We start from the raw sequence: 288,358 nt of genomic DNA, 5'->3' as shown, positions 1-288,358 counted from the left end.
TTGCTTGTTCAAATTACTTTCCTTGACAGTGAGGGGAGGAGAGAAGAAAGGAGGGAAAGAGAAAGAAGCGTCATGGAAAGGTGGCACACACTGTCTGCATTTCTATTGTGAAACCTTCTCATTGCCTTATCATCTACCAGAAACTCTCTTTTCCAATTTTTCTATATATATATGTATGTTTATCTCAGAATCTTCACTGAAGTATTCTCATTTGGTTAGAGCTGCAGTTAAGAGAGTTATATACAAGTGTACAAAAGTCATTATATAAAAGTATAAACAGAATGTATATGATCTCCTGTCAGTCACTACTAGTTCACCCCAAACCTCAAGTTTTCAGGAAAATGTAGAAAATGCTGTGGTTGGGTTAAACACGATAAATTTCTGGATGCTCAACCCTTCTCAGACTTCAGAGAAATATACCGACTCTGCGAGCCTGCACCATTGCTGCTAGCCATTTGAGGGCTCGAGGGTACGTCTGAGTTCACGTCCTGCTATTGAGCTTTGAGAACAATTGCTTCAGCTTTGTTATTCTGCCATCGGTTTGCAGTTCTGGTTCTGGTTATGCTACAGTTTCAGTCAAATAACACAGAAAAAAGTGAACTTCTTAGTTTCACGCTGAGATCTCTGCTTCTTCTCCAGCCCTTCATGGTACAAAACAAGGATGCAAATCATAAAGGAGCCTTCAGGGACCATGGTAGTGTCACAGCATGAGGCACGGCAAAATGTTGAGTACTGCCTCAAGCCAAAGAGACAACAGGCGCAGCATAGATCACACCAGGACTCTGCCCAGGCACAGCTGCCAGCAGAGAGGCTAACGCGTCCCTCATCTTCCAGGGCTGTGGGTCAGGGCTGCATAGACACACACCCAGAGTATTTCCAAATGTTAGTGTCCTGTACATCATCCAAATTAATATGAAAGGTTTGCATCCTGAGTGCGAGGCAGGACTTGCAGAACAAAGAAAAAATACCATTTTTAAAAATTCAGCCCATTTTAAGGCAACTACTCTATCTGAAGGCATTTTCTTCCATATGTGACATGCTGTGATTGACATTTGCTCGAATTCAGTGACTGGAACAAGCACAGCTTTCTCCCCAGATGTAAGCTGTCTTTTCCTTGGTCAACCATACAAAATTCCTCAGGGAGTGACTGCCTCTTTGCTAAGGTAAATGAACCACTGGCCAGGCTGAACAAGACACCAGATCGCACCTGGCTCCACCGCTCTCCCAGCTACTGCATGAATCCAGCTTCCCATATGGGGCTTCAGTGTGCAACAGCAGAAACCAAGGAGTCAATGTGCAGAAGACAAACCCTGTCACAGACAGTAGCTTCACACAGGTTGCCATCATTTTCCAGGCCTGGCTTTGTGGAAGTCATCTCACAGGACAAAGCTGGTTCTTGTTTGCATTTAAATCCCTGGATGAACTCTTACTGAATCCCTACATGAATTCCTACTCAGCACGAGCAAGATCTAGTCACTGTAGTACACATGTACCCATTGGCCCAGCACTGAGTTGCACATGGTTCTCTATTTGTAGTAGTCCCAGAAGGTAGCATTTTGGGGAGAGGCAGCACAGCCTCACAGCTCCTGTGTGTATTTCCCAGCAATATCAACAGGACTATGCATAGCAATTTAATACTGATGAGCAGAGCCCTCAAATTTGGGTGTATTTAAGTAGAGAACCTATATTATTGTGAAGCTTACTTCAGTGAGGTCTCTTATTTTTGTCCATCACATTACAGGAACTTGGAGGTGGGATGAGCCTCCAGTTGTGGCACACAAATGTTACATGTTAACTTACCGGTCTTAAAATGCCCAATGTGCTCCACGAGGATCCAGTCAGTGGAGGCCAGAGGGTGATTCAGCCCTGCCTGGGGCTTGACTCTGCTGCCCGCACAGAGCCACCTCCTGCTCTTTGAGACGCCCGGAGGTTTCTGAGACAGATGCTGAGGCCTAGCAAAACTAAGGCACAACCTACACAAGACCTGTGCTGCTGTGGAGTGTCTGTCAGTGGTCAGCCAGGTGCCCTCTCACTCTCTCAGGGCACTAGATGCTTGTGAGAGGACACTGGTGTCTGCTTAACCAAAGGGCCCACTACCAGCTGTTGACTATTGGCTGGATCCCACAGACTCTGCTGGAAGCTTCAACACTCACACGTCTCCTATGTTTAGGTGTGCAAGTCTCACACCAAACCCTGCTTTGGCAGTTTTTATGGAGTGTTTTCCTTTGCCATGTCTCCGTTTGCATGACTGCAATTCTCCTCAAAGGGGGATTTTCAGTTTTGATTGTTTTGTTAATTCCTCCTCATTTTACCTGGGTTCACGAGGATTTCTGAGTTAGATCAGGCAACACCGTTACCTACCTCTTTTTGTGATGTAAAAGTATTACAAAATATTCCTATTACACAGCTGTCACATACTGACTCATTGCTTAACCCAGCACCAAATTCAAATTACAAAATGAAATAAAAATATATTGTTGTTGGCCCATGAGGAAGACAGTATTGTCAGAACTAAGCTGACAACAGGAAAATACAGATACAGAGTGCCTTCTGTCACATGGCAGGTAGCACATCAGCTGCATGTCTAAAACCCCAGTCACAAACTTGTACAGTAATAGCTTTTTACTGTTCCCCTGTCATCCTGTTCACAAGAGTGAGCAAGCAAGGAGAAGGCTGCTCAGAGCTGTTGCTTGTGTAATCTGCTAACAGAGCCACAACACAGTGGTGGTCCAAGTGAAAGCATGGTCTAGTGGAACAAAACACCAGCAGATACTACACGAGGGCTTTGCCCTACTCATCTGGGCAGCCCATAGGCTCTCAGTGGGTAACCCACAGAAAGGCTACTGGGTAGGAATGGTGGTCTTGAAAGGGTTTCCCCACTCCAGTGGAATATTTGTAAATTATTTCATGGCCAAAAGAGTACCAGATGAGTTTCAGAACAAAAGACAAGTGTTTGAGGGAGTTCTGCCCTTCTATAACAGCGTAAGTGCAGCAAGAGCTTTCTACTTTTTGGCGGCTGGTGACATTGCAAGATCACATCCTCATTTATGTTATAAAATGCCTTGACTGGGTAATACTTTTAAATGAAAAGAACGTTCATAAAATACATTCACTTCTATCCTTGTCACCTTTTAAGGTATTAAAAAGGATATTTATTACATTATTGTGGATACCATATTAGTTCTTGTTACATTAACTTAGGATGATGAATTTTTGTCAAAAAGTGACTGAGGTTTAATAAAACGAAAAAACTTGAAATCTTTACAAGTAAATAAAACTGAAAGCACCATTATAGTTGTTATGACTTACAAAAGATTAATAAAATAAATAAATAGCATACACTTTTATGCTCAAAATAACCCAATTGCTGCTATAAAAATGTTAGTTCTTCCTGTTTCACAAAGCAGCCAAGGCTTTACTTAAAGATATTCCAGGCATTTTCTTCTCGACTGCATCAGCAGTGGCTGATTATGGTGTATTAGGTAAAATGTATTAATGATGCATTAGGTAAAATGTAAATAACCCTTTCCCCCTTCTGTGGGAGAACCCTGACGAGACCAATGCATTTCTGCACTGGAGCATTACAGACGGCATACGTATGCTGCAACGCATAAATCATCTCTTCTAGAAAATGAGAAAATCTTAGAATTAATGAGCAGCTGAGTTTTGTCTGTATCTGAACTTTTCATATCTAAGATGTTTGCATCCAGGACTTAGGTCATTCAGAGAAAGGGATGAATGCCAGGCATGTACCTCAACTGCTTGAGTATTCAGGAGTGATGAGATCCGGTGTTTCGACCTCAAGCCAAGTTTAATTCACCAGTGCTACCAGGTCTTTTCTACTAGATCAGACTTCAGGAGGTGAGCCTCAGAGGTCACAGAGGACGTACTCATTTCATTGAAGACAGGTTGTCCTTACCATGAGGCATGCTGCTGAGGTAAATTTTGGTCACTGGTGAGAATCATATGCAATTCAATGTGTTTGATTAATTTTAATCTAAACCTGCTTCTATTTTGACCTCATTCATAATTTGAGCTTTTTCTTCTGAAGTCTGTCCAGTGGATTTTTAAATAGCAAACTCTGAAAGCATCCTGATGGCATCTGTAAGTACTGTAAGCATCTCAGGATCAGCTGCTAGGACCATTCTAGTATAAGCTAAATCAGAAACAAATGATCACAATATCAAAGTTTTAATGTAACTCCTCAGCATTCCTTGTCAAGGCTTGAAAATTATAGCTTGCTTTCTCTTGTTTATGAAAATGAAAAGTTTGTTGGAAATCAGTAGCCTCACTCCTACTGCCTGTCTTATCTAAACATAGGAATGGAAAAGTCAGAGACATGTTTACAGACTTTCCCATCATAAACACTGTTATCCTCCTCATGTAATTTCTAGACTGTGTATGTGATTAGAAGATTATTATTTCTAAGAATCTGTAAACTAGCCATAGCTAAGTTGAAGAAATGTTCATATCCAAAGTGAATAAGAAAAAAAATCTGTGAAGTTCCAAAAAGTTCCACAAAGGACTTTATCACTTCATTTTCTCTGGTCAAATTTAATCCAAATCTTAATGTACTAAGTGCTATTAGCATTAACCTCCAGGCATGTGAGGCAGATGAGGCCCAATGAGTTTCTATGTCACATCATCCAGTATTCATATGCAAATATACCCTAATCATTTCATCACATGAGAGATTGTTCCTTAATCAAGCTTCTGAACACAGAAACCCTGCTAGAGAAAGGAAATTATCCCCACAGATATGACAAAAAGAGAGATATTTTCAAATTCAAATTTATTTTTTTTTACCTCTCACTCAAGAATTCTTCTGAGTTATTTTAGAAAAGTTAGGAGAGCACATATCCTGTGGCCTTCAGATTTTTTTCCTAAACTTTCTTTTAAGCTGGTCTTTTCTTTGGCCCAAGTTCCTGAATGATCAAAAGGAGCTGGAGGTCTATAGGCACACCTCTGTTTGCTGTGGGCCCTGGGGCTATACAGCCTGCAAGGGAGGTTATCAGAAATGTCCAAACTCTGTAGTTAAAATGAACGGTCATTAATTAGCTAATCCAGCTGTTAAAAAAAGGTGTTGTTGGATTAACAAATAAAATGCTGTTTAGTAAAGCAAAACATTCAGAATTCGTCTTTAGTTTCCATAAAATTGAATTTGTTTATAGATTTCATTATCAAAATTGAAAACCAAGAAGTCCACATGTTTTGTTCGGGATTCATCTCATCTAACCTTGGCTATCTCAAATCACCGTTTACATCTGAGTTGCTTATACAGTCTCTTATCTCTAGTGAGCAGTAAGAAATATGCATTTAGGGAATGCAGTTCATGCCATCTATTTTATACATTCACATTTGAATGGGTGAGTGATATTCTGGAAATGACTATTTCCCTTAATTAGGTAAAGTGAGAGACTGTATGACGAGCTCATCTGTAAATTTTTAAAGGTGGTGAGATGCATCTCCCACTTTTTTGTGTACATCAAAACCCTCTTTCTCTCATACACACACAAAGAAGCCCTTTATATTAGAAAAATTAGGACCTAAAATCCAGCATACAAAAAAATTTAGATATGTGGGGATTATGATGGCTTGAGCATCCTTAAGTCGTCTGTTTTACATCAATGTATTGTGATGCAGTCTTTAATTACAGGATCACATCTTTTTTTCCCACCAGATGCCTCCTTCACTCCATGTACAATTAACAAGCTCTCATTCAGTGACTGAGAAAGGGAACAGAGGTTATATGGAATAGTCAGAATACTTTACACTTGGGACTATACAACATTTTGATAATTAAAACAAAAGCAATGTGGTACACAGAAAATGAATTTTTAAAAGCTGTTGACAAGTGTCAAAATGCGTTTGTGAACAGTGAGGCCTCGTTAAGGGCATGTATTCTTAAGGCCACGCTGAGGTCAGTTCTTGGCCTTTACATTTTTATTAATGATCTGGAGGAAATGAGAGAATCCTTACTGATTAGCATGTACATGTGACACAAGAAGCGGGTACACTGAAACAAATGAGTTGATAAGCTGTTGCAAGCAAATGACATGCGAATCAATACAGATAATTGTAATTCAACAATATTCGGGAATTATAGACATAATGAGACACTATCTTGGGAGCAGTAACTGAAATGATTGGGGCATCATGTCAGTCAGCTGGAGATCAGCTCCTTGGGCAGTATGCAAAGGGGATAACAGCAAAACAAAAAGCCAGTCCTAGGATAAACGACCAAAATAATACCGAAAAGGGTTAGAAAGGTTACGCAACCTGGCACTAGCAAGACTTCTACTGAGATGTTGTGCATGGTCCCAGCACCCACAGCTCAAAAAGGAATAAATTGGATCTCTCTGGTTCAGAGGTGAATCAGGAGAAAGACTAAAGGATTGGAAAACCTGCCCTAGTGGAAAACTGAAGTTCAGTCTGTTTACGTTAACAAAAAGGCTAAAGTGTGCCTTGATCACAATTTCTAATTACCTCTGGGGGGAATAGAAATACAATAATTGAGGGCTCTTCAGTCTCAAAAGTATAAACATAACAAGATCGAGTGCCTGGAAGTTGAAAGCAGAGACATTCAGAAACAGAAATTACATGCATTAGATTTATGAAAATTAATCACTTCAATAATTTAACAAAAATAATGATAGCTTGTCCATACCGCAAATATTTAAATTGAGATTTTCTATCTTTTAAAAAGAGATGCTCTAGTTAAACAAAAACTAATTTGGGGAAGAACTGGCCTGAGCTACACTGCAGGTCAGAGTAAACTATAATCCCTGAATTTAGGATCTAGGGCTATGTTGCTTCATTTCATTGCTGAGTGGGGGCCCCACGTCTTATTTACAGTAAATTATCCAAAACCTCATATGGTTACAAAATATTAATTTTTTCATGGCATTTCTTTCACTGTATTGTTAGAGTGCTGCACCAAGATTAATCTCTACAGCAGGCCAGTTCATGATGGAGGAGTGGAATTTTAGGGAAAGAGCACCAATGTGAGATTAAATTTGAAAGCACCTGTTAATTGTGGATGAACAATTTGAAAGGCTTGTACCTTGCACTGCTGAGCACTTCACATATTTAAGCACAGCTCCCACCAGCATCAGTCATGGCTCTGAAAGCTCAGTATTTCCACAAATCAAACCCTTGCAAATCACACGGAAACTCAGAAATTAAGATCACACAGTTAATGACCACTTCTGGATGAAAAATTATTTCAAATGATTCCTGCAGTAGAGAACTCAGTGCCCAAACCCAGTTCAAATATTTAATTTTGAGATCAGTCTTTCCTATTCCGAAATCCCCTCCTTTGATCAGTACAGACTTTGTTTGGTTTTGTAGTGTAGGAAGCAGGGATAATAACAGTCCCCTTCACTGCACAACCCTTAGAATGTATCCTGCCACCACATTCAATCTCGTAAAGGTCCTATGAGAAAATAATGCACAATGAGGAAATAAAGGAACAGTATAATGCATATCCATGAGGTTGTAGAGAATTTCTCTGCAATTGTGGTATTTTCTAGTTATCGAGAGTCTGAATTTGCAATCTTGGTGCTTTTTCTAACATCTTCAGTTTTAAACATGTCCATTCCTGGGTTCTTCTAGTATGTTTTAAGCAGAAAAAGTATCATTGACATTTTACCAGCTGGTTCATCAACGGAGCAAAAATATTCAGACCCAGCATGCAGAATTGTGCCATATGAGCTAAAGCAGGAATGAGCTCACACTGGGCAACTGCCATCCTTCCCTATCCTCACATGCTTTCTCACTGGATTTCCTACACAATTGTCAGAGTGGAGGAAGACTGCTCTGCTACCACAGATCACTCTTCCTCATACCTCAGCATGCCCATCCTTCCCAACGTATCGTTGGCCTAGACCTTTCCTGGTTTCACCCACGGCTTCCTATCCATCCTGTGTGTGTACATAGGTAGAAATATAACTGTGAGCTCTTGCAGGTGCAGAAACTAAGGGAAGGATCTCCTCAGCATGCATGTTGCAAGCTGGGCTCTGCACAGCCTCTGCTAGGTGAGCAGCAAATGCTTCACCAAGCGGGCTGGGACACGGCTGCTCTATCGGTGTGCACGGTCTAACCGTGCATCAGCAGCACTGCAACAAGGCTGGGTACACGGGGCTGTTCTGCCATCCTGGCCTGACTCACCAGATGTGCCTTCTTAACTACTTTCTACAGTGCATAATTTTTTTAATAGCCTAGAGATGCCTGGGAGGAAGAGACCTTCTCTGATACACAGGGAGTATATTGTGCCAGGCTAATTTTATTGGTCCCTACTGACAAAAGGCTTTATCTGTGCTTTCTATCCATTTAGCTATAAATCTCTGTATTTGTGAGTTTTGACTCATGGGGACCCATATAATTTAGTTTGATGAATGATCCTATGTTTTATGATAGTGAAACGAAATCTTTTGGTAAGACGTAGTAATTCATTTCTTCAATTAATGGGTGACAGACAACACAGTACAGAAATAACAGATTGTTGAATCAACAGATATATCAAGGTGAGCCAAAGCCTACACAAGCTGCCAGTTAAGAATTAGACAGTGCCTTTGTAACACTATAAAATCCAACAAAAGATGTAAAACAAATTGTAAACACATTTCCGAGTAGTCTTGGTCCCAAATATCTACTGCCTGCAAAATCCCTCCGAGATGCCTTTCCTTTCCTCTGTGCTTTGTGTACACTGTGGTGCCAGACACAGCATGCACACACTTTGCATTTCCCAACCACAGCAACTTGATCTTTCCATCATACAATGATCCTCTTACACCTCCTGAATATTGAAATATTATGATAATGCATTAAAAAGTCACAAGCCTCCTAAGATACTTTAACTTCCAAGAGTAAACTTCCAAGACGAAGCTGAACAAGGAAACGTTATCAGTAGGTATCCATTTATGGGCATTTAAGGTCTTTAAAAAGAAAAAAAAAACACCTTCATTTGTTGTTTTTTAATCAGAATTTCTTCATCATCTGTCCCAGGACAATTCCCATGAGAAAAGGCAGAGGTTTGAGAGGAATGTCGATGATTTGCAACTACAGCAGTAAGCTACTGCAAATTGTGAGGGATCTGGAGTTGACAGGCTGTCCTGGCAAGTCCATCTTCAGCAAGGAACTGTAGTCAGTGGTCAATGACTTCCCAGCCAAGAATAGTTAAGCGGCTTTGCATCACTATAATACATTAGCAAAGGCCCACCTGCAAAGGAGCCTTTTGTAAGACTTTCTACAAGAAGTGTGCCCCTGAAATTGCTGGCTCCTGCAAGACGTCTTCTGTTGGGCTGGTGCATGTAAGTATTTACCATTTTCCTTTTTGTCTGATGTTGTTAAATGCATATGGCAGGTTGGAAAAGATGGGATCTACAGAGGGTGTGGAGACAGAAATCAGAGAATAGAAATTTGGTACAAAATCTTCCATATCAGCCTTGACAAAAGCAAGGGAAATCTACCCCTTTGACAGTGTGGTTTCTCCAAGGGTAGTAATGGAAATGGCAGGCAGCCCTTCTGAGGTGGAGGCACTGGCTGTGGTTCACTACTTGGCAGCAGTGTGCCTGGCTTCACCTGAGCAGCGAGGAACAGATGCTGATTACCAATAATGCTTCTGCTCCGTCAACACTCCCCGTCACAGATCATGGGGCTGGATTTGTAGGATCCTTCCACAAAAGTCCCTAGCCATTCCTGCTGGAAGGGCTAGAATTTACAGGCAGTCTGGGCTGAGGCTGAATTCAGGAAGAAGTTGTGTAGTTTTGTGCTCAGGAAGAAGCTAAGCTGCATACTGCTTTTGAGGGTGGACCGTTGAGTGCTGCAGACAACTTGATAGAGTCTTAATCACTGCAGGGTCTTACGATGTCTCAGCTGGTACCTTCATCACTGGCAGAATACTTGACAAGGTGAGTCTTTCGTCTGATCCATACACAGGCAATCTTGCCTTTGGACATATTGACCTTTACAATGGACTGCAAGGCAGGGTTTCCCAAAATTTTATAGAGGAAGGGAGAAATCTGTGAACTAAATTTGGAAGCAGAGGTCATATATTAATGTACATATCATTAGTGTAAGGGCAGGACATGGTATAAAGCATTTTAAATCCTGCTTACTAAATTAAAATTACTTTTGCAATCTGCTTAGGATAGCATCAAGACACAATAAAGACTAATTTTAAGTAGAATAAATAAATGAACAGTAAGATAAATATTTTGGGGAGTTCATTGTAGGACTATCGTAAAAGGGAAGGGAATGCCTGTGGTATCTGATTAAGAAACCTATCAACAGTCATTAAGTCTCTGTCTTTCCTCCCAAGACTAGCAGCTCCTGCTGCTGTGGACTGTCCTCAGCCTTTCTCGGAAGAAGAAATTCTGGCAAAACAGGTTGGCCCCTAGACAGCAGTGTTTGAGGGAAACCCTGATGCTTTGGTCTGATTCTGGGGTCTCTTACAAAACAGACTGCCTCAAGTCAGTCTCCCCGTTTTTGGGAGAAATGAGCAAATTAGGCAGGTTCCAGTCTCAAAGCTAATCTTGTCACAGGCAGTATTTACAAATACCTTTTAGCAAACATAAATTTCCTTTAACAGAAGCATCAACAAGCAAATCTTTACTTACAATCATGTTGCTTTGTGCAAGCGATCTCAGCATTAACCACAGAAAAACTTTCTGCAGATGTTTTCTGCAAACACTTATGAGCACTACAAGATTAAAGTCAATATATTTTAGAGGGTCATAGTTCACTTCAAAAGTTATATTGCAGACAGCCACCAACAGCCAAACCACACAACTTGCTACTCTGAAATTAGTCAGCCAGGCTCCTGCAGCAGTCAGAGGCAGCCAATATTCATTTGGCTTCTGTATCTCTACAGAATGGTTTCTCTCTTGTGAAACTGTGGAGCTTCATGCAGCATTCCAAATGCATGTACATTACCTCTGCTGTATTATGATCCCTACTGTCACAGCAGGGGGGTGCCACTAACCAAGAGTCTGAAAATGAAAAGGCTAGTTGATGCCCAGAGAGGAATCATGGTAGGTTCCTAGTCCCATATATTTTATCATTAATAGTTCAATTGTACAGATTCATTCCTATGAATGTACCATTTATTTATTCAGTGGCATAATGATAGTACTGTTCTGTTTTCTACCTCTTCCCTAATGATCTCTAATGTGAGGCCTTTTTGACATTCTCTGAGCATTACATTGATGTTTTTAGAGCACTAGCTGTGATAACTCCACGTCTTTTCTCCATGAGTCATAACAATTTGTTCAGAGAATGCATCACTAGTTAGAGAGTTTCTTTCTTTTTTAAAACCAAAAGCATTAACTGCTCTTATTGGCACTGAAAATCATCTGCCATATTGCTGTGCAGTTATTCAGATGAAGTCTTCTCTACCTTAAATGAAGCATATTGTAATTTATACAGCAAACCAGCCAATACTACGTAATATCATTGCACAGACACCATATAAACCACAGCAGAACCAAAGGTAAGAATCTGCAGTTCCAACACCATCATAGTCATTCAAAGGACTGAACCCTGAAACCAAAGAAAAAGATATCTCTCTCCTCCCCCCCGCCCCTGCCTCTTTCTCTCTTTTTTCTCTTATTACCTGGTGGATTTCTCTCTTTCACAGAATATTCCAGAAAAGCACCTCATACTCAAAAACATCATCAAGTTGTACTCAGTATTACCAAACATTTCAAATTTAATGAGTTGTATTCCTTCAGTTATTTCATATGAACAAAAATTAGAAATAAAACCCTCACTATTAATTTTACTGTTAGAACATATATAAATGGTGTCCATACTATACTGTATTTGTTAATGAACAACTCTATGGAGTTCTCAGAAAACTGTATCATACTGAATACTGATAAAAATAAAATGTTAATCATAATGGAAATGTTCAAAAGGTTATTTTATTAGTTGATTGAGGTTTTGTGAGGAACTGATACCTTTTAAACAGAAGTTGCTCTAAAATTAACTGGAAAATAAGGGAACGAGCATTTAAAACAATCAGTCCCAGCAATGACTGAAGGACACTGTCAGCTGACCCCATACTGTCACTCCTCTGTCAGCTTCAAGCTGAATTTTTTTATGTTTACGGGCCACACTGTTTTCAGTCCTAGTGAACAAGTACGTACCATATCACTTCCTGCTACCACGAAAAATAAAAAAAGAAAAAAATATGCCAGATATTCCATTCTAGGATATCCTGAGAAAAAGTCAACTGCTACTCCTGTTTAGCAATGCTTAACACTGCTGATTTCTCTTATGCAGGTCACGGTGCCCTAGCAGGCAGACCAGATATGCAGTCACACGGATCAAGAGAGTGACTAGGATATGAGTTTTTCCCTTTTCTTTTATTGAACAATGTTTGAACATAGAGATAAACAAAGTGTTAAATAGATTACAATAAATTCCTGATCACCCTCAACATGATGTGTTAGAAGGTGCGTGTGCTAAAACACAACGTCTTTCCCTCTGCTTTCTATCTTGGCTGCCCAGCTTGGATATTTGCTATCCATTTTTCTTGATTTTTGATCATCTAATTTCTTATGACAATCACTGAGCAGCTCTTTTACCAAATTTGCAAAGTCCCAAGGACTTCCAAATCAGGAAGCAAAGGAAAATTTCCCTAAATATTGTATGAAATTCATCTGCATCTCCCTCAACAGCAGTGCTGGTCCTGTGTCTCCTCTCTGGACCACTTTCTTGCAGAGGCCCCAGACTAGAGGCACTGACATCAGGAACATGTAATCTAATGTAATGTACAAAACAGCATGTAATCTAATTCTCCTTAAATATTTGCTCAAGCCAGCAGAGGTTATGGATATTCCCGCCAAGAGTGACACAGTCTCTGGCTGAATTAATCTCTCAGAAAATGGCAAATGTCCCTTCTAAATTAGTGCAAGCACCCCTAATGTCAGCCATATCGACATGGCACCACCCATCCGCAATTGAAATCAAACTCTGTAATGAATAATTATAAATCTGTATTCAAATATGGGTATTTCAACATGTATTAGGTCCATTAAGTCAACAGGCAATATCCCTCTGTTAACAATCTGCTTCCCTGTACAGTGAGCTGTGGACATGTCCACCTGAAGGCTTTTTAAAACAGAGCAAATATATATAGATGGATCAAATACATACAATCAAAAATACAAAATGAGTAGATCAAACATATGCTAAAGTCTGCGACATTGATGCATAAGATCATTTCAATGGACTGGAAATCAGTGCACAAACACCTTCATTCTCGTCCTGTTCCTGTTCTGGAGGGTGTTACATGCTGCCTGTGACACCGTGACTCGTGACACTGTGTAACTCACTACCTGTAAAAAGTGGAATGGCACTATTGACTTGTCTGAACTGTCTTCACCTGAGGATGGTACGATCAGAGAGTGCCCTTCCTAAGGTCCAATGTGATGGGCTGGATTTTACCTTTTCATAACAGTAGGTGGTGGGTGAGGGCCTCACTCTGGAGCAGACACATAATATTCACAGAGGACCAGAACTGGACTTGAGATTTAGGAAAACTAAAAACATTGATGCGTGGACATGTGCAATTTAACCACTTCCTGAAGTCTGTAAGGAGGCTGTCACAGAGATGTAGCAAAAACTTCTCCTTAAACTCCTAGAAATGTGGTGGATTACTTCATTCAATCAGATCTTCTTCTTGTCAATGAAGCCTGAGTGACAAGTCTTGCAGCAGCATCTATAAGGTCCTGGCATAGAACAGATCCTGCTACCTTTGGCCAGTATAAAAGATGTAGTGCTTAAAAAATCCATACCTTCATCATGCCAGGATGCCTAAGCAGCTTCAAAAGGAGAACAGATTTGACCTACTATTGCAGCGTGCTCTACTTGGTGGACAGAGAAGACAGGTAGATCCCCATATTGAAAGAAAAACATTGTGTTCTGATTTAAAAAGTTTCATTTCCCCCCATAACTTACTTAATCATTAGGGAACTGTAAGATTGCATAAATAGATGCCATTCAGAATATAAACACTGGAGTCACTTTGATTTGTTCCCTTGTGGCAGAGTACATCTGAAAGGATGATAAGCAAAGATAACATATCTTGAAATTCCATCCTAATAAACAATAAATTACCCTGCTGAAAGCAGGCTTTCAAAGTACAATTCAGGCAATTTCTCAGCCCAGCACACAGATCGATGCCTTGAGGCCAAGCAAGCCACTTCAGAAGCAACAGTAGATGGCAGGTCATGTAAATGGCCAATAATAAGAGAATCACACAAATCTCTGAAAATAGGAGCAAATGAATTTCATTACAGATTCATACTCAAAGTTTCAGAAGAGTAGGAGTTCTGAAGCTAAAGAGCAGTTTTAATAGTCTTCCATTTACTATCTATCCAAGGACTCCAAAAGAATTTGCCATGCAATTAAAACCTTTCAGTGGGATGAAAGAGCTCAACAGGAAAAATCAGCTCAAAAATAAAAAGGTGGCTTCTAAATATAAAATCATACTACTTGTTACAGCTTTCATAATTAGCTTCTTTTTTAGTTCTTTTAACTCACTTCCTACTGGGATATATTCAGAAAGCCTAGGGCTTCCATTATTTCCATGTCTAGTAGGAAAAAAATATAAAAATTAGGAAGATAAAATAGACACAAAGGATTTGATTTAGACTGCATACATAAGAAGAAGGGCACAGCTGCATTTCCTTAGGTAATTCTGGTATAAATAACCGAGAGCAATGCTCACAATCACAAAAAAGATGAATTAGTGTTTCAAAAAATGATCTTTCTTCCACTGAAAGTTGCTGCTTCTCAGCTAAGAAGCAGTAACTGACTGATTTTATGTGTCTTCTTAAGACTTATACAGTGGAAAGTAAACAGGATTCACTTAAACCACCTTCAGGCTGACCACTAATATGAAACCCAAACAGAGCTGTGACGGTACTTTTGGGAGCTAGCCCAACTAGAGCATGGAGGTGAGCCTCCCAGGCTTTAAAGAAGAATGTGAGCCTTCATACCCTGAGAAGAGAGAGACTGTGAACCATGCTGGCAGAAAAGGCCACAGGGAAGAGCAGGAGTGTAATTATTGCAGGCAGTCATGGAGGCACTACCTCCTGAGCCTTTGACAGATTGTAATAGGTGAAGTTCTATCCCTTTGAATCATAATATCTAGATATATCCTTTACAATCCTTTCACAGGTGTATGCTCCTTATTAAGCATACAAACATCCTTCTTCATTGATCTACAGGTTATAAGTCATTACCTCTATGTTCTGATCTTATGGTTTGGTCTTCCATTCTGTTTCTAACTATATGATGTATTATTATTTTCTTTGGGATAGTCCTCTGTGTAAAGATTCCTTTCTGCTTGTCATGGAAGTTACTCATCTATTAACTGTATCACTATTTAGTATCGCATTTTAAAAATAGTAAGATTATGACTGCTTCCACTCAAACAGAAGAAGTACTTTATACTGGTAATTGTATATGGGCATTACAACAAGCTTTATCTAACCTCCTAAGAAAGCAGGCATAAAATGGTTTCTATGGACTTTATGATACCACGGTAGCATAAATAGGCTGAATATGTCCCTGAGAACTTCAAAATACTGATGACATTACAGCTGTACGTTACATACCCATCCATTTGACAGCATGGGAGCAGAGGACCAAGCCAGGCATCAGGCACAGCCAAAGCCAACACCCAGGTGGTGAACCCACGTTCTCAGGTGTACTACCAAGTCTCACAGCAGCAAGCAAGTCTCAACATGTCAGCAATGCTGACAGGTAATGTAATGTAATGGCTATGCGCCTGCCTAACATTAACTGAGCGAAGGAGCAACTTCTTCCGATACCATCATTTCTAACCAGCTGATGAGATGAAGCATGGACAGCCATCTGTCTGCACCCGGCTGAACTCCAGCCCAGGGAGAGGCTGTGCAGAGAGTAACCTGCTTCAGAGCTGAAGAAGGAATAAGGTGCCTGATCATTCTCCCTCTCATTTCCCCTCCCACCAGCTGGCAGGAGTGCCACTCTTCTGCAAAACACTCAGCGTTGGCGAGGGCAAGGCACACAAAAAGCAGGACCATTACTGGGGGCCAAAGAGCACATTTGAGTTGATACCCAGGTCTGTTTTGGGAGACTGGTATAGGAGCCATTCTGCTGCCGATGGAAAATCGAACTGTTTTGTTAATTTCTCCTCTTCTTGGGGTCAGAAAAACTCAGTTCTGCCTACACCCTGAGGTAGCTCTGTAAAGAACTACCGGTTAGAAGTGGCAGAACTGCTGTATCAGCACTGGGTACCAGACTTAATCCCTGAAGTTCTAAGGTGATTGCCTTAACTAAAAGTTGCTGTAAATCACACGGGGGCAAGCTGATGCTTCGATATCTTTTTCGTTCTTTGCTCAAACACAAACCAAAGCATCACTTTCCCACCCTTCCTGATGAAGGAAGTGAAGCTTGACCTCTGCTGCAGATCCTGTCCAAAGTCTCTAAATGCTCAGTACTCCCAAACACCTTTATTCTAATTGCATCTCTTGAAAGGTTCATTGCACAATGAACAAGCTCTACTGAGAATATCAGTGTTGGGGAATAATTACACTTCATTCTGAGAATGTGGTCACATCCAAATACATCTATAATTACATCTGAAGCTGTAGTCTTTCAGACATGGGAAAGGTAATTTCAGGGATAATATTTCTTCCTGTGATTAATTCACCAACATGGTCTTTAAAAGCAGATTTCTTTTATATCTTTCATATCAATCAGGAAAAATATGCATTTGTTATAGCACATCATCCCTCAAACCATAGCAGCATGATAGCACTCCTTGATGTTGTGCCCTTTGACATGTTTTAGGGATGTGATGGTTGTCTGAGCACTTCCACACCTGCTGATAAAGGATTATCTCCTGAAAAGAGTATACATAGTGGGTTTGGATTAATGTGCAACCACATGAAACATTACTCATAAGCTGTCCAACATGAAGAACTTAAAATAATAGCTCTGGTCTTTCAACACACATGAGGAGAGATAGAGCAGAAGTAGTAAAATGGATTGGTATTCATGGGGCTGCTCACATCCCAGGAAAGGTCTCCAGCCTCTGCTGCTGGTGTCCTTTGGAGAAAACCCCGATGAGACAAACAGTAATTCAAGTTCCTAGACCAAGCAAGGTTTGGAAGAAACCTAAGGAGAGTATGGTCCAGATCAGATCCGGTTCAGAAGATTTTGATTTAAATGTAAAGACAGCAACTTAAAGAGAATGTTTGAAAAGAGGAGGCAGTGAGCCTTTGAAGACCTAACTTTTTCAATGGTATCTTTTTCCAGTCAGAGAACAGGCATACTGAAATCAAGATGAGTGAAATGAAATCTCTACAACAGAGCCCTGTGCCCAGAGTTGAGACTAGCAAAAACACAACTTCTGTTAGCCTTTCTTTGGGTCCAAATAGACTTTAATTCGTTCAAATTATGGCAATGAAGTTTTGGGTAAGACACAGTGCTATATATGCAACCCCTATGTCTGTTTTCATGGGAGTGAAATCAGATTCCAGCAACAACAGATTCTCATCAATTAGAAACAGTTAATTCTTCCTCTTCCCCCAAACTGCAAATCTGTCAATATTGATGCCATTAAAGAAATGTTAAATCAAAAGTCACCATGTAAGAATGAACAGCTATTACAAGGACAAGAGGATGCGATGTAAAATTTAAGCTGTATTTAATACTTTAATAAGCATTAAGAGTGACCCACTGTGTCAGAGACCTCCTCCAAATATCTGTGTCCTCTCTCTAATGCATCTGAAGAGGTCTGGATTTTAAGATAACAAAAACTGAATCTTGGGCGCTCCCTACATGCTTCACTGCAAACTGACGCATGCAATTTGCCTAGGTTTCTTGGGCAATTAGCCCGCTAAAGTTTCTGGTTCTTGGTTTTAGGTCTGTTCGCTCCTTCTATCCCATTGTCTTGTCAAGAACCGTACCCAGGTGATTTACGCACATTACTTATTAAATTAATTGAAACTTACAACTCTAAATTATTTCGATATCACAACCATCTCAATTAACACTGTAGAGTTTAAATGATCCCTTCTTTCCCATGTAAGCCATGTGATACAGAAACTCAGTGACCCACCGCACAGTGTGGTATGCTAATGTAGTTCTATTTTAAAATATAGCCAAAATTCCTGCTAGTATAAAACCTGCTACAGTTCTTCCTATAAGAATAAATTCTTTCCCTTGGAATCTGTTAGATGAATGTGATATACAAATATGTGTCACAGCAAGAATGGGGAGAGGGATTATAATTCCATCTATCCACAAAGCATTCATTTATACTATTGAAAAACCTTGAAGATTTGTGCAAAAGGCCAGTATAACGGTGTTTGTTTTATAACTATATTTAATACATTTATCTGCCTTAGGTTTGTACTTAAGATTGTGAAAACAATGATTATTTTTAAGAGGGCGTATTTAGCCTATTGCAATAACAATTGAGCCATAAAGCTTTTATCTTACATCCAAAGTAATCTTAAAGGAGCAGGGAACTGATTTTACTGCCTGCCTTCATTATATACCAACCTAAAAAAATACTGGAGACGTGAGGGTTATGGGAACATGGTTGAAGGTAGGCATGGCTAACATAAACTCATTTAGAAAGGTCTAACTTAGTCCTGACACAGATACTAAAAAATGTGTAAGACATAAAACAGTCTTGGAAACAGCAGCCACGAGTCCTTGGTGTACAGGAGCAGCCACAGTGTTTTGAACGGCTTTATGCTTTGATAGACTAGACTAGACTAGACTAGACTAGTTTTCTATACAGGCATACTGGAGATACTCTAAATGAAACACATGCCACATGGGAGGAGAACCCTTTGACATCTAAAAATGTCTTCAGATAGGTATGGCTTGTACCTGAGAGAAACATAGAACTAAACATGGTGGTTGGGTTTGTCATTTCGTTAGGCTGAAAAAACCCACTTTATTTGGATGCTCCTGCAGTGCATTGGTGTCTCAGGAAGATGCTGTTCTCATTTAAACTGAGAAGCTACAAAGCCACAGGGGGACACTCTCTTATTGATCCAGCCATACCAAAAAAAAGAGGTCCCTGCCCTTAATTTTTCACCACTATCAGCAGTTCCCTACCATCACCTCTCCGCCTCAGGCAATCACCCCGCTGAGGTGACAGTTCAGCCACCGTAATTAGTGTCAGGTGAAAGTGAAGTTAACCTGATTCTGCCTGAAGGATGATGTGATGGTGTACTCTACGAACCACAGCCAGCAGAACGAACAAGTATTTCTATTAATCGAGCTGTAACAAGCACCAGGGGCCATTACCTCTCTCATCACAAGAGACCTATCCAGAGGAGAACCTCTGCCAAAGCCCAGGAATGGGCACTGTGATCTGCGGCTAGCAGAGAGGCCTCTCTCTGGCTTCATACCTTTAATTGCCTCCTGCAGACTTCTCCCTTTCATTCAGCCTTGTAGTGTGCAGCCTAACAGGAGACTCAGCTTTTGCAGAAGAAAAATTGTAACAGCAGCTGCCTACTATATTCTGCAGGTGTCAGTAGAAAACCCTGCAAACTTCTTAATGAAAACTGGACTAATAGAGCAGTAATTATACCTCCAGACCTTTCTGCAGGGATTCTGGCAACAACTGTCTTCATCCTGCGTTCTAGTTAGATGTCTAACTGATGCTTTGTTTCGTTCCTAGCTGTGCTCTAAAACCTTGCTCAGGTCTGCATGTGTTATATGCCGGTCAATACAGCTTTTTAGAGCTTCCCAGTGACATCTGTCAATCAATTACAACCCAACAGTCAATAAGCAGAGACTAAGACAAGACAAGTAATGCCGTAGAATTTAACAGGTTTTTTTGGAAGGCTGTAAGAGAGACCAAAGAATAATTTATTGTAGGCAGTCATGACTATCAAGAATTGTTGTTTTTATCATAATATGTACAGAAAAATTTACTTTTCACAGAGAAAAAAAGGTCACTTTTACTTACCTGATGTACAGAAGAATGTATTTTGACTTAGGCTTCCAGCCACACTCATAATCTTAATTTTGAAACTCCACATTAATTTTCATTTGTTGTAATGAACTCTTGAACAGAATAGGCATTTGTTGAATATACTTGACATTTCTGTGCTCTTTTCTGGGTTTTTTCCTATCTCTAAACACAGTTATTGAACCTGATGATACACCTTTCCCCTGCATTTCCCAATATATGATGCCTCATAACGTAAAGAACTTGTAATGTTTAACTGTTTACTGCTCAAAGTCCTTGTTATTAAATATTCTCCTTTTTTGTTACAACTTTTCCTGTCTTTATTGAGTACCTGTCATGCAAGGAAAACTTCAACTCTTTTACCAACTAGGATTCATAACACTCCCAGTTCAGTTATGAACATTTTACAAGGAGTCAGCTGGAACACCATGAGAGAAGTTAATTTGCGACAAGATCATACAGCAAACTGTCTCAGAGCTAAGAAAGAATCCGAGCCTCCTGATATACCAGATCTGGGTTTGGGATTTTTCCAAGTCTTATTAGCTGCTGCTGTTGGGCTTTTCACCTTCTTCTACGTGGCAGACACGTCTGCTTCTTAGTATCATCTAGGAGATACAATTATCTTGTTTGCACAGAGGTCTAAGACATTCACTGATGCTCTTGATCTCCCTTCTTGTGACATATCACTTGGCTTTTGGTCTCCTATAGCACATCGGAAGTTTGTTATAGAGTACTAGGAAGTAGTACTTGCTAGGCCTTTGTAGGCCCCCGCAGACACTGTGCACAAAATATAGGCATTTCCTAAATTTGTTATCCGCTGCATGGTTTCTCATGATTTCAGGGAAAGCCATGGTTAAGGCAGTTCTTTCCAGTTTTATGTTCCTATAAGTTCTACCTCTATAGTCCCTAGAGAAAGCTCCTACTCTAAGATCTTAATTCATGTAGGCATTCTGTTAAGTCCATCCCCTCACACAAACACACCCCTTAGCATTAAATATATTCTTAAGACCCACCAGTTTTGATGTGATTAGAGTTTGCATTATAGGAAAACCATTTACTTGAGTCTGTCCTGAACAGGCTGGATATTTTGAACAGGAGCCAAAGCTCTTTTTATAAAACAAATATGCTTTTTTACGTTACGTATAGTGTTTTACATCCCGTTTTGCCCATGAAATGAGCCAATGCAACTTGTAAAATGTACAATGAATTAATATGGGTAGGAAATGTAAGATTAAGATGTTACACTCAGGAAGTATATGCTCTCCCTTCCCACACATTTTCACTTTTGCATTCGAATTTCTTTCCAAATGATCAAACATTGCCGTCTACTACGGTTGTTCTAAGTCTGATTGATATTGCCCGTTTACCTCACTTCAGTTGGTATGCTTTTCTCCTCTGCTAAGACAGATGACTGTATCATCATTACTGTGAAAGACTCGCTGAGCAAGGATCACTACTGTTCCACATCACATTCACTTTCTGCACTTTTTTCTTGAAATGCACACATTCAAATGCAGAGCTTCAAGATACTCCATTTATGAAATGGTCTATAATCCAAACTCTTCTTAGATTAATCCTTCTTGACTTTTTCTTTTCAAGCCTCTTCAGTGGTTTTTGTAAGAAACTAACCGCATCTGTCTGGTGAGAAGAGAGAACTTTCTAAACATCATTCAAAGCAGTGAAGCTGTGCAATAGGAAACCTGTGTTCCCAAATGATTTAACATTTTACTTTCTTCTTTGCCCTTCTTAATTCATTCTTGTTACCCTCTTCTTTCCTTTTAGCTCAATGTTCATCATACTTTCATTACCATACTCAGTTTTAAATTAAAGTCTTTGTACAAAGGTTTTCTATGAATCCTTGCAACTTGGCATATGGATCTCCAGTTGCTGATACAGTCTACAAAACAGACTGCAGTGAAAGCTGAAAATAGTTTATTTTAATATCAACCACTATAGACATCATGTCTCTGATCCTCCTGAAGTTTGTGACTGTACCACTTCACTGTGTGTTCACACAGATGCACTAAGCTAGAAAGGCATGAGACAAGATCAGTCTTCATTTTGAAAGGGTTTATCTGGTGCACTTTTCCCACAAAATTATAAATCACTATAACCAAAGTGGCCATGATGTCCAGCAGGAACAAGTGTATTGACCAGCAATACTGCAACAGATTACCACTAGTACTGACAAGAGCCACCTGCACTATACGCAAGTTTTAAATGGGCAGGATTGCAACATATGAAGGGGGGTTTAAGAAAGATGGAGAAAAACTTTTTACTGGGGCCTGTAGTGACAGGACAAGGGGCAACAGTTTTAAACTGAAAGAGATTGGATGTAAGGAAGAAATTCTTTATAATAATGGTAGTGAGACATTGGAACAGGTTGCCCAGAGAAGCTGTGGCTGCCCCCTCCCTGGCAGTGTTCAAGGCCAGGTTGGATGGGGCTTTGAGCAACCTGGTCTGGTGGAAGGTGTCCCTGCCCACGGCAGAGGGTTGGACTAGATGATCTTTAATGTCCCTTCCAACTCTTCCAATGCAAACCATTCTATAATTCTACGGTTCTATGAAATCAGGGTTACATTTAGGATTAAGAGCTGGGCTGGAAGAAAGCGATGAGTCAGGCTCATGCAGACAATCTGAAAGGGATGTCAAAACAAAGGACTCATTGCTGCCACTGTCCGTCATCAGGCTAGATTTCTAGTTCAGTGAGCGTAAAAGTCATTGAATCAGATTTAGGATTTGGCAGTGGGCTGACTGTAAGCCTATTTCAGAAGGCCTACTAAGGCAACCAGTTACATTTGGTTAGGAGCAAGCAGAGGTCCACTGCATAAATTTTAGGTCAGGGATAGGGCAAAGTTTAGTATTCATAAGGGTAAAAAAAAATTGATCAAGAAAAAAACCACTCAGATCCAGAGCAGGCTGTAGGGTTGTGTATTGTGTTATAATCCATACTGTTCTAGACTGCCTCTCTGCTACGGGTAGGTGAAGGTCACTGTGCTTTTGGCTACCATTAGGATCACGGTATTTGAAAACAGGCTGGTAGCGGCTTGACAGGAGTTCTAACATCTAGTCTTAAAAAGGACTCATGGACAGCCTAAAAAGAGTTTCAACTTTCTCTTACAATGTAACATGACTCAGTTCGGTCGGTCCACAGCTTTCCCCGTTACACAAAATTCCCAAGACTTGCCAGTGCTGCTCGCCTACCCATTTACAACCTGGTTGCACCACATCATCACACAGCTCCCCGCAGAAGATGGCTGCTGGACAGGACCGCCCTGCCTCCCGCGCCCGCCGAGGCACCACACCGCCGGGCACGGATGACGGGAGCCTTCAGCCCACGCCAGGACCGCGGAGGTCCTCCTGACGAGGAGGAGAGCGCACCGCGGCCGCCTGCTCCTCCGTGCCGCTGGGGCAGCAGCCGCAGCCAGGAGGCCCCGGCACCGCCTGGACGCGCCGCGCCAGCACCGGCGGGGAAGGACGAGGCCGGGAGCACCCGGCTGCAGGCGCCGAGCCGCCACGGAGCAAGCGTCTTCGTGCCTTCGCCGTGCGCCTGAGGCTGTAAGGGCAATGCTCGGCGGGGGCTGCTGGGGCAGAGGCAGGTCACGGTTCGGGGCGCTCTAAGCCTCCTCAGAGGGGACGCAGCCCACGGCTGCGGGCGGAGGCCCCTCCCGCCCCAGCGGGCGCGGCTCCTGCCGCCGCCTCACGGCGCCCCCCGCCGGGGCCTCCGCCCGCGCCGGGCGGGATGCGGGGCGCTCGCAAGCGGCTGTGCTCCGCCTTGATCGTCGCTTACGGCCTCTTTTCTCTCTACGCGGCCTACACCGTCTTCCTCCGGCCTCGCCGCCCGGCCGCCTCCCGCCCGCCGCACCGCGACCGCCGCGGCCCGCGAGGTGAGGGCGGCGGCGGGGCCGCTCCGAGCCGCCTGCCGAGCGACCGGCGGCGCAGCTGCGGGGACGAGGGGCGGCGGGTTGAACGCGCGGCCGACGCGGTTTGTCAGCTCCTGCCTGCGCCAGAGAGGCCTCGGCGCCCCCGGCATGGTGGAGCGGCGGCGCCTCCCCGTCCTGTTGTCCCCGGCCTGGAAAGGCCGGGCCAGGCCGAGGGCACCGTGGCGTCTCCCAGCGCCTCTGCTCGGGAGCTCCGCGGCGGGCGGGGCGCGGAGGCAGCCCCTGAGGGAGAGCAGGGCCGGGGCCGAGGACATCCTCCCCGGCCGCCGGGCCAGCGCTGGCGGCGGCCATTTCGCCAGTGCTTCGTGAGGCACCGGCCCGGGGCGGCGGGGGAGGCGGCGGTGTGCCCGACCGTGTGCCCGGCCCGGGGCGGCGCGGGAGGCCGCGGTGTGCTCGGCCCGGCAGGCCGCGGTGTGCTCGGCCCGGCACACCCCTGAGGGTTGTCGGGTGCTGCTTGAATTCAATAAATTTGATTAGCTTTCTAAACCTGTAAATTGGTTGTTTTTATGTAGCATTACGCTTTTTTGGTTTCTTAGATCATGTTGCTTTGGGAAACGAAGAGTGGAATCCGTGGGAAGGGGACGAGAAAAGTGAACTGGTTGCTTCTCAGCAGAGATATGAAGCTAATCTTAAGATGATAAAAAATGCAAGATCTCGCCTAGAAGAAACCAGTCTTAGAGTACAGGTCTGGGGCAAAGCAGCAATTGGTAAGCAGAAGTAATCAGTGCCTGTTAATCACTTAACCTTTCTGAATAACACTTTGTTGGTTTGTTTTTCTTAAATTACCAATATTTATGTATGTGGTTAAGTAATATGGATATCTGTACATGCAGAGCATTAAGGAAGTGGTGGCTGTTACTCACAGTTAAAGAATTATATCGTTTAATACCGATATAAGAGTAGTTAGACTAGTTGGACTCCAGTTGCTTTGTGTTGTTTCTTTTCAAGGCTGTTTTTCACATCTGTCAAAGGCAATGGCTCAAATGGCAGAGAAACACAGTTACTTTTTTAATTCAGTCTAGCTTACAGTACAACACAAGGACAGGCCTCTTATTTGGCTAAACCAGAGGATTTCTTTCTGTCACATTTACACGTTGTGAAATAAAGAATCGCACGGTGAGAAATAAGGTGTCTTCTGTACTGCAGTACTACTGCCACTGATGAACTTGGAGATTCTTCTGTTGTAGAAGACACTGAGTATCCTCTCTACATTAACTGGGGGCCAAGGCCCTCTCAAGCTCTTTAACTACTGCTGAAGACAGATCATGGTTCTTATTTTAGCTTTTTTGAAAATGTAAAATTTCCAGTTTCAGTTGAACTTCCATTAGCATTGTAGGACACATTGGTATATTACTTGGTGATGCATTCCTTCACAAAAATTAAATGTGTTTCACAAAAGCTTAAAATAAGTATGCTTATCCTTAAAATGCTGATTTTTAAGTGGTCTGTGTACTGGAAAGAGATGCTGACAGAAGTGGTAGTGTAGTGTGTCTTCACCTAGTGATATTTTGACAGCCAAAGAAACTTTTTAAATGCCCCAATGTGTGAAAAATTAATCTCCATTTGAAGTCATAGGGAATTTGGGAAGCAGTGCCCAGGTTGTATAAGAAGCTTTGACATTTCTTTCCTAAGTTCTTACGTTGTTATGCTGTTTCATTTCCCATAAATACTTTTATTTGCTAGGAGTGTAAAGCAGACAAGATCCATACATTCAAATTCTCCATCATATCTTCATTTATGTAGGTCTTTACCTTTGGCAGCATATTTTTGGAGGGCAGCTTGAGCCAGGTGATGTGACTGCACAGTGGAGACAAGGAAGCCAAAAAGCAGGAAAAACATATTTCAGGTACTAGCTGCATGATACTGACTTCACTTGTGTAGCTTTAACAAACGATGCATTGGAAAGAACGTGATAAGATGCACAGGTGCATTATTCTGTCTATCTCAGAGTTGCAGTTATTTTAACATCGGTTGCAAATACTTTAATTTTTGTCGTGTTTTAATAACTATGGAACATGCACACAACTTCTCATTCACAATTGCCGCAAAGAACAGTTACATTTACTCATGGAAACACATACTTGATAAAACCAGCAAGCTCTAGCCCAAACATGTTGCTATTAAAAAAGATAGAAAACTAGGGAGCAATTTCATCTGCTGTTTTATGAAGATTTGTGTATTTGAAAGAAATGTGGAAAGACTTACCAGTGCAGAGGGAGGGCAGCCAAGAGACCTCAGGAGGGGGGACAATCCAGCCCTGAGAAAAGTCTTAACATCTGGGGGTTTGGGGCTCATAGTTGACTGAAAGAAGTGTGGAGTTGTGAGGCAAAATGCCTCCTGCTGTTTGGTTTCTGTTGTATTCAGGGAAAAGGGACTTCACTCATTCATTCATGAATAGGATTGTATCAAAACCGTAACTTGTTTCTACTTACAACAAAACCAATCAATGAGACCTAGCATCTGGTTAACTACTTGATTTGCAAAGCAAAATTTTGTATGTATAGGAAGATTACACTTGAAACTTTGTTTGCTTTAAAACTGGATTTTGATCTGTGATCATGCATGTTTTAAGACAATTGTCAAATGTTTTATATCATTTAGTGAATGATACAGAACTTTTCTCTAAGGTCTATTTAATACCATTTTTAAGGCTTTCTGTAAAGATTCAGTGAAAGCTGAAGGATTGTTTGTATATTTGGCCAGTTTGCCAGTCTGCAGTAGTAGTACTCCTACAAAATCCTCACTTGTGCCAGGACCCATCTGTTAAAAAAGTTCTCTTTTAAAGCCTAAGTCACCCACTTAAGTGAATTTAAGTTGTGAAAAACATGTTGCTTCAGAAGGGTGTTTTTTCCTTACACTGTAAGAGGGATTCTAGTTGAAATGTTTGAAGTAAATATGTGATGATGAATTGAAAGAGTTTTTTTAAGTGATCACAAAAATTTTGTGTCACTTGGAATTGTTTATCGATGTATCTGACTATGTACATGGTACAGGCCATAGAATCTTTTCAGTAATGCCTACATCACATTCGTAAGTGATTTCTAGAAAGAGACATAGGCTTGATTTAAACATGGCAGTTATTAAAGACTCTGTCTTACATCTAAGGAAACAGATGAAATTACGTACTCTTTAAAAAAAAAAAAAGTTGTATTTTTTGTCTGCAGATATCACCTGATGCTACAAGGTCGGGGAATCAACTATAAATGATGCTAATGCATCTTTGTAGTCTCCTTGACAGAGCACTAGAGCTTTCCACTCAGAAATTTGGAGAAAGGATACAATACTTTCTTTGAATAGGTACCAGTGCCTGTCGTGTTATCGTGGTGGGAAGAGAATTTTTTTGTTTTCAGCATCAAAGTCTCAGAAGCTATAGAAATCAATGACACCCTATGAGATAGATTGTCTTCTTGGTATGGACGTGAGGATTTTTTTCAACCCTTGGTTTTTATGTTTGTAACATGAAAATAATTTGCTGCCCTTAATGAGTCTGTCACTTGACTGATTATGGTTATTTTCTCTCTGGTGTGCCTGTTTCAGGTGAGTAATAACCTCACATGATTCCTTAGGGTATGCATGTCTCAAACAAAGGCTTCTATACTAGCATTTAAATGTCTTCTTGTTATGTTTAGAGGAACCAGGGATAATAGAGTCTTTATTTTAATTTCAACTTGGATGCTAGATCCTATAAAAATATAAATGTTTGGTTAACGGAGGTTAAAATTTGACAGATGGGTAGGAACTTGTGCAAAGTACAGAAAACATGAAAATAAAACTGTTATTTAATGATTAGGATACTGAAGTGAAATAGCTGAAGTTCTATTTTTTACTCAAATTGGAAATGTTATTTTCTGGGTTTTTTTGTGAAGAAGAATTAGTACATGATTTTGGCTGCTATCTGGTTATATGGTTTTCTAGAATTGGTGACTTCTGCATTGCCTGGCTGAGGTAAATTATCTCCATTTGATTACTAGATGAGGCTAGAGGGAACTAGCTGAGGTGACATATTTGGAGGATATGTGCTGCTGTGCAGTTTTTTGTGGTAAGTCTAATGATTGTTAAAACATAGAGCTGTCATGAATGTTTTTAAAGAATATCAAATCTAAAGACACAAAAATGCCAAAATATCACTTGAACACAGTTGCATGAATAAGCCCATTTTGTATATTTATGATGGAGAATACATATATTTAATGCAGATTTTGATGGCTTCAGGTTTTTACCAAAGAAGTTGCCTAAAGAATACTAAAAGTATTAACTTCTACGTGAAATGCAGGGACATTTATTTAAAAGCACGAGTGGAGAAGGAGCTGCATAGCTGTGGATTTTAGTGACACGTTGACACGTTCATACCAGAAGTAGGAGAGCAGGGTTTAGCACTTTCATTGGCCTGAAGTCATTCACATCCTTCTCTCCTGTCATCTAGGAGGATGTTGTAGAGCAGGGAGTGCCAGACGTCTTGTATTTTACCATTAAGTAAGAGCATTCCTAAATTTCTGTTCCACTGCGAGTAACACCCTCTCTGTTTTATAAACATTCAGTGCTGCCTCCCCCAGTCCCTGTTAACTCCAGCTGTTCAGTTCTTAGGTCGCGTTCTCCTGTCCTCCTTACGCAAATTGCAACCATCTTGATTCGTGCCAGAATGAAGGTGTACTGGTGAACAAAGTTAAACAGCAAAGATTTCTTTACCCGCCAAAGGTTCCACCAAGGTTAGCGTGTGGCAATTTAGTTTCCTTTGATAGCCTTTGGTGAAGCTTTTTGAAAATGCAAATACACTATGTCTACTGGATTCCCTTTATTTGTATTCTTTCTGACACACTCGCAGATCTCCATCAGGTTAGTGAGACAGGATTACTCCTTTCCAGTAGTGTTTATCCATGTATGTGATCAGCGACCTTACCTTTTGATAAGATCCAGTGATCTTACTGTTTATTATAGACTCTTCCAGAGGGGGAATTCATACTGACTGGTCTGCTCCAAAGTCCTCTCGTGTTGTTTGTAGACAGGAGTGACACTGGAGGACCCCTTCCCATCAGGCACAATGTCTCTTCGTAATGACAGCTGCAAACCTTTGCTAGCAGTTCTGCCGTTTCATGGTTTTGTCCCTTCAGAACTCTCAAGTAAATGCCATCCAGGTCCAAATCCTCCATTCAAACACTTGCACAAAACACTTGCAGTGTTTTACCTTACATTTCTCGCTGAAGAGAATGAGTAGGAATCTTTTCTGCTATGGCTTTGCCTTCCCATTTTAAACTCTTTTTAAACTGTTGTCCCTCCAGTTCTGTAGTTGTCTTTTTGGAATATTTTTAATGTTTTTTGGCTTTAATATATTTAAAGAACCTTTACCTCTCAGCCAGACCATCCTTTTACAAGGTACTTTTCAAATTGCTTTTAGCCTTAATTTTCTGTTTGCATTTCATGAGCAGTATTTTATGAGCTTTGGTGTCTGCCTTTTTGGGCAAGCTTTTCATTGTTTTCAATGCTGACCGTTGCCCTTTGCAGCCTCCCTTACTTTTCTGTTAAGCCATGTGGGTTGGTAGGGGCCTGTGTCATTTCCTTTTTGGATTGAGGCATGCACTATGCCTGGGCTTCTTATACAGTGTTTTTTGAAAAGCCTACAAAGCTGCTTGCAAGAGTCTTGTTATTTGGGCTACTCCTTTCAGAGTTCTTTTCTTGATTTTCTCATTTTGAAGTAATTCCTTTTTTGCATATGAAGTATCTGGATACTATGGTAGATGTGTTTGGTGTGTTCTCTGCTGCTGCAGTGTTAAACTTACTCATACTGCTGTTACAGAATGGCTGTCTGACTAACAGATTTGGAATTAGGTCTGGAAGACCCAGTCTGGAATAGCACCTTTTCATATGGATTCTAAGACTAGTAAGGAAATACAAGGACTTATAGGAAGAAAGTTATTTATTGAGTCCAAAAAATGTAATCTCCCCATACCATCCATGATCTAGCCTTCATGTGAGTGGTGAAAATCTCCTAGTACTACTGCCTTAGTTTTGCAGCTTCTGTAATCTCCCTTGTATTTCCCAATCCCTGTTCTGTTCTGACTGGGAGTTGATAGTACAACCTTAGCACTGTGTTTTTATTATTAAAGTATGGGATTTCCGTAGTGTTTCTTTTTTCCCCGCTGTAGTTTTATGCTGTTAAACTTTGTATTTTCCTACATACAGGTCATTGCTTCCTCACCTGTACATCCTGTTATTCCTGTAAAGTTGATAGCCTCACAACACTGTGTCTATAGATAAAACCCTTTCCCCCCAGATCTGTTTTTACAAGGTGATCACTGGATTGGCTATATATCCTATTCACTGTTTTAGGCATCCTGATGGTCAAGGTGTTCTCTCTTAAGAGTCCAGTGATTCTCACTGGCTGTTAAACCAAGTGGAGTCTTTTCTCGTTGTCTGTTAAGCTTTTAAGTCTTGAGATGATTTACATTTAATCTATAGGATTAAAGATTTAATCTGTTAGTCTTGATTGCAAATCATGAGTCTCATGAATCTAGGCTCCAAAATATGCCACTTCCACCAAGCCAGCAGCATGTTGGCTTAACTCAGGTGTAGAATATGCTTGCCTAAGGTCAGTCTGCTTCAGCTAACCTCACTGGAGTAGTTTTTACAGCTTTTGCTGTGAATTTTCTTCTCTGTGCTAAGCACACTTGAACTGAAAGTAGCTGTTAGTCTCGGCGCTTGATGAGTTAAAACTCATGGTTATTCTAAATTAGTTAAAACTCATGCTCATTCTAACTTAAGTTTTGCTGGTAGCTGAAAAACTGTAGTAGTGCAGCAGACCTAGAAAACAAACACATAATTGACTCTTGGGAAAAAAAAAATTGCTAGGTTTTTTTCCCCCTCTGTAATCACCAACCCTTTGAGTTCAGTCAATAGTCTGTTAACACAGCAGTTAACTGAAGAGCAGGAGCTGAGAAACGCTGGTTTGCCTCATTGTGGTTCATAAATGGCTGTTGTCAGATACTTGTAAATTATTAGTGATTTAATTATTTCGCTGCATGATTGGAATTCCTCTGTTAAATACATTGTGCAAGATCTAGAAATGCAATTTTCTACCTAAAACGTTTGTGCTTATTAGCTTGTGTCAGTGTCTCAAGTTTGACCTGGGTCACACAAGCAACATGTTTATATTTAGATAGATACCTCTTGTGTTAGAGATTCTACTCAGTATCAGATGACGCAGTGATTTTTTGGTCTAACCTTAACCAAAATTTCAGAGAAAAGTAGTATGCCAGACCAGCTAACTGTCCCTCATAACAGTACCTGTTTTAGTATACTCTTAGAGATTTTGGGGAGGGCCTCTCTCTTGTTCTAATACAGTACTCATTGGTTATTACTAGAATTAAGAAAAAGTTTGACCTTTAGTGAACACCAAAGTACAACCTTTTTTTTAAAGTTGATTGATTTACCTACACTTTGATGTTTGAATGTGGTAGTAGATCTGAATGTAGTAGTAGATCTGATTTATTGACAAAATACCTCGTTTTCATTTAAGTCTAAATCACCTTTTTCCTAAATAAAGATGAAGGCAGCTTTATTCCTGTGTTAAGCTGTAGATAATAACAACAGAAATGGTTGCAGTTCCACAAGTTACTTTGCAGTATATTGCATTTACTTTATTGTAGAAAAAAAAAATAAATCTGTGGAGTATAGACTGTGTAGTAAGGATGTTTAGAGGATTAAGGCCAATAATTTGTCTTAAGCGTGTTTACGGTTTGTATTTTGGTTTTCACAGCTTCGTCACTGGTCCATCTGTAGTTCCTGGCTACTTCTCAGTTGAAGCTGAAAATGTTGTGCTAGTTCTGAATGGAAGAGAAAAAGCAAAGATCACTTACGCCACTCAGTGGTTGCATTACGCACAAACGTTAATTCAGACTCACAAAATACAGCGTGTAGCGGTTGTGATGCTTGGAAATGAGCAGTGCAACAATGAATGGATTCAACCATACCTGAAAAGAAACGGAGGCTTTGTAAATCTGCTCTTTGTTACATATGACTATGCATTGGTAAATGAAGAAGATATTTTCCAGTGGCCTTTAGGAGTAGCCACGTAAGTGCTATAGAGACAGATTGCGAATGAAACTTAATTGTTATGTGTGAGGTGTGGAAAATACATCTGAATGTTACTGCTGATACCCAAAACAATTATAGTAAGTAAATCGTAGAACATGATCCTATTAATGATTTTCCAAATCAACTGTTGGAATATTTGGAAATTGCATTTATCAATAAAGACGATAATGGGAAAAGAATGCTAGGCTTTGGAGAGCTTTAAAAAAAATGAACCTGTGTTTTGGTGAGATTTTCTGTTTGTTTATTTTTTTCTTCAGTAGATTTGCTCTTTAGATTTATCACAACTGCTGATGTACTATGTACCAGTGACACGGGGATTTAAAAGATATTTATATAATTACATTCCAACTACTGCTTGTTTAGGAAAGGAAAGGGATGGTACTGGTGGTACTTTTTTTAATCCCTGTTATGACTCTCAAAAGGCAATTGCATGCCTCCCATTCAGAATTAGTATACTCGAGTATCAGAGTAATGTAAACTGGCTTAACTGCTTACTCACAAAAACATTTTTGTTATGCTTACTGCTCAAACTGTTTATGTGGAGTAGACGAAGCTTTAGTTCAGTTAGATACATTTTTACTCCTTATTAACAGAGTTAATAATGTTTTAGCTGCTTATCATGGTAATACAAGACAAAAAGAATACTGGATTCTTTTCATACCTCCTGTTGAAATTGAATTCAATATCCTGTATTGAGCCGGTTGGCAGACTGTATGGAGTTTTTATACATAGCTTGAACATGCTCACAGTGTTACTGAAAGACAATAAATTTGAATCCTAGATGGTATCAGAGAATTGATGGCATTGGAAGTTTCTAAGCAAAAATAAGTTGAATTCTGAGATGCAGAGACTGAGGTGACAGAGAACAGAAAGCGACAACAGTTGCAACAGTAAACTGGAGTGCAAAGCTGGGTGGAGGAATATAGATCAGGTATCAGAATGGGGCTTTGCAGCCCTTGCACACCGATGGTTGTAAAAATTGTGGTTGCAGGTATGCAAATGTGTTTTACAGATTTACCAGATGAGGAGGGAAAATACAGATGTAGAATCCCGTAGAAATATTTGGCGTGAAGAAAACAGGGTTTTCTGAAAGTGAGTGAATTTAACATTTGTCACACAGGGGAAGAACCAGGAAAGGACTGTTCCATCAAAATTTGGGAAGGCAAAGAAATTGGATACATTGTCAGAACCATTAATGGCAATGAAGAAATCACTGAAATAATGTAGAGACTACCTTTGAAACCAGTAAAGAATTGGGATCAGACTATAGCCTTTCTTACACAAAGAGAAACAACAGGGAAGTACAAAAACAGTGATCCATCAAAAATAATAGTGTTAGAAGGAATATCTGTCTTAATTTGAGAATGCAAAGAAGCAGAAACTCTTTTAACATCCATTTGTTCCAGAAAAAATACTGACTTTATATAATGAAAAAGTTAGTGCCAGACCTTCCGTTGAAGCAGTGTTTGACTGGCTGTCATGCTGACCGAGATAAGTGAGGTAAGATTTGAGGAATCAGTCAAAAAACGAAGAATGCCTGATGTGGTGAAAACATGTCTAAAAGGATGGCATACAGTATACATTGGATCCCAGGACTTTGCATTGGTTTTATTGAGTCCAAAAAGACAAGTTAAATAGCTTGTACAATAAGCTTCTTAGTAGCCAAAAGATTAGATCCATGAAGTCCACCCAGGTCAAAGTGAGATTTTCCTTTGAGAGGTTACCAGTGGTATTTTCAGTTGATCAGCATGCCCAGAGATTAAGGTGGCTGAGACTTAAAAACTCCATAGTTACCATTAGCCTGGCCGTCCCAGTCAAAACTAGTGATTGCGTCAAGAACAGCTGCTTTTGAAAAAGCATGATTCTGAAGGACGTTTGTAACATCCCCATATGGTATCTCTGATGTCAAAAGAAGACATAAGTATTCTGGAAGGTCTCTGAAGAGAATGGTGGGGGCAAAAGGAATAAAGACGAGCTTTTAGGACAGGACTCGCACTGGTTTGATTCTGGGTCTGTCTGTGCTAATAGATGTTTTAGTCTTAGAATCTGCTGCAGTAAAGATGAAATGGTGCAAAATGTTTTTTCTTTGACATAAAACATATAGTTGTCTATAATGTATATATTGTTTTTACAGCTACAGAAATTTTCCAGTTGTGGAACCCAGCTGGTCAATGCTACGTGATCCAAGATCATATCTATGTAATTTCTTAGGAACAGTTTATAAGAACTCTTCTAGAGAAACGCTAATGGAAATTCTAAGGCAGGATGGGCTTGACAAACTTTGCTGGATTGCAGCCAGAGAACAGTAAGACTTTGATTTCACTTTCGTGAAAATATTCAGACTTGTTTGCCTGGTTTGTTATTACCAATCCTTTCTTGAGTGTTAAAAAATAGTACAAATAAAGGTATTCAGTCATAATTAAAACAGAGAACATTGCTGAGACTCTTTATATGGGTCTTCATAACATAACAGCCTTTCTGTTGCTCTATTTTACATAAAGCAGATTTTTAAGTACATAGAAAAATCTCCTACATATAAAGACCATCTTTTTTTTTTCTTCTTCTATGTGTTTGATTATGGTAGGAAAAGAGATATTTGACTTGCACCTTGTGTGTATTGTCGTAGTAGAAGAAATGGGCGGCTATATTTTGTTGTGTTCCATGTAAGAAACTGGATTTAATCTGTACAGAATGGCTCTTTTTTTTTTTATTTATTTCAAGTAGGTAGAACAGATCTTTTGACTAACAGGAATAGGGTTCTGATTGTATTTCTTAATTTTGCCAAGCAACATCTATAAAATATTTGATAGCAGGCATTGGAAGACCTCAACTAACCTGATGAAGAATGTCAGGAGATGGATTGTATCTGTGACCTGAAGTCTTACCTCACAGATTTTCTGAGGCACTTCAGGCAGATGGGTTCAGGTTAATGGATTGCTTTACATCTAACTTTTGAAGAGCAAACCTCTACTGATTTAAAGTATTTGTGGCCAAAAAAAAATTCATTAAGAAGTCCATCAAGTGTGTCTCTGTATGTCTGTTTGTGAACTGTGCCATGAAGTAAATTGACATACGTGTCATCAAAGTCATGCAGAAGATTTAAAATGGCGTTTAGGTTTGCCTCTTACACTTCTAAGTATTAATGATTTCCTAATTAGGTCCTAAAGGTCATTTCCTATGGTCCTGAAAGGACCATATCTAAACGGTGTTACAATCTACTTTTGACAGTGACATTTTCAATAAATTTTTAGAAGACTGTTTAAGAATAGTTAAGACTAAAAGTAAAAGCCTATTGATTGTGTCGGTAATATAAAATTCTTACATTGACAGAATTCTCCATTTTATAAATAATTAAAATTAAACTGTATCTCTGTTTTTTCATGGCAGTGCCCGTGGGAAAAATGTTAATTTTCAACCCCTTTACTTTCCTAGGTGGCAGCCTCAAGAAACAAATGAGAGTTTCAAAGACTATCAAGATGCCTTGCTGCAGAGTGATTTGACATTGTGCCCAGTGGGAATAAACACAGAATGCTATAGAATTTATGAAGCCTGTTCATATGGATCTCTGCCTGTTATAGAAGATGTAATGACACCGGGTGATTGCGGAAATTCATCAATGTACCACAGTGCTCCATTACAATTATTAAAAACCATGGGGGCTCCATTTATCTTTATTAAAAACTGGAAAGAGCTTCCTGCTGTTCTAGAGAAAGAAAAAAAAATGAGCTTACAAGAAAAGATTCAAAGGAGAAAAAAGCTTGTAGAATGGTACCAAAACTTCAAAGCATGGATGAGACAGAAATTCATTAATACTTTGGAAAATTCATTTTTACCCAGTGATAAAGGATAAATCGTCCCTTTTGAATATCTAGAATAGGCTGAAAGCTTAATTTCCATTAACCTTCCAAGGAAGCTTTTATACGAAAGAAATCTCACAGGGCAGATGCATTCCTTTTGAAGTCAACAGAATTGCGCTAGCTTGGCCAAGAGCTACGTTTGGCCCTCCATCCTTAACAATTTTCAGACAGGTTGTTGGCGTTATTACTGTTTTTACAATTTCCATGTTGGTGTGTGACCTGATAAACTTCTTTTTAGGAGAATATCTTTGAGCGTGTGGACTTGTTAAAATCCAACATGAGTACAACAGTTGTGTTTGAAGAGGGGGAAGAATGAAAGCTGTATGGTACAGAGTAATTTATTATGTAGAGGAAAGAAGAAAAGTGTGATTATAGCAAAGTTGCCAGGTTTAGCACAATCCTTAAGATAGATCCTGGCAAGTGCTTGTTTTGAAAATGTGAATTGTTTACTTGATTGACATTTCATTTCCAAGGAAGTGGCCATAAAGCTAATTAAACACTGGAATAAAAATGTGTATTTCAAGGTAAAAATGGAGAACTCTTTCTTAGAAATATTTCATAGCAGTATATTTCCCTTTTAATGTCAGATACCAAAATTTCTTTCTTCCATTTCCATTTAGTCCTGGGACATAACTTTCTGAAGTTCTGCTGCGTGAGCATTCATGACCTGCAGTTACAGCTGCACATCCTGAACGCTGGGCCTTAGACATGAATCTGCTTGTAGCTTATCTGATGTCTCAAAATCTGCTGAAACTTGTCAGCTCCAAAAGATGGCAGAAGCATAATACTGCATGTTGGTGATACTGCATGTAGAACAAAGTTTCCGCAGTTTTTGTTAAATGTAGCCAAAAGGGTCTGTTACTGTTCTTGTACATCAGAAACGTGTGTGCTGTTCTGCTTCAGTGTGTTCAGCTGAGCGGTGTTACTGCACGCACAACCTTGGCATACCGAAAGTGGTGTAACAGCCGCTTTTCTGTCTTCAGATATCAGCGTGCCCTGTGGGTTCGTCCTGATGCAGGAATTCAAAAGCCAGTGCAACTGTACTGCTAAATAATTTGTGTAGTGATACTATCTGGTTCTGGAATATGTGTCATACAAGAGCACTCCTGTGGTTTTTTGAAGTTTTCTTGCCTCCCTTCTGTGTAAAAAAAAAAAAAAAAAAAAAGGCAAAAGAAAACCATAAAACAAACAAACAGAAAACCCCCAAGAAAATATAAAATCACTGGGTTTTAGTTTGCTGACAATGGATGATATTCACGGTGGCTGCTCTAGATCTAGAATAAGATACACCTGGATTTTTAGGAGCTTGCATTCTGTATGTTTAGAAGATATTCTCAGAAAACAAATAATCTAAATAATCTAAATTGTACATCTAACATGAGTTTGCTGTGACTTACCATCCACGCATTTTACCTGAAGCATCACACAGTTGCAGTACCATGCCAACGCGCTCTGCTGAGCTGAGACTGGAAGTACAGTTATCACCCCTCAGCACTGAGTTGATGAGCCCTGCTTAGACGTGGACGTTGTTAGACCAAATTGATAGTAGATTTGCATACTTTCCATACTGACAATCTGGAGTAGCCATCTGCACAGGAGCACCCCGTGCTTAGAGGGTTAGAGGAAGCTTGAGTATCAGCAGTAGTGTAGTGTCATTGCTGTCATTACCCTCTAGTAGAATCTGTCCACACAAGCTACAAAACTGCAGAGCAATGATCCGTAGCAGTGTTGTCCAACCTGTAGATTGCTCAGCATTCCTGCAGGATTTCAAGGAACTGCAAAAAAGAGCTAAGCTAAGAGAGACAAGTCTTTACCAGTCAGCCTAGATTCTTGCAGCTCCTAAAACATTTTAATGGTATGCAAGTTGGAAGTCTGAAAAACAGTTCAGTGTGTTACTTGGTCATCAGTAGAAGCAGCATGTTGCTATTCGTGTGTTCATTTCTAAGTAAACGTCCGAGTTAATTTCCAGACTCGTGGCAATTATATCCTAAGGAAGGCCAAGACACGCACCAAAGTTTTACCAGAATTTCACAGCACAGTTGCTTGCGGGTCTTGGAGTTCAAAGGGAAGTAATTCGCGTTTTATCGATGTTTAACCCATTTTTGACACTTCAAATTCACCTCCTTCAGTCCAACAGGAACTAGTGCTGGAAGTTTTTTCTTGTGTTCTGTTTCCAGTGCTAATGGAGCAAAGAGAGCAAAACATCTTGAAGCCAAGGGAGGGTTCCTGACAGATTAGGTGGCAGGTTGCTAGTATTTTAGTTATTTCCTGATTCCACTGTCCAACTTATGAAAGAAATCAGAGAGGAGGTCTTCTTAGCAGAAACTGGTTTAAAAGAAGGGATGCAGGTAAGCCAGTGTTTAAAAGACAGTTTATCCCCTGCATGACATGTCCAGGCAGGAGTAGATAGTATCTGCTGTCAGTGAGAAGGTGAAAAATCAATTTAGTAGTTTAATACACAGAGAAGGCATGCTCTGCTTTTGCAGTTAGCCCTCTCGTTCAAGCCTGGGATGGTGAAGTATGGCTTTCCAGAGCACAAAACAAGGACTTGAGGCCTCTTAACCACACGTGCTGTCTCCATCGGAGAGGGAGTTCTGTAGAGAACCACCCCTGTCTTGAGTCAAGAGTGCCAATTGCAACATCTAATGTTATACAGATCGTTAATTATGCAGTATTTTGCATCATACTTAGATTTGTGCAAGGAATATGTAACTCTACCAGTTTCGTTATCAGAGGTATTTCCTGCTGATTAAGACTTCATAAATTAAGATGGATTGCCTTGCTATAAGAAGAAACAGATCTAGCTCCTCACAATTTAGTGTAACTCTGTCCCTTCTACGTAATTCTGAACCCACTAAGAGTGGCGGTGAACACATGGTGTAAACTGCTTAAAGAGATTGGCTTCTAGAGAGCAGTATGTTTCTAAAGAAACATAACCAGCCTTTATAACTGTTGGTAATCCTGTAGATAAGGAACTGGCTTGCAAAGGATCCAGCTGCTGATTGCTTACCATTCTTGGACGCTGAAGTTGTGATAGCGTATTTCAATTGTTAGGTTTTCTGGTATTTTTAGATGCTGTCTTTCAATGACTGAAACTTATGTAAGTAGTGGTACAAGTAAGAGTTTTGTATGTCTGCCTTTCTCACAGCAGTTACTAAACATGAATGAGGATCGCTGTGTGCTGGAATCACCAGTTTCTGTCTTGGTGTATTGCCCTCACCAAAACACTTGGCAAAACCACGGAAATAAAACCTTGTTACTTCTGGGCAAACCTCGTGTGTCAGTAATGGGCAAACTCAGAAGCGGATTCCATGCTATAGAGTCCTAAAATATTTCCAGGAATTCTTCCTCCTGGGATGGGAGACATGAATGGCAGTTTAACAAGATTATGCTTATTTTGGCTTTCATGAAGACCCACATTGGGAGGGACAAAAGTATTTCAAATGCAATTCCAGCCGTGCCCTAGGAAACTGCTGCTTCCAAGAAAATTGCTACAAGGCATGTTGGGACTGCCATTTTCCAGTAGCTAAGAAAGAGTTTGATGTTTATACAGTGCTGTGAATCCTACACAAAGGGTTTGATGAATCAGCCAAAAAAAAAAAAAAAAAAAAAAAACCACAAGAAACCAAAACCAAGCTGACCTGATGAAAATGTGCCTGAAAGGATGACATACAGTTTACATTGGATCCCAGGTCCTTGTGTTGGGGTTTTTTTTTTGCTTTCTGAGTCCACAAAGATAAGTTAAATGGCTTGCACAATAAGCCCTTCTGGGATCAGTCCACAGTGATGCTATAAAAACCATGCTGTGCAGCACAAGTGACGGAGGTTCTAAACCCTTCTCATCCCAGCAGCTTATGCAGTTCCAAAGAATCACATAGATTTCTTACTAATCACCAGTCCATAAATTGTGACTGACAATCCTCTTGATAAAGAAACAGCTTGCAAAAGCTCATGTTACTGATCAATACCTAAATTCTTTGGGTCAAATTTCAGGATTTCTTCAGTGTCTCCTGAACAAGAAAAAGCGATAAGTGGATATGTATTTTTATCTTCTAAGTATAGATTCTTTTTACATCTTTACTACTAATCTGAGCACAGAGGACTGCTTTGAGTGTTAAAAATCTGTCCATGTAACTCTAGAACGTCAAAGCTGAAAAGGCACTAGAGGTGAAATCCGAGGGCCAAGAGGAATGCTAATGAGAAAAAGATGAATGGCTACGTGCATTTCTGGTATATTTCTGAGTGTTTAAGAGAAAATGCGTCTGAGAACTGGAGCTACACGGCAGTAAAATGGTGAGGCAAAGAGTTTCAAACAGGCTCTGTAACACTGGTCCCCTAGGGCCTGGTGTTCTCAGTTTTGCTAGTATTTTAAGTGTTTCTGATTCAAGATCCCATAAAAAGGCCTCAGCCTTCAGAGAAAACCTCTACAGGTTTGAAAATCGAGAACCTTGTAAGATTTCTCTAGCTCAGTACCCAAAAGCCACTGTCCAGTTTTGAGAGGCTGGCCAGGTATTCCTACAGTAACACTCTTGCCTCCTAACTGTGCAGAGTGCCCTGGCAGCACGTGCTTTGCTGTTCCTCTCTGAACACCCTTGGGACCTGAGCGCAACCCGGTGAACACTGCTGTACCAGAATACAAGACGTTTCTGATCCATAGCCCCACAACACAAGGTGTGTTTTGTCAAGCATGCCATGAAATAACATGACTCATTCTCTCAGCTGGTCTTACACCAGCTTAACCGTAGAAGAATAGTTTTAGGTAAGTATCCTCGAATTGCTTCCCAGTTGATACTCTGCACAGCCCCGTCTGACAGTGCAAAATTTCTGGTTTTCAGGTGACAGCATTTGCCATTCCTATGGTCTTCATTTTTTTGATCTTCAGGAATATATAATTTGTAGCTTGGGCTGCATTTTTAAAACAAACAGAACAGAACTAAAGTATTATACATAATTTCCATTAAATGTGTGTTTTCAGAAGATATGAGATGCAAAATAAATGCATCAAACAAATTAGTTATTCACTCAGATCCAGCTGAAGACACAGCCCATTGAAAGACAGCAAGTTGTGCAGGTGGCCACAAATAAAGGAAAATGAATCTCCGAATGACTGAAATTAGCCTGATTCTTTCAGATTAAGTTATTCAAACAGCATAAATCTGTTAAATGTCATCTTTTGAAGTTTGCTATATCAAAGGAGTTTTGTTCAGGGCCCAAAATGCAAGGTTTATACATGAACAATTTCTTTCTTTTCATGTTTTCCCGTCTGCAATGGAGTTCTTTTCTTTCGAATAAGGGTAGTCCCTAGCCGTGAGCAGAGATCCACCTTAAGTAATACATACACAGGAGATGCTGAAACATCTTCCTCTGTGGCCGCTTACTTACTGCTTTTCAGTGTTTGTGACAACTCTTGTCAGCAGTGAGGCGACCACGGTGCTAACACGTAAAATACTCTGGAACGTGAGATACTTGCACTCAAGCCTTTGGTGCAGCTGAGGCAGAGCAGGGACACAGCCACTGCCACTGCCCAGCTGCTGTTTCAGAAACATGACCACCGGGAAGGTCTGAATGGTTTTGCACCTACTTTTGACTTGGAAAACCTACTTTTGACACCTACTTTTGTCATGGTGAAAAGATGGGAATAATAAATCTTGAAATTTTGTGTGAGACATGAAAACAGTCCTATGCTATAAAAGCCAAGTAAACCATCTCTGTCTGAAGAAACACAAAAGACCCAAAGAACAGGCTTTAGCACAAAACCTGATTATTTTTCACTTCTGTTTTCTCTTTCACATACTAATCATGTTTTCTGTTGAATGACGTTTCATCAAAATCACACTACTTTAGAATCAGTTAAGTATTTGAACAGTAAGATCTACCCTGTAATGGTGGAACATAGCAGCAATGTTTGGACCTTGCTTGATGTCGAGTCTTACAGGAGAAGCAATGCTCCTAGATTAATTTGAAGATGTCCCATATTTAGGACAGGATTCTATTGCTATTTAGCAACCTTTTATTCATCAAAATGTGCAAAACAATGCATATATTAGGAAAGGTGCCATTTCACGGAAGTGTAGACTATTATAATAGCCATGAGCAAATTTAGTAACTGAACTAAACTTCAAGATAAAATACTTAGTAGATTTTGATAGCCTTATTACTTTGTTTGCAAATAACACAAATTAGGCAATTGCTGCTTCGGGTGTAGCACAAAGATTTCTGTATATCCTTAGACAAAAAGAGTTGTATCAGAAATATAGGATTTATTTTAACAATATTCTGTTGTTTGCTACCATTGGGTGTGTGGCAAGTAGGTAGTTTGAATTCCAGAGAGTTACTCTTAATTTCTACAAACGCATCCCAGTGGACTTTCAGCTTATGGATTCAAGGAAAAACTTCTTTACTCTGAGGGTGACAGAGCCCTGGAACAGGCTACCCAGAGAGGTTGTTGAGTCTCCTTCTCTGGAGACATTCAAAACCCATCTGCACACGTTCCTGTGTGACCCGCTCTAGGTGGTCCTGCTCTGGCAGGGGGGGTGGACTAGATGATCTTTCGAGGTCCCTTCCAACCCGTAACATTGTGTGTGATTCCGTGATTCTCTTTTTGAGTATGGATCTCCATAGTCATTCTCTCTGCATATGGAAATGGAGAATTAAGGACAGCTGTTTCCCCTAAGGGGAAATGGAATGTACTGATTAATTGCAGTAGGAATTTGAATGGTGCTTCACACTTCCTTCAAATGCTAGTGTGTATTTAATACAGCCAGTGATGTGTGCTCTCTGGTATGCAGCCGTTAATTGCATATTCCTTATTGCTGGAGGGTTCAGTTTATTCATTTAATAGTGATTTATCAATCTCTGTCAATACAACCCTTTGCTGATGATTGTAGAGTGTCATGATTGTTTTACAGTGAAAACTAAGTAGTCTTACTAATGCTAAAACTGAAGACAATGTACCATGTGATGAGTATACAGCAGGAATCTGCAAGTTATGCCATGTTGTACTCATTTTCCTTCCTTCCTCTGTCTAATCAGACTCTGATTGTTTCTTCTTTTATGTCTCTTTTCGTTGCCTTTTTCTCCCTGTGAACTGATTTTGCCCAGCTGACCCTCTTTTCACATTGTTATTTTCAGATTATAGCAAATTGCTTTCTATCTGGTAGGGATATAATTTCCTTGTCCCTGTGGAGATTTTCTACCAGGTACCCAATCTCAGTGCAGATGCAATTAGGTTTTTGCTGAATTTGTGCCTTAGCAAAGCTTGCTGTTACACAGCATGCTGCCAAAACATCTCTCTGTAGGATATTACGTCATCTTAGTGCTTGTTTCTTAAACACTTGTAGTCTGTTGTTTAGGATATTTGACTGTGTTAGAAGTTCATGAAAAGGATTACGTTTGTAGGAGCAGAAAAGAGGACTAACTTGAAACATCTTTGCTTTACGTTTTTCAGTAAGGAATGCTCTTCATTCCCTGAATGAAACTTCACGTGCAGCTACAGATACCTGAACACAGCTTATGATGTTTGACACCAAAGTCTTAGACATTGACTCATGACTGTTGAGATCTGAATTCAGTTCCCCACAACGTAAGTTACCAAGGGCCAAATTCCCCAGAGGATGTTCACATCCAGTGTAAAACCTCAGGCAGGTCAGTTCTGCTTAGATTAACTGTCCAAAGGACCAATCCTTTGAACTACTGCTAGACAGCCTATGGTGCTTGGCCTGCTGGTGAGCTGTGAAACACCACAAAGTGGTCCTTAAAACTGTTGCTTTTTTTGTTTCTCAGTTGCAAATGCACATTCCCCACATGTGGATAAATAAAGGAGTTCCCCCTGCTGCCAGTGTTTGTGGTGACACAAGATCACCTTGTTTGCCACTAATTTTCAGTAAAGCATTTACAAACATGAAATACAACTTTGTTAAAAAAATTTGTCTATGTGGTAAGTATTTTGCTGTTATTTCCTCCATCATCAAAGAGCAGTATGATGTAAAGTGAAGGCTAGGCTCTCCCGCAGCCCCCCTGCTGATGTATGCTCCCTTGGTTTAAACTGTTGTTTTAAAACCTACTGGTTACTCCAGAGCTCCGCACTCTCATCAGTGGAAACTCCTCTATAAGCTTCCGTGCCTCCACATGCCCCTGAGTTCCTTGGTCTGGTCAGGGCTGAATGACTCCATGTTTATCTCCAGCCATGTGTTACTCCTCAGGCCATGTTTTCTCATGTTTGTTTCCCTCGGGGCCCATGAGACATGCCCGCAGCATGCCTAATGCACACCTCTTGGGTTGAATTCTTCAAAAAGGAAAAGCAACTGGTTTTGTTCAGAAAGCAGCACCTCAGAAGGAGGGGATTATGCCTGTTCTTTCATGTCGCCGTTCGGCTGCGAGAGCACTTCCCCAAGACATGTGAGACTTGGGCTCAGTTCCCTTCTCCACCTGTGAAAACTTGAACCCACATGTTCCAGCTCCTAGAATGAAAAATGCACTAAGTGTCAGCACAGACTGGAGCTGGCCTATCTCCATTTAAAGTCATCCCACTCTTCACAAAACCTTCCAGTATTCACTGGGATAGCAAATATGCATGTATTGGTTATGGCACCCACCTAGAGGACAGGCATCCTGAATTCCTGTCTCTGTTCCAGATGTTCATGTGTTTCACATAGGATAACCATTAGATGAACAGCAGTTCTGCGTCACTTGTTGCAACCTCCCTTCCTTGTAAGGCAACTCGCTTTTGTAGGGACTTGGGTGCAGAACGCAGTGCGAGGGCAGAGATCACACACCTAAGTTGAACACTGCAACACTAAGCGTAACGGCACTTCGATGTCCTGGCCAAACCCAGCCCCGCACACCTCTGTGCCTCTGGCCCGGTACGAAGGAGAGACGCTACGCCTGTATGGCATAAACCGGTGCAGGGCTGTAAGTTTATAAGCGATGCACCTCAGGCATCCAGCTGTGGTGGTATGTCCACAACCCTCTCAGAGGGGCTCAGGAGGAGCAGCAGCACAACATGCACAGCAGTCCCCCAGGTAGCGTGGTTGCCACTGGCTCCTGTTCTTGCTACGTGCCCGCAATGGCAATGTAAATGTGGAATCAACTTAAATGATGTTAATAAAAAATAGCTTATAAATATTTTAGAAAGAAAGCGAGCAGCAGGAGTACTGTACCTAAACAGCAACTTATGAACTCCTGAGTTTAGCTCTAGCTCCACAACCCCTTCTCTGCCAGGTTCCCTATTTGTAGAACAGCCATGTCTCTCCTGCTTCCCGTGGATGCATCTGTTGTGAAGCTGTACTGATCTGCTGGTGTTTGGTCAGTAGGCTGAGGATTCAGATTGTTGTGCAAATCCATATACGCAATCCTTGTGTCAGACAACTATACATTTTTAAACTTTGGGAGTTTGAGTGTGCCTTGTATCAGTACCCCAGCAACTTCTACTCTTGGTTTGTATTCTCTGAATGTGATTTTATATATGGTTTACAAATGCATTAAAAATATTTTTTCTTAAACAGGGCTAACAACTGGAGATAAGTGCTTTTCTGCTTAATACTTAGATCAAACACTCAACCCACTTCTGGCCCTGTAATCAGCATGACATTTCTGCTGCATATAGCAACTGCCAATCTCCCCCTTTTTCTCTGATGGCTTTAATTAGAGTGCTTCAGTTATTGATCGAACCTCCTTCATGCAACATTAAATTGTTTTATCAAAGGATCATAGCTTTTCCCTGTTGAATTCACAACCTGCCAGTAACACCCTATTCTCCGGTGTCTTGATTGCTCTGATCTTTCATTAGAGGCAGCTCTTCTCCTTCAGGGCTTTGGCTAATTTCGGTTCCTCAGACTGCAAAGTCATATGGTGTAGTCACCCCCCTAAAGACTATTCGTGATCTCAGCTGTCCTGCTACAAATAGAGGTAAAAGATAATACTGAAGGGAGCCATTATTTTGTTATGATCCAGAGTCTTGGAATGACCATACATCACTTTGATATACCTAATCTCAGTGTGAGAAGTATAAATCTTTCAAAAAACTTTGTTAATGATTTCTCAGCTGCTTAATGTAGCGAGCATAGCGTAATGTTCATGTGAAGAGTGTGTTAGACAGCAAAATGCAAACGGCTGACTTGCAGCAGTTCAGTAGGCAGAAAAGAGAGAGAGAGAAATACACTCACTGTACATTTTATGAACTTGCAGCAACACTTGACAAAGAAATATTCAAGTTTCTAAGAAACAAATGCAACTGCAACAAAAGAAATATGAAGTTTTCACCTTCATGTTTTCTCATCACCCACAATCAAATAGCAGTCTGACTTCTGGTGACCTTATCAGTAGTGGTTTGTAGCTTGCTTCCACATGGATGGGACTAGGGGACAAGACTGAAGGAGCGGCAGAAGGACAGAAACCTGAGGCTCCAACAGCATGGGAGAAATGAGGACTGGGTCAGAAGTAGCAAGGTCTGCTTCAAATACCTTCAAGCACTGCCCAAGACCTACTGGGTCTCTCACTGCCCACTTCCCTCTCTAAGAAACTTGGCAGGGTGATACTTTTACTGCCCACATTAAGTGCATATCCCAGAGGCTGCTGTTTCAATAGTCACCAGTGAAGTGACTCAACACGCAGTGTAAGTAAGTGCACTCTTGTCAGAGATGAAAGACTGCCAGCAACTGAGGCACTGAGGATTTCGGTAGATTTTTTCCCAGTTTATCCTAGACACGCTTGACCTTCTATGCTGGGCTTGCTGAAAGCTAGATACATAGGCTCTGGAGGGAGCTGAAATCTCTGAGCAGGTGGGTTTTATTGAAACAATAAATGCATGGCATGGTGGCAGAAGCAGAGTCAAATCAGGAGCACTGAAGGCAACCACAGAGCTACAGGGGTTCTGGCAGTGGTGATAAGTTCTGCCACTGCAGTTTTGCGGAAGCAAGGTCTGGGATCATTCATTTTCAAGGCTGTTGATGACTGGATGAACTAGAAACCAAAGTTTGAACATTTTACATGAGGACCAGCCCCTAAAGAGCAAAACAGAAGAGCAATGTGTCTGATAAGACTACAGGCTAAACTGTAATGCTCTCTTTAATTTTGATGATTAAAGAAGCAAATTTTTATAATATTTTAATTTAAAAGTTTGAATAAATATTTTATCTCCTCCTGAATTATCTTCTACCTTAACTTCAGAAGGATTAGAGGAGGATTCTGTGCAAAACTTTCAGCATATCGCTCTTTAACACAATATTGCAACATCATTGGCATACTGAAATGATGTCTGTTACAATACACTAATTTGACACTTGCAGTAATTGCAATGACTATGCAAGTCAAGAATGTGAGGATGTAACAAGAGATGCTGTGGGGTCCCAGTAATCCTATAGGCAATATTTATGTTGCTGCCCAGTGCTGGTCATTAAAGAAACACCAAACACCATCCTGATAATAACCCATCTTGAAAAGAACCAGACAAGTACAGGTAGGCAAAAATATCCTAAATCACTGCATGCACCTGGTGTTGATATGTCATTAGACACGCCCATAATTAATGCCTTCTAAGAATGTCCCATGGAGCAGAAGTCACAAAAGTGAGCCAGTGTCCCTAAGGCCAGTTTCACAGTCCAGAGCTAACTTCTGCCGTCACCTTCCTACGATTAGACCCGGCAAAGACACCTCAGCCAAGTCATTGGTCCTTGGACACTGAGACACTTCAGTCTCCTTCAAGACTGACAGAGGAACAGAAGTCATGACTGAGAAGTTGCATAAATCTATTTTGGTTTTCAATTTAATCTCTGTCCTACTGACAAGAAATTTTCGGCGCATGATAAGATGCTTCTGCAGATCATCAAGATGTTGAACAAGCAGCTGTAATAAAAGATGCTATGTGTGCAGGCAAAGACCACACATCATCCCTGCTGAGCTGCAGTGGAAGTGAAGAAGGAGGCCTGGTCACACATTGAAGTTCTGGGTCACCTTTCAGATTCTCAGTACCCTATAATTCCGTTTCCCTTGGGGAAGGCTGTCCACAAACAACTCTTAGTAATGGTCCATGAGGGAGTTACTGATTCAGTAGTGAACCTTCTGGATGGCACATGCCATCTGCACTGATGACTTGGAGCTCAAGAAAAATATCATAGAATCATAGAATCATTTTGGTTGGAAAAGACCTTTAAGATCATCAAGTCCAACTGTTAACCTAACACTACCAAGCCCACCACTAAACCACGTCCCTAAGCATCACATCTATATGTCTTTTGAACACCTCCAGGGGTGGTGACTCCACTACCTCCCTGGGCAGCCTGTTCCAATGTCTAACCACTCCTTCAGTAAATAATTTTTTCCTAATATCCAATCTAAATCTGCCCTGGTGCAGCTGAGGCCATTACCTCTTGTCCCGTCATTAGTTACTTGTGACAAGAGACCAACACCAGCCTCACTATAACTTCCTTTTAGGTAGTTGTAGAGAGCAATAAGGTCTCCTCTCAGCCTTCTCTTCATTAGGCTAAACAATCCCAGTTGCTTCAGGAGTTCCTCATAAGACCTGTTTTCCAGACCCTTCACCAGCTTTGTTGCCCTTCTCTGGACCCGCTCCAGGACCTCAATGTCATATGAAGTGTATTTGTTAACCCAAATAAGATCCAACTGCACTGGCTGGAAAATGCCAAAGCTCCCAGCAAGCTCAATGCCAAACTTTGGGTTTTGGCAGATATTTCTTATTGATAATCATTTTATCTGAGAGATTCAGTTGCCTGCTGTTTGGATTTTCCTCATCACCTGAGATCTTTCAGAGGAAGAAGAGACAGTTGTTGGAAAGCCTGGAAGGGATGGTCTGTCATTTTTACAATATTCTAGTTCATGATTCTGTTGTCAAGACTAATAACAGTTATGTATGCAAAATATTGCAAATACTTCGGGAAACTGTATATCATCTGACATACAGCAAACATAAGCTTCGAAGAGACAATATTTTGCTTTCTGGGCCTCACCACCACTGATGATGGTGATGATTAAAGTAAGGATAAGAATAGAGCCATTTCAAAAATATTAGCTGAACCAATTTGAGTCAATGACATGAAATGTTGTCTGTTTATACTAATTTTTAAGGCAGAGCAGTACCTGGAACTTCTGATGTCTACAACTTTTGCATGAGCTTTACACTGCAACAGTGGTTATTGACACCATTTTAGGAGAAGACATTTTATTCGATCAGTGAGATTTTTACATCCATTCTGAGTTTGGTCATTCCAATCATTCCAATCTGTGCAAAGCAGTCACCACTTTGGCTGATGAGTTGTCCAACATCAGATACAGCAAAATGATAAGGTGAGCTCTCTACCATATGTAGAACTTCTCAGAGAAAACAAATTCCCAGATAAGGGAAAAAGAAAAGATCTAGCAACTACCTCAGCATGTGGATCCTTTTGCAACTCTGTTGTAGACTTTGATGTAACCAGCAAAAATAACAGCAAACCACCCTCTTTTGGAAATGCCTTGGATCACAATAAATAACAATTCATCAATATCTTATGACTGGCTATTGATTTTGTGATGAAGCATCGTAAATAACTCTGTACTCATTTATGATCCCCTATACATATTTGCAGCAGATGCACTGTGAAGAACTGTCGAAATCCATCTGGATGTGAACCGTAGTTGAAATCTAATCAGCTCAACAAATCAATAAAACATACAATCAACTGACCAGGTGGCAAGTCATTTAACCTATTAAATATAAAGCGATTTCTGATTACAGATTGTAATGGGGGCATGGGCAGTAGACTGTGGTACAAGATGGACCACTAGTGGACAAGATACTTTTGATCATCCCGGCAATCCTGCTAACTATAATTCTTCAGAGGCTACATGATGCACAAGGATGGGACGAGGGATATCACAAAATGCTGAGCTCTGCAAACATCTAACGGTGAAACCATATCTCAGGTAAGTACTTGTCAGCACTGCCTGATACATCTACATAAAGAGAACCACAGACTTGGACAGTTGTTGTGGCTTGAGCATGGCCAGCAGCTAAGCACCCACACAGCCTCTCAGCAGGACAGGGGAGAGAGCAGGAGGAGCAAAAGCAAGAATACTCGTAGGTTGAGATAACAACAGTTTCATAAAAGTGAGGGGAAAAGATAAAAAAAAAAAAAGTAATGCAACAGCAATCATTCAGCACCTCTTACAAGCAGACCAATGCCCAGCCAGTGTCTGAGGAATAGCTGCTTTGAAAGATAAAATCCTCATTTTTTAGTGCTGAGCATGACATCATCATATCACAGGAAATATCCCTATGGCCTGTTTGGGTCAGGTGTCCCCGCTGTATCCCCTCCCAGCTTCTTACCCATGCCCAGCCTACTCACTGCAGGGGAAGGGGCAGAGCGAGAAAAAGAGAAAGCATCAACACTGTGTAAGCCCTGCTCAGCAATAGCCAAAATGGTGGTGGTATCAACACTGGTTTAGCCACAAATCCAAACCACAACGTCACAAGAGCTGCTGTGCAGAAAGTTAACTTTATCCCAGCCAGAACCAGTATAAAAGCTTCTGCTGCCTACCTTCTCCAAGCATAGTTAGTGGTGTTTCTTCATAATGGACTGCTATTCATGTTATTTCAGACAGAGAAAGTTGAAGAGCTTTTGTTTCAACGCAGATATCACGTGAATTTCACTTCTCCCAGATGTGATTTCCAAAAGACTCTGGTGAGCAGCTGTACTGGAATCTTTACAAAAGTGCCTTTCTTCAGTGCAATAGCAACAGACTAGTCTTACTGAGTCATCCCTTGCTGTGCACTGGGAACTGAGTCCACTGAGGCTGCAGTGAACCTAATGGTATTTAGAGAAGGCCAGTGATCCAACAAGGCATTACTAGCTTATAATACCCCATGTGCAAGTGCTTTTCGCCCAACTCATGAAGAAGTGCTTCTGCACCACAGGTCCAGTAGTAAGTCTGTTACAGTTCAAACATCCCTGGCAGCCACAGGAAGGACAAACAACACTTGGAACAGCAAAGGAAGAGTTGTAACAGACGTTTCACAGCATGAGATCTTCGTGGACTCTGGGTTAGACTAATCAGTCCAGATTATCAGTAGGTACATTGAACAGATGGACAGTTTGTCACATGGACAGCACTGTAGACACCACATGCTTGTATGTCCTTCCCTGCAAGTATCTGAGGGAGCAATATGGACTCAAAGAAGATGCCAGCTGTGCTCCTGCTTCCATTCCCTGTTTATTATCCAAGCTTGACGTTCCTGTTGTACTTCTGGCTGGTAATTCTGATTCATGCTTCTCCTGCTGAAAGCTGAATCAGCAATGAGGAAAAAATCCTCAGAGGTTGCTTTTTAAAACTCACATTTAATTCCTTTCATTGGAAGTAGATGAGCTTGTTCACCCTTTTCTTCCCCCACAGACTTTTCACAGAGAGTACTGGTTTGCTGGAGAAACCGAATAAACACACAATGCAGAAAGCTGTAGCTGTTTTTTGTTTAAGCAATATAAAAGAAATACTGCAATCCTTAATTAAAGGAAGTTTGAGACAATTATGTGGTTTAATGGTCTGGTAGAACCTTTTTTGTTCCAAGAAGAGCTACATTTGTCAAGAAAGGAATAATCAGGGAAATATATCTAGTTTATCTGACACCAGAACCAGTGTCATCTCCTGAAAATAGCGGAGTTCTCTGTTTTAGGAAGTGCATTTAGACTTAGCTTCCCAGGCCCCTCTTTGTGCCTCTGAGTAAATATGCATGGGGTTATTTATACAGGAGTACCCTCGGAAGATATGCAGCTGGCATCACCTGTTTGGTAGCATCTATTCTCATTCGTCACCTCATCCCAGTATTTTAGCCAAGCCACATAATAAATTGCAGCTCTGTAGAAGAGGAGTATTGCAAAGGGCACTTGGCAATTCTGGACTACTAATCTGTGTAGTGACAGAATTATTTCTGAAACCCTCCTTAGCTCAGCTTAGCTTCAGTTCCTAATCCGCCAGGTCATACAGAATCACAGAATACATGTAGGAGCTGCTTCTACACAGCAAAGCGGCCTCTCTTTCTCCACACTGGTAACATATTCTTTACCTCAGATGCGTGATCTTTCATCAACAGCAACTTGCCCATGAATGGGAGTGGACATGGAGAAAGGCACTCGTACCCTGCTGTGTCTGGAGATTTTCCCCTACGATGCCCTGAGCAGCTATGACCAGCCAGAGCAGTATTATGCTCCATTAAGATCATACAGAGACATGTGAAAACTGTAGCAATACCTTGTGTTCTTAAAGATTGTTTTGTCCTAAAAGAGGATTGAATTTGTGTCTCACTTTTTGATAAGCACGATGCCTTCCTCAAAGCAGCAGGTGACTGGAACTGTTTAGTCACATTTGTTCCAGTAATTTTCCTCTGATGATCACATTTACTAATGTTTAACTCCTGAGAAGCTAATGAGACACATGCCCATGCTATCAAGAGCACTCTGCAAAATGTTGGGAGAGATGGTCTCTGCCTTCGTGTTTCTACAGAGCAGAAGTGCAATCTAACCCTGCCAGTGCTCAGCTCGGATAAAGGGCTTGTTGCTGGAGCCACTCTAGCACATGAAGAGTATTTTCAGAACTGTTTTATGAATATGTTTTAGAAAGATCATGAAATACATAACAAGAGATAATTTTCTGTACTATCCTTTTCTTTTTGAGGATCCCCATAACTGCTAGGATATTGGACTACATACAGGTTTTCCAGGTGATATGAGTGGAAAAAAGACAGTTTTCAGACTCAATTAGGAATATTGAAATGCAGTTGCTTTAATTCTCTTTACCCCCAAATTTGCAAACAGAGCATTTCCATGATAACTATTTAGAAAAATGGTGGGTAGCCAGGCCAGTTTTCATATGATACCTTTTCGTCAGAGGAAAATAGTGCTTTATGTTATGGTGTTTTTCAAAGGAAAATTTATGTATCTTTTTCTGGAAATCCTCTTTCAATGCATATTTTGGTTTAACCTCATTTATCTAATACATATTTACATAATGAATTCAAGCTGTTTATTTCAGAAAGCTCTTGCAGATAACGACTCATCCATACAGTGGAATAAAAAGACCTGAGCAGACCAAATGAAGCAGATATGACGGGTGTCCAGTTAAGGCCTGAGATTAACTTTCACATCTGAAAATGAAGCAGTTAGTTAAATTAAACCAAACAGCGAGGCTGAACGCTGGCTGTAGTGTTCACCAGATAAGCTCAGGAGATGGGACACAACCAGCCATGGTGAGAGGACAGCAGAGGATCTGTGCTGTCAGATGCACACAGGATGCCCAGCACAGAAACCACAGGTTGTAATTTTGGAGCTGGACGCCCTGTGCGAGGCATGACCAGGGGCAGCTGCTGGTCAAGCAGGAAAGCCCTTCTGGGGCATGTGTTCTGCTGGAAAGAGCAAAGAAAATTATCCCCTACGGGATGAGCAGGTAGCAGGAGGGTGCTGCGGGGTTCCCGGGCCAGCCAAGGCAAGGATGACCTCATTTCAAGCTGAATAAGTGGGTGGCCATGTGCCATGGCCCCTCTGCACAGCCCACAACCTTGGAAGAATGTGGAAAGCAGAAGAATATTGAGACCACTTTGAAGCTTCCTCTGTGCCTCTGTAATCAGAGGAAGAATAAATTCTTCCACAGTCAGTCCCCATGTGATGGAAATTGTTGGTGCAGGCACAGCCAGTGCTGGGGTCTCTCCTGGCTCCTGGCTCCCCTGCTCCAGCCCCCGTTACACCTTGTCAAAAAGAAGGAAAAAATGAGCACTCATTTCACCTGAACTCAGGATGTCAAGAACAAGAACTGATCTAGGTGCCAAGGAATATAAAGGAGAGAAAGAAATTAATTGCAAGAAGAATTAAAGCTGTTCTTTTAAGAACATAAATTCTGCCTACTTGGTGTTTTTCAAACCTGTAGGATGATTCAGATGATAAGACTATTAAAACGACAGCTCCAAGCCTGCTGAAGAAATAGAGAGGGCAAAAAGGAAAATGGAGTAGGTCTCTGTGTCAAACATGTCACTATTTCTCTCTGAGTCAGCCTGAAAATAAATTGCCATGGTTACATCTGGATCGGTGCTCTGTGAAGGCAGAAAGAGCCTCGCAAGTTGGCATTGGCCATAGACCACCATATCACTTTGGCAAACACAACCACCAGCACATAAACAGATGTCTGTAACATGCAGGGAGAAAATCCAGCATTACTGTGAGGGATTTCAGTACGAGTGACTTAAACAGAAGACGCATAAAGCTAGAATGAAATATCCTGGAAACTTTTCAGTATTATAAATGATGATTTGCGAACCAGCAAAATACTGCATCTAATATCGGAGGATTATAGTCTTGCAAAACCTTAATTTTGCAAAGGAAAGGAGAAAGGACTGCACAACAAAAAAGCAATAGTTGTTTAGGTTACGCTGACAGTGTTTTGGCCATAAACAGCCTGTTTGCTGTGAAGCACAGTCTCAGCCAGCACTGCAGGCTTTGATGATTGCCCCCAGAAACAATGCTGTCTGGGTCGGGGCGGGGGATGGGGGGTGGGGGGTGTGGCTCCAGCACTGGAAGTATTTAAACCAATATTGGACCTCTTTCTGAAAAACATGTTCTGTTTCGGTCTGAGCTATTGGACCTGAAGCAGCCATTAATTCCTCTCATTCCTCATGCTCTGTATAACGCAGCAGATCAGCCTAGGAGATCATAGTGGCTTTTTCTTGATAACTCAGCCTTAATATCTATGACCATTAATGTAGGCTAGTGTCATAATTTACTGGTGATGCCATACACCCAAGCACTTGGTATTCTCAGTGTAAACACTATAAGCTAAACTTTAGAAATGAATGAATCGTAATGTTTGAGTTTCTTTATACACTTTCACCTTTAGTAGGAGGCACTCAGTTTACATTTTGGTGTATTTGCGACATGTTGCTTAGACAGAGATCAGCAGTCTTTTCTAACGTCCGGATGATGTGGAATATCATGGCTGTACCATGAGAAGTGGTTTTGTGTAAGTAACACAGAAGAAGGGAATTATCATCCAGAGAGTCAATACTCTGTCAACAAGTATCCCCCAGGGACCAGGAGCCAGAGTGTTTACAAAAATAAAGGAGGAACTGGCACTGTGTCAAGCTGCTCTAGAACCTACACTCATCTGTCGCTTGCTTTTGATCGTCTTCTTTTGGCAGCTTTATTTTTTTTATTCCTGGTCGAAACAGAAGGTCAGGTCCCCAGATCACTAACCAAATATTTAGAAATTATGTGCTCTGTTAGCATAGCTGAATAATAATATGTAATTAACAATAATTATTATTATGACAATAACAACATTAATTGCTCTGAAATAAGATACTGGAAATTACATCATCATCTTTTTTGTTCCCCTAGAAAAAAAATTACTATAGTCTGACATTGTAGGTTCAGCATTGTGAGGATGAACCAGTTGTCATTATGGTTTAGTGCTGAGACTCCTAGATTTTATAGAATATCATTAAATCCACAACATGTGAGCTTTAGCGTTACAGACAAGTATCAAAAGGAAGCTTGAAAGGTTAGTAGAGTTGGTGTTTTTATTCGGCTGGCAAAACAGGATCCTGCGTCTATCAATTGACCAGATCAGCTAGTCACAACTCCAAATGGTCTTTTATTTGTCTATAACTTTTGAACCATTCTTTGAGAAGATACTATTGCACTAGTCTGTCTAGTGCCGTGAGAAATACTGCCTTGACTCTTGTAAAATCACCATATTCTATATTTCTCATCAACTGTACTTCTTGAGGCATTTTTATTTTAATCCAGTCACAGAAAAAAAAAAAAAAAAGCAAAGTTTTCTATAAAACAGTCAGGTTGAGCCAGTTTGAAATAACCAGGAGTATATTGATAACGGTATATCAAAAGTGAGCTTCAAGCTAGCACTGAAGTGCATTCAGACTCAATCCTTGCTCAGCAGGGTCTCTTAAATGACATTCATGGGAGGCTAAGTCAAGTCACCCTGAAGTGGAAGAAAAAGGATTATGCCCTTTCTAGTAGAAACACTGTTCAGGAGTTTTTCTTGTATCTTAGTGATAGTATATTTAACAATGCACTGATTCTTTTTTTTTTTTAAATCTCATTTTCTGACTGTTTACTGTAGGCCTCTGTGCTACTTGCAGTTTCTGTTCCTATTCAGCTAACAAGCCTAGTCCTACCTGCATGCACTGAAACTGCTGCTTAGTGTTCAAATTAAACTTTTTCTTTCCAGCAGCAAAATTTACCCTGTTCCCCCAAGAAAGTCTTGTTATTTCTGTTGCAGAGATGAAAAGCAAGCCCTCCTGAGGATGGTCTTGATGGATGATGGCAGACTGCCCACAGGCAGCTGGGGGAAAGGGACACTTCCCTTCCCATCTCTCGCCCAGCAGCAATGCTTACAGGAGGGCCAGAACGTCACTCTTGGCTGATGAAGAACCACCACAATGCCTTGCTGTTACCTCTCTATACAGAAAAAGGCTGGCTGAAAAGTCAGTTTATCATTACTGTTTTTCAGCTGTATGGCACTATTTTTTTAAATATTATATTTATCTGATTTAAACTGAGAAATACAGTAATTTCCTCATCTTAGAAATATTCCTCATGTTGTGTATTCTTTAGAGATTAGTGCTCTAAGACCGCTGTAAATTATGACGGGATATGTGTAATCTAACAGTGACACACCTCAGTGCTTAAAAGCCTTTGACCTCCAGCCTTGGGCATATCAAGGATCAAGCATGTTTCTCTTAGATGATCCTGTCACTCCTTCACAGCTTAGTGCTTGAGGGCCCAAACCTGCCTCCACTAAAGTGGAGGACAAAGCTCCAACTATAACGAGTGTTTGCAAAAGAAGATCAGGCCTTTTAGCTATGGAGACATTTTCACTTCACAAGCATGGTGTCAAATTAAACACAGGGAAGAGTCTGGTAGCTGTTTGTCAATGTGAGGAAGATTGGGATGGTGGAGAAAGCCCAAGCCTAGAAATTGGGAGATCTGACGACAGTTTGCAGTTCTGCCATGGGCTTTCCATAACTTAGACATACCGAGTCAGGCTACACTGCTAACCCAAGCCTGGGCTGGCTTGCTGAAGCTGTTCAACTGTGCCAGCTCTCTCAGCTTCTGTTTTCAAGACAGCTAAATTTGCATTCACACAATAGATGTTTCACAGCACAACTTTCCACATGGCAGGCGGTTTTCTAGTGAGATGACATTTTGTTCCTAATTAACGCATGCAGTTCTTTGCTTAGGCTCGGTGATCAAAACAGGCCCCGCCAAGAAGAAAGGAAAAAAGCATCCACAGCCTGAACACGGGATCAGCTTTCCTAACCATTTCAGGCAATTAATACTGAAGCTGATGTAAAATGTATCCTTCCCTCTTGATCTTCTTATATCTGTTAGATTATGATTATATTGCCTTCTGCAAGATCGTGGACAAGATGAGACCATTGGAGAGTAAGCTGCTCTGTGTGATCTAAAAGTGGAGGAAGCCTCTCTGTTCTTCCTTTTCTTCCTCAATGAATTTTCATTCTTGTATAATGAAAATTAATGCTGAGCTGTCACGTATCATCAGAGAATTTACAAGTCCATCCATGGAAAGAAGATCTTGAGAGAGGATAACCTTTGCAACTTCATGATCCCTTTTGGATCATGGAAATCAGGAGACAGTTAAGTGGCAATACATGTCATCTGAATCAGTGGAAAACCACTGGAAACAAGGTTGGGAGTCTGAGTCATTTAGAAAGTGGGAAAGGAGAACTGGTGGAATAGTTTGTTTACCAAATCCTGGCTTCCAACCCTGTCTTTTAGATGACTGCTGCATGGTTAGGAGATACTCCTGCTCAGCACTTGCATTCACACCCATACAGCTCAATGCAGGTCGCTCATCATAAGCAATAGCTTAATTTTCTTACCAGGAGCTCCAGTTCCAGAAAGCAAGCTAGAAATGGCTGCATGCAGACGCACAACATGTTATGGCATATTTTGAAACTGAAGTGCAGGTTAGTCCGCATGCATGGAGATAAACCATTAGTCACATGACAACACAAAACGCGACTCTGATACAGCCTGGCTCCAAGCTCTTCATGAAGGGAAAGCCAAACACCAGCGCAGGCCCAAGGTGTCCTTGCGCAGTGTGGATGCAGCCAACCCCAGCTGTGCCAGGTACAGTACAGGCCAATGAATCAAGTGACCCACACTCAGCTTTAAGACATTACAGCCAGACTGACAGGTCCTGGGTCCAGACAGAAAGCACACGGTGATGGCTTGATGTCCTCCTGAGGCCGAAGCACTAACTCAAACTGAAGACATGACTTCTGTATCTCTGATCACTGTTCCTAAATAGGGCATTGCAGAACTTGTCTCTTGTCATCAGGCCTCAGCGAGGACAACCACACAGAGAGATCTTTAGATGCTCAGGAGGAGCTGTGGTAAAGGCTGTGTAAGCGTCACAGATACAAAATGCCTGAGTTCCTCCTTTTGTTCAGAGGTTTGTTGCTTCCTCTGAACTGTTCCTCAAGTGTGGAACTTGCTTTAGTCGCTTGGTTAGTGCCATCATTTCTCGGTAGATACAGCTGGCTGTGTACTCCCTGCTCTGCCCTCTGATGAGCAAAGCTGGTGCCGCTGTGCCCCAAGGCTTGTAATCTGTAGCCAGACACTTGGAGGATGCTTTGGGTACATCTGCATTGTCATCTTAGCTCAGAGCATCGGCTTGCAGTTAGACAAAGCTTCCTGCTCCCTACTGCGCTTTGCCTTGCTCTGTGCCCTAGTCCGGAGAAACTCAGCTGCTACTACCCTCCATGCAACTCAAGTAGCCCAGCAGAGAGTGGCACTGGCCCACAGGTGTATTCAACCACCATGACAGGATGGATGCTTGTGGTTCTGCAGGTTTGTACCTGGTGGAGCCAGCTTAGCCGCTGCCTGCCAGACTAGCCAGGTTGGTAAAGCAACACAGACACGTTGTCCTACTCACCGTTCCTGCGCTGTTGAAGAAGGAAGGGTGGCTGCTGCAGTGATGGATGCAACTCAGTGCAAGTAGCAGGACACCTCATTTGCCCCTAGAAAGTGGAACACACTTCGTCCCCTCCCAGGGAATATGGTACTTTGTAACACCCAGTGAGTGAAGAGGACAGTGTAGGGGAGTGGTGGGGAACATATGGGGCAGAAAGAGTCAGAAGAGGGACAGAACTGACTTTCCAGACCAAGTGACCTGGGCTTATCACATACTTGGAGAGTACAGACAGCAGGGGTGTGCCTGTGGAGGTGCAAATGCCCACCCACAGTGGGGAGGGCAGCACAGGAGAAAAGTGAAGCCTGCTCTTGGGACGAATAAGAACTGTTCTTCATCTAACTCTGGAGTCTCTCCTCAAAGAGGTGTTTTCCTTAATTCCACCCACTACAGAGGGAAGTTATTAAAATATGAGAAGATGCTGGGATACAGTACATACATCAGTGTGTGCTCAGCTAAAAAAAATCTGCACCAATATCCTAATGAACTTTTAGCTAAGTCAGAGCAGTCTCTTCTTCTTATCTGGTACTGTGAGGAAAATGATCTTATTTGTCCTCACAGTATGAGTCATCTACAAAAAAGGAGCTTATTGCCTATTTGCCATAATTGATGACACCCACATAAAATGAGACTTTTGCCCCCTCTGTGAGCTACAGCTTAACTTGCAGAAGGATCCTTTTGAACACAGTGGCACTAAACTTATCAGTAGCTAAGCACAAAGCATTTTCATCTTACTTTGAAGCTGTTTATGAGGGTCTTGCAGTGGCAGAGAATAAATTTACCTTTCTCTCCTACATGCTCCTTCATTACAAGTTCCCCAAGGATCATAGAGAATCAAGGAAAATAATAAATTTTAATTTAAAAAAGTTTAGTTAACACTTGCGCATGAAGACTTTCAGTGGGTTTATGCAAAAGCACATTGGAGATTTTGCTGTCATAGCTGCCTTTCTCTAAATTGTACTGCAAGAACTTATTCCCCCTTTACTTCACCTTTTTATCATCAGACAGCTTTAAATAACCCTTCATCTTGAGAAAATTACAGGGTACAGTGGACTAAATATGTCATGCAATAATCCTTAACAACTTTGTCATAGGACTATGGGTAAAGCTGTCCCTTTTTAATTATTTTTATACCTTGATGAATTCTTTATTTAAAGCATAAGTGTTGTCTTCTTCATTAAAGTTAGTAACCATGCTGAATCATATGTCTTTTTCTAGTTATATATTATGGAAAATAGATTTTTTAAAATGTGACCTTACCTCCCATTTGATGCCTCACCTGCCTGGGTTCAGTCCGAGTGCCTGAGCAGTACAACCGTCAACTCTACTTTCCTCTTATTGAGGACTAAAAAATTGAACAAAATTATAGGTTCTGGTATTTTCAACTTTTTCTTAGTACTTTCAGTAATAAAGAACTTCCAGTTTTCCTTATCTAAGCCACTTTTCATGGCACTGCAAAATTGCAGACAGAGCAGTATTTTGACCTGGGCCTCCATGACATGCCTTCTCCCACCACTGTCACCCCCATCCTTACCTGTGCAGTGGCTGCTCAAGCAGTGGGGCCTTCTGATGTCCCCAGCTGGAATCCAGCTTTTTGGCATGCAGCCCTTCCCTCTTCCAGCTCCCAAACACGCAGGAGCCCTGTCCCTGGCTGGTGGTCACAGGGCCACCACCACCGCTGCTCCCAGGCTCCCAGCATTTGGGGGAGCAGGGGTCTGTGGATACAGCATGTCTGAGCGACAGGTCAGGCTACAGGCAGGAATCCAAAGGGATAGAGAAATTGACTCTGGCTCGGTGACAGGATATTTTATTGGGGGCACAGCATGACAGGGAGGTTTAAGGGGAACAGGACAGTTGCAAAAGCCCTAGAGGACCAGCAAATTGGGGATTGAACTCTCTCTGTCTATGGGACAGAGTGCCAGTGCCAAGAGTGGTGGAAATCACACTCATGGGCTCTGCTCCTCAACAGAGTGGTGTTAGGGGGAAAGAAGGGAAATGGATCATAGCTACGAGAGCTACCTCCTGCCTTGTCCTCCTGGTTACCCCAGGAGTTACACAGCTTCACCTCTGTACAGCAGCAAGGAAGTGCAATGCTGGGAAGACAGAAGCCTGTGTCCCACTTTTCATTTGGTCTCATCCCACCCACCAGGAATCCATCTTGAAAAACAAGAATTAAAAAGGCTTACTTCTTAGTCTGATGTAAGATGAAGAAAAGATAATTTTGGCTGGCATATAAGAGTTGGACTTTGAAAACCTTTGAACAATTCTGAAGAGCAACACAAAAATTGTAGAGCTGTGGCAGGACACAGCAACTGAGAATGAGATGAGGTCTCAGGTAACTGAATTGAAGCTAAACAGAACAAGAGCCCTGATCTAGCAAAGCCACCTCACACGGGTGCTGCAGTCCCCACGTTCTGTTCTGACAATGAGGTTTGGCTGAGATACTGCGAGTACCATTTAATGTCTGATTTAATATCTTAGTGAATGAAGGTACTGACAGCATAGCTGAAGGGGGGAAATATGTTTTCACAGGAAAGAGAATACAGATTATTGACAAGCAGAGAACTGTTCTCACCAGAATGGAATTTTCTCTTCACTTTTGAGCCTGCTTTCTGTAAAAGGCATTAACTTCATACTCCCTTGGCAAAATCAACTGCAACAAACATCCACAGTTTGAGTCGTGCAATATATGAACTTTGAAATTTTCAGTTTTGGAATAGTTATTCCACACTCACATTAAAATTCCAGTTGCCATGCTAAAAGAAGTTTAATGAGATTTGTGACAGTAAGAGAACCATCTTGGATAAAATGCTTTCTGAACATTAGATATAGACTTACTGTATTCCTTTCTAGAAAGGAATACCAAGTCAGAGTACCTGCATGTTCTTCCCAGTTCAAGGTAAGTTGCAGCCACTCTTTCAGAGAGTTTCTCTGTTGGCTCATCTCAAGTTAACATATGAACTGCTAAAGTTCTAAAAGTGAGAGAGAGTTTTTTCACTACCTCTGGCTTTTTTGAAGAGCTAATGGAAGACAAGCTGATTGAAATTCTGTTTGCCTGAGGCAAACAGTTTTTTTGATGTGTGAGTAAGGCATTATTGGTTTTTTTCATTATAGTAAACACAGGACAAGTAGGACTGTGTGCCTAGGCTTGTAAATTTTCATGACAGCTTTGCATATTGGAATGATTCATATAATGAAATAATGCTGGAAGTTCATAAAAGAAACACAGTTTCTCCCATCATCCAGATACTCCTCAAGATACAGAACCCTGCAGCTTCTTGAAGTCAGTAAAATGATGCCAAATGATTTCAGCAGCTTTGGAAGATACACATAAAGACCAATTCAAATTTTCCTTCCATGTTGGTACCTGCTTTGTGAGGTGACTTATCCAGGGCATTGTTCTAGCAGAAGGTAAGTAAAATACTTAACAATAAAGACAGAAGAATCACTCCTGTGTTTCATTAGCAAAGTAATGAAAAGCTGGTAAAAGAGACGGTCTAGCTCTAAATACCAATGTGGACACAGTCCTGTCCTAGAGGAGGACTAAACGGTTGGCCAAGACACATAACTTTGTTGTCTGTTTGACCTCACTATCCCTGCTTTTGGGCGCGCAGAGGATCAGACTCATCTGAGCAGCAAAATGACTGTTCTGGACCTGTAATTAAACAGACCCAGAAAACAGAGGCTGCTTAGCCAGACAAAGAAGAAAAGGAAACAAAAGGTTTAATGTCTACAGTTCATACAATGAGCTTAAGCTTAACCGCTGCAGGGCTTAGTGCTGGATGTCTGGGCCCCAAAACGGAGTCCAGGAGCCTGCGCTGCAGCTTCATACTGAATGCACAGAGGTAGTCAGGCATCCCATTTCCTACTGGCTATTATTATGTTGGCCTGCTTACACATCAGTTTTATAGCTCTCCATCCTGATATAATTCTTTCTTCTCATGCACTGCGTAACTTCACATCTGACTTTGTCCAAACTTGGGAGACGCCTGACACAAGCCTTGGGACTCTGTTTTGCATGCCAAATACCTAAAGGACAGTATATCACTTGACTCACCAGCACTGAAGTCCTCTGTTGAATTCAGCCAAAGGAAGTAGCAGTTTAAATCCATCAAAAAGAAAATTGGACCTGAGAAGAAAATGAATATTTTATCTGCATGGATACACATCAATGTGCTATGGGGCATTTTGGGAAGGTGCAGCTGCAGTTGCTGGTGTTCTTGAGGAGTCGGCAAAAGCTGCAGCTCTGCAAAGTGAACCTGATTTGACTTGTTCCCTGTGGCTTACAGAACTGAGTCATACTGTTCAGTATGTCCAGCTTTGGTACAAAACCTGTTCGTTACATCACCTCCAGATCAACTATGCAAGTAAAACGGATCTGGCACACATTTTTAACTTGCAATAATTGTCTTTGCCAACTTTTCTTAATTAGTGAAGATTCTCTCCATGACCTATTTTCAGGAACTGAGAAGTTCACTCAGGCCTGGCTGATAAGAGCCTGTACTTTTACTTCTACAAAATAATAAAAAGCTCATCTGTAACTTCCAATTTCCCTCTAGCTGCTGCAAAAAGGTAATAGGTACAAAACAGGCCACTTATTTTCAAGGTTAAACCTTGAAAGTCCTTAAAGTCCTCAGCACTGCAGATGTGTTTGATCAGAGAATCTCTTCTCTACTTCATCTCCACGTTATATCTGTGTACAGCAGATGTGACTCCCCCACCTCAATTCCTCACCAGACTGCAAAGTAAGACTTGCTTCTTGTGGTCCTGCCCTTTTGTTCTTCAGGGAATCTTATTATCCTACCTGAACAGGCACACAGTTTAACGGGTGGAGCAGAGACTACTTTCCTGGACACCACTGCACATAGTCTAGTGGGCAGGATGCTTTCGTGGGCAGCAAGAGATGTGGCTGTGCATCCCCCTGGCTATGGTAGGTATGCTTTTTGAGGGAGTACCCTAACCTGTAGGCAGCTACACAGTGGAAAAGACTGGTCTATGCCCGATTCTTTAGAAGAATAACTGTATCAGATGCTGTCTGCCCCGTATAGCCGAGACACCCGCTCCCACGCTGGAGAGCTGAGGTGGGATTCCAGGTTTGCTCCCATGCTCATGTCTCCTGGCCCACACAAAGCAGCTCCCACACAGCACACAGTATTTTCTAGGTAGTCGCTTCTCCCCGTGCACTATAAAAGAGAAATGAACAGCCGAGACTGCATTTGGCATTAGGCACTGCAGTGATTGATTTGTAAGGACTAAAATCTTACACTGGGCCAATTTGATGTATCTGAAAGACAACTTCTGAAGTGTGCTGATAACTCTGTATGAATCCTTCACAATTCTCTTTATGAAAAGAGATATAAAGTCCCCCCAGATTAACACAATTTTAAAACAAGGAACTCTCCAACAAGACAAAAATTCTTGTGCTACATGGTTCTCTCCTACACTGTCCTGACTGCTCAGATGGGATGCATCAGCTGCCAGTCCCCCAGCTCACTGAGACTGCTTGGGAGCTGCCCATAAGGCTCTAGAGTTAAGAACTGTCTCTTCACTCTGCTCTGCAAGCTAAACTTGCCAACTTCTGAGTCATGTCGTATTGCCATGGGGTTTGAGATGGATCTTTTTTTCTCTGTAGGTACTTTCAAGTTAGCCGAGAAGATTTGGGGGAAGGGAAGAGGGAGAGGCAGGTAGCAATTGAGTCTTCTGATTAGTTTCCCTTCACTATATGTTTCACAGAGTCACAATATGGTTGAGGTTGGAAGGCATCTCTAGAGGTCATCTGGTCCAACCTCCCTGCTCCAGCAGGGCCACCTGTAGCCAGTTTCCCAGGACCATGGCCAGACAGCTTTTAAATATCTTTGAGGATGGACATGTCACAACCTTCCTGGGCAATCTGTTCCAGTGCTGAGTTTAATACTGTATATATTCATGGACATAGTAAGCTCAGTGCATTTCTTACATTTTATAAAATTAGGTGAGAACTCCATACACATAGAAGGAAAAAACCTGTAATATGAAATTAGTTTTCAAAATTCTGAATATGCTGCACTAGTGCCTGAGAAAAATCTGGCCTTTGTTCTCATGTAACCATACAGTGAAAAAACTGTACAGAGCTGAGTATGACATGAGGGAAAATTATTAATACCACCCTTTCTTAGATGATCTTCCAGGGCTATTTTCTTAGAAGTGATCTAGCACTCCGTTATTACTTGAAGATTCCTCAATAGGCAATTAGGTGTAAAAACATCAAAAGAGCACAGTTGCATTGGGGACTTAGGCCCATGTATTAAGACATAAAATAAAATAAATAAAATAAAATAAAATAAAATAATATAATAAAATTGACTAGGGTTTTGATAAAATATAGAAATAAGGTAGAACTGAATACCTGCGTCCAAGAATTCAATTCAAAGAACCCTGCAGAAGCTGGTTAGTAACGCTGGAGGCACCTTGCCTCACTAGAAACTTGCCCACGCAACTCAAAAATTCTTTTTTGTTGTAGCTGAATTTCCACATGTATCTGAGATTTCTTACCTGTGAGGAACTAGGCATTTCCTTAAGTCTCTTCAGAGGTCCAGTCCAAAAGGCTGTCTCAGAGTTTATTTAAGGCCTTCAAATAGGAATGTTTCCACACAACAGAGATGTGAAATTGTGACACCCAGCTTCTGGTTAGAGTATCCATCCCTGAAACAGGAGAGCTACTCCTAATTCACTCCATGGAAGTGGGCTTGACTAGAGGAGTGGCACCCACCTGCAGGATGTCCCAGACAGTGTGCTTCAGCGGATTGTTGACACCTTTCCTGCTGAAGCTGAGCTTGCAAAGATTCATGAGATTTACAATTTCTTCTCTGCATATGCTCTTCACAGAGGCTAGTGCACTGAAGACCATGGATTAGAGTGCGCATCAGAGCTGTGATTTTTAAAAGTGTTTTACTAATGTGTTCCACTATCAGTCTTTTTAAGATATAGTGTAGTAGTTATAGTTTACAGAAACCTGGGAATATAGTATATATGGGATCTAATTTTTCAGGTGTACTTAGCTTACATAAATCCAGATGAAGTGTGTTGTAAACTACTGATATGTGTCAAGACAGTCTGTGTATTAACGGCTTTCCTTACACAGGCTAAAGGTCCAAGTCGTTGGAGAGCAAAACAGCCCAAATTCCTTGTCTCTGTGGGTCCAGAAATGTAAGCACAAACTGATAAAGAAAAAAGAAGGAGCAGCATCCCCTGACTATGTGAAGGATGATTTATAAATCCTATAAATCCTGAAATATTCAAGGAAAAGAAAACTGATTCTGCATAATCATCCTTGAACTGCAATACTGTAATGTGTGCTTAGGAACAACATCAGAAGCACAGAATGCTTGATTGAACCAAGGCATATTGATGATTGGGAAAAAGAGCTTTATTTTTTAATAAATGTCACTTCTAAGGCAATCAGGCAGAGTCAGTGTTCTTAATTCTGTGGTCATGCAGTGTCACAGGGACATAATTAAAAACACTTAACTTTGCTGAGCTGGCAGACATGCAGTTGCCAGGCAACATCTTGTGCACCTTGAGAACATATAACAACGCACGTGATTTATGTAGTGCTGCTGTTGTGTCTCCAGATGCTGATACCATTGTATCTAATGCAGATTCTCATGGGCTGAGCCACCACCTAGCTATAACCAGCATGCTGAGTCTATTCCTTGGTTTGCCAGCACCATCCATTACCTGCAAGCCCATTTTTAAACCTACAGCTTGAATCACTAATTAATATAGTCAGTAATGTAAGCAGAAGTTGGTTGGAAAGGAGTAGTAATGAACTGCATTAAACTCCATTAATTACTTTTCTTCTCATATCAAATTATCAATATAATAGTATTAAATTATCAATCTAAAAATTATTAATATAGGTGGGGTTTACACTATTTGGGAAAATTAAGATATTTAGAAAACGCATATGTCACAAGACATCATCTCCCCAGAAGCCACAAAGATTTCTGGGATACGAAAGTGAGTCACACAAAAAATTACACCCAGGATTAGAAATACTGGAGATCTCCCCAAATAATTGTTCTATGTTTTTGGGTTCTTGGAAAGAAAGAACCCATTCCCATTCTGGATCTGTTCCTTAGCCTGGGCTAGACTTTGTCATTCACATAGGCATGGCTTCATCCAATGTCACACTTGAAAATGCATAAAAGGAGGCACCAGTTCCTGTAGAGTTCAAAACCACCAGTAATCTGTGTTGTGAAAGCAAACCTACACAAACTCACTTATGTTCAAATGAATGACGTATTTTGTACTTGCTGTAGTTATTTGATGTTGGAAAATGATACTTGCAGGATGTTAATACAGGGAACCTTCCTTATCCTAGCATAGCTCATACGTTGCGGTTTCATGAGCCATGCCATGCTACTCAACACGAACAACTGTGTTTACATGGTAGTCAACAGGAAATAACTGGTTTGAGTCTGTTTGAAAACCTGGTCTGTGTAGGTTAATTTTCTCAGCTTTTACACAAATCTTTGGTTCAAATATTATTATATTGTGAGGAGAGAAGGGAGAATCAGGTACTGTACTGGCGGGGCGGGGGGGAGGTGGTTTGAACATTCTCTTTTTGAGGTTTGGAGGCTTTGGCTTGATGTCTGCAGAAACCTCCTCCAGGCAGTAGTCCGCTGCCGCATCTTCCCACTGGAGGGAGCTGTGACATCTCAAATACATCAACAGCCTCTGCGGGAATCTGCCCTGGAGGCCCCCAGGAAGGATTTTCTACACATCTTTTGTCTTCTGCACTTTCGAAAACTATGGATCATCTTAAACAGATATTGTCAGTTACATTAAGTCTTTGGTCAAAATAAATTTTTGAAGCAGCTGGTGTTAACAGAAAGCTTTTGGTTATATGAACACGTACAAGAAACAGAGAGGTAACTACAAAAACATTATTCACTTGGAGACAAGTATTTGTGTGCAGTTTGCAATATTTGCACGCCCAATTATTGTGACACTGGGCTGCTGAACAGAAATAACAAGGCAGCTAAGTCTAAGAAAAGTGGAAATGCCAAAAATGAAAGGAAAAAGTGCTCTTGAACTCCTTACTGATTTTCTTCCATGTGAGACACGTCTTCTTGGACACTGGAACAAAAGCTTAAAAGCTTTTCTTTGAAGCCACAGTTGCGAGGGTAAGATCATTATATTTTACCTTTGAACAACTGTGTGTCTCCTGTTGATGAGAGCCAGCAGCCCAAGTGTGCAGAGAGGGTCAGCTGCAACCTGAGGATATGACAGAAGCCAGGTCCAATAAAGGACACAGGTACGCACAGCATCTCCTGCCTCCCGTACACCAGCAAGCCCACGCCTCTGCAGCAGGCACTTGGGCACTGCCTGAAGAATCATAGGCACCTCAAAATTCACCCAAAACCCTGTACGCTACTTGGAAGAGTCTCTCACAGCCAGGCGATAAGAAAAGCCAAAGACCAAGAAATGTCTGAAGTCTCCCTGCTGCCCAGGGCTAGGTGCTTAGCACAGAGTTTTGAGAGGGAGACTGCACCAAGGACCAACTTCCCTTTAAAGAGTCACACGAGTATCAAGCCTTTAAAAGAACAGCGTTCGGGTTAACTCTCATCTTTTAAAACCCGAGGGCAGGAGAAGGACTTTGTACCCCAAGTAGCGAGAGGTCTGGATTCAATTCCTTCTGCAGCCTGAAACCATTCAAGCTGCCACCACCCAGCTCACCCCAGAGTGCTTTCAGGCCATGCAGGCAGCTGTGATTTTGAGTGATGTTAAACTGGTATTAAGCAAAATGCAGAAATACCTGGTTTTCCCAGGCCCAGCTTGGTGCCTGTATCCCTTCCTATCTCCATTTGCCCAGGTATCACCACCCTTAGTTATCTGACGCACCCCCACACACACACACACCGTCCCCCCCCCCCCCGATTCTGCTTTCTTTTTGCAATAGCAAAGGCAAAAGTAGCTGAGGGAAAAAAGAACTCTGGAAAGCAGCACGTTGCTGCTATCAATAATCAAAACGAGAAAACACCACAGAAATGGCCTTTTTTTTCCCACTCTTGTTTCTCTCCATGTATGCCTTTCTCTTGGGCAAGGACTCAGCCAGAGGGTGGGCCAAGGGGCTGAATCAGAGAAATGGCAGCGTGCTGGGTAGACCATTAATAGCAAGGCACTATTTCAGCCTGATAGGCTGCAGCTGTTCCCACCCCTCTAGCCCACACTAATGAATAAGCAGACTGGCTAGAAGTTTCTGGGAAAATGAACAAGGCTGACATTTGAAGTGTCATTGCCAGGCTTCAAATTTAATGCCTTTTTGAGATAAATGAGGGCGATTCGCAACCTTTAAACTACTGGCACAGACTGAAGCAGCCTAGAAAGCTGAAATTCTGCAAAATCTGAATGGCCTGTGAAGGCCATATAAGGACAGGTAGACCAGGAGTTGCGTTCCCCTATCTAAGTTCTGAGGGTACAATCCAGCAGCCTTATTCATATAAGCATTCTAGTTAGAGTCAGAAAACAGCAGCAGCATGAACTACATAGGACTGAATTTTAAAAGTATAATGCTCTTAATTCTCTAATGCTGCTTCAAGCAGTTTCTTCTCCTTTTAAACTTAACCCAACTTCTAATGTTCTCCACTCAAAACCATTAGCGTGAGAAGGTCAGGAGTAATGAAGTACCAGAAGTATTTAATTTTTAGCTGAGAACTGATGGAGCAAACATAAACAATGCAAACGGAAATTTTAAAACCGAAAGCTAATTATCAGAGTTGCAATTATCTGCTCATCAAAGACTTGAATTACCACTAACATAGCCCCTTAGGCTTACTTGGAAGTGTTCTCTCAAACGCATTGGTGTTCCCTCACCAGGTTTGGGAAGAAAAGCTAAACCAAAAACCATCTTAGTGCTTCTCTGGGTGATATAGCTGTTAAATTTAAGAAGATAAAGATCAGAATAATGCTAGTGTGTGTATGCTGGCAGGTGTAAGGCACATGCCGTTGCTTAAATTTAGGTGTGTGAAGCTTACAAATTGGACATTCATCTCATTATATGGAGAAGTAGAATACCAGAGTCTCAAAGGCTACCAACAGGGCAAAAGTAGCCCCACAGAGAACACAAACCCTGCAGTGAGGATGCAATTACTTCTATATTTCTTCTCCTTCAAAATGGCAAGACTGCCTCAGTCTCTTCTCATTAAGTGAGAAAGTTATTACTCGGAATTCATTTCTCCTTGTAATTACTAATTGGGAAGTGAATAGCAACACCATGTAAAAAAGGATAATATTCTTAACAACAGTAAAAAGCATAAAGTAGCCTCATTACTTTCTATATATTAGTTATGTCATTAGTCCTATTACCACTGCTCAAAATGAGCAAGTTAACAAGGAAACATTAAAATGCACTTCATGACTGTAAAGCCAAAGGACTAAATATTGACATACCAATTACTGCTTTAAGTCTCATTAGTTTCTTCAAACAAAATAGCAATGAAACTAACGTGGTGAGGTTTCGGGTTGGCATTTTCCTTTTTACTTTAGAAGAAATACAGTGCTTGTTTATGTCCCAGACTGTATCAGTCCTCCAGGGCTGAAATCTTACCTTATTGAGACAGGAGGATCGCTTTCATGTCAAGTCAGTGATTTCACCTGGAAGATTTTTTTTTCTGTGATGTGAACAATTCTCCACTGGATTCAGATCTATTTCGTGCTGAGAGAGCTATTGTATGCATTTGAACATGTCAAATTGGCCGTATGCAGACACACATACATATATAGAAGGTTACCTAATGGTATTTTTCCTGAATCCTCCTTCAGATGACAGGCCAACAGGATTACTTTCCAACGTGACTGCAAATAGTAAATGAACAAACGCCATCTGCATACGCTTAGCTGTGCATTTTATTCAGGAGCAAGGGACTATAAATAATAACCATATTCCTAATAGACTGCTGTTAACATTCAGCATATTAAATTCAGGTTTTATGAAGACGATGTCATTCCTGTCTTATATGACCCCTAGTTGTGATAGTAAGGAAAAGTAGAACAAAATCCATAGTAAACGGAGTGTCTAAAATAAGTGAACTGCAGTGATCATCACCAAGGACATGGCCACCTCTCTTGACTGACTTTGGAAGGAGGTTAACTGACTTGGTTAAATGACTCATTTAGATTAGGCATATGACTTTAGTTGACTAAATTTAAGTGTGTGAAGCTCACAAAACAGACACTCAGATCATTATGTCCAAAAGAAACCCAGCAACTGCTCAACAGACAAAACCAGTACTCTGAAGAAGTACATAGTAAATGCCTAGGGCTTGAAAGTGGTTATGGACCCAGGTACAGCATGAATTTAGAGCACATTACCAATTCTACATACTACACCTGTAGACACTCTTACTGCGAAGTAAGAATGCCTTTTCTTCCTTTACTCTGCTTCTGGAAGAGATTGTGTCCACAGGCCCTTACAGTTAATACACCCGTGCCAGTGGTCAGAGTACTGTTCTGGAAACAAAAGGTCAGTGACAGCTTAGGCTCACAGAGAAGCTCAGGTGAGGGAAACATCTTTTCTGAACTACTGAAGTCTGAGGAGCTTGCGATCCTCATTTCATTGCTGTGAAGGTCCAGCTGAATGCTTTAGAGCCACTCACTGTCAGGTCAGCCAGGGTGAAGTTCTGACTCTTCCGCAGCCTCTGACAAACCCCACAAGTCCAGATTTTGTCTCCATGTCTCGGGAGTTTATAAGCATGGAGCAGCATTAAGTGCTGCACTGATTGGGGGCAGGGGGGAGAAAAAAAGCCTCACTGGTTTTATATCTTAGATAAGCAACTGTATTTACGAAAATAATTTCATTCTCAAGCAAATAGATTTGATTCTACAGAAACGTGCATCTTATCGGTGACAAACATCTGAACAAGCTCTTTGAATGGTGCCTCTTACTGATTTTTCAGTAACAATCAAATGTTTCATTGTTTCACTTAAAGCTTGGTCTTTCATTTAGAGACCTACTGTCCAGCTCTAAAATGACTGATTGACTGCAATTATAAAGCAAGATTAATTATTTCTGTCTTCTTTTCAGCCTAAAGAAAATTAGTGTAAGGTTTGGTTGTTTAAGGGGGTCAATGTGTTTCATTATGTGCTCACAGAGAACAGCTTGGTGACATTCCAGCAATCAGTTATACAGTCTATTTTTATTAGCAGCACAAGAAAGCAAATACTGCACAGCTCATCAGGCTGTGTCAATGAAATGCAATAATGAAGTTCTCAAGCAAGCAGAATCCAGCATGCCCACGTTATTCCCTGTTCGCACTCAGTGCATGAAGTATTGCAGGAACTGCTTTCTATATAAACACATCTCTGTTTTATCATACATAATTCAGGGCTTCCAATTCCCCGACGGAGTAGATTATCTAATGCCATACACTGAGGTATGGTCCACAAACCCTGCACCAGCGTTGTGCTGCTGCAGTACGCTACTTCACTGGATTACTGATACAACTCTGCCTCTTGCAACAACATATGTGCTCTCAATCAGCTTTATCCTAATACTTTTTAAATGCCTATAGCGTCCTCGCTGCCAAGACCTGGATATGCTCTACATGCAAAAATTTAGAGTTCACAGAACAACACTGTGGATAAGCAAGAGTTTTCAAGCATCATCCACGGGTGCACAGGGGTTCACGGAAGAAGACTGTTCCACAGCTCCAGCACTTGCTGCTCTTCAAATTGATGGGAAGCCTATGGGAACCTCTTTGGGAACAGGTCTCAAAAGACCATCATTTCTGTAACCTTCTGCGTCCTGTAAGTCACCTCAAACCTGTCATTGCAGAGCCCAGGCAAGGTCTGTTCCTGTACAATCGCCATCCTCACAATCCTGGGATTGCAAGCTGTGTAAATCAGTGCGGAATTGAGTCCGAAGACTTGAGCTGCCACGAACATCTTAAAAGAAGATTACACGCATGTAATAATGCACAATCCTTTGCCAATCCCTAAAGAAGGGAAGCGGGGGCGGGGGGGGGGGGGGGACACACATGACACCAACACGACGGAAATCAGATTTCTCAGCCAGCTCAGTCCTGGTTGTCCTGGAGGCCAACCCTAACACAGGGATCCAGAATCCGTGCAGCTTTGAGCCTGGCACACTCAAGCCTGCTGGGGCATGGGTCCGTCCTTGGTCAGTGGTCCTGCCACAGACACATGGCCCTGAGCCAAGAGGCTGAATGCAGGGAGATCAATCTCCAGAGCCAAAAGATGGTTTCTGCATCTTCACAGGTGATTGCCTTTGCAGAGAAACAGAAATGCTCCACCTGCAGCCTCTGGTTTGGCTCTGCAGAGCATCCCCTGGCTGCAGCATCTAGCACAGAGGGAAGGGATGGTGTAGGCACAGGCGTTCAGTGCGCCCTCTGCACCTTTTTCCTGGGGAAAAAGATCTGGGCAGTATCTCTCAGCGCAGGTGCAGTGGCAAAATGGGGCTCTGTTCTTCAGCCCCCAGGAGAGGAGGAGGCAGATAACTGAATATCTACACCTCCAACCACATCTCAGGCCCGGTTCGCACGCCCAGCTCCTGGACAAGGGAGACTGGGACTGGCCTAGCCAGAGGTGCCAGCCTGCATAGCCTCACACAGGGCACGAGGGGACTCGACCACTGTTCTCTGTCCTCGCTGTTTGCAAAAACACTGTGCTCTGCAAGACCAGCAATACTCACAGCTAATCTTCAGCTAGCACCTGGTGTCCCCCAGAAATGTGGCCCACTGTCTTGTAAATCAGCCTGTCCACAGCCCAACAGACAGACTGGAACAGCCAGGAGGCAAGGTGTGAGCATCAAAGACTGAGATGAAAATCAGAGGGGTGGGATTACAGAGATGATTGCTCTTTTGAGGCTGGGCTTCTTATTCAAGGGATGTAATTTGACCATCCCACTTGGAGTTTAACTGGCTTCGGACAATAACCTCCTATACTAAGATTGCTTTAGGTGATCTGAATTGGGATCAGCACTGGAGATTTTGCTGGGAGGGCAAGAGGAAGAAACGTAATAAAATTACGGAGAACACCACATGAAGAGGGGAAAGGGAACAGGAATCCTGTTACCCTGATCCTGTAGCAGGGGTGAGCACGGTACCTAATGAAGCTGAAAGACAAACTGCAAAGGACAGATGTACATTTACTGCTGAAATGCAGAGGTGTGGGAGTGAGCGGCTGCAGCACCAAGGCAATGTGTTTATAAGAATTAAATGTAAACATAGACAAGAATGTCTGCATGAGTACAGTTAACTGTGCCATTGCCCTGTGAGGGCCAGGTCCCCATAGCACTAAAGCTCAAATCCAGCAAAATTACTGAGCAGCTGGCTTGAACTTTCCCAGCAGCAGATGATCCCACCGTTCACTCCTGTTTGTCCTGAAGGGTCAGGTCCTGGCAGTGTCAGGACTAGCTGTCCAGGATAGGATCCCTGGGCACTGTCACCGTATGAGTCATACAGCAGCCAACTTTGGAAACTTGTGAATAGTTTGCAACTTTGCCTAATTGCTCCTCGACATACCTGACATCAGTAGAGCCCTCTGTGCCTCCAGAAAGTCCCCTGCCTGCCTTTAACCTCCTCAAGAGCTGACCTCTGTGCAGCCCAAAGTCTGCAGCTGTAGCCGTGGGGTTTGGCTTTTGACTTTGACCCATGAATGACAGCTACACTCTTTGCCCACCACAAGGCAGCAGTGTCCATCACTCTTTGCTTTTTCCGTGTATTTTTTAGCAAGCCCTTCTCTGGCAAAGGCTGAGTTTCAGGGCAGCCAGGGGCAAGGGAAAGGAGTTGAGCAACCTGAGTCACGCTTGATTTGTTTTGCAGGTGACTCCCAAGCTTAGAGCCCGGGACCTAGGAGAAGTGTGGCTACCAGGTCTGTGAACTGCCATGCTCTGCTCCTGGCATGCACGGCCTCATCTCTGCCTGCAGAGCTGGCAGCCAGCTCATCCTCCGCAGCCCCGAAGAGCTGAGCAAGGTGCCAGCTCTGCAGGCACAGGACGCTGTCCCCGTTGCTGCTGGAGGCACCCAGGAGCAAGGGCACGCCTGGCCCACCTCTCCCCTTTGGTGACTCGCCCTGTGTGCCCAACTTCAGCTCTTCCTGCCCTTCTAGACCACCTTCTTCTTCTCACAGCCCCAGCTTCGCAGAGAGGGCTATGCACCATCCCGGGCAGGACTGGTGTCCATCCTTCTAACACCAACATTGAACACAACTGTCTGACAGGGCCAGCCCCCACAGGTGCCAAGCAGAGCAGTTCAAGGGAGCGGCATTTTGGAGAGTCCCCCACCCCGTTTTGCTTGTTTCCCCCCATGAGCTGCGGAGAGTGCCCCACACAGTCCTGCCCCCGAGAACAAGCTGCATCCGAAGCGGTGCACCACGCGGGCAAGGACAGTGGAAGCAGGACCCGCTGTGCCGAGGGCCGCGGCTCTCCCCTAGGTGCCGCCATGCCCTGGCCCCTCTGGGTCCTGGCTCCTGGGCATGGCGGTGCCGCCGCGGCCCCGCTCAGCACTGCCGTGTCCTGCCTCCACAGAAACAGGGGAAGGAAACGGGGTCCCCAAAGGACACATATCCCCTCCAGCCTCTCCCCTCCCCCTGCGGCTTGGCGGTGGCGGCAGCGCGGGGCTTTAACTTTCCCCGCCGGATCAAGGGCTTTCTGTCACCATACCGTCGCCTCACACCCCGGTCCCCTGAGGGCACCCAGCCACCATATGCTCGCTGCGGGCCGCAAGGCGGGGGCGGCGGCCCCTTCCCTCTCGCCCCCGCTCGGGCCCGCCGGGCCTGCTAGGCCTCCCGCCGCGGGGCAGCCGGACAGCGGGGCCTGCGGGCCCGGCGGTGGGCGGCGACCGTGCTCCCGCTCCGGCTGCCGGCAAGGGGGAGGCGGAGCGGGCGCCACCGGGGACGAGGCGAGCGAGGAGCGGTAGGCGGGCGGGGAGGCAGGAAGGGAGGAGAGAGCGGCGGGAGGGCGGGGAGAAGTTTATTCCCGGAGACACCTCTCCAGGGCGCGGCGGGGGTGTCGCCCCGCGCCGGCCGCTGCTCGGGCTGCGAGGCTGGGACATGCGCCTCTGCGCTGCCGCCCGGGGTTAGTCACGGCGGGGCGCCGGCCCCGAGTCCCCACCCAGGCGAGCGCGGCGACAGGAGTAACTAGTGCCCCCGGCGCACGGACCGAGCGCGGTCGCTTGCCTGCCTGCCTGTCTGCCTCCCGCCCACCGCCCGCGCCCTCTCCCTCCTGCCCTTCCCCTCTCCCGGGTGCGTGAGGAGCGATAACAATGGTGGGGCGCAGCCGCCGGGCCCCCGCCCTCGCCTAGTGGAAGCGGGTGCCCCGCGGCCAGCGGCAGCTCCTCCGCCGCCCCGCCCTGCGGCGGCCCCGGGCCGCGGACCGCGTTGCTGCCGGCGGCGGTGCCTGGAGGCGATGGTGCCCGCGCCGGGGTTAGTCTGATCGCCGCCACCCCGCCTCGCCGCCTCCGGTGCCGGCGGCGCTCCCGCGGGGCCAGCCGCCCGCCGCCGCCCCGGCCGCCGCGCTCGCCCGGGCTTGCGGCCATCTGATACAACTTGGGAGCCCCTCCAGAAAATCAATAATAATTAACAATAATCATTTAAAACAAGGAGAAGAAGGGGGAGAAGCGGAAGAAGCAAGTGGATAATGTCAACCCCGAGCAGATTCAAAAAGGACAAAGAGATTATAGCGGAGTATGAAAGTCAAGTGAAAGGTAAGTGCGGGGCGCGGGAGGCGCGGGGCGGCGGCGGGGAGAGCCCCCGGGCGGGCCGGCCGCCCTGCCGACCCCTTCCCCCGGGCTGCGGGGCCGAGGCCGCCGCCACCGCCGGCCGGGCGGTCGCTCCCTGTTGCCTGAACTTCAGGGCGGCGGCGGAGGGGAGCGGGGAGGGGGCGACGGGCGGCGGGCGCTGCCCACCCCCCCCTCACTCCGAGCGGTGCCGGGTGGTGTGAGGAGCCGGCGGGGGCTGGGGCCGGGCGGCAGCTGCGGCGGTTGTCCGCTGCCCGGCCCCGGCGGAGCACCTTCCCTTCCTCCACCGACTTCGGTAACACTGAGGGGGGGGGGGCGGTGGTGGTGGTGTGTGGTGTTTTTTTTTTTAAAAAAAAAAAAAAAAAAGGCTTGGCAGTTAAACTGAGGCGAGAGACAATAGTAAGCCATGCCCCTTTCTTAAGGCACATGGCTGGTGTCCCCCACCCTTCCCTCGGGGCTGTAGTTTTTGTGTTGCACTGTCGAAGATGGCTAATAAAGAATTATCCTTGACTATTGAATGAGCCCTTTCAGCCATCCCAGGAAGTATTTTAGCCTCGCATCGCCCGGCTGTATCGCATCCAAGTATTGTGCCAAGGACAGCACCGGCAGACCCTGGCTTGAACCAGTAGCGCTTCCAGACCCTCGAGTTTCCTCTCCTCGCCTAGCGTCTTCCCTTCTGCCAGTGTCTTGGGCGGAACAGAGGATGGGAAAGTAGCGGCATGGGTGGTGGGTCTCTTGGTGCACATCCTTTTTTTCTGGGTGCTGTCAGGGAATAGATTGCATAATACACAAATTGTAATAAATCCAAGCTTTGAGGATGGATGCAAACCTGAAATGCAGCATTTAAAAAGCTATGTGGCACCTGAACTCTATTTATTAAAATGATGTGGGTGTGCTCTTTATGTACCTGGGGTGGACCCTCCTTGATGCTGCCCGCAGCCTGCGATGTGCAGAGACTGAGTGTGTCCCCGTGCAGGTCCATGGGTTTCAGGAGCCCTCCTGCCCCATGTGGTCAAGGGCTGAGGACCTTCAAACCAAGGTGTCTGAAACGGGGGGGTGGGGGGCAACCACTCCTTAGCTGTTCAACGATTTGTTGACTTTCTGTAATTGCACGGTATTTTTAACCTCTTACTTGATCCTGTGAAATCATATTTTCAAGACAATTCTTGGAGTTTTTGTTTTGTGGGGTTTTTTACCCTTAAAAGGACGGAGGTAGTTTTGGAGTTTTCTTATTCCTAAACTTAACTTTTTGTGAAAAATACCTGTCACCGATGAAAGTCTTTTTGGCTCCAGGAAGGGATTTAGGCTTAAAACAGTAGACCTGCCAGGTAGTGGGTGGTGAGGGGTCTTCTCTGAGCTGGCAGGTAGGCTTCAAGTGCCTGACATGGGCAGGGCTGAGACAGCTGTCATGTAGCTGGTGGATTCACTGCCATAGAGCCCTTGGAGGATTTGTGCTTCTGCCTCTCTGTGGAGATGGTGCAGATTTGTGTTGATCACTGAGCAGAAAAAATGTTCAAGATCTTAAGCTCTTTGCAGAGTGTGCAGACTGTTCTTTGCCTCCTCCTAACACGATTGTTACGGGTTCAGCCTTTATTAACTGCAGCTAGTTGCTATATAAGCCATTCTTTTCTTTTGAATAATGAAGAAAACATGCCATGCCCTTCAACTACATACATCGTATCATTTCATAAACAACAAAGATTAAGGTAGAAAGCACCTCTGATAACTTGGCTTTTCTTTGGTGTCATGGTCCCCCATCATAATTGCAGAGTGAGGTCGCATTTGTAATCACAGCTTAGTAGGAATTTTGACTTGCTTTGCTCCTTTGTGGTGGTCTGGGGTGTGTACAGTCTGGTCCCAACTGTCTCGCCTGAATTGTTGATTAGCAGCTGTTTGAAAAAGTATGCTGGGCTAGAAATTGTAGCCAGAGCTGCTTTTTCTTTAACCAGCATTGCTACAATTGTATTTCAGGTGGCAAGAACTGTCTGTACTAAGAAATAATTCTGCTTGATGCTACCTCAGAGATATTGTAACGAAGTAGTGATACCATTGTGTGATACCTTGAAAATATTTTTGATTTTAGGGGGTTCAAGGACTAAGGAATCAGTCCTAATTAGCCAGCAAGGTAACTTTAAGGGATGTAAATGCAGGAAAGGCAGGTCCCTATATACTACCTGGAATTTTGTGTATTAGCATAGGAGAAAGGGTGTGGCCAAAACGCTTCTGCTGCTTATGATTTCTGGTGTTTGCAATAGCTAGCTGATTTCTCACTGCTAACATGTTTAGTTGCCTGAAAGATGTGGACAATTTCGCAGCAAACTGGCCGTTTGAGGTCCTCTGGACAGGCGTGTGCAAAGGAGCACAACACCACATATATCCCTTACCTTGTTATAAGATTGCATTTAGCCCAGCATGCTGAACACCAGTGTTAGTGGTCCAGAAACCATGCCACTGATGTGTGCATTTGCAAATCCTGTTGTAAGATGTCTGAATATTGATACTGAAGAAAGAGGGGCCTCTAATGTACATGGCCTGTAGGGTATGTATATGGTGCCGTATTTGGAAATGAGGATTTAACAGTGCCATTCTTCACATAGCTTTTCTGCTCTTAACTCCTCAAATAGGAAGCAGTAACACATGTTAATTGTTCTGCCTGGTTCCTGGGTGGTGTAAACTGACATCTGACATCTCCTTGGACTTTCAGCAGTATCAGTATATTGGCTGTTGCTTTAGTGGAGGTCATACAGGAACAGTAGAAAGCCAGCAAATGTTAGCTTGGTGTTAAGCTGAAGTGGATAAGGTGCTTCTGACTTGTTGGGCAGAACGTATTATTGCACATTTTTTTGCAACATCCCTTTTCTTCAGGTTAACTTCTGTCAAGAACTATCCCAATTGTGGCAGTAAGGGAATTGTGTTCACTTCTTTGCATATCATATAGAAAGTAGAAGGGTATTTCTTAAGGATATCAATATTGAAGTTAGAGCTGTCTAGATGGATACCTATACCCATTGTTTCAGGGGATGTAAGGATATTATGATTGCATAGGTACCTTAATTCGTAGACATAAAGGCACATGGGAAGAATTGCTTGATTCTATAACTCTTACTTGTTGGAAGTGAGCTATCTTGATACGCTTCAGTTCCAGTATGACCTTGTTACTTGATAATTTTGCTGAAGCACCTACTTCTCAGCAGTGTTTCACTTTCTAATTCAAAAACTTTAGGAAAGGCATCAAGAGCTTGTTTATTCAAGAACATTTTGATGGATCTGAGGAAGGATTTATATTATTGTTAAAATGGCTCGGGCAATGTGCCTTGTAGACTTTCTGCAGACTGTATTGGATTACTGAGTAAATCGCTTCTTAAAATACCCCTGATCATCCAGACTATCAATTGTTGGTTTGTTTGTTTGTTTGTTTGTTTTTCTGAAGAATGTGATAATTTCATAGGCCCTCTGAAGTCATTAGAGGTAGGTTTCCTGCCAACCTTGCAGCTGGGATAGAGTATATGACTAGAACTAGAAAGTGGAAGGAATCCTGTTTAAATGAGCAACAGACTGGTGATATAGTTAGGAGTTGAGTATTAACTTTCTGATACATGACCCTACTTAGATTTATACACAGCATTCCTTAACTCAAAGCTCAATTGACTATAGCAGCCTATTATTATCCTACCTTTTGTATTCTGAGGACCAGCTGCTCCTTGGTACTGCTGATAACGTAAAGTAGCGTCTGTTGATAAAGTTGCTGAGCAATCCATAGAAGCGAAGAAATACTAGAGCATCCTCTGACATCCACGTGGGTATATTAGGTATGGTGAAGGGTGAGATAGTGAGATCTTGAATACCTGGCTCACTTCAGAAATTTATCCCTCTGGAGAAGAAATATGTAATAGTAGCAGAGGATTGGGGATGATGCTTAATAGCTTTCAGATCATTCAAGTGTTAAACTGGCATGCTTACCTTCTTAAGACTTGTAACTGGCCTTCCATGCACAGGAGAAATGTGCTTTGAATAGGAAAGCATTGTGCTGCCTGATTATCTGGGCCTGTCTATTCAGTGAGATCCTCTGTATGGTTTCAACTGTTAAGGATCTTTGGAGTTTAGCAGTCTCTTGGCCTTCCTATGCAGCCACATCTCCAACTGAAAAAGACTGAGGGAGGAGCTACGTAGATGCTTCCTTTTTGCACCTTCATTGTCCAGTTGGAAGAGACTGAGTGGAAATATAAGCCCAAAAGCAGCTTTGTGAAGGGACACGCTTCCCTAAGATCATTATTTGCCTAGTCTTCTTCAGAACAAAATACTCCTGTTTTCTACCAGAAACAACTTGTTAGCACTCTGTATTACATTGCCTAATTAATTTTTATGGAAAATGAAAATTCTAATTTGTGAAACTGAATTTCAACAAACAATCTAAATTACTTTAATAAAAACAGAAGCCTCTCTGAGGAAAGGCTGAGTTCTGAAATACAAATGAAGTTGATGTTTTAGTTAACTTATCTGATAACTATTTTGAAAAAAAACTTCATAATGAAAAATTTGGTGCCTTGGATGATGCCAGAATTCTCAAGTTTTATTTCAAAAAATTCTGGTGAATAGATGCCACTTTCCAAAGTTCAAGTCTATCAAGTGTGGTTCGGTAGAAATTTTTCTGATCGAAGAACTTGACCACAATGAGTTTTGTCTTCTACAGAATGGATATTGTTCTCCTGCTGTTTTTCAGTTGGAGTTACAGTTTTTTTGAGAGACAGGCTAGTAAAAGATAGTTCCTTACCTTTTTCTACCACTACTTTCTTCCTGCTTCCCTTCAGAGTAAAACTTTGATTGTCCGGATAAATGTTAATGAGTTTGTAGTTGGCTATGCAGCTGGAAGGGGTATCTGCAGGTTTAGATAGTTCAGTTATAAACTGAACAATCTTCTTTTTTTTTTTTTTTTAATACATATTCAGTACTCTTACTCTTCTCACAGCTTTCTTGCAATGAAAACTAAGAAACTTGTTTTAGTTCAGTACTGTGCAACAAATTATTTTGGGGGTGAGGGAAGCACTACAAAAGACTACTTCCCAAAGGTCAAAATTGAGGAACTTCAGAGGTTTTGGCCTCTAAGTCTTTCTGTATAATTAAAGAAAAAGAAATGCCTTTTCTTGGTATCTTTTTGGAAATATGGCCAGCAGTGAGGAAAGTAGACTTTTTTTTCCCTGGTTTGACCTCACACGGCAGTTGGTGTGTCCCAGCACTGCAGTGAAATCTTTTACTTGAATTTAAAGGTGAATAAAGGTCCTAATTGCTGTAGCATAAATGAAAGGGCGAGCAATGAATGGGTAGTTTGACCAGTGTTTGTTTCTGGCAATATGGTAATCGTAATGCATACTTAAGCTGTACATTTTGTGTATACCTGCCCTTTTTTTGTTCGTCTCTGAGAAAGAGACTCACCTCTGACTCTGAAGCAATTTGGATTCTTTTATGATCAGTTCTTGGGGGCTTTTTTTCCTTTCCAGGTGTACTTTCTGTGCAGTTTCACTGTTGCAGAGCAATGCTCTAAATCATGCTAAGGTTCATTTAATTTCCCGCCATTATCTTTTATTGGTCACTTTTTTTATGGACCAAAGTCCTAGTTGCTAATAAAATTAAACTTATAGCTTTGAAATGGCTGCAGTAAGACAGAATGAGATTTGAATTTCATCTCATGTTCTGCCTAAAACTTCACTTGGGTTAGATTTTGCCTTTTGTGAAAGCTGGTCGTCTTGTCAGTCAGAGGTGATGGATAGTAGCGCTGGAAAAAAGTGGGTCAGTGCTGTTGAGACTGGATAAGAAATCCCCTGCTGACCATTACACAGCCTATTAGAAATCACTGACCATGACTTGACAGTGCAGCACATCTAATGTCTGTTTTGGACAGGGCTGGACGTGGGGGAGAGCACAAATGGAGCCAGGCAGGTGTCAATGGAAGCTCCTGTGTTGCTTGTTCTTCCATTTAACTTTTTTTCAAGCCCCTGCTGCCTCTGGCTGTCACGCTGTCCCACACCTAACCTTTCTGGTCTCCCTAGTGGAAATCAGTGCTACCTTAACTTGTATTAATCCCTGTTAGAGTCTAATCTACTCTTACTGCTTGGCTTTCACAGAGCAAAATAGGCTTTGGAGTGCGGAGGTTTGTTTTTGTGTGTGAGTGATTAGTCTAAATGTGTACCAGGGCTCCTCACATCCTGCCTGCTGTCCCCTCTGCTTCCTACAGGTTTTAGTCTCATGGCAGCATTTCTTCTGTGCCTGGCTTCCCCCGCCTTGCCCGTTACTGACCCAACCTTCCTGGGACCCCCCTGTGCTCTCTGCTCTGAGCTATCTGGGCTGATCCGATCAAGTGCTAGCCATCTCCAAGGCAAGGCTGGCTGACCTTGTGCTGTGCTGGTCAGTCCAGGAGCTGCGAGTCATGAATAGCCTGTTCTGCCTGAAGTTACTTTATGTCTTTTCCTTCCCCACTTCTCATGCCTCAAGCACCACGCCAAACACCCTGAGGTTCAAGAGGTTGTTGGGGGTTTGTATGTATGTATATATGCATGCATGCATGCATGCAGAGGAAGAGCCACAGCTGAAAACTGGAGGCACAGCTGAAGGCGCATTGGCTGGCATGGCTGCTTGTGTACTCCTAACAGGGATGAGGCTGGTGGGCTGTGCGGTAGCAGATACTTAAGATAAAACAGAGAGCGCCATTGCCGAGAGCATGGGACCATCTCCTGGGTAAGAGACAGAGCTGTCTGCACAGGAAGACTGCTTACTGTGTGTGTTTTACATTACCAAGGCTGTATCTGGCACCAAAGCCAAAGGAGCTGGTTATCACTGCTCTTTTTCCTTTGTTTCCAAGACTTAAACAACTGCAGGCTGTTCGGGCAGTTTATGTGGTGGCTTGGTCCTGTGGGAGTCCTCTAAGACAAACAATTCACTTTGATCTGTTGTAATGGGAGCGGTAATCCTGAGGCACCACTTCCTCAGGAATCTGCTGTTTTCTGCAGCTTGTGGACGTTATCTTCTGGTAGACACAGAAGTGTGTCACAAGTCAGTTATGACCACCTGGTAGGCTAAAGGTGGTGTATTGTGTTTTACCTATGATCTGCCCACTAATTCGTCTTGTCCAGACAAAACACTGGTATTCTCAACCTATTTTCTGTTAGCTACAGCTTAGTAACTGAACAAAGAAAATCTCTTCAATAGCCCCTTTCTTCTCCTCTGTTCATGTCACTATTTCTCAGGCATTTACCTGTATGAATTTCAAGATGCAGTATTCAGTCTTGCATCATAAAACCCACTGGAAACCTGGATTTTACCTGGAGGTGACAGTTTGATATATTCTGAGACTGAGATGCAGTCTCTTTATGGAAAGTGAAGAATGTTTTGGAAACAACCTCAAGCAAATCTAATGTTCTGTTTCCAAGAACTGGCTTGTATATGATCATGGCCATGACTTCGTGTTACTCTGCTAGTCCACATTATAGTGAACAGTTTGTCTTCTCTGGAAGGAGAAAATGCTTGTTTTAGTTTATGGTTGGCACAATAAAATGATCCCAGCTGTAGGTGCATGTTGATGAGGTACATGTTGCAGGTAGGAGGAGAAGGTGCTCTTCCTAGCCTTTCACTTTAAACATTTGTCAAGAAAAGGGCCCAGCCTATATCGGAAAAATCTCCAGGAAACAAACACCAATAAAACCACTAAATGCACTTAGAAAATGCTGTGGAGAAAGTGTATGCTTTATGATTTGACTCTGTAATAATCATATCTGTGAAATGAGTTAAGGATGCTCTGTGTCATTAACTTCTAACTCTATCCAGTGCAGGACAGTGCAGGTGATCTGGTTTTAATGAAGTCCCCCTGAAGGTGTGTGGGTCCTTGATCTGCATTTACCTTGATCACAGGATCTGAGGGGGTTGCTTTTAATTACAGATGGTGAAAAGGGAAAAAAGCTTTTATTTGTCTGTGTTTTTTCTAGAAAAAGTTTCAGTAGAACTCGCTTAGAAGTGTGATCATGGATTCATCAGTTAGATTATCCCTATTAGCTTTGTTACGTTATCTGTTACTGACTGATAAAACCTGGTTGAGTTGCAGTTGCAACCTCCTGAGACTTCCTATCACAGATGCAGAAGTGCTGACAAGCAGGCAAGAGAGCTATATTAGCATACTAACCAAAGCATTCTCAAAATATACTAGACATAAAATTATTCTTTTATTGTGAAATAGAAGTAACAAAAAAAATAATTAGAACACTTATGATGTAGTATTTCTTGTTAACTATATTGGGAATAAAAAGCAAATGCAGCTGGCTTACTGGATGATGACTTCCAGGAAGTAATGATTGTAACCCTTTACATAATTAGCTGTTGTGGGAAACATAACTGACTGCTGCAGATTCGTGTAAATGGACTGTCCAGACTCCTTAAGTGACTCAGTGCTTACTCATCTGAATTACTCCGTGTGTAGGATCTGCTAGCCGTTTGTTGGTGCTGTCTTGCGTCAGGAGTCTTCAAGATGCTACTTTGACTTGTTTCTTCCAAGGTATCAGAAGTGGAGTAGTGCACACTTTTGATTTTGCTCTGTCCATGTGTTAAACTAAATAAGGAGATGTGCTATACCCTTTCACTTTCCAGTGTACATTCTTTCATATGCTGAAAGAAACCAGTCTCTACTCTTCTAGCCAGTTGCTGAGTATCTGCTTCCTGAAAATCAGAGGAATCTGCTCATGTTTACAAAGTACAGAGTACAGCAGAAGTCTAATAAGGTGCAGGGATAGCTCTCATATGGCTCTCTTCTTTCAACAACCTGTCTTCTTTCAAAGCTTTCTGTTGTCTGCTTTTCCCCTCCAAATTTTTTTGAGAATGGAGGATAAACAATCTAAAGCGTTATATGAGAGGCAAGATAAAATAAGTGTTCATTCAGTACCAAGATGAGCAGGCATCTGAACTGAAACTTTCTAACTCAACAATTAAATTATTGTTTTAGAAAGTAATAGAGAAATTGAAAGGATTACAAGTCACTTAATGATTTTTATATATATATATTATAGAACAAGAAGATCTATTATTCTGCTTTTTCTGCTGAAAAAACCCACAACCAACCACTTTAGCCTTTCATCTTTCACTTTTTTTTTTTTTTTTTTTGAAGATGCAAACTGTCCCGTAAACAATCTTTTAGGAAAGATTCTAAAATAGGATTGCCTGTGGTAACAGCAGACTGGACTTGATGATCCACCAAGTCCCTTTTCTTAAAGTTTTGTATTCCTGGTAGTTCAGGGTGCTGTGTCAGACATCTGTCTAGCGCCTCTAGTCATTGTTCTTGCTTGCTAGATACACTGCAATACGAGCCTCTGAACCAAAACATGCTGCAACTAGGTTGATAGGCATAAAGTTACTCTTATTCCTTTGACAGTATTTATGCTGGCATTCAAACGGCATGCTACCCTTATTATAGGGTACTTAACACACCAAGGTTGTTGTAAGTGTTTAGGTGGCACAGCATGTTCTTCCTCTTGCAAATCACTAATTTGATGATCTCTGGAAATGAAAGTGTATAAAATCTTTGTTTGTAGGTGCTTGTGTATGTGGCAAATTGGTGTCTCTGCATTTTTGGCATAAATGATATCAGCTCCATGAAGAACCAGCTATGTAATGGAAAGCTAGCTTGCTTGTTTTGTGTTGCAAAGGGATAATGATATGTTGAAGAACTTCATTTAAGAACTTGACAACTATGCTTTGCTGCTCAACAGACTACTTAAGACCTGATGTAATAGGGTTGTGTGCCTTATGTGCCTTTTTTGAAGGCTGCCTCCATGTATTTGTGCCCCGCTAATCTCCAAGTAACTGTGCATAAAATTAGTGAGATTCTTAATATCATGACAGAAGATAGAATGAAAGTGTTCATCTCCTCAGATACCCTTGCACTGAAGCCACAACCACGTGCAGAGTGGGAGAAGGTCCCCTGTGCAGAAGAGGTGAGGGAGCCCCATGCAGGTAGCAGGTCCACACCTACCAGGGGCTCCTCTTCTCCCAGAGTGCTGTGGAGGAGCCTGTCAGCAGCGAGTGCGATCGTGCACGCCCGGCATCACTTCTTCCCCGGCAGCCTGCTAAGAGCAGTCTGTGTGCATCTGCAGCTGAGCTCATCGGATTATTGTCCACTGTATTGTAATCCTTTAATTGCCAGCCACTTCTGATGCCATGATGTTGTAGTTGTGGGTCAAATCTCGTGCTTCTTAAGCGGTCCTCCCGCTGCTGTCTTTAACTTTACCTGTGGGATGGTGGAATATACTGCCCCTTGCAAACTTCATTGTATGGCCAGGAGCATCTCGAACCATCCTGTTCTTTGTACCTGACTGAAGTTACTGACCTTCACTGGAGTCTAGGCAGACAGGTCTCTATCAACAAACTTGTTTAAGCCATAACCTATAAATTGGGAATAAAATGTTACTTTTTCAGGTTTCTGTTGGGCCTGAGAGGTTATGGGGTGTGAGAGTTGGGGGTTTTATTGTTTTTCCTCCAACCCTCCTTTTATTGTTTTTCCTCCAACTTTGAGACTTCTTCCTGCTTCAGGTGTCTTCTGCCAAGGTTTTAGTGCATTATCATAATAACCATCCTGAATAAAGGCATGCTAGGAAGGAATAATACTTGGTTTTATGGAGGTGTCTCTGGTACTTCAAGTGAAGAAAAATGTAAAAATGTTAATGGAAAAACTGTGGATGAGAAAAAGCCTGTATTTGAGCAGGGTTTCAGTGCTGCTTCTACCTGCTAACAGCAGAACAAGGGGAAGTGAATACGGAATTATGTCTGGCTTTGGATGACTGTCCCTACATACAGAAAACTGAAGCACTTTTTCCTTATAAGGCTGCTTTTATGTCTAAAAAAAAAATATCTGGTGAGGTGTATGTGTATTGCACTAGGTTGCAATGAGGCATACAGTACTGAGAGGCTGGTGAAAGAGCAAGAATAACTCTGACCACCAAAGACCAAGTAGCTAATGTGCATAAAATTTGCTTAGCAGCTTTTGCCTGTCTTTCAAAACACCTCTAGGAAACCTTTTTGATAACCAGTTTGATAATGCTGAGCAGGAAATCCTTCTTTTTCATATCAAGGGGGCAAAATCAATGAAGATAAGAGCCAAAGTATAATTCCTCCAATATATACCACCCTGACTAACAAAGCAGTCAGTTACTGATGAGAGGGGATGGGTTGGCAAAGGGACTATTCAAGGAGATACCAAGTGCGTGCGTTGCTGATGGCCCACCGGCCAGTCCGGTATAACCCTGTGTCATTCCCTGGCGGTTGCAGGATGGCCTCTGTGTAGTGGGGGAGGTCTCTGCTCAGGGCTGAGAACAGAATTTCAGGCTACAACAGCAGTTTTCCCACTCTTCCATATGGGCTCAAAGAGGCTTAGGGTGAAAAATACCCCATGGGATTAAATCCATAAAAGAACTCTAGCTCCTGTGTTTGCTTTTCAGATGCCATGCTTGGTTCCCCTTTGGCTGTTGTCTCACTTCAGAGGTGTCTGTGTGTATGTTTATGCGACTGCATGTACTGGCCTATGTGATGTTTATTCTGCAGACTGTTTGCAGGAGTTATAATTTGAAGCACGGCATCTCACTAACATAGTTCCCTTATTTATAGACCAGCAACTGCCTTGCCTCCAGCTGGCAAAGGCAAGAGATAAGTGCTGGCCCCATCCGTGCTGATGTCATCTGAGTTGCCGCTAGAGAAGACCTAAAAATGTGAACTTCTTTTGCTGAGCCATGTGGAAATACTTATGAAATTGCAGCGTTAGGAATCTGATCAGTGCATCCTTTCTGGTGACCAAAGCATTTGCATCAGGAGTCTGGTTTCACCTTTATCTTACCCAAAATTGAGTCTTGAATCCAGCTCTCCCACCTTGCAAGTGATTGCTCTGAGAACTAGGGAACAGAGTGTTCTGGGACAAATTTCCCTGTTTTCTTGTTTGTTGAAGCCCTCCTGCTTTTTCCCAGACTTAATGAATATCTAATTATTTACAGAGTGATTATGAATGCATTGCCTGGTAGTTAGAGCAGTCACCTGAGAGATACAGGTCTTGCTATGTGTTCCAGCAAGTGTGTTCCTGCTCTACTTTGTTTTTTAAAGAAACGGAAAAGAGGGAGGGCTGTAGGATTGAGATATTTGTGTGACCATTCTAAATTAAGAATACTTACTTTATTAATCTGGAGGGGGAAGTATTCAGAGGATACTTTATTTATTTGTTATATATGGTCATACAGTATACAGAAAAAAAATCCCCAACCCTTTCCTTTGTATTGATTTTTAATCTTAACACCCTGACAGTGTTTAAGGCAACTTTTGGCAGATTGTCTCTAGTTTTGCAGACAATCCTTGAAAAAAATGCTTGTTCAGAGTTATTTGTAAGGTTCACGAATGGATGTTTGTGTGCACAAACCTTTGCTCTGATGACTCTTCCTGCCACACTCCCTTCATACAGCATATTTAATTCTCTGTCCCATGCCAGTTCTGCTTCCCAGTTGCCTGAGCTGCAGATTCACAAACAGCTTTCATTGCAGCCACCAGAAATGTACTCTACAAATATTCCTGACATATTTCGTATCTGTGAAGAGCAGGGATTTTTTTTGAGGGTGGAAAAATTACCTCAACTGATGTTTAAGGAGGAAAGAAGGGGAGTAGGTCTGCAAATATTACTGAGACAAGCCTGTAGTTTTTAGTCAAATAACACTGAATGTTTTGGGGTTTAGTGACTAGGGATGAATTATTACAGTGCATTAATATATCTGTAAGGAGGAAACCTGAAGCACTCTTTATCAGTCATGGCAGTTGATAAGCTTATTTCCTTTGCAGAGCTGTTTGGAGGGCAGCAGACAGTACTTCAAAAAGCCAAGGTACTTGTAGATATTGGGCTTTACTTGGCTGTACTAGCATGCCTCTTTACTTGTACTACTTCAGCTGCTTGTGGTGAAGTTAGGTTGTTTGAACAGCTGTATGCAAGTACCATAGCTCAGAATCAGGCCAGAAGGTGGAAATGATGGAAATGTTCACATTCTTTTCAACTTAATTTAAAAAGGAGATTTAAGAAGACCCTTCAGTTATGTTTCTGAATTTGTGTTGGAAAGAACAATTTGGTTTTAGTTCTGTTCTGCACTCTACTTACTTACCCAGTAATTTATCTAGCTATTAATTGGATTACTTTTTTTTTTTTTTAATTGTAATTGACTGTTGTATTAAGCGACTAGCTAACACATCCTGAATCAGTAGCAGTCCCTACTGGATAAGAGGATGTTTACGAGCTCATTAAAGATATGGTAAATAAGGAGATAAAATATATGTGAAGACTTGGAAACTTCAGTTCCCTAAGTATTTATGTGTAATCTGTTGTTTTCTCAATTGTAGCACCTGACTTGCAGAGCACAAGCTGTTTACATTACCGGGCTTTGTTTTTCCTTACCATTGCTTGTGTTAGGATATTTGAAAGTAAATTTAATTCCAAATGCCTTTTTTTATATATATATATATAACATCTCTGCGATTACTTTTTTCTCAGTTCGTAAGAAATCAGTAGTGTGTAAGATCGTGGAATCAGCTATGATAACTACCTGTAGTTGAGGTACCTCCACCTTGCTTGTAGATCTATTTGCAAAACGCTCTGAAAGAGAAATTTTTAAGTTACAACTTGCACATTGTATAGTGCAGTGAGGATTCAGACCTGTTGTTAGGATCATATGGGTCATTATTCCTATTACAGTGTGTCTATAACCTTGGAATTACCCCTTTGAATTTCATCTCAAGAGTCTGTGATTTTGGGAAGACATATATCTTCTGTAGTTCTTGTGCAAATAGAGCTGATTTAGTGGAAACAAACACTTGCGGTCTCTCCTTCTCCGAGTCTGGGACAAGACTCTGCTCTAACTTGGGTAAGAGCACTTTAAATAAAGTGAAGAGAGATCTTGATTTCAGGTGGCTGAATGCACTGGCAAGAGTCTCCAGAAGTGACTGAGGGTAGCCTTACTCAAATCAAAAACCAAGTACCAAGTTCCTTGCAATTTGATGCAAACTTTACAATGTTGAGTGAGTACTGATGGAACTGGTGTTTCCCTTTGTAAATTTCATTTTTCCTGTAATGGCTAAGATTTTTGCCAACATCTGGTAATTAGTCAGGTCTCCTTTACTTTAGCTAGTGGTTTCCCAAGCGGTGAGGTGGGCCTTGCTGAAGCAGTGCCCCACAGAGATGGGGTGGAGTCAGAGCTGGTAAGTGCTGCTGAAACTCCTCAGCTGTGTACAAGACATGTCAATTCCCTCTAATGAGCCTCGGCTACAGGAAAAGCTTGAAACCCACTGCTGTAAAATTTCAATCGGTTAAAGCATTAGGCTTTGTAATGTATTCAGTGCGCTGAACAGTTGCTAACGAATGCAGGGCTGGAGGGATGAATGAAGTGGTATTGCTTTTACAAGCAGTATAGTAGCTGCCGTGTGTGTCCTGTTATGCATAGCCTTGTTTACTTTACACACATGAATTTGTTGACCTCACCAGAGCTCTTAACCTTCCTAGGGCTACTAATCTCCATAAATGTCTGCAGGATCGGGCTTAATTTTGGCATGGAAATATGCAAAACGAATGAATCAAACTGCGAGTCATCGTTTTTTACAGTAAAACATTCTGACCTAGCCTCACAGTCCACGTGCCTGGCTGATGCTTGCCTGAGCGCTTGTAGGATCTGACCCGTGCTTTGGGAATCCTGAACTTCTTAAGTGTAGCAGAGACTGTTCTGAAACAAAGGAAATGTCATGCAGAATATGCTGAAGCAAAGCAGGAACTGTCATTTGATTCCGATGCAACCCTCAAGGTAAAATTAATAAGAGTTGTGGAGAGGATAATGCACACATTACAGAATGTTTCAGTAGTACTCAAGGTGCCTTGTGAAAACTGTAGTGGAGATGTTTTCTGTTTACCTAGCTGTTTTCCTTTTTTGCATAAAGCCCAACTAATGTATGGTACAATAAAATAAACTAACTTCTAAAATTTATTTGAGGCATTGAATTGTGGAGCTAATGCAGATAAATGATGTGTCACTTTCATGTCTGTGCTATAAAATGCAAAAGCACAAACGTAGTAACCACAAGGCTCTTTTTGATATTTTAATCTTTTAAACCTTTGAAATGTTGGTGTGCTTGAAAGGGCTTCTAAATCCATTGGTTCATCTGCGCTGTCTCGTATTGTGTTCAAAACCATAGCAGATAAAGGAAAGAGTGATCAGGAAGCTTAATGCAGTCAGAGCGTCATGACCTGTTATGTAAAGCAACATTTGGCAGGGCCCTCCCAGCTGCTGTAAATGAATGTTAACAGCATTTTATAGTCTGCTTTCACTGTCTTTATTACATAATCTGAATATTTATGACCCTATTAATATGTTTAGCTGTGAAATTGCAATATTGATAGAATTAAGGTTCCATAGAAGATAGAATGAGGAGAATGATTTTTGCCTCATGAACAAAAGTTGTATTAATATTGAAAAGCTTTGAATTCACATTTCAAAGAAGTTTCTTGAATTGCTTTACAGATGTGGCATGCTATTTCCCTAAATGTTGTCATACCAAAAATACTTTGGTGACAGGATAGTGTTGCTGAACGTCATGTGTGCCTGTGTGTGTATAAAATGCAGAGCACTAACCAGAAAGTGGTGATTTTTTTTTTTTTTTTTTAACTTTTAATGCAAGTCCCTGAATCCATGATGATGATACTCTGTAGCCTTGAACAAACATAGGCAACCTGTGGACCATAGACCAGACCCAGTTTATCAGAATTGCCTCCATCCAGGGAGCTGCTCCATGTAGGATTTTGGGGCAAGATGTGGGCCAAGTTATTATTACAATGATATTTAATTTTTTTTTTTTGTGACCAAGGTCTTGCTTTCTGCTCTGCTTCCTCATGACCCTACATGCCCTCCTTCTGTTGTGACTAGATATACTGTTGTCTTGTGACCTGAAGTGCATGTCACATAATTAGGGTATATGTACACCAACATTATATGGCTGGGGACAGGTGGCAGATGCCGTCCCATTACTAAATGCACACTTGCCTGTATTGTGATTGTACTTGGAATGTGTGGGAAGGTAATATACTTGGTCAAGAGATTAATGAGGAGCTGTAAGACATTTCCCTTGGGAGCCTCTTAGATTATATTATGCCCCCAAACAGAACTGAATACCACCATTTCAATGTGCAAATTTCTAACAAGATGTTCAGAGGCTTAACACTGTTGTGTTCAGTGGCCCCCACCTGTGGAATTTACAGGTGATGTTGGTCTTGTGCTTATTTATCATTCTGCAGGCTAAATAGCTTAATTATCTACAGGTTGCATATTTATCCTGTCTGCAGGTTGCTTACAAAAAGCTGAGCTGGAAAAGTAAGAAATCCCCCCATTTGAGTGGGATGACGTTGTTGGTCACTTTTATCTTTAAGTGCAAATTCTATAGCCTGTCTGAAAGCAGCTGTCCTATGTGTCTTGCCACAGATTATTAGGGCTAGAGTTTCTGAGAAATACAGCTGTTTGTGGAAGTCCCTTTTGTTTGCAAAAGTCTCATGGGTGGTAGTGCAAATCGTGTGGTGTGTTCTGACACTATAGCTAGTTTTGTGTAACTCTGTCTCTTGATGGTCTCTACTTCCATCCTCTTTACAGTTCAAACCTCGTGAGCAGGTACAGGGGAGAGCTATACACGAGTGTAAGTGTACAAAATGTTAGAAATGTAAAGATAAGTGGGTACAGGGTGTGGAGTGTTAGAGACAGGAAGAAAGTTTAGATTAATACATATTTTTTAATAGTATTTTGTCCCCAAGCCAGTTTGTTATAGTTACTGCAGAGCTCCGATGGACTCTCTTCCCTTGTGGGGATTAGAGATTTAAATATGTATTGTTCTTCTGGGCAATAGTATTGAGCAGTCAAATAAGGTTCATAATAGAACAAAGAAACCTTTAATCAGGACAGGAGTTTCAGTTGCATTCTTTTTTGCTTTGTGTAAAAGAAACTTGCATTAAATCAGAGAAATAAATAAAACAATGGATGGGGTAGAGGAAGTTTGGAAGAAGCACATCTGTTTACAAAGTTAAGTGTTGAGTTTACAATAAACCAGTAATTTTTACTTGGGAAGCTCCTAAAATAAGATTTTTCTTCTCCACATCCTTGAGCTCTGAGTCAAGATATTTTAAGGAAATATTTTTCAATTTATTTAGTGGTTTGGTTTTGCGTTTTCTTATTCACTTTAAGTTTTCATACAGGAAATACCTTTATCGCAATGTAAAATTAGTAGCAGTGTTTATACTGTTATCGTATTTTGTTTTTTAGGTCTGTACATGAATTGTAATTGCATTTGTCCCTTACTAATCTTTGTACTTAGTTTTTATGATCTAAAAACAGTGTGGTACTTCTTCAAACATGAAGAATGACAGTAAATCTTTTCTGGTCTGTTCTGGGGTGTACATTGCTCTCTGTTGCCGAGGTCCTGAAGTCAATAACCTTCTGCGCAGCCTCAGCAAATTGCCAGTGTGCAATGAATTATAAAACTGAGACCTTTAAGGAATTAATACGTAGTAGCTTCAAGGATTTCTCGATTTGTCTCTAAAATGACCTTCAGCAAAAATGCAAACTATAGTTTTCTCTTCCCAACAGACCCTGTTAAGAGGAAACCTAGCAGATTCGAAGCTGGTTTTCTTTTGCATTGATTTGTCTAATGTTTACTGGCTTATTACATGCGAGGAGACAATGGAATAATCTCCTGTCTTAAATGAATTTTTTAAAGGAACACCTTAAAAAGATGGTTGTGATGAAGCTTTTGCCATCTGTCCTGTGCCTGTCCTCTGCAGTTTAAATGCCAAATCCAACAATGACAAAAGATGCTGTTGTCTGGGAAACGATTGATTCTACTCCTTGTTTGGGTAGAAGAGCTCTCAAACATGGCTCGAGATAGCCCATTTCCCTAATTACCTATCTCTTTGGGTATTTTACAGCCTCCTGCTCTTTCCTATCTAGAGAGTGCTTTCCAGACTGAAATCCATAATGTCTCTTTAAAGGACCTAATTAAAACTCACTAAATTCAGAAGAAAGCAACTGTTGACTTCAGTGGACTTTTGGTCAGGCTTTCAGAGAAGAAAGGCATCAAAATTTGATTTTGTGAGCTGTTCTAGAAATATGACATTCCAATTTTATTGGGTAAACAGTAAACTCCATTTTAAGTGCAGAACACAGTGCATCTTACTTGTGGAGGTGTGAAGGATACTTCACAGTAACAATGTACTTGGAACTTTTTTAAATCTCCTGCCATGACCCATATCTTGCATCCCCTCTGCTGCATCCCATATGAGTAATAATAAAGCTGTTGTCTTCTCTCCCCTTAGAACAACCTCAGCTGTCATGTGGGATCCTTTACCAGGAAGGAGAGGGAGGGACATTGTGTTGCATTTATAGAACGTGCTACTAAGTGACTCTTCCTGTTGCCTGACTTGGGCATGACTGGTTCTTGTTTGTCACAAGGATCAGTACAGTAACCTCACATTAAGGGAGATATTAGTAACTTGAGAGTGGAAATTTAAAAAGGTCTTTTTTTCCTGAATATCAGTTAGTGCCCATTGCGTCCTTTCCCTGGGCATCACTGAGAAGAGTCTGGCTCCATCTTCTCTCGTCCTCTTCCCTATCCCCCATCAGATATTTTTACACATTAAGATCCTCCTTGACCTTTCTCTTCTTCAGGATGAACAACCCCAGGTCTCTCGCCTTGTCCCTGTATATCAGATGCTTCAGTGCTTTAATCATCTTTGTGGCCCTTTGCTGGACTCATTCTAGTATGCACATTGTACTGGGGAGCCCAGAAATGGACACAGCACTGCAGATGAGATCTCGCCAGTGCTGAGTAGAGACAAAAAAAATCACCTCCCTCGACCTGCTGGCAACACCTTCCTAGTGCAACCCAGGAGGCTGTTGGCCACTTTTGCCGTAAGAGCACATTGTGGACTTCTGTTCAACTTGGTGTCCCTTAAGACTTTTTTTTTTTTTTTTTGCCGAGCTGCTTCCCAGCCAGTACTATGTACTGGTGCCTGGGTTTATTCCTTCACATGCAGAACTTTGCATTTCCCTTTGGTAAACTTCATACGTTCTGTATGGCGAGGTCACTTTGAATGAGAGCACAACCATATGGTATATCAACTGTTCTTCTCAGTTTTGTATCATCTGTAGATGCAGTCTGACAGGTCCAGGTCCTTAGTGAAGATGTTAAATAGTACTGGCCCCAGTATCAGCCCCTGGGGCATACACTAATGACTGGCCTCCTGCTGGGCTTCATACTGCTGATCACAAGCCTTTGAAATAGATAGTTCAACTAGTTTTCAGTTCACCTCAGTGTCTGTTCACCTAGCCCATGCTTCTATTAGTTTTTCTGTGAGGATATTGTAGGGAACAGTGCTGAAAGCCTTTCTCAAGTCAAGATGGACAACATCCATGGTTCTTCCCTCATCTGCCAAGTGAATTATCTCATTGTAGAAGGCTATTGGGTTAGTCAAGCCTGATTTTTCTTTCATAAATACATACTGACTATTTGAAATCACCTTCTTGTCCTTAATATGTTTGGAAATTATTTCCAGAATCACTTGCTCCTTCATCTTCCTTGGGATCAAGGTGAAATTGGCTGAGCTGTAGTTCCTGCATCTTCCTCCTTTTCCTTTCTGAAGATAGGAGTCGCATTTGGGTTTTTTTTTCCTAGTCCTCACGAACCTCTCCCAATAGCTATAAACTTTTGAAGATAATCAAGTGTGGCCTTGTAATGGCATTAACCAGCTCTCAGCATTCACGGGTGTGTCCCATCAGGTCTAGTGGACTTAGGTTGTATAACTATTCCCTAGACTAATCCCCTTGTACCAAGGTTAAGTCTTGCTTGCTTCTGACTTTCCCACTGGTCTCGGAAACCTGAGATTGCCAAAGGCAAGTCTTGTCACTAAAGTCCAAAGTGAAGATGGCATCGAGTACCTCTGCATTTTCTCTGTCTGTTGGCACCGTGTTCTTTGCTCTATTCAGCAGTGGCCCCACATTTTTCCTTAGTCTTCCTTTTGTGGCTGATACACTTGTAGAAGCCCTCCTTGTTGCCTTTCCTGTCCCTAGTCAGATGCAGCACCAGATAGGCTTTGGCTTTCCTAACTTTGTCCCTGCATGCTTGGATAGTGTCTCTGCACTCTTCCTGAGTCGCCTGTCCCTACTGCCACCTCTCATATGCCTCCTTCTTATGTTTGAGTTTTGTCAAGAGCTCCTTATTCATCTGTATAGGCCTCCTGCCACTCTTGCTTGACTTTCTGCTCACCAGGGCGGACCATTCTTGAGCTTGGAGGAGCTGATCCTTGAAAATCAACCAGCTATCCTAGACCTTTTTCTCTCCAGGACAGTATCTCAAGGGCTACTTAGGAGGTCCCTGAACAGACCAAAGCCTGTTCTCCTGAGGTCCAGGGCTGTGATCCTGCTATTTGCCTCATTGCTTCCTCGTACAATTCTTAACTCTACCATCTCGTGGTCATTGCAGTCTTGACTGCTCCAACCTTCACATTTCTGGCTAGTTCTTACTTATTTGTTAGTATGGGGTCCAACAGAGCATCTTCCCTAGTTAGGTCCTTGATCACCCATGTCGTGAGGCTACTATCAGGGTGCTCCAGAGACCTCCTGGATTGCTTGTTTTGTGCGATGCTCTGCTGCCCTTCCAACAGTTACTGGGATGGTTAAAGTGTCCCATGAAGACCACAGCCTGCGAACACGAGGTTTCTTCCAGATGCCTGAAGAAAGCTTCATATTCTACTTCCTCCAGATTGGACATTCTGTAGGGTACACCCACAACAGGAATGGGACAGCTCTGCATGGGGACAACTCTGTGCAGTTCAGTAGATCCACTGTTCCTTGGCGCTGCGCCAGTCCTCCCTACTGCCTGGCACTGTGCTGATCATCAGCATGGCACCGGTCCTCCCTGCCTGCTGAGCTCCTGCATGCAGAGTTTGCCATGCAGAGTTGTTCTAGACACACCCACCACAGTGCTGCCCATGTTGGTCTGCACATTAATACTGACCCATAAGGTCCCAGCAGGCTCATTGTCCATCCCAAGGCAAAACTCCCTGCGTTCCCACCGCTTTCCCACATAAAAGGCAACTCCCTCTCCTCCCTGTCCTGGCCTGTCCTTCCCAAAAGAACTTGTATCTGTCCATTGTAGTACCCCAGTTGTGTGAGCCATCCTGCTATATCTCCATGAACCTGATGAGATCATAGTCCTGCAACTGCAATCAAACCTCTAATTCCTCCTGTTTGTTTTCCACACTGCAGATGGTAGTGTACAGGCATGTCGGAGGGGGATCCCAGTCATGCTGATTTCACAGAGTAGGTGTGAGCTTCCCCAGTGATATCATTCCTGCAGGTACTTTCTTATTTCTGGGCATACACTTGAGGTGGTCTCCCTTCAACCCTGTTTTGTTGATTACATGGTCTCTCTTGTCCACATTACGCTGGCTTGTCATTCTGGTCTACTACTTCCTCACTGGACTGTAGTTGTCTTCTTCCTCCCCTGTCGTTCCAGTTCCAAAGCTTTCCTCGCCAGGTTGGCCAGAGATCCTTTTGCCATCAACTTATGTGGGATTGGGATGCAGGGGTTCTTATGTGATGGTGGCATTATGTGCTTAATGAAGTGAAAATACATTGCATGGGCACATTCAAGGACTCTGTTGTAAAATTACTTAGTTACTAAAACTTTGCTAGTTCTCATGCAGATTTCTGCTTCCTCCAACCCCTTGCCTTCTGGACAAACAGTGGGGAAAAAGTTGGGGGTAGTTTTTGCTTTAAAGTGTGTTTTTGTTTTTAAGGAACATTTTCTTTGGAAATGAAATATAAACATGTTTCCGTGACTCCAACCAGTTAAAGATTGCCTGAGTCTTCTAACAGCTGTCTTGAAGCTTTCCTTCTGCCTGGAAGAGGTTTCTGTGCAAAATAGCACTGCTTACTTTACCTACAGGAGAAGGAGGAAGACCCAGGAAGCTTTCCTGATGTTCTTCTCCATCTACTGATTTAAGGTCTGCCAACTTTTCCCCTGTTTACCCACCCAGACATACAAGAGGATAGAGAGAAAGGGAGTGGCCTACAAGTTCAGGGGAACTTAGGAATTGATTACTGTCATGTCTTGATGGCTTTCTGTGTTGCTCTTCTGGAAGCATTTTGTCATACTAGGGCAGCTCTAACACAAGCTGGCTCTGCTGCTATTGGATAATTCCCTAAAATGCTCTGTCCAGGAAGGATGGAGAAGAATGTATTGCTTGTAACACTTACTGTGACTGCTTTTCGAGTCATCTGTGTAGATTAGGAGATTTTGTTTGTTTGTTTTTTCCCTACCTCCAATTTAAAATCGGTTCCTCACCTTGATCCAAATAGGATGGAACATGTGGTTACAATGTACAGGCAGAAAACATGCTTATGATGGATAGATTTATGGAGCTAATTAATTAAATTTAATACAACTTAGATTACATAATGAAAGCAATCAGGAAAATACGAGTATTTAGCTGTTAAAGTCTGGACTGATACTAAAGATTTGTGAATTAACCTCTTTGGGATACTCCTCTGTAAACTTTTTAAACCGATCTTGTACTGACTATTTCTAGAATAAGTTCTGCAGGGTGGATTTAGGACAAGAATGTCCTTAGGTCAGTGACACATGCTGACCATGGTCTTTGCAAGAATTTTCTTTGTGAAAAACCAAAAAAAAAAAAAAAGTGCATCTTCCATCTTAATTGAACCCTTGAAATTTGTGCCTACAAACCAAATGAAAATGGAAAGTTTATACCTCTTGTCAGCAAATTGCAAGCTATCAGTCACAGCTACAGATGAAAGCTAGCACGACCTACATCTGTCGTGTTGCTACAATAGTGCTGGCATTACAGTTCCATTGTTTAGGTTTAGGGTCAAGCCTGTTGGGACCTCTTTTTATTCAGCTTTGAATGTATCCATTTTCATGAAGTTTTCCAAAGCTATATGAAAGACTCAGCAGGGCAAGATGTGGCAATGTCAAACTTAAGTTAGTCTTGCAGCTATCAAACTGTCTTGTAGTCACAGATGGTCACAGTGATTGTCCACACCAGTCTACCACCGGAGCTGCTATTGAAAGGGCACAAAACTGATGGTACAAAGGGACGCCTTTTTTCCCGCCAATAAATGAGGCTACTGTTGCTCTGAGCTGGCATTGTCGGAGGTTTTGTGCGGGAGAAGAATGGCTGTTGACAAACCAGTTTCCATGCTGAAAAATGCTACTCTTATTCCTAAACTTAGAGATCTTTCCTTGGGTGAATAACTCTGTCTGACTAATATCAGAGTGGCATTTTGCAAACTATTTTCATTGATTATGTGGATGATGGCTGTACTGGGAGGTCTGATGCTGACAGCAGTAAATGCAAGCTTGTTAACGTGCTAAACAAGGCATGCTTCTGTTTCGTAATTCCATTAGAGGAAAATCTCTTTGGCTGTACACTGTTAAAAACATCGGGGGCATTAATTGCTACGTTTCTGTGTTTAATCCTTAAATGTTAAGTGTCCTTACATAGATTGAAGGAGCTCAGTCAGTTGTCTCCCCAAGTTACATAACGTGGTTGATCAAGTACCAGATATCTTATTCTTCACACATAAAAACGTATAGTTTTAGAGGTAGTAAGTGAATCTTCCAAATCCTCCTTATTGACAATGTGAATGTGCTTTTTGTTATGTTTTGTCTTTAAACAGAACCCCTTTTTCCAAATGTTAACTACCATTTTCCTCCTTTTCTGGTACGGTAGGGTGAAAGCCTCCACACATATGTCCTGCCTCTTTGTTAGCAGCTTGGCGAAGGTTCTGCTGAGATTAAAATAGTTCTTGCCTGAAAGAACAATAAAAAGCAATAAAACTGATTCCTGTTGTATGGGATCCTTTGTGGCCTCTGACAGATCAGTTTACCACTGGCAAGGGAACCCTTAGAATTCAAGTGACCACACTGATGAAATGGATGCTTGTTCCTGGATGGGAAATATCAAGCCTCTATGGAGACCAGTTGAATGATTTACCCCATAACTTTTAGAATTTGTACTTTAAGAATTAGGGTGTGGGGTATTTTGTTTTGGGGTGGGATTTTTTGGTGGTTGTTTTATTTTTGCCACCCTTATCCCACTGAAGTTGTCCAATAGTTAGCCTTCTGTGCTATAGTGGAATTTTTCAGCCCCCCAAGGCCCTCCTGAATGGCCTGTTGCCCCAGGAATTTCATAGCTTTCTGAGTATGTGAATGTTTGTTTGTTTGTTTTTGTCCCTTCCTCTGACCTGGGAGTCTGTTGCTACATGAAATGTCTTAGCCAGACAGCTATAAGTTACAGAAGAGTATATCTCTACATGTGAGAGGTAATGAACCTGGTAATGTACTTTGGCTTGCAGTCACTAGAATTAAATACTTCTGTGCCAAAGGCAGAACTGAAAAAGAGGAATATTTTTCCCATAAGATGAAAATCATTTGCAGAGCGATGGATCTGACTGTTCCAGAAAGAAAGTTCCGACTTTCTTCTGCCTGGATTATTCTGTTAACAAGGGAATCTAAAGAATGAGACTTCTTGCCAGGAAAGAGATGAATATTGATGATTTTCATGATTCTGAAAGAACTGAAAGGAATTTGACACTGACCTAAAGCCAAGTCACTTGTGCAACTAGTCCTTCTTAATGACTTCAGTCAATGCCCCCTTGCTTCTATAATCAGGCTTTCTGCTGCCTTGCTTGGGCTCAGCTCTGGTACTATTTTCCCATTTCTGCCTTACAGTATGCTACATGCAAATAATCCCTAAACAAACATGATGTAAATTATTAGAATTTGTCAGTAGTGACTTCCTGGAAGCTGTGTCCTGTTTAGGGGGTGGTTTCTAGGCTGGCAGTTTCCTTTCTCATAGCTAGCCTGCGTTTATCATGATGTCAGCATAGTTTATGCTGTGTATGTTTCAGGCAGCTTTTCCCTATTGTTTCTGATGTAACAGGTGATGGTAGACTAAGCAATAAAGGTACTTGAGCCAAGCAGTATGGATTTCACAAATTCAAAGCCTTGTTCAAAACCAGTCAGCCTCTGCAGGCCATGGACTGCAAAGCTCTGAGGTCTGGGAGTGGGGAGTGCTGGGGGTGACACTTGGGTGATGTGAGCCAGAGCCTGGTCCCTCCACTGTGAGGTGGAACCAGCCTGGGCAAGCGCTGGAAACAGCCATAGCTGCTTCAGTGGCCTCTTTAGCAACACCTTATTCATCAGTGTACTTGACAGTAGTCTTGCTGGGTTGGGTTGCTCTTGTTGTTGTTGTTTGGTTACTTTGCGTTCCAGTACAAAGCATAGGGAAAACTGTTCACATGATTTAGGAGTGGTTTATATCAGGAAGAACTGGAATTTGCTTTCACTCTTAAAGCGTATAATTCATTCATAAGTTGCTTATTAAGTTAAAGACTAATTACAGCTAGAGTTTTGCAAAAAACTGAGGAGTGGCAGAGAGTAAGAGACTTCCAGTAATACCTTGAAAGCAGTACGCTGCAACAGGGGCTGAAATTGGGCCCCATACTTCCTGAAGAGGCGGCCACACCTCTGTGCTTTAAGTTCATCTTTTGTCACCTTGACTCAAGAAAGAATTAATTTCTTTCTCCACCTTGCTGTGTGGTGCTGTCTGTTTGAAAGTAGTTGAAGTTTGATTTTTTTTTAATTTTTTTTTTTTTTTTTTTAGGTGGAGTTTAACCTTAAAGCTACTTAATACATTTTTGAAGAAATATTTTTGGAAAGTGTATGGTATAAAAATCTCAAAATAAAAAAGCACAAAGGAACTTCTAACTGCTTGAGCTGCATATGCATAAAGTTTATGAAAAGAGGTATTCAGGGACAGGGTGCAGTGTTGTGTCTTGCATCCTCAACACAGCTGCTTAGCAGCGATAAGGAAGTAATGCTCTATTCATGCTGACCTTGTTTCCAAAGAAGCCTTGTCCTATGAACTACTGAAAATAAGGAAGAATTTCCTGTGACATGTTGCTCGTGTTGGCTTTTAAAGGGGAGCAGAATGAAATCTCTGAGCACGACACATACTGTATCTAACCACACAGGATTTCCTGTGCTGTAATGGAAGCTTAGTGGAAGCCACGTTTTTCTCTTCCTCTTAATTCATTCAGAAAAATAGAGGTCAGTATCATGAATTGATATGGCTGTAGTCGCTATTAAAAGCTAAAATCAGCAATTGCTAATGGGTACATTGTGATGCCAAGAGAACTGCAAGGCAAAATTGTTTCCCTTTAACACAATAAAGCCTGCACATGCTCCTGATTACACTTCTAAACTCTCATAAGAGAATTGTGCAATTGAAAATTCTACCTCACTAAAGGTGAGGAAAAATAATACATACGTTGCATTAGACTTCAATGTCTTTTGGTCTTTTCCTCTAATTAGAATGAATTAAGCTATTGATGAACTTGTGAAAGACACAGAACAACACTTGGATTTTGCCTCTAAAAACATTGCTGAAGCTGAAGAGGATTAAATTTTTTTTTTCTTAAATTAAGCTTCATTTTATAATACTTTAGTTAAATAAAATTTCCAGTGTTTTTTGTCTGCTGCTGATTTGCCACGTTGTCTTCCTGGTAGTGTTTTGTTGGGTTTGACTAGTAAAATCAGAGCTTCTTGCTGTAACTACAGTGGAGTTTGGAGTTATGCAACTGATTTTGATAAGTTAGAGTGCATATATTTTTAATCCTGTTTAAAAAATAATACCCTGTTTGCAGCAGATCCTCAGAGAGTGAGCTTACAGCCCTTTGCCTTTTCCTACCCATGCTTAATGGCAAGTCATCTAGACATGCTGGCAGTGTGTAGTGGGACTGTGCAAGTTCACTTTGCTCTAAAGCCAAGCTCACCAGACAGCCTCCTGATTATGCTGTCTTGATGGTGAACCCAGAGCCTCCTTGGTACTTCTTGACTTGGGTTCAGTGCTTTTAAGTTGCTAACACATTTTTATTCTTCCTTAGTCCAATTTGTGGTCTGATGTCATTCTGGAATATGGGTAAGAGTGTGTTTACTGACTCCAGTTGCTTGTGCGTACTCTTGTGCAAGTCTCCTCAGCTACGTCATTCACAGTGGAGAGTGATTAATTCATCTGTAGTTTTCACTTTTACTCGAATAATGTGATTTATATTGCTTTAATGTCATCCAGATTTGCTTGGGCTCATGCCCAAGGTATCTATCTTAAAGAGCTTTTTTTTCAAAGGGGAAAAAGTCATCTCATGGCACACCTGCAGTGCTTCTGCTTGGTAGAGTCTCTGTACTTCTTCATTTTCTTCGAAAGTATTCATAGCCTGGTCCTGCAGATCTCAATGTCATGAGAGCCAACAAATGGTATATGCAAAAGGCCTGTATGGATGGACTCATCCCCTGCTTTTTTAGCACAGTCCCTCTTGACGTGTTTTCATGTTACACGTACCAACCTAGCTCATCTGTTTCTGTATAATGTCTCTGCAGTTCAATTTTACTTAAGTCAGGATTTTCATTTGTATGTTACTGAGGGGATACTTGGATCTTGTATGTCTCATTTAATTGATTAAATATTTCAATCTCAAAGCAAAATCGTAAGAGACAAACTATTAAGGAATTTTTGTGTATGCTTTACATGAAGACTTCCTTCTGTGCCACTTTACATGTATTTTGGTTGTGTATTTATCTTGAAAGAACAGAATAGTACCCTGGAGCCACTACAGACAGATGGGTATGTAAACAGTTTGCAGAAGCAAATGGAACTGGTAGATCAGAACATTTTCACTCAATTGGATGATCTGTTAAATAAGTCAGAATTTAAAGGCACTTCTAAACAAAATGCGGTAGGGTTTTTCTTCTCTCACTCTTTCCACAACCCCCAGCTCCTCCCTGCATAATTGTTTGAGCAAGCGTTCTACTTGTTACTGGAATTGTATAGCTAAAGAGGGAATTTGATCTTTTTTATTCTGAGTTCACTATCAAACATTTTGAGTTGCACAGAGAAAAAGTAACAGCTTCTAAAAACATACTCAGAACATGCAGGTTTTTTAAAGTGACAACAACTTAAAAATAATGTGTATCTTGCAGCACATTTGAAAATAGAGGTAAGAATTTCTTTTATCTTTTTACCTGAAAGGAAGTGTTCACCTTCAGTTTTCATATCATACTGCTTGTTGTACTTTGGGTAAGGATAGTAGCATACGCTGTTCAGTCTGACCAAGACTGTAGGTGTGTTGGCTCAGCAGGAATAGTTTGGCAACTGAGGCTTACTCCTAGAAGTACTTCATTGAAAGGAATAAAGTTTTCTCAACTCTTCCAAGGGTCTTACTAGTTTCGGCACCATTTCCATGCTTCCTGTTTCTTTGGTCTGCAAAAGAACCACACTTCTATTCATCAGGTGAATTTCCTCTTCTGAACAATATTTATGGATTTGCACAGCACAACCAAAACTAAAATCCAGTATACCTGGGTCTGCTGTGCACTGCTTATCTCAGCCTACAACTTCTTTTGCTTGCCAGTTACCTGTGATAACACAGCTGAGTTCCAGTAACAGGTTTTACCTGGTCTGCAGGAAAGCGTCTAGTGCATTTATGCTGTATTTTCTGCACCTTGCCATGTAACTAAAACTTATCTGAGCTAAGAGGACGCAAGCAGCATGTGTTTCAGTTGATGGCTCCTGGGCTTCTGCCTGACAATTCTTTTGAAATTCTGCAAGCAATGGCAGGCACGGCTTGACATACTCTTATGTGAATTACAATTTGACTTCAGTGTAAAGTTTTGCAGCTATGTACCAAGCTAGTGTGATAATTATGCTCTGTACCTGCCTTTAAGGAAGTGAAAGTGATTTTAAAGTGACGATTGCCATTAGCAACAATCAGGTAAGGCCCCAGATTGATAAGGCTGGTAAGGTTGATAAAACCATAAGGGAGATATCTGAAACTACATGACATGTACAAGCCTGTGTGCTCCTACTGGTTTAGAGGGAAATTTTGCTATATACTGCTTACCACATGTGCTGAATTTATGTAAGTACGACATCAGTGCTTATTACTCTGGTCGTCAGCCTTTCTTTCAATGCTGCTTAATGAATGAGTTGCAAAGAATGGCTTTGCATCTGCAGGTTGTGAATGAAACATTGGATTGCATCTTAACATGATGCCCTTCCTGTGTGGCATTTTGGTTGCTCAGAAACACTAACCACACTTCCTTTTGATACTTAATATAAATACACACAAAAGTAAGTATGTATTTAAATATATGAGGTATTTAGTATGAGGATGGCATTTTAAGCATATGGTTGTCTTTTTATTATGTCTGTGGTAACCCAGAAAACCAATTAAAAAAAAATGATCTAGTGTACTTGAGAATCATACTGTAATCCCGCTATATCAGCACTTTCCTGACACTGTCTGTGTGGGTGCCTGCTGAAGGCTGCATGCCCGAAGGCTGTGAAGGGGAAGGTAGGACACGTGCTGACCGTCCTGGCTATCAGACAGGCTGTTACTGGGCGATAATGTTTAATGCTTGCTGTGAAGATGCTGAAGGGCAGATACTGAAGATTATTTCAGCTCACCTTTTTATGTATTTTTTCCCTCACTTGTTTGAAGACAAAAGAAATTTTGGTGGAAGCCCAAGCAGCCAGTCTGACAGTGACTTGTCTGCTTGCTTGTTAAACAGTTTATCATCTGAGAAAGGTACACTAGCATAGTTACCTGCAAAGGAAAGACACACTTATCAATAGAATAGACACAGTGGAAAGAAGACTGTAAATGTTTTAAATCTCATTTTAAGCCTTTTCAGTTTGAAAATATAAAATCACTGCTTTTACTTTGTAGTGGCAATGATTGTTTCCTGTTATCTGCAAACAGAAAGATTCATCAATAAACGTGTTGGGCTACTAGCAACTGCATTTGTGTTTTGTGCATTTACATATGATAAATGGAAGACAAGAAAATATCCCTGAATTCTGTATAGGGGTTAGTAAGAACATATTGCCAGAATTAAAACTGGACAACATTTTGTAGACTAATAGATGAAGCGAGGAAAGAGAAAACTTTTTGTGTGTCCATCATAATGTGTGTTATGCACATGCAGAATAGGAAAAGTTATACTACTGAACAGGAAATCTTTGATGTGGAACAACTTGACAAGGATTTCAGGACTTCTTTGGGTTAATACTTTGTATTTTCTTTGCATTTTGATTGAGTCTTTATTGTTACTGTCAATGAAAACAATTGTTAATCTGCCTAGAGAGTCACTAGTTTTGGTTTGTTTAAGTAGACCAGGATCATCTCCTTATACCGATTTCCAATTTTACCATTGGGTGCCCCAGTAAATTCTGCTAGGTCCTCCACATGCACACACACTTTGATAAATAACAAACAGCACGTGCAGCTGGTCAGAAATGTTACCAGATTTGACTGTCTGGTCAGATCGATGATGTTATTTTGAAGCCGTGACACGGAGTGAAGTGTTCCCTGTGCCTCTTCAGAGAGCTGATGCCTGTCAGGTGCTAAAACGTCTTTGGCAAACTGGAGTCACAAAATGCACATGGGCTCCCTGGAGAAGAGAAAGTCATAATATACATTCAGGGAGGACTGCACCTTCTGGAAGGTTGCTTGTTTAAGAGAGATGCAAAACTTTCTTCTAGATGTGCTCTGGTTTAGGAGTAGTCATTTTGCCAAAGTAATTCCCAGAAGCCTGCATCTTTCACCTTCTCTTTTGGACCAGGCAGAGGGTAGGCTGCAGACCACAATTAGTCATCACGAGTCACTCTGTGGTTCCTTCTGTCTCAGGGGATCTGTTTCCCTTCTGTTGCCACCAAAATGCTAAGGCTCTCCCGTTATGTGCTGCACATGCATCTTGTCACAGGACTAGATGTATATGCAAGACACCTGCATTTGGGCACATGGTAATTAAAAGCAACTTTCAGTTGTATGCCCAGCTGCACCTCCTGCCATGGTTGCTCTGCATCTGGGTACAGGAATGCTTACAAGCTATAGAACTCAACACTTGTTTCTCCAGGTTCTCCCTAGTGGAGGAGTATCTAGAGCACCACTACTCTTCACAAAAAGTTGGAGGTATCCTGGAAAAAGAAAATAAACTATTGTTATACAAGTGCTCCTTTTCTATCATTATCTGTTATTTGTTGCTACATCAATTAAACAGCTACAGCAATTTTAAAGAAAATTTGAAGAAGTCACAGAATTTATTGCAATATCATATTGAATTACTTTTCATATGTTGACCTATAGCAGGCTTCTAATATCTTCTAGCCTAGAATTCTTTTTATCTGACCTTCAGACTCTTATTTAGTTTCTCATCTTTAGAATGATAAAGGTACCTATTGCAGCCTCTGGGACAAACAGAGTCAGGATTAAGGAGAGGGGGAGGAGTCCCAAACTAAACAGAAACAACCTTGTGGTAGGAACCTGAATAGATCAGAGAGGTAAGAGGACCTACTACACTTTGAATTTTAACTGAACTCTTGATATTAAAATACTGTTGCATACTATTATTTTTAACATGTTAAAGATAGGGTAGAAAGAGTATTTTTTATTTGTGATAAGGACTATGAAATCATAATGACATTCTTAAAAATATCTGGCTTTGCTTTGTGAATCAAATAATAGGAGATAAATATGTGTTCTTGGCATTTGAGAAGGATCTGGTCTTTGGTAAACTATTTTATTCATTCTACACATTACAAGAGTTCATGAAAATTCTCCAAGTTTTCTGGGTGTTTTTTAGATCAAAAGTGCAACTAGCGTCTAATCAAAGATGTAGCAGAGTTGGCATGGTTATTGTTGCCTCCAGCTGAAGAGACTCATTCTCATAGTTGCCTTCCCTGATAAGAATGCCCTCATGATCAGACAAAAGCCTGTTTGGGGGTGAGAGCCTTCTCTTGCCTTCCCTCTGGAAGCATTATCTTTCCATGAAGTCTGTGTAACAGTCAGAGAGCCTGAGCAAAAGGGAGGAAGAACAACTTCTTTTTGAAACTCTAACTTTTCAGTGGAAATTTTCTTACAATGTCTTTATCTTACGCATAAAGAGGGACCTTACCTATTTACTTTTTTATTTGCGAAAGGCTAGGTGGGACCACTAGACTGCGGTCACTATTGGGGGTTTTTCTCCTGATTCCTTGAGACAATGAATCTCTGAACTCAGGCAGCATGAAGTGAGGCTTCTCATTATAGTCCACATCTCAGTTTTTGGGACAGCCTGGCTCTCGTTCCTTTCAGATAGAAGAACTTCAACCTAGGCTGTGTCATACTTGGTAACCAAGCTTCCCAACAGGCTTTTGAATATTATCTTCTTTTGTTCCTCTTTCTTTCAAGGAAGAGTTAGAAGTTTGAATCCTCTCTCAAATTGAGTATCTGAGGTGTGTGTATGCAGGGAGCTGTTTCTGAGCCTCAGACATAGCCTGTGAAGACCCTTCTGTGTCACAGTGGAAGGCAGAAATCTTTATCCTCAGGTCTGGAAGCAGCAGAAATGCATTTGCATGATACTGTGTTGGAGCAAGTAACTTGCTTCTCTATGCAGTCTTCTCCCAGCCTAAAGACTTGGAAAAATAAATGAATGCAAATGAATGTGCACTTTGGGATGATGTCACTTCTACAATAGAAAGCATAAAAAAATCCTCTTGGTAGAACAGGTAGAAGTGTTATCAGCTTGTATCAAGGAACAAACTGCAAAGATTCTTTCTAACTGATAGTCTCATATAAACAGAGCACATAAAAACAGGTAATCAAACCAAGACTGTCTGCAAGCGCTTCTTCACAAATGTCAAATGCTTACAAGCTAATACAGATGGATTGGAGTGTCTGGATTTCAGTTAGGATACTTCCACAGTGAATATCCCAGAAGTTGTGGTATTGGGTTATATGTCAGAATAAGAGTAGGTCACACCATTAGGATAATGGCTTTGTGCTTTGAGGAAAGTGAAACTGCATAACATTAATAAGCCAAATGTATCAACAAGCGATTCAGTCCATGTGGGTAGAAATTCAGTTGTGTTCACTAATCCTGGAAATATACTAGCAGTTAAAACAGAGAGCGATGTTCACGATGCAGAATACAAAGATGAGAATTGCCGTGGTGTTAGAAAACAGTAACAACCAGAGACTTCAGTTACTTCTACATACACAAGGGAGAAGTCACAAAAAGTATGATGTCAAGTGTAAATGACCTTCTTGAAGAACCCACAAGAAAAATTACAATTTTTTCCTCGGGCTTCACACAATATATGTGTTGAAGAGCTGTAATAGACAATGTAATCTATTTTAATTCAGTTTTCTCATTAAAAATGAAAAGGCCTCCAAGAAAATCCTGACTTCCCACTATAAAGTTTCAGAAAGGAAGTAGATAAAAATGAGGAAACAATTAAAGACGTATTAAAAATTGCAGCTGAAAGGGTAAAATACATAATAGACTATGGATTAAGCTATTAAATCATGGCTATAGTTTAATGTATTGTCTTTAAGTGTTCCGAGTCAATAGTATGCTACATATCAGAAAGAGTCTGCTATATAAATCCATGGTGCAGAACTTCTTGAACACTGTGTATGATTGTAGTTGCTGTATCTCAGAAAGAAGGTAGCATAACTAAAAATGTACAGAAGACAATCAGATGTATGAAACCACTTTGGTGCAAAGGTGATTCCAGCTAGCCTGAAAAGAAATGTCTGGGGATGGAAAGGGGAAGTTATGTGTATCTGAAGTCAGCAAAATAATGAAGGTCATGGAGAAGTTGACAAGGAATGACTGAAGTGGTGATGTTCTGGAACACCTTCTTCATGGAGATTGTGAGTACAGAGCATGCATAGGATTGGGAAGGAATTAGACAATTATTAGTCCTCATTAGAAGTGTCCAGTGTGAAAGGTGGCGATCTCTAACCTGGGAAGCAACTGCCAACTTGCAAGTTCTTCAGTCACCATTGGTCAGAGATTGGAATCGCATATAGGAACCAGTCTGCATTTACTGTTTCTCTGCTTACCCTGGCTTTTGTTAGAGATAATGTACAGGGCTCCACAGGCTTTCGGACTGAGTTGTTATGGCTGTTCTTCTAGTCTTATGTAGTGTTTACAATGTTGAGTTTCATATGGATAACCTTGGTTCCTGCAGCCTGTGGACATAAAGCATTGCAATTCACAGGTGAAAACGACTGGCTGATGGAAATTTCTTTCTCAAGAAACTCTTCATTCAGTGTTAAGTGGGTGGGAGTATCTTCTGACTGACAATTGAAAAGAATGCCTTTGTGCCCTATGAATAGGATATAGTTCTGTCTTGCTGTGTTTAGTTCCTTACCAGGAAGAGAATATTCAGTTCAAGGATGAAAACAAGTATTTGGGGTGCTGGAAAGCCTTGTACCAGGAAAAAAGGCACCAATTCAAAGGCTAAATTTATTTCTTTATTTTTTTTCCAAGAGATCAGGTTTTCTTAGTCTTTCTGTACTTTGGGAAAGCCATTTGCTTGACATGTTGCTTAGAATTACTTTTCTTTGACAGTTAGCATTTCACCAAATTGTCTGAAAACATTGCTTTATAATAGAAATGTGGAGGAACTGGTTCTGGACCTCTTAGGATAGGTCTTCAGAGAGAGGTTGGGCTTTCTTTTTAACTACTTTTTTTTTTTTTTTAATTGGCCTCCATTAAATAATTTTGCTGGTATTTTCAGTATGTCAATTACATACTGGAGTAGTAAAACTTAGAATACATATCACTTAAACATAGAATCATAGAATCATGAGGTTGGAATAGACCTCTAAAATCATCAAGTCCAACCGTTGACCCAACACCACCATGCCCACCAAAGCATGTCCCAAAGTGCCACATCAACACATTTTTTGAACACCTTCAGGGATGGTGACTCCACCACTTTCCTGGGCAGCCTCGTCCAATGCTTGACCACTCTTTCAGTAAAGGAATTTTTCCTAATGTCCAACCTAAACCTCCCCTGGTGCAACTTGAGGCCATTTCCTCTTGTCCTATCGCTTGTTACTTGGGAGAAGAGACCAACCCCCACCTCGCTGCAACCTCCTTTCAGGTAGTTGTTGAGAGTGATAAGATCTCCCCTGAGCCTCCTCTTCTCCAGACGAAACAACCCCAGTTCCCTCAGCCGCTCCTCATAAGACCTGTTCTCCAGACCCTTCACCAGCTTCGTTGCCCTTCTCTGGAAATGCTCCAGCACCTCAATGGCTTCCTTGTAGTGAGGGGCCCAAAACTGCACACAGCAGTCGAGGTGCGGCCTCACCAGTGCCAAGTACAGGGGCACAATCACCTCCCTACTCCTGCTGGCCACACTCTTTCTGATACAGGCCAGGATGCTGTTGGCCTTCTTGGCCACCTGGGCACACTGCCGGCTCATGTTCAGCCGGCTGTCGACCAGCACCCCCAGGTCCTTTTCCGCCGGGCAGCTTTCCAGCCACTCATCCCCAAGCCTGTAGCGCTGCATGGGGTGGTTGTGATCCAAGTGCAGGACCCGGCATTTGGCATTGTTGAGCTTCATACAATTGACCTCAGCCCATCAATCCAGCCTGTCGAGATCCCTCTGCAGAGCCTTCCTGTCCTCTAGCAGATCAACACTCCCACCCAACTTAGTGTCATCTGCAAATTTACTGAGGGAGCACAATATGAACACGTTGACATTTTTATTCCTGAAGAATTTTTCTCCAATGTCCTGAAACTGTCCTACATTCCTGCACAGACACTAAGTTATACAAAAAGAGGCAGATTTTTTTTTTTTCCCCTGAGTTTTGTTAGGCTGATCTGATCATGCTTACTTTTTTGGATGACACTTCTTCCAAAAGGTAATGCACAAAGCAGCATGAGTCAGTGGCTACTGACCTTGTCATATTGAAAATGTTTGAAAGAGCTTTTAATCTACCCTGGTGCATGTTGAATAAGTGTAGTTAACAGTCACTGCCAAAAAAATTGAGTATGTTTATTCTGCAAATGATTTTTCTTGTTTCCAAATGAATTCAGCATATGATTTTGTTCATTTGAACAAAAATTCTCACTTGTCTAGGGTACCGTCTACAATGCAAGCAAGAGTTCAGTCCAGTTAGGTTTTCTTTGACCATAATTGTGTAGCAAAATTTTTTGTTGAGAAGTAGGTATATGTGAAGAAGAGTACGTACCTTCACTTTGCTGGTGAACATGATTATCTTTTCAGTGCCTGTATAGAATCGTGGTATAATTCAGGTTGGGAGGCACATCTCGAGGCCATCTAGTCCAGCCTGCTCCAAGGAGCCCCTTAGATGATGATGCCAAGGGCCATTTTGACTTGAGCTTTACATATGTTCAAGGATGGAGATTTCACTACATCTCTAGGCAACCTGTTCCCTTGTTTGACCACCGTCACAGAGAAAACTTTTTCTTTAGAGCTAATCAGAATTTCCTGTCATGCAGTTTTTGTCTTCTGGCTCTCCTCATGTCACTCTGCACCTCTGCAGATAGCATGGTTTGTCATATGCCTTCCCATTAGGTGGTAGAGGACAGCATTAGTCTCTTCCCTTGTATTTTAGTCAATGCTTAAAAGGGTAAAAACATTCAACTTGCCATTTTGTTTTCCTGTGGGAATTGTAATATGGAAGTCTTTTGCCTTGAAAGTCCTCTGTCAGCTGAATTTTCTAATTATAAGAATTTTTCCCTCCCTTTTTAAGGGAGTCAAGTTGGCCATTAGATAGTAGTGGGAAGTATAAAGCACTTGAATAACGTCTCTCTGAGAATTACAATTCCATTTTGAATCCAGATACTTTCAGCTTGAAGTGTTTTGTTCTTTCAGGCTCTCTTCCAACAAAATATCAAAATCTTGTGTGTGTGTAAAGCAATCTTTTATAGGAAAAACTTGAGCTTTGCCATTCAATATAAAATTTGGTTTTGACTTAATTTTGCCAGAAAGCTTTTAAGCAGATGTTTAATACAGCTAATACATCTGGATGCATTTCTGCTGCTGCCAAAGGAATTGTACGCTAGTGTTTTCTGAAAATGATAGCCTTAATAGTGTTTTCCAAGCTCTCTGAAAGTTGATCTTTGGTGTATTCGAAGTTGTGGCAGTTTCTGATGTTCCAACCAATTTTGATGTAGCTGGAATTGTTGACTCTTTTTAATAACCAAATAATTTTTCTTTACTACTGCACCAAGAAGCATAAAATGACGTAGTTTTTATGTGTTTTTCAAATATTAAACTCAAACTTGCTTTCAAATATCCAGAAAACAAAACAACACAAAAAGGTAGAAGTTTCTATATTGAACTGTAATGTTTGGTTCTAACATATCCATTCAACAGGTTTAACTCCTCAAACCATAGCATGCTTAAGCAGGCATACTGCAGGACTTTGACGACAGGACCTTACTGCCTTGGTATTAGGGAACAAACCTTAAATGAGACAGTTTTATCTTCCAAGGTTTATAAATAAGCATTTTGTTGGTTGGAGGCTTATATGATTTAAAAAATACAAAATGCTGGTATTTTCAAATCAGTAAAAAGTAAAGAGAATCGAATACGATTTATTGTGGCCTCTCAAACAGTGTAACTCAACTTGTTCAGAGGCATAAAATACAATGAGATTCTTAGGGCCCAGTGTTCGAAGCTGATGAACATAGCCCCTTGGCTCTAATTTAGTTTGCATCACACCTCTGTGTGTTTGACCTGGTTTGAACCTTTTAAAAGGACAAGACACCTTCACCTTCTCAAGCTCATTCCTTGGAGGGAAAGTTTTGAAAAAGTCTTTTCATCTCGGAATGTTTTAGAATGGCTTATTGTTGCAGGCAGAGGCAAACCCAGTCCAGTGCTTGGGCTTGGATTCCCAAGGGAATTGAAAGAAAAATGAGAAGCATTTTACAACTTTTTTAGGGATAACAACACTGATAAAAGTTAACACAGCGAAGGTTAGAAGGACTGTGTGAAAGCATGGAAAATTTCTTTTCAAGTATTTCTCATGACACGTACTGAAAGTGCTCGTAGCAACTATCACCAGGGAGACCAGTGAAATCCTGAAAAATGCTAAGGTCAGATGTGAGCACCAGGAGACATTCCGTCTCGATTAACTGGGCTTTGGACCTAGCAGTCCCTCCCCCCACCCCCACTTCAGTGGTTTTTAGATGGTTGAAGAACACCCTGCTTTAGAATAAAGTAGTTCTTCATTGCTGAAAGGAGTTATGCAGACACAGACAGTATTACGTAAGGCTAGCATGGGGCTGGCATCGTAATGATCTCAGACCTCAGAGTAAGCTGTCGGAGTACCAAATGGCTGTGAAAAGTAGTTGTGATGGACACACTTAATGCATATTAGTCATGAATCCACAGCCTAACAGCTTTACTTTTTAATGCATAAATGGCCACCTGCAGGCGCTGGGTTTTTTGTTTGGTTGGTTTTAGGTTTGGTTTGTTGTTGGTTTTTTTTTTTAATGGAATGTAATTGCAAATTGTAGGTAACATTGACCAATGTCTGTTTTGGGTACCATGACATAGAGTTGTTAAATGCCAAGTTTGGAGATATGCTGAAGGATGTGGTGTTTGTGTTGGTTTTATTCTTACCTTGTAAATTGGGAGTAAGTATTTCACAATACTCTTACAAATATTAAGTAAGAAAAGGATACTGAAAATTCAAAATATGTAATTGGCAAATCCTGGGACAATTTTTCTGTGATTTTTTGAAAGGGTGACTATTTGATCTAAATGCCCTGGTTCTCTCGAAGCACTTAAATAGTGGGTATGACATCCTTGGTGGCACCGTCAGAGATTTTCCATTTGTTTTTATTTTCTTACAGTGCTTTCTTGCAAAAGAGTACTTTTGCATCTACTTCTTCATAACTCTTAGTTGCCTCCTTTTTTTCCAAGTTTATTTTGCTGTGTCCAGGACTTCACTCTATTGCGTTATAATAAGTCTTAATGTATATTGCTGGCTTGAGGTTTCCCTGTAACTTTTGCCAGTTTTCATACTTGTGTTCTGGGAAATGTGCAGCAATGGACATCACACCCTGGCTCGCTCTCCAGCCAGTCGCTGTCCTCCACTCATCTGACACATCTTCTGTTTTGTGGCCTTTTTATTGCAGCTTTTTAAATTGAGAGCAATAAATAGGCCATCCAGCGTAAGAAGTGGGATAGCTGTTTTCTGCTATTGATTAACTTATGCATGACCACACTTTTTAATTTGTGTGGATAAACAAATGAAGCAGCCAGGCCAGCAGCTCATTTCTTACATAACATTTCCAAATGAGTCTCTCTGGGCTGCAGCCTGGATCGGTCAGTCTGGCTTGTATTGATGAAACTTAGCAGTAGTGGAAAGACACAGCAGCTATTAGTGTTGTAACTGGCTTCACTGGTCTGTGGCCTGAAGAACTCTGCATAAACAAACAGGTAGAAAAGTCATTGAGGTTTGTTCTGGGGTGGGGGCATCCTTTACATTCTGGCATAAACCAGATCTCTCTGTAGTGACTGATGTATTTAAGATTTTGCTGAGAGAGTCTTCAAGGTGACCTATGCTGCTGTTAGCAAACAAGGTGTGAGGTTGCAGACCACACTATCTGAATGTCGATGCACTTCTGCTGCTGCCTTCCTGATCCCCCATATATGCCCCGACGAGCTGACCAGGTTTTGCAGTTCCTGGGGAGCAGTCATGAGTGGCTTTGCTGGCTGCAGCCCAGCTGAACCCACAGCAGTGTCAGGGAGAGCGCAACGCCAGTGGGGACATGGTGCTTTTTACAGGGGTGACCTGTCCGGGCAAGGCGTGCAGGAACAGTGGCAAGGTTGCACAGAGGATGGCAGAGGGGATGAAGGTCTGTGTATGAACAGGTGACTGCCCATGTTGTGTACCTGGAAGTCTGGAATGGATCCGCTTTCCTTGGGATGGCGATTGTAAGAAGAAGAAAACAACAAAGGAAAGCATCTCTTAGTGTTATATCACTTGCCCGGTGCCAGCATGCGGTGTAACACTAGAGAGAAAGAAGTACCTGTTTTAAGAACTATGCCAGGCTGTGTTTGCAAGGAAAATACCAAAGGATGAAGTATTTATGGTGTTTTCTACTGGACTGCGTGCTTATACAGCTAAAGCATTCATCTTACTTTGGTATTAAAAAAAAAAGAAAAATCAGAATAGTTCAGAGCTATCATTGTTTACAAGGGATGTCCTAGTTTTAAAGTAACAAACTATCCCTAATATTTTAAGTTTTGCCTTAAAACTTGTAGTTCTGTGGCTTTCAGATACTGCTGGCACCATCCTAGTTGTGTTATATGATATACCTGTCTGCCTTTGTGCTGATCTTAGTTTCAGTTTAGAACAACTTCTCACTGAAGTTAATGACGCTCTTATAGATATGCCACCTTAATTCAAGCTTAATGAAGGATTGGAAAGTTTTCAAGGAAAGAAATTATTTTGTTCTGGAAATGAAAATATTTTTATTACTGAACTTTCCTACTATATCAAAGAACCAAATTGATTTGAACCTAAATTTTGATTTATGTAAAACAGAAAAAAGAATCTGAATTTTCAGTACCTTTTATGTAATTTGCAGAGCTTTGGGGTTTGGATAAGGGGAGTGGATTATTTGATTCGCCTTGGGTATAGTAGAATTCACAGCAGAATTGCAAAACAAGAGTAGGAAGTAACTTGTTATGAGACTTCTATATAAATGCATATAATATGCCTTTAATAATGCCCATTCTAAGCAAATAAATATCATGGCATTTGCTGAGAAATACATCTTGTACCATTTAATATTTTAGCTTCATAACAGAATGCTCATGAAAAGAATGCAGAATTGTGTAAGAATATGCTGTTTGCTCTTAATAATAGGAGGAAATGCTCGTGACTTAAGAGACATTTTTTATTTTTATTGATGGCAATAGTGGAAGTATATTCTGCGAGATGACAGTCTTCTCACAGAACATAGGAAAATAAATCTTCATTTCACTCATTTGCTCGTAAGCTATCAATTTGTTTGCCAGGATTATAAAATTCAGGGAATCTCAGAAGGAAAGAATTGGGTTGGTTTGTTAACTTTGACTTTCAAATATTTGATTCTTTACTGCCTTGGTTCTTAATGGGGAGAACAAGGTAATTCTGCATTTACAAAGGACTGGGCTGGCAGTGTCACCTTATTGGATCATTTATAAACATTATAAATTACTTAACTGAATTAATTACACAGATGATTTATATGTTCCTAGTTCTGATGACAGCAAGGATGGTTTTGACTTTGGAAGATCACTTTTGTTCGGGCTTACAAGCTGTATCTCCAGCACTTTTCTTCATATGGGCTTACACTGAAATCTTGCTGGTCAGTTTACCCCTCCCCATGTATTTATAGCAGGCTTCATTCAGGTTGCACACCCATTTTGCTTGCCTCAGATGATATTGTGCGGTGCAGTCACTGCCACAGAATGCATATCCCAAAAAACCTTGCTGTAGGCAGTGCCTTGATTGCTGGGTGGGCAGCACCCTGTCTGTGCCTTCCTGGCATCTCCAGTTACACCCTGTCTGAGCAGGAGACCTTGAACCCTCCCATCTCGAGGAGGAAGCCTGCAACTCTCCCACTCTTAGGCGGTACCCTGAGTTTCAGTCCTCCAGTTATAGGTTGTGGTTGCCTCACCAAGCCTAATTTATTCCTTAAACTGTGTAATTTTGTTCTTTTTGGAGCAAGAACATGCTGGATTTAGAACAAAGCCTGCAGAAAATAATTTTCAGCTTTTAAAAATAGTAAAATGGTTTAAATGCAGAGCCTGTTTACTTAAATGTTTAGTGAACACTGGATGAGCTCAGATCCGTCTTTGGAGCTTCCCTCTTTGCTGCCTTGTTTCTGGGAGCGCTGATGCTTTGGGGAACCCCTGGCAACTCATCCAGCCTTTGCAGCAAAGGTGCTGTTTATCATGTTGGGTAACTCTTTGGTCTGGTTGTGCCAGCTCCTGCAAAGCAAGATTTGCACCTAATTGGAGACAGAGGAAATCAATTCCTTGAAGCTAACAGCTTAGCCTATTGTATTTCAGGAGTATGCTTAAATGTTCTTATCTGGGAACCCATTGTGCTGCTTCCATGATTGCTCTTCCCACAGCCCTATTGAATTTTGACATTAAGACATACAGTAAGTGCTCTATTAGACAATGCTGAGTTATGGAGTCTCAACAACTGGCTAATGCTGCAATGCCTTAACTATTTTTTTTTTTTGCATAGCAGCTTTCTTAGTATTCATAGCTCTATTGTGTATCACTTCTGTTTCACAGCTTATATCATCCGTCTTTCGAATCATGGCTGATGTATTGGTATGTTTGTTACTCCAGGGGCAGAATATGTTCCTACCATGGCATTTGTAATAAGTGCTGGACTCAGACAGCACAACATGTTTTTCTTTATATCTGCTTTGCAAAATATATGATACTTCTGTCTTCAAAAAAGCAAAAAGTGATCTCTGTGTATCTACTGGAATTTTTTTAAGACCTACCTCTACAGGTAAACTGCTTCCATCATCTCCAATAAAATGGACATTAGTAACCATTAAAATAAGCCACTCAGAACAAAAGCTTAAACACTTGCAGCTAGAACAGAACATGACAAAATCACAATGAAATGTATGATATGTTAACAGTAAGTAGGGAAGAATTTCATGTGGCACCCAGCCACTTTAAGTTGAAATATTGGTGACTCCAAAATGACAAATGACTCATTAGAGGGCTACAATTGAAAAAAGGGAGGGGGGGGAAAGTGGACTGGCAATACAAGGGGGAAAGGGGTGAAGGAGGTCATACCTTGTGAGAGTTACTAGGGCACTGAGGGAAGACCTCAGTTTGATTCTGACAATGGCTGGAGGCAGGCATCATGTTGTGGCTAAGTCCACCGTATCTCTGCAGATCTGGATTCCTTTCTCAGCTTTCCTGCATGGCTCGAACAATGTAAAGCAGGGATGGTACTTTCTTTGTCATCCTGCTGATGGTAAACTTCGGGAGAATGTTGTGTGTTATTCTATATTTGCATATCATCTAGCACAGTGAGGTTCCTTCTCAGCTGGGGTTTCTGGGAGCTTTTTTTATGCTTAAGGAATAAAATAATTTTATCTACTTCAGTTATTAAACCATGCGTATCCTTGAAAAAATGAAGATGACAGCTAACTTTTTTTGTGCCATGGAAATAATACGCTTAGCTTTCTTATTTAAATATACCCTTGATACTAAAGAACGTTAACCTTGAGCAGAAATACCCCACCAAATCTTTTACACTCAAAACCTGTTTTGAAAGAAAAAGAGTCTATAGTCCTCTAATGTGTAAAGAGTTAGGCTATTAAATTATATTCACAAACCTCATTAAAAAAATTAAGTCAAGATGCTGTCGGTACCAGTGCACTCCCTAAGTGCTCCATCAAAGATGTTCTTTGCAGGGGGTACTGATAATTCAGGTGAGCTATTGTTTTTTCCAGTTGACAGATCTAGGCAAAAACTGTCTAATTACAAAACGCTGTAGAAATCTTCCAGGGGATTCCAGTGAAATTGAGCTTCTCATGTTAGTATTAGCATCCTCTAGAAAAGCCTTTTGCTGGTTTGCATCAAGAAACCCCAGTTCTTCGTCTTAATAAATGAGATACCAAGCTGCTGTGTTGTACAGTACAACAGAAGTCCTGAATCTTCTTTATGAGGTTGCTGTGGTGTGTTCTCTTCTGCTCACTTTCTCAGAGTCAAGCCAGGAGCATAGTGCAGGTTGGATTAGCTGTGGTGATAAAAACAACCAGCTTTGTCTTCATCATGTAACAGAAATGAAGATGGTCCTCATGCATCATTGCCATTTATAGCATCACAGAATACCCCGAGTTGAAAGGGACCCATGAGGATCACCGAATTTAACTCCCAACTTCACACAGGGCAACCTAAAAGTTAAACCATATATCTAAATGCATTGTCCAGATGCTTCTTGACCACCAACAGGCTCAGGGCCCTGACTGCTCCCTTGGGGAGCTTGTTACAGCGCTTGACCATCCTGTCAGTGAATAACTTATCCCTAATACCCAACCTGAACTTCCTCTGATGTCCTGACAATACAGAAGGGAAAGAAAGCATAAATGCCTCAGGAAAGAAGGTGACAAGGAGCATATTTCCATGAAAACTGCCCATGACTGCAGGACACTTGGGGAAAAACGGCATCTGGGAGATAGCTACACAAATTACTTTGCTGACAACAGTCTGTTCATGCCCTCGCTCCCTCCTGGAGCTCTCCAGCCCTGAGCAGGGAGGAGATATGGATTTAATGTCAGAAGTGTGTACTCGTGCCCAGAGTCATGTGTGCCCTTTAACTCCAGCGCTCACAGAGAATGACCTGAGGCACGGATGAAGGTGACACGTTCTGCAGACAAATGGCCAAGCTTGTTGTAAGGTGAAGGCCACCGTGTTTCACCCTTTTCCCCTGTTAAAGGCTGTGTGGCCCACCACAACAGTAGAATTGGGAACTACTGTGCTGTTACCTAACACCGTCCTTAAAGCTTCTGTGATGGGCTTAATGATTCTCCATTTATAGCTGAACCCTTTGAAATACGCTAGGCATTTCCTGCACAGTATCAGATCGTACCTGGTAAAAATCACAGTGACATCTAGAAGCTATTGGAGTCTGCTTCCTTTTCCAGTTTTAATATCTCAAATTGAATTCAACAGTTGTTCCTAAGGTGGCTGTGGCTGTGCTTCTTCCCTGTACCTGAGATGGTAACCACAGGAAAAGGGCTGTTGTTTACATGAATTTTTTTCCCGTTGCTGATGACAGACAACGAATTTAAACAGTTCAACTTGCGTTTATTAGAGAGCAAACATTCAAGTGTAAGTGTATTCTGTCTTTTAGCAAGTTTCGAAGAGCATGGTGTTGGTTGATAGTAACTGTTGCGTTCGTTTCTATGATCCTGCATCTCCTTTCTTGCTACTTTTTGTCTAGGAAAAAGAAAGATAATGACAATTGTAGTGTTGGTGGCCAGAGGCAAGACCTAGTTCTGGGTGGTACTAGACCTTCCGAAGTTAAGCTTGTGTCTCTACAAGGCTTGAAGGTGAAGAACCACAAGCGAGGACCTGATGCCTCCTTCAGCAGAGTCAGCAGTAGAACTTCCTTTGGTTTCGTTGATGCAAAACTGGATCTTAAGTGAACAGTGGTCTCTTCATTCTCGTACGTTTGTCTTGGCTTTAGTTTTCATTGTTTTCTGAATTTAAAATTTTTAGTTAATAATAATTCATAACTTTTAAAAAAAATCATCAAAACACAATGGCAACAGTAACCATCCTTAATTTCTTTTGTACACTGGATTTGTACTGAACTGTCAGTGGTGCCTTTTGCAACACTGTTGTGTCTCTGATTTGCTTGTCTTGGATCTTACAAGTGTTTCTGCATATGTGAAAACTGAGAGGCTTAGGTGATCTGTCTGAGATTAACTAAATCGCAATTCATGGAAAAATTTCCTTTTCCTAGAGGTAAACTTTCAACGAAAGAAACCATTACTATTTTAATTATTCTTGTTTTATTTACTTGACTTCTTATATAAAAATGTAAAAGTAGTGCTGCCTGCAGCACTTGGACTTCGGGCCCTTTTTGCTCTCATTACATCATATTGACACATGATTTTGTTAAAACCTAAATATTCCTGTTTGCAGTCTGGAGCACCCTCTTCTTGCACTGGACTCGGGGAGCATGGTCTTCTCATTTTTGTGGGGTCAGGCTTTTCTGAGTCATTGACTATCTGAAGAGTGAGCTTATGTTTCACTCTAAGTGCCTGTAGTCCCGCTGGTGCCAATATGACTGCTTGTGTTATTCATGCTGGAAATGTATGACTCTTCACAGGGTCACGGCTGTGTAAGAGATTTTTATATTATGCATGAAAGTTTTTGTTGTGGTAACTGCCAGTGGATTTTGGTGACACTACTGCTATGAGCATCAGAAATAAATTATGGTTAAGAAAATGTGCATCACTTCGGAGTTTATCTTCATGCTTGCTTTTCTGACTTCCTCAATATATTGGGATTTTACTAACACAGTTATGCTGGCATTTTGAGAAGCTGTCTTAAAATTTTGAGTTCTTAAATATGCAAAGCCACTACCCATCAGCATTCCAGTTTGCCTCTCTTTTCCAGCCAGTTCCCATTTCGCTCTTAAAAGCCTCAGAAGGTAATTTGTTTTCTCTCAGTATAAGAGGAATGTGCTTATTGCTATTCCGTTATCCTTCAGATTTTAAACCTGTTTTCCCAAGGAAACATCTACCCCGACATCCTGCTGCGTCTGTCTGCCCGGCTGCCTGCTCTGCTCTCTCCAGCACCTTTTGAACTGGCGGGCAGATCTCAGCCACAGGGGTCAGGGGGTCGGCAGCCTGAAAGACAAGATGCTCCTGCGAGCTTTCACAATATGCATAGCTGTCTGTCGGAGGGAGGTTTTATTCCCATTCCAGCTGAGGGATGTGCTAATTAGCTCATCTTTCATTAGCTATCAGGAGACAGAAGCAAACAGGTTTCATCACTTCCGCTTTTATTTTTTCCTTTCCTCTGCCCTTGCCTATGCTTTTCACCATTTATTTCCCCTCTCCGAACAATGCTGCTCTCATGGGAGATCCTGTTGTTTGTCATCCTGTTATTTTGACCAATACTCTTGTCTGTGCTCCACAGCTGCTTATCTTCTGAACTTTGCTTGCCTAAAAATTATTGGAGATGCTGCCGGGAGGCCAGCTGGGAGTCAGAAAAGCCATCAGCGCTGCGAGGTCTGTCAGGAAACAGGAAGCCCCAAGTTGTACAGGCGGGGGGTCTCTACTGCAAGGCTGCGACCAGCAGAAGGTCTAATCCTGCCATCCTTTGCTGAAGTGACTAATCCTAGTTTGTGCTCTCCGGCTCTGCGAAGTCAGCAGAGGCTATCTCTGTGTGTAAGGAGTTGCTGGACCAAGTTCTTATTTTGAGAGCCAGCTAAATTGTTTCTTGCCTTTGAAACTGGTGCCAGCAGAAGCAGTTTCTGCACGCTGGAAAAGCGATGTACTTCAGTGAGCTAATCACTTGAATGTTCAACAAATGGCTAAGTGGTAAACTTTGAGCAGATTATGTTTCACTGAATTGTTTTCCCTGTTTGTTTTTTTAAAATGTCAAATATATCACGACGTAATTTATGAAGACATGCCTTCGAGTAGAACCACAAACACTTATAGGGACACTTGCTTCAGACAACATATGGCACATCCTATGAATTATGCACAGCCAACATACGGAGAATGGAGACAGCCTAAGGAAATGATTAGACCTGTTATTGTAGCAGTGACTGTACATTATTTTCACTTGACTGGAAAAAATGCAATTTTACTCTAGATTGGGACCAAGATTGTTGCTTCCAGGTGCAATATATTAACAATGCATATGAATATTTAATGGTTGCTAGGAAATGTGGTGGTTTAGTTTTGGCTATAACATTTGTTCACTGAAAAGCTAGTTCTGTGCTGAACCCTGTGTTTCTGATGTAGCTGTTACAGTCTCGTTGCAAAAGTAGCAACGTTAAAATAGATCTCGATTTTTGTAAGCGTATTATTGTAAAACATAAGTTACATCGGCAAATATCACACTCCAGATGGGTGTGTGCTTTCAGCAAGTTTGCATTTACCGATTCCTGCTTTTCTTGATTTGAAAAATAGATTTTATGTTTTTACACTCAGGTTAATTGCATTGTTCCACCAACAGGATTTGGTCATCCTCCAGTGGAAATGCTGTTAGTATAATGCAGAGTTTGAACTCTTCTGGGGTGAAAGGCCCAAAGATTTTTAATTAAAATCCTGGCTCTGCTTCTGAGGGTTGTCAGATGTCTTCCTAGCATTTACTTCCTGGAAAAAGACCCAAAACTGGCTTGTTCCACTGCAGCCTAGCCCGTAGTGCTTCCCTGCAACTGTACAAGTGCTTGTGGGTGACTGGGTGCCCAGGACGTTTGGCCAGCTGTAGCAGTCAGTGTTGGGTGGCCTTGCTGCTTCCAAAATTTCTGCTACAGTTAAAAAAAAAAATCCAGCGGTGACATTTTAAGTTTAGATGGTTCCAATTTGTGTTGCAGAAGTGAAAAGCTTCTGGATCTTTATCTGCATGATTCAAGTATTGTAAAACCAAAGAAACCAAAGTCATAGAAAAGAATGAGCTTCTTTTGCACATTAAGCTATCCAGCCAGACCTGCTGTATGCTGGGAACATAACAGAAGCTTAAGCACCAGACCGCTGCTCTCAAGCCTATCTGAAAAGCACTTGTACTGTCCATTATCTCCTCTTTTCTGATAGGGTTAGCCATTTCAATCTTCCCAGCTGACTGATAGTTAAATAGGTGTTTTTCAGCCTCTTAATTAGATATGTTTTCCGTCACACTTTCTCCTAGCCAGCCTCCTAGGAAGTGCTGATAATAAGCTAAATCAGAATCCTTACTCCATTGTAACAGTCTTACTTCTGACACTGTTGCTCTCAGCACCCTATATATTAGGTATGTTGACTAAAGATATTAAAGCATCTTGTTTGTACACACTGTAAATCCATAAAACTCTTATGCTTCTGAACCGTTGATAATGCTTTCTGGATTTACCTTTGCTGAAGACATCTGTCAGAGCACTATATAATAGCTTTCACCACAGAGAATTCACAGATGCTTCACAACATTTGTATGCAAAAAAAATTATGGAAAAGCTTTTACCTTTTCTGTGGAGGGAGAAGAAGAAAGGGCAGGAAATATCTCAGTGGAATGGTGAACAACATTATTAGTTTTGGAAGGGGAAATTTATGGGTAAATATTCATGTTCTTCTTTCTAGGTTATATGGTGAAATGTGTTTATCTGGTTGATTCTCTTTCTGGAAATCCAGGGCACCTTCCTTTAAGAGAAGTTGGAGTGAACATGACTCTTCTCCTTTTGGAATTATCAAGATTTAGAGCAAGTGCTCTAAAGCAAGTGCTGCCTTGCGCTGCATAGGTACAGGTTAAGGCAAGTGTGCTCATAATGATGTGCAAGACCAATAGATTTCGGATGTCACACGTGCAGCTGTAGATGTAACTCTTAAAAGACATTGAATTTATTCAGCTTGATGTGTCTAAAAATTGAGATCAGGGCTTGATCCCGGTTTTACTACAAAGGAGTCGAAAATCCTGAATGTTTTATCTTTCTTGTTTGTCATATCAGCATCTGAAGAAATGAATATCCACCCTGCAGGAAGATTGGGCAGTTCTGCCTTGTAGTGTATTGAACAAGATCCTTGTACAGTTGATCAAAATTCAACATAAAATTTCAAAGACTTAAAATCAGAACAGAATATTTTGATAATATTTTTAAAAAGCTCTGACGGAATCAGCCTTCTCCCATGTTATGTTCAATGAAGTGAAGATTTTCTAAGGGAAAATGTGTTCCAGTGTCTTTTCAACCACCTTGGCTTTTGTGTGTTGCTCCGACACTCCTGCTGAGCTTTGACTAGCCTTAAGTTGTGGATCTCTTGAAAAAATAACAGTTTCTAAAATGGGGTTGTGTTTGTATGGTAATATCTCTTTATGAGATACCCTGATCATTGAAAAAAATACAGATGAGTTTTAGGATGTAAAGATGCAATGGACTTGGAGGTAAGTGAACAGGAAGCTTATTTGTCCAACGGCACTCTCATTAAGAGGCACAATGACCTGGGAGCTAACCCAGCAGCTCTGGTGCCTGCTACAGCACAAGTCACCAGGCAGGCTTGTAATCAGTAAAATGTCCTTTTACTTTTGAAGCAAATATGGTTTTCCTTTTTGGGAGGCAATGAGCGTTGCCCTACATTTTAGAAGCACTTTTAAATCAAGATTCACAAAAGGCTTGATTTCTTTGAGTCTGAGGATTTGCACTTTAACTTAGGGATTTTCCACAATATGTTCTCCACTCTGTAAAATGCAGTCACTGTTTTGAGTTTCTTCAAACAAGTTGAAAAGTTTCAGGAGGACAGTCTAATAATAATTTTTATTTGTGAAGGATTGTCTTTAACTGCTGCTTTTCATCTCACTAATATATGCATCAAATACTTTCCAAATCCAATAGCATTTTTCAGACAGGAAGCAGAAAATGATAAAGCAGCTTCTTACTATTCAAAAGCACCATTTAAATTTCTAGAGTTAAAATTTTAGACTTGCAGCCAAGATAACACAGAATAGCTACAACTTCATTTTGGAGCCTTCAAAGATGAGTAAAGTTACAAATTGTGAGCAAATCATACTGTACATATATATTGATTGAAATGTTGCCAGACAATTTACAGCAGCTTTTTATACTTAAGATATTTTTTATACTTAAGATATTTTACATTACTATAGTCTAGTTATGTCATTCCTTTTTTTTTTTTTTTTTTTTTCCCTTTCTTTCTTGTTTGTAGACATTTCGCCTTCTGTAATGGAACCTCTTCCACCCCCCTCAATGGTTGCACTTATTTCCTCTTGTAGCCCCAGCTGCTGGAAGTAGATGTAGACAGCTGTAGGGCTCTCCTGCTTTTGAACTTGGACAATAAACTGCTTGTGACTATGCAGATGTTTGGTTTGCACGCTGAAGGCAGCATTGCACACAATTCCCTCTCTTCATCCGACAGATGTCTGCATATTTGAATTGTAGAAACGGGCTTCTTGACACCTAGAACAAAATGTTTTCCTTAGGAAGCAGGAGGAAGTTATTAGTATGCAAACCTGCAGCAGAGCTTTCAAATGAGCTATTTCAAAAGCACTAGTATGTGGGTAAATGTGTCTCATATTCTCTCTATACTCGAATTGTTGACTCCTGGATTTCCTTTGCCATCAATGCCAGGCATTGTGTCTGTCAGTGTACTATGGGGTCAAGGCTATAGCCAGCAGGAGGAGGTGGTTTTGGTGTCAGAAATCTGCTCTCACTCGCAGCTCCTTGTTCTGCTACGCAGATGTTTCTTCAAATGCTGTACTCTTGTTTCCTCCAGTGGGACCTCAGACAAGTCCTCCTGCCCGTGCCTGTCTTAGTTCCCCAGGCACAGCACCAGCGTACCAATAGCTGTCTCACTTTATACAGTGCTTTGATAAAGACAGTGTAGAAGTAGTTCACTGTAGTATTAATTTTTTGTTGTTTTAATACGGGCTGCCTCTGTGAGTGATGGCAGACGAGCACCTGTAGCTTGGAGGCTCATGTTAACCACAGGAGATTAGAATAGAGTCATGATGGGGGGGAGCAGCTGAGGAAGGAGAATTGATTGTAAACTCTGACAATGAGATGTACCATAATCTCTGTAGCTCTTAGGTCCCTTGTGCCTGACTTCATTAAAGTCAGGAGAAGGAAAGAAGATACTCCGACCATCTCAATATCTTTCCTCCCCTACTACAGTGGCTATGGAGTGGCAAAACCACTCTTTCCTCCTCAGCATATGATGGCAGCAAGAGGAGAGAGACCCTATCATCTCTTTTTTACTCCCTGGCAGCAGGCAGGCGGGAGGAGATGAGATGTATAAGCCTTCTCCCACACTCTCTCCATCCCCATTAGCCTGAGAAAGCTGAGTAGGAACAAATGAGGGGGAAGGAGGCATAAGGGACTGAAGATAAGCTTTCAAGAAAAATAGACAACTGTGTCTTTGGAGCATGAAAAGGGGAAGACCTGAGGGATAGGAAGAATAACACTGAGATGGGAACAGCAGTGTAACACCCCCTGGCACTTGGCTGTGTGGAATAGGACTGCTCTGAGCCAGGGGTCCATCACATGCTGTGCTTTAATGACCAGCAGCCAGTGCAAGGTCATGGTAGACACCTTGAAACAGCAGCAGTGAATCCTTAAGGGAAACACTTAGCTTAAAAGTTAGAGACGGAAATGCTTTTCATTCTCTTGGGTTTTGATCCCTGTGCATTTCACACCTAGTTAGTTTTTCTCCTTTCTCCTATAGCATTGATTCCCCAGGAGCTTTTCATTTTTTGTTGAGGAGGATGTTTTTAACATGTCAGCAAAAATACCCAAAAAGCATAAAGTTAAAGTCACAGATCTTAGCCTAAGTGACTGCTTCTGATGTCTTGGAGATTGGCTGAATTGAAGTTGGTGATATGCCTTTAAGATTGGAAATGATAAGGGAAATCAAGCCAGGTCAGCTGAGCTCTGCAGAGACAATGCTGGGAAGATTATCACCCCATTAGACCTTTTTGTTCTGACATAGTTATGGGCTTGTCATTAGGGTGGTTTTCTAGCTATCATCTTACACCTGGAAAGCATTAACACAGCATTCAGTTCCTTGTAGAATTCCCTCAAATGCATTTGTTGGTGGAAGTTATCCATTGCATTTGATGTGACATTTATAATAATTATAATTCCCTCCTCCTGAGACAAATCCTTGTTTTGTTCTTGTGAATGCTTTTTTGCTGTAGCATTTCCTTTCTGATATATTTACTTTATAGTTTTAAGTCTCTTTGAAGAAAGAGATATTTGGTTTTGTTCCTCACTTAATTGCTGTAACTACACTCTTTCCTGACTAGTATGTTTGCAGGCATTCATAATTTCTTTTGTGTTAGCATTCCAGTATCTGGACTTGGAGGTGCTTACTAAGTGCCTCTGATCCATAATATGCGCTGGATATCATCTTCCATGGAGCTCTTACTTAAGCAGTTGCCTTGGGACATCAAATATATTGCATCCTATCTTCCTAACAGAGAAAGAAACAAGTTGGAAAGACCAGCAGCAGTAAGGGAAGTGTTGCTGTAGTTACAAAAGGCATCCCACTGGTGCACGAGAGGTTGTCTCAAGTCAGTCTGCTGTGGCACACAGCAAGGAGGCATGTTTCTACTCCTTCAGAAAAGAGCAGTACGTGTCCCTGTCTAGCATATGCGTATTAGCCAGCTGGTGACCTGGCCAAGCTCCTGCTTGACAAGTCTGTCCTTTTCATGCATTGATGCATGGGCTAATCTTCTATCCAGCCCTTCACAAAAGGGAGAAGCGCTGAGCAATGCCATAGATCAATGTCTTACCTCGCTGGGACTGGCCGTTTCAGAGAGCCAACTCTTGTCACGGCAGACTTTTCTCCCTCTCCAGTAAAAATAACCAGACCTACAGGATAAAGTATTTCCTTTTCCTCACAAGTGAATAACATCCTGACACCTCCAAGCCTCAGGCTTAATGCACACATGAAGAAGCAATTATATGACAGACCGTTTCCTCCCCAGCTTCCTCCATGATTCAATTGCTTCACCTTCCCATGTTCTCTCAGCACTAGTTGACTTGTCCCTTGTCACAGGTGTCCAGGACCCTCAGGACCAGCAACCTGCACAAAGGAGGTGGAGGAGGTATTCACTCTGAGCAGTGTATCTGCTTGGAATTCCTTGTGGGAGGACTTCTTTCATAATTGACTAAATGACGAATAATTAAGTTCCTGAACACAGGTACCTCTATATCTATTTTAGATATCTAACATGGGCTCTCTACCTCCTGAGGCACAGCATCCCATGGATTGCTGCTCTGTACCACTGCAAACCCAGTAGGGAGGCGGATGTGTTCAATGATGGTCTGATCCGCAAAACCAAAATTAAATGCTTCCACAGGAAACGAGGTGAAATATGTGGTTGTCTGCTGCAGGCTTTAGGCAAGAGAATCATTTATCAAGGAGGAAGCTATATCATCCTTCTTGTTAATGCTTTACACATGCATTTTTACTCAAATGCTTGACAATATCCATTGTACTTTATGGCTGACTAATAGAAATCACCCCCATGCTTTAGGATTTGGACTGGAAGACAGTGAGCCCTTGGCATTATTGCCATTACTCTTGCCAAGGCATGGGAGCATCATTTTGAGGGAAATGTATCCTTGCAAGTACTTCCCCAGGGTGCCTAATACACAGCTGACAGATAAGACAGCGCCTGTGCCAGGCACTGCAAGAAACGGTAGAGCACACGATCAGATGACAGTGTATCACGCAGGGCAAAGAGGACTTTTCTTAACCCTTTTTTTCTGACACGTGTGACGGCACATCTGAATAAGTAAATTTGTGTCCGTACGTCACTGCATTTGTGTGCTGTTGTTCTTAATGCCCCTCCTGACTCACTGGCATGGGGGGCTGCCACTTGTCATTTCAGGTGGGACAGGTCTGTTCACTGATGCAAAAATGAATTATATGCAGGCTAGTGTTTATAGACATCAAATCTTTTTGGAAATGAGCTGGTTTCTCTGGGTTCCCTCTGGCAGTGACAGAGAGAGGAACAGCTCTCCCAGGGAACAGATCAGAGCACGTGGCACTTGGCTGCTGCTCTGAATTGGTGGCTGAAAGAGAAACAGGGTGGAAGATGAGCTCTCCTAGGCCAGAGTGATAATGCAACCCTATTATAAAGGAACTGGCACGGATGGAAAACAAACCTCAATTCCCTCACCCGCCTTTTTTTTTCTGGTTGGATTCAGGCCTTGGTCTGACAGATCATACGGCCACATATGTCTTGTGTCTGGAGGGGGTAGAAGGAAAGAGGGATGAGTGAGCAATCAGGGAGAGGAGAGGAGGGAAGGTGGAACCATATACTTCCTCAGCAGCCCACAGCTAATCAGCTAACAGACATCAACCAAAGCTTCAGTCCATCTGCACTTTAGGTCCCATGACCAGTCTAGTTTGCAACAGCCTTCTTAGCCCCCATCATATTCTCTTTCCTCTCACACTGGCAGTGGTGTGATTGCAGTGAGAGCTAATATGAAGGATAATCTTTTTTACCTTATAAATTTTTAGCAAGATCAGCACCCTGAGCAGGCATAACACATTAGTGCACACACACTGCTCTAGATCCGACTTAGGTCAGCTTAAGTTGCACCTTTGCGTTGTGCAAAGGGCAGAGTCAGATGGAGATTGCACTTGGTGTTAAATGACAAACATAGGCAATAAGGTTTCCCCTCTCTCATAACACCAAATTTGATATAATATTACTAACAATTCCGCTTTTGATAGTTCCTGTGGTAGACAGGATGGCTGCTGGATTTCCTTTTTCCTTAAAGAATTGTTTAGGTCTTGCTTTCAGAACACAAAGGTGGATTCATCGTTGTGCTCTGTTGCTATGTCTGAATGTCAGAGCTTGGGTTTGCCTCCCTGCTGTTGTCTGAGGTCAGCTGGATTTTAGGCAGTGATAAGCGGCCCATGGTAGAGAAACCATGGCCAAATACAGTCCTGTCAAACCGAAGATGTTTGCTTCACAATGACCAGTCCTAGACAGCTTCATCTTGAGATAGTACTCCTTCATTTAAAAGTGCTTTTTTTAAAAAAAAAAAAAAAAAACCAAACCAGCCTGAAAGTAGGTGGTTACCTGCTTTAAGTTCTTTGTAACAATCCAACTTTGTACTGAAATGTCCTTCCTCTTATTAAAAAACAGCAAACAACCCACTTCTTTTTTTTTTCCTTCTTTTTTTAAAGAACTTTAAAAAGCGAGGGTACAAAAAATTCTTGAAAAGGATTAGTAAGTTGCAGGGCCGCTGTGAATTCCATCACAGAAGAAGGTAAAACACCTTCTCCTTAGATCACACAAAGAATGTAATGAAAGCTGAGAATAAAGTCCCTATTTCCCAGGTGTTGTGTTTGTACCATCTTCACCCTCAGCCAGGAAGCTCCTCTCTTGTCTGCATGGGTTCTGGCATGGGATACTTAATGCTGCACAAAAAACACATTGTTCGTGTACGTGCAGCATTTGTCAAACAGTGGTTTGAGATTTAGATGGACATGGTTGATAGAAAGGTCACCATTATGTACCACACAAGAATGAGCACAACTGTGCATCCATTCATTTGATCAATACAGCTGCTGTTGTGAGTGGTAAATGGCTTCCTTGACCAGATCTTAACAAAAGATGACTCGTATTGAAGAGGGTACAATATTCTGTATTTTTAAGCAGGAAAGGTACAGCTTTCTGAGCTGGCCTGACCTTTACTGTATCTTTTCTTAAGTAGCACACCTGTATTCAGAGGTTTATGCCTACAGGCTTTGATAAAGAATATCCTTAACGTCACAAAACTTTGTTCTGTATTTTTGCAGAAGACGTTTTGAACTAAAAGATTAAAAATCTTATGCATTCATCAAGTAGATGCTTCGGTCGTCTTTTGCTCTTCCAAATGTTTCTCATATAAGCTGCCTGCAGTGGAGCAAATGATTTTGCTCCTCCAAATTTATTTTAAAAAACCCCCAAAACATATGGAGAATACAGAGGGAGCATATGCCTGCTAAGTAAAACATCTTGGTAAGTAGAGAGGAGCATCCTGCAAATCAGTGTGTTTTACATGCGTCCAGTGCCTGTGTAAAAAGGTAATGAAAGGGTTTCCTTCTGCCCCCAAGCACTTAAGGTTCTTGCTATCCCTCCCTCCCCACCTTCAGAGAGCATCAATGGAGGCCCTTGAGTGATGGCAGAAGGTGTTGGGATGTCTGACTAGGGCAGGAGTGATACAGGGAAGGCATCCAGAAACCCATTTCTGAAAGGAGACCTGAAACTGATACCAGGGTAGTTTTGGATTCATTTGCTTGGGAGCACTGTGCTGAAGTTACCCATGCACAGAGATGTTCAGAGCAAGGACGTGGGTGATGGTGAATCCAGCCCACAGCAGAGGCATTATAAGAGCAGTGGCTGGCCAGACAGTGTGTTCTCTTGCATAGCTAAGGTGTGAACGAGTGCAGGTTTCTAATAAGACCGAGCGTTTGAGATGTGCCACAGCGCTGAGCTAATGGAGTATGTGCTGAGTGACAGCACAAGGAACAAGGATGGCACTTTTTCTTATTATAGTTCAGTGAAGAAATGCATAGATCTGAAGGTGCAAATTGGAAAAAAGTCTGGGACTCGTGAGAATGCTGACAGGTTTGTCAGGTATCCCCCTGCCAGATGCAGTCTCTGCAAGGCTGCTGCTCCTCCTGGATCTGCTGTTGTTATGTCCCTGAAAGCTTTTATTTCTTCCCTTAAATTTCCTTTGGCAGCAGTTATTTAGGTCTTTTTACTTGGAGATTTAAATTATAAAATTTCTGCCTAAATCATATTGACTAATGACATATTAAAAAAAAAAAAAATCAGAATTTCACTCCTGCAGGAAATGGGAATGATTTGAACTTTCATTTACATCTTAATTGCAAGCTTTCAATAAATCAAAAGACTGAAACTTTGCAGGGGAGGGAAGTTTTAGTTAAAGACATTAGGTGCTTTAGAACTGGAATATGTTTTTTCTCCTTTGTTGAGTAGGAATGCTTAAGGGCTTTCCTGATTTGTTTAGATTATTTTTTAGTCACCTCTGCCTACACTGTCCATGCATCCTCATGGGTTAAGATAAGCTTTGAAAGCATCTTTCCTTTTCTTCCACAAACTTGGTGGATCTGCAGCGCTGGCAACGTGTCAGCAGGAGTGAGCACTGTGCAGGCAGCATCCAGGAGGAGGCAGGCTGTCCGGCTCGGCGTTCGCAGCAAAACACCTGAGGGACAGAGGGAGGTCAAGGTGAGCATTACCCTTGATAGGATGGCAATGAGGAGATTTTTTGAGAGGAAGGATTCTTTTTCAAAGTTGTAAGTGCCCTGCCCTGAAATTGAAATCTGGTACGTTTCTATCAAAATGTAGTTTTTTACATCTAGCCTTAATGGTGATTTGAGAAAGAAATAATTATTCAGAAGACTTAAACTGTTGCAGATGTGCTTCTCACTCAGAGGACATGAGATAGGTCCCCAGTCATCATCTCCTCACATTGCTTCAGCCAGAGACTACCCTAATTCTGGGTGGCTTTTCCGCCCACTCTGAAGAGCTCAAGCAGCTTGTGTGTCTCAAGTGTGAACAGCTCGTAGGTCTGCTGGAAAACTTTTTCCTAGCAAGCTGGCTTACAACCAGCTTTTTCTGTTTGTGCTACTGGCTTTTCTGTTTGGAATCTCTCCTTCAAGGGTGCCAGATACCTGTGTGGTTAGAGGACTGTCTATGGAAAGTGGGAAAAGCTTGCTGAGCTCGGTGGGAGGAGAAGCTGAGCTCAGTGGCCTGGCTGGGTGCTGTGAACAGTGATCTCCCAGACCAAGCGAAGCTTTTGCCAGCTCCTGTCTCTCAAACAATTTTGTAAATCATCTCTAGGGGGAAAAAAAGGGTGTACTTGTAACTTCTCGGTAGATTTTTGGTTATATTTGCAAACAGTTTCAGGGTGATTGACACAGTTTTGGGCTGGGTTGGTTGTTCTCCAAGCAAATTTACTGTTGTTTGGAGGTAGGGAGGGGACGTTCCTGGTGAGGTTAGCTGGGCTCATCTGCAGCACTATCTGGATGTTACAGTTCTGTTGAGTTTTCTGACCAGCCTTTCTTCATGCATGAAGTTAATTTGTTTTCTCATGGGTCAAAACCAATGCTAATTTGGAATGAAGGTAATTTGTTTTCTCACGGGTCAAAACCAATGCTAATTTGGGATGAAACTGGGTTTTACAGACAAGGAAAGAACTGTTACCTGGAACAGCATGTCAGAAAGACTTGACTTGCAGGACACTTAAATACTATCTGAGCGCTTACTGTCTTTAGTTTACTCTTTATATAAAGGGTTCGGTTTTTTTTCTCTTATCAGCAGTTTGTTCCTTCAAAGTAGATAAAAGCAAATTATATTCCAAGCCCTTCTCCGCATCTCCTGGCTATCTTACTCTTGCTCCTCATAACCTGCAAGTCTGTATAAACAAGTAAAAACATATCTCCAAACTTTTTGATGAGACTATTTGGTTTAGAATTTCTAACTTGCCTTTGGACCTCAGATGTTTGGACCTTGCTATTTGTCGTACGGTAGCATTTAGAAATACAGTGTGGAACAGCAGGATCATAGAGGTTCCAGCCCTGTGCGAAGGTGGAACAAAATTTACAGTAACAGTCTTGTACGGTTCTGAATGGTATTTGTGCACATGCTCACAAGCAGGTCATGCCACCTGTATAGTGGTGAGTCATCTACAGACTGCCGTGGCTTCACTGTGAGTGTGTGATCTGTGTTGTGATACTGCCTACAGTTGCACCTGGGCTTGGCACTTTGTTCAGCACTGCACAGGCATACAGAAAAGTGGAAGCAGATGACTGTCCCAAGGAGCAGGCAGCTAGTTGTGAAATGCTGATTGTTGGATAGAGAAGCCGCGGATGAGGTCTTTCAGATAATGCCCAGTTCGGACATGAGTAATCTACAGTTTTAGACTTGTCAGATGTCTGTGATGTATGTATGGAGTCAACTAGAATGACTTGAACTTCATGGAAATGTAGTCTTCATTTCTTTGTGATTTTTACAAGGCTGGATTATGACAGTTTACCACCAAAGTGGTAAAGCAGTAGATTAGCCCTAAGGTGAAAATGTATACCAAGGTAGAGAAGACAGGACTGATCCTTCAGTACTGGACTCTCTCTGTACTTTGATGGACTAGGTGCAGGAAGGAAGCCGCAGCCAAAATGCAGGTTTTGTGGAAACTGAAAGGGATGAATTCTTTTTAAACAGGATATCTGTATTTTTCGTGCTCTTTAATGATTGTTGATAGATTTGAAATGGAATGGGAATAGAATAATTTGAGGCTAAGGACTGCAGGTAACTTGAAACTGAAAGTCAGCTGGGTTTAAGTTATCCACTATCTATTGATAAGCTCGAGTAACTCTAATAGCTTGCCACGTTACAGTTTTCTTTTCCAGGAACTGCCCCGGTTTCTCTTCCTCTCTCTACCTACTTTAGTTTTATAAGTATTTCTGATGAGAGCTTTAGTAACTTATTTGATGCAGAAGTAGCGATTCACTTGCCTAGAACATGCTGGCATCTCTGCTCCCCCTGCCCCTTTCCAGGAGATCCTCTCCAGTCCTTTGGTCACAGCAGCCACTTTCAGGGAGGGGGGAGACATTATTGTCAGCAGTTTGGCCACTGCACTCCGAGTTAGTCCAGGCTGAGTGCGTATGTACTGCCCACACCTCATGACTTTTGAGTCCTTGGTTACTCCTTTCATTTCAACTCTTTTCCCAGTACTCCTGACTGACTCTAGCTCATCTTTGTTTAAAAAAAAAAAGGAGCAGGCCTAAGGTAAACATTTGGAAATTTAGCACTGTTGTAAAACCAGTATCAGGCGTATTTAGAGTATTCCTGTCATCCTTAACTGAGGATAAAGCCTCCTTTGGCAGGCTGTCAGAAGCCTACGAGACACATATCTCTTGCTGTCATGTCCTTCTGAGTACCCTTGCTTTTTTCCCTAGTTGGTATCTGTGTTTACTGCATTCATTCTTTCCAAAAGTTCCCCTAATTTTTTGCCCGTGTCTGGAGGATGGGCATCTTACAGGACAGAGGTTTCTCCATCGTAAGTGTCACATCTTTGATTTCTTCACTAAATTACACACCACTTTCTGTGGATTACCAAACTGCATTTTTTCCCAGGATAATAACTATTTCTGCAGGTTATCATTTTGCCATCCAGCTGCTATTGCTGCTGATGTTCTTCTCAGAGCTGGCACTTTATACATATGAAATCTAAGCGGACCAGGTTCAGTTTCAGTTGGGAGCTACTGCCCCTGCCCTGCCCTGCCCATTGCAACCCTTCTCCTTTGCTCACTCCAGCAGGGCTTTTGCTACCCAGGTATATACTTCCAAGTGGAGCTAGGCTAAAAACATAGGCAATAATAGGGGGGTTTAGGGCCTTTTTTTTAATGAAGGGAGCCTGAACTAAGTAGAAGGATTCGTCCCTTGGCCGTTCACTGAAAGTGCTCTAAGTGGCACATCTGTTTCCTACAGCTGTTCTTGGTGTCTTTGCTTCCATAGACCAGTCATCAGAACCCTGATGGAAACCCTAACCATCCATACGTCTCTTGGAGAGACATGTTTCCAGAATAGAAAAACCAGTGAACTAATGCAAGAAGACAATGCAGATAGTGGGTTCTACGAATCATTAACTTTAGATTTTACTGGTCCTGATATTTCATCTCATGAAAAAAAAAAGTGAGCGATTTTTTTCTTGTTTTTTTTTTAACTTCTAACAGACTGAAGATTGTTTCCAGGGGATCTGGAAATATGCAGATTATTTTAGCCCAAAGTTCGCTTACTAGCAGATACTATTCTTCATCTTACTGTTAAGTGAATGAGCAATGGTTACCTACAAACAGTCTCACAGTGGATATTTTTTTTCTATTCCCATTAGCAGGAACCTCGGAGGGCTTTCTTCTCCTCCTACTATAACAGCTGAAGAGAAATTTAGTTAAATGTGGTCCACAATTCAATTTATACTTCCCTGTAACAGGAAGATGGAACGAAGAATCTGCTCTGTGACACTGAAGGATTTGGCTTTTCCCAGCTGCTATTAGTGGAATTTGGGGCTCTGAGTAATTGGGTTCAAACTTGTCAGAAAACCTTCCTTTGAGGTAGGCATTGTATTTTCTCACAATAAGGAAGTATTATTTACTATGTGAAATTGAGACAAGACACAGAAATATATTTTTGAATAATAATCATGCTCAGAGGACTGGTAATCACACATTGGCACTTTCCTTTCACAGACTCAGGCCATAACTCTACTAAAAAAATTATGCAGATAGAGGTCCATCTAGATATATATATATATGGACAGATATATTCCCCAGCAAGGCTTGCATTTGTACAGATAAATCTGTATGAGTGTGAAGCATGGTGATATGATTTAGTTCAAAGGTTTATTGGGTGGTATACACCATCCTATGGTCAGCACTGAGAAGGTGAAGGAGGAGCTCCAGTCCCCCACTGCGACGGGGACACCTCGCTGATGCAGGGTGGTGGGGCCAGTCCCCGGTCTGTGCTGTCCCCTGAGCCCAGCACAGCCGGTGCTGGCAAGGAGGGTGCTCATGGGCAGTGGCTAACGCTGCTCCCAGAAGCGTGCCAGCAACTAAACTAGACTGTGCGGGTCTGACATGTTGCCCAAGACTGTGTCTTTGCCCCACTTGGTTGGCTAGAGTAGACAAGACCTTATGCAACTAAAAGGATGTACTCAGGTGAGTAATTAGCATGGGATGCGGACATGAAGTTTTAAAACTGCTGTTGAAGGCATCACAGTGCCATAGCTGTTTGTCTCAGTGAAGAAGAGGAGCACCAGGGATCTGTCACACCAAAAAAAATACAAAGTTGTTTTAGAAGAAAAACACTAAAGTGCTCAATATGTTAAATTTGCGGTTTTTAGGAGTTAAATGTGCAAAGATAAGTGAGCAATAGTGAAAGTATTTTGCTGCATGTCAGGCAGGTTGGAATGGAAAGGGATGTGGGTAAAATCCTGGCACACAGAGCACAAATTACGGTTTCATTTTTGTCCTTAACTGGTCTGTGACTTCACCTTGGGACTTAAAAAGCTGTCACTGAAAGTCATGGCTGGGTCAAATGCATGCTCTTATTTATGGCATGCAGCAGGGTGTGTGTCATACTAAAAATGTTTTACTGACCTCTTAAAGGTGTGCCATGCATGGAGAATCATTTTCACAGGATGTAGGGAGGGCATTTTCTCTAGTTATTAATTCCTGAGTCCTATCACAGTGATAGTCATCAATGTACAGGAGAGGCTGTATCTGATTGATGTGCAGATTTTACGGCTTTCCTGCTCATCTTGCTGCTCAGGAGTTCCTGACCTGACCTGCTACCTGTATAACTCTCATCTTAACAGCTATGTCACCTGCCGGAGGTTCAGAATAGTTTATTTTTTGTCAAGAAAAGACACATCTCTCAACATTTAATTTCTAGAAAAAGCCTTCAGACATTTTCTCTTGTCAGCTGCCCACCTGAGATATTAAGAAGGAAGGGTTTTGTTGTGGCAGAGCCTAACAAAATGAAAAGGTGCTCACATGTGTGTGGTAGGGAGGTTTCTGCTTCTCTGGAGGTAAAGGATGTGTGCCAGCACGAAGCCTGGGGTCATTTCAGGGAGGCATCAACGGATGGGTGATGCAGTGTCTGTCACAGAGCGGATGCTGCTGCACTGCTCAGAGTCAGCTCCATCCTCAGCCTTGCAGCAGCCAGGGCAGGGACTTAACCTGGCTTCACCCAGTAAGGAAGTAATAAACCACCTGATTAAGATTGTTTGGTTTTCATTACTGTTCCAATCATGACAAACTGATATTTTTCTGATGCAAACTTGCTTTTATACTGTGCTCTGTACTTCGAAGAAACTTTAGAAGAACCTTTTGAGAGCAGATACTGCAGCTATGAAATAATTTGTGCTTGGTGCACAGACTCAACAGCAAGGACATACATACGCTGCTTGTTGAAGTACTGGTGCAGCACCTAGTAGCTGACTACTTGTTTCTGCTTAATCTCGGCTAGGGCAGAGTGAAGTGAAATGTTCTTTGAATTGTCATGTAACATCTTTCAAGAAAATAAAGCCTTGGAGTTTGAGGAAACAGGGAACAGAAACGGCATCTAAAATGAGGGTGCTGAAGGAGTGAAGCTCCTTTTAACTATTTCCAGGGTAACTGGGAACTTGCTTTCACTTCAGTTATTTTCTAACTGGCACTGGGATATTATTCTGAAAAGTCAGAGCAGTTATAGATATTTTTTACCACCTAAATTTAATTAGAGGACTCGAGTTAATAAAAACATTACAATAATTTCTGAGTGCTAGAGAGGAGTGAAAAAAGTGGACCTAAATCTGCCACATTTTGTTAATTAAGCAGTGTCAGGCAGGATCCAAGGTTCCCCAGTGCTTCAGCAGCTCCTGCATGCTCAGAACGCCATCTCCAAAGTGCAAATTAAAACGGGAAAGGAAAGGACTACTGCATCTTCTGTCTGCCTTACAATTTCCTCCTTTTTGTTGCTGCTTACAGAGGAAATTGAGAAAACTGATAAAGCAGTGACCAAATACAGTTGCATGTGGGAAACAAAAGGTTATCCAGAAGTCCTCCATGGCAAGAATGGGTTTGTTTGACAAGTTTGCCTGCATTTTAATACAAAGTCAACAATGGTGATCCCAGGGTCTGCGAGCCTGAGTACATGCAGCATTACTTTTACATTTTGCCATCAGTTGTAAGACTACCAGCTGCTGCTCCTTTTCTTCTCCATTTCTTGCCATTTGTTGCTGTAGTGTGATGGGTACATCTCTCATCTCAGTGGAGCCCTTTGGAGGGCAACAGTCTACACCATTTTATAAGGAGACTCTGGCCAGTTGGCCACTGCATCTAGTAGCTGAGAAGCTTAGGGCTGTGGGCCCAGAAATACTCCTGGACGTGGTATTCCACCTGTTTTGGGGAATGCTAATTAAGGTACATTTCTTGGCTTCTTTGCACTCCCATGATTATTTCCCGTTGGCAGAGGCTTGGTGATGGTTCACATTATATTGCTTTTTTTCATTTTACAGGTAATTAGCCCTATAAACAGTCCCCTGAGTGGTAGGAAACTTTGTAACTATGTCCTCAAATCTGTTCTGGCTTTAAAAGAGAGTAACAAAACACAAAGCAAGGAGAAATCATTATACTAATTTTTAAAAAGCAAATATTATGAGTTCTTCGTTAAATCAGTGGATTCACAGGTAGAGAATTTCTACAAAAATAAGATTATTTGCTTTTTGGAAGTTCCAGGTGACCTGAAATAAAAACACAACAGATAAATGGTCTACATATGGAAAGATAAAACTTGCCAGCAGGTTGTCTATGAAGAGCAAGAGAATTGACGGTCATCCAGAAAAATGATACCTTGTAGTTTTATTTAATTTGCAGAACAAACAGCATTTCAGGAGCAGTAAAACCACCCCACCTGTCCAGCAGTGGTGCATTCACTTCAGAACAGCTTCCCTGCTGATCCCCAAAGAACATCCCGTCTGTAAGGCCGAGTTTCTCTCACAGTCCCAGTCTTGTGGCAGTGGCACATACATGCCAAGCTCTGCTCTCTCCCCAGCCTGGCTGCTTCCACCATGCCCGCCTGCAATGCTGCTGTCAATGCGAAATGGGCAGGCTCTCCCACGAGTTCATGCATGCTGCTGCTGAGCCTGGTAAAAATGTATTTCACTCACCAGTGTAAGCTGCTGCTGGGAAATTATCTTGGCTATAGCTACCAACTTTTGGGAAGGTTTCAAAAGAGGCTGAGGCTGATCTGTAATGGCACTGACAAGTGGTCTGAGCTGCACTTGCCATTCTCTTCCCTGCTCTGACAATACCCATGGAGCATAACCAACAGGAAACACTTATTTTCCCTCTATGGGTTAGTCATTCTGTCTGTAGAAGTTCTGGTACTGAGACGTGGTGACCTGGGAGAGTTGTGTAGCCTGGATGTAAGAGGGAAAAAGAAGGCTGCCTGCTTTGATAGCAGTATGTCTGTTGGATGAGCCTAAGCTTCTTGTAAGTTTAAGTAAAGATAGTAATCCCAGCATGAGTAAAGTTAGTGACAAATCTCTATTTCGGGGAAGTCAGAATTTAGCTTACAAGCCTTGATCTTTTGCTGACATGAATTTTCTGGGAGATGTGAGCTTGACCGTCGGTTGATGCTAAAACTGCTTTTATCGCTTTAGAAATGAAGGAGTTCTTTTGTTCCACTTTATGAAGTGGCGTAGCTCAAATAACATTTCCTTAGGTGCTACTTAAAATGTAGAATTTGCAATCTAAACACAGAAGAGCAAGTATGTAACAAGAATATAGCATAGAGCATGTACTGGATAAATTCTGTTGAACAGTTAAGAGACAGCCTGTGTTCTGTAAAGAAAGAATTTTCTATACAGAGAAAATAACCATAAGGAAGGATACATTTCATCACATTGTTAGAACAATCACAGCAGTCTATAATAACCAAATTAAATAACAGACTTATAGAAATCTGTGGCCAGGAAGGGGTATGGGTTGTTTGGGGTTTTTTTGTAGAGTGTTTTTTATAGAGTGCTCATGTCAATACGGCATTCCAGACATTGCTGCAAAGAATTATTCAGAGGACAGCCGTGAGTCATTTTTCTATTCTGCTGGCAGATACTTCATTGGTGAGGAATAAGATTTGGACATACTGAATTTCCTTTTAATTTTCACATGTGCCCAAAATTTAAGTCTGCCCGTAAAGGCTCATGGTATCTTTAACAAGCATAAAAAACACCCGGATGGTCAAAGCCTTTCAGAAGCTTTGGAACAAGTTGTCACAAAGATTTTGACAATTTAGATGCCTAAATGGGTTTTTAGACACCTGCTGCGTGATCACCTGTCTGCTTGGAAGACAAAGATGCGCACAGACTCCTCTCTCTCTCCTCACCCCCCAACCCCCCTTTTCCTATCTCAAGCGACAGACCTTTGCCATAAACACCACGGTTGGGGTAGTTTCTGCTTTGTCTTGTTCTTCTTAAATGTGTTTTGGGGCTTGTTTGATGTAGATTCATTGCTCTCCTTTTGTGTGCTGGTGTTTTGCAGGGCTGATTTGCTCATCTGGACGTGGGATTGCAGGGGAGCATCTGCTGCCCCAGTGGGAGGTGGGGGCTGGGTCATGCTGCTGGAAGACCTTGCATCAGACTGTTGAGGCAGAGGAGGCATCTTGCACTTTGCTGTCTCCTCTTCTGGTCAGCAGTGTTTTGGGATGAGCTGGGATTTTACTGTTGAGCAAAACAAAGTTCCCTCTCCTCTGAGGGACAGAAGTTTTTGTCCTCAAAAGAGTCCCAGCTCCTGTGACCAGAGGGACAAAGTATGCCATGCTCAAGGTAGGATGTAGTGCCAGCACTTAGCTGTGTGTGCAAAGGACCAGTTGGCGCAAAAGCAGTGGCACTCAAAATGTGGCGCAGACAGACTGCCTGCTTAAATCCACGGTCGCTTGGCAGTAGCGCTGTGGCAACAAGTGTCCTGCCAAGTCATGAGCTGGCGTGCTGCCCTCCATTCAGGGCTGGACTGTAGGCAGCCAAGTGACCAGCAGCTGTGGCTGTGAATAGCAGGAGGGCGTTAGTCCAAGAACAACAAGAAGAAAAGCTTCTTCAGCTACGTGTAGAGGTTTTCTTGGCTCTTCCAGACACATCTTCCCATTTCAAGGGTAATTGGAAGGTGGAAGGTGCCCTAATGCAGCCACCCCTTTTGGATCCCATCTGCTGGGATCCCCCGGTTACATGGTTCTGGTTGGGGTCATCTTGTCGCTCAGTCTGGCTGCAGTAGGTAGGAGTGTGTTTGCTTGAATGTGTAGAACAAAGTTTGCAGCTGCAAGGAGAGGATTCTTTCTCTGCTCTCTTTGTTTCAACATGATAACTGAAGTGACCTGTAAACAATTGTCTTCATCCTGCAAATGGCTTCTACACCAGCTTTCCTGCTAATGGCTGCACGAGGACTGTTTTTATCTTTAAGCATGCCAAAGTACTTGAATGAACAAGGTTTACAGCTTTTAAAGGGGTTGACAGATGTCAACAGGGGCTTCGGATTCCTGACCCTTTATACAGCCCTTCAGGTACCAGGCGTGATTCTCACTCCCCATCCATTTCCACAGGCTACTACAGCCTGGAGATGTGTTCTGTCAAAGGCGACCTCAACCACATCCCCAAAACCCCCAAACAAACAAAAAGTCTGACATGAATTCTCTGGGAAATGGCACGAAGCCAAACAGTAAATTTAGAGCTGGGGTGTGCATTGCAAAGGTTTAACTTTAAGTGGGAACATGCATAAAGCTGTATGCTCAATGTCCTAAGTGAAATCAGCTGGAGTCCACAAAAGTCCTGCCTTCAGAAGCTCAAGGGCTTCACTGTCTATGCAGCCACACTTCTTACTTGCATGTTGAACACAGGGAAGTGATTTCCACTAGTCTGTCATAGAAAGTTAATGTTGTGGGACAAGCTCATGATCTATTTAAAGGCATTTCTGCCGCAGCCTGTGAGATCCTCACCCCAGCATCTCTGATCAGCTGTCAGGCTGGTGGAATTTCCTGGCTTTTGAAGTGGAATTGCCTGCTTGTGGTCCAGGAAAACGGCAGTGAGGACCTGGAAGAGAGCATGAGCCAGACTCCCTGCCGACCACAGAGCTTCCCTCGCCATTTGTCATAGAAACGCTTAAATAGCTTTCTAGCCATGACTCTGAGAAATAAAGGCTTGACTAGCTTTAGGCTCTGTATCTCAGAGAGGAGTATCAGCAGCTGGGCCAGAGCACCCACCACAGGGCTGATACATACCTCTCATCATCTTTATCTCCTTGTCTGTTGAGAGGGAGGATAATGTCCCTGGGAGGTGTGATAGCACTGATCCTAGAGGCGTCATGGCATTAAGGGCTACTAACTGTGTACAGGGGCGCCTTCAGGCCCCTCTGAGTGATTCCTGCTGTGGTTTCTCTGCTGGCAGCTTCCTTGGTGGGCTGGAGCTAAACACTTTCCTAAAACAAAACCTAGACTGAAGATGTTGGCCAGCTGCAATCAGCTGCCCATCTCAACAGAGAAGCCAAAACCAGGTCCTTACAAAGGCAGAAGGCTGGAATGAAACTGTGAAGATCAGAACCCCATGCAGCACCCCAGCTTCTAGCAGCAGGCTCAAACATGAGCCATTATTACGCTAAATAACTGAGGCACAGTTAAAGTCATATAAGACTCAAATGTCTTCCAGGAGGAACTTCAAGATGATTAATGCTCCAATATCTGCTTAATTACAAGTGCATGTTGGTCACCAGATGATATCTAGGTTGAATTTGAGGTCTGAATTTTTTCTTTTGAAATACGATCTGGATATCATAAATGTGAGAATGAGGGATGTGTGTGTTGATAGCTCTCTGGGATTAAAAAAAAGACTGAGTTGTAATGATTTGGAAAGACAAAGTCTAAGATACCGTGTATTGTCCTTAGTGCATTTGATGAGACGTTTCTGAATGTTTTCAAACTAATCTAAAATGTTAATTTTTTTCTGAAGGAGATATTTAAAGGAAGATGGGAGGTGATACGGCTTTGTCTGAAGTTACCCGAGCAGATAAAAACAGCAAACATAACTGTGCCTTGTGACAGCCTATTTGTGCTCTCAAATAGTCCTGATGAGCTACTTGCTTCTGTAATCGTTTGCAGGTTGGGGCCCCGAGGCTGTGTGTATCAAGCAATACTACTGGATTAATGTGTGCGTAGTTTGTGTACTGTGATGATGACTTAAATATAGCTCCTTGCCGGGCAGGGGGAGGCAGCAGGTGGGAGGTTTGCAGTGCAGCTGAGGGGGTGACCAGGGAGAGGTGTCTGGCTCTGCGGCACCTTCCAGGGCTTTCAGCACACACCAAAAACCGTGGCAGGGCTGCTCTGCAAACACAAAAGTTAATTCCACCTAAATGGGAGTTAAGGGTGGCAGGCAGCTCTTGGGATAGCTAAGGCGGGAAGCAGTTCACAGGAGGCAGGTAACAGCACCACGAAGCGTTCATTAGAGTTGTTGTGGTCGAAAGCTGATAATGAGGGTTCATGGAGGTCTGGGAGGTCTGGAAGGTCTCCAAGGGCTGACCAGACTAGGCACAGGCTGGTGCAGTGCAGCAGGAGCACTGCAGCATCACAGGGCAGGGATGCAGGTGTTGCAGTGGGGAGTGCTGCGGCAGGGCAGCAGCCTGCATGCAAAGTGTTGGCCTGGCAGCAAGTTAGTTTGGTTAATACTGTGTATTTACAAGGTGTCCAGCTTCTGAGGTCAGGAGAGGGGTTCCTGTGGTTTTTTGGGATGTTTGATGGAGCCTCATGCTTTGGTGTGTGTGGAAGTGAAGGTGATGAGTTTTGTTCCTTGCTGGTGTGTGGCCAGCGTCATTGCTGTGTGTCAGATTGCGGTATATCTCACCACGGGTGCCTTCAGGTGGGGCACTGGCCTGTAACTGGTTACACATATCTTCTCCGGGCTAATACAGTGTATTACTGCAGTGCTATATAAATCATTATTTGTAATACTGTACTGTGTGCAAAAAGGTAACCTTGACAAGTTTGTTTCTGATTATGATTTGGGTGATGTCAGTAGTTCAGCTTTGTCCACTCTGTACTGAACTCTCCAAACAGCTATAATCTTGTCTCCTTTTGTTTTTCATGGTGCACTGATTTAACCTCTTGTCAGAAGAAAATAAAGATTTGTTGAAAGGTTAGAGTTATGTCTTGAAGGCTGCCACAAACAAAACCTAATTTTATACTTAATGCAGTAATTCCAGAGGATGGTGTCAATGGGGGCATAATTGAAATAATTTTTAACATGAAATTCTTTAGAAATAAAACTTTGACTTAGAGGTTATTGATATAATTATGGTCACATTAGCTGCTTCCTTGCTTTGGTCGTGTGTGCAAGTCTTGGACAAAGGTTGGGGTTTTTTTTCCCACTTGATGTGAATTCAGTCTGTTCAAGATGCAGTGCAAATGGATGGGATTCCTTCTGAACCAGGCCTTGGCCAGAAGTCCAGTGAGTATGACTCAAAGCTGCTGTACAGAGAAGGAGAAGGTGTTAATTCATCCAGGGTTTAAATATTCCTGTTCCTGGCACAAAATAGCCTGGCAATCATTTGACATCAGCCACCCCGCAGAGCAGAATAGGACAATGTCATCGTCCATTGCAGCTGATACCAGATTTTGAATTTAAATGTGCCAGCCTTCTGTTGCCTGCTGCACCTGTCTCCATATCTATGGAGCTTGAGCTCTACTAGTTTTTAACTTGGCACCTTCTCAGCATATTTATTTCTTTGAATTCATTGCAACAATTTTCCACGCCATTCTCTGTAGCCCTAGGGAAATCACAGATGTGGATTGGTTAAAGAAGGTAGCATTGCCTTGCTGTATTTTTCTGTAGCAGCAGGTGATGAGTAGTCTATGTTAGTTAATAGTACTTGGACAGTTGTGTTTTTGTGATGCACAGCCACTCAGGCTGGCTGGCTGTTATGCCAATGTTTTTTGCGGTTTTTTTGTTAGTTTTTTTTTAATCCACAGCTTTCTCTTATCAGAAGGTGAAAATCACAACATTTGCTGATCTGATTTCTTATTCATTTACCATCTCCTCAGCCTGCCAATATGGCATTACACATGTTATTAGTAAAAGAAGAATTTAAAAGTTTTTAAAAGTTTAAAAAAAAAGAATTAAAAAGATTTTTTTTAAAAAATAATTTAAAAGCAGAAGGACATGAAAGAGTGGAAGGAGAACTGCTATGCTGAAGTCTCTTCTGGACAGACTCTGGTTAGCTGGCATGAGAGGAACGTGCATCTCCCCTTTTTCTCCTCCAGCAGGAGGCCAGAGGCTCAGCATGTTCTTTTCTGGCTTGTGGAGCCAGCATGTTCTTGCTCCTTGCCAAGATTCAAATAGCTAGAAATTATGGAACTTCCTTCATAAAACTACAGTCCTCCTGTACCCCTAACTTACCACCTTACTCAGTCCTTGGACACCTCCAGCCACCATCAGCTTTCAGAGATCTTGCTCCAATTTTGTTTTCTAATACACAAGTTCGAAGGAAGCCAGTGCTGTCTACTGGAAATCCAGACAGCATCAGAATCACAGAATGTTAGGGGTTGGAAGGGACCTCGAAAGATCGTCTAGTCTAACCCCCCTGCCAAAGCAGGACCACCTACAGTAGATCACACAGTAACGCGTCCAGGAGAAAGCTAATGCAATTTTTCATTACTGTCGTCTCTTGTTCATTGTTTCTTGTATCTCTATTCATATATTTACCTTTCCAAAATCTTTCTTTCCTGTTGCTATGGTAAAAGCTTACCTAAAAAGGATGAATTATATCAGCAAGATCCACTGACCTACAAAATAATCAGAACATAGTTGCTCCGCACAGAGCTCTGCTTTTAAAGTAACTGGTAGAAAATCTGTAGTGGGAAAGGGAGATGGCCAAAGTACGGGGACCATGTACATGGATTTGGATGTAGTCAAAACTCCAGCTTATGGGCAAAATTGCTGCTTCTGATCAGTCAATCTGTACAACTGGTTTCCTATATGCAGTTTTCCATTATTGCAATATTAAAAGTAGTGGACACACGAAAAAGCAGTCTTTGTTTTTTGTTTCTGTTAATAACCTTCCAGCTCCAATGTGATTTTCTTCCCTACATACATGAATGTCATTGATACAGTGTTGTATTACAGTGGCTTATCCTTGCTGGAGGCATGGTTCCTTTTCAAATGAACTGATTTGAAATGAAATGAAAACCAAACCATGAATTTTTTGGTTCACCTCCCAGACTATAAAAATGGATGGTTTCATTAATGATTAACATAGCAGCTGGTAGCTCAAAGGAGATCTGGAAGAAAATACTGCAGTGTCTCCCTCCTCCAGTAAATATATTTGCTTAACAATTTTCTGTGCTAATACTACAGCAGAGTGGATCTCTTCATACCTGCTTTAAGATCAGTAAGGATGCATTAGTTCCTAGTTGCATCAGATAATTTTTTGCAATGTTATTACTACTTTGAGTTTGCAGTTCCCTGTGATGTTAGCAGTGGTTTCTAGAATGTTTTTCTATTTCAAACCAGTGAGGCATCTAAGATTTCCAGCATCTTCTTGCCGACAGCATGGTTACATCATTAGGAATCAAGTAAAAGTTCACAACAATTTTGCATGTACGTGGACATCACCTCTGGCATGTTGTTTGGCTATCAATAAGTCCTTGTATAGCATTGAACTGTTTAAAAAATATATACATATATTATGGTCACAAAATGTTTACTCCCATGTTTACTCCACAATGTTGGATTACACTGTGCCTGCGCAGCTGACAAAACTCTAATGAACCAGTCTCTCAAAAGAACTAGAGGGATGTTTTTAGACTAAGTGTTCCCAGAATGTGATTAACTGCTTAGCACTCAAGAAATAAAAGTGCTAAAAAAAAAAAAAGGAAAATAAAAACCCGACCACACAGCAATTGTGCATATGGCAAACAGTGGTATGAAATCTGGAGGCTTTTACCTGTTACTCTAGATGACAGCTGTGAGCATATATTATCTTCTAAATCGACTGATTTTTTTTTTTATGTTAATAAACGTACCACAGTCTCTGGAACCTTGTGCAAAGTTTCAAATAGCTATCTCTAAATATAGGTATAATTTTTTCCTCTGTATTTGCTGTAAAATACTGGTGAATGCATATAAAGTATACCAGTTCCCTCGCTGGCAGAGATGGGGCAGATACAGAAGCTCATCTGTGCACAGTTATGGTGGGTAATGCATCCAGAGTTTATCATAAGGTTGCTTCCATGGTGCACATGGTGGTACCAGCCAGCATGGTCCACTTGGCAGTCAGCAGGCTGACCCCAGCCCAAAGGGTGCTTGTTTGTCCTGCCATTTTTTAGGGCAGCAGAAGGAGCTGCTGCTCAAACAGTGGCACACCACCTCCTGCAAGGAGATGACTCCAAGCCAGATGTTGTGGTAAAAGGCTTGTTGTGCTAGAGGCCAGGAAGAGTATGGGAGAGGAAGGAGGAGGCAGATCTTCTGCTCACATCAGCCGGGAGAGTCCTGAGCCCTTGCCATAGCTGTTTGTGAGACAGCCAGCAGGTGGGAGGATGCTGGGGCATAAGCGTGTGGTGGCAGAAGTGAGAGCTGCATCCCACCACAGGACCTGAAATCCAGATCCAGCTGGTGTAGCTGCCAGGCTGAAGTATCCTACAGTGTTTGTAATTTTGGTTGGTAACACTCAATCCTCATTTGCTTTCACTGACCTGGCTGGATATGTGCTTCTTTCATTAGAGATCCGAGCTCAACTCATCGAGCAGCAGAAATGCCTGGAGCAGCAGACTGAAATGAGAGTTCAGCTTCTTCAGGATCTGCAGGATTTCTTCCGCAAGAAGTCGGAAATAGAGATGGAGTATTCCCGAAACCTGGAAAAATTGGCGGAGAGGTTCATGGCAAAAACAAGAAGTACGAAGGACCATCAGCAGTACAAGTAAGAAAGATTTCCTTCTCCCTCACCCCCATGTTAGCCATTTCTGGAGTACTACTCCACTCTGCTTCTGCCGATTTTGAGTACTGCTAGGCTGAGCCCAGGTTCAAAGGCATGTTTAAAATTCCCACCCTTATTTAGCAGCGTAGCAGTTCTCATTGCAGTTGAAGGTAGACTGGTGCCTAAATACTGTTGTGTTGATTTGGCCCTCTGCAATTACAATGATCTAAGTTTGTAACAAGTGGTTTCAGTTTCTTAAAAGGTAAGCAGCACAAATATTGTCTCTAACCTACCATATGGAATTTAAACCACCCAAAGTACAGCCAGTATCTAGAAGAGATGCAGACCACCATAAGGGCTTAAAAGTTGTGTGCTGATCTGTTGCAGTGGAGTTGACAGGATTTGAAAGTGTCTAAATAAAGGTCAGTCACCATTACCACAAAAAAAAAAAAAAAAAGAAAAGAAAAGATACTTATTTTACAACAATTTTGTCAAAAAAAGGCATTAAGAAGTAAAACTATTTTGATTTGTCAATGCTTGTGAACCTGTGCTGCCTCTTGACCCCTCTTATTCCTGGAAATGAAGATGATGTGAATGTTATGTCTTGCTTACAATTTAATGTATCCCTTTCACCACATAGTAACTTGTGTGCAAAACAAAAGAGGTCAGGTGGTTTCTGGCAAAACACGTGTACAGCATGTTTTCTAAAGTGTTTCAAATGCATTACTTGCTGGCATAGTCTCATCTGGTAATTTTCCTGACTTGAGCTGATTAATGAATGCGTTTGACTGTCCCTGTTATGCTTAGGGGTATAAAACAATATTTCGTATTTGTAAAACTGGAAAATAAGTATCTTTTTCCATCCAGTCAGTGCTGTGCTAGAGATACACAGATAGAGCTTTTGTTTTAGGACAAAAGCATTTTCCAAACACACCTGGCAAAGGAAAGGTTAATCCAAACACAGCTTGCACAGTTCAAAGAGCAGTAATACATATTTCTTAAAATTCAGTTAAGTGAGTCAATGATTGTCTGAAATAACCAATGCATACATATGTCACCACTTCAGAGAGCGCCCTGGCTTTTATTCGGCTTGTGGCAAAATCTTTTTGCCTTGTGCATACAAACGTCTTTCCTCGTTCTTAAACTTGTTAAATCCAGGCTGGCAGATGTGCACAGGGGTTGTGGCTGGAGTCCGGCCTTTGGCTTTGTTCTGCAGTTCTCTGCTTTGAGAAGAGGTTGCAGCAAAAGTCACTTTAGCTGGTGGTCCCGTGTGCTGTTCTCTTCATTCCCCCCAGAACAGGCAGGAAGGTCTGTGGGATTGGCTCTGGGACATGCAGAAACAGTGGGGGCCAAGTAATATCAGCATGGCCCTTCAGGGGTGCTCGTGTTGTCTGATCTGGCTGATAGAAACCTGAAGTTCGTTGCTGTGAGTAACGCTGTTAAGATGTCCATCTCAAACAAAATGGGGAAGTTTTCTTAACTCACATCTGATTCATAGCAAAGCAAAGCACTGACAATTAAGGGAAGGCTTTTGTCTGTTAATCATTCATTGTTGCTTTGATTCTGAGCATGAAAGCTAAAGGTGGATAATTACCTGAGGAATTAAAGGACGTATTTCTAACAGTGAAAATGGTTAATTATTAGAACAATTTACCAAGAGTTGAAGGAGTTTCTCCCTCAATTCATCACCACCTCTGGCTGTTTTATCTTCACGTGCTTGATCCTTTTGACTATAGGAGAATCCCTGCACAAGAGGGGAAAAAAAAAAAAAAAAAAAAAAAAGAGCAGCAAGTTTCTAGAGCACTTAGTTGCAAGACAAACTTGAAATTAAAATTTTGATAAAATCATAAGGCAAATTTTATAAATAGGTTTTTGTTGTCTGTGAAACAGTTGTTGAGCTACCTGTATTTTTACTTTGCTTTGTCCAAAAGAAATTAGAAGCCACCTGTGATTTCACTTTTTGCAATATTAAAAGCTTGGAGTGGGCCTACAATGCAAAAAGTCCGTCAAGGAAATTCAGAACTGGACCACTGTGAAAAAAGTCCGGTCCTGCTCTTTGTCTTGTAATTGAACCATCTGGGACTGGCAGTAGCACTGTATTTATGAATGCTGTGAATTTCTAAATGCTGATCACAGAATATGTATGCTTGTGACATTTCCTTCTACTTTTATAGTAGTTATACGAATCCATTGCAGTGAAACAGCTATTCCTGCAATTTTGCTTGCAAAGGATTTGGGATGTGCTTGCAGTGCTTGTTTGTTTCTAATGTAAAAAATTAATTACTCTTTCAGTGACCTTTATTGATTTTGAATATTTACATGTACTTCATCTGTAAGCAACTGTAAGCTTTGTAGCATGATTTTTTTAATACTTTCAGGTGGCTTGCAGTGTTCTGAATTCTTACGCTTTTCCTATATTTTTGTATCCATGCCTCATGGGACTTGTAAAATGTGTTTTAAAAGTGATCTGAAGTTTACCTAACCTGAATTATTCCAGGAACAGATTGACTGACTGTTCAGAAGCAGACATTTTTACATAACAAGTTGTAACTGTAAGTGTTGGGGAGATGTTTGTGTTAATAACATAACTTTTTCATTTCTATGCATAATATATGTTTGTATTTCCTCCTTAGGAAAGATCAGAACCTCTTGTCGCCAGTGAATTGCTGGTACTTACTCCTGAACCAAGTGAGAAGAGAAAGCAAAGACCATGCAACGTTGAGCGATATCTACCTGAACAACGTGATCATGCGGTTCATGCAGATAAGCGAAGACTCCACCAGAATGTTCAAGAAGGTAATGCCTCTCCTGCAGTCCTCCGGCCAGGCTTGTAAGATGCATGAGGGAGGCACAAGTGTCCTAATAGGTAGCATTTGAGGAGAAGACTCAGCACACGTAGCATAAAATCTGTTTTAGCACATGTATAAATTCTTCATGACTGTTCTCGTGGAGCAAATCCTTAGTGCTGAAATGCCTGGGAACCTGCTGCATATGGTGGTGACCTTAAGAGCTGAATCATATATATCTAAAAGGCAAGGAAAAAAGCCTGTTCTTCTCTCAAAAGAGGAACACTTGTCTACCCATGCAGAAAGGAAACAGGTTTTGCTTAGGACTCCCAAAATAGTAATGCTGTATTAATGAATTATTTGTAAAAACAGTATTTCCTTGTAACTCTGTCATGAGAGAAATGAGTTCAAGCCAAAGTAAGAGTGTGCCTTGTAGTGCCTTGGCAATAAAGATGATAGTATATGCTGCGATTCTCCTAAAAGTGTTTCCTTTCCTTCCTGGTGTTGAATATGAACATACACTTTTGCTAACATAACTACTTTTAGATCATTTAAGCATTGTCTCTGTACATGTTTGTCCTTGTACCTGCCCGTTATGCCTTTTCATAACATATACAATGTGTAAATCCCTCTTGTGCTAAGCGCTCACTCTAGGCAGCCCCAGTTTGAGATCTACATAATGTGTTTGCAGTCATTGTTGTTATATTGTTCTGAAATAAAAATAGATTATAAATGCATATCCATCAGTCACAGTGGGATGATGGTAGGCAAGCATCATACAAAAAAGACTTAAAAAAGAATAAAAGTTAAAGAATGCAAAGTGTGTGACTAAATGATGGCAAGGGTACCAGATTAATGTTTTCAAAACAGGGAACTGATTTCACATATACCTGACCACAATCCTAGACAGATAGCAATGGGATGGAGAGAAGAATCATTTAGGGAGCGCACAGGTTGTGCTTCAAGACAAAAAAGTGAAAACATGAATCAAATTTTTTGGTGTGCATTAAAACCTGTAACAGTAATAAAGTTGAAATGTATGGTTTCTCAGTCAGTAGTGGTGTCTTCATATAATCTGTCTGATATATAAAACTGTATTTAAGTAACCACTGAACTTACTAATATGGAAGCTTAGTATAGAAGTTGAGAAGGTAATGGGAAAAGCAATTTGAGTGTGCTGTAGTACTGTCTATGTGGAGATATCTCAGACTTGCTTGGACCAGGTGAAATTTTTCAGCATTGAATCTGGAATAGTTTTTCAGTTGTTTGTGTTCTATCCCAGAAATCTCTTCTTTGCTAGGTGTGCATTATTAGACTAGCCTGTTTGCTTTCAGCGTAGTTCAGTTCTTTAACAGTGGAAATCTTGCTTTTCCTTCCCTTCTCTCTAGGTGAACTGTACAAAAATATCTAGATAAAGTTTTCCATGGAGTAGTATGTGTCCTTCTTTATTCACTCATAACATTAATGGCGATTGCTGCAGCTTGTTTCTTGAAAGGAGGGAAGTATGCGGACATTTTCAGTGTATTAATAGGAGGTATCTGTTATGTCCTCCATGTTGTGCCCAAAAACATGCAACATTTCAAATTTTCTCTTTCTAGCATAGCTTCTTGAAGAAGAGAAAGCAGCTGCTTTTGCTTTTTTATTCCTATCTTGGATTTTCTACAGGGGAAAAAAGAGAAAGGAAATTGAGGGAGTCCTGCTGTGCATAACCTGAAGCTCACATTAGTGAAGCCCAGATCCTCAACAGCCCTGTCCTACCTTTCAGCAGGGTTTGACAGCTGACACTCAGCATGATAGCGTCACATCAAACAGCTGTTAGCTGAGGTGGAGCCTGGGCAGAGTGAGCTCACCAAAGGCTGTCTGAAGGGATCTGAGCCAGGCTGGTAATGTGAGGGGAAGGGCGGCAGGAAGATAAGCAGCACCTCGGCATGGTGTATGTGAGCTTTGTGAGCATGTGGCCTGAATGTGGCAGTGGCTGTTCACGGGTGTTGATTCTGCGCACACAATTTTGGGACTGTCTGTCAGGAATCAATACTTGGAGAAGGTTGGTATTTCCACTGTGTCCCAGTGTGCACAGTTCTTGCTGTGGTGCTTGCTGCAGAGTGCTGGTGATTTATTTGCTGTTAGTTCCCAGCTGCAGAACTGTTTATACCTTGAATGATGATGAAGCTCCAGTTTCTCTTCTCTGAAAATGGAAGGGAGTTATAAAATGAGGTGAACAACATTGGACAGAGAGAAAACAGAGACCTGTGCAGGAGGTGAAGCTGTTAGCGAATTGTCTTGCTTTATTGATGAAGAATGTAAGGTGTCTACATCTATGTCTAGTCAAAATGGGCAGCTTCAACCGTAATGGTCTCTAAAGGTCCCTTCCAACCTAAACCATTCTATGATTCTGTGATAATTTCTGTCAGATGTGAATGAGCAGTCTAAATTAAGGTACATCACAGACTGTCTCAGAAGTGCTTAATGGGTGTTTACCAGGCAACAGAAAGAGATTAGGTGCAAAACACACGTGTCCTGTATTACAGTCCTGCTCTCAGGAAAGAGATCACAGGGGCAAAGGGAACGTGCACTTAGAATGACAAAGGTGGTATCCGACACTCTCCTCCACCAAAATTATATTCTCCCTAAAGAAAATGAAGAATTTGTTGGAGATCTGTAAACATCAAATAGAATTTTTAACCAATTTCTGTCACTTTCTGTTTGTTACTTTTGAAAAACTCTGGATTTGGAATACAATTCTGTTGGAGAAAAGTATAACCACTCTGAATGGATATCATCTCTATGAAAGCATATGGGATTTGTTTACTGTTTTCAGATTTTGGATTAAAATGGAGACAAACCATATCCTGCAGATACTTCTATATTGGAGTTTGATCATAATGTTCTGTGAAATACGTACTCTCTCTCTTATAAGTAATAAATGTAAATAATAAGAACATTAGTAATATGAAGATTTAAAAAATAAAGACTAAGAAGTGCATGCTTATTATTTTACTGCAGTCCATGGTCAAGAGCAGGAAATACACGTCTGACATATCTGTACTCCATTGACTCTCACAGCATTGCACATAGGAGTATGTAATGTCTTTCTAAGTAATTTCCAGATACCAACTAATCAAGCTTCTCTATATTCAATAATTAGATCATTTAATTATGTATCTTCCAGTTTATTAACCTAACAGTGTTATGCATCACTATTATCATGTTGTTTTAGTTCTCCCTTGGTTTTGCAGCAGCAGCTTCTGCGTCTTTGGAGGTGCTTTAGCTCCATTTCCAAGTCTGGAGCTAAATCAACTACATGATCAGAGCAGTCTCCATCATTCTGCTCTGAATCCCTAATCTGCCTGTTGCAGAAAGGGAAGGTGTCTCAGAGTGGCTTGCCCCATTGCTCACAAGCAAGATACAGGGAGACAATAGCAAAGTCACTCTGAGCTGCTTCACAGTTTCTGCTCCCTCTTTTTCTCACCCTCTCTCCTCCCGAGAAGATGAGACTGTCCATTCTGCTTCTCAATGGTAGCACTTACTGGCTTTTTCCACCTCACTGGTAGACATGTAGGTCAAATGAAACTTTTCCGTGAAGTGAGCCCAACATTTTCTGGAGGGGTACTGTTTGCATGCTATCCTAAGGTTGGCTTCAGCTTGAATTGTAGTAGTGAAAAGATCAAACAATAAATCAAACAATTTCCTCATTTCCTGGCCGTGCTTACCAGTAGAGCATTGTCTTGTTCCCTCTCCTGCTGATGTCTCCTTTGTGGCATACAGCACAAAGTCATGAGTCTGTAGCAACCGCTTTCTCTAATCCTTCTGTAAAAGGTGTGTGGAGTACCCAATGTTGGTCTATATGAAAAGTAGTGATGAGGAGTGTCTGTGCCCCATGGTCTTTGTAGCTTGCTGTTGTCTCACTGTCTGGTCTTTCTCATTCTCTTTCTTCCTTTTGTGTACATCTATACATCTGTCTCAACGTTTGGATTGCTTTGGTCAAATGGTCCCTATTGGTTCTACCTTACATGTAGGATATATTCTATTCAGGTACCTGATTGTACATGGCTTTCCTGTCTAGGCTGGCCCACTTAACATGCAGATATTCGTTATTTTTGTTCTCCCAGGAGCTCATTGTCGTTCTTTTTTCCAGGGGTCAGGAACCAGCATCTGTTTAAGGGTACTAAATGCAGGACAAAGATAGGATCTAGTTCAGAGATTTCGTGACATTTGTCTGATGATATTATGTCAGGCCTCATACTTCCAGATAGGCACTTAAGCTGCTCTTCTTTTCAGTTGCTGGCATATAAAAGCAGTACAGATTGCTGTTCATGCCTAGCCTTCATGCTGCACATAAAATTACAAACATAAAGTAGCAGAGTTCAAACCTTGCATGCTTGCGTGTTTCTTCAGGCATATGAGGTAGATGGCCTCATGGGGACAATTAAAGAATAAAGCAATAAGGAAAAATGTCAAGCAGAAGGGAAAAGTATTATACAGAACATTTCATGCAGTGATTCTGGTTACCCCAGCATTAATAATCAACAGTATAAACACATACCCACAAAATCCTTAAGCAGATTTGTGTATTTATAATTTATAAACATGTATTTTCTTTGGACAGAAACCATAATGAGCCAAGATGAACATATCTTCCAATGTTTACTGTAAAAGATGCAGGAGAAACCAAGCACAATAAATATTTTAGTTCCATAATCTGGCTATTAACAAGGAATATGACTACCTGCCAAATCTTTTTGCCATTCTAAAGATTGTGGCACATATATTGAGATTTTTTTTGCATCATTTTCTTAAACATTTGGAGGTGTAAAAGGATAGCAAAGCTATTTGTTGCTGTCAACTGGCAAATCTGGGACAAAATTTTACTATGAGTTCGTTATGTCAATGTCACCGCAGCTCATGTAAGCTCTTTAAAAGAAGGGTTTGCACATCACTTCCCCCAGGGACCAGCAGCAGACTCATTTGGAAGCAATAGTCACAGAATATTTTCCCTAAATGATGTAGCTGAGAGTAGCATTGTGTGCGCTAAATACAGACGCTAAAGAGTTCCAGGAAGAACTGAACTGACTCTTTTTTTAACTGAAAAAACCAAAAGGGTAACGTTTGGATGCCCAATTATGCTCTAACTGAAATGGATGGAAAAATTCTTACAGACTTCAACGAAAGCGTTTTAATGTGGAATAAAATTTTAAGTTTCTCAGACATTAATCCGTAAATATAAATCTCGATAACATCAGCAGGACCACTGATGCATGGAAAATTGAGCACATACTGAAAGAGTGGTTCAGGTCATTTATTTGTCTATTGCACAGGCGTCATCTATCCTACTATCAGGTGAAAAAAGTATGCTACTGTCTCTTAGTGCTTTGAACCAGATTAGTAACATGTATTTTTAGCAAGAGTTTGCATGTGCTCTAACATTTTTATTATGTTCTTTGTTCTTTTGGTTAATAGATGCTAATAGATTTCTCTAGAAAACAGTGAATAAAGAAGCACCTCAGTGATCGTTTGTCAGGTTTTAATGGCCTGATTAGAGCTATCAACTCAGCTCCAGGAAAATGTGTGCTGCGTCTTACATTCTGTTGTTTGGCTACCCTGAGGACAGGCTCCTAGAGGAGCACACCATTCAAACATGCTGAACTACTGCAGGGAATAGGTAGCCCAAAAGAGTAAGAGAGCCATTAAACACTGAAAATAAATGCACTTCTTATCTGGTGCTCTAATGAGCTATATTTCACACACTAAAAGCTGTATCGCTTGCCGTTCAAGTCAATATTTCTTGATCTTAAATGCTAACATAAAATGTGTTGGTTCTTGAAAATAAATCTAGTTTATACTCCTAAGGTTAACCAAATTTCCTGATTTTTGTTGGACAATTCTTACAAAATCTTTCATCAGAAAGAGGGAGCAACTGACATGTTATCCATCACTACAGGCACCCTCTGCAGGTTGGAGCACCTAGATGAACCGGTAGAAGGATGGCTCATCTGTGATCACGTGACATTGCTAGGCTGTCTCTAATTTTTACCCTTTTTTGCTGATCACCTCCCTCCCTCTCTCTTTGCTTCTCATTTTAAAGCCTATTGTCCTTTCCTAAAAACATCACCCTCTTTCCTCTGCTGTGATCTCTTCCATTCACTTTCAAATTTACCATTGATCAATGTGTTGCCCGGAAAATTTTGTGTATGCATGCTGACAAGTAAATCCTGAGGTCTGGAACCTGCAGGTATTCAAAAACCATGTAGATGTGGCACTTGGGGACATGGTTTAGTGGGCATGGTGATATTCGGTCAATGGTTGGACTTGATGATCTCAGAGGTCTGTTCCAACCTTATGATTCTAAGGTTCAGTGCTGGACCAAGCTCTATGTGAGCAAAGAGAAGAAATGAGTCGTAGTAAATAGTAATTATTCCCTGAATCCTCAGCTCATCTGGTGTCATTAAGGTGTGACTGAAGAGCAGAAAAGGAGAGTGCATCTTTCAGTGAATGGTTGTGTGCTTTGTTTACAACAAAATCTGCAAATGATGAAAAGAAAATGAGTTTTGGGTTTTCTGTCTCACCTTCTCAAACAAACTTTTGGACTGCCAGGTTAAGGCATGCTGCCTTAGAATTGGCTTTGCCGTATTTAGGGCTTGAGTTGTCATCAGCTTCGAGATGGTAGTGACCAATAGCTGAAAGGGATAAATTGCTTGAAGCTGGAGTTCATCTACAGGTTTTTCCCACGCGTGTGTCTTTCATCTTCCAGTCTTAATGTCAACCATCTTATTTGTATGCTTTGTCCTTCTTTCTGCTAAAGTAATTTAAAAACCAGACCACTCATATTCAGCTCTATAGAGGCAGCTATCCAAGAGAAAACAGGTGGCTTCTACTTCTTGGAGCTCTGAGGAGATGCGTAAGCTGTGTCAGAGCTGTGCTGCTGACTTTTAAAGGCAGGGTGCCAATGTAAAGCAAAGAAAAGCAATTCAGAATTTTTGCGAAAGCTTTTACTGTTTCCCTACAGCAGCTAGCAAATCTGCAATCCTTTTCCGATTCTTTACAAGCACTCCGTGCACTGTTATGCACATGAATTTTTGTCCTTAATATTAGATGAAAATAATCTGATATTTTCAAAGAAATGGAAGTAGTAAGCCTTATGTTCTAAATACTTCAGTAGTAGAGCATACCTCATGAAAAATACCAGCCTTTGAAAAGTATAAGCAATAAAGAAAGTTTTGTAGGAGTTCTGTGTAACTCTGCTTCAGAGCATCTGTCTCACTGTGCCTTAGCTACTGCAGCTAGTGCCCTTGGGAAAACAAGAATTTCAATGAAGTGGTTTTTAATTTATATTTCTAGCTTCTTGTCAGTTAAAAATCATCTTGCATATAAGGGTTGGAGTGAATACTGGTAAGTGATATGGCAGGTTCCTTAAAATACTGCCCAGAGTTAGGATTATGACAGTAGGAATAAGATAAAAAATTCAAAATTTCTGTTCCAGCTACTGAATGTGTCTGTTTCATCCTCCTGGAAGACGCAGTGGGTGGGATGTGTAGCGTGGTTCCTCCTCATACATGGGCGTTGCACTGGAAATTCTCATTCAGAAACCATTATTCCTGCAGGTGTTTTAGTGATGGCCAAGTATGTGTTAGCGGCTTTGGAGATGAGTTGTCCCTGAGGATTTTCCTTTGGCTTCTATACAAATGCAAACCACTTCTTGTAGCTACAGCCATTATCTACCATGAAGTTGGAGTTTTTAGAAGCCAGCCTAATTATCAATTTATTCACAGAAAAAAAGCTGACGTTTCCGGCGTGGATGTTACAATGCTGAGCTTTGCAGATGAAATGTAGCCAGGCTGTTTGCCAAGTCCCATAGCTCTATTCTATAGCTGTTTTCCAAAGGCTATGGTACAAATGCCTTCACTTGCACAGTTGCCACAATTTTTGTCTGATTGAGCTGCTACGGATAACTAACAAAGGAATATATTTGAATGAGACTCCAATTAAATACTCTTATTTTGACATACTGGCTTTCATTAATAACTACAGCTAAGTATTTCTTTTTTTCTGTGTCAGAATGAAAGTAAAGACATAGTCCAGAAAAGCTAAACAAAGCTGTTACAGCAGCCCACTCGGTGGAATATTATGCAGTTGGGTATCTGTTTCAAAGAGGAGCCGCAATTATTTCTTGCATAAATATTTAGATAGTTGCATGTGCTGAGAACCAAAGACTATTCTGGATGTAAAATTGCGCAGGGTGTCCCTCTAAAATATCTTTCCACGTGGTTTATTTTTTGTATCTATCATAGCGGTTTTATAAAACACTAGACAGTTTGTTCCATTAAAAAGGCTTTTAACGTTAATCCTGAACTTCACCCTTTCTGTTGGCACCTAATTTCCTGATGCTTCATGGGAAATCTCTCAAACTATTTCTGTGTTTCCTTGGATGAACAATGAATATGAATATCAAGAAGCAAAAGTATGTTGCAGTTTTTGCATGCCTTTTTCTAATGATTACTTTTTAATTACAGAGCAAAGAGATTGCGTTTCAGCTTCATGAAGACTTAATGAAAGTTCTTAATGAGCTTTACACGGTAAGTACAGTTACTTACTTAGGTTATCTTATACAAATTCCTTATCAGAATTCCTCTATAAGCTTTAAGCGTCCTTTTATCTAGCAAGTTAACCCCCAGTGGAGGTGCTTGTTTTTGTCTCTCTACACAAGTCTAAACTATCTCTTTTGGAAAGACTACTCACTTGTTTACAATACATATGCTAATGCTTTCAGGATTACTCTTTACTTTCAACCCTTTTTCCCCCCAGACTATGCTAAAGCAGTTTATTATAACTTTTGTTGATTATTAATGAGGCATTTCTACTCAGAAATTACCAGAGCAAAGCATCTTCCTTTTCTGCCTTGTTTTTGCCCATGCTGACATCTGCTTGATTTGACTCGTGGACTACACTCAGTAAGACTCAGTAAATGATACTTATGTGCCCTCTCATCTCCCTGACTGGGAGAAGAAAATAATGAAAAGAAAAAGTAGAAAAATAGAGGGATTTGTAGGATTTCCATACCATTCGGAGAGGTCAAGAAAAAAACACTGTAAGTATTCTGGCAAGCTGCTGATAACCTGTTAGAAAATCTAAGAGAAGGTAGGTCTGAACTTCTTTTCCTCTTTGAAACTCATCTACACATCTTGTTACTAGAGGATTAGGTCTTGTGTACCTAAAAAACATTTCCCAAAATATTTTTGAAGGAATGTGTTCAGAGAAAGAACAAAACAAGGATTACTCTGTTTTAAACACAGCTATACAATGAAGAGGAACTGGTGACATCCAGCTCTTACAAAAGTCTGTTGATTCCTGATGACTAAGGAAGTTGTACTTCTAAATTCTCCCTTCTGTCTGGAAGAATTGAAACATCTATTCTCCAGTACCCTGCATAACAGTCTCTAGATTGCACCCTTCCCTACCCAGGAAAAAACCCTACAATATCTATATCAAGAAACAATTTGTGATTTTAAGGAAGTTTAAGAAGATATTAGAGACCAACTGCCCTCAGGAGAGATCAGTCAAACATTATTTTTGTGCATATTGTCTGTTTTTCTTCTGACCTAGGTAAAATTGTGCACCCATCAGTGGATAGGTTGAAGAACATTTGAACTCAAGAACAACTTAGGTGGCAAAAAGATCCAAAGAAATTTAAACCTGTCTTACTGTCCTGGCTTCTCTCGGATTGTAGTTAAGAGACAGATTCCTAAAACCTACCTAAACCTTTTTCTTTTTCTTTTCTTTTCTTTTCTTTTTTTTTTTTTTTTTTTTTTTTTTTGAGGGCTTCTGTTTGGGGCTTTTCTTTTTCTGAAATCACCTCTGATTTTGCAGAGTGCGATACTGCAAAATGTTGTTGGCTCAGGCCTGTAGTCATGGAAGTATGCTGGGATCAGCTTCTGCGAAGTAGTGATAGCCACAGACGATTCACACAGATGCAGGGGATTAGCAGCTGTAGGAGACATTGCACAAGTGGGGCTTCAGTGATGGGTGAGCCCTGAAGATACAGTCTTGTTTCAATTAAGCAGTTGTGTAACTCCAGTGCCTAGTGAGGAATGGGGTTAGGGCCCGTGCTCCCAGGGTAAGAAAACAGTGGAGCATGTGCTGAAATACTCTGCTGAATCACCAATGAAACTATGCAGGACTGGATTTTGCTATTTTCACTTCTTTTCTTCACACTCGTGCTGTATCTTCCCACTGATGGCTGGAGATGTGTTCAGATCTTAACTTCCATGTTATGGCTTCCAGTGAATGTTAATTCCTTTCTCAGAATTTAAAGTTTTTGTAAAATAGGAAGTTTTTTGATGTTTAGTGGAATACAGAGGATATGCACAATTCGAATTAGGTTACTGCTGCAGGATGGTTTCTTGGGATGGTATTTACTTCACCTAATTTTCAGGCATCTGCAGTGTTAGGTACAAATGTCATCTGGGTTCCAGTTATAGTCACTGGAAATCTAATATGGGGAGATCAGACCCCCCCCTTTATGTGATCAAATGCAAGCATCTACTTCAGATGAAGTTATCTACACTGTTAACTCCATTGTCCAGCTTTTCATTGATTGCAAAGGAATGGGTCAGCTGTAGATGCCCATATTTAGCTAGATGCAGCCCATGCTTAGTAAAATGTCGGCATGGTGCAGAATAATATCAGTTCCACTGATTGCATCTTTAGAATGACCATCAGCATGTCTGTGTAATATATGTGCTTGGGTACATAAGGGTAGAAAGATATCTAGACACATGGAAACCTCATGCATAGGTTTTTAATTCTGTGTGGCATTTACTGTTTACAGAGTAAGATCACAGTGACCTTACCAAAACAAGTATCTACAATTTTAAAATCCAGAAGGTATGTTTTTCAGTCACTTACAAAAAGAAGGAATGATCTTCCTCTTTGCCCCATGATTCATGGAAAGAAAGAAAAAAAAACAAGCCATCAGTCTTACTATTGCAAGATAAATCTTTGTGTCCAAAAGGAAGCAAATTGATTTCAAGTCAGTGAATAACATACTAACATTGAAGTCTCTCCCTATTACTTGGTTCTGGGTTTCTTTGAAGGATGTTCATGAAGTATAACTTAAAATGTGAAGCCTTATTGGAGTTTAAATACCTCTAAAGCCTTTGAGTGAAGGGAAGTTATCGGAGCTTTTAATTAACTGAGGGTGTATATGAAGAAGGGTTTAATAATCTGTTTACTTCTTATCTACATTTCTTACCTTACAAAAAAGGTTTGTAAATTAAGGTCACTCTCCAGAAAAAAAAACACCTCGTAGTTGTGCATGAGAGTATGTTGAAGAGAATGAAAGAAAAGAATGAAAATCACTAAGAGCTAAAACAGTAAGAAGTGTTTATGCTGAGGCACAGGTGTATAGTCAGTGTAAAGAAATTGCATGTTTTATTTCTTACTTCTTGAACTTCTCAAGATAAGGAGTGGGTTCCTTAGGCAGACATATTCAGACACACAGTAGTTCTGCAGATTCAGAGTAAGTTCTTCAGGCAAATATGTTGTTCACTCCACTGACATGGTTTAACACATTACTTGCCTGGATTTCCTTAATTCTGTGGGGTCAGGGGGTGGATTAAATGCTCATTTCAAACCCAAGTGATGAGAGGCTCTACCCACCCATCTCTAGCATGCCAGCCTGACTTGAGGCTTCACCACAGATACTTTCAGACTTCTCAAGCACCAGGTATCTTGAACCCAGTTTATCTAAAATGATCCAGAATAAATAGAATGTTTAAAAGGATTACTACTGGTTTGGTCCAAATATTTTTAATGGATGAATTCTAACACAGCCTACTAAGTATCAGAATAACAACTGATGTTTCTTCAGGTGACAATGCTGGATCAGGTGTCCTAGTCTTCTGTATCATAGAAGGTGCCAGAAAAAAAAAAAAAGGTGACTTTGGGACCCATTTCTGAAAATCTAGTGTTGCACTTCTGCCTCAGAAAATCCTTTTAACCTGCTCGTAGGGCCAGATCTAAAACCTGCTGTAGGTTAGGGAGTTGTGTCTATTGGTTTTGACGGGTTTTAGATCAAACAAGTCAAGAAGCAGTGCCATAGATTTTGCAAAGAAGAAACTGTTCTAAGAGAAGAAAATAAGAAATCACTGAGGAATTCAGGATACATGCCACCTTCCACTAGGAGTGTGTTATGAAGATTTTCAATGAAAAAAACTTTCCGCTCAAAGATATTTTTTAACTTGTGAAAGTTTGAATCTCTGCCTTTTATGAGAGAGAGAGAGATACTAGAAAGTATTTTGGCTGCTTATTTAATGTGGAAAATCTCAGAAGTGCGTGCAATGAAATGTCAAAAAAAAATCAGAGACTTTGGAGTATTAAATTCCTATTGTTCTTTAAAAATTCCTGAATGCACCCTCAGTAAGTTTGCAGATGACACTAAATTGGGCAGGACTGTTGATCTGCTTGAGGGCAGGAAGGCTCTGCAGAGGGATATGGACAGGCTGGAGCGATGGGCTGAAGTCAATTGTATGAAGTTCAACAAGGCCAAGTGCCGGCTCCTGCACTTGGGTCACAACCACCCCATGCAGCCCTACAGGCCTGGGAATGAGTGGCTGGAAAGCTGCCTGGCAGAAAAGGGCCTGGGGGTGCTGGTTGACAGCCAGCTGAACATGAGCCGGCCGTGTGCCCAGGTGGCCAAGAAGGCCAACAGCATCCTGGCCTGTATCAGAAACAGTGTGGCCAGTGGGAGCAGGGAAGTGATTGTGCCCCTGTACTTGTGGTGAGGCCGCACCTCGAATGCTGTGTGGAGTTTTGGGCCCCTCACTAGAAGACAGACATTGAGGTTCTAGAGCGTGTCCAGAGAAGGGCAATGAAGCTGGTGAAGGGCCTGGAGAACAGGTCTTATGAGGAGCAGCTGAAGGAACTGGGGTTTAGTCTGCAGAAGAGGAGGCTCAGGGGAGATCTTGTCACTCTCAACAACTACCTGAAAGGAGGCTGTAGTGAGGTTGGAATCAGCCTCTTCTCCCAAGTAACAAGTGATAGGACAAGAGGAAGTGGCCTCAAGTTGCACCAGGGGAGGTTTAGGTTTGACATTAGGAAAAATTCCTTTACTGAAAGAGCAGTCAAGCATTGGACGAGGCTGCCCAGGGAAGTGGTGGAGTCACCATCCCTGGAGGTGTTCAAAGAGTGTGTTGATGTGGCACTTTGGGACACGGTTTGGTGGACATGGTGGTGTTGGGTCAATGGTTGGACTTGATGATCTTAGAGGTCTTTTCCAACCTAATGATTCTATGATTTTCATTGCTAAGAATTATCATGGAAATAGGAGATTGTATCATAGGTCTTCATTTATTCCTGGGGATAGCTTAGCTTGGGTTGACTTTAGCTTGTTCCATCCTCATTAAAATTACACATCATGTACAGGATTGTTGAAAAAATAAGAGCAGCAGCAGGTGAACCGAGGCTTCGTAAGATGTTCTAAGACCCTGTCAGCAAAGCGGGCTTATTTTGCTGGAATAATCTGGATTTTATAAGGGAAAGTTTACCTTTTCATTTTCCATCTCTTTTACATAGAGGTTTTCTTACATGTTGCGTTACATATTTGTATGTTTTCTACATGTTAGTCACGTGATTAGTGAAAATGCATTTTAAGACTCTGTATTTTCAATTCCTGGTATTTTATGCGCTGGTTCTTAAAGTACAACTCAAAACATTATGCTAAAAACAATTGGATAGCTAAGCTTTAGTGTGTAACTTTGCAACTTCAGTAAATTATGAGTGGCAAGTACTTTTAATTATGCATGGCTTCTCCCTAGCTGTGCCAGCCAGTCAGTATCTTGAGGTCTGCAGCATCCCAGCTGCTGCATTCCTCTTTTACTTCTCTTCCTATTGCACTTTCAGCCAATGTAGACTAGTAATTAGTCCCATGTTTTACATAAGGGTATAAGCTGTTAACACTAAAGCAAGGCGTACCTTTTGAGTGAGTGGGGATGGGGAAAGAGGAATCCAGTTAGTTGTGTGGGGTCACAGAGCAGAGGTTATTTCCTGACAATTACAGGAAAAGAAGTTGGTCAAACTGAAAACTGCAGGAGGTTTAGGTTGGTGGTTTTTTTGTGAACTGAGGGATTTAGAAACCTTACATGTTGATTTAAAGAGGCAACAGATAATTGATTTTACTAGGTCATCTTTGCAACAGAGAGCGCTTCCCAGTCAAACTCTTCTTCTGTTTGTCTGGAAAGCTAAAATATCTTGTATTATCAGATTGAATACTGGATTGTGACAGTAACATCTGATTTGGAATGATAGGAAACAGAAGATAGGCAGAGTCTTTTCCTGCAGTGGAGCGAGGTCTCTGCTGGATTTATTTAGGGGTGAGGGCATATTCAAAAAGGACCTAAAGGAGTTGGGGGAGAGCAATGATATGACAAGTTTGCTAAAAATACAAAGCTGTTCCAATAATAAGGATAAGAGCAAATGGTGGAAGAAAGCGATGCACATCATAAAAATACATCTTCATGTCTCCCACTTGGCTTTCCAAATTACTCCTACTGGCATCACACTTTTTACAAGCAATACAAATGTAAGACTTTCAGAAAAACGAAAAAGTACGGACAGTCCAAAGCAAACAATTTAATATTAAATAAGACAGGGCTGCTGTGCTGCTTGCATTTTCCATTACTTTATCTTGCTCTTTAAAAATCTTGGCTGTTTAATTTCTCAAGGTAGTTGCTGCCAGATTTTCTTTTTTCTTTGCTGAAATAACAGAGAATCTGGATTCTCTATAGAGAAGTTAAGTCCAATTTACTGTAGCACATCAGAGATCTGAGAAGGTGAAATCAGTAATTCTGTATATGTAGTAATATATCCGTGACAATTCCTGGAACCGCATCAGAGGTTGGTTTGGAAGTGAACAGGATGCTGAAAACAGCTAATACTGAGCCTACTTAACTGCCAGAGGCCACTGGTGTAGTAAAATTGGCATAAGATTTTACTTGTTTCTTGGGGAAAGCACTAGCTAACCTGATTTAATTAATCCCTTGCAACTCCACCTTCTGATAAGAACTCATGACTTAGCAGAGACAATTCTGAAACAATTTGAACACGATAATTGCAAGAGGGATGAACTACTGTTCCATTAAATGACTATTTCCCGAGAAATACTATGAAAAAGCTCTTAATTATGCAGTTTTGATAGAAAAATAAAGCACACGGTAACACATGGTACTTCCAATATATTTTAACTTTGTAACAGTCACTTCAGTACATTGGGTTTAAGAAGCTTTCTAAAAAAGAAGTATGTGTGTAGAAAAGGAAAGCCAGCACTTTGCTACGGGAATGTTCCTTTCTTGTAGCCCACAGAAGTACAACACTAATTACTGTCTTGTTGATGGATTTGCCCAGATAACAATTGGAGTTTTAAATAAAATAATTATCTAAGGGTTTACTCTAATGTGCCTTTCCCTGTGATAAGTGCTTTCTTTTGCCCTAAACCTACTTGCTGAGCTCTTATGAATGATGCTGAAGGTTTGGCACACCAAATGAGACATTTGTATCAGTAAGTGAACAGTCTGTCACCTACAAGTGGGAGAGTACATAGTTTGGGTAGCATAGTCTTTTTCATGTTTGTAGTCTGACTTAGTTATCTGACAAAAATCTATATTTTACATCACCGGATCTGCAGAATAAACCTGCTGAATTAATAGGAGATAAACTCACCATTTAATTTTAGAAAAAGAGTAGTATGCATTTAACAATGCTTGTTCACTACAGCGGGGAAGTGCAGCATATGTCATGATGACAGTTCAGCATCTGCAAAATTACGACCTTGCTCTCTCTTTTCAGTGCATACTTGATGGCTGATCAATAAGCACTTTGGGGACTAATTAAAGTCAGTTCAGTGATGGATACCCTCACAGGATAGTCTATCGTTCAACAGTTTGGTGGACATTTGAGAAGCGGTATTGCTTATTTTATCAGATTATTTGTCGTTTGAATAACACATCTATGGATCTGTTACATATTCACAGATCTGCAATCTGTGGATCTTAGAACTCTTCATACAGTAAGTCTATTTACAAGAATTAGACAAGTCTGTTACTGTCTTTTACAGTATCTAACAGTCTTTTAAAAACCAGGGAGAAAAGGTGGTATAATGTTAAGGGAGAGAGTCATATATGCAACATGCTTTCTCAAGTTAAGTTTAGCTGCTGCAATATTGGTTCTTAAAAAAACCTGACAAATCATGAAAAAGGCTGGAGCTGCCAGCTTTCCCCAGAGGCTTGCAAAATAATGATGTCACTGGTGGATGAGATAAGTAATGCTGTCAACATAACAAACTGGACAGGAGTCAAATGCATACACTGATTACTGCTCTGTACATAGTCTGTATTGATTTCTAAACCAGCATGGCTCGGGTAGGACAGACTCTGACTGTTGTCCAGCCCTGCGTATACTGCCAAAGGGAGGGCTTCTTTTTCAGTTTTAGTTACCTTAGAAATCATTTGTACCAAGAACTTGTGCAGAGTTTGTTGCGAGAACATGGATTTTAAGTAGACTTCTTGGTTCTCCATAGAGACTATGAGCTCCGTGTGATCCTCACACAAAACTTGACTTCAAATCAGTGTACAGTGAGGCACTCTGGATTTGGTAGCATGTGCTGTAAGCAGGCAGTGAGAGGAAGAAATAATCATCACTGATATGAGGTTAGTGGAGTCAGCATGGAGGCACCTGAGCATCTTGGTGAGAGCTGGTAGTGATAACACTTGTACTCCTTCACTCAACAAGGAGACAAGCTAAAATGTCACAGCCACTGCAGAAGGACATTTATGCCTAGTCCACTAGGCTGGCTACATGGCACTCAGAAAAAATGCTTCAAAAACTTCAGTGCTTACTGCTTTTGTCAAGCAGAACAAACCCTTATTTTACCACTTAAGGCAGATGCTTTGAGATGTGCTGTTAGGAAACTCTGAGATACTATTGTTATTGTTCCCTCTTTGCAGGAAGAAAAACTGAGAGAGTGCAAAAGAAAATAGCTTTGCTAAGTGGTAAGACACATGAGTTAGCCTTGTCTCACCAACCAAAAAAACCTCTGGAGCTGACACAGAGCAAAAGATAAAAAAATAAAAGCAAACACCTGTGAATTTCTGTAAAGAAAAACTTGAAAAATCGAATCAAAAGGCCAAAGGAGAAGGGCACAACCTTGGTTTTAATTTCCTTTTCCCAACATTTTTAATAGAGCCATATCACTTTCTGTGCTTCTCAGGATTATTTCTTTAAGTAGTGCATTTCTTCTCTTCAGTAATTCTTTCCATGTGGGTATATGAGTTAGACTTTCCGAGTCCAGATTATCAACAACTTCAGAAATGCCTTTGGTAACAGTGCAGGATATAGGGAGCTGAACGTGCTGTTTGGTTATGCTGAGAACCACGCAGAACTCTGCTCTGCCGGCTTGCCTTCTCTTCCCAGCTCGACTTGTTTCGTTTGGCCTTGTCCGTGTAGACTGTAAGCTGCTGGGGCAGCAGCTGTTCGCGGTAGGTGTAAGCCGTGCTCAGGCAGGGAGCTCTGCATTCTGGTCAGGCCTTGGAGTGTGACTATGCTGTAAAATAGCAACAACAGCAGGAATAACACTAAGCTTTACTCTGGGCAGTTTGGGTTTTTTCAGCAGAGAGCTGTAAACATATGTTTTTCACAATAAAAACAAGGCCACTCTTTTTGGTGCAAGTCTTTTACCTTGCTATAGGAAGTTAGTGAAGAATTGCCTCTTTCATTTTTAATATCAATCCTATTTCAGTTGTATCAACAGCATGGCATCAGTATTAAATAGTGGCATACACAAGTGGTGATAATGCAAAATTGCAGCTCCTTAAAAGCTTCTTTCTGTTGCATGAGACTTTAAATATGCATCAGTTCAGCAATCGCCTGACATGGCATGCAGCTGGTTTGTGTTGTTCCCACTAAGCCACGCAGCAGCAAATTTGTATTATTTAGCTTTAGTGTCTCCAGTGTTGCCACTCAATGGGTGCTCCTTAGGCTGGCCTAACTTCTCAGTTACAAAAAGTACTCCTCTCCCTAGGGAATATTTCAAGGCAGCACCACAAACTAATCTGTCTCCTCCATGGGTCACACAAAGCTCTGCTGAGGGAGGAACAGTCCATTTGATTCCTCCCTGACTGCGTCCTTCAGAGGAGATGTGAATGGCTTGCATGGCCTTGGCCCAAAAATAACATCTGCTGGCGAGAGCTCTGGCACCCTGTGAAGAAGAGAGGAGGCCGCCATCCGCCTGAGGATGCCTTACTGCTTTGTTCCTTGCTTGAAACTTAAGACAACAACAAAGAAAAACCTAAACAAAACAAAAGGACTGGGGAAGGTGGAAAGAGGCTTTCCTTGCTGGAGGTGGGCAGAGACAGCCCTCCCCAGCACAGGTGGGTGGTTTGTCGTTGCTTGCTGCCCACTAGGCTGCATTCAAGTTGAGGCATTTCTTGCCTGAAGAAGAAAGGGAGGACTAAGCTGAACCAGTCCCTCTCCCTCTTCGTGGACTATGCAAGCACGTTCTTGCAGGCTGGCAGCCCAAACTGTCTTGGCTGCAGAGCTGGTGTGTGTGTAGCAGGAAGATAATGGTATTAACTGGGGGCTATGGGGAAAGCATCTTCACAACTTATTTATCAGGAGGCTCCTTCTTCAGCTCTCATCTGGTTTTAGGTTGTGCCCAATCTGCTGGCTGCAAAGCTGGGAGCCACGTTTTTCCAGGCTGTGGACAGCCATCCAGCTGGCTGATGATGTGCTCCCAGACCGAAGCTTCCCATTGCCTCTGCTTCCTTCCCCTTTCCTCAGCACTGAAAGGGTCCTTCTGCTTTCAAACAGCCAAGCTGTTAACATAGCACTGACAACGTCAGATAGATAAGGCACTGACATAAATTTCATTTTGTTGCTCATTATTTCATGTTTTCATTCAAAGATAGGAATCCTGAAGTTTAATAAGAAGGATTTTGCTCTTTCCTATTAAAGCATTGGAAAAAAAAATCCAAAAAAATTCTCTACACAACTTTTGATATTTGATAGCTTGCTGCCCCATTGCCTATCAAAACATTTCAGTGATGCAAGGTCCTTCTGAGGAGGAATGAGGCAGAGAGATGGTCTCACACGCTTACATTACAACTAGTTCTCCATCACCTTTCTTTTTGTTTGTAGTGCTTGGTAAAGCACTCTGAACATTTAGAATTTTAGATATAGAAAAATAAGATCAAAATGCAACCAGAAATCCTCAATCTCTGTTGGCAAAGAAACTTATCCAAGCTCCGTGTTTGTAAGAGAATGTCTTAGTCAAAGACCCTGGGATTTTTGTGTAGATACCTTTGTATTTTCATTTTGTCCTAACTCTCCTTTGACTCTGTCTTCTGCAGGTCATGAAAACATACCACATGTATCATGCAGAGAGCATCAGTGCAGAAAGCAAACTGAAGGAGGCAGAGAAGCAAGAAGAAAAACAGATTGGGAGGTCAGGAGACCCTGTTTTTCATATTCGACTAGAAGAGAGGCACCAGAGGCGGAGCTCTGTGAAAAAGATTGAAAAAATGAAGGAAAAAGTAAATAGTCCTTCTATTTTGCTTCATTTGAATTAAATTCAGTGCATTTCTGACATTCTTTAGCATGATGTTAGACAGGTAATCCAGCTGGGAAATAAAATTAAACAAGGTACACATAATAAACTAGCAGTGGATTACAGAAAACTCAGCAGTTCAGAGAAGGGAATACTTTATGCCCAGTCACATTTGAAACAAAAAAATCACTTTGTCCATGCCTAACAGGCTAGCAACTAAGATTCATTCATGTTAATAGGACTGTGTGCTTGAATTGTTACCATTTTTGCTACATACCAAAAATGAAGTAATTCAAATACATTAATATACAATCTTTTTTCCAGCGTCAAGCAAAATATTCTGAAAACAAGCTGAAATCTATTAAGGCCCGCAATGAATACCTGCTCACCCTTGAAGCAACCAATGCTTCTGTTTTCAAGTATTATATTCATGACCTTTCGGATTTAATTGACGTAAGTATTGGCACATTTGGTTTTATGTTTATTCTGTTCAGGAATAATGCTTTTCTATTTATTTTTTTTTTTCATTTTTGAAGGGAATACATTGGTCATATGGGTTGCCTGCAATACGCTTATCATTTATAATATTGTATGGTATAATCAGCAGATTTTCCCTTCAGCTTTATGTTTCATGAGTGCCAATGAGATGCTGAACCCACTCCTTTAAAGTTAGAACATTATGTTTTCTCCCCATGCGGCAAGAGAAAATAGGACAGAAATAACACACAAAAAGGTAAACATTTCCATTTTGTACTCTAAAAGGATTTCTGGGGTACAAATATTTTTTACAAGATAAGCTTCCTAAGTGGGCATCTAATAATGATATTTTAACTCAAAAGAAGGTATTTCCTCTGTGTCTTCAAAATCATTTGGTTTCATTCATTTAGTCGTTGAATCAAATATACAGTGCTTTTTATTCTTATTTCACGTAGTTTGAAGAACAGACACAATCAATCCTGTACTCTGTACTGTCAACAGAATTGTTACTCGTTTTCATTAAGTTATCCCTGTGAGAATGTCCTAGGAGTATGAGGTTGTACACTGATGTTGACTTGTACTAGCATTTGGTCTCCAGAACCTGTATTAATTGACTTCTTTAGATGGTATGGAGGGAGGATCCTGCACTCTATCTGTCCCACCCTCTTTGTAAGCTGACCACATATTTGATACAGAAAATTTGGAGGCAGCAAACACAAGCTCAGGAATATTCGTTCACTATCAGTGTAGTCTTAAATAAGCCAGTGGGTACACCTCTGTGGCCCGTACGAAATGCTAAATATTTGAATAGGATTTCTCCTGCAACAAAAGCATTTGTTATTTACAATAGTAAATAACATTTACATACAGTCATTTCTGGTGGGATGTTCATCACAAAAATAAGCCGACTGTTTTGCAATATTGTATAAATTAATGCAGCATTTGACAAGAGGTTTCTCGTTTCTACTGTTTGGAGAAGCAAAGCTTGATAGAGAAGAGGAAAAATGCCTTCTTGAGATGAATGGACTAAATAGCTGCACATACATGTTTTCTTATATGTTTTCTAAATACTGAGAGTCAGTTTTCTTTGACATTTCTGTTTTCCTGTGATTTATAAAATATTGCCTGGTTTTCTTATAACCTTTTCCTTTTCCCTTTCAACTTTTTTCTCTCCACATGGTTTTGCTCCTTTTCTTCCTCACTTCTTTCTTATAAGAGATGGTGATGTATCTTTTTTTGTGTTATCAACTTTTCTTGCTGTTTCTGTCTCAACATCTTTTATTCCTCTTCCCTGCTCGCTATTGCTCCACTCACCTGGCCTGCCCAGGCAATGAAAACATTTATGAGGATCCTGATAGACAAATAATCAGGGCAGAGAACTAAGGACAAGCAGCATAGCTGCTCCCACCCAAGTGAGAAGTTGTCCCAACCTAATGGATAGTTTTCCTGATACTGTTTAAAGGATGACGGGGTTTTGGCTTCTAGTTAAGATGTATCTGATATATGTGAACTTTGAGAGTTCTTCCTGTCTGCTAGAAGGAAGGAAAGGTCACTTACCCTCTGTTCCCAGCACCCTCACCCCTTCAGAAGCTGGAAAGATGTTCATTTTGTCTCCTCTCCTGCCTTCCTTTTTGGAGCTCACGTTTCCTAGTGAATGTCTCCAGTGCATGTTTCTATTGGTCGAAACATTCTCAGATTGGAAAATGCACCTGTTTCTCACCCATTTCATCAATATCCACAGAGGTTGCTGTAGCAGTGAAAGCTGAGGGGAGGAACTACAGGCCCTGAGCTTCACAAAGAATTGCGAGGGGAGGAGAAGTGAAGCTCTCTGTGCATACATATACAAAGACAACGCTGTTTGGAGTTAGTGTATGTAAAGATGTTTACATAAACACGAAGACGAGAGCTTTCGAACTACTAGTTTTTAATAAAAATATATGTTCTACAGGATTTAGTAATGCAGGAAAACGATACCTACTTTGTGTGGCTTTTTCCAAGCTGTGGACCAATGTAGACAATAACATTCATTTGGCAAAATGGCTTCAGAAATTACTCTTCCCTAAGGAATTTAAATGGAAAGTCTAAAGCCCCATCACTGTTTTGTAAGAGTAGGCTGTAAACATGTGCAACCAGAATTTGCTTCAGAGCCAATGTAATGGATTGTGAGCTTGTTTAAATGAAGCGTCTTTCAGATATTTGTATTTAATCGGAATATGCTGTGAAGCATTGGTATCTAGACAGAGTGTTTACTACTTGACAAAGGAAACGCTTTTTGTAAATGCAAGAGTCTTGGCAAGATTTTAGGATTGTATCGTTGGAATGTGAGACATGCTTCCTACTGGCCCATATGTTGTAACAGTCCAGACTACCTCATTCTGTAAATCTATTAATGTAATGGTGCAATTGGGAGTTTTCAGAGCAGTGGTGGCGATTTCATTCCTTGCCCTCTCTACTTTGTCCCCATCTGCCTGCCTGCCCTTCTGTGCTTGCCAGAGCTCTCTCTTTGCCTGTACAGAAGGGGATTACTTCTCCTCTACGTCTGAATTCCAGTTAACATGGAAGGGATTTAGATCTTCCTGAGCTGTTGGTGTTGCCCATAAATGAAACTGAATGTTCTCCGACATTACTGAAAAATATGTCTCATAAAAATGGGATAAATATATGAAGGAATGCAGTGAACTGTTCAATATATTTTTGTAACAGGATTGGGAAGAGTTAAGGGATTTATTTTTTTTTTTTACAAAAAAAAAAGTTGTTTTTTCATTTGGATTCCACTGCAACTTGATTTGTGAGGCTCATATGGAAAACCCTAAATTGCAGTTCCTCAGCTGAACTCAGTCTGAACCATTCCAACTCCTTCATTGCATCAACAAAGCTCAGAGCTTCTGACTTAAAATGATGATGTGTTGTTCATCTTAAGCTCTTGTGATAAAAGCAAGATAAAAATATTGCTGGAGTCTTAGCTCAATGTTTTAATGCATTTAGTGAGCTGAGGGTTGGGACCAGCGTTTGCAAAGAAGTAAAGGGATAAACAGGATTTGATATGCGCAGTGTATTTCTGTCCTCTGCATATTGTGCTAGAGGAATTTGAATTTTCTGTTGTGTATTTCTCTGCTGACTATATAGTAGGATCTAGATAAGTGGAGGACACGATTAGGTTTTTTTCTTTATTTATATTATGTAAAGAGTAGAAAAGATTACTTTTTAGATTAATTAAATAAGCTTTATATAGTATGTAGAAATTTTTTTTTAAGATTGTGGATTTCAGAGAAGCAACAGAGAACACACCCCTGCTAATGTGACTGTTAGTGCCAACATCTGTCCGTATGGCACGTACTATTGCTCACGTACTTGAAGATTTCCATGTAACTGAGTTTATTAGATTTATCTGAGTATAAGAAGAAGGAAGGGACCTTTTTTCAACTTACCATGCACTTATGATGTGAAGGTAAATTCTAGGAAATAGCAATGAAACCCATTTGAACATAATTCTGCTGCTAGAATAAATAAAATATTCATGTATTGGTCTTTCTTAGCGTGGAGTTTCTGAATCTCTAATTGCAGTCTGCATGCTTTGGATGATTAGGAAGTTAGGGAACATTTAGCTATTATGAACTTAATTTATTCTGTAGAGGTTCTTTGTTAATCATTCAGAGAACCAAGCTTAAAACTAGGCTAGAGTGTGTGCAGCTCACAGTCTTTATTACGTAAGTTCTCATAAATATGATATGTACAGCCAGATCCCTTTGATTAGAATGTAGATGACTGTGTAACAGGATGATTAGAAAGTGACTTATTCAGAGGTTAAGGCATTTTCTTAATAAATTTCTCTCTCCATTGGCATTAGAATTTTATTATTATTCCTGAAATGAAATGAAGAGCAGCTTGCTTGTTTGGTTGAAGCTCTGTGCTAAGCACTGCAGTTTGTTTTATTCAAGCCTAAATATACTCTGGGGAGCAATAAAGACAGTAAATGCTCTTGAGACTGATTCAGATTTAATTCCAAATAAGAATAAAATGCAAATTACAAAATTAATTTTTCACACATATCCCAAATGCATCACTCATCTCCCTCCACTTTGCCCAACCAAAAGTCCTTATGAATCCAGAAATGCAATAAACTCATAGTCTATTACTTCATTCTCTCATTTCTTATCTTCATGTCTTGCTGCACTGACTGACATCTTATCTCTCTAGTCCATAGATTGATAGCAGGTGTCGTTAGCCATCCAGGCTTTGTGCTGATTAGTGAACCTCAAAGATTCATATTTATTTTGGCTAACAGTGTGGTTGCTTGCTTGAACTGTTCAAGCCTTTCTACAAATCTGCAGATTCTTCCTGAAAATCGTGTGTACATGTATGCGTGTGTGTATCTGCATACATACATACTTTTTTACAACATCAGAAAGGTTGGTGGGTTTTTTTCCGAGCGTGGTCAGACAAGAGGTGGCTAGGGCAGCAGTTTAGTGGCAGTACCTTAAATTTGTAGTCTTAGTACTGAACAAATACCCAAAGTGTCACCTCTGTTATAGACAGCTGTCTTTCTAAACCATCAGTAGTACTAGCAGATTAAAAATGTACTCTTCTTTCTGAGTAGCCATGAGTTGATATTGTGACAAAGCCATTCCCTAGTTAAAATTATCTTTGTCTTCAAATTTTGGAGAAAGTGAACTATAGTCTGGCAGAAGTAAGAGTTGTGATGTCTAACGAGTGTTTATTTTTGCTTTAAAAAAAAAAATAACTTTACTTGTACAAGTTCTATTTTAACTTAATTCATTGAGGCAAAATTCCAAACACAGGCATTTTAAATTCCATTTAAAGAGCCATTGGTGATAAGTCGTTAGTTCAGGTTCTGAATTTAGTTCCTGTTTGCTCTGCTGGCATTGGTGTTGCAAGTAAATGCCTTAGTCTGGCTCACTTGAATAATCCTTCTTCTTGGCTGAGAAGCCGTATTTGTGCAGCTGCCATCACCTGCAAAAGGTGACCATGGTAATAGTTACTGAGTAGATTAAGGGTTAAACAATGAAGTTCTTGGTACTGTCACAGTGTAAAGGCTGCAGTCTTATACTCCAGCTTGCAAAAAAGCTGCATCAGAAACCCACACAGCTCTAATTGTAAATCAATAAGCTCTCTATTAATACTCAGATTAATCCTCTAGAGCCAAAATGCAGGCTTTACGTGCCTGTAGTTTTATAACACATGGGTAGTTGGCCATGATGAACCTGGCATTGCCCTCCATTTCTCATTTCCTCTCAGTTTAATCTTCCGTGAGGTCTCTCGGAAACTAATGCACATGAAATAAAACAGCTGTGCTGATCCACTTTCTTATCAGCACTTTTAGTCCATCTTTTTCATCTAAGGTAGTGAATTAAATATGAGATCTGATTTGACACAGAACAAGAGAAAAACACCAAGAGACTTCTCCTTTTAGAAACAATATTTTTTAGGCTGGAGGACTTTGAAATATGGATGTGTTTTAGTATAAAAGTTGAGTGGCTGTTTTAGTAAGTGTAACACAAATTTCCATTCTATAAGGGCAGAAGAGAGAGGTTAACCTATGTGTGTTTGATTGAATATGACATCTTTTTTGCGTTTTCTTTAAATGGTTCAGCAACTGGTTTTTGGAGAGCCACTGTCCCATTTGCAGTAACTACCTGTACTCACTAGAACTGAAAGCTTAGTCTTTCTGGAAGTTTTGCTGTGAATAAAACAGCTCTGTTGTCAGAGTTCAGAGAGCAGTTTGACCACTAGTCATTAGTGTACCTAAGGCAAGGTGTGAGGGGTTTCTTTCTCTTCTACACACAGGTTTATGTATGGTAAATATGTTGAAAACTACTCTGTGTGCATCTGTCTGTCTGTCTGTATGTCTCCCTCTCTCTCTTTTTCTCTCCTTTTTCAAATAAGAGGAAAAGGAGGGGAACATGATCCCATGAGTCCTAAATGTTTGTAAGGGAGGTATGCATGTAAACGTAGTCTACAGCGGACTGAATTCAAATTGCCTCTTTACCCAATTGCATCGCTTAACTTGGGAGTCCTGCAAGGAAGGATGATTTTATACTGCAGGTGGGCACCCAGGCCGGGTGGCTGGGGGCTGAGGGATGCCCTAAAGCAGCATGCTCCCTCCCTTCTGGTCAAATAAAGAACATTTCTTTGTATGCGACTGTTAGCAGACTGATGTGCCACTATTGGGGTGACAGAAAGGTTTGCGATACATCTGCCATTACCTGGAAGCTCACTGAGCAGAAGCTGAGGATATTGTTTACTGTGTAATGTGGGGAAAAAATTAAAGAAACAATCACTTGATACATTACTGCTGTGACATTTAAAAAATATATTCAGCTGTTCCTCTAAAATATTAACTAATCATGAATAATACAAACTGAAGATGTTTAAAATTCAAGAACAAACACAACTTTATGTTCTACCAATTAGGTTTCAATTACTTTCCAATGTTATTCTCACCCCGAGAAAAAAAGACATAAATTATGACCTTCTGCGTTTAGTAACATGATGTACATTGCTCGCTCTGTCTGAGCATGGGAAATAAGGTGTTTACAGTAATTACATTTTCACTGTTAGGGGAAAGGATGTAAACCATTCTTCTTGCATCAAAGAGTGTCTTAGATGGGTCACTAATGCAAGAGGCAGTTGTGGGAGGTTTTGTTTGGGCACAGACATGGTCAGCAGGAATTGCTTAATTTTCAGTTTGGTGCTGGCGTTGCCTTAGATGGTAGAGTTATGTCAGGGTGGGTTTGAATAGATGATCCGAGGCTTACATATGACAATAATACTGAAAAGCCCACTTGTGTGTGGAGTCCCAGACCTTTTCTGTGTAAATACACTGACTGCTCATCCGTATCTGATAAACAAATGCAAACATATTGCCATAAATGTACACTTAGTCTCTTTTCTAAAACTGTCCTTTGATCTTTGCAACAGAATGAGGATACTATATACTTACTGTCTTGAGCCCAGTATTGTATTTTAATTTAGAATATATTTTGTAAAATACTTCAAAGACAGAAGAATTTCAGGACAGAAAATTTTAGTGATAATTTGTGGTTTGGGATATTGGAATGGTGTTCCTCCTTTTTAATTTTGTTTTCTTTCCCCTTTATTGTGTTTTTAGTGTTGTGATCTTGGATATCACGCTAGTCTGAACAGAGCCCTAAGAACATACCTTTCTGCAGAGTATAACCTTGAAACTTCCAGGCATGAGGGCTTAGACATTATTGAAAATGCAGTTGACAGCTTGGAGCCACGAAGTGACAAGCAGAGATTCATGGAAATGTACCCCACCGCTTTTTGTCCACCAATGAAATTTGAGTTCCAGTCTCATATGGGTGATGAGGTCTGTATACTGACAAGTATCCCCACGGTGACTGTTTCTGTTTCTATATACCAAGACAGAAAATGTACCCCCTTTTACAAAGAGTTTGGTAAAAGCTGTTATTGCTACCCAAAAGCAAGTCGATTAGCAATAACATTTTGCAAAACTGCATTTTTGCAAAACTCAAAACTCTGAGTTTCTTCAGAGTACTCAAGTAAAAACCATTGTCTGCTATTATATTCTGTATTACTCATAATGACATTGCTGTGAATTTTCTGGGCAACCTTTGCTCAGCCCAGCACCAGCGTAAGTAGTGGCTTTATGTCTTCGCTACCTGCCTCACCCATAAAAGAGCTTGTGGATGCTATTTGAGAGCAGCTGCAGAGCTGCTCCAAATTATGCATGCCGAAATGCAGCCTTTTCCCTTTCTTCCTCCCCCATGTTATCATCTGGAGATTTCGAGTGTATATGGTACCCGAGCTGTGCCCTGTTCTGCTACACCAAAGGCCAGTAGCAAAGCAGAGTGCAGAATCACTCGTGTACATCTTTTATCTGAAGGTAACCCCAGGGTTTGCATCTCTGTGTGATACAGAAGCAATGCAAAGCAACCACACAATAAGGCTGTGCTCTGTAGTCATAAGATGTGGTACGTAGTTCCGCACCTTGTAACACATAAATACTTTAAATTTAGATGGACGCATTTTATTGTCTGCTTTATTAGGTTTTAATAGCTTTGGTAAGAATTCACCTAGTTTTAAGAGAGCAACCAAAGACTATTGACTGATTTTTTAATTCCTTGCATCTTACAACTCTTTTTGATTCTCTGTTAGGTTTGTCAGGTCACTGCCCAGCAACCCGTGCAAGCAGAGCTTATGCTTAGGTATCAGCAGCTACAGTCGCGACTGGCCACGCTCAAAATCGAAAATGAGGAGGTAAGACCTGTGTCTACGAGGGCTGTGCATTGAACACTATTTTCAGGAAGGTGCAGTGTTTTCTACTTTGTCAAAAGCATGTAAATGACCCTGAAATTACTTTAATCCATATGGGCTGTTTTAATTTTAAAAATCAAATACTGGCAAATATGCCAAGGTAGATCCTCTTCTGCTTTACAGCAGTTTGGAAACTTCGTCTTTTACCTGTCTGTACGTTCATATTGCTGAGTTCTGTGTTTTGCAGATGCTTCAGTGTAAGCTTCTTAGAGCACATATTTTTAAAGTTTTATAGCAGAAAGCCACCGAGCACAGTTATTGTCTTCTGTGACCACCCTCTGCCCAGTCCCCAAATTGCTACTTCTGTAGTACAAAGGAATTTGGACTGTCTTTTGTGGTAGCTGAGTCAAAACCTCTTATGGTCTGAGCTACAGCTATTTATAAACACAAGTACTGAATGCCTGTGATGGGAATAGCTCACCTAGTAAAATAAAATGCATTTTTTGGGAAAATGCAGAAAATCTATGCTGTTCTCTTTCCTCTGCTCTGGCAGCAGAGAGAGGCCTCGCAGCTGGTATAAATTGCACTTTTATCTCATTTAAGGTAGTGTTAAAGGTGCTCAGTTTGAATAAGAATCTGCTCCTAAATTGAAACATAGGGATAATTTAATTTAATTTAATAAAGGTGTACTTTACTGATAAGTTTTCAGGATTCCAGTTTTTCTCATTCTATGTTATGTGCTGAATGCCTAGAACAAAGTATTAATGCCCATGAGATGTGTACAGTAGTCTTAAAAAAAAACCCACTTGAATTCATGAAGTATCTCAAGGTAACGAAGACAAAAGGAAGGAGAAAGATTATTTCTTTCAGTAAAGTGAAGCGCAAGGGCATAGGGGGAGAAATCATGTTGGCAAGTGTGGAAAGGATATTTGCCTACACTGGACATGTTTATAGAAGTGTGCATGATTCAGTTAAGTTGACTCTACTAGAGACTCTTCTGAAGCAGAACTGGGAGGTAAATGACATCCTTGTGAATCCTGCCAGTTACTTTATGGCGTTGTGGAAACACTGCATCCCCTGTTCCACAGCCTCCATGCCCTGGTTTCCACTGTGAGCAATGGTGCTCCAGAGCTCATAGGAAGTGCTGTGAGGCTAGTGTAAATTGTTCCTTCTCCAGCCCCTCCTCCAGCTGCGTATTCCACTTCTGCAGTCTAAACATCACTGTGCTCCTCACCATAGCACTCCACAGAACAGTGTCACAGATTTTTTATCTTGGAAGAACATGTTGTTCTGGCAGACAGATCCTTGAATGTACATATTCAATCTAACATGTTGGCCACACTTACAAAAGCTGACCCTTCAGATCAGTGTGTCTTCTATTGCCTCCCAGATCAGGGACCATAATCAAACCATGTCACATTTTGATTCTAATTTCAGGAGACAAATGCTTGCGAGTGCAATACAGTCAAGACAAGAGTACATCTATGTTTGCGGTTTGGACCATGGTAAAGCAGAGAACTGGATAGGAAATCTAACCATGTCCTTCTTCTGTAGGATAGATATCTGTTCTAGTACACCTCATTTTTCATATTCACACACCAGTTTGTTTGGGAGAGTGTGCCAGAGAATTATTTTGAGTAATGAGCTTCCCTTCTAAGCTGTTCTGATACATGCTTACCTTGCATTTGGCAAATCATGCTTTTTAACACCAGGTTAAGAAAACAACAGAGGCTACCCTGCAGACAATACAAGATATGGTCACCATTGAAGACTACGATGTGTCAGAGTGTTTCCAGCACAGTCGCTCAACGGAGTCTGTGAAGTCAACAGTCTCTGAGACATACCTGAGTAAGCCTAGCATTGCAAAAAGAAGAGCTAACCAGCAGGAAACGGAGCAATTCTATTTCATGGTACGTTGGTTGCTTCCTCATTCATGGGATACTGACCAAACACCTGAAGTAAACATTATGCAGAAGTTCCTGGAATTTACGTGCCGTACATAGTAATAGATTCATCTGCATCTCTACAGAAATTCAGAGAATATCTGGAAGGTAGTAATCTCATCACAAAACTTCAAGCAAAACATGACTTGCTGCAGAGGACACTCGGAGAAGGTAAATATCATACAGTAAATTGAAAAGTGATTCCAGACTATGCAATGAAGCCACTGAACTGCCCAAGGTATGCAAGAAAAAAACTTAAAGCTTAATTGTCCAGTAAGCAGAGGTTTGATTCTTGCCAGTCATAGTTTTGGTGCAGTGGTAAGGGTATGCACTATAAATTGATTTTATTTCTTCAACAGATATTTATTTCCACTGTGCAGACGTTTAGGCAAGTGACTATATTTGGAAATGGAACTGTTGAATGAGAAATCTCGTGTCTGAAGGAAGAGCTGACACAGTCAGTGGAGGGTGATTTAAGAGCTGTGACAAATGTACTGTTTCTACTTCCTAACAAATTCTGTTGACTTAAGGTTTCTTTAAGAGTTGTGGGAGAGTGATTTTTTGAGTATACAAAATTATCCAGGATGCATCTCTTAATGGACTCACTAGTGCAATATTTCTGACACATGGACATGAATGTCCTTCTTGCAGCCTAACAACTCAGTGGAGCATTTATGAAAGGTAAAAGGTGAAATCCTGACCTCACTAATACCAATATTGAGACTTATAGGCTTAATTTAATATTTGGTTTCTACAAACTATTTGCGTGTTTTGAACTAGAATGAATGAAAACTTAATGAACAGCTCTATATATGTTGATTATCGTTCTTACATATGAAATATTTGCATTACAAAAAACCATTATTGCACTATAAATTGTGATAGCAGAGAATTATCCACTGTCTTGAACATCCTCCACAATTATAAAAAGTACATCTTAAAATATAAACCAAGTCAGCAGAAGCCCATGATCAAATGAAGTAAAGCTGAATTAGGGCAGTAACGAATCAGGCACTATGCACAGTTCCAGCCCACCTCTTACCAGCCCTCCCAACAGGCTGGACCAAAGGGAAAAGGAGAATCATACTGCAGGCCTTGAGGACTAGCCACACAGGGTGTTACAGATTTAAGAGGAAGTGAATTACACCACAAAGAGTAAAAATCCTTTCCTGGAGGTTAAAGACTATAACTCAGACTCAGGAAAGGAAATTTGTTCTCTAAAGAGTGTCTCTAAAGGATGTGTCAGTTTATTTTCCTTTTACTGCCAAAAATCTGTTGTTAATCAGATCTCTTCTTGCTTTTAATGCAAAAGCCAAGATCCACAAATCCAGTTGTGGAGGTGCCTAAGGATCTATTAACGTTTCAGTGGCTACAACCCAAAGAAAGCCCTTGTCCAGGCAGTGACTGAGGTTGAGGGTAGGAAATAAGCAGCGTTTTCTTGCAAAGCTGGACCGTAGAAGATGGTAGCAGATTTTACACAACTACATTATGTTCTTTTTTATGGAAGTATTCATTTAATAGGATTTATTTTTTATTGTGTGCATCGAGCAGCTTATTCACACAAAACAATGTACAGCTGATGTTTGTCAAAAAAGGGGAAAATCTTCCTCCAAAGGCTCACAGAAAATGTATTTGGAAAAATAAAGTGAATGTTTATTATTTGGAAAGCCATTAAAATGCATGATTGTCTACTGAAGAGAGAAAGATAGAGGTAACAGAGTCTGTTGCCTAATGCATGTTGGAAAGAAATCAGGAAAGAACCATATGAAAGGAAATCCAAATGAAAACTTCTCAGCAGGGTGACCTAAGTAATAAATTGCCATCAGGCTCTGGGCTGTTCTGCCATGCTCAGGCATGCTTGGACTGTTCCATGCATGGTTGAAGAGTTCCTGTCAACCCACCAGCTGTAACCCCAAGTAGTTAATCTGTGTTGCCCACAGTGGTTTTGCACATAGTTGTTGCATCATCATAGCATAGCACGTGCAAATAGTACCCCAAACACATGCATCCACATTCAAAGCTGGTATCTGGAGAAAAAGGCATTATTCTTACATTATTACTTACAAGTATCCCCTTCTTTTGAGGCATCTCCTGTATTACAATGCACATGCCTGGGAAAGACCCTGTTTCTATACATTTCTTGAATGGAGATGGTTCAAGGGATAGAATTACAATGGAATTGAGAACATTATTGCTCTACCTAGTATAGAAACAAATTTGTAGGAAGTGAACTGCTCCCCTGCTCCACTCAAGCTGCCAGCTTTAATGTCACCAACACTGCAGACAAGTAACACAGGGTGCTGTATTAAGTAATGCAGAGGAGAATGGGGGAAGAGGGAGAGGATGGTCTTAGCAGCAGGTTTTCCTTTGGCACCCTCACTTGCTTTTGTTCAAACCTGTACAGGGTAAGGATGTAGGCTGAATAAATCCAAATTCCAGTCTGGTGTCCACAATGTTGACAGCATTTGGCTTCTGTTCCAGTTCATCACCTGCCTACTACAGTCTGTTGCTGTTTATGGACACAGCAGATACATATTCATGATCTGAACAAGGCGGATAGATGAAGTGCTCTATGCTGAGTCTGCATCTACCAGTCTGGAAAAGTAAATGAGAAATACTCAAATTAAACTGATACTACACATAGGAAGCACACTGATACTCATATTAATTCTGACCCGAGGTTCATCTATTGAATGAACAAACGAACAAAGCAAAGGGAATGCAAGAAGGAGAATAAGCAGTTGTAAAAGAAATTGCCCCTGTATCCCAGACAGTTTTTGCCCTAATCTGTTGAATATCAAAGATGTGTTTAAAATCCTCCAGACTCGGGATCTTTTGTTTTACTAGCATTTATTATTGGGATTCTTAGTCTCAATGAACTTTCCTTGGTTACAGGGGTAGGGAGAAGTCCCTGGCTTACCCTTTGTCTTTCATAGGTTATTTTACATACTCTTCTTTCACCCCTCTTTTTCACCTCTCTAAAATAGCTGCCAGAAATCTTTGCATGTCTTATTACTGCCAGAGATTTTTCCCAGAGCTTATTCTTTGTGCCACCTTCTGCAGATCCCCACTCTTCTGGTACTGCAAAATACATTTTCAGGTTAGGGTTTTCAATACTGTGCGGTATTTCAGGTGCACCTGTGCGTTGCCACTTCATATTATGTTTTGCATATCACTGTTTTTCGTTCTTTCTGCAGTCTGACAAGCTTTTTTTGCGGTTACTTTAGAATTGAGTGGTGTACTTAGACCTAGCCCAAGTGATGCTCAGCGTGATTTTCAGAGTCAGTATAATTATCTGTTGTTCTGCTAGCTGCATAGGTGTTTAATTCTTTCTTCCCTAGCATCTTACTTGAAACTGTCAATGCTGAATTTTATTTGCCATTGTGTGTCTTGTTCCTTAACACAATTAAACCCCTCTGAAGGGCTTCACAGTTTTGTCAGGACTTGATACAAAAGTATTTCAGTCAGATGCTGTGATCTTCCCAAGACATTATTAAATGTACTATGTATTATGTCAGTGGTCCTAATGGGAAGGCTTGAGTAAATGATTGTTACACTTCTGTCATGATGAAAAAAGACCATTTAATTCCACTCAGTTTCCCTTTTCTTCATTAGTTTTTGATCAATGAGAATATTTTGCCTCTCAATCCGTGGCTGTTTAGTTGCTTTAGTCGCTTCTTGTGAAGAAACTTAGCAGGGGCCTTTGAAACACTAAGTAAATTAATTCAACTGATTCTCCATTATAAAGTATTTTACTGACATGTTCAAAGAATTCTAATAAATTAATAGGGCACGATCGCCCTTTGGGAAAACTAGGCTGATTGGAACTTATCATACCATGACCTTCCTACTGTTTCATTATTTTGCTTTTCATTATCATGAGTTGACACGATGCACATGCCTAACTTACTGGCCTGTTGTCCTGCAAAGGTTATCCAGGAACCTTTCTGGAATATGGTATTTGCTTCTTTACAATTCTCTGCACTTCTCTGTGGTGTTTCCCAGTGGTAGTGCTGTATTTTTTTCCTGCAATACACAGACAAAAGAGAGGAAGGAGTCTTTCAATACAAGCCATTGGTGTCTAGAGCTCTGTATTTTCAGCACTGAACAGGTTTAGGCACAAGACACTAGGGGAGATGTAATCTATCCTTGGCGCAGCTCTGTTTCCACACTGATTTAGCCACTAAAACACATGAGCACAAACAATAGACATTGTTTGGAGTTTTACTTCAAATCATTCACAGTATATAGTGACTCTTTAATCTGTGGGCAGACTTCTTAAAAGTTGTTCCATAACATTGGTTGTGTTTGTATTTTAAATGAAGCTGTGGAGATGGTAGATAACTGCACTGCCGTGTTTGTTGTATAATTGTGTATCTCTTGCCAGTAACATGAAAGTCAGGACTAAAAGTAGTTTGCCAAGCATAATTTAGATACAAAAAAAATGTACCTAAAACCTAAAAACCTACAAATGATTGTTTCCTGATTATTGAACTTTTCTAGGTCACAGGGCTGAATACATGACAACAAGGTAAGATATTTTTACTTGACTTGATTTAGAGTTACAAAGGTAATAAAATCTTAGCAATTACAAATTTTAGAACAAGTCCATAATAGTATATAACATTGTTGTTGTTGCTGTTGTTACATAAATTGTGTACAAGCCCTGTGTGTTTTAACGTTCAGCATTTCTGTTTCTGCATCCTGAAGGACCAGACTGTTCATCTTCCTCATTCTTGTGGGCTGCTTAGGCCGGTGTCAAGGGTGGGACAAGCTAGGAGGTCCTTAAAAATATTTGTGCATCACACATCAAATTTGGAAGTTGCAGGGTGCTTTTCGGTGCTAGAAAATAAATATTTTTTAGTTGCTAGAGATACCTTGCTTCTCATGGTTTGTAATTCACTTAGTCAGGATCCACAGTTCAAAGAACCTGATACAGAGGTGAATTTAGGGGATAGGCGACATCTTTGATAACGTAGCTCTGGACAGGAATACCTGCTTTCCCCCAGTATCCATGCATTTGATACTTAAATGTGTCTATATATTTACAGAAGAGAAACGATACATATTAGATCTCTCTGCTTTGTGCGGTACATGCTTTTTCAGTTGTGTAATGCCACACCTGCACGCTGCCTCCAGACATAAACACCGAGGAGTACTGCAGCTCCCAGGGTATCAGACTAGGGGGGCAATGGCAACTGTTTGGATTTGCAGCTGCCACTTGTGTGTATCATTGCTACAGGCACCACCCTTCCCATCCTGGTGACAGCAGGAGCATCCAGCCCAGCCTTCCTGGTCTCACTCATCCCTCACCTTTTCATGCAATACATCCTTGCCCAATGTCTTCTCTTTCTCCTTTTTGCTACCTGGACAGGAATGACCTTGCCACCACCCCTCATCTTTAAATTAAGAAAAAAAAAAAAAAAGAGTCTTGCCCTCCCAGCTAAGGGCCAGGATCCAGCTCTGGCTCTGCCTTTGCTGGACCACTTGGTTTTGCATGATTTCTTCTGTCTGGACCCCATATTCCTGGGGACACCTCTACAAGCTTCAGACCAGCCTTTCCCTCACCACTCCATGGGCCATTTTAGCTCTGTAAAGTTGGATTTATTCACCTTTCCTTACACGACCCCAGTTGAAAAGCGGTAACAAATCAGAGCACTCTTCCCAGTTGCTGATATTAATTCTGAGACCTGTGCCTTTAATTCTTGCCCCCAGATGCTACCAGGAATGCGTGGAAGTCAGCAAGCTTATGTCTAACAAGAAAAGCCTTCTTTCTTGACTCCAAAGCACGGGACTCATCAGTCTTACATCATCTTAAATTCCCTGCTGTGTAAGCAGCTGAAAGAAGACAATGGTTTAGGCAACGATTTTACCTTAGTAAAGTGAGGGAGCAGCTTGAAGCCACCTTAGCTCCTGTCTTCTCACAGCTGGTCACTTAGAGAAAGAAGTTCTGAGGGAGTAGAGCCTGCCCATCCATTCCTCAGCAACAGTTCCCCCGCTTTGTCTGGGACCTGCCTATTGCCCCAACGTTCGGTTAAGTTTCCAGACTGTAAGAGATGCAAACAGAAATGTTCTTCAAGGTCAAAGTTAAATTGCAGAAGGGAAGAGGATAGCTTCAAAGATGAGTGTGAGATAGCAGGTAGTACCCAAACAGACTGAAGTCCCACCACTTTGTTCTGTGCAAAGTTGTTCTTCACTGTTTCCCCCAAAACATTTGATTTTTTGCTAATTCCTGAAAAACCTATAGAAATATTGGACTGCTGGTGCAGGGGAACTAGGGAAGCTGTTGGCATGTAGCGTGCCCTGACACTCACAAAATAAATTATGACCTAGACAACAATAGTTATTTCCTGTAATCTCTTTCGGTTGTAGTCATCACATGTGTAACACACTAGGTAAACATTTTGCAGACCAAAGTTTTGTGTGTTCTTCCTTTTCTTTTTTTTTGCATTGTGCTGCTTTTGTTTATTTGTTTCAAGTTGATGATAATATTTTAATTCCTTTAACTAATTTGCAAGGTGTTTCTTTTCTTGTGTGAAGATGTTGGTGTTTGGATGTGGAAGGCTAAAGCCATATAACCTTCCTGGATCTAGTTGAAAATTCAGACGGTTTGGTTTTGAAGCATCTTAGGAGTGTGCTGAGCAGCTTTAATTTGCGTTTGAAGCTTCTCCAGCATGAAGCAACTTTTCTGCTTGATAAGAGGTGCTTCCAGTGCCCTGTGTTCTGCCGCAGCTAGCAGGATGAATTCCAGTGGTTGCTGCACATTTCATGCATGACTGCAACAAAAAAGGCCATTCCGATTGTGCAGTGTTTCGAATAAACGTATATGGTAAAAGTGCAAAGCAGGGGTTCATAAAGAATGTCAATATTTATCCAAAAGTAATGTGTTTTTAATGGGGGAGTTCTGCACTCTTTAATCACTGTTACACTTAAGTTTGATGGAAAGTCTTTATTTGAGAAGTACTGTGTTTATTTCTCCCTTTACAATGTTCTGGTTTTTTGACATGTGCTTACAGACATTTCATTTTATTGTGTGACTTAATTCTACCTTGCTCAGTAATCATATTCCCTTCCCTTAGGCCTCCAAATCTTCCCCCTAAGCCCCAGAAACACAGGAAGCCCAGACCCCGATCACAGTATAGTGCTAAGTTATTTAATGGTGATTTGGAGTCATTCATCAAGGTACTGGCACAAGCCACTCGAGTGGCTGATCTCAACACTTCTTACTATAATGGTCACCACCTCACGTGAGCTGAGGCAGATCATTATGTTTAAGTCTGTTCTGGGGCTCTCTTCTTTCCCGGTTGATCAATATAATACTTCCTGAAGTCAGAGGGAAAGAGGGGGATTCATTTATCACATTAGCCTCCCTACGATTTGTTTAATAAAGTAGGGATAGTATTGGCAGCCTGGTTTTATTAGGAAACTTGGCATCATGTAGGAGATAGATAGGATGTAGTGGTGCATCCCACGACTTAGCACAATTTCCTGCTTGCCATTTTCATTACATTCAGTATTCAAAGTCTGTGGAGAAGAAGTATTACCCTGGGTTTGATATCCAGCTTTTGATTTCCTATGACTTTAGGAATTTATTATATTGTGTGAAATTGTGATCACCGCTATTCTGGATCTTGTATCTTTGCTGTATTTACTATCTTCTTCTTTCTCATACTTTTATTTCTAATAATGCTTCTAGCCGAGGCCGAAGGAACTCTCACACGAGACATCAGGTATAGTTCTAGTGGCAAGAGAACCATTTCCGCCTCGCTCTCGGGTTGCGTTCATGCCTGGCTCAAAATTAAAGACCTGGAGGGAGAAGTTTGCATTAAGAAATGAGTGTATGAGTACAGCAGGCAAAACTGAACCAGAGCACAACTCTGGAGTGATTGTAGTCTTAAATGATGGTTCTTTCCTTATTCATTAACAAGCACCTGCCATCACAGTCAATTAGTGCCTCTGGACATTAGCTGACAGGGTTAAGGGGAAAAAAATACGGAACAATACATTTATAAACACAGTGAATGAAATTCATGACTGCAAGCTCTGTGAACTGGGTTTGAATGTTACAGAGTTTTTTTTTTTTATTATTTCCTGTGCAACATAGCTAGCAGCAAATATTTTGCAGAACAAATTCTGCTCAGTGGCACCATACCAGTTTGGCTGTCTTTGAATCAAGCTTTCAGCCACCCTCAGTACAACTGCAGGGAAGACTATTATTATTATGCAAGTAGTGCTGTGAGGTGCAAAGACTTTCAGGAAATCATCACATGATGCAAGAGATTAGTATCATGAACAGTGTCGTGCTCAAGGATGAAAGTAAGCAAAGAAGCAGAAACTCCCACAACAAAAAGCCCCTGGATTAGAGAAGCGCAGACTAAATCAGGAGAAATGGTAGCCTGTCATTTTCCCTCACCGAGAAGAGGGTTATGCTACGTGGCAGTGTGGGTGACAGGGTTTACTTGCAAGTGGAGAGTCCTACGTAGTTAGTCTTTCAAAAGGAAAGAGGAAAAGGAAGCTGGTGCCTTATGACAGGTTTGCCAGTGTGAGAGCTAACCTAGGAAAGCATCCCTGCCCAATGACCATGTCATTCCTGATAGCGATGAGTCATTTTGGCAGGCACAGAAGGATTACACCTAGTGAAATACAGTATCACACCAAATTGCTTTTTGTTACATTTTTTGCGTCATAAGAAATGATAATTAGTCCTAAACATACATTCACTGACTACACACATCAGATTAAATTCACAGCAGCAGTAGGGTCACTGTTCTTGACATTTTGACAGCATAGATTGTTACTTCAAATTATTTTCCTGTCATTAGGTCCAAAATCCAAAACTGTTAGTTTAGATTATTTCAGGGAATTACTTAGCTGCAAAGTTGTGCATGGTTCTGAACAGACTCTCCAAAACCAGATATGAAAATAATTTTTTTTTGTTATTTCTTACTGCAAACACTAGCTTTTCCAAGGCTTTACATTCTTTGCATGAACCAGTGTACTAACAGGAGACACGGGTGCATGTTGTGCATGTTTTCTAATCCTCTGCTTTTTTGGAGAGCCAGGCTGCGCAGTGTTGGTGGAGATGACAGTATTCCTGGGTTTAGCAACTGACCTGTTCCATAGGTTGTTTTATTTTATTCAGCTGTTACTGAATCATGACACAACTCAAACAGAAAATGCTCATCCAGACATTACTGCTTCTTGGCTAGCCAGTCTTTGCTAGGTTTTAAATTAAAAGACAAACAAGTCACAGTTTAAATAGTCTTTTGTAAGCCCCACTAAAACAACATGGACTACACAGAAGATCAGGGGTTAGGTTATCTCAGGAAGTACATTGTTTCATTGCTTCACTGGGTGTTATTTTTCAAACTTTTTTTAGTAGTTGGCTTTTCTCCTATTTGGGCTTAATTCATAAACTTCCCACTAGTGCAATTTAGCATGAAAATGAAGGACTAGTTTGTAAGAGGAAATGTGTATTCTGAGTTACAGGGTGCTTTTGAATTCATGATTTTGTAATACAGACTGGTTTTATATTAAACTTTCAAATGGATTAGTCAATTCTCTGAGCGCTTACGTATTTGAAATTCATTTGGAAAGAAAAAATTATAGCTTCCAAGACAAGAATTTCAAAGGTACCCATTATTTATGAAACAGTAATTTTTCCAGTGTAAGCACGAACTTTTCTAAATCATTTTTAATCATATGATTTGTGTCTTTAATAGATATTTGAAGACTTGTAGTCATTAATGTACTTGGGGTAAAACATCCATTTTTTAAAGTGGCAAAACACACAGATGAAGGACTGTGATAGTTCTTTCGGAAAATCAGCAGTTTAAAAGGAAAAGACAAATAACTCAAAAATTAGTGTATAGTCATCTTCTCCTCCTCCTATCACAAGCATTTTTTCTCCTTTATTAAAACACCCCTAGTTAATTGAAGATGTAGTTATAGACCTGCGGCTGTATCATGGCTGAGTCCAGAAGCTTCGATTCCTGAGCTCTGCCAGTTGCAGGCAGGGAGGTGTAGGCTGTGACCTGCCTTTCCCAATACCTTTGTGCTTGCAGAAGAGGCAGCTGAACCACACGCTCAGCTCAAAGTGGCTGCAGTTCACCACCCAGTGTATTACCAGCTAGTTAGAGCAGCCTGAAACGACATACCAGGCCATCATCTGCCCTGTATTGGGACACGCAAATCAGCAGAGCACATAGGAGTGCTCTCAGGTCAGGAGGGAGACACCTGCTAGCCCACGCAATGTCATTTGGTGGTCTTCTCCAAGAACATTTCTGATAGTCCAGCAGGCCCAGAAAAGGCCTTGTCAACTGTTTGTGGTCAACATTTTTCACCAAAAAAAAGCATTTTGAGGAATTAGGTCCTGTGTAATTAGGTCCATGTGGGATTTTCTCCACCAGGAAAAGAAAGGTAAGTTAAAGGGATGCAGAGGGATCATCTTCATAATGAATTATTATTCTTCATAAACTTTTTAAAAGGCAAGTTCACTGCTTTAACTCATTTTGCTTCAAAAGTCTGAAACACATGCATGAGCTAGATGTCACATACAGTGTTAGCCAGATATAGTGGCAGAGGTAGAGAATGAAGTTTCTGAATTTCCTGATTCAGTGATTTTAAGGAAGAACCATAATCCTTTCTCTTCACCTGTTCCTTTCCCTCTCCCTAAATGGGAAGAGAACTCTGTTAGAAATTACATATTTTCTTCTGTGTTTTTTGCCAGCACTGTATGTCCATCTGGATTGACCAAGAAAATGCGTTTTCACATTGAATCCAGAGTAGGGAGGGTTCTTCTTTCTGATCTGCTGTTCACTCTTTCTGCTCTTGTTTTTCCAGGATTCAGGACAAGTCATTCCTCTCATTGTGGAAAGCTGTATCAGATTTATCAATTTATATGGTAAGCTCTGAAACATACTATGTCATTTCATTATTGCCCTGACTTTTTTGTGTATCTTTTGCATAATACGTTTACTACCACAGCTTTGTTTTAAAATAGAGATTAAAAAGTATTTTAAAAACTAGATTAGTTTCTCACCGCTGTCTCCCATCTTTGCTGCAGGTCTTCAGCATCAGGGAATTTTTAGAGTGTCTGGTTCCCAGGTGGAAGTCAATGATATTAAAAATTCATTTGAGAGAGGTAATTGCATTTTCATTTATTCGAGCACCTTAATATCTGACATTTAAAAATCTTTCAAATTCTAATTACTTTCTTGGCTGCTTAAGCAGTTTGTATGCACTTTGTATATTGCACCTAAATCTTTGCACCGTCATATGCTTAAAGATGAAGTATAATAATGACATGTACATGTTTTTCAACTGTTGAGGTTGTTTTTCATTTTGTTTAGACAAGGCATGACTCTTGAATCAACAGTAAACTCGAGTCTTTTGTTAATGATAAACTGCAAATAATAGTTTGTCTATATTTTATTTTAAAGATACTCAGACAGGAAAGATTAGGTTTTTTAAGTAGATTCAAGAGATTATTTAACGCAATTTGAGAACCCTGTTACTTGATCTTCTGGAATAGGAGTGCTCAACTTTCTGGTCTCTCTGCCAAAGTGGCATCACAATCAATGAGAATACAGGCCGTGAAAGGGTTGTTCCATTTTCAACCACTGTTTTCATTCCCGAAAGAAACTTCAGCCCCAGAGGAGAAATTACGGGAAAGATACCAGGAAGAGAAAACAGCTTTTTAAACATGAATGACTTGCAACACCCAGCCTAGGATTGCTCTGCTAGGGAAGCCAGGATCCAGCAATCCCCTAATTGTGTTAAAACAGTGCTAGTTACAAGTTTTGAAAATCTTACATCCTCTTTTCTTGGGTCTTAGAAGCTGGGGGTTTTAATTTCCGTAAAAACCTTTTGCAGATCATCTGCTAATGAGAAAACACTTGAAGCAATAAGTCTTGTGACTAAAAGCATGAAAAAGTATGCACAGTATTTCTCTCCCCAGGATTAGTTATGTACCTTGTTAAACCTGATCTCGTCTTTGACAAGATATGTGAAGCAGCTGTTTTTACATGCTAAGCGAAGCCGCATCCTTCTGTTCTCCAGCTTTTAGATGCGCCTTGTTGTTAACTGCTTCTCCTGGGTTATTCTGGAAGATATACACATTTTAAAGTGTTTCAAAATACAGATTAAGGCTTTAACATTACATGTAGTTCAGTAACAGCTGAGGTTTCAGTTAGGGTTTCAGTTCCAATAGAGTGTTTTCACAAAATGGTTGCACATATTCCTCAATGTTTTAATTTTTTCAGAATGAAGACAGATTTCCAATTCAAAGAGTTATCCTACTCAATTTGCTTTATGTAAGCACCTAAATAGTAGTCTGAGAAACCCTATTCAATTAAGAACATCTGGCTTTTTTATTTTACTAACTGTAAATCACAACATGTCTATAAATACCTAGTTGGAAGTTCAGGACCTAAGAGATCACTAGGTTATGTAATTTAAAGGAAGCTTTATTTAGGCTGCCAGTTTTAGTTTAATCATAGCCTGGGATTTCTAAATCAATGTTTATTATCTTACTTGAATGCTTGCATTGCCACCTCCCACACACACACACACACACACAAAAAAAAAAAAAAAAAAAAAAGAAAAAAAAGTCACTCACTTATAAAAATGTTGCATGCAAGAATGCTCCTGCATGTGTGTTTCATTCACTTTATTTACTTTTTAAGGTGAAAATCCTTTGGCAGATGACCAAAGTAACCATGACATTAACTCAGTTGCTGGAGTACTGAAGCTCTATTTCCGAGGGCTGGAAAATCCTGTCTTTCCTAAGGAAAGATTTAATGATCTTATTTCTTGTATCAGTAAGTAGAAATCTCTATTTCTTTCTCAATAGAATTTTACTTTCATATATACAGTAGCAGCCTGAAAAAAAGAGCTAACTTCACAGATTTTACTGAGACAATTTGTTTGCCATCTGTAACAGTCTGGGTCAGTTATTAGTCATACTCACAGCTGTGGTTGTTCCCTTTTTCCAGTGGGATTAATGTACAGTACCACTCTTTGTTTAATAGGGCAGGAAGAATATCTTTTGGTATACAAGAGATAGTTAAATTTAAACACATTATTATTTTCCTCTGTACGCTGGGGCAGACAGAAAGGGATGAAGTCATGACCGTGCAAACAGAGTACATTATTTTCCACAAAGGTTTTCATGCCCCGCAGCTTGGAGTCAGCGCTAGTGAATAAGTAACTAACTTCTTGACATTGTGTGGTTCTGGACCTTTATTGTGCTCAGATTAAAACCCCCAATCCAACCTGCAGGAAAATCTTTCAGTGCAGAAACGGAGGGGAGCAGCTGAGTGTGGTCTGTGGAAGAGCCCGGTCTGCCTTCCAACACACAAGTTGTAACAGCATGCCTTGGAGGAGCGTTGCATGGGTCTGCGCACTGCTGGTGTTCATAGCCAAGCACAGAGAGATTGTAGTAATTTGGGAAGTTCTCAGTGGATGAGGGAATTGCTGTGGCATGCACAAAACCTCTTCCAGTTCACAGATCCCTGCAGGTGTTGAGGAGGGGTGAAGCCAAGCCAACCATCAGTAGGCTTACTGTTCCCTGTGGGTCCATTAGAAGTGGTCAGAGGTGCTAGCTTTGTGGAAGAATTTCCTCCTTTCAACCTTTCCTTTACAACTTGCCTGCTTCAGCTGAATGGAGAAAGAGGCAGTTTCACAGGTAACGAGGGCCAGTCCTTTGGGATATTAACTAGGGCAGACTCCAAACTGCGTTATTTTGGCAAAGAGGTCTCAGCCCAGCAGACAGGACCGCAGATAGATGTGTGCACAGTGTCCTGGGATGGCCATCAGAAGGGCTTTTCTGCTCCCTGCTGGGGGAACCCATGTAGGGAGGGTTGCAGTAATTCAGACTGGATGTTACAAATACATGGAACAGGTCTACATGCAATATTTTGTGTTTTGTTTTGTGTGGAGTTTTCTGCAGCTATAGCTATTTACAGACTCCGTGGTACTGAGGAGTCCCAAAGGACCTCGAAACTGCAGTTTAACAGTCTGATCACTGATGCTGAGGGGGACACTGTCTCTTTAGGAAGTGTAATCTTGTTTCTGCCTGAGTTCACCTTTAGCTAACTGTGGTACCACAGCCCAGAAAATGTCTGTGAGTCATAGAAATTGAAATCTAAAAAGGGATCATTTTGACTGAGTGATTTTCTGCATGACAGGGATGATAGAACCTTACCTAATAATCCTGCGCTTATTTTCATAACTTCTGGATGAATTAAAGCATGTCTGCTGGAAAAATTTATTGATTTAATGGCTTGAGTTGACAGAAAATCTACTACATTCTTGGATAAGCTATTCAAATGATTAATCACTTTCATCGTTAAACATTTGTACCAGATTTCCTTTTCAAAATTTCTGCTGTCAGATTCTGCCCATTGGATCTCTTTATGACTTTATTACTTTGACTAAGCATTAAGAAAAATATAAATGGTGGTTCTTATATGTGGAGATGGTATTGCACTCCACTGCGCTGAAGAGCTTTAAATAGAATTGTAAAATACCAAGAATGAGTGAGTATTCATCTTACAGAGATTATACAAGTGAGTGTTCAGGATATGCAAAAATATTTACCCCAAACAATCTTTTAAATGTCTTCCAAGAAGAGAAACCCGGATGATTTCAAAGAGTTTCCATTCACCGTTGAAGCTTCTGAAGACAGGATGGGGGGGTATGTGTATGTGGCACCTATGCAGGCAGGAGAGATTCACCAGTCTCTCAGAACGTGACTGTCTGAGAGGGATCCAGTTCAGTTATTCCAAAAATGGTCTTTCATTACTAAGAACTTCAAGAAAAATGGCAACAAATACTAGATCCCTATCATTAGGCCTTGGTTTCCTCAAAGGATGTCCAACTATTGCATGTTCAAGATAGGCAATGGATTATTTTCTTGTGAAAGAGTTGACAACTTTTTTTTTAAATGATAGTATCATCCAGCAGAGCTGAAATCAATAACAACCAATAGCCTGCAACAAAGTCACTGCTTTTCACAGCCATATTTTAAAATCGGACAGTTATTGGGAAAGAAGTGTTGCCATCTGATCCTGGCTTAAACTGACTGTTCTCTGAGGCTGTCATAAATCTGGATTATCGTCTTTACAACAGCTTGTCAAAGCGAGGTGTAATGACTGAGTAGTTCTGTTAGGTTTGACTTCTGCTGTTGCGGTTACAGAAGAAAGCAGAGGATTTTCTTCCTCATAATGTGTTGTAAGAGTCCCAGATCTGTTTCTGGCAGGTTTTGGAGGAAGCCAGAGGAGGATGATTTTGTTGCTTGGTTTGGTTTCCACAAGGTTATTGGTAGGGCCACTCTGAAAAGGCATGTCAATGCCTTCCTTCAGCAGAGGGAGGAGAGGTAAGTTTGAAACGTGGCAGGACAAAAGGGGTTTTCTCTTTAAGCACATTGGGGTGAGTGTACTTTGTGTTGTCACAGTGGAGGCTTTGAATGTGGTTGAGGAAAGAAAGAAACAGCTCTTGTGCCTTGCACCCACAGCCAGTCCCAGAACTGCAATGTGGGAACAGTGGGCTGTGTGTCTGCATCTTCTGATTACCTGAGAAGCCTGAGGTGGACTGTTTTTACAGCTGTGTACTTAGTCTATGCACTTTGTTAAGTGGTCCACCTCTCCCAGGGAATAAGGTGCCTTTTTTCTTTTTCTTTTTTGGAAAAACAACAAGCATATCAGAACATACTACCTGTCATGGATTAGTTTAAATAGCACCTACATGACATGTACTTTGTTGGTCTCAAAGACCCTTTCCATTGCTATCTTTTAACCTTAATGTTTTGTATATCTTGCAAAAAGGAAGACAGTCTAGGCAAGATTTTTCTCCTACTTCACACTTTGGACCTGTCTTAGTTGCATTAGTTTCTTTTTCTGTGCTCATGTGGCCTCACATATTAAGTATGTTGGTCTGCACGTTAAGAGGAGCAGGGCCAGACTCCCTTTCCTGTGTGAGAACATATGTTACTGTAACTTCTTTAGATCACAATTAATATGTGAAGTACAGAAAACTTTCACATTTTTAATTAAGAGGGATTAAATACTCTTAATTCGTATTGCATTCACTGTCTTATAAAGAGTGGGGAACAGAATAAATATTAAGTTGTTTTCAAACGGTTTTTCAAGATAAATGTCAGTGTGTTTTTTTTAATCATTGGCAGAAATTGTTGTAAAAGGGGGGAGGGAGAAAGCAAATTTATAAAGTTAATGTTCACATAAAACTGTAAAAGGGCAGAATGTCACACATTTTATATGGAAATGTAATGTTGCCAGTGAAAAACCCCTTGAAACTGAAGTACTTAGTTATGGATGTCAAGCATAATTGAGGCTACAGCTGCAAAATGAACCTTTCCTCAGTAGAGCCACTGAGGAATTCCTTTGCATTTATGCATATATTTCCAAATGAAATAGAGCATTGTGATTTAATGCTTTGCTTTTTGCAAATGCAGTGGAAACAACTGTGACTTTTAGGGCAATTTGTATTAACTAGACTCATGAGAACAACGTTATTCTGTTTGGGTTTATGAACTATTTTAGATAAAATTTGGGCCAAATTGTGACTTCTCCAGAGCAAGCATGGAAGATAGGACACCACGTAAAGCATCCATCTGATTATGGGCCATAATTCTGCATTCTCAGCAAGAGGAGTGGCTACTAATTCTCCCAGCAGCACTCAGCAGTACAGAGGGTAAAATAAAGTGGAGGGGAAGGGAGGAGAGTTGCATGGCACTCCTTTTCTGCCCCTTTCTAGGAACAAGTTGGGCCAAACACAAGCAAATTATTTGTAACAGGAGTTACATGGAGGCAGAGGGTACTGAAGCTGTGCTTAGGGCTGGCCATCATTCACCTTCACTGCTGGGGGACTGCAATTCCTCTGCTGGTGTGAGTTCTTATACACGTGAATTACAGTTCACTTTTACATACATAGCTGTGCAATGCAGCAGCACACACAGCTACTCAGACTGCTTAGCTTCTGCTCAGTCATTGTAATTCTTCATGGTTTCATCTTCCTTGCCTTAAATTTGATATACTAAGATGCCAGGATGGATGAAAACTTTCATCTTTTTTCCTTCTGATTTTCATCATTTCAATCCCTTGCTGCCAGCAGTGCCCATTTACCTAAAGGCATAAATGTTATGAAAGAAAATTATTTTATTGCTTTTCCGGACTATTGCCCATTACTTCAAAAGTAAAAAACTATATTGTGAATTGTCAACTCTTCCTGAAAAAGTTTCAACAAAATGAAAACTGTTTCCTTCCCTAATCGGCAGTGGAGACCATTGTGTTTGTCCTCCTGTAATGCTGTCTTAAATAGATCTGAAAGAGCTGTAAGTGGCATTGCTGAGTTAATACATACATATCTTCGAGTCGGATTGGACTCATCTACCGAAGTGGAAAGAGGCACAAATTGTTAACTTCAGCACTAATACATATTCATGCAGATTACTTGTCAGCTGCAAATTGACCATAAAAATTACATCTGCAAGTGTAACTCAGTCCCATTCGACATTCAGCAGGTGTGTAAAGTACACATTAGGCATTCACTGTTACTAGCAGGCCCCACAGCAAGTGGAAGTAGCGAGTGACCCCCAAATAGAGATACCACATTGGATTTTATCCTTCAAAACAGTGGTCCTAAAAGAGATATCTTACATTACCATTGTTTGCTTTCTTTTTCCTCCTTTGTGCTACCCTTGCCTGTGAAATATGCTTAGCTTGCACAGCACTAGCTGTTAGTGAAGCACAATTCATTAATTGCTGACACCAGGTTTCTCCTTCCACATGCTCTGATCAATAATATCTTCCCTTTGCCAAGCGTTTGCAACTGTTTTGTTGCTTCCGAGACCAGCCCATGGAGGCTGCCTGTTAACAGAGGGTGGTAGAACATATGCAATCCACAACTCATGTTTTTGAGCTCTGACTGCTCCCAGGCTGAATCTTCTCCTTGTTGGATAACCGTATCTCACCACCAGTGAAGGAGAGGCCACATGTAGAACCAAGACCTGGAAAAGTACAGTGCTTTTGTAGCATTTTTAACTAAACTAGAGTGATAAAGGCATGTAGCTGTCCAGTTGGCCCAAAGTATTTCAGAACCACCAGCAATTGCTCTCTTGCAAAAGTCTTTTGTTCTCCATTACCGAAGCACCCTGTTTGTATATTTGAATATTTATTGCCTTTTACATGCTCCACTACTTCAGGATTATTGCTTAATTAAACTTCAATTTACATTTTCTTAATGCTATTTAGGGCAAATCTATCCCTGTCTTAATTTATAATTTAGGTTTGTTTTATTTGTATTTGAGGGCTTCTGTTAGTAATTGTGTTTTCTCCCCTCTCAGGTTTCCTTTACTCTTCTGAGGCCGACTGTTCCCTTTTGATCTGTTTCACTTTAGAGTTTGCCTTTGCAAAAGCCTCATAGTGAGTGACCAGGTGGTTAAAAGGTGTTATTTCTCATGGAAGAGGAAAGTAGACATTCATTAATTCTGCCTGTCTCTGCAGTAAGCAAAGGTGACACCACCTCTCCAGAACAGGTTCCACTGTTCTTGGAGGCTGAAGATCACACCTTTTAAGGCTTGAGTAGCTAGGATTTTCACCTATCTCATGCTACTGAGAACTGATCCTTAGCCTGTGGCCGACAAAGAGACAGCTAGCTGATAAGCAATTCTTTCACTTATGCAATGACATTAGTCTCATCTGGATTCATTCATCCAGTTCAAGGACAGGGAGTGTTTGCAGGAAGTCCATGGGAGATCAATAAATAAATCTTTTCCAAGAGCAATGCAGGGTAGCACCTCAACAGATTTTCTTGTGGAGGTTGCGATCTGTCTCGTTGGAGGATTTTATGAACAAGTTGAACAGATGTCTCTCAGAGGTGTTTAAGGTGATGTGGAAGGGTGAGATTGTAGACTTAAATGACCTCTGAAGAGTTCTCAGAGCTCTCTGGTTTTGATTTTTTGTAGTAGCTGGTAGAGGCTCTTTAGGTGCAAAACACCTCTGGTACTTAGACACCTAGATAATTTTATAGACACACAGAAAGCAAAGCTACTTATATTAACAGGGTGCTTTGCTCCATTATTGTCTGACAAAAATACATTAATATCTCTGGGCACAGATGCGGGGCTCTTCCACAGAGTTCTATATTCATGAAGCCCCAGAAGCTGGCCTCTACCCCTTCTCTTGTTCCACCCCACAAATGTCTCCTGTGCTCTGGGCTGCACTGTAGCTCCCCTTTGACAGGATCACAGAGTTCCCATGCCAAACACCTTCTCGTCTGGCTGGCGGGAAACTCTTCTGCTTGTGGGTTTGACCCCCATGATTGAGACAGGTCTGGAAGTCAGGTGTGTCAGACCAGAGCTCCAAAAGTTTTGCTCTGCTCTAAGAACTAGAAAATAATAACCATTTCTGTTGGTGATATTTACCTGATGGGAGTCTTGATTTGTGGTTGATATTCATATGTCCTTCACACAGATCTCCCTTCCCTCCCTCATTCCACAGTCAGAAAAACACGTTAGTTCTCAGTGTGCTTGGCCTTGCCAGAGGCTTGTCCTGTTGCTTGTGTTTGGGAATGTGAGTCTCATATCATTAGAGTAATGAACCAGTTTTCAAATCCCCTGATCTCTATTTCTGCTTGGCAGCTAATTACATTATTAGGACAAGTCATATAATACTAGCACTTCAGTTTTCTTAGCTGAGAAATAGGTAATACCTCACCAGGCACTGAGGTGGGGCTAATTACAGTTCTTGAAAATCAGGGTAATGAAAAGAGGGCCTCCAGCAGAAGTGCTGTGAGAGGGGAGACACAGTCAGCTTTCTGCAGTGTTGGGATTGCCAGTGGTTCCTCGCAGCAACCATCTTCTGGCTTGGATGGCTCTTCTGCCCCGAGGCTCTCTTCAGCAAAGCCAGTGGAGGCAAAGCAATGCTTTTTCTGCCCTCTGCATGGAAAGCAGCAGAGCTGCAAATTCTTTCTGCCTGGATGCAGAAAGATAACTCTATTAGTTCCTTCTTTCCTACGTACCCGCTCACGCACTATGAAATTTGGCTCCTCGTTTAAAAGCAGCACACAAATACATAACTTTATTGCCTATCTCCTTTAAACCAAATCAGCGCTGAGAAAGAAAAACAAGCTGTTTGAAATAACATGGAAAGCACATGAATTTACCACTTGGCAGTATTTTGGGTTTTCAATAAAGAGGCTTTCATGGAAACAGGGACTGGGTTACCAGGAAGGTATTGGAAATACACACACCTCATTCTGGCATGTACAGCTTGTAACTGCTTCACTATAGAGGTGACCTGCTAGTACTTAGTACTGATCATGCTCCTAGTAGGCCAGCTCGACACATGGCCATACAGCCAAACTCTCTGTACCTACTCTGCTGTGTCTGTGCTGCCTACTGGGACCAGTTCCTGGCTCATGCATCCTGTGAACCACGTCTAGGAACTGCTTGGAAGAGTTGTAGTTGGTACAGACCATGAGCACATTGGAGAGTGTGGTAACTACTATGTGGTAGCTGCCTGACAGTGTTCAAGGCTGTGCCCCATCCTGATTTAGCTCACTAGTTTAGACAGAGGTATTGCATCCAGATAGGTAGCACACTGCTGGAAGGAGCCACTGGACCCACCTGGGAGCCCAGCCAGTGCATTTCTCGGGTCCTATTTGAGTTCAGTGATGACTGAACCTGGTCCAGGGCCAGTCTCCAGAACTGTCTGGAAGAGGCAGGTCTGCAGGAGAAGGCATTAGCCAGGAGAGGCTGTAATGCAAAAGCCAGGTCCTGGTGCTGCGTCACAACTTCCCTGCGGCTTCCCACATCCAGCGCACAGGGTGGAAAGGCTGGAGAGAAGCTGTGCCACAGCACCACACAGCAGTGCTGCTGAGGTGAGAGTGTTGAAAGACATAACCAAAGCGCCTTTGGACCTTCCTCAGCCATAGAAAATCCACCAGCACACACACACACAGACACAGGGGCTCAAAACCACCCAGGCCTGCAACTCTGTGTGCAGAGACTCACAGACAGGCTTATCAGGGGGAAGGTCGGCTGAGCTGGAGACTCATAAGGTGCCCTAGCTGTAAGAGCAGCTGCTTTTGTTGGAAGAATGGGAACTGAAGATACAGGCAGGCTCCTTCCACTGGGAGTGGCTTAGTTTAGGTGGAGAAAGGCCTTGCAGTAAAACCGGTGTCTGTGGGCTGTGCAGAACAGCGATGTGGCACTACAGTGCAGAAGTGAGGGTACGTAGCATTGGCATCTCCAAGATGTGGTATGCACTGGAAAGGGAGTGGAGAATTGTGGCTGCTCTGTGGATCCTCACTGTGCTAGCAACTCCCTGGCTTAGGATGTCCCTGCCATGGACTCTCAGTTCTTAACCAGCAACCAGAAATACATCTTGATGCATGCAGCTGATGTTTAATAGAAACATAAAAATAAATTTCAAGTCCCATACTCCATTTCAGAAAATGTAATGTCTTGAACTGATTTTCAGCTAGAGTTTGGGTTCAGTGTGACTCATTAGGTTATAAATTATACAACTTGTCAGCAGTCCTTTTCCACACCAGCTCTGCAGCAGGTCACCAGGGACACCATTCCAGCCTTCAGCCACCGTGCTAGGGAATAGGTTTTTACCTCCTGCAGGTATTTTGCTGCTCCCACAGTAGATACCACAATCCAAATGGAGTTCCTTCATGCAAGTGGTGGTGGGCCGTTCTCCTTCCACAGGAAGTCACAAAGAGCCGAGTTTCACTCCATCCCAGAATCTTCTTTTGTTCCCCAGCATGCTAGTGATGCTGAGCCAGTGGGATCTCCTGTAGATGCAGATGTGGGAACAGGTTTCTCCCTCCAGTTTGCTACACTGGCATTCCTGATTAACTATATTGCTTCTGTGTGGTAAACAGAAGTCTCTCTGCCGACATATGCTCTGCTTGTGCTTTGTTCTTGATACCGAAAGACTAACTACTAGACACCAGTTGTTCTTCTAAGAAACATAAGTCAACACACATTTTGCATCTACAAATAAATGCTGATTGGTAGAAACAGCCATACCAAAGAGCACAAATAAACACCAGGAACTCTGTTTACAGTTAGCACGTTTTTATGTAAGTAATTATTTTAAATGTGTACTCTTAAATATCACTTTTTATGGTACAAATGGATTTTCAGCTATTGCAATCAGCTTCTTTTTCTTATTTCCAGATTTTTGAATATCCATTTCAGTGCCACTGGACAGTATTTCTCATGTAGTCTGCTAAGATTTCCCCTAGATGTTGTAATTGCAGCATTCTCTCTTGGCTGACATAAAAAGCATTACTGAAATTTTAGGTTGTTCCTAACAGTGTCATTTACACAGAAAACACATTGAGTAAAAAATTGAGGTATTACTTATTTTGAAAAACAATTTATGCTTTTATCCCATCACTACCCCACTTGCAGCCACATAATCTTTCTGACCAACATAGAAGATAATGCTTCCTTGTTATAAGACATTAGGAACTGATGCTTTTATTAAGCTGACCTTGTTTTGCCCACTTCAGAAGAATTTTGGTGGACTGCTATAAAATCATTTGGGAAAATACACGAGATCTTTGTGTTTGTTGCTTACACACCACAAAACATAAGGCCCTTCTCCTGCTTTGCCAATAAGAGAGTCATAGCTGGACATTTGATTAAGAAAACTCATTAGAGAAGCTTGGTGATTGGGATATTATATCTGATATGAATGTTCAAATAAAGAGAATGAATCTGTATTTGAAACTGATGGCAAACATCTGTCCTTGGTTCCCTCAGGTTGTTTATGTACTGACATTGTGGTGTTGTGAGCTATCTAGCTCAGCAAGTGCCCAGGGTTTGACTTAGGCAGGTTTGTGACTTCTTATATTTAAAGATGTTGCTTTTAAACTGCATGGTTCTAGTGAGAGAGAGAAGGACTTTTAGATCCTATTTTTCTAACAGGCCTTCTAAAATGGGAAGATACTGGCTAGGGACACGTGATGGTAAAGAGTCAAAGTAAATTGAGTAAATTGATCAAATGCTGTTTTAGACCATCATATGAAAGGGAACTTAAAATATTTTCTTCTCTTTGCAGGAATAGACAATCTCTATGAGAGGGCTCTTCACATCCGCAAACTCCTCCTTACTTTGCCCAGGTCGGTCCTTATAGTGATGAGATACCTCTTCGCCTTCCTCAACCAGTAAGTGCTTTATAATTCCCTGAGGTACTGTATCTTTATCTGCCTTCCTCTGCTGCTATTGAAGTTCTTTGGGTTTACTCATACTCTATGTAGAATTTCCATTTAAGCTCCATTTAACACAAAATGTGATCTTCTAGTTGGCAATGAAAGTGGAAGGAAAACACCAGTTTTCATACAAATTAAAATTCCATTTGTCCAAAACTGAGCAAGGTTGTAATAAGACAGATTAAAATGTTGTCTGAAATGGGGAGTATTAAAGCTGGTAATAAAATAAACTGATAAGAAAAATTACAAATACAAACTGTGACTACTTTAAAAATAGTTTATGTAATTTAAAAGTAGAAAATTTTTTTTCCTTATCTCAATATGATTTTAGTCATCCTGACAGGAAAAATAAACAGTATATTCAAGCAGCACAGGCACTACAACTACCTGTTTGATGCTAGGCACTGCCAGGGTGAGGCTTTGTGTTGTTGCTTCTATTTTCTGGTAATAGGGCTACCAGTATAGAGAATGTAACTCCCCTGTGTATGCTTTGATATAAAGTAGCTTGGTTCTCACACTGCAAAACAGAGGCAGCTACTGGAAGGAGGGTTGTGTGAGAAAGGGAAAGTGGTGTTTGAGCCTTCGTCATCCCAGGAAAACTTCTTCTCAAAGAGAAAATAAAGGACAGGTTGGACAATTGTGCTGTGTTTCTCCCTCCACTCTTTCACAGCCTTCTCTGGTTTTGCTGACCCCAGTATTTTCACTGAAAATTTTGCTTCTTGTGCCCTTTGCCCTGATTCTAGCTTTTCTCTTTCTGCTGCCATACTGTCCGTTTCCTGCTATATTTGTTTTCATATTGCCTTTTTCCTCTTTTTTTTCCTGAATTTGCTCTCTGCTGATTCATTCTGTCTTTGTGACCTTCCTCATTTCATCCATCCTGTCTGTTCCTATAGAAACAGGCTGTTTGCAGCCCGGTTATGTGTGCACGCCTGTATTCACAGCTGTTCCCATTTCCTTTCTTCTAGTAATTTCTGAGCCACCTTCAAGCAGTATTTAAAAGATGGGCAGAGATCTAAAGTTTTATGAAAATAACCATGCATTTGAAACATGAATTCATCCCCCAGAGGTGACACTGTGTAAATGTCTCAAAGGCTTGTATCACAGCTTCTCCTCTACTTAGACATACAGATTGACCAGAGCTGTATGAGGTTGTACTTGTTACATGGTCATGTTAGCTACATCTGTGCTCTCCACAGGAATGCAATTCAGAAAGCAGGCTAAATCCCTTATTGCCTCTGCATTGCTCCTGGTGCATCCGCAGGAAAAATATTCCCATAGTTTGACTTTCTGCAAACCCAGTTCTGCTTTTTGCAGATGCAGTTGTGCCTGTTCAGCCACGTGAAGTCATCAGACCTCATGGTAGACCTCATCTGGTCCAGCCTCCTGCTCAAAGCTTCTGAAGTTAAATCAATTTGCTCAAGGCTTTGTCCAGTCAAGAACCTCAAAGGGCAGAGAATCCACAGCCCCTCTGGGCAGTCAGTCCCAGTGCTTGGTCACATTTACAGTGAAGAACGTTTTTCCTGCTTCCAGTTGGAATATCCCTTGCTGTGACTTGTGTCTGTTGCCTCTCATCCCTTTGCTGTGCACCTGTGTCTGACTCTCTCTTGTCTATAATTTCAATAGTAGAAGATTGCAGCTAGATTCTCCATTAACCTTCTCTTCTAAAAGCTGAACAAACCCAGTTCTCTCCACTTCACTTTATAACCCATATGCTCCAGCTCGCCAGCCATCTCAGCAGTCCTTTTCTGGACTTGCACCAGTTTGTCAGTCTCCCAAAACTAGGCACAGTACCTCATCTGCAGCTTCATGAGCACCAAGTGGAAAAGGAATGATGAATTCCCTTGAACTGCTGGCTTTGCTTTTCCTAATATAGCCACATGTGCCACTAGCCTTCTTTGCGAGAGGATGCATTGCTGAATCACGTCCAGCTTCTTGTCCCAAGAGGTGCTTTTCCCAGCTCCCTTGGGAGCTGCTGTCCAACAGTCAGGTCTAGACCGTAATAATACCTGGGTTTGTTCCATCCCATGGGCAGGACTTTGCATTCATCCTTGCTGAACTTGATGAAATCCCCGTTCATCCATTCCTCCATCTTGTTCAGGTCTTTCTAAATGATAACCCTGACCTTTAGCATATCTCCTGCCCCACCCCTCCCCCTCCTCCCAGCCGCAGTGTGGCATCATCTGTAAGCTGGCTGAGTGTGCACTCCATCCCATTGTCTAGCTCGTTCATGAAGCCGTTGAACGGTATCAGCCCTGGTGTTGAGCCGCGAGGAGCACCACATGTTACCAGCCACCATCAGAACTTCACGTGTTTCACAATGATAGTTTTAACCTTTTTCACACATTCTTGCACATATACAAAGGCTACACCACCTTAGGAATCAGTGGAACAAGATGTCTCAAAATAACACACAGGACATAATGATAAATCATGGCATAAGAAAGGGGGGAGCATGATTAATTTTGCAAGTTATGAGGGCAGTCGTTTAGAAGGTTTGTCTCTTCAGTTTGTGTTGTTTGTACATGGAAAACACTCTCTAAAATTCGCTTTCTGAAGGGAATATGATGCTGTACTTAAATGGAACCAGACATGATAATTCATATGCTGCTTCAGAGTGCAGAACAACACTGAGATAAAGAGCATCCCAGCACTTCAGGTTCTGTTTGATTGGCCCTGCACAGAACCACTCAAAAGGCAGAATTTCCCAAGTCAATGCTTTTAAACAATTATAAATAGCAACTTTTCATTCAAAATCAAAATTGAAAACTAGTAATGTTGCATTTTCTGGAGGAAAGGAGTGCTTGGAAAAGTTGATTCATAAGAACAATCAAAGCCTTTTATTTGGACACTTCCAAAGGGAAACTCTTGTGGGAGTTTGCGGGCAGAAGGCAAGGTGCTCAGTGATTTTAGGCTGTATGGTAAAAATGGAAACCAGAAGTCAAGAGCCTTTGCAAGATCCAGGAACCTAGTTGCCTCCAGAAGACAGTTCAGTCCACCTGAGTTATATAGGCAGTTGATGGGAGAGATGGATCAAGGTCTGATGATAAACGTGCTTATGCACTTATACCCACTTTGGATCCGTCCACTTGGGCCTCCAGGGATAAGCGCTGATGAGATAGAAGCAGCAGCAGTTGATGCATTTTACATTAGCCCATTAGGTCAGTGTACACTAAGGACAATAATGTGCGAACACATACATGTATACACGTGTATCTGTTATAAACTCCCTTTATAATGTATGTAGCCTATTGAAGAAATCCACTTTTTTGTTTTATTACTTCATGTGGGATTAAGTGTCAAGGAGAATAGGGAATCCTTTAAGTTGTGATGGAAAATAAAGTTTCTCCAGTTTTCAGAATAAGGTTAGTCACAGTGGAAAAGTCAATTTTTCTTGATTTTTCTGTTATAACAGCCTTTCGCAGTACAGTGATGAAAACATGATGGATCCATACAACCTGGCCATTTGCTTCGGGCCAACCCTGATGCCTGTTCCAGACATACAAGACCAGGTGTCTTGTCAGGCACACGTGAATGAGATAATCAAAACTATCATCATCCATCATGAGGCTATTTTTCCAGACACTAAAGAACTTGATGGCCCAGTGTATGAAAAATGCATGGCTGGAGATGACTACTGGTAAGTCAGAATATTACCCTTCTACTTCCTTAACAAAATCGTTAGGCTGGTTAACTCCTGTGATACAGAATTACTTTCACACAGTAGAAGTATGAAGATAAATGAGAAGAACATTTAGTTCACAAAGTGTTAGCTATGAAAAACATGAAGCAAAGGCAATTATGATGAGGTTTCCTAGAATGTTTTGTGGAGAAAGCTACCCCTGTGTTCAGCCAGACACAGCCAGAATTCCAGGTGTACTCTGCAGAGCAAACAGCCAGGTAGGAAACTGTCTCTCTGGCTGTGAACCACCTTAACAAATTTCAGCTTGTGATGTTTCCCCTTGCTCCTTTCCTCTCTTAGCAACACACACACACTTTTTATAAATTAAATGATTCAAAGGTTATGGGAACTTCTTAATAACTGAAGATGTTGTTTGAAGGAGAGGTGTGTAGTGTTCTTCAGTAGTTGTGTATCCGTAGCATGTCATGAGAATTATGACGCACATAACTTTATAACATTATAAGAATAATTTTAACTCATCTCAGGGGGGTGGCATATTTTTGATACGTGTGGTTTCTCTCGCTGCTCAACCTTTTGTTTCCCTTCAGTGACAGCCCATACAGCGAACATGGTACATTAGAGGAAGTGGACCAGGATGCTAGTACAGAGCCCCATACCAGTGAAGACGGTATGTCTGTTACATTACTGTGCTTTGATGGGAGTAAGTAAGGTGTTTCATGCGGAAGACCTTCTTCCTTTCCTAATTGTGTCTTATCTGAAAGAAGAGGATTTCAGTCCTGGTGTTCTGTAGCAAAGCCAGCATCTTTAATCTCTGTTTGTGTGCTTTTTCATTCCAATTCATCTGTGCTTGACCAGCTGTTTCCTTGTTCTCTCCTGATTTGCCCAGTCACAGGAAGGGCAAGAGAGAAACTATTTCAGTCAGCACGTATTATTTTCTGATATAATATTACGTTTTTAGTGACCCTTTATCTTTTGTCTCCAAAAACTAAGCTTATCAAAAGCATGTCATTAAATATTTCAGCTAAGTGACATTTGCCATTCAGTGGGCTCTACTTTGATATGAATTTAAAAGCTACTCCATCTAAAGGATTTATAACTACTGAAAAACATGTGTGTATCCCCCATGGTGAAACTTCTGAACAATAGTCACTTGCTATAAATATTAATCACATACAGTCTGACAGTTCTGGGCACAATAGATACTCATGAAAAATTTGATGCATCTCTATTACATCAATTATTTTTAGCCAGGTTTCCTAAAGGTGTATTTGACTGTGACATATTTCAGTTGGACCATCCTTTAGATGTCCCTCCCAGTAACTTCTGCCCAGTTTCAAGTAAATGCAACAGATGGAAAGAGGTGTCAAAATTGTTAAATAACTATCATTTTCCTGAAAATTAGTAGCCAGTTAGAGGTGAAGGATTCAGAATAACACTCCTTGTAGAGAAGAGCTGCAGTGTGAGCTCACTGCATATCTGGCCAGGAGGCAACCCAGGTGGAGCAACCAACACATGTGCACTTAGCACCAGCAGAAACAAAAGGTGCCCCTTGTCCGTCTCAGAGGGTTCGTGGAAGGAGGAGGAGGAAGAGACAGAGACGGGGAGAGTGGAGGAAAAGAGCTACAGCAGAGAAAGATTTATTTTTTTTTAAAAAAGGATGTCGTAAGGGATACTGGTTAGGAGCTGGGACAATTGCCATAGGGAAGGGGAACAGGAAGGTGTATCTATAGAAAACCTGGCTACACTGGTCCCTTTGCACATGGAACGATGTAAACAATAGTTGCACTCCAGCTGTACCCGTCTGCTTTGTCACGTAGACAAGCTGTCAGTGACAGATTGCCTGTCTCTTCCCCTTTGCTGTGGTGAGGAAGGGCAGGCAAAGTCTATCAGTGCAGCTGTTTGGAGAGGAGGAACAGTTGGGTGGGCAGGCATCACAGAAGGGGGAAAAACTGAGGACAGGAGAGAAGTCAATGTTAATCATCTGCCTGGGGTGTATACCCGTGCCTGCACCCGCAGTGGGGAGTGCAGACAGTTTTACAAGACAGCCTAAACGTGGGTTCTAAACCCACCGTCTTTCTCCGCTAAATGGTGTGAACAAACTCATAATTGCACTTTATTTTTCCGAGACAGTATGACTATAACTTTATGAGAGCTCCTTCTTCTGTTGGAAGTATGAAGCAAGCGTGAAAGCTGAAAAGGTCTGTCTCTCGTTTAGAGCACAAGCGAAGTAGTGAAATGCAGGTGACACACCAGTTCAAGATATTGGGGCCAACTTCGGGGTCCCATGACCAAACTGAGAGATAAAAGCCCAGGTGGGCATGGAAAAGAATTGCAGCTTTTCAGCAGCAATCAAAAATGGTTACATCAAAACCACGCCTAGGAAAGATTAAAACATCAGCAGGATCCAGAGGAGCTAGACCATGGCATCGCATAGTGCATCACCTGTGCCTCGATAATCATGAGCTCTCCCCCACCACTGTGTTGTTATAATAACAGTTTTACATTCCTGTTGTGGTGCTACGGGTGTTACAACTGTGTCACTGGTGAAGAGAAACCCTGAAGAGAATAGCTGTCAACAAGACAAAGTTCTATTAAAAGATTTAACTGCTCAAACCCTGTTTTTATTGTTCACCCCATTGGCCAGCAATTTAATTCTAGTTGCCCCATCGCACTTTTTTAATAAATTCGGTGCTGAAAGGAAGCGGACATTTGTGTTTACATTGAAATAATTGTTAGCACAAAAATATTTGTAGTCTAGGGAGATACTGCTGCAAAGGTAAAGATTAGCAAGCCTGCATCACACATGAAATAGTATTGGTCTTCAGTTCCCAGCCTGCAAGCTCTAACCCATTTTTTCCCATTGTTGCAGCTTCCTGTTGTAATAGCACTAAAGGGTCTGGAGTATTTTGGGGGTTTAATGTGATTGATTCATTGATTATAATCTGGGTGCATCACTACCAGCTGTATGGGGAGAGAGAGAAAGGGAGGCACAGCATTGCTGCTGTATTGATCAGACACGTGGTACTTAACGTATTTCTCTCTGTTAGGAGACAGAAGCAGCAAATTCTATAAGTAGGGGGAGGTGTGGGGTGTGTATGTTGAAAATCTGATTTGTTTTCTGCTAAAATGTTGTATACATATGCAAGACCAAGCAGCTAACCCTGTAGGAATTATAGGGCTATTGAAACATAATCCAGAGGCTATGATGAAACGCAAAAGGATTTATTTTTCTACTTCATTTATTCTTGTTATAAGAATTACTTGCTGTATAAACTACAAGTGCACTTTTCTGTGCCTAGTAGCATAAAGCTATCTGTAGGGGCTGGCTCGGTAGCACAAGGAAAGCTTAATTACAATTTAGAAAACAACAAAACTTTTTAAAAATTAGAAATTAAATTATGTCTGCAGAGGTAAAATCTGGTAGCTTGAGCAAAAGAAGGCTGGAACTTATAACTGGGCATATAAATACTTCAGAACTGCTTAATTTTAGGCATATAAATTGCCTTTTTTTTCTAAGGTTACTGGTGTTCATATATTTCTGTTGAACACTGGAAAGGGAAAAGGGAAGGAGGAGACACATTTTACTGTAGTGTTTTCAATCTTTTTTAAATGTGCAGAAAATATCCCTGTTAAGGCAAATACATCCATTTCTTCTTCCTTTAAATCTGGAAATGAAATTTAATTTGTGAAGTCAGAACATTTGTACTCAAGCTGAGGCACAAAAAAATCTATCTGTAATTTTGCTGCAGAAGAACCTTTACCTGGAAGTGCCTCTGCAGTAAAGATTCAAAGGATATTGTTCATGTTTTGCTGAAGCAGTTTTTAGCCTATTTCCTTTACCTTCAGTTTGCTGGAGATTTTTTATTCTTGTTGGAGGCACATGGAAAAGGGTGACCAGGTTTGTTTTCAAAGGAAGTAAGAGAGACTTTCCTGAGGAAGTTAAACAGATGGGTTTCTCCTGGGAAAACATACATACAATTAATATCATACTGTTCATAGGTAATCCCATAAACCTAGGGTAAAAATCAAGGTGGTAGTTGTGCTGGAAACAAAAACTGCAGGGACTCATAAGCCTGTATGTTATTGCTATGTCCCAAACACGTAGTAATTTTCCTGCTTTTCAGTAGTGCGTGCTGTGATCAACATTTTGCCAAATTCTGGTCAGTCAACAGTATCCCTGGAGGTGTTCAAAAAACGCTTTGATGTAGAGCTTCTGGACACGGTTTAGTAAGCATGGTGGTATTAGGTCAACAGTTGGACTTGATGATCTTAGAAGTCTATTCCAAACTCATGATTCTATGATTCTGTGAACACCTTACAACACTACTTTGCTTTTGCTGTTCCCCAGTCAGAGAACTGCTGTCCTGAGGACAGAACTTTGAAATTGCAAAGCCACTGTTCTCGGATGGGGTGCAGAAGAGGATAAAGTCATCGGGAGATAACGTCTTCCCGGGGAGTTCAGGGACATAGTCTGTTCCTGAAAGCCAGGGTACATCTGGGAGAACTGAGGGAGAGCAGAGCAGAACAGCAGCGAACACACCCAAAAAGTGCAGGGGATGGTCTCCCCTGTTTTGCTTAGCTCGTTGTGCCCTGAGGCATAGAGGGCAGCGCAGTGCCACTTCAGTGCCATCGCCTCTGTAGGGAGGTTGGTGCAACACCTGGCACTCCAGCCCCAAAATTAAAATTAGCGCTTACGTTTCTTCTGCCCTTTCTGCTCTTCCAAGCTGTGGAAGCTTTTTCCACAGTTCTTCAGTTTGTCCTAATTTTTCACTTCCATAGCATTGTCTGAGTCACTAGAGTTGATAGGTGGTGAGATCCTATATGTCATCAAATACTTCGTGCCACTGTAGGCAAATGCCCTCAGGTATGGACAGAGCAGTGCAATTACATTTGCCTCCAAGCTGTCAATTTTACTGTTAGACATTCAAGACCACGCAGAATTTGAGTTACAGATCCCAAATTTAGCTTTCATCACCTTTGCTTTTTTGGAAATGCTTGTCTGTCACTCAGTAACCTTGATATTAAATGGCTTAACTTTTCAAAATGCATTTATTTCTAGGAGTAACTGACATGGTACTTTAGTTTTAACTATTAAGGCTTGACCTATAACAAGGTGAATTACTATTTAAGTACAGTCTCAGTACTGTTTGCTATAGGAAAGTTCTCTCCATGTAAAAGCAACATTCAAGCAAAGAAAATGCCCCTTTTAAAATGGTACAACCTGTCTGAACTTATTTTTGGTTCTATTAAGAAAACTGTGAGCTCTACTGGGCACTCCTCCCTGAGGAGGTGGGATTTGTTACCCAGGCAACCTAACGAACATGCCTCAAAAGCCATATCCATTATGGGTGCATTACCAATTCAAACAGCTGCTTCCAGAGGGGCAACTTCCTTCAGAACTCTGAGAAAGTATGTGAGACTTGCAGGCAAGGGTACAAAAGATTCCCGTAGTGCACCACCTTAGATTAGTGTAATTCCACTGAGAGTGAAAGAACTATTTCTAGTTTAGTCCATTAATTTGTAAATAAAAAGACCTGTATACTCAAGTGTGGGATACGACATGGTCTGTTGAAATTAGCAGAGAAATGGGAAATCCCATAGGTAATCAGTGTAGGGGTTTATCAGTCAATCCAGTATCCATGACCATTATCAGTTAAGTTCAGAGAATGTCAAAGGAAAATACGTACAGGAAATTTGGGATTTTCTTGCTTGCTCTAAAGTTTTTTTGGTTGGTTGGGTTTTTTTGCATTTTAAAGTATTACCCATTAGCAAATGACTGGCTCTCTGGAACCTGGGAGCGTTTGCTTCTGGATTCTTGACCCACTCTTCCATTACCCGCAGCTTACCTGAAATCTGAGAACAGTGTGTTCGTACAAACATCTGCTCCTTTTCGATCCTACCTTTTTATAACAATTCCATAAACAACGTGCGTGACATGTGAAAACAGCGTTCTTTTGTCAGTGTTACGTTATTGCCGTTCAATTTATTATTGCCCTCTTAAACACAATGCAAGATAAATAGGCATGTTTCATTTTATTTCTTTTCCTTTGGCACTGGTGTCCTTCCATGCCTATAGTCGCTTTGTCACATTGTACTTTCTGTTAGGCTGTAGGCAGTGCATCTTGAAAACAAGGTTGTATGTTAGAATATACACACCAGCATTAAAGGTTTCCCAGTTTTCCAGAATGTTTCTTTCTGTGTCATCTTTACCTTTTCTTGGCTTAAAAACATAAAACCAAGAAACCTACCACCCTCCACCACCCCCTGCCAGTGAGCCAGCCAGTAGGGGTGCATTTCTTCAGGAATTACTAGTTATTGCTAGATTCTTATTTGCTTTTGTATAATCAAAGTGATTTCTGCCAGCGCACACTACTGTTGCATCTGTAACAGTGAACTCCCCATACCACTGTGTACCAGCTCTGAAAACTCTCCTGAACACCCTGCAGCTCGTCACTGGCAGGAGCTCTTAGCATGACTGCAGAAGCAGCAAACCACAAGACAGTCTTCTGCAGGCTGGGCAGGTTACGAAAAAACTGAGCTGCAAACTATAACCTCAATAAAGGTGCTATCATTATGTTTCATGCTGCAGGATGAAGTTAATTTTAAAAAGACATTCCTGTGCAAAGTGTTGTCATAAAGGGACAGTGGCTTTCATTACCAGCCTGGTTCTTTGGGGAGTTACAACCTCAGCAATTTTAATTTGCACCAGACAGAAAGTTGCTATGTTAGTCATTAGCCCAGATGTTAATTTCCATCTAAATATTGCTCTAATTATGTAAAGAAATTTGTCATTTTGGGGACTCTGAGTTATTGGAATCAACAAAGTGTGTGATTTTTAAACCCGTATTTTGCAGGTTTTTCTTTATGTTTTGAGACTGTGATGACAAATTTTAATCTGTTTGAGCTCAGGTGCTTTTGGTTTTGTGCAGAAGAAACTAAAAGCTGTTAAAATCACAGCTGTTTCACTGATGTCTGGGCACAGCTCTGAAGATACCTGCAGGCAGACATTCAGCAGGGGCCTCCACTGATGTCAGTAGGTTTCCAACCCAAGCGTAGGTTACAGGATGGAGTCTGTTACCAGTGTAAGGCTGAATTTACCAGCATACTGACAGAAGATTAGTCAGGACTGCTGTAACAAATGTTTGACTTCAGAAAACACCAGCCTCCCCTACAGGAACCAGAGGAACTTGGGATGTTGGAGCAGGCAGAGCTGCCTTAGGCAACTTCAGGCCACGAAGGGACTGCCTTTGTGGAGGAATCATCCTTAGGTGGTCTGGAGCCGTCTGCCTCACTCAAAAAGGGTGTTAAGGAAGCAGATTAAAGCACCAGGCTTTGGTGTTGTGTAAACTAGGTTTTCACTAAGTCTGCCCACTCGTCACATAAAAGACAGAAGTCTATTAGCCCGATTAGGCGGAGTATCCCTACTCATGCCCAGGGAAATCCTGTCTTCCTTCCTTTGCCAATGCAGATGTTAAAGGCATTCCCATTTACTTTTCCTTTATCACACTCAGGCCTCAGGCCTCTGATTATTCATCTGAGCTTATTCATCTTATTTTTGGAGGTCTTCGTTGCCCAGACTCCATCCCACTCCCCAGCCATGAAGGAGCCCTTGTAGCAGGAGGCAGAGGCCTCTCTCCCAGCAGCAGCTATTGTAACATTTGAATATGCTGTTATGTTTTCTGCAGCTTGCGAAGCAACCCAGATGTTTCACACTTGGGGCACAGATTGATTGTATTTCCTCGTAAGGGACATATTACAACTACTGCCTGAATTCTGCCTTAGCGCAGCTGATCTCTGTCAGCTCTGCTCAATAAGAGCGAGCACAGAAAATGCAATAAACGGGGCTTTATGAAATGAAAATAAACAGATAAGCCAGTGTGGAATCTGATATCTGTTCTCCTTCCCTCCCTACCCAGAGTGTGAGCCCATAGAAGCTATAGCCAAGTTTGACTACATTGGAAGATCTGCACGAGAACTCTCTTTCAAGAAAGGAGCTTCCCTCCTGCTCTATCATCGAGCATCTGAAGACTGGTGGGAAGGAAGGCACAACGGAATTGATGGCCTTGTCCCTCACCAGTACATAGTGGTGCAGGATATGTAAGCAGTGTTTGGTGTGACTAGGTTCTTGGTGGGGTGTAAAAACATGCTGAAGCAATTAACGAAGTGATTTCCAAATGGGACGGTGGTTTGAAGGCTCAGATAGATTAAACATTTGCCTTCTATGCAGGATGCCTCTGTCTTTATTGCCCTGAATTGACAGCTCCTAATCAAAAGCTGCTACTAGGCCAAGCTACTTTGTTCATGGATATGTTCCCAGTACATTAAGAGACAGATGCTGCTGCACCTATTTTAATTTAACTATCTCTTTGTAGCAATTGCTGACATTTAACTTCAGAATAGCAATGGCTGGAGAAATCCAGCCCTGAACTCTTGTTTTATAGTATTAAGCATGTGCTTTGCCAAGGATGACAAAGTTCTTCTTTACAGAAAGGTTACCCTCGAAATGTAAAGAGCTCAGTAAACGGAGGGATTATAAGCAATTTTTGGAGACATGGAGGGGCTGCAGTGCATCATAACATGCCTGCTTTTCTTAAGTGGATTAAGATCTGGGAGTGCCAAGGCGCTCTCTGTCACACTTAACTCACTGACTTCTCATCTCACCATGTGTGTTCTGTTCAGGGATGATACTTTCTCGGATACACTGAGCCAAAAAGCAGACAGTGAGGCCAGCAGCGGACCCATAACTGAGGACAAGTCATCATCGAAGGATATGAACTCTCCCACTGACCGTCACTCTGACGTGTATTTAGGAAGGTAAGCTTGAGCAGAGCATGTCTTGAAGTAGTACTGCTCACAGCTCAGGTAACACAGCGATTACAGCTTGTCCTATAACCGCTTCTTCATTGGTGCAGGCAGAGAAAGAGATCAGAACCTCCACCTCCTCTAAGACGCCCCGGCAGGAGCAGTGACGGCCACTGCCCAGTACACCCACCTCACCCGCTCTCCAACTCATCTGTGGAGCTAGGTTCCCCCAACCTGGCAACTCACTGCAGTCCCAGAGCCCTCCTTCAAAATCGCAACCTCAATGCTGACAGCCCTGAAAGGCGGCGTAGACCTGGACATGGCAGTCTCACTAACATCAGTAGGCACGATTCTCTGAAGAAGATTGATAGCCCTCCAATTAGAAGATCTACATCCTCTGGTCAATACACAGGTTTCAATGACCATAAACCACTGGACCCAGAGTCAATAGCTCAGGTTTGTGTCTTTTTTTATTTTATGTTGCTCTCTGGTTTTTCTGAGGATCAAGTCGAGTGAATAGCACAGCCCAGAGCACACGCGCTGGTAGGAATGTGTGTGCAGGAGAATATCCTAGTTAGCTTTCTAAACAAAGCGTGTGTGAAAGAAGATGCATTAAGGGATCCTGGATAGAAGGAGCACAAGGGGGAACAGACATTGCAGAAGCAATAAAAAGAAATTATTTCCCGTTATACTGTGATGAAATTGCCTCTGCCACACGGAGCACTAAGGTAGTATATGGCTACAACAGCTACATAAATCGCTGTGCTCTGATGAAGGCTGGCCTGTTCTAACTTGCATGTAATCAGTGTTCAATGATTTCTCAGTATTATGGTATGCAGAAAAGTGCTCTGACTGGCTAGTAGCGACTGTTGCCATTCAAAGCACAGATTTATATTCCAGGGTCTTGTGGATTTTATGTAGTTTTCATATAGTTCATAGGTAGTTCATATCAGGTGGTGATTTGATGCTTGTAGTTGTGCCTAAGAACATAATTTGCAAGACATGGGCTGTCTTATCCCTGTGTGAACACTCACCAGTCTCGTTCCTGGCAGTGAAGGGGTGAGAAGGATGGAGCAGGGAGCACCTCGATTGTCAGATTGGTCTGTTGTACCGAGCTGGTAACAGCTCTTGAGCAAATAGATACCACTGTCTTCAGAGCTTGCATTTTGTCTAGGTAGGATAACATCATTACTGGGGGCACCCTGAGGGTACAATATGATTGGAAAAGTATTTTACAATAACGCTGGCACTCATGTTTTAAAATTTAATGTACTGGTAATGCTTACTTTCAAACTCTGCTTCCCACAAGGGACAGAAGGGACTGTCATGCTTGAGTCAGAAAGCTGAACCATGAGTGAGAAAGTGTAAATGTTGCCACTGTTTTATTTTACTGGAAGTTATTTACTTGTTTTCCTTATTTACCACATACAGTGCTGTTTGGCTTAAGCTATTTTTTTGATGCCTAGACTAGTGATCATTCAGCAGTGAGAGAATCCAAACTTTGATTAAACTGCATGAAAGTCACTGTGAGCAAGAAGGGAACACCAGCTATTTTAGCCTTAGTTGTGTCTCAATACCATGGAAATGTAGTAAACTAGTGTCTTGGGGCATTCTTTTAGCATTTGTGCCAGAAATCCTGATTAAAAAAAAAAAATTTCTTCTTAGGTAAGCTCACTGAACAGTATCTTGCAGTTTTTTCTGCTTAAGATTTAACTCAGAAAAACAAGAGGAGAGAAGAGCTGATGGACACACAAGCTTTATTTCCTTGCAAAACCAGGTTTTATAGTACAGATCCTGACCACCTGAGGCACTAGATGAGGGGAGCAGTTAGCCAAGAGTTAGCAAATGGACTAAAATCTTTACAGCTGTCAGTCCCAAGAGATGACAGAAATCTTCACCGTTAAAAACACTGCTAAGCAAAGATCCGTTGTCCTTACAGTCACTTAATAAAATGGCTTGCAGGCTTTGGTTTAATTTGTTTTTTTTTTTTTATTCTCTCATGTAAACAGGTTAAATATTTGCAATGTCCATCCAAACCTACGTCTTGTCAGTTTTAGTGTCTTTCAAATAAATCTGATGGAAATTGGTTTTAGCACGATGATATTCGTTAAAGAGAGGATGGTTGCCAAATGAATTCATACATTTTTCACCCCCTGCCCTCGCTCCTTCGGTGCTTTGCATTCAGTAGCAATTCGAATGACGTGCCGCTCTGTCTGTGCTCTGACCCAGGACATCGAGGAGACGATGAACACGGCGCTGAACGAGCTCCGTGAGCTGGAGCGGCAGAGCTCGGCAAAGCACGCCCCCGATGTCGTGTTGGACACCTTGGAACAAATGAAAAACACCCCCACCCCTGCCACCTCCACGGAGTCGCTCAGCCCTCTCCACAGCGTCGTGTTAAGAAGCTCCGAGCCTCAGATCCGCCGTAGCACTAGTTCTTCCAGTGACACCATGAGTACTTTCAAGCCCATGGTGGCCCCTAGAATGGGAGTGCAGCTGAAACCTCCTGCTCTTAGGCCAAAACCTATTGTTCTTCCAAAAACAAATCCTAGCATAGGGCCTTCCCCTCCTTCCCAGGGTCCAGCCGACAAATCTTGCACAATGTAGACAGCTCAGCCACCCACAGTGCCCGGCTGGGGTATGCTAGGGAAAGGGATGGATTAACGATAGAAGTCAGGGCTTCATAAAATCGTTTGTTCATGTTTGTAACTGGAGAGGCTTTGTTTTTCAGTGTTTTTGAATGTATTGTCTGAAACTAGCTACATCAACATGGGCATTTGTACTTTGTATGGTTTCAATTAAAAGAGAAACTGGACAATTGTGCATCGTTTTAAAAAACAAACGTAGACTTACTTGAAAACTTGATGCTGCACCATTTGTAATAAAACCAACACAGACCACAAACAGCTTGCCACGTTGTACCATACTTCACAGTCTTACTGTAGCTATATAATAACAGATCCTGCACAAAACCAAGGGGCGGGGTGGGGGTGGGGGGTGTGGGTGTCAGGGGAGGTGGGACCTCTCCTTTCTGGGTCACCAAACCAAATCTTAAGCAGGTTAGTAAGAGCTGAAATCTAGCATGTGAGGATTAAGTGTCTGTGTGGAATGTCTAAGGCATCTCAGGCCACATTTCTTATTTAAGACACACCAAAAAAACCCCACCAAACCCTCACAACTCTCATAATTGGCACCGAGTTTGAGCTTTCTTGTTGACAGTCTCTCTAGAGACAAGCCCTGGGTGGATCTGGAGACCACATTGCTCTCACCGATAAAAAGCAGCATTCCAGGTCACAGCTAAAGCACATCTCCAGGATAGTATCTAGAAACTCCTTTTGCTGCCTTCTGTACTAGTGTACCTTTTCCCATGAAGCTAGACCTTCATTCACTGATACCGCATTTTTCACAAAAGCTAAATTAATTTGAAGTTCATAGTTGAGCGAGCCGGGCTCTGGGGAGTACGTGAACCTGTTGGTCCATTAGGCAGGCTGATAGGCGATTAAATGGATCAACTACGCAGTAACGCGGCGGAGTATCCTGTTGACTTTATTGCTCAGTCTTCAATCAAAGACATGATTTGAGTTGTAATAGTTGGAGTTTTGAGCTGACCTGGCTCCGCTGGCTGCCCTGCACGGCGTGAACGCCCTGCGCACATCCTCGGTTATGCTGACGGCAGCAAGACAGGGACTCTCTGAAAAGGGACTGCCTCCTGCCAGCGACACAGGGGTCACTCGCAGGACAGACAGCTGAGTCTCTACCACCTAAATGCAAGCTGGCTAAAGTTTTCCATAACCACTTCCCCCCCCCTTCCCCTTTTTTTTCAGATGACAGAAATCAGTACCTTTCTTCAGTCTGTGTGAGTGACAACTGTCGGCTTTGCTTAGCACCCTGTCGTTAAACTCTGTTAGGCGTGAACTAAATGTACAGCTGTTTTGCACATTGCAACAGTAAGCCATAATATTATTTCTGTGAATATATTTTCCGACATCCAATCCATAAAGTAAGTTTCAGTGAAGAAGATGGGGCGGGGGGGGGGGGGGGGGGGGAATCTGTTATGGTCCACTTACAGGAGTGTGACCAGCTTTAAGTAAGATCTGTCTTTCCACGTATTCTTCAAGATGTCACTATTGGAAAGCTTGAAGTTGTATCACTCGCTGTACATAAACGAGTTTGGGAGGAGAAAAGTAGTGACAAAATTTGACAGGCGTAATTACGGAGGTGACAGGAGCAAGTTCCTGTTGTTATTTAGGAGCAACTTATTTCTGCTCTGGTTTACACCCCGTGGATAGGTAACGCAAAGTCCTGGGTGTGAAGTACCCCATGAACCGCCTCTGAAAGCCAAACTACTCCCGGCATTTGCAAACCCATCTCAACCCGGCCGCAGACTTCACCCGCATATAGGTTGGAGGCAAAGTCTTAACCCGCCGCAGCGGACTGTGCAGCGTCGGTCAGGGAACCCCCGGCCCTCTTGACTCCACTGCCCAGTCGTAGTGCCAGGGCAAGAGCCTAATGCAGGCTGGCCCCAGCTCCAGCCCAGCGCTGGCCTATAGGGTCCGTTCACTTGGTCAGGACCAGAAGATACTTTCAAGTAGTTCCCCAGTTTCCCCAGTTCACTAGAATCAGTGGAACAAACTGGAATTTCAGCTTTCATTTACATGCAGTTTTAGTCTAGCGTTTTTAAATTAACCCACCTGGCATAATTGAGATGGTTACCTGTATCTTTAAATTGCATAGGGAATTTTGTATGTTTAAATAACTGTACTGGACTCCATAATGCTTATATTAGAAATTGTTTAGCAAAAGAAAATATTAGAAACAGTGCATTTAGTGAATGCACCCACTTAGTGCATTCACACAGTTAAATGTGTAGTTTGATGGTTATTATAGATACTTAAAAGTATAGTAAGTGGATATGTAACAGGAAAGACTGCTACAACTACAGACGTACTAAAGGGTAACTCCTGCACACCTAATCCAATCAGTATTGTCCTTTACTGTCAAGTTTGAGAAATTGCAGTACTGGTAGCTTCCTGCTTGTTGACTGTTACCTAATTGTGTCAATGTACATCTGTAGTATGTACATGTGAAAGTGCCTTTAAATTTTAGAGGAGCTTTAGCCTTGCTCTTGTACTGTTGCATTTCCATTGCATCCTTCCTTGTTTGTGTATGGCTGCATTCCCATTGCATTCCTTCCACTCTTGAAGAACAAATAAAAACATGGAAATTTCACGGTTCTGGAAGAGAAATGTACTGTTAATCTGTTGTGACAATGCACTTTTATGTATAGTACTGTACATTTTTGGCATGTACCATTACAAGCTTCAGTATACATTCAGGTTTGTTCCTCATAGTGTATCTTTATAATAAAGAAGATAGTTCTGTCTGTGCGTGTAGTTTTGCTGGGTAAACTGCTGTATCTTCTAACATGGCTTGCCATTCTACCTCTACCTTCCACATAAAAGGAAAACAATCAGCATCCCCCAGCCACCCACCCCCCACCCTGCATCAGGTTCCGTCGCTGTCTTGGGCGAAAGAAAAGCTTGTTCCCAGGCAGGCTCCTACCTAACTTAAAGAACACAATCCCCATAAGCTCACCCACATCCTTCCGTACATGAAGACCCTGACAAAGAGCCACTGACCACACACAGGCACCCCCCAGCCCTGCACCCACTGGCTGCTGGAACCCACCAACCACTTGACCAGCATCCCACCACCACCCTCCTGCTCCCCGCAGGAAAAATGGGGAGGGGAAAAGGCACACCATCTTCCACATTTTAAAAACATGGTCCCAGAGTGAAAAGAATAAAAAAAGTCTACCTGGGGGCATTTCTTACAGCAGAAAAAGGGATGTTATCATTCTGGGGATGGGGGAGTGCCGCAGGTGAAGGTTGTCTTCAGTGACTTATTGCTGAGTAACAGTGGCAATACACACACCTCTGCAGCTGGCTCCAGGAACCCGGGGGGCTGTCAGCATCAGGCACAAGAGACGTTCAGCCATGGGTCAGACGCTGTCAAGGACGATTCCTGGGCTTGGACTGCGGCTGCCTGGACAGGCCCGCCATGCTGCCAACTTAAATGTGTTTTGGGGAAGAGCAACTTGGAAACACATTACTGAGTCTTGCTTAAAAAAAAGAATTAGGGGCAGGAGCCACAGCTGAAGGGGCCAGTTTTAAAGTCATGTCTGGTTGCGGTTGAGGACCACCATCTGCCCAGCAGAGAAGAAGGGATGGATGTCAGGCAGTGCAGGGTGGTACAGGGGGACAGGCACACTGGCCACCCCAGCTCAGTTGTTCTTCACACTGGGAAAAGCTGCTGTAACGCAACTGTTCGTCGCTGGGCTCATCCGTCAGCCCGTGGTGGCAGCCTTTATATCACAGTGTCCAGTGACCTACTTTGGGTATTTCTTCTTGTCCCCTACTGCACAAAAACCAACTTAAGAAATTCAGGAGAGGCCAGCAAAGGTCATTCCTCATTCAAGGTCCTGCACAGCCCAGAGGATGCGTAACCTAGTTTCCACAGTCAGCCCAAATGCTGGTGAGGAGAGAGGCTTCTCTGGTGGCTTTTAATCTGTCTTAAAATAACTGAGAAAACACAAGAAGAGAGGGCTCTCCTCCTGTTGTGTAACATGAAGTTTCAGTGTTGCACAGCACTGACTTCTTAGCTTGCTTCCAGGTTTTGTAGTGGAAAAAAGCCCAGCTCTCATAGAGACACCCAAAGGTTTTGGCAGGTGACTAGGGAACTGCTGACTTTACTGGCACTCAGAAAAGCAAAGGAGTGATGAGTTGCTTTGCTGAGAAAAATGTATTAACTGAACGGACAATGAGCAGCAGTGGCAGCAGGGTGTTTCCCTCTCAGGCCACCACTGAAAAAAATCAGTTTCAAGCCATATGCAGCTCCAGAACACGGCACTGCGCAAACACCTCCTCAGCCAGCGTAAGAAAATGGCAGAGGATCAGCCCAGGTTTCAGTTTCTCCTTGGTAGAGCTGCAAGGTTTGTTACTTACTCTGCAGCTCACAGGGGCTTATCCTGCCCAGAAGGATCCACAGTCGCTCTGTTCGAGCACTACTCTGTGGACAAACCTTGACACTAGTCTGGGTGGTGCTGGTACACAGGAAACAGCCCAGCCTGGTGCAGGGTGAAAGTACCATTCTTCTAGTAGGAATATTGCTTTTTCCATTAACTTTGCTCTTGGGGGGGGGGAACCCCTAAAATATATGAAAGTCCAACTAGATCAACAATTTAGCATCTTAAAATCCAGTTATCTAAAACAGTTGATTACTGTTAAAAACGAACAACCACTAGTTTAGCCATGCCACGTAATTGCAGCTGCTCCCTTGCTGCTTTTTCTGAAAGGGCGTTTGCGGGTCGCACAGCTGACAGCACCAGTCTCTGCTGGCACTACGGCTCCAGCAGACCCAAAAAGCAAGTTTTCCTGAGGGGGGGGCCATGACACTGGGATCCTTATGACCTAGAGATGCCACCCACTCTCTCTACTGCAGTGCTACAGCCTGCCTGGACTGCACCAGCCTCAGCCTGGCTCACATCATCCCGCCCCAGCCCCCTCCCAGCACACGTCCCTGCTGGATACCCCACAGCCCTCTCCTTGCCACCCCAGCAGGACTGGAACCCTAGCGTGGTACCTCAATTCCTCTCATCCAGCCATCCTGCTGATCAACACGGCCAAAACTGGTGGGAAGGAAAACAGCCAATGGCAGGTGATGGACCAGTCCATCTGATGCACCGTCCCAGCCAGCTGGGAGAACAAAATTTGTGTGGTGGTGCTAAGGCGGGCTTAAAGGAGAAAAGAGCGATGTATTGCCTTAACTTCTCATTCACACGACAGGTACGGCGAGAGCCAGTAGGCCCACGCGCTGGAAGGCAACCCACAGAATTTGACGCCAACTGAGGGATTAAATAGCATTAAATAACATAAACTGGGTCTGGCTGAATTGGACAAGTCAGTGGGTTTTCTATCTATCACCTTTCTCAAAGCACACCTGCAAATCAAAACCAGCAGGAACACAGTTTTTATGCCTAACTCCGCAGTCAGATGAGCCCGCACCCACGGTAGCACAAGGATGGTGCATCCCCAGTTGTGCTGCTGCCATCTCCCAGCAGGGTCAGGCCACCCTGGTCACCACTCACAGCCGAGAGCAGCTTTTTGGTCCGGGGCTGGAGGTTGGGGTATTTTCCTTTTTTAATTAACAAACTGCATTGATTTTTCTTTTTTTTTTTTGGTTTTTTTTTAAGTAGCATAGTAATGGAGTGAGAGTGCGAAGCACAAGGCAAAACAAATTCAGCTGTAAAATATGAAGATAGACAAGTTGTGCTGTACAAAGGAGGTCAGACACTTGCGGGATTGAAATCAATAGTAGCTGCACTCAGTACAGCAGCATGGATAAACCAAACCCGAACCCTGCCTCTTCTTATTTCTGTGGAGCACATCGATTCCTCTCTTAATATCTGCTGTGTGCCTTTTCAGCAGCATACATTGACATCTATAAACACTGATCAAACAACATAAAGTGGTGGTTTGCATTTATTTGAATGAATTACCCTCTGGGAGGGACAAATCACTGAGCCCAGCACTGCTCTGGAGGAGAGTAAGAGGGTCACTGAAACTGTTGTTTTTCTGGCAGTGATTTCTTGATTGTGATGAAACAGCATTAACATGAAGATTGTTACCGGAGTCATGAACAGGAATTAAAGTGTGCTAAATGTGGAAAATACCAAAAATCCTTCACAAATTTGGCCAAGAACTGCTGCGTACTGTAAAACGACTCAGTGTAACGTGTATTTTAATTGGATTTTTTCCTGCCTAAAATGTTTTCAGGGACAGCCATTGCAACAGAACCCCAGCGCCCCTGGTAACCAGCACCAAGGTGAACACCACAAGGTTATCCACCAGTACTCACAGGTTTAAGCTGAATTTCACTTGGATGGTTTTCTCAGCTCTTTAAATGTTTTTTCCTGAGCTCTACGCCGAGAATGTGTCAAAACACTATCATCAGACCTAGTGTCAAGACCTTTTTTTTTTAATTTGTCACACACATCACAAGGTGTATTTTATGGCTAAATCAAAGTTATTCTGAACAAAATCGGTTCACGTACAAGGTTACAATTGGGGATTAAAACGTGGCTAATCTGGGGCTTCCACATCACGTAGTTAATTCTGAACTCTCCTCTCTTCCCCTTCCAAATTTACAAATTAAAAAAAAAAAAAATACATATATATGCGCACATACAATTTCTCAAAAGCACAGAGCCAGGCACATTGCAAAATTCCTGCTGTGTGTTTTATTTCTGGTTAAGAAAATGCGGTAACACGGTCTGTTGGAGGGGAAAAACCCTCCTTCCCCGCACGGCCCTGACGGCAGGTGGGAAGGGTGCACGGAGGCGGGCAGCAGCGTGGGGGACGCAGCACGGCCCCTTCAGAGGGACACCAATTTCGACACACCCACAGGACCACCCTTCTCCAGCACCCCCAGGCTGGCAGCGCTGCAGGTCCTGCCCAGCTTTCTCCAGCTGGACCCAGAGCAACGTTTGCCTTGATGCTGTCAGTACACCTCAGTCCTTCGAAATGCTCCCAGTATTAAAAAATAATTTACTTTGTCAAATACTAGAAGTTTAGGAATAATATCTTTTCTTAGGTACTGTGGGCCTAAATGCCATTCATATCTGCCTACATCCATGAGGTGTGCACATGAAAATGTATACATTCAGTGAAGCAGCAGCTGGTTTACAGAATTTTCTATAGAAATCTAAGTTTCTTCTGTACTTGCATTGTAATGTTGGGTCTCTGGTTTGACCTCTCAGAAATAACTTAGTTTTCTGTTTACAAGTCATCAGTTTTGGGGTTTGCTGTTTCACTGTTTTTACTTTTTCCTATTTTAGAGGTGTACCAGCAGGCTGAAGTATTTAAATGCAATTTTTGTGTGCACTACAGTTCCATCTCCAACTTCAGGTACATTTATTATTACTCTAAAGTAAACTCAATTTTTCTAGAGATATATTAGCAATGCTGGTCATAGAATAATTCAGTTATTCTTAACGTGGTTTTCATTCTTAGTTAAATAAAATTGATGAAAAGGCAATTCCTGCAAATAATTTAACTTTCTCCCAATATTTACCTTTTTTTGGTGAAAAAATAAAGTGCTCTGCTCAGGCCTTAGAGATTTCCCAGCAGCTGCTGGCCACCCCAGATGTCAGCTGAGCAAGAAGCCCTGTTTGAGAGTGCCTGTGCTGGGTGGCAGCACTACCCTGCTCCCTGCACCACAACCTCCAGCGCTCACCCCACCAACAGCTCTGGTCATAACAACATCAGTAGGACATTTTCCCCCCCCTCTGTTAACTTGAATGAGCCTATGCATGAGAGCGATCAGATCTATACATCTCCCCTAATACAGTCTGAATCCCGTGTGGCATGGTCCAAGTAAAGCAGCATTCAAATGCGGTAGGAGTTGATCCACACCTTGCTCACTTGGAGGAGGACTAGAGGCAAAAGTGCAAGCTGTGCCTTCCCTGCAAAGTTGCTGAGTGTCAGACATCATCCCTGAGGCTCTTTGCCCTCTTTGCTAAAGCCAACATGAGCATCTCCAGCACCTGTGCTGGCTCAAGTTTTCCCCCAGGTGCCAGGGCACCCGCTTCTTCACTGAGAGCAGGCATGCCTCAGCTGATTAAAGGAAGGATTCCAGTGTTAAATTAAAACACATTAGGCAGGAAAACCACATTTGTATGTGGCAGAAATCCTCCCAGAACAAGGTGCTGCAGTTCTGTGAAAAGAAATGTAAGTCATTTTGCCATTATGCTTGCGTGCAGGAATATTTTCCAGTGTGGCTGGCACTACCCTGAGTAATGGCCAGCGATAATCTGGCTTGTTCACAACTTCTGTCAAGATAGCGCTGAAGTGAGATCGGTGCTCTTCTCTCCCCGGGCATTGGTAATTCAGTCCTGATCTCTCAGAAATGTTATTCGTGATGTCTGCTGGCTGCCCAGCCACAAGCCCCCGGTGAGGAGATGCTGGTCAGCCCCTTCCCAGCCACTGTGTTCGCAGGGACGGGCATCCCACTCCGCTGGAGGCAGAGGTTAGCTGGGGGAAGGACCCGAGTGTGGGATGCTCTTAAACCAGTCAGAAGAGGATTCTGCGTTAGAGTGGTAAAAACATAGGACAGTGGAGAAGGGAAGCTGATGTGCTATCCATTAGCTGGCCAGGGCTGTTCTCCTCTGCATCGCTCCTACAGCATTCAACGAAACAGGTACCTGTCTGCGCTGCCTGCCCTACTGTTATTTTTAGCAGCTCTGCTTCTCCCCAGACAAAATGGTGGAGAGAGGGAGAGATCAATATAAGCTGTACCTCACAAGATAACTGCCACATACCTTCACAAACAAAAATACAGCACTTCAATCAGTACAAATATCAATTAAAAAATGAAAACGTATCTGCATGAAAGGTGCACTGAAACCAAGACACATTTCTTTCAACCAAACACTGTGAAAGCCACCCCTTTCTATACACTGGTTTATTCCATGGAGATTTAGGATTTTACCTCTTTAATCTCCACACCTCGTCTCAGGGGAAAACAAAGGACAGAGAGGGGCTGAGAAAGGTGGGGGAGAAGCTGCTGTCTAATGTGGTAGCCCGAAACAGCAATCTTACAGCCAAAATCATTCACTTTCCATGAGACACGGGCATTTGGGACAGTAACATGGGAAAGCCACTGCATGTTGAATGGCGCCTGGGCAGGGTCCCAGCTGGATGCCCATCCCTGCCCTCCCTCCTGCTCTCTGCCACCCTACCCTCACCCTCGCCCCCCTCTGTGTCCCACACCACCCGTCACCAGGGCAGGTAAAATGGAAGGCAAAGCGCCCAGAGGCAGCAACGCTGGGCAATGCCCAGTTCGGCTTTCTGTGGCAGCAAACGTTTCCAAGCGGGCAGCTCTCACGCAAGCCCCAGACCCCTATCTCTGCTGATGCCACAGGAGCCCTGACAACAAAACCAAAGTTTCCTGACCACACTTAGGGTTTGCTGCTGATCTCTCAGCATTTCCTTCCAAGATTATTCTGTTTTCTATGAAAGGTAAAACAAAACTTTTGGTGAAAGCAGTTGGGTTTGTTTGTGGCAATACACTCATTTAGAAAGAGTTTTCCATTATTTTTATTTTTTTTTAACAAAAGATTCAACCAAGAGGCAGTGAACTGGGTCCAACTTACTCTTGTGTACTCAATGTGCCAGGAGGTATTTTGCAGCAGGGTCTCCTCCCTGCCAGGACAGGGGGAAGGAAACAGCAAAGGCTGAGGGAAAAGGACACTTTTCTCTGACATTTCAACATTTAAAAGATGGGAGGGGAATAAAATTCATTGTAATTCAGGTGAAAAGTGATGCTTCAATTCCTACCAAGCTTCCTATCCATCACAAGTTTTTTTGTGTCCATTATCTTGTTGTGGAAGGCAGGAGCGGGCCACCAAGGCCCTGTAAGAAGTCCTGACCAAGCAGGAGGCAAGACACCAGCCACTGACAGGCAATGAACGGCACCACCAGATTATTTCCCCACGCACAGATCTGGTACCAACCTGTGCCTGGAATGATTATTTGTAAAACTGCCCTGTTTAAGCCAAAGCAGTCTCCTTTGGAAACTTCAGTTCCCTTCATGTATCATTACACGCACTACTTGGAGTATGAAATATAAAGCAATCTATTTTAAGCTCTAGTTTGTACCTCAGGGTATCTGAATATTAAAAATTCATGGTTCAATTCATAACAGTTGCTTGCAACTTTTTTTTTTGTTTCCTGTAGGGTTTACCTTTTAAGGAGAGCTGAACACCCACTCCACGATGGGAGTGCTGGTGCTCGGCCCACGGTGTGCTGCACGCCCTTGAGCAAGAGCCCAGCCACCAGCAAGTTAACCTATATAAAAACATAGGACTTACTCATTGGCTTGTGCTCCAAAATACACCATTCGGATTTTTATAAAGGAAAACCCCTCCAAAAGGCCTAAACCAAACTGTCCAACAGACCCTGAGTAGCTTCTGTTTAAATTTGACTAATTATTCCACAAGTGACACCCTCTCTTTCAAGCCAGTGAGCCCCATGGTCCTTTAAGAGACACAAGAATTAGACTCAACTGTATTTCTCATTCTGTTTATTAGGTATTAATGCTACATTACATCTTTATGAAGCCTTGTATACCTAAGTTACAAATTATAGAAGGCTGGACTACAAAGATATCATACAGCAAATAAGTTTAAACAATCAAAAGGTCAACCACAAACTGAGAAAACATTATTTCTTGCAGAACTGAACACCTTGTTAATACAAGACATAAAACAAAACATGAAGCAGCGCAGAGAGAGAAAACAAAGCTGGCTTGTAACAGGATTTTTCCTTTCACAGCAAATTCTACAAGCTTAAATATATTTTCCATAATAAAAATGGACAAAAGAAAAAAATCTCTGTAACTTGTCCGTAAATTATTTTTTTTTTAATTGAAACGCTTTGCTGAAATTTTTTCATCCTTACAGAATAAATGCATTTCATCGTAACACCCTAAGTAAAACAATTCTGCTTTAACATAAGCAAAATACCATTTTTTTGCTCTTTCTAGAAAGAAATATTGCTAAGAAGTGGGCCTTGAGGAAATATCCTGGGTGTCACAAAGCAGCATTTCCTGATGGGACAGTAACTTACAGGAAAATTACAGGTCAGTTCTGGTGAACAGCTTTAGGATGTCTCAGCCCCCTTGTGCAGAGAAAGCACCTGGGGCACACAGGGAAACCCCAAACTCCAAGCTGGGGTGCTGGTGGGCAAATACTGCTGTTAAAATAGTAGTATTTAAGAATGTAAAGGAAAACCTGTCAGACAAGAACTTCTATTTGAGAGAGAGATGAAAAATTTAGCAGCCGCATGTTTTATTTAGGGAGTTCGGCTCGGCGATCTGAGGACACCGAAACACAGCTGCTCTCCCTTCCTCCAGCAGCACACGCCGCCCTCTGCTCAGCAGGACCCCGAGGAGAAGTTCACCCAGTGAAATGTAAGTCACATAAATTGAGGTTTTCATAACACTCCTATTAGCCAGAAGTCTTACCCCAAACTCAAGAGTCTCAGCTCTTACCTACCTAAAGCTCCTTCCTACCCCTTTCCCTTTGGGTCACAAACACCCCAGGAAGCAATGGAAATTTGTGGTCTTTTCAACTCCAGCTGTTAATCATTCATGGTTTGTAAATGTCCTGCTACTTTCTTTTAAACATATCTGTTAACATCAAGTGTGCCTTGGTGAGCTCCTAGGGTGTTTTATAGATAAATAATCCCCCTTTTTTTTTTTAGCAGCCACTTGATTAAACTGACACAACACCATTTTTCACTTCTCCCATTTATTGCACAACCAATTACTTCTGGATTCCTGCAAGGATAAGGTCGATAGCTCTTGGTGTTTCTTTCAAGTCTCCATTACACACGAACACACACACAAACTGGTTTCACACTCCTACCCCAGACAGGAGGTTTCCTACCCCCAAGGCTTTGGCAAAGTTCCCTAACATCTTTCCTCAGCCAACAGACCTATCAAATAGGGATAATGTTCCTCAGGTGTTTTATAGATATTACAATTATTTTCATATTTAGGAAGGCTGAAGGTCACAAGTTGAAATCCTACTTTGATGCAGCACATGTGTTTCCCAGCATCAAAACTAGTTTGTGAGCAACCTAGTTACTTTCATCTGGATGCCATCTTCTCCTCCCTCCCAGACTTTCTTTGCATTTTAGCAAGCAGCATTCTGCAGTATGTTCATGGCAGAGCATCAAGAGCATGTCATCTGTTGCTTGATTTTGTTCAGAGAAAGAAAAAGACTGGGCCACAACACTGATTTATTTTGGTGGTTCTTTGTAGCATGCTGCAACATCTCATTAACACTCTTTGCCACATAAAGAAGCAGTGATGTACATATCAGAGGAGTTTTGCTGCTGTTTAAAATAGCCTCCACTCATCTACTAACTGTAATGGTTCGTTTAGCATCACAGAAAAATCTCTAGGACAAACAATCACTCAGAGCTTCCTATTAAAGTATTTGCAGCAATTTCATAAACCCTCCTTTTAGCAAAAGAACAAGTTTCTGAACCAATGCCGTCCCTGTAAATAAACACTTTCCCAAAAGATAAGGGTTTTGGCTGTATCTAGTAGAGTTAGTTTAACATCATTGGAAAGTTCCCTCAGTGCTCACAAATCCCAAATTTACTCATTAGTGGGCTTGCACGTTCTCTAATCCTGTGAGCAGCCTCCACTGTAAGAAGTGACTTCAAACAGTATCCTTCATCTCTGTGAGCTTTAAAGTTTTTCAAGCAGCTGAACACAGCTAAATCCACCTCTCAAGATACAGTGACAGACATTGTGTCTTTCATTGGGGAGGGAGTCCTCACAAGTCTGGGCATAAATCTTCTCATCTATATCAATGTAATGCCAGAGTTATTCATGATTTCAAACACCAGTTTCCTTTTATCATCAGAAAGACTGATAAGGTAGACAAAAAAAAAAAAAAAATCATTGTGCTACGAGACTTCTTGAGGTCACTTGCCAAAAATCACTCAAATTAATATACCTGCAGAAGAACAATGCACATTACAAATCTTCATTCACTGGCATCACCTGACTGGGACCCAGCTGGATTCACATCACAGTTTATGCCTGAACGAATATCCAAATAAAGATCCTATGAAGTCTTTCATATTTTGTTAATTTGTAAATGGCCCATAACCACGGATTTGCATTAACCCAAACAAAAGTAGATTGAGCAGATCCTAGTGGAGAGCAGGGACTATCTGGGAAAATTTTGAATGGCTTCCAGGGCTGATGCAGCACCTGAAGAACAAGATGGGCACTGCACAGGCCTCCCACCTTGCAATTGTTTTTTTTATGTCGATGGAACAACTCAAGGAGGCTCTGTATTTGAGTCCAGCACTTGAAAGATTCAAGAAAGTAAAAGCATATTTGGTGGGAGAAGCTACAAACGTTAGGAAGACGAGATGATACAGTGGAGGTGTCACATCTGCAAGATCTTTAATGAGATGGAGCAATATTTTCCCCATAATCTACACATCTGCTTGTAAAACTAACGGCTCTGAGAAGCCTGTGTTGAGAAGCCAACCAAGAAAGGCTGCACACGGTTTGGCCACAGGGCCATGTAGCTCCGTACCTCATCTCTAACAGGTATCCCTGGATATATCCAGGGAAGTTTGGAAAAACAACAACAGGACCAGCCCACGGTGGTAACTCACTGCTTCCCAGCAACATGCCGCTGAGAGTTTACCTCGCCCAGAGGCTGCATTTTTGTGCTTAAATTAATACATGGGAATCACATAGCCCAGTGAGCTTCTGAAACCTTAATTTCCTAAGTCAATGGGTCTAACACCATTTATGGGAGTAACTATAAAGCTGTGAACAAGCTCATTTGTAGATGTCTCAGCGATACTGTAAAAGCTAGACTTCGTTTAGAGGTAATAGAACAAGCACTCCAGTCTTAAAACATATCACTGCTATTACTTTCCTAAACCCAAAGCTATGCAGACTCAAGCATAAACCAGATTCCAACTCAGCACTGTACAGGTCCAAATGCCAAGACATTTCTGAACCAATATTGTTCCTATGTTCCCTGGCACACCCAAGTCTTACCTGCTAAAAAGCAGGACAACATTAAATATTGAAGACACTTATAAAAATATCAGTGCTATTAAGTCATGCACCCCAAATTCAGATTTTCTGTTTCCCAGGCTCCCTGGTGCCTGCAAATGACAGTTTATGAAAGCAGCATGTACACCTTGTTGTGAAACACCACTAATGCTATTTTTCAGGCTTCATTTTGAGGTGTATGGTTTAGCACAGAAACTTAGATGTAATGAAGGGTTTAGGGATTTTTAAAAGCAGATTATGAGCAGAATGCTTTGGTTTTTAAAAACAGCCATCATCTTGAGACAAGCTGAATAAGAGATTGTTATCCTTGCAAAACCAAACTGTTGAATATGCTCTGCACTCTAGGAGCTTACTTTCTTGCACAACTGGAAAAAACATAGCTGATAGGTATGCTCTTGGTTTCTATAGGGGTAAAATAGGAGTTACACCACCTCTCCTGAGAAAAGGATCATTGAAAGAAATATAATTTACATACAGTGTAACTTGTCCTGTTGATGACCTCTGAAAAAAACCCTGTCAAGGAGGAACCGATGCGTAGCTCATGAGTAAGGGAAAAAGATTGTGTATTGCTCTTAAAGCCTGCGAAGAAAGAGAAAACAAAGGCAATTGAAAGAAAACTGCAACAAAAAGATGCATTTCCAAGGCAGAACATACAATATTCTACGCTAAAAGGGATTATTCGAAGCAAATTTACTTCAAATCAGCTTAAAATTATTTTTTCAAATGGGCATCTAGTGCCCTATTGAATTGTATTATGGGCAGATACAGAGGTGAAGAGCACACGCAAGATTAAGGAAGTGTCTGGAAACAGCCCCACGAGCAGAAGTATGTTTTATTAACACACCTCGTATAACAGTGCACATAATTAGGTTAGGCTTCACAATGTATGGCTTGCCAGAGCTGTTCTTAACTTTCCAAACGTGAAAGAAAAATTTAGCATCAGGATGTGGAAAACCAGGTAACAGTACTGGAAGGACAGGTACGTTCACCGACTGCAGCGGGTGCAAGTGTTTCTGCCAAGGAAAGAGATACGAGGCAAATGGTCAAGTCCAGAGCCCCCCAAAATGGCATCCATCACCCTCCTGCAGGAACGTGACGAAAAATTCTGCTCCATCGCCATGACAACTCGTGCTACATCATTGCCATAGTAACCAGCTGAACATCATTACTTTTAACCACACGCACGGTGGCCAACACGCCAACAAGGAGGAGCCACCACCGTGGCCCAGTGCTCAGCTCTGCCCCGCAACAGATCCCACCCCAACCCATCTTTGTGGTTTCATTCAACCTCCTTCCACTTTTCCCAGGCCCACGCCACCAGCCAAGCTCCCTGCCACTGCTGGCTCTCCAAACTCAAGCCCATCTCCTCACTGCAGAACTAATTTTGTGCATTTTACTGTTGCTTTATCCCCCTCGCCCCCTCCCAAGTGATTTATCAGGCTAAGATTAAGTGCAAGTAGAAAATTTTCATCTTCCCCATGAGTCATTGAAAATCTGTCCTATTAAACCAGCACACCACGGGGTGGCTTTACACGCTGCATTTGCATCCCACGCACGCAGTCGCAATATCCGTTCAAAGGCACCGTCCTGTCCCCTGAAGAGCCAACGATTTCAACATCGTCACGGCAAAAGAATGTGTTTACTGCACACCACCAAAACCCATGCGATCGTCATTTTAACACGCCAGCTCAGGCCAGGCTGCTGCCTCCCTTGGCAGAGTTGTCATCCTGTGCGGTGATGTAAAACAGCAGCAGGGGAAACACACACTAACGCTTTTCAGATCACATCGAAGTCCAAAAGTTCACAGCTAGATAATGTCTTTCATCCAGCTATCATCCAACATGGAAGAAGGAAAAAAATAAATACAATTATTACTGGCTTTCAACCCAACCTGGGGGCAGAGGGTGAAGCTTGGGTGATGCATGAGCTCGGCCATCAGCACAGAAGGATGTAGCAGGTTTAGAGCAGTTTGTGGCAGTGGTCTGGGGGCAACCCCACAGCACAGGGGCACTGTCCCCACTGGGCTTTTGGACACAGCAAGCCTGCACCCCTACTGAGCACTGCAGGTCCACCCTGTGTGCCATCAATCATGCTGAAAGTACCATGAGATTAGCTTGTTCTCCTCTTGGAGGACAGGTGGGAGAAGGCGAGGTCCCTGCTGCTGCTTTGGCCCTTGTGCTCCCTCCACCTTCCCTCCATTTCTTGCACCCCTCCTCTGCCTCCCGCAGCTTCTCCTTGGGGTTGATGCAGGCTGCAGCATTGGCAAAACTCCCCAATCCCGACACCAAAGGCCAGCGGTGGGGTGGCACAGGCACCTGCCTGCAGCCCTTGTGCCCAAGCACACCCAGCAGCGCCTCGTAGGGCTTGCGATGGCCCAAAGCAGCACAGCAACATCGTCCCCGGCGCCTGAGCCACCCAGCCCCTGCACCGCCCCATCCCTGTGCCTCAGCCTCCACTGCTCAGGGTTGGTACGAATAACCATATACCATATATATATACATACACACACACTCACCATCATATCATATACATATATATAGTTATTATACCACAGTAGCTCTGCCCACGTTAGACTATCAAAACCCTCTTTCATTGCATTACGTTTAAATCCTAACCTGACCCTCCCTAAACGGACTTCAACAGTCATTTGATCGTACTGCACTGCCTTGGTAAAAAATAATTTAGTTCTCCCACTGTTTAGGAAGAAAAAAAAAAAAAAGGAAGGAGGTAAAAAAAACACCCACATCGCATCTCTTCTAAAAATGGAATGCAATTTTAAGTGAAAGGGTAGTTTTCAACAGAAAAATCATAAAGCTTTTTTACAGGTTTTTTTGCAATTCAATTAAAAAAAAAAAAAGTCCCTTGCAAAGAAGATGAGACATCACTTTAGTATTCATATATACATTAAGGTATGAAACTGGATACCTGCTATTGCTGTTTACAGCTGAAACAAAACTACATAAATCTCTTGATAGGGAAAAAAGCCAACAAGACTCAAACAAATCTGACTAGAGCAGTAAAATCTATCCCATGTTTATAAATGTGTAGGAGAGTATAAATGATTTTATCCTGGAAAGAGACCAATTCCAAAATTACTTTTTTCTTTATGTATTAACACCACCCTCTAGTGGCAGCTTTTCTGCTTTACTGAAGAAAAAATGCAGTTTTAATATACCGATCTTAGGCACTAAAAAATGGTACAAAAATTGCAGACAGCAATTGGCTTACCTGCGCCAAATTTAACGCCGACACTCTGCAGTCTCCAACGGTCTGCAGCTTTGGAAAAAGCCGTATCTGTCTCATTTCAAACATAACTTATAAAAATAAGTGCCTAAGATAACATTACCACGAAAAGCATAAAATAATAAAGTCACTATAACTCACAGTTGTAGAATAACCTTCCAGATGGATAAGTTCATCAGTGCTGGGTGAGCAAATGACACTCTGAAGCTGAACCTTATGCTTTTAATGTACTATCACATCAGCCCCCTGAAGAAGTTTTGGTTAACAGCTTTAAAGATAGACATGGCAAGGACTTGTGACAGTTCGGTCTCTGGACTTGCATCTCCTTCTTGGACATACTACCAACTCATCAATGAGGTGTGGTGGTTTGGGGTTTTTTTTACTGTTCTCTTACAATTTTAGTCAGAAACATCTAGAATGAGCCATTCCTAACATAGCAGCCATCATTTTAACAAACCATTCCTAACTGGAGATGTGCCTGAGGCACCTGAGGCATATTTAGATACTGAAACCCTTCAGTGTTCAGGGATGAGTGAAGCTGGGGTATCATTTCAGTCTACAGGGACAGCAAGAAAAATTAGATAGTGCCACAAATCCCACTAGGCTGGTCCAAGATTTATATCCATCTATTTTTATGCCTAATGGAGAATAATGCACAGCTTCAGAAATTTGCCTCCTGCTTTTCTCACTGCAAGGCACAGGCAGCAGGTCAGCTGCCTTGAGGCAACCACTGCATTGAGAGAATTCAGCATATGAAATTTTGGAGTTCTCCAAGCAAAGCCAGCCTGCACGGAGAGTGTAACTTCAGCGTGGAAATGGCTGATCAACTACATCTAATCTAATATTGAATTTGCAGGCAAAAGGGTGTAGATAAATTACTTGGGAGGTAGGGGTGGGCACTTGATTCATCGCATTAATTCCCCACCTCTGTAACAATAAATGAGGAACAGTTTTTTCCCAAAAAACTATTAGCCAATGACAGTTAAAAGTGAGTTGCCCTTGCTCTCTCTGGCCAGGGATGCATGAAGAGAAGGGGAAAATTGCTTTTACTCAGCTTATGCATCTTGCCTTCAGCAGCGCTCCAGGCACTCTGCTTGGGAGTGAGCTCTACAAACAGGCTTCCACACCTAGAACGGGACTTAATCGGTCAACTTTTTAAAATAGTTTGGACAGATTTGCAACATCAGATTAAAAGCAGAAGGCTAAACCTGTTAGTGTTCCCAACCCCTCATCCCACCCCTCTGACAAGTGCTGGCATCTCTCAGAGCTGGGACATGGGATCCCGCTACTGCTGGGGGCAAAAGCAGCCTCAGCTCTCCCACTACAAGTCTACTGCAGAGCGCCCAGATGAAAAGCATGGTCTCATAACCCAAGATTTCACTCTAAGTCTTGCATCTTCCTAGTTCTATCTCTGGGTGATACAGAGTCTCATGCACTCCCAGTCCCCGAAGAACCAGACCCAGCAAGTGCACTGGGAGGACACATAACCCCCGGCTGCAGCAGCCACCACTGATCCTGCTGAAAGCAGGGTGGTCCTTTCGCTACTGTCCACTGTTCACACAGTGGCCCAGTGATGACTGCACCCACCCAGAAAAGAGGCGAGTTTCTCCTCTTCAGGCAGTTTAATCTCTCATCCCTCATTTGCCAAGAGAATGACCAAGGGCCAGGGAGAGGAAGCCTGCTCCTCACCTGAGAGACCACGGAAATACCTGGAGGCTCTGCTGAACATCTGCATGAACATACAGAGGAAGGAGATGTTGACTTGGATTCCCCTGGTCAAAACCATTGTTGAACCTGGGTGTGACATTTTTACTAAGTAAATGCTTAAGAGACCACCAGGTTATTTCACACTGAGGGGGAATGTTTCCTCTGCTTGTGTGCCCAGACGGGACTAACTCCAAGACAGAATCAAAGGCTGGGAACTCAGTTTAACACAGACACCCCCAGCCCCCTTTAGCATCTTTCACTGGCTGTCATTTTACCTCTGACTTTTGCCGCTATGAATGAGGACATCACCCTCCCCACAGGAAACTTAAAATGTCTCGGTTCAAGGTTGCGTATCTCAGTATGGCATCATGGTGATGCTGGCTCTTGATGGCTCTAACCTGAGGAATTCAACTTGCACACACCAAAAAAACCTCTCAGTACTTCTGTAGCAAGTGATGCATACAGCAGAGCCAAAAATTTAGTGCCACTAAATATTTCATCTGATCAGCATCGAGCTGCGCAAATAAAGCACGACACTGCACTGCTCTGAAGCTTCAGAGCTCGTAACATCACAGCAGCATATCCCAGCTGCTAATGGGATACAGCGAAGCCAGTCTTAATCACCTGTCCAAAAACAGCTACTTTGCCAAGATTGTTGTTACCTAAAGATTGAACACCGGCATCCTGGAAATAGTTTAGCTATTTTGAAGCAGTCACATAAAACCAGCAGCTGCAACTACAGGCGGGGTCTAGCGCAGCTTTTGCAGGATATAAAATTTATACAGATTCCTGTGAAATCAGGCCAGCAACAGAGGGGCCAACGAAAACCTTCTGCTCACAGTCTGTCTGCATTGCAGTCCTTTTGTGCCTGTTTTCTCCCTGCCTGTCTTTCCCAGAGCTGTCATCCATTCCAGCCCATCTTGCAGCAACTTGCCTTCTCTTCCGCACTTTGCTATTCTCACCGCTGCCGTGTACAGTCAGAGCATGGTCAGGTCCCAGCTTCAAGGTGGAGAGCTCTGTTATTCTACCACAAACCGAGCAGCTGCAACACTAGGTTGAAAGTTAGGAAGGATCTGAACTCGAACAGGCAAACTCTCCCAGAAAAGCTCCACAGCAATCACAAAAATAAGTCAGGCAATGTGTTGAAAGCACGCACGCACAGAAGAGGAGAAGAGGTAGCTCCTGGAGGAAAATGATGGTGTACTTAAAACAAATGGCAAAAGAATCTGTTACCTTTGACCTCCAAAGGAGACTTTATCTTGACATCAGTCCTCCACTAACAGGAAAAGGACATCAGAGTGCAATTCCAACTTGCATTCGACTTCTTTATTTTGTGTGCCTGCCCTGTGAAGCATCACGCTATTGCTGCCCATTGTCAGCACTCTCGTCTCCAGAGCCTCTCCTGCTTTTCCTATAAACGGCTCCTGCCTTTGCACAATCACAGCCCGGAGGCCATCCCTGCCAAGCAGCACAACAGTTGTCCCCAGTGGGCAGGACACCGACTTACTGCTCTTGAGGCTCAGACAGAGCCCGAGCAAATAAGCAGCGCTTGGCCTCGGCTGCATCCACCCAGGCAGGGCTGGCTTACATCTCTGGGAGTTTGAAAATGGCACTTCTGGAGAAAACAGGGCAGAAACACCCAAGTTTCAGCCAAGCTAGTTAGCTTAGTGCCAGCACTTCTGGAAGCAATCACAAAGCTGACCGCAAGCCCAGGACCAGCCATGCTGTGTGACACTCCTCTCACTGCAAGATGTGAGGTCGTACACATTGGGACAGAAAACAGGACTTGAGGAATGAAGTACAGCACATTGCTCGTTTTCTTCAGCAAAGCTTGGTTATAGAAGACCGGGACCCAGTGCAGTGAGAGGCAGCCGGCTGACCTGCTGCAGCAGGCATCATAGATATGTATGTAACGAAGCCTCGGATAACCAATATCAAACAAAGAACAACGAGTAGAATGAGCACAAGTGTCTCAAAAGGCTTGTATATGAAGAAGAGTGAACCTGAGGAATAATTAACAGGTAAAGTGCCATAAAATTATTTCCACTTATAGTGCAGACTCCTTTTAAGTGAATTAGACAAATACTGAGTGTTAATATTCAAACAGATACCAGATACTTAGATAATTAAAACCCAGACATTATGTACATTATGCATATATTGCATTCCTTTGCAGCAAATACAAAATACATTAATAGTTTCCATTCCCTGCATTGTCTTCATGCAAAGGGGGGAGAAAAGGAAAGAGGTTTTATTCAAGGAAAAAACCTGAACACAGCACATAAAAGAAAACAGCTTACAATACATAAATACAAAATATATAAGAGATCTGAGAGTACGTCTACTGTCAAATTCGCATTCCAGGCAAAGGATACTAAATTAAAAGTTCTGCCAAAATCCTCACGGACTCAAGTAAGAGATGATGTATATGAAATTTGCTACAAGATAAGCTTCCCCATTGCTTATCTAAGCAATCTAAGTGGCACCAAGAATGACAAATCTCAGTACCTGTTTTAAAATCTTTTAAATATATCTGGAAGCATTTGCTTTCGTTATATTATCATAAATATCTTTATAACTTGCATTTAAAGCAGTCATTTATACAAGACTTTTAAAGCACATGAGTACATTCAATCTTGGTTAGCTAAATTGGTGGAGAGGAAAAGCTGGCAGATGGCACATCACCTAGCTTGACAAAAATGCATTTGTTCTCCAGTTCTTACAGTAAAGAGACTGATCAATCTTTCCAGTACTGAAGTTAGTAATGAGCACTTTTTTTCCAAGTTACTGAGTTTCTGGTCACCTTTACTGACTCCACAGATATGCTCCTCCCCTTAATTACGCAGGTTTTCATTACTGGCCTAGCCAATTTTACGCTGTAGAAAACTCAAGTCTCTCCATTACCCCATTTGTCATTTAAAACAAACTCCTCAAAGCATCAAACAAGAAACTGTGCCATAAGCCTGCATGAGGATAACAAATCCGTAAGCATTCATTCATCACATGTACTCACACACCTCCCACACGGTTTTTGGTCACAGAACACCACAAAGCTACTCGGTATCAATTCTAGTGTAACCTCTCTTCAGCTTCACCCCTGCAGTTTTCATCCAAGCCACTTCCTACAGCCTGGATTTTCTGCTCCCCGCCTGGTATTAATTTAAGGCTGAGATCTTACAAGGAGAGCCTCAAGGACAGGACTCTCAAACCCAGAAAAAGCACCACAAAAGTTTCTCTCTCCAGCACCCAATTGTCTCCTACCATTTGCCTGCTCATCTCTCCCATTCTCTCCCTTCTCACACCTAACAGTAACGGTTATGGCTCCCTTTGGTTCTTCATCAACCTAAATATTCAGAAATTCTTACAAGTCAGATAGCTCCTCCACCTGCTTCCCCAAGATCCTCTGAAGAAAACTGCAGCAAACCACCACAGCACTGATAAAGGGCAAAGCAAGTCTCACCACCTCCTGCACAGAAACATCCCTTCCCTGTTCTCAGAGATGCCACTCACCAAAAAGAGTGGCAGGAGCGTAAAGTGAACCACCAGGTCTGCTGAACAGTCACCTTTTCCTCTCCACAAAAAAACCCACTGGGAACAGCCTCCAGCCATTTCAGCAACTCGTAAAAGCTGCTGGTCTGCTCCAAAGGGCAGCAGATTTCTCCTTCACCTCTTTCAACATGTCCCCTGCAACTCAAAAATGATCAAGAAGGTGTCTGTACTACACACAGCCTCTTCCCCCAGTCTCCTCTCCCCCTTCCCGCAGATAGCTAGTATGATAGGGAAATACTGTAGAGGCAGACAGAATTTGTACAACAGTATTACACGGCTGAAGGCTGGGAACCAATTCTGGTGACAGCCCCTCTTCTGTTACTCCGGCTGAGGAAGTTCATAGTACCATGTTGTTACAAGGTCAGTCCCACAGAGGGAAGCACACCAACTCTGTCGACACTGTCATTTGCAACTTTGTCCTGTTAAAAAGGCAATTCCAGTTGCAGAGTGTAACACTTACAAACAGGTGCCCTCCAGTTGCTGGCATATTTGCAACTCCGTTACTTTCCAATGGCAAACAGCAGACTAAACTTTTGAGAGTGATACTGCAGTCAGACTAAGACTCTGGGTGAACGGCAGTAGCACAGCTATTCACAACAGACTAACATATAACTATAGCAAAGCATGGAAGCTCTATTTGGACAAGGTGGAAAGGCAGAGCTTACCTTTAGAAAACTGAACATGCTTATGCGATTGTAAAGTAGTCTTGCAAGAGGCAAGACAAGTTACCATAACCTTTTGTGGGAAAGAAAGGGAATCAGTAAAAGCCATGTCTGGTATCTTTTACATTTCAGGCATAACAGAAACCAACATTTTTTACTTAAACTTCCTTTTAAAACAAACCTGATGATGTTATATCTTACACAGTGTGAACTAAGGATCTAACCTTACTACACTTACATACGCCATACAGCAGACCCATATCAGTCCTCCTGAAATCCCATAAAAGTGCTCGCAGAAATGCATAGCTAACAGTCAGAAGAATCATGCAATATAAGGCTACAAGTACAGCCAAACCGACCCTTTTATTTTATTTGGAAACACTGACTTCCAAAATAAAGCACTTTTAGAGTAACTAGAAAACATACCTTTTCCAAACCTGCAGCCTAAAAGTAAGTGGTGAGAGACATTTTCGAATGAGGTAAACACACTGCATAGGCTATATATTTAAACCCAAATTCCAGTAGTGATTTGACTTAATTGTGAAATTATTTAAAACTGAACAGAAATAAAAAACTATATACTTACAAAAATCTGGAAATAAATCCAGGTTGACCCTAACAACAAATTGGAAAATAACTCATTTACAAAGGGCCTTTCCTACTGCCTTTTTTTTTTTTTTTTTTTTTTTAAAGTTACCCAGACAAAAGCACAATTTGAAAAGAGCTTTCCTGCTTATCCATGGAGATGTTTCTTCTAGAACACTTGCTCAGCCACAGCTTGTCTCCTTCAGTTAATCTGAGCCAAGAGTGGTACTGGTCACACAACATCACACCGCTCTGGTGAACACTGGCCTTCCAGCCCATGCTGCAGCTCTGCTTGCCCCAGCCTGCGTTCTGGAGCCATGACAAAGCTTTGTGAGACAGGGTGCTCAGAACAGAGACTGGTGCTTAACAAAGAGTGTTAGAGACACCACTTATAATTTTAAACCATTTGAAAACTAAGGTATAATTAACAGTAGTGCCTTCTGTGAGCCTCGTATTTTTATTTAAAATGTGTCCTTGCAGGTTTGTCTTTTTTAATATTCCCTCATATCAGTGTTTAGTTCCCAGAAATCAATCCCATCAGGCAATGCAGTTTTCTGAAAAGATAGTATCTTCCATCCTCACCACATTTTCAATCAACTCTGTAGAAGACAGTCAATGATCAGACTAAGATAAAGTGTATATATTCCTTTCTGATACAGGCAACAAAGCTGTACACTGAAAAAATAAATCATACTGAAAATCAAAAACCACACCAAAAAATCCTGCTGTGGCCACACAATTAAGTTGTCCCACTGAGTACTGCCCAAAACCACTTTTCTTCAAGTGCCTGTTAGCTTAAAAAAAAAAATGAACGAACTTATAACATTAAAAATAATGGTTTCTTTTTAATTAGACTCTGAGAATCATGAATTTACGTAATCCTTGAAAGCTACAGCTCCCCCAAGGCTGCCATACTGCCTTGACAACTTGTAAGTAGCTTGTATTTTACCCTTTGGATCCAGGCTTCAAGCTCGCAAAAGCTTTGGAGTTCTTAAGGGAATGTGAAATTTCATTGAGAAAAGAAATAAAATGATAGTCCCTTTCCGACTTCTTGGACTCAAAAATAACTACAATGGTGAAGTGAGGTTCAGGGCGAGTCAGAAAGTACGTGCTTTGGACTTTGTCATCGTAGAAGTGAACAACCTTCTCCAAACTGTTGAGGTCAGAGGTTCTATCAGTCATAATCATGATTACATTGGGCCAGTGCATAACAGGCCTGTCGCTGGGCAGAGACACCACTGCAGGGTACTGATCCACCCCTTTGGGGGCTTCCCTGTAAGAATGGGGATGATGATAACCATGTCCCTGAAAACTCTCTGATCCACGATTGTCAAAAATTAAGGAAACGTTAACAGCATCGTACTTCCGGATGAAGCTGGAAATTTTCCCAAAGTAATCAGGATTTGTTTTAGCAGTCAAAGTTTTCATTTCAGATGCTGTTGTTTGCCGACTAAGAGCCTCATGAAAGTAAAAGCTAAACTTCGCAAGGAGGATGTTTTTGAGCTTCATCAGCCAGAGGAAGAGGTGCGGAGGCTGTACAGCCTTCTGAGACTGCCCTCCAAACAGATGTTTCTTGGTCTCTCGCTGTTTCTCAAAAATTTGGCCCCAAGTCTGTAGTTTTGTGTGAGCACTGTGCAAGTTGACCAGGGATGGAAGGAACTTCCATTCTGAGATCTGAGCCTGAGCCTTTAAGAGATGCGCAAGCACATCTACTTCCAGCTGGAAACTGCTTTCAAGAGGACTGAGGATTGGATGATGAAATCTAGAAAACATAATGTTAGTCAAGACATGAGAACTGCTGTACCCAACAGAGAAACAATCAGATACTATCTGTCAGTTCACAGACAAAAGACCAAACATCAAAGCAGAGTAAAGTACAAACCAAAAAATAATCTTGTTAATTTAAAACCCAGCACTTTTATCATAATTAGGGCAAATATTTTAAGAACATACAGCACTTCACATTTGACAAAAACACCTGTCAGACATTTCTCTGTCAAAGCAAGGGAGTTACATTTGATCAGTTCAAGGACAATCACTGTTTATCTTGATCCATTAACTACTATAACACCATTTCTCTTTAAATTCAGGTGGCTTTGTTCCAATTTAAAATCCCTTCTGGTGGTAAAATAGGTCTTGATCATTCTGGAATAGCAGTAAGACATTAAGTTAAATCAAAGGAATTCTGTTATAAATTAGCTGTTTGTATAGGTAAGCTAGGAGAAACACAAGCCAAGCTTTTCTTTTTTTTTTTTTTTAAATTCACAATAAAATTGTGATGGAAAATTAGTCAATAGTTTAACTGTATTGACCAATGAACTGGGTCTCAAACTTCAAACCTTGGTGTACTTAAAGCAATAAAGGGGAAAAACATTCGGCAGGATTTCATCATATCACAGTGAAGACGCTGTAACAACCAATTTCTCTCACTAAACATTCGGGTCAAAATCAGCTCTCAATCTAACAGATGTTTAAAAAAAACCCAAAACACAACACTTCATCCACCAGGCAGAAGTGTCACTATGCATTTTATTCACAAGAGCGATCCTACTGTCAGAACAAATCTTGATAAAATGGAATTTTATAGATCCCTTCTATAGCTTTCTCTTCTCACTTTATTTTTCCTAAACATTGGGGGGGGGAAAGACAGATCAAGCCTACCCACTTTCCCTTAATACTCAAATTACTTGTAAATTTATAACATAATCAATAAATACACACTGAATTCAAACTGTGCAAAATTGTTCCAGTTACAGAAGCTACAGACTTAACTTTAGAAAGAGTGAGTCTTCAGCAAAGACAGAAGTGGCCTTTTTAGTAAATGTGTTCCCTCACAGGCATTTAGGACTCTTTAAGAGGTCTCCAACACAGAACAACCAATAGTTCAAAGACAAGGCTTGATGAGGTTTCCATTTAAGCAAAAGTAGATTTATCCCCTCACTTCAGGAAAAATACCCTGGGTCTTGTTACTGCTTTAAAACAAAGAAGTTTATACTGAATTCATTAACAGCTCATCTTCAGACAAAGCAAAAGCAACTCCATTATCCCCCTCAGCTTCCAGGGCATAATACATAATACATAATACATAATGTACATAATACATTTTGGAAATATTTGGTTCAAAACTAAGACACTTAATTTTGTCATGGACCAGAAGAGAGAAAGAGAATTTTAGGCTTTTCATCCCCTCTCCCTTTGCTATTTTTAAATTGACTTTTCATCACACTCTTGCCAAAACATTAATTCTTAGGCTTGAGAAAATTGTCTGACAATTTTATCACTATTTTTAAGAGTCTCTTTTTTTGACAGCCATAATACATGTCTTGAAAGGATGTGCTATTAGGATGCAAGTCCAAATTTATTTGAAGAAAATGAAAAGATGAATATCATACATCAGCTGATGCACCATGTTCTGCAAACAGGCTAGGCTGGGTGACCTTCCGTACACAGTACATGTCAGCAACCATTGTATCTGCCTGCTGTAGCAGAGATACAGTGATTACTGGCTACTTTCGGGGACTGAGAAGTCCACAGCATATTTACATTTCTTTGAACAAACAAGGGTAAATTAAAAATAATATTCTGCTGATACTCAACATTATCTATTTCCAGGGGTTTTGGTATTCAGCAGAAAAACAGTTTGTTGCCATGTAGTAGAAGTGGGGGGAAGCATTATACAACATTATTTGTTCCAGATAATTCCATCAAATGCACACTTAGCACAGTGGTTTCAACACACTTGCAGTCAGACCAAGAAGGTCACTCTTAAATCTTAAAAGCAATTAAAAAATTCATACTTAAGAGAGCACTGCCAAATCTCCGGGATTAATGTTATGGTGTACAGCTTCCCACTTATACTTTGCTTCACGGCTCATGGCTGTTCATGTTTCACTGCACAGCAGGATTTGCTAAACTGTTTTAATCCAAAAACACACACCTCGGCCACAGCTGAGAAGCTTGATATGGTTGCAGAGTAAACTAACAGGTTATGTATTCTGTATATCTGCTGTAACTAAGTTTCATAACAGAGAAGCATCTGGCTGAGCTCAGTATTATTTAAAACAGACAGGTTTTTTACAATATTTCAATAAGCCAGTGTGAAGAACTTAAAAACACATTGTAAAATTGATTGTTTTCCCCTGGTCATTCTCAAAAGCAGAGGGATGCCACAATTTTGTTTTGCAGACTATGAAGAAGCCTCGTTTTTCTACAGCTTTTTACTTCCTTCCATAGATATTATATTCATGCATGTATTTAAAAAATGCTGTCTAGATGAAAAACATTCAATACAAATATAATTACATCAAAACACGTTGAGTAGTTACTTATTCATTTTATACTAAGCTTTTAAAGGATCCTGCTTCTGACACTATTTTAATTATTTTGGTTAAGAACCCACCCAAACAAACAGTTAAAAAATTCAGGAAAAGTTACCGCTCCAGCTGTATTCTATATAAAAACAGAGAGGAAAAAACACCTAGCATTGGCTGTGTATAAGTCATCAATAAGCAGTAACGGAACAACTTTAAACTGTTCAAGAATTTTTCAGATACAGACAATATGACTTGACCGTTGACAATTAATTCTGTCATTCCTTTACCAGCAAGCAGTTCTTTGCTCTACATTATCTGAACAGCTAATTTTAGGTGTAAAGGAAAGAAACCAAGGCCAGAACCAACCTACAGCACAGACGCCCTGTTCATCTGATGCCCTGTTTCACCAACAGATGCCCTGTTTCAGCACAGTTGGCTGAAATAATGGCACACATCCTCAATCGCAAGTGAGGAACAAACTGACAGAGGGAAGAGACTGGATAAGGCCGAGTTTATTTGACCTTTCACCTGAAAGGGTCAACAGACTGTAAACCAGAAATGCCTTCCAGGCAGCACACATCAACCTAACAGCCCCCAGAAACTGATATGAGATGTGAAGAAACTAAAGGAAGGACTAAAGAAGATATCATTACCACTTTTTTCAGAAATATTCTGTACATGACTGGGTAGGACCACACAGCAGCTACTGAATTAGCTGTAACAGCATCTTAGAATGTCTCCACCTTAGAGATTGCTTGTTAACCCAAAGCCAGATCATCAGTATTTTCCCCAGGGAGACACTGCTTATTTTTTTAAAGCAGTAATAATAACTTAGAAATACAGATGTGTCACTGACATTCATTTAAATAGCATAGTAAAACATTTCATATATAAATCTCCAGTCCCTTCGTCAAAGTATTGGTTTTGGTTTTCAGATTTTTAACAGTGCTGTTGACTCAGCACATGCTCAGAACAGATGGTAATGGTTTGTGCACAGCATAAATCAACTTCTCAAAAAAACCACAGCTTACCTCCCTTTACTCTTTAATATCAGACCAAGGAAAACCTATGCAGGTCCAATGGAAAAATGAAACTAAAGCCCTGATATTGTAAGAGTTCACAAACCCTTGAATTATAAGGTTTTTGAACCTCTTGAATCCAAGAATTAGAAAACAATCACTAGTAACATCATAGAGACTAGTTTTGATTTTCAAATAGCAAAATTACATAGCAATTTGCCTAAGTTATTCCCAAAAAATAAGGGAGTCAGCTGCAGTGCTTAGATTTGGAATGTCAGAAAGCAGCACTGAATTATTCTGATTTTCCCTAGGTGTACACTTTAAAAATTGTAACTAAAAAGAAAAAAAAAGACTTCAGAATATTGTGCCAAATTGCCATCTTAGACACTATTTCACTAAAAAAGATTTTCAAAAATTCAGCTGCATTTGAAAGTTATCTTCCTACAGTGGCTACCCTATTTTGCTTTAAAATAAAGAGCCAGAATTTGAGCCTGTTGATAGGCATTCAAAAATTCTCACTTTTTTAAACTGTCATCACTTTCAAGGCTCACATGTGTTAAATGTGCAATACCCACCCCAGAGTCATTTAGAAACATCCTGGGATTCTTGTAACAGAAACTACTAGATCTTAACTTCAAGAAACCAATATGGCAGGGACCAAAGACTCAAAGGTACTCCTACTGGCTCCAAAACCTCTCGAGAGAAGTGGTAACAGAGCACCACAAAACACTACTGGGTAGACCAAATAGCAATGGTGCAGCTTCTAGAATTAAGCGGACATATATGCTAGCCTAAAAGTAAAACTGTCACTCAAATATCTGTTTCATTTACATATCAATTTTATAGAAGTCCATATGGAATTAAGGCTTGTTTCCCCTCCACTCCTAATGAAAAAGCACAAGAAGTTGTAATTACATCTTTTATAAGGAAAATGACTCTTCCTCTCTGCTGAATATGAACATGCAGAGTATTAAGGAACAGGGAAGATGGCTCCTAGAACATGATAGTAGAAACACTGTCCCTTTCTTATTTTTCTTCTGAACAGAGGAGTTGTGTTTTGAGACTTCACGCATCTGCTGCTGAGCAACATTCACTTCACGCATGAATTAATGCAAGGGGCTGCGCTGCTCAGCAGTCAAAGGACAGCAAAGTCTTTAGGCCTGCTTTGAACCTCAACATCATTTATTACAGATCATGTCCGAGTACTTACTGCCAGCAAATAAGCACTGACCTCGAGCTGTATTTCTTTAAGATGGATTCCAGAATGTTTACCAGTTCCTCAGAGTTAATGAACTTTTGGGTGCTGAGTGTGTACATTTTTTCATAGAAGTCAGCAATTTCCATCCGAGCCTGAACAAAAAAACAGAGCTGTTCAGACAGGTGAGAAAGCAGCTCTTCCAAGTGAGGAGCTGTTCCTCCTAGTGCATTGCGACCCGTCGCCACCACCTTCTTCAGCTCATTATGCAGAGACGTGTAGATGGTTCGGATGGAGTCCTTTCGGCTGAAGAATGACTGACCACCTGTTCAGATAAATATGGAGGTATTACTAAAATCCAAGGACAGCAAAGAGAGACAGCAATACTGGAAAACTGTACATGACCATGCTTGTTTCCCCCTAGGTGTTCCTAAGTGTTGCTTGATTACAGTTGGTTTTTTTTAAAAAAAAAAAAAAAAAAAAAAAAAAAAAAAAATCAAGAAACAAACTTCAGTGTATTATTTTGCAAGCAACTGAATTACACGTAGCATACACTCAGACGCACTTTATGTAATTTCATGCACGTTACACTTGTCCTAATTCATATCTCGGCAGCTAACGACTGCTGCAAAACTTCAACTCCCTCACATCACGCCTCAGCTATGGCGTGACCTTTCAGAAAACAAGGGTTCAGTTAAATTTGGTACTACGATACAACCTGGAAATACTGGTATCTGTAGTAGTCAGAAGAATCAAGTCATCATGAAACTTTCATAGCCCCCACCCCTGTTAATAACTCTAGTTCTTTTCAAGAGAATTCCCTTAACAATACCTCTTCAATCATGAAGCACTTGAATTTGCAAGGTAACCTTTAAATGGGAATCACGTGACATTTGTGTGTCCAAACCAAACCTTTCCAGTCCCTACACAATCTTAATATAAACAAGAATTCAAAGGGAAAACAGTCACAGATTATCTCAGGTTAATCCATAACTAAAACTGAGGGGAAAAAAAAAAGTCTATGCTTCCTTCTACCTGCTCAACACTATAAGGAATTCAAAAAAGAAAGAGAGACAAAAGTGGAGGGTCAAAGTAACAGATACTTAACTTTGATGCTACCAAAAGACTGTACAAAGGTACTAATCTTATTTCATAATTTCTATTTACAGATGGCCTTATGTGCTGCTGCAGCACTCAGCAGCAGAGCAAGGATCACAGGGACTGAATCTACAGAACTTTTAAAGATTCCAAACTTAGGTTCCACTCTGAAAGTGCTTATAAATTTTGTAGTGGTGGCTAGTCCTTTTGACATCCATTTTACACATACAACGTGTAAAAGCGACTTTAGCAGTCTGAGACAGAAAGGCAGAGAATTGGTTGTCACAGTGAAACAGCTACCTTCCCAAGCCAAGAGTTGCCCCCAGGCCAGGGGCAGGATGAAGAATCATCTATTGCTGCTGCTCATATAGTATATAAACAGATAAAACTCTGTCCCTTCTCTTGTCAATGTTATCCTTTCTGCAAACACCAAATTCACTTTTTAAAGCTAGTCTTACAGACAGAGCTTTGTCTGTAGAGATTTCATAAAATACTTCCAAGTCACCACTTAAACACCAAAGCAGAATTTTCTCGATGCTTTACTGCATTACACATCAGACTCATATCCCTTGATCAATTTTCCATGCCAATCTGCAGTTTAAAGAGAAAACAAGCAGCTTTGCCCAGAGGGCAACACGATGACAGCTCATCCTGTGCCAGTTTGGGATTTTTCTGTTCACATATGAGAGAGCGAGAAGCAGCCAAGATTGGGCCCAAAACTTCCTGACATCCTACAGAGTCTACATGAGTAACAGTTGTAGGAGGCTACCACCAGCCCGAGGACTTACACATATGCAACTCTATTATTAGGCCCTGGAATAGTGACGTGAAGAATCTTTAACCCTTTCATCACCCCACTGAGCTCACCTTTGCCAGCATCTCACCCAGAGCATCCCAGCACAGAAACCCCTCTGGCTAAACCTTGGGAAGGGCAGGTAGGCAGCCCGCCAGCCAAGAGACGCACCGGTCCGCACAGCTGCTGTGCCACCTGCACGGCATCTGCACTCTTATTCGCTCCTGTGGGGCAACCCAAACGCACAGCCCATTCCTCACCACGGACACTCGCTGACCGCGCACTTGTGTTTCGCACGGGCCCCCCGCCGAGGCCGCGGCCCCAGTCACCCACGCTGTTCAGCTGCCGGTAACAGATCACATCGCACGGCTACGGCAGCCGCTGCTTCCCCCCGCGCTGCCAAACCCGCGGCAGGCCGTGAGCGGGCACGGCCGCGCTGCGCCCCGGCGGCAGCGGCCTCAGGCGTGAGCGAGGGGCGGGGGACGGGGGAGCCCGAGGGACGCGGGGAGCGGAGAGGGATCCCGCCCCCGGGGCGCGAGGGGCGGCGGCCCGACGGTACCTAGCTTCTGGCCCAGGAAGGTCATGCTGTGGTAGGCCTTCTCGGCGGCGGCCAGGTGCGCCAGCCCGGCCAGCAGCGCCAGCCAGCTGGCCCCCGCGCTCTTGTTGGCCTCCCGCTCCTTCTCCACATTGTCCTTGGCCTTGTCGTAGGAGAAGATGCCCAGGTGGGAGAAGAAGGTCTCTAGCACGGCCTGCTCCACCGGCACCGGCGCGCCCAGCGGGATGGACTCCCCCATCGCGTCCGCCGCCGCCGCCACAACGGCCGCTACTTCCGGGTCCGGCGCCGCGGCCGCGTGAAGGAACCAGCTGGCGCCGCCTCTCCCCACGCGCCTGCCCTTGCCACGTGACGAGCGAGGCGGGGAGGCGGAGGCTGCGCCGAGCGGCCCCGCGAGCCCTGGGGCGTTCCCGCGGCGCCCGCGCTCGAGGCGGCGGGAGGCCCCGGGGCTCCCGGGCCGGGGGGCGCGCGGGGCCCGCGGCCGTTTTCAGGTGGGCCGCGCTGGCGCCTGCGGCGAGCTCTCCCCGGCCCCGCCGCCTCGGTTTTTACGGAGCTGAAAGGCGAAGCCCGTTTCCACGCCAAATTGCTCTTTCAGAGTTCCAAAATCTTGCAGGCGACCTCGTTCCCCCCTTGGCGTTACCCTGGCGGGGCTCCCGCAGGGCCCTCCAGCTTGTCCAAGCATTTGTGTTTGGTCTCCCCGCGCTTGCAACCGGGAGATGGTGAATTGCCCAAATTGATCCCTTTATTGATCCCTTTTTTTTTTTTTTTTTTTTCAGATGGTGTTTTGCAGACGCGCTCCCGCAGGCGATCCCCGAGGAGGAGCGCCGGGCGGGGCCGTGGAAGGGGGCTGCTGTGGCAGCGCTGCCGGGTCACCTCGAAATCCCCGGGCAGCGCCTCTCCCGGTGGAGTTGCAGCTCTCCAGCTACCCCAAAAGGAGAACATTCCCAGTGTCCTCTCTGGACGGCATTTCCCCTCACTCTACGGGCACCTGCGTTTGTTTTTAAGCCGACATTAGACAAAACGCAGCATCGGCTTTCTAACCCCGAGCCAGACCCGTGTGCCAGCCAAGCTGCCTGCCTGCCTCTTCTCCAGGAAGCGCCCAAAACACACCGCAACTTAAAATAGGCACCAGGTGCAAGAACACAGCTTTAGGTGTGAAGCAGCTGTTATAATTAACCATAACTACACAGTGTCTGCAATGCAGTGTTTTTACCGTGGCATTACATTGTGCATAGGGTACAGCCCAAGGATTTGGTTTGGCTATAAAATTAATTTTCCTCATAACAATTGGTCTAACACTAAAGACAAGTCTGCCAAGCCCTTCGTCACTTCTCATTTCGAGGTGCTGGTGCCTCTGTACGCAGACGTGAGCTAATTCAGAATGGTGTATAACATCCTCAAAAAGGTTCAGGTTAGAATTAAAGTTTTAGCTTCAAATGCTTAAAACTTGAAGCAGCTTAACTGAAGTTAAGAGCTCTTTATTCTTACAGCGGACAAATTTGAGTTCTGCATGCACAAAAAACTGCCTTCTTCCCAAATTCAACTCCATTTGCTCAGCGTGCCCAAGGAACAAGCTGGATGTAGGATTTTACAGCTGCTCTACAACAGGCTTACTCTGACCTGAAAAGCTGTTTATTAAAATGTTAGTTTAGAGGGGGTGTTTTGGCAATTGAAGCCAGCACCTGAAACATTCACCTGTTTCAAGCAATCGTAGCTGTAAATAACAGGCTGCCAATAGTTTGCAGAACATCAAAGAGCAGGAAGGGGACTCCTGGGTACCCACAAGTTTCCAAAAGACAACCAGGAGTCAAAGCTTCAAGTACGACCTTTATTACAACACAGCGCTGGCAGCACGTTTTCGTATTTAGAAGAAAGTATTTGGTCTCTTGGTGGTGAAGCGTGGTTTGTGCTGGCGACGCAGAACTCTGTGTGGCAGAGGGAACTTGATTTTAGAATCCTGCAAGAAGAACGTTCCTGTGTTAATTCGGACAGAGATGAACGACAGCAGATCATCTGTGAGAAGCAGCTAAGCTATGTGCAACTGCTAACTGACACAGAGAGAAGCCCCACATCCACAGGCAAGACACGCTTCACCGGAGCCAACAGGTGCCTTCATTTTGCAATTCTTTTTGAAAGAAATGCCTGTAAAAGGCAAACTTTCTGCAACATAATATGCATTTGCTCTAGTTTGACTTTATTTCAAACAGTTCTAGCGTTAAAATCGTGATCAGAACATAACATAATGGTAAATCCACGCCTGCGAGCTTGGCTCCCTCCCCACTTCTGCCTGCAAAGCAAACCTGCACCAGGCAAGGGAGCTCCCTCCTTCCAGCCCAGCGCTAGTCTGGGACCCAGCAGCCACCGCTGCGTTACTGCACTTACATGGAATTGCTTGACTGCTGGTCTACGGCACTTGCTGGCAGCAATCTCCTCCACCTTCATGATCTGAATCGAGTGAGCACGGGCACGGTGACGGGCTCCCATATCGCGGTCTGTAACAACAGAACTTGTTAATAATAAATCTTAAGACATTTTCAGTTCAAAAATCTTACCACCACCTTTTCAGGAAATGTTTATAGCACCATCTAAAACTTTTAACATTTCTGACCAACTCTACTTAATCTCACTGGTTTTAGCATCTAAAGTGATGGCAGAAATATCACAGGACCAACGTGCAGCAGCAAATTCTTCCTGAACTCATAACCAAGCTCCTCCAAGAAAGCGCCACCTTATTCTTCTTGCCCAATTTCCAGAAGGTGTACACATACAGAAGTAACCTACGTGGGACTACCACTTTTTTTGCACAAGAAAACTGTGATTAAGAATCAACACTGAAATAAGATTACTGGAAAGACATGCCAACTTTGCAAAAACTTCCCTTCCAAAAGGAAGGTGCAGATGAAGGCAGGATCTGAGGTTACCTTTACTTTTCTTAGCATTGACAAGTGATAGAAACATAAAGTGATAGTCAGCCCACATAATTAGGCTTCCAGAACAGGAGAAAGCCATCTAAACGTGGGCTACCTGAAAATTCCTCCCTGCCACAGTGCAGATCACTGCCTTGAAATCACCATGTCCGCAGGATGTGCCTGTTGACATACTACTGTGCTTACAATGCTTCCCATGAATATCTAACACACCTCTTGAAAATTCACCTGCCAAAAGTACTCTTGAACAGAAAGGCATCAAAGTCATTGTATCACGACAAAAGTTTGTTCTCAGGTCTCTTAAGCAGTCCATCAGTATGTTAACTAATATCGTAAGTTAATGTAGAACCTTAAATTTCACTTTCAACAGCACGTCAGCTTTTGAAAGGCGACAAGATACATTTAATATTTGCACACATGACAAGAATATCATTATGAAGAACAATATTCTTTGGGTTTTTATGTGCATTCTGTAGTGTTTATAACACTTGTGGATTCAAATATCAACAGCCTCAGCTACACAAATGGTCTATCCCTCAAGTACTTCATGTGGCAAACTGAAATCAGGACATCATTTAATTCTCCCTGAACCAAGGCAACGAGATCTTGGAGCAACACAGGGTTGTTTTTTTTCCCTGTGATCATTTTTTTCACTTGCTCTCCAAAAGACAGGTGCTACTAAGTTCCATGTGATCTCTGAAATATTCTCTCCACAAGACTTAGGAAGATATACTCGGTTATTTAAAACGGTAACTACAGTCCAAGAAATGTATACAGCACCCAAAAGATCACGAAACTCTTGGTTTGTACAGCAAAACTCATTACTAGAGTTGTAGAAAGTCACACCAAGATGAAGCAAGGATATTTTCAGCTAGAGAAACTGTAAAAATAGTGGTAACAAACAAGATCCCACATACGTCATACATAAACATCTGTGGACTTCTCCAGGAACTCCCCACTTAATTTTTCCAATGTTTCAATACCTCATCACAGATCAAGTCAGCACGTTTTATGCCCAGTTTAAGATTTAAGCTTGTGCTTATGTCCTGGTCCTACCATTTTATACCTCAAGCAGTTACGTGTACTTACAGCACTGAGTGACAGCACCAGCCGTGGTCAAATCCCTGTACTCCCTGTACATGTTGTGAGTTCCGCTACGAGAATCATAGCGCAACCAAATGCCAAAATTTTTTACCCGCAGAGGGGATTTCTCATACACCTGGAATTACACAAGAGGACAAAAGTAGTTAGGGACAGAACATCCATCAGCATTTTACAAGTTTAAGAACAAATATCCTAAAGGTCTAACTAAACCACTGTGTTAAGTTTCATTGTGAAAAAAAACAGCTGTTTGCTCTATTTCCCCACGTCAACATTGCCACATGCAAGCCTTGGCAATTCAGAGTGAAGAGTTTTAGTAATTCAGTGTGGAAACAAAAACACACACAAGATTTCAGCTCTAAAGAATGTCCTTTAAACATCAAGGCAGAGGACTGTAAGCCTACAAGTGTCTACTTCCCAAGGATTATGAATGTCCAGATGAGTCTGAAAAGGTGTCAGAGAAAACAGAATCCTTCATTACACAATGAAGCAAGCATAAGAATCAGACAGCAGCACTGACTAGCGGTGTAGCTCACAACTCTGAAGTGCTGTTTCTTTTTAGTTTACCAGACATATACTGACACTTTCAAAACCAAATTCATTACTCAGCTTCACAGCAACTTAAGTATAAATGAATTTCAACCTGACGCCAAAGAACAGTGCTTCCTATAAATTCCTTCCACATATACCAGCTAAAATTCCTTACAAGTCTTCCGCTTTTTTAGACTCTTAATCCCGCACCTGGCCACAGTACACAATCTCTCCAGAAGATTTCTTCATCTTCTTCAGCTGAGAAACGAAGTACCAAAACCGAGACTTGGCGACGACATGGTTCGGAGCGAAGATCCGCATACGGTAGAGGGGGGGGGTCGTGCACTTCGGGGTGGGCAGGCATCGCCCGACCACCTTGTACTCCCGCAACTGGAAGACGAAACACAGGCCGCCCGCAGCGTGAGCTCCTCCGCGCCGCCGGCCCGGCCGCCGCGGAGCCGCCCCCGCGCCAGCCTTACCCCGCCCCGCCACGGGCCGACCCTGCGGAAGGCACCGCGGCTCCACCGCGACGCCAGCAGGTCAACCCAGGGGAAGGGGGACGAGAGCGACCACCGGCCCGGGCGGATCGCCCCACAGGCCCAACTGTACCTCCCGTCGATCGCGGCCCCCCGTCTAGGGGCGGCGCGGCCTCCTCACGCGTCTTGCGGGAGCGGCGCCGCCGCCATGTTGGCCGCTCGCCTCCCTCAAGAGCCAGGCAAGGCCGCTTGGGCACGCACGGCCCAGCCTCGAGCGCCGCAAGCCCGCGCCACCGCCCTCCCAACCGCCGCCTCGGTCTCAACCCCGGTCCCGGCCGCGCCCCCCGCGCCCCGGCCTTCACTCACAGTGCCCGACGCCTTCATGCTGCTGCTGCTGCCTCCTCCGCGGCCCGCAGGAAAGGAAAGGCCGCGTGCGCCGCCGCCTCCCGTCACCCGCCCGCCGGCAGACCCGCCCCCAGCCGTCCTCTCCGCCCATTGGCTGCGACGAAAGCGCGATTGGAGGAGGCAGGCGTCAGTCTCCGCCCGCGGCGGCCGGCGCTGGGTTCCGGGCCGGCAGGGGCCGCGTGGCCTGGTGAGGGCTCGGCCCACGGCCAGGCCGGGCGCGGACGCTCGTCCTACCCTGCGCACCGGTGCCAGCACCGCCGCGGGCCCCTCTCCTCGTCACCGTGGCCGCGGACCCGCATGGTCCAGGTACCGGTAGGAGGAGGCCCGGCTGTGCGTGACCCCGTCTCCCGCCGGCCCTGCTCGCTTTGCAGGACGTGGCAGGGAGGTCCCGGGCGGAGGCAGCCGGCACCGCGCTCCCCCCGGGGCGGCAGCCGGGCACGGAGGGCTGTCGAGGAAGCCTTTCCCAGCCGTGGTCCCGTGGGAGACCGGGGCTCGGGCCCGCCTCTGTGCCAGTCACTCAGCAGGTCGCTCTGGTCATGACTGCGGAGCTCGCACCGGTGGCATCGAGCGCGCAGCGGCACGGCCGGCCTCACACCCCGCCCCTCGCCTCGCTGCTGCTGGCAAAGCACCGTTTCCAGATCCCGGAGGGAGTCTGGGGGCAGAACGAGCCGGTCCCTGTTTGTTATCGGTGCAGTTGGTTTTACAGTGCCGCGGGGTGGCGGCAGAAGGCGGAACGGCACCGGCGGAACTACGGCTCCCAGCGCGTCGCGGGGCCGAGGAGGGAGCGCATCCCGGCGTGCCCTTGCGGCTTGGCCGCCCCGGGGGGGCGGGGAGCGCGGCGGGCTGGGGGGCGGGGGCAGCGGCAGCACCACTTCCCGTCCCGGAGGCGCGGAGGCTGCTCCGCACGCGCGAGAGTCGCGGCGCCTCCCCTGGGTGTCCTCCCTTCCTCCTCCTCCTCCTCCTCCTCCCTCTGCCAAGCCGAGGCGGCGCGGCCTGGCCCGGCCCGCTGCCTATGCTCGTGGCGGCCGCGGAGCTGTGGGGGTGGGAGCCGGCAGCGCTGCCGCGATGGAGGAGTGACCAGGAAGGTAACGGGGGGGGACATGACACGCGGCGCGGGGTGACTCAGCCCGGCAGTGGCGGGCTGGGAGGGGGGGGGGGGCTGGGCCTCCACAGCCGCTGGCGGGGGCCGCGGCGCCGCAGCGGCGGGGAAGGGGCGGTGTGGGTGCCCGCGGGCGTCGCCGCTGAGCTGGCGGTGGCGGGCTCCCTCGAGTCACCCGGCCGGTTCCAGTCAGCCCGGCGCAGCCCCCTCCGTGGCTGCGAGGCTCTGGGGAAGCGGCGGGAGACGCCGCAGCCTCCCCGTCCGCTCGCCTCGGCGGCCCGGCCCCGCTGCTGGGGGAGCGAGGGGTGCCGCAGTCGGCCGGTCCCCGCCGGGCCTGACCGCCGTGAGCCGGTGAGGGCTGGGGGTACGTGCGTGCGGCCGCGAAAAATACGAGGATTTTTCTCTTCTAATGTACGCTGTAGCTGGCGGCGCGGTTATACTCGCGTGCCACGGGAGCTGCCTCGGTAGTCGCCCTCCGTTATGGCTCCGGTGGGGGAAGGAAGTAACCGTAAGCTCTGAGACTGCAACGTGAAGGGAGGGACCTCCCCTGCACCTCCATATTCCGCTGCTCTCGGCGTGCTTCGGTACGGTGGTGTCCCGCCGTGGCAGAGCCGCCGCGGGAGGAGTGCTTCGTCACTCCGCAGCGGCCCCGGGTAGGGGCCGGGGGGGGGTTAAAGTTGCAGCCCCAGTGTCTTCGCGGCGGAGCTGGACGCGGTGGGGTGGGAATGCCTGGCCCCCCTCCTCGGCTGGGCTGCGGAGCCACGCAGCGGTGTTGGCTCTCCAGCGAGCGGAGGCTGGGCTCTGACCAGGTGGGGGGGCAAGAAGGCCTTGCTCCTCACGGGGAGTTCCTGGCCGGTAAGAATGTCTCTGAAATGAAGACCTAGTATGTCGTTTTCAGAAAGAAAAGCTTTCTAGTCCAGTTGAAAATTTGTCGAAGTAGCTATAATTACACAGCTGTTGATTTTAACCGTGTTGGGTCAGTGTAAAGGCTCTAGAGCCTAAGAGTCTGTAAATATATTCGAGGTTTGCAGCAAGCAAAACAGAGGTCAAAAAAAGAATGTGAAAGATGATCACTTACTGGTTTTGTTTTATTAGAGAGAAAACTTGAGGGAATTAAAATGAAGCATGTCACTGTCTCCCTGTGTGCTATCACAGTCTTGTCAATATCTAAAATGAGTGCTGTAAATGAAGTATTCTTTAATTACTGATTGTTCACTGGTTAGGACCTGTGGTTAAAATGCTCTGAATGCTATTGTTATTAGGGCATATACGGATCCACACCTTTGCCCATGTTACTATTGTTAAACTGAGCAATGTTCCCTACTTGAAGTGTGACTACTTGTGGTTTTTCCTGCTTTCCTGTGCAAAAGCAGTCTCCCCTTTCAAATGCGTTTATAAGAATTTAATACATGAGAGGAAATAAACGATCTTGACAAGAGATATGTGTCCCTGTATGATTTCACTGTTCAAGAGCTGCACCCTCCTAATTACACTAAGATCAGTTTGTCCCCCAACATAGTGTCCTGCTTAACTAAAAAAAGCATCTCTTAAGTGAATGAGACAATACTTTCTACACAGCTGCATATTAACTATTAATGTTGTTATTTTTTCTAAATAAAACTTGCTTTAAGTACATACTTGATGTTATAGCTGAGTATATCTTGTAATGGATTTTGCAAACTGTAAGTACTATTAAAATTGCAGTTTGGTTTTGCTGTTGAAGTGTAACTGGCTGGCAAAATAGGTTTGGAGTGGATAAGCTACCTGCTTAACTAAAACCATATAGCATGAGAAACTATTTTGTTAGCTTTCTCCAAAGGCTCATCCAAATACTTTATCTCATTAATTGTCATCTAGAGTTGGCTAGTCTAGCTGAAACTCATAAAAGGATATATCGTAGAAGATGAAATTTTAAATATGCTCTCGTAACATACAAAATTAGCAGAACTGGTTGGCATTGCTGTTAGCTGAACAAGTGAAGAGAAAGCATGCTTGAGCCAGGTTATTTTTAATAGCAAAACTTCTTTTAAGTTTAATAATTAAGGTTTAAAAACTTTAATAGCAAAATCTTCTGCCTAGGTGTAGAAGATTACTACCTTTTGGGCAGATAATGTAGTGATATCAGCAGGAAAATGTGCCAAAAATATGCTTCTATAGATTCAATAGTTTTACCTGTATAACTCTGTACCAGACCCTAATCGAAAGAGGCTGTACCTTTATTTTAATCTGAGTGGTTTGGATGTTGACTGTGGGGAAAACAAGCTGGGGCTGGGGCTGCAGAGGGAGAAGGCTCAGCAGAGCAACTTTAATCCCTAAAGGTTTTGACCCTGAGCGGGATTGCTCTGTGTTGCAAGGCAGCGTGTGAAGCTTGTTTTGCCACGACTCATCGCTTTGTTCCAGATTTTCTGGTTTCTGTACTGCTGCAACCTGCAACTTTTTTTGCTGCGAACTCAATTTTACTTATTAAATTGCTTCTCGTGATGCGTTTTGTTACAGCGTATTCTGTAGTGAATTTTATAGAAATATCTGTCTGTTACTGTGTTAAATTTTTGGATCTCGTTTTCAGGCATGCTTGCTGTCAGTTGTCACTGTGCCACCTTTCTTCTGGCGGGGGAGGGTGAACAGTAGAGCGCGTGCAAGACGCGCAATACTAAGAAATCAGAAGTTCTACCTATAGGCATGTAGGCAGCTTCAAACCACAGCTCCTTTGTATTTCGTCTCTTCTTCTCGTCTATCTTCCTTTCCCCTACCTCCTACAGGCTTATATAACGAGGCCTTGTTTCGGGCATAATTAACTATGTTACCAGGGAGGGCTTTGAAGGATAGATGGATTTTTCTCCCCTCTTGCTGTTTAACAGCATCCTAGTATTTGACAAAGATTCGTCTTTTTTTAATTTTCTGTGTTTTACCAGAGTGTTGCAGAACAGCCTGTAGAGGCGCACCATCTTTAGAACATTTGCCTAGCTTGGTTGTTAATTTTACACTTGAATTTTGTAAGTAAAAATCATTGCTAGTAAATCAGCAGCCATTAGCAGGAACAGAAAACCTTGTTAACAGCTCAGTATGATGTATCTTGTGGTTAATTTCTAAGACACTTCTCTTGCGTGCTTGCTTTAGAAGAAAGACCTCCTAATGGCTTTGCCCCCCTAGGGGAAATACTTCATAAATGGGTTTATGAAGCATCTTAACAGTATTAGAGAGGAATAGAGATTTTCTTTTTTCAGTTGTGAAGTTTGTGGTGGGGAAAAAAATACAGCGGTCTATCGTTTAAATAGCAGATTTATGCTTATGTCATATCTTGCTGAAACCTTCTCTGCATGCTTGAAATTTGAGTTCAAGCCTTTCAGTTGACTAGTACACATCATGCCATTTCTCTGTTAATTAAGATAATAGCTTTTTTCAAGAGAACTGAAATATATGGACACTTCAAATTTTCCTTATTCAATAAGAAGTTTAGTACTATTAAAAGCTGATTTAAGGACTTAGAATTCCAATATCTGTGTATGTGCATTTGCGTTTTGGTGGAGTACACACTATGTGTTCGATGTTTGTGGGCAAACTTCTGTGGTTGTTGCTGTCTTGCTTTTAATTTTTGTTGTTCTGTTGAGCACATAAAGTTTCTCTATTTGCAGATGATCGTAGTTTCCCCTCTAGAAGAAGTGGGCAAACCCGTTGAGAATCGGAAACAAAAAGTATAGCAGTAGAGATGGATGAACAAGCCCTTTTAGGGCTAAACCCAAATGCTGATGCGGACTTCAGACAAAGAGTATGTAATTAACTTGCTTATCTCTCTAATAATTGGGGGTGCTGTTTCTGTGCAAAAGTCATATTTTCTTGGATAGGGGGTTGGGGGTTTGGGTTTTTTTATTAACCAATACATAGGGTTCGTGGTAAAACAAAGCCATGTCGCAAGCATGTAGGGTGAAGGTTGTGTGTCACCAGTTCTGTGAAATTACACTTAACATGCATCAAACTTATTTTTCTGGGCTCTGACTTTTTCAGTCCTTTCAGTTCTTTGTACGTGTTCCTCAGCTCCTTATGTGGGTTCCTACAGAGTGAAAATCAGCTGCTGAAAACAATGATTTGCTTGCAATTGTCCGTGTAATTCTTAGATGGGAGGAGGGGGGTGTTTGAATGGATTATCTACCTTTAGTGTTTTTTAATGAAGTGTGTGCTTTCAACTGTAGTGAAGCTTGTATTAGCATAAAGTAGGTTAAGAAAGTAATCGTGGTATGTGGGTAAGTTACCTCATGAGATGCTCCTATGAAAAGGCATTACAATTTATATAACTATTTAATGAGTACATATTTCTGCTTACTGATTATCAGGTTGATTCAACTGTCTACAGGATAACTTCCGCTAAAATCTTTCAGAAATCAGATTGTTAATACCTTGGGTTTGTGTTCATAAAACAAATCCTGGAATTTATAAGAAAGTGAAAAATGTAGTTTGATGCATTGCTAAGCAGCCTGTTAAATAGGTTGGTTCTGGGTATTTGTCCTTTTTGAAAGGATGGATATAGCTAATCTTTAGTGTTCTGTTAAGAGGATATCACTGTAGAATTTGAAGCTTACAGATTTATTGACCTTTTAACTATGCAGTCTGCCTAATAAGTTCTGGTAAGCAGTTGATTATCTAAAATTCGGTAGTTTTTTTCCAGTGTCTCTAATGGATTCATAAACTGACAGTTGTCAGGTGGTCAGTGTCTGAATGTTTCTTGAGCTTGAGGTGTCAAATTCAGCCAAAGTGGTGCAAGAAAAATGATGAGTTATTTTCAGTGAAAAATCTAAATCACTTTCACTTTAGAATTTGTGGAAGGGATTTTAACTTGGATGTGAACTTCACCTAAATGGAAAGGCCCTGAGCAGCTTCCTCTAGTTGACTCTGTCTCCCAACCTCAACATTCCTGATTCTATGACTCTTATATTCAAGTAACAAAAAACTTTGTATTGAATGTAAAGTGGAAATGGATGTCTATGATACTAAAACACTCTTGTGTTATGGCAGTTAGGGAGCCACGTAAAGACTTGGATGTATCCAAATACTGTTTGTTTTTTTTCAAGGAGAGCTGTTTAAATGTGCATCTTGGGTATGAATGAGATGTCTTGCTTTGTGGTTTGTTTGTTCTTTTATAAAATGAAACTTAACTTGGATGTTTGCAGGCACTAGCCTACTTTGAGCAGCTGAAGATATCTCAGGATGCTTGGCAAGTCTGTGCAGAAGCATTAGCTCAGAGTATATACAGGTAACGTAGATAAGAATCTTTACTTATTTTCGTGGGTAACATGTTTGGGTGTGGATTTAGCTCTACAGCATAATAGGCAAACTGTAAATTGCTGAAAGGCAATGTGGTGTTCATACTATTTTTAGTATCGTAGTTGATCTGTGGCTTCTGTATAATGCCTTTCAAGGAAAAGCAATGTGTAAATAAAACTTTGTATTTACTTAGTAGCATAAAGACTGCTGCTTCATGAAATCCAGGGAATAAGAATGAGTTCAAGTGCTACATTTTAGAGAGGAGTGCTGAAAATTTCCCATTATGAGACTACAGGCTTTATTTGGAGTTATCTCGGAAGTAGTTCCTTGACGCTGTTCTATGGAGTAGGCCATCCCATTTTTCAAGGTGCAGCAAGTGTGTAGCCACCACTATTTTTGTACAAAGTTGTATATTTAGATCTCAAATAATAGGTTGTTGCTGTATCACAGAATAATTCAGGCTGGAAGGAAACTAAGGGTTGTATATCTCCTGAATAAGAAGGATGATTTATAGTGAATGCTTTTTTGTAAATGATTTACCAGAACGTCTGGCTCCAACAGAGTATTCAGTAATTAACAAAACCAACCACACAAAATTTGAAAACAGTATTTTATAATCTTTACCAAAATACATTGGTTGTTACAATTTTTAGATGATGAGATAAACTTGTGTAGATTATATAGCAAGTGGAAAGTCTGTTCCTAGTCTATGCCTCAGCTTGTCTTTAGCTTTGGTCTTTAAGACACAATGTACAACTTGCACGTGGTGTAGTAATGGACGTATTACTGAAGCCTGACAGATTTTCATAAAGGCATGATACAGTAGGTGTTGTAGTGTTGCATGTTCAATACTGAAATCAATGCATAACAAATTGAAAAAAAGGTTATAATGTCAAACATAAGTATTAGTTTAACAGTTGCTCATTTTTACCAAATGAACTGCTCGAGTGCTTGTCATTTTTGCTTTAAAGTAATAGCAGTAGAATTTTTCTCTGGTGCACAGTAATTCTTGATTTGCCAAAGGGACAACCTAGTTGTAATATTTGAGGAATTTTTTTCTTCCCAGAGACGTGTACCATATTGCCACCAGTAACAGAATTTTCTTTTCTTTTCTAGTGATGATCACATCAAGTTCTTTTGCTTTCAGGTTCTGGAACATCAAATTAAGTTCAAGTGAGTAATCTTTCTTGACACCAGCCACATACGTCCATTTAATTTTCCCTTTTTATTCTACTTGCAGAGAAACTTAAATGTTATATAATCTTGGTGTGGTTGATGAGGTGGCTTTACTCCACTCCAGAGGACTTTGCTGTATTTACTCATGTTTTCCTGAGGGGAGTAGTTGGGTTTTGAGCAGAGTGCTCTACTTAGGTTAGTCTAACACCTGTGTATGGCCCAAAACAGACCCAGTTACCAAGGATTGCTTGAAACTTCCTTAGCCATTCCTTTCTGGAGGTTTGAGCCTTCCTCTGTACTCTCGCTGACTTTTACAGAAAAACCTCCTACAAGCAGCAGCCTTGCTCACTGCTGAGTCCCGGACTTCTGACAAAGCCCTATCATTTAATAACCATGGCAGAGATGTTAAGAGAAAGTAGTCTTTTCACTGAGTGGTGTTTTCATAGAGTCATAATTTTAGGAAAAAATACTTTGAAATAATGTAAATTTCATTGCATGGAACTATATTTTTTTTTCACACTTTGGGCTCCTTTCGTCTGGACTTGGAACATCACGGCAGAGGTGTCTGCCTCTTGGAATATCATTGTGACTGGTTGCAATAGATGGAACGTGTGGGTCAGGCTTTAGAAAGGAATAAGATGTATTTTGTGACTGATTTTCACAATTGTGTATCAGAGCAAAAATGAAAGACTAACCTTCCTGATTTTATTTACCTGATTGTACCTCATTGTCCATCTTCATCTGCTTGTTCCACTCCTGTCACCTGCTTCCTGCAGTATCTTTTCTCATGTTTTCCTGCATCTTATTTTCTTTGAGCATTTTCAGTGGGGTTGCTTTTTTTCTTTTCCTTAACAACTAGTTACTTGTGACAGACACTGGAGTCACATTCAGCAGTTGCTCCTGTGAGTGAGGACTGTACCAAACCTATACCTCGTGCTATGGCAAGGAGAGTGTTCCTAGCTTAGCTAGTCCTGGGAAGTAACATGTTGTGAGGGTAGTATTTGAGGTGGGATGGATATAACATCAAACTTTGCCAAGACTATACATACGACGTAAAGCAGAATTACTTGTTTGCTTTTTTGTCTGACGATAAGTCTGCTGTAGGTTAGATCAGTGAAGGACTTCCTTGTGCTCGCTATTGACAGTCTTCAACATGTAGTAAAGAAGTTTCAACATATACAGATCTCTCTTCCTTCACCCCATGGCTTACGGTCAGATGTGTATTTTTGTCAGCGTCATAAGTCCTGTCCCTGATGGAACAGCCTTCCTCAAACTTTCAAGCTCCAACTCCGCTATAGGAGGCAGTAGTGCCTCCAAATGTCATCCATTAATATGGCAAAATGCATTTCCTTACTTTTATGGCTTTGATTCAAAATTTTAATGTGAAAATAGTCATGTGAATGCCTTTTCTAGGAACCTTTCATTTACATTCATGTGCAGTATTATGTGCAATATTAAGAGTTTTTACCTCATTGATTGTTGCACTTGTGATGAAGCAGTTGTATTTTGATCTCATTATGCTCTGTTTCAGATACTCTGAACTCACTGAAGTCCAGCAGCAGCTAATTAGGGAAACACTCATAACATGGCTGCAAGCACAGGTAAGTATGTCCCTTCACAGCAGTCTTAAATAGTAGGCTTATGACTAAGGCATTGAGTGTGGGCTAAATGTTTCATCTGCTGTCTGAGTTTAAAGATGGTTTCCTGAAGATACATGGTATCTGATGGTTAAAAGCATTTACCATGCTAATTTTTATTAGTATTTCTTTAAATTAGATGTTGTAAAGAAGTCTGTGCTTGAACATACTACTAAATATAAAATTCCTACGGTCAGATAATGATTGTGGTTAATCAGTTGTGTGTGCAGTGAGGCATATTAAGTTTCCCTTTAGAGAGATACAATCCAGATTCCTGATGTTCCTGAGTGCCTGGAGGAGGAGCAGTAATCCTGTTTTTAAGACCCTCCTGGCCTAACTCCTGTCTACTTAGGAATTCTAGCAGATGTTTATGAATGAACAGCATCACTCCTCTGTTAATACTATGGCAGAGTATTGGCTACTCTTTTAGTTACTGTAGCTGAACATGTAGTATCAGTTGGACCCAAGAGTTTGCAATCAGCAGAACCATCAAGTGGACTGATATGAGTCTTTGCCTATACCTGCCATTATCTAGTTATCATTCCACTTCTGTACTGGAAATTAACATAGTTGCTTTGTTTGTAGAAAACCTAGCAGTAGGAAATGGAGTATAATACAACTTGAAAAAGAGCAGATCATTGTGAAATGGCTTAAATGGCTTTTAACTTCTCTTTGAGGCAAGCTGTTCCATTTAGGAGGAGTTTATAGAAAAGAGGAAGGGGGGGGGGAGATTGGTAGTGACAAATGTATTTATTTTTTCTGCCCTGATGAGCTTAGATTGAGGAAATTCCTTTACTACTCTTAAAGCTAACATCTAACATAGGCACAAGCTAGCTACAAGAGAACTGTAACTTGTTCTCTGGAAGTTCTTGTTTACTCCTTTCACTAAACTGACAAATTAGCTTTCAGTCTTTGAATAGTACCCTTAATGTCTCAGTACTGAATGAAAGACTTAGGACTGTATTACCCAGAGAGAATGTTTTCCCTGTTTCATTACAATTTAGCTGAATTTTCTTCAAAATCTGTGGAAAGCTAAGGCTTTTTATTGACCTGAAACAAGAAGAGAGGTAGTACAGTGTTCACTATACAGAGATCAACAAGTGTATATGATTCTTCTCTAATTTGTAAGAGTATACAAATAAAATATCTTGTTTCTACCAGATGCTGAATCCCCATCCTGAGAAGACTTTTATTCGCAACAAAGCAGCACAAGTCTTTGCATTGCTTTTTGTTACTGAGTATCTCACAAAATGGCCCAAGTTTTTTTTTGACATTCTATCAGTAGTTGACCTTAATCCACGAGGTGTGGATATGTACCTCAGAATTCTGATGGCTGTTGATGCTGAGCTGGTAGACCGGGATGTTGTTCATACATCAGAGGCAAGTTATTATTTTGCATTAACACTTGTTTTAAATTTCAAAAAAATTATCTTTCTTTAATTAGAGCAGAAGACTTGCAGAGATGTTTTTTCTTTTTCCTATGGCAGCTCTGCCTTAAGAGGCATTAGGTGCTTTAGATCCAAAAGCCCTATGTTGTTTAATGCTTTTTGTGATTTCATACTTTTCAGTTAATGTATTTTTTTACTTGAAGAGCTAGCAAACAAAAACTAATGGACTGACTTAGTCAATTTAGTGTTAGACTGACTCATTTTAAAATGTCAGTTTCTTCTGGCGCCTGTTTTAAGGAGTCCTAATGCCAAAAATCCATTTAATGATCTGGAGGACTTTTCCCATTTGCCTGCCTCCAGTGTTCAGGCATTGTGGTAGGAAGAAAAGGATGAAAACTAGGGTACTTTGGTTTTATTTCTTGCAAGGAGAAAATGTGCTCTCTTTGGGTTTGATTTATTTATCTTGCTAGGACAAGTGGTGTCTGGTAGTGGATACAAAAATGCTACTAATTTGACAAGATGCTAATCTATGACAAGACTGATTTATGCTTTTCTCTGTATTGATAGGAGGCTCGCAGGAACACTTTATTAAAAGATACTATGAGGGAACAATGCATTCCAAGTTTGGTGGAATCATGGTACCAAATCTTACAAAACTATCAATATAATAACTCAGAGTTGACATGCCAGTGCCTTGAAGTAGTTGGAGCTTATGTATCCTGGATAGATTTGAGCCTGATAGCCAATGAAAGGTGAGGGGGTTTTGGTGGAATATATTTGCAAAGATAACCTTGATAACATGCTGACTGTATTTCTATGAAACAGAACTAAAACTCGTCTTTGAAAAAGAACTTTAATGATATATAAATCTTTGTAGTTTTGGGGTTTTTAGTAGTGTGATTGACTTTGGAAGCCAGTATAATGGCAAAAATAGACACTATGCAGTTTGCTAGGTTCTTCTTAAAATGCATAAAATACTGGGCTTAGTCAGTACAATAGACTTTAAAACTGTCTTGTAAAAAGGACCCATTGTAAATATGCACACAAATAATGTAAGGCTTCTATAGGATGCTACTGTGTACATATAAAAATAAACTTTTTTTTTCTCTGAAGGTTTATAAATATGCTGCTAGGTCACATGTCTGTGGAAGTTCTCCGGGAAGAAGCCTGTGATTGCTTGTTTGAAATTGTAAATAAGGGAATGGACCCAATTGATAAAACAAAATTGGTTGAATCTTTATGTCAAGTATTGCAGTCTGCTGGCCTCTTTAGTATTGATCAGGTTTGTATATTGATTTTTACAGTAGGAATGAGTCATAGCTTTTTGGCAGTTTTACATGAGCAAATGTACAGAAAACTATAAAACTAAGTCCACAGATCAGGTGGAAGTAGTTGTGCTTCTGCATCAAAGCTGAACACTTCTTACAGTTTTCTTATACTTAAATTAACACCTTGTTATTAATATTTCTTACTCATTTAAAACACACTGCATGTATTACATAACATCTCTGTTCCTCTCTTAAAGCATGTTGTGCTTACTGTTAATGCTGCTTCTGTGTTTTGTTGTCTTGAATCTTATCTTCTGCATGATTCTATAATGGGTATTGTAGCCAAGGTAGAGGGTTTTTTAGGGTGAGATGTTAGATCAGCTGCATAATTAGGTAGGGGAAAGAACTTTCTTAGTGGGCACATAATGCTGTTCTGCATGTCTGCGCCATCAGACATGAGGCTTGAAATTCTTATCTATAAGCTGGAAAAATACACCTACTAACAAAGCACAACAGTCCCTAGCAGTTGTGGTGTTTAAGTAACAGCTATTTGCTACCTGCCATAGAGAAAGAGCAACCAGTCCTTACGAAACTGTAGTCCTTGGATTGCAAGGCAGTTATTTCTTCATTTTGAAGCCTTTGTCAAATTTGTATTTCTACTAAAATGCAGAAAATGCGCATTCATCAATTCAGGAGGTGTTCCTCTCAAAATCTTACCTCAGTCTTTCTAAGCAAGACTTCTTATTCTTCTGCTTTTGTACAGTTATGGCAGGGACCAAAGCATCTGTTTGGGGTGACTGGTCTAGGGGTGTTTCTCAATTCTGATCTATGTATTTCTGCAAAAGCAAGCCATAAGTATTTAATATTAACTCGCTCTTACAGGCAGTACTGAAAGTTACTTGTTATCAGTATTTCTGAAGTAAGCAACAGCTGTTAATTCTTTGAAGTTTTCCTATAAAAAGATTTTTCTCTTATTCAGCCTAAAATTTATGGTAGGTATGTGCTGTTGCTTTTATTTTGAATCTGCTTCTTGTTGTAAAGTGAAAAAAAGAAACTAATCTGAAGAGATGAAGCAAGCTACTGTTGTATAATGGAGGAAAACTAAATCTGGTATTACTTTAATTTCTCTCTCTGTTCTGCAGGGAAAATGAACCAGGCAATTGTACTTTCCATCTAGGAGACAAATGTTGGGTTTACTTCTACATGCTAGACATGGGTAGTACAGGCTATAAGCTCATGCCATTTAAACATGAGCTTTACTAATGTTCTTAATCAGATGTCTTTTCTTACAGGAAGATGATGTGGATTTTCTGGCCAGATTTTCGAAGCTGGTCAATGGGATGGGGCAAGCATTAATAGCTAGTTGGACTAAACTGATAAAAAGTGGTGATATGAAGAGCGCTCAAGACACTCTGCAAGCTATTGAAGCAAAAGTGGCCCTAATGTTACAACTGCTAATTCATGAAGATGATGATATCTCATCTAATATCATTGGCTTTTGTTATGACTACCTTCACATCTTGAAACAAGTAAATATGTCTGGCTTCAATTTAACGTCACTTTTTGGTGTATAATTTAGTTTGGTTTTTTGTGGGAGTATATGAATCTCATACTATGTGCAAGCTGAATTGCAAAATAGATTTTTTGACTGATTAGCATTCAGTATCTTTAATGGCTGTGGTCATGCTATTTCTATAGTGTTGTTTAGAAGTCTGAAGGAACTGGGTTAAATCTTGTGTTAAGTGGAAAGAAGGCTCACAGATCGTATGTCTGTTAAAAAAGCAAACCTGTCTTTTCCTATTAGTAATAAAGGAGTTACTATACAAAAAATAACACTTGAAATTTATTTTACAGCTTTCTGCACTTTCAGACCAACAAAAAGCTAATGTAGAGGTAAGTATCTTTTTACTAGAGATTCTTTTTTTCAAGGACATGTTGGGTCAGAATCTTTAATTTTGCTGAAACAAATCATGTTTTATTTATATGCCTTAAAATGTGCATGTGACAATAATTGAAAGAGAAGACTTAAAAGTAAGGACAGTATGTTCCATCTTTTGCTAAGTAACTACAGCTGTTTCTTTAAATAGTAAACCTATATTGAATTGTGTATGAAGATGAAAGCTATTTTAGAGCTGGTCTTCCCAAGCAACCCTTAAGCATATGTTGGTAAGCTCTAGTAGAGTCTGTACTATTGATAGAATGTTCTTAAATCAAGATAGAATAAGAGTTTGTTTTCCTTAAGCCTTGTATTTTTATTAAAACCTGCCCTAATTCCAAAGGATTAGAAGTAGTATGGGAAAGGTGGTTATAAAATTCAACTCTTGATAGTATCATAAGTTAAACTTAGGAAAGAAGCTGTGATTCAAATATAACAGTTGTACTTATAATAAGCAGTTATATGTTAAGCATTACATAAAACTATACATTGAGCTTAAGTTTACATGCTTGAGTTTATACATAAGCTTAAGTTTATATATAAAGCATTAAGTTTCATAAATAAGGTTTATGTCCAGTTTTGGAGGTAGTAAACTTGTTTGGTTTTTTCAGCGCAGTCCTTTTTTAATTTCCTTTCTCTATGACCCTTCTGCACCAATGTGGATGTACTAATTTAGATGTCAAACTGGTTAGATTGGTGCAGGCATTTTGTAAGTTCATACAGCTGACAACTGTGATTCCTTTTCCTTACAAAGAAAACTGAATTCTGTACCTGCTCTAACATGAAGAGTTGAATTTGGATAAGTGTGGTCTAGGTTATCTTGATCTGGTTTTGTTTAATGTCTGTTTAAATTGGATGAGGTAACACAATAAGAGAAGTTTGATAATATCACTGAATCTTTTTATTTTTGTTACTATGTCTCTCCTGTTCTTATGACTGGATCAAACCAAATTACTACTGCAGTGCACTTAAAATTTGAATGTGTTACTGTCCTGAAATCTGTTGTTTTGTTAAGTATGCTTTCATACTGAAGAACTTGTGTTGTAATTATTTTTTTAATTTTACTGATAACTTCTTGAAAATTTGTGTTAAACTGAGGAGCAATCATGCCAATCTTTCTTCTTTCATCCAACTCATAACAAGAAAGTATTTGGAAATAGACAACAGTAAGATTTAGACTTCAGCTTTAAATGGTGCGCTTAGCAGCATTCCTTTAAAGTTTTGCATCTGAGAGGTTCTCACTTTCAACTTGTTCATTATTTGAACAGGGGAAAAAAGGGATCTTGTTTATTGTGCCTTTGAAGTCCCAAAGTGTTTTCTCATCAGCAGGATCACATTTTTAATTCTTAAAATGACAGTGTTTCTAAGCATTCTGGCTACAAGCATATCACATTAATTTTTGTGATTATTTTAATTATTTAATATCACTTCTTTAAAGAGAAGCAGAGACTTCTCTCAGGATGCTGACACTTGGTGTCAACAGACAGCCTGATGACATTCTTGCTATTTGACCGTGTTCTTACTCAAAGTAGTACAAGTGTCTGTTTCTGCAAGATCACCAACAATTTCACTTCAGCAACCTATGTTTAATTCATTGGTTCATTTTGGTGTTAAGTGCAAAAACCTGAAGTTCTTTAAAAGGAAAAGTATGTAATCATGATTCATTTGTCAAAAGTTTTGTTGTTTGGGTTTTTTTAAATTTATCTTGTTATCTCGCTTACTATTCGGCTATCTGCATTCAAAACCTCTAGTACTGGAAGAGAAATGCAAAATGCTAATCAAGTTCTTGTTCATATGATTTTCATTTGCTATAGTTATAATAAAAGCTGTTGGCTACTGAATTTAACCAATATGAAATAAAAAAGGCACAAGTTTGGTTTTTTCACCTGGTGGTAGGTATAGGGATGAGGTATTCTGTAATGCTGATCAAATACCTGTTAATTCTACCGAGTCTTCTGCAATATGCAGTGAACTCATTCCTTGTAATAGGTACGTGGATACGTTCTGCCTCATTACTTACTGCTACTTAATATTCTCTTGGACGTCTTAACACTTCGTTGTTGTCGTAGATATAAAAATGGTCTGCCTCTGATCTAGTTTTAATTATTCAGAATAGCTTTCTGTCCATTTGGAGTATTTAGATTTAATAAACATTTTCTTGGGTTCCCCAGAACAACGTTAAGCTGAATTGAAAATTAAAATATAATAGATTTTTAAGCATTTATTTTAGCTAACTGTGTCAGTCCAATTTCTGTCCATCCTGCAAAGCATGAATGGAATTGAGAACTGAGAGACTTGAGAATTTAAATCAGAGTTCTGAAAACCTGAACTAGTACATGCTTAGTAAGATCTAAGTGATACACTTAGAGTTTGAGACTTCAGTAGAGATGAGATCAAATCTCTCTTGCTGTTTCAGGACTTAACCAACAGTCCATACTAAGGTGAAATTACACATTAGTGCTTTAACTTATCTAACAACTTGCTGCTGCTGAAAAGGGAAGGTTTTGCTTTTCTTACTCGTTTGCTGCTCCTGGCTCTTACTCTAGGATTCTTTGCTGAACCAATTCAACTTGTTAACCTCTCTCTCAAAAAAAAAAAAAAAACTTTCAAGGATTTTGAGCTAATAGAGAAGTTAATGCTATGGTTAAGCTGACCTGCCCCTTTAGAATAGGATCTTGGGCAACCTGTTTAGCTTCCTCTGCCTAGCTCAGTCATCTTAATTGTTTTCAGCGTGAACTGAACAGCACAGAGTACAAGCAGGAAACAAAGACAGATAATGCTCCAAGTCATCTATGCTGTGTGTCTGGAATGGCAACTGTGTATTGTTTGGATATAATCCATCTGTTTTAATTTGGACTGTTAATTCTGCTAAACCTCTGAAAATAATTCAGATTGGATTTAAAATATTTGTAAGTGTTTAACACTTACTTTAATGTTTCCTTTACTGTTGGATTTTACTGTTGCTTTTTACCACTTGTCTGTTTTTACATTTACAGTTCTGTTTTTATCTTAGGCAATCATGTTGGCTGTTATGAAGAAGTTGACATATGATGAAGAGTATAATTTTGAAAATGAGGTACCGTGTTATATGAATGAAAAGACAAATGCTACTTAAATTGCATGTAGTAAAACTTGCTCATGCTTTAAAAATCCCTATTTTCCATAGATTAAGGATTTGAAGGTAGGAAGCAAAGGTCTGTAGGCTGAATTTTTTTCCTACGTGGAAACCTCTGGACATGTCTGCATAGGAGAAAACAACATAGTAAAGGGATATCCAAGCCAGTTCACTTAACAGGATATTTCTGGCTGCCTTTGTGCAGAACTATTCTAGGGAAATACAGCTGTGCTGTTAGCTGGCTTGTTCAGTGTGAGTTTGTGTGTTTCTGCATGTCACTTTGGTCTTGCAAAAAGGTTTGAGAAACATTATGTAATGAAACTCTTTGAGATGCTGCTCGACCTACTTCAGATGGTCAAACCTCTGCAAAAATAAGATAAAGGAGGCGGAAGGTCTTTGATTTCACTTTCCTCCCATGCTTACATCTCTGTCAGCCAGCAATAATGATTGAATATGTTAGACTTACTTTTGCTCTAGGCTGTTTGGAAAGCTATAGCCTTAAAAAGGTTAACTTAAACTGCATGCAGTCCATCATAAATGTTTCTGTCAGTTTAATTTTAAAACTAAGCTAGATGCTGAGAGAGAACATCTTTGAGGAGTGAGTCAATTTTCACGAATTGGGTCAATAAGGCTCTGCCAAGAGCATTTTATTTCCTGTACTTTTGGCTGGCTTTCACTTTGGAAAGCCTTTTTAATATGTTTCTGGACTGAATGCAGTGGATCTCAATGTACTACAACCAGCCAAAAAAAAGAGCCTGCTGTTGCAATAGCACAGGGTGAGCATTATTGAATTCTCTGAGCATGGTATACTGTTCTTGTATGTACGTGTTTCTGTTGTAGGTGTAATTGTCTAAAACTGTTCTGGATGAATTTAAACTTGAAAATGTGGACTTCGCTGACGTGAGTGTTTTGTAGGGTGAAGATGAAGCAATGTTTGTGGAGTACAGAAAACAGTTGAAACTGTTGCTGGACAGACTGGCTCAGGTCTCACCGGAGCTACTGTTGGCATCTGTCCGCAGAGTTTTTAACACTACACTTCAGTAAGTTTTTGGGGTTTTTAAGTTGTTCATTAACTTGTTCACATAATGCCCTTATTTTTTTTTTTCCTTTTGTAACTTGGAGCTTGTAATGAATGTAAGTGTGATGTAGCAAAGTGAAGCCAATTGATAGAATGAGCTTGTTACAACTTCATGATAAATATGACTTTGTATAATCTTTTACTCAGCTGCTTAGAAAGAAAAATCTTTCTTTTTGTAACCTTAAATTGCAGCTAATGTTTCTTTTTTCCTGGAGATGTTTCTTGGTCTTTGTCATTTACCTACGCAGCAACAGCAATTTGGGTAGGTGTTCCCTTTACACATCAAGGACATGCTGATGAGATGTGACAGTGTTATGTATTACTGCTATAAGAAAACCAAGGTTGGGTAGGGAAAAGAAGTAAAGGTGAAGTTTTTGTTGGTTTGTGTTTCTTTTTGTTTGTTTGTTTGTTTTTTACAAAAAGAGCAGAAGCAGTCCTGAAAACTATGCACATAAACTTTATTACCAGTTGCCTGACTAGGAGGGCAGTTGTATGTATACAAATAGGAATCCAGTATTGTTTGTGGCTTCCTTGTACCTTGCTCTTTAGTGAGCCCTCTCTTTAAGTGAAACTGAATGGCTTGTTCATGTGTCATAGTAGGTGGTTTTGTACCTAAGTGAGCACTTAAAGAAATCTGTGGCTTTCAAGTTGAAATTGGTAAAAGAGAATTAGTAGTGCTCTGATGGAGAGGTGATGTGTTTGTGGATGAAGTCTTCCAGAAGCATCCTGAAATACTGCCTAGGTCTTAGTGTTTTTCTTAGTTTAAATCTGTGCGTCTGAAGAAGGCTCAAAAGAAAATGCTAACATGGTAGAACTGTGATTATTTCGTAAGCTACTACAGGCTGACATGATCTTCATATCCTTTCTCTAGGAACTGGCAGACTACACGATTTATGGAAGTAGAAGTAGCAATAAGGCTGCTGTATATGCTGGCTGAGGCTCTTCCTGTATCTCATGGTGCTCACTTCTCTGGTGATGTTACAAAAGCCACGGCTTTACAAGACATGATGAGAACAGTAAGCATCTGTGTTGTGGGAGCTATTTAAAAATGCTGATAAAGACTGGAGCATTCCAGTTCAAATGGCTTATCTTAAGTACCAGCATGTCACTTACATCGTAGTTTGGTGTTAGAAACTGCTAAAATACTAACTTGCTAATGCTTTTATTTGTAGCTGGTGACTTCTGGTGTTAGTGCCTATCAACATACATCAGTGACTCTGGAATTCTTTGAAACTGTGGTTAGATACGAAAAATTCTTTGCTGTTGAACCTCAGCACATTCCAACTGTTCTAGTAAGTTTCACCATTTACATTTTTGACTAGATAAGACTAGGTAAGTTTTTTAGAATTAGGAAATGTTCTTATTTTCTGAAGGTCACTGAAGAAGCTGGATTTCTTAAATTGTGGTATGATTAGCTTTCCCCCCTCTTCTTTAGGGATTCTAAGACTAAGATACTTTCTTGATTGCAGATGGCATTTTTAGATCACCGTGGTCTTCGCCATACAAGTCCCAAAGTACGAAGTCGAACAGCTTACCTCTTTTCCAGATTTGTCAAGTCTCTTAAGTGAGTAAAGCTGTTACAAATGTATCCAAATTGCACTAAATTTACCATAGATAGGCCTTCTGTACATCACAGTTTTCATTGAAACAAGCCTTCAAATGGACTTCAGTGAAGTAGTATATCAAAAGAGTGCTGTAGCAGAGTTGTCCTATTGTGTAATACTAAGGTAACAGTGGAAAGAAAACAGAACAAACAACTGTAATACATAATGCTTAGCTTATTTTTATTAGATGTTAAAACTGATCAACAATGTAAATGTCTGTCCTACTTTTCCTCAGTGAGCAGAGCTGAGAGTCAGTGGATCTGGAGACTCCCATGAGTAACTCTTCCCTATCCCTGACTAAATTCTGAATATTTACAGAATCTATACTGTTGAAGTTTACTCAGTGTGTTAGAGCCCTTTAAACAGTCCTGTCCTGTTGGTCTTGTTTCACAGGCATGTATTTAATGAGGAGGCAGGAGAAGCTCCAAGATGATTCAGATTTCAGAAGGATCCTATTTTTCAGCTGTTAAAATATTTCACTCAGATGAGTGAGGCTATTTATGCATGTTTTTTTTTAAAAAAAAAAAAAGAGGGAAAGAAAGAAATGTTTATTTCCCACTATGCCATGTATCTACTTGGCCTACCACAAGCACCATATCTGTAATTCAGAGTTTTCTACAACAGAGCTTTGATATTTAAAGGGGAGTTCTATATTGAGAAGGTAGTTTAGTGTCTAGCTTTACAGCTTAAATAAAATACCAGGAAACCAGTAAAAAAGCACACACTTCTAAATAGTGTTATGTACTGTTTTACTTCAGTAAGCAAATGAATCCCTTTATTGAAGATGTTCTGAATAGAATACAAGACCTCCTGGAACTTTCTCCTCCTGTGAGTATTTACAGCAGTTTTTTGTAATAAGTAAGGCTTGCACTTAGTCATCAGTGTGTCTGAGTACTTACTGAATTGTAAGCTTAGCTCACAAACATTTAAACACAAAAAATTGTCCTGCTTTTTTGGTGTGAGAGCACTTGCATACTTGTACCTAATTTTAATAATCTTGCTTATGTGGGTTTCTGGGAGTATAGGCTAGAGATGGGTATGTATAAAAGGCTACCTGTCTGGACTGTGTAAGAATAGCTGTTCTTTCAACTATGTTTTACCTGTACTTGATGCTTCTACTTAAGTAGGAAGAGAATAAAACTATTGTAAATATACTATAGACACTACTTAGGCATGATCAAAGAAAGAGTCATATCTTTCAACTTTGACAAGACAACTTTGATAAAGGACATTTAGTGAATTATGCCTGTTATCTTCCATTTTAGGAAAATGGTTACCAGGCTCTGTTAAGCAGTGATGATCAACTTTTCATTTATGAAACAGCTGGAGTATTAATAGTTAACAGTGAATACTCTGCAGAAAGAAAACAGGCTCTAATGAGGAATTTGTTGACTCCACTGATGGAGAAGTTCAAAGTGTTATTAGAAAAACTGATGATGGCACAAGATGAGGACAGACAGATGGCACTGGCTGACTGCCTCAATCATGCCGTTGGGTTTGCTAGGTAGGTACAGCACAGTGACTGTGTGTATTTCTGGTTTGAGTAAAAGGGAATACAAAGGATTTATTGGGAGGAGGGGCTGAGTTTCTACCTGTGCTTTATTGACCTAGAAGATCATCAGTGGTTGTAGAATTTCTTGTGGCAGCCCAGAAAATGAGTTAGGTCCCCTTAGAATGGATGTAGATACAGAGAATACCGAGCAAGTTTATTATGAACTAGCATCTATTCCCTTCCTCAAAGAATTGTATGGCGCTATTATAATCATTTGTCACTTGTAAATTGTTAGAATTTCATTTGCCAAAAACTGCTGAAGTGTAGCTACTTCATATCAAATAATTCTGTTCATTACCTTGTGTTTGGCTACCATTTCACGAAATGTAATATTCTAGTTTAGTGCATGGGTTTTAAAGCGTATATTGTTCTCGGTGTTGCTGCTTCTTCATTGTATTGGAATGTGAGCTTCAATAAAACTTGTTGCATTGCTTTTACAGCCGAACCAGCAAGGCTTTCAGCAATAAGCAAACTGTAAAACAATGTGGCTGCTCAGAGGTTTATCTGGACTGCTTACAAACGTTTTTGCCAGCTCTCAGTTGCCCCTTACAAAAGGAAGTTCTGAGAAGTGGTGTCCGCACTTTCCTTCACCGCATGATTATTTGCCTGGAGGAAGAAGTTCTTCCATTCATTCCTTCTGCCTCTGAACACATGCTTAAAGACTGTGAAGCAAAAGATCTTCAAGAATTCATTCCCCTCATAAACCAAATAACAGCTAAGTTTAAGGTATGATAGTACATAAGCTTTTCAGGGTCAAAGTGCTGATACCTCCTCTTTTCTGGTTCCAGAAAAATAGCTATATGTCAGAGCCTTATCTCACAATTAATAAATAAGTATATTTCTAAGGCTGCTGCTGGGAAACATCGTCTTCAACCACAGTTGTATGTTATTTTTTTTATTGTCACAATTAATTCCGTGCCCCACCCCCAAGGTGTTAAGCTAATAATGCAAACTGTGCAAGCTCCAAAGTGAATAGTCTCATTTCTTATAACGAGATTTCCAAGAGATACAGAAATATCAGATGCGTGTATAGAAAGGAATATTGACTTAAAAGATCTCTGTGCAGTAGTGTTGCATAAAAATGTTCACTGGGCTTAATGCATTGTTACTCAAAATAGGTTGGCAACACGGAATTTTTGAAATGGAGGCATGAGATATGTATTAAGTGGGAGCAGGACTGTCAACTGGTTATCTAGCAAAGCTTCTTGAAGCTTCCTAGTTTCAAACAGCTCAAATGCGAGGTCAATTAAATATATAAAGTTACTAACCTGTTACTTGTGATTCATTCCCTGGAGCTGACAGAAGAATATTGCGCTCTTGCAAATGAGATGGGGAATTCATTGCTGCGTGAGACTGTTAAGAAGCCCTTTAAATAGGCTTAAATAAGTCTCTTTCAGCAGAATGCAAAATTAAAATTACTAAAAGTGCATTTTTTTGAGCAGTAGAATAGAGTCATAATATACTTGTGTGACTCTTATCATGTAGACATCTGTTTGCAGTATCCCATCTGCAGAGCAGAGAAAAGGGATTTTGAAAAATCAGGTATTTCAGAGATGAGGGAGGAAGACTCTTAATTAGTCCTTTTCACAAGTTGTGCCAAAAGCAATTCAAGGTAGTAGCAGAAAATTAAAAATAGTCTGTGTAAGGTGAGGAAAGTTAAAAAGAAAAAAGTCACAGGAGCAAGACTGCAGAAATATAATGTTCGGGTATAATGTTTAACTTTGTATGATACTGTACTATTCTTAACAATATGTTAAAATAGAGATCCTAGCTTGAGTAGTCTCTCCTTGAATACTTTCAAGGAACAGTAAAGAGAGAATTAAAGATAAAACCTTGCTTAAGCATTAAGAAATTAACATTGGAGTTGCCTCTTTATGGAATTCTAGGATGTGGCTGAACAGCATATATCTTCAGTTCTTCAGTTCATAAGTGTTCAAGTAAATTAGTGCCCTCAGATACATTTCTCATTGCAAGTAGGTCATAAATGACAAGTTTATTCTGTAATGCCAGTAGTATTTTAGTTCAGGAAAACCTTTTTCTTTAAGCAGTCTTTAAAGACACGTGCTACAAAAGGTGGCCTGATGCCAGTTTTAACATCTTAGAAACTCATTTTCTGTAGCTACAGTGACTTTACAATAGCCACCACCACCCCACCCCGATGTTTCAGGGAATTTGAAATAGTATCTATCTGAACAAAAGGATGAGAAATCCTGAAAAAGCTTCTGTTCCTACCCAGAATGAGACTAGATAAGACTAGATATTTTTGTGCCAAAGACTTGAAATGGGTGGTGTGTAATTCAAGGTGCAGTAATGTTTGTGGTGACCCTGATGTGACTCGCTTTGTTGTAAGGAGTTGGTACATGAAAATACTAACTTTTAAAGGTGCATCAAAGTTGAGAAATGTAACAAGGTATTAAGTTTTAATTTCAGTGTTCAATTTTTGTAACTGTTTGGGTTTATACCCTCTTCCAATCTCCACAGACACAGGTTTCACCTTTTCTGCAACAGATGTTTATGCCGCTACTTCATGCTATTTTTGAGGTGTTGCTCCTTCCAGCAGAAGAAAATGACCAGTCTGCTGCTTTAGAAAAGCAAATGTTACGGAGGAGTTACTTTGCTTTTCTGCAGACAGTAACTGGCAGTGGAATGAGTGAAGTAATAGCTAATCAAGGTAAGTAGTTCAGTTTCTCAAAGGATAGTACTATGGTTATTCTCATCTAAGTTTTGTCTGCTAAAATCATTAGCCTAGTTCCTGTCAAGTAATAATATTACCTATGTTAAGGTAGAATGGACTAATGTAAACACAGTATTTAACTTAACCTGTGTGCAAGAATTTGGGTTTGAAATCCAGCTATAAAAGGCATATTCTTCCTATTGATTTTTTTTAGCTTGTTTGCGATTGCTGTGTCTATGAGGACAAGAATGATGTGTAATACATCCTCATGCATCATTGTATTTGGTAAATCAGAGATCATACAGTGTATAACAGTATATAGCAATGTTCAAACCATTGGGCAAGACGTCTCACAGCTGCCAGTATTTATTGTAGTGTTCATTTTCTACTCATCTGTTAGGTGGAGCTCAGAATTCCTTCCCCCTATCCTAAAATGATGGTAATACCCGTGGGAAAGGAAAGGGTGGCATTAAGAAGTAGTGAGAGCTTTCTTGAAAGAGGCACTTGGTAGTTATGATAGGCCAAGAAATTTTTTAAGGAATCAAGCAGAAAAGCGTTTTTGAGGCACATAAATTTTAAGTGTGATAAGAATATCTTTCGATACACTGGAAGATAAGCGAGCTACTTCAGTGCTGCAGAGCTTTAATTAACTCTACCAGGTTTGGGTAGAGAGGAGAAAACTTGTATTTGTAAGCAGGTCAAAGTACACCCCCCCCTCACCTTTATGTGTATGAAAGGCCAGAAAAGCAATTAAAATTTCCAAACTTTAACAAAAAAAAAAAAAGAACCAAATCACCCTAATGATTATAACCTAAATAAGAGTTATCTTGCATCGTAGGGGAAACTTTCCAAAAATATTTGAGATTTGTGCAAAAAAAGAGCTATTTTGAAGTTGAAGCATGTGTTCCAGGTCAGTATTTATATGAAATAGTGTAAGAGTACAGGAAGATTTTTAGGCTGCAAGTTAAAATGACACGCTCATTTTAATGTGTTTAAGGTGCAGAGAATGTGGAGCGTGTGTTGTTCACTGTCATTCAAGGAGCAGTGGATTACCCAGATCCTATTGCACAGAAGACTTGTTTTATTATTCTTTCTAAGTTGGTGGAGCTTTGGGGTAAGACTGTCTTTCCATAATTCCTTTGCAGCTGCTACTAACCTGAAGCAATAATAAAAATGGAATGTTACTTTTCTTTTCAGGAGGTAAAGATGGACCAGTAGGTTTTGCAGACTTTGTCTACAAGCACATCGTTCCAGCATGTTTCTTAGCACCTTTGAAGCAAACATTTGACTTAGCAGATGCCCAGACAGTACTGGTGTGTATTATGGACTTTTTTTTTTGCTTTTCTTTCTGTTGGGCAGATTCAAGCTAAGAAACCTACAATGGTCATGTGGTATCAAAGATCATTGTCTCACAAATAAAATCCCTGATGTATTTTTATTGAGGTGCCTGGATGATTAATTATTGAATATTGTAGTATTGTATTCTGTAGTTCACCTATGCTCAAAATTAAGCTAGAAAATTCCAGACCTGAGTATTTAACACTGACCTATATTGCTTATTAACTAATGTTCAGTGAAAGTGAACACACACAGGGGGCTGTTCTTCAGTTCATTTTGGGTTCAGCTGTGACAGAAGTTTTTCTGATTAAGAGCGGAACAAAAATGAGAGGGGTGAGGCTCAGTTAGCACTGTGAGAGGGGAAAATGAGGGAATAATGGCATCAACTAGCCTTTGTTTTGGCCTCGTTAGGTTCTTTGGCTTTGAATACTTAACCAATAGACTAATCCAACAGTCTAATGTTGTTTTACATTGCAGGCTTTATCCGAATGTGCAGTGACGTTAAAAACAATTCATCTCAAAAGGGTAAGCTGCTTAACACTTCGCAGGGAGTAACTCTTGCACGTTTCTTTCTAGCTTTTATCAGTTTCTAAAAATTAGATACTTACTAGGGTGAATTACTACTCTATCTTATATAAAATAATCGGATGACTACAATTTTGTGTAGGGATACAGGATCCAGTAGTTCTCTACTGCTTGATAAATTACTGCAAAATATTGACTCTTCATTAAGGAGAAAAATCTGCTCACTTGTTACTGTGTTTAATTGATCAATTTGCATTATTTCACTTTTCAGTGTAGTAAAGCAATTAGCAATGCACTATAGAGTACTGTGAAAATTAAAGGTGTCTTTTGATGTGTAAAAGACTAGACTGAAAATCATTTGTGGAAAAAAAATTAATTTTGCATTGTCTAATGACTGAAACACTTTATCATATTTCCATTTTTAATGGGAAATGAAACAGTGTCTATGTTCGTGTTACTGTTCCCTGATACACCCTTTAACTTGCTGGCTAACTTTTCTATCAAATGCAAGTAAAAGTCACAACTATACAAAAACTGTAAGAAGTTGTAAACTGGCAAAGAAGAGATTGTGTTTAAATTGAGGAGAGCTTCTGAGTTTGTTCCTTTTTCCTCAAAAACAATGAAGAGGAAAATCTGTCAGAAATCAAGCTTTGAGAAATTAAATAACTTTCTATTACAAATACTGTTTCTTTTGACGCTACTGATACAAATACAGGAAAAGGATCTGAAGTCTTTTCCCGTCATGTTAACTGTATACCATGTTCTAGTTCTAGGGTCACTTACGTGTGAATTCATAAAGTTGATTCACTTGTCCCTGGTAGATGCACTGGGTCATGTTTGTATACTGCCAGTGTACAGTAATCCCTTTTGTGATGAGAGGGATCTGATAAATGCAGATAAAGAAAACAAAACCTAAAAGTGTTAACCAAAGCAGGCCTGTCTGTCTGCTTGCTTCTCTCAAAGACTTGGATGTTCCGTTTTATTGCTGTTCAGTCCACTGCAAATTACAGTCAATGTTACAAAAAGAGAAACACTACATTCAAGGGAACTTGGCTACTAAATTCTGCAGTGGGTGAACAGAATGGTAAAGCAGTTGGCAGATACTAGTTGCCGGTTTTTTTTCTTTCATATGTCAGATGGTGAAATTAGATGGCCTTCTTGCTTAACTGATGCTTACAGTTGACACATCCCAAACTGACTGGCTGTATTGTAATTCTTATTTCTGTGCAATTTTCAGTGCATTCTTGTGCTATGTAATAAAAGGTACAAAATTGCAGTAGAATCCAGTTAATGCCAAGGTTGAGAAATGTTATTTGCTAACAGCTGAGAATAACATGAGCATTTGGCATTGGATACATGTAACTTCTCTGTAAAATAGTCACGTAGCCCACCTGTTCTCAAACCCCTCTGTACCATACAGTATAAGGCCAGGACTTCCTATTCATATGAAAATGTACTTTAACAAATTGTGTAACGCTTTTCTTTAGGGTCCTGAGTGCATTCAGTATCTTCAGCAAGAGTATTTGCCTTCTTTGCAAGTAGCTCCTGAGATAATTCAGGTAGGAACTCCCAAAAGAACATTTGGGAAAACTCTTAACAATCATGAATGTTAAATGAGAACAAAACTAATACGGACAAAGTTAACCTGCTACCATCCCTGAAGAAAACTTACTCTGATATTGCATATCAGAATAGGATTAATTTAGTATAAGCAGTGAAGTTACTGCAAACAGTACCTTGCAAAAAAAGAAAAATAAGTCCAGTGCATGGGACTGTTGTAAGCCATCTTCCTACTCTCATTAAAATTTTAACTTTAGGAAGGAGTATCAGAATACTTAGAGTAATAACTCAAAAGTAAAATGAAGAATGACAAATGTACAGAAGTGTGATGATAAAGGCTGTATTCAACATTACAGAAATCTAAGGCACAGCACTGGTTCTATCGTCAAAAATTATGTCCAACATTAAGTGTGGGGGGTTTGCATGCTTATTTTGGAGTAGTGTAAGAGGGTTCTCAAAAGTGAAACTTTACAGCTGACCTTTGCCTCAACATTGAGTACTGCTAGCCATGTGCTAAGCATGGCCACGAAGAAATCATTAGATGAACACTGGCAACTTAATTTTAATTGCAACTAATTTGGATACTACAGTAATCTGGTTTGCTGCATTAGGAGACAATTATACTCACTGTAAGACGTAAACTGTAGAACGTTTAGGTGGTGTTAAATATATGTAAGGATCAAGTATTACCTCTTGCTGGTGCCCCAACGTTTTCTGATCTAAGATTATAACTTTCTCAAGTGACAGAGGTGTCCTGCTGTAATCTACAGTCACTTGGTGTGTACATAATACTTCTTAAGTGTAAATGTGTCTGAAGTATTCAATTCAAAGCCACCAAAAGTTACTGGACAAGTTAAACCTTTAGATTCTCCCTGACTGCAGTCCTCATAGATAGTCCTGTTTCTGTCTGTTCAGCTAAAAGTCAGTGTGATATCCGGTATCTGAAAATACAGTTTTTTCACCTCAGAATGCTCTTGGCCTGTCGTAGCTTATTACAACTTTTTTTTAATCCATAACATGTTTTTCTTTGCACATTAGGGAAAATACAAACTAGTATCAACGGCTTTACATACAAAAGGTATTCTGTATGCTCCTAACATATCGCAGGTTGTCTTGTTGCTTCATTTAGTTGTTTAGTATTTATTTATTCTCTCTTACAGGAATTCTGTCAAGCACTTCAGCAGCCTGATGCTAAAGTTTTTAAAAATTACTTAAAGGTAAAGTGTTTTTCTTTAAGTAGGTTTTAATTCCATTTGAACTTTGTCATACAGTTCAGTCGTA

At 41.5% G+C, this 288,358-nt stretch overlaps 5 protein-coding genes and 1 non-coding gene across 13 annotated transcripts in view; 3 read left to right on the top strand and 3 right to left on the bottom strand.

Annotated features, from left to right (window-relative positions):
- Window positions 1-23,738: 23,738 nt before the first annotated feature.
- Window positions 23,739-36,407, top strand: RXYLT1 (ribitol xylosyltransferase 1). 4 transcript variants are annotated; one of them, XM_086472304.1, is made up of 6 exons: window positions 23,739-23,883; window positions 24,474-24,644; window positions 25,681-25,783; window positions 31,688-32,002; window positions 34,160-34,330; window positions 35,458-36,407. In XM_086472304.1, the coding sequence occupies exons 1-6, from the start codon at window positions 23,739-23,741 to the stop codon at window positions 35,873-35,875; spliced, it is 1,323 nt and encodes a 440-aa protein (XP_086328430.1). In that variant the 3' UTR covers window positions 35,876-36,407. The 4 variants fall into 4 exon arrangements, with proteins under 4 accessions (XP_086328430.1, XP_086328423.1, XP_086328438.1 ...); XM_086472297.1 differs by having other exon boundaries at window positions 24,450-24,644; XM_086472312.1 differs by having other exon boundaries at window positions 23,739-23,889.
- A 40,102-nt stretch (window positions 36,408-76,509) lies between these two features.
- On the top strand, window positions 76,510-221,644 carry SRGAP1 (SLIT-ROBO Rho GTPase activating protein 1). 2 transcript variants are annotated; one of them, XM_086472287.1, is made up of 22 exons: window positions 76,510-76,576; window positions 150,100-150,295; window positions 152,926-153,088; window positions 161,586-161,648; window positions 172,470-172,652; window positions 172,991-173,119; window positions 180,273-180,494; window positions 181,304-181,405; window positions 183,115-183,312; window positions 183,432-183,516; window positions 187,849-187,876; window positions 191,042-191,075; window positions 194,188-194,248; window positions 194,411-194,488; window positions 196,032-196,166; window positions 206,445-206,550; window positions 210,008-210,232; window positions 210,823-210,902; window positions 218,152-218,332; window positions 218,915-219,049; window positions 219,148-219,493; window positions 221,267-221,644. In XM_086472287.1, the coding sequence occupies exons 1-22, from the start codon at window positions 76,510-76,512 to the stop codon at window positions 221,642-221,644; spliced, it is 3,195 nt and encodes a 1,064-aa protein (XP_086328413.1). The 2 variants fall into 2 exon arrangements, with proteins under 2 accessions (XP_086328413.1, XP_086328402.1); XM_086472276.1 differs by lacking the exon at window positions 191,042-191,075 and adding an exon at window positions 190,425-190,527.
- Window positions 221,645-245,589: 23,945 nt separating this feature from the next.
- On the bottom strand, window positions 245,590-254,672 carry KICS2 (KICSTOR subunit 2). 2 transcript variants are annotated; one of them, XM_086472260.1, is made up of 3 exons: window positions 254,438-254,672; window positions 252,024-252,312; window positions 245,590-247,222 (listed from the first exon to the last, which is right to left on the bottom strand). In XM_086472260.1, the coding sequence occupies exons 1-3, from the start codon at window positions 254,670-254,672 to the stop codon at window positions 246,406-246,408; spliced, it is 1,341 nt and encodes a 446-aa protein (XP_086328386.1). In that variant the 3' UTR covers window positions 245,590-246,405. The 2 variants fall into 2 exon arrangements, with proteins under 2 accessions (XP_086328386.1, XP_086328393.1); XM_086472267.1 differs by having other exon boundaries at window positions 254,597-254,672.
- A 1,573-nt stretch (window positions 254,673-256,245) lies between these two features.
- Window positions 256,246-259,902, bottom strand: RPL18A (ribosomal protein L18a). Its single transcript, XM_086472245.1, has 5 exons — window positions 259,833-259,902; window positions 259,201-259,380; window positions 258,448-258,577; window positions 256,814-256,923; window positions 256,246-256,388 (listed from the first exon to the last, which is right to left on the bottom strand). Exons 1-5 carry the CDS (start codon window positions 259,848-259,850, stop codon window positions 256,296-256,298), a joined length of 531 nt encoding a protein of 176 aa, XP_086328371.1. The 5' UTR covers window positions 259,851-259,902; the 3' UTR covers window positions 256,246-256,295.
- Window positions 257,697-257,828, bottom strand: LOC147416385 (small nucleolar RNA SNORA68). The gene has a single exon (XR_015184242.1). It is a non-coding gene; the product is annotated as a small nucleolar RNA SNORA68 (small nucleolar RNA).
- A 4,711-nt stretch (window positions 259,903-264,613) lies between the features above and the next one.
- Window positions 264,614-288,358, top strand: part of XPOT (exportin for tRNA) — a 24,538-nt gene continuing 793 nt past the window's right edge. Inside the window, exons 1-24 of one of the 3 annotated variants that reach the window (XM_086472228.1) lie at window positions 264,614-264,736; window positions 266,133-266,215; window positions 267,343-267,399; window positions 268,934-269,003; window positions 270,201-270,419; window positions 270,995-271,179; window positions 271,541-271,709; window positions 272,988-273,224; window positions 273,550-273,588; window positions 276,645-276,707; window positions 277,662-277,786; window positions 278,696-278,840; window positions 278,997-279,116; window positions 279,294-279,388; window positions 280,187-280,256; window positions 280,694-280,932; window positions 281,421-281,706; window positions 283,462-283,651; window positions 284,493-284,564; window positions 284,652-284,768; window positions 284,852-284,967; window positions 285,470-285,517; window positions 287,005-287,076; window positions 288,238-288,294. In XM_086472228.1, the coding sequence (XP_086328354.1) occupies window positions 264,677-264,736; window positions 266,133-266,215; window positions 267,343-267,399; window positions 268,934-269,003; window positions 270,201-270,419; window positions 270,995-271,179; window positions 271,541-271,709; window positions 272,988-273,224; window positions 273,550-273,588; window positions 276,645-276,707; window positions 277,662-277,786; window positions 278,696-278,840; window positions 278,997-279,116; window positions 279,294-279,388; window positions 280,187-280,256; window positions 280,694-280,932; window positions 281,421-281,706; window positions 283,462-283,651; window positions 284,493-284,564; window positions 284,652-284,768; window positions 284,852-284,967; window positions 285,470-285,517; window positions 287,005-287,076; window positions 288,238-288,294 (2,934 nt within the window). In that variant the 5' untranslated portion in view covers window positions 264,614-264,676. The remainder of the gene's footprint in view (window positions 264,737-266,132; window positions 266,216-267,342; window positions 267,400-268,933; window positions 269,004-270,200; window positions 270,420-270,994; window positions 271,180-271,540; window positions 271,710-272,987; window positions 273,225-273,549; window positions 273,589-276,644; window positions 276,708-277,661; window positions 277,787-278,695; window positions 278,841-278,996; window positions 279,117-279,293; window positions 279,389-280,186; window positions 280,257-280,693; window positions 280,933-281,420; window positions 281,707-283,461; window positions 283,652-284,492; window positions 284,565-284,651; window positions 284,769-284,851; window positions 284,968-285,469; window positions 285,518-287,004; window positions 287,077-288,237; window positions 288,295-288,358) is intronic. The other 2 variants (XM_009948430.2, XM_086472238.1) reach the window with 2 other exon arrangements.

This window comes from Leptosomus discolor, chromosome 1, assembly GCF_034619465.1.
Source record: "Leptosomus discolor isolate bLepDis1 chromosome 1, bLepDis1.hap2, whole genome shotgun sequence".
Taxonomy (NCBI): domain Eukaryota; kingdom Metazoa; phylum Chordata; class Aves; order Leptosomiformes; family Leptosomidae; genus Leptosomus; species Leptosomus discolor.
The sequence above is the reverse complement of the archived record's forward strand: the minus strand, read 5'-3'. Positions and strand labels throughout refer to the sequence as shown.

Coding starts and splice junctions, on each gene's coding strand:
- SRGAP1 (XM_086472276.1), top strand. CDS start 76,510: ATGTCAACCCCGAGCAGATTCAAAAAGGACAAAGAGATTATAGCGGAG. Junction 196,167..206,444: donor TGATCTTATTTCTTGTATCA/GTAAGTAGAAAT, acceptor TTCTCTTTGCAG/GAATAGACAATCTCTATGAG. Junction 218,333..218,914: donor TACATAGTGGTGCAGGATAT/GTAAGCAGTGTT, acceptor TGTTCTGTTCAG/GGATGATACTTTCTCGGATA.
- RXYLT1 (XM_086472297.1), top strand. CDS start 23,739: ATGCGGGGCGCTCGCAAGCGGCTGTGCTCCGCCTTGATCGTCGCTTAC. Junction 23,884..24,449: donor CGACCGCCGCGGCCCGCGAG/GTGAGGGCGGCG, acceptor GTTTTTATGTAG/CATTACGCTTTTTTGGTTTC. Junction 32,003..34,159: donor TGGCCTTTAGGAGTAGCCAC/GTAAGTGCTATA, acceptor TTGTTTTTACAG/CTACAGAAATTTTCCAGTTG.
- KICS2 (XM_086472260.1), bottom strand. CDS start 254,672: ATGGGGGAGTCCATCCCGCTGGGCGCGCCGGTGCCGGTGGAGCAGGCC. Junction 252,313..254,437: donor CTTCCTGGGCCAGAAGCTAG/GTACCGTCGGGC, acceptor TTATCTGAACAG/GTGGTCAGTCATTCTTCAGC. Junction 247,223..252,023: donor TTAAAGAAATACAGCTCGAG/GTCAGTGCTTAT, acceptor TATGTTTTCTAG/ATTTCATCATCCAATCCTCA.
- RPL18A (XM_086472245.1), bottom strand. Junction 256,924..258,447: donor TGGTGCTGTCACTCAGTGCT/GTAAGTACACGT, acceptor CTGTTGTTACAG/ACCGCGATATGGGAGCCCGT. Junction 256,389..256,813: donor CAGCAGTCAAGCAATTCCAT/GTAAGTGCAGTA, acceptor TTCTTCTTGCAG/GATTCTAAAATCAAGTTCCC.